Here is a 244375-nt window from a genome sequence, read left to right on the forward strand (position 1 = left end):
CAGGTTCTGTAAGTGCCAGGAGCGGTCTCCTAAATATGGATTTGTATAAAATCCTCCAAGTTATTTTTAACTTGTCAATTCTGCCTTCTCATTTCCACCGCCAATATCTCTAACTTTCACCACTGCAAGACCCATTGCATTGCAAATGCTTGTTTATCTGTTTGAGGTAGGCACAGTTGTATGCGGTACATGTGGCATATCCATAATTATGGGCACAATTCAACTTGTGCAAAATCCCTTCATTCCATTGGCTTTGATCAAAAAACATTTGTGCAAAAACAATTCTATATTTCATTCGAAACATTATTTGTAAACATTTTACTGGTTATAACTACACATATTAGTTTACTTTGAACACCATAGAATGTCCCTTCTATTCACTATTTACACTGCTCATATTAGTCACTTTTGTACTAATAAAGGAGCTGTTCATTGAAGGTCAGAGGTCTAAACCTAATAGTGACTACAATAAAAAGCTGAGTTTGCTTTCTCGTGGTAGACCTACTGCAAAAGTGAATAAAACAGAAAAGACACTTTTACTCTCCTCATCGAGCACCTGTTTAATACTGCAGCTTATCTATATTTAACAAGGGTGTGCTATTTACAAACATACACACACCGGCAGCACACATACTTATCGCAAGGAGGGGGAGTGGAAAGGAAGCTCTCCAAGGGTTTAACACTGACCCAAAAAAATATTTACAGGACAACTCCCTGCAGGCAAGTATAAGAAATAAACTGAGCACAGACCGTATTTGAGGTCAAACTAATAGCTCAATATTAACCTTAATAATCAAGAAATCTTGAGAAGTGAAAACAAAGTTTTTATTTTTTCATTTCTGAGAAATGTATTTCATAGGCCAACATGTGTTTCACGACACCTGTCACTTCTTCAGGCCAAAATATTAACATTACAAAATACAATATATAATTCTCTGGTTGTGAAAAAGATATTTTAGGTGCAGTGATGATCAGAATGAAGATTCCCCTGAGTATTGAACAGTATATTCATGTATATCGAAAACTCACATAAGGAGCACAGAGGAATTTCACTTCACTCACGGTACGACGGCTGTATGTAATGGTAAGGGGGGTCTGTGAACCAGCCCCTCGTTACCATTGCATACGGCCATCGTACCATGAGTGAAGTGAAATTCCACCACGCTCCTTATGTGAGTTTTCGTGAAACACGTGTTGGCCTATGAAATAAAATTCTCAAAAATTAAAAAACAAAACTTTTTCTTTTTGCTTTCTCTACTCAAGATTTCTTGAATATTAAGATTTGTATTGAACAACTAGATTGAGCTCAAATACAGTCTGTGTTCAGTTTGCTGCCAGCACACACACTCCCCATGTGTGCACTGCACAGCACTTCATGTATTGCACTTCACGCACGCACCCATACAACCAGTACAAGCTTTCACACCGCGCACACTGCGCAGCATTACATCTTTCTTGTCATGTCATGTATTCCTCACAGGCATGCATAAACTCAAGACATGCGCTAATCTTACGTGTCCTACACAGTACTGCTCTATGCCTGTAAAGTACCCATTCCAGGCACACATACAACAAATGCAGTCACACTCCTGCACCATGCAGAACTCCATATCTACCTGATTTAGGAAAAGGATGAGTTAAGAACACAGCAGCAGTACTTTTAAACAGGTGATTGAGCCTGTAGGCCTCACTCCAGACACACAGGGTAAAAAGGTCCTGTTCACTACGACCGATCACTACACTGTATGCTGCCAGCCCTGCGCTTGTGCTGCTTCACTCCTGGTGAAGGCGGTAACCTTCCACCACTATGCAGGTAGCACTTGGCTGCCGCGGGCACAGGGCATTTCCCTGGTGGGCAGCCAGGGCAGGGGCCGGGGCCGGTTTTGGGCCCCTGGGGGGCCGATTTTCTTACAAGGCCGTTTTTGCCGCATAGCTGCAATATCGGCTGCTGTAACGAAATCCGCCGAAACCATACCTGGCAAACTGCTCAGCCGCACCCAAAACCCCCCAGGGGCCGGCCAAGCACTTTGCCAGGGCCAGTTTTGGTTCCCAGTCCGGCCCTGCCATCCCGGGTTGATGCGATGTGTTTTATGGCACCCAGTCGGCGCTGTAGCAGTAGCCCCACCTCCCAGCAGACAGGAGTCCAAAGGGGGCATCTAAAATGTGAAGGCAACACAATCTCCTACCTTGTCCTTTTGACCAGTTCAATGATATTTCATCCAGCGATAATGCTGGAAAATCCACCTACATGTTTCTTCCTCATCGCAGGACTTCAGCAGGTGCTTTCATCCAATAACACATTTAAATCAGATTCCTAAATCTTCATTAGAAGTCTTCCCGGCGGTCACTGTTGTCTTTAGGACCACCACTGCTGCGAACCAGCAGGGCTTGTTTTAACATGGCCACTGGCCACAAAGGCTCACAATTTGATCAAACAGTGTGGATGATGTTCGGACTTTCAGTAGCAATCATTTTTCTTTATTTTCGTATTTTAACACATATTAGTATGATATCAGCAAAGATTTTACCGTTTTAGTAATTGCTTAACTCCGTAAAACAGCAAGCAGTGACTGAAAAGTGCACAACCAAGTGACCTGTGCAAAGGATCTACCACTACCGGGCACCACTTTTGAAGAGTTTAAAAAAGTAAAATGAAAATAAAAAGATGGAAAATGTGTTAAAAACTGCAAATTATAATGCAGCAGATGCGAATTTATCTGACAAATGCCGTTTGTTAATTAGGTGAAAACCGGCGCAGCAGCATGGGCACATATTTACAGGGTCCCCCACACTCAAGTCCGATTTCTGACATGGGGCTTTTATTTGCATCATCTGAAAGGCACTAAGGGCCTCATTTAAGAAGTGCACACAGGGGCGGCCCTTGCTCCAATCTCCCCCTTGGCGGGAGGAAACATGCTGCCCTTGCTGATGAAAATGCGACAGCACGTCCTAATCACAGGTCAGCTGTGGCAGAGGGTGAGGGGTTACTGGGAATAGTGCCAACATCTGCCCATAAACCCCCTGTGGTGTTAACCGCGGGGATGTTGTCAATATTGGGGGAAGGGCTATCCCCTCCCCCCGGCAGACCTCCAGTCCACCCCTTACTCAAGCCCCTCCCCACTACGGGGGGGGGGGAGGGGGGGAGCATTGCAGGCAACCCCCGGTTGCTCAGGTCCACAACCGCCCGAAGGACTAACGGGGCGCCGTCGCTCCTCCAGGATTCCACTGAGGATCTCCCTGGGGATAATTGGCTCTCGCAGCCTTACTGTGCTCCTGTAGAGGGTACCCTTCTGTACCTTCCATTGTTGGATCGCCCTGTAACTCCGCCATGGCTCTGGATGTGGCCCCCGCAGCCCCAGAGCCCCCCCACCTTCTATAGTTCTTTTATTTACCCCCTGCCGCTACCAACACTTTCGCTAAATCCAGCAGGAGGAGGTCCAACCCCCCTTAGGATAGGTGTATGCCATCTTCTTCAAAGCACCCTGTGCATTTTGCATGTAGCAACCCATGCCTGACAAAACCAAATCCTCTTTGCCCCGTGAATCTGCACATTGCGCTGTTCACACGCCTGCACGAGGTCTCCATGGCAGCCCCTGAACGTGTGCCCCGCCAAAACAGCCTTGGCGTAATTTCAGACCAACATATCTCACAGGCCCCCAGCATGCTGCTCAATTTGCACAATTTGCGAATCATCATGTGCAACAGGTCCCTGCGCCCTAGGTGAACCAAATCTTCACCACCTAAGTGTATTACTAAAGAATCGGGAGGTGAAACCCCCCCGCCCAGTCTCTGAAGGATCTTTTTCTTCAAGCTATTCCAATGCATGTCGGTTGTTCACAACCAAATTATCCTGTTGCTGTGAACCCGTGCTTCCATTTTCCGCATCAGCCCACTGAGATACCCTCAGGATTCCAGAATCTCCCGTCACCCAGACCGTTTTACCTGGTAAATACAGATGCAGAAACCAAAATTCCCCTATCAGTTCTGCCGCTCCACAGGACTGTGAACTGTACCAGTAATGTCCCTGAACCTCTCAACATTACTGCAAACTATGCTTAGGAGATGTCCCTATTAGTGCTCCATCCCCTCAATTTCAGCACTGTCAAGGCCAATCGCACCCTCCTGGGAATGGCTCACTCGCGCCCCCTGCACCCAGAAAGGCCTAATTTATGCGTAACCCATAACCTTGCATTTATTCCCGACAGTGTATCAGGGTTCTGTTGAAACATAGTTTGCTTGACTGCCGAGTGCACATTGCTCCGTCCCGGATATGATTATTCTCTACTCCGTTTCCGGCTGTCAAGCTGACCTAGCCCGCCCCAACCCTGGGCGAACTGAAAGAGGCTATACTGCTATTCATATAAGCAGCTGCTGTTGCTAATGATGATCCCATACAGAACTGGTAAACTAGATGCTGTACTATATCATTTCCACCTGGTGCAGCACCCCATGGCCCAACACATCAACTTTACAAACCCAGGAGCAAGCCTGAGCGGGCTACCCCGGGTCCATGCTGCACATGCCTTAATCGTAGGAGCTCTACCCAACGCAGCATACGTCCCAACAGAAATGACACATTTGTATCCCACAGCAGTGTTTCAAACAAAGCGAACCAGGCCTCCTTACGGCTAAAAGGATGCCCTGGACCGAAGGCAATTGTCCCTCATGATCCTGGCGGGCCCTAGCCGCGCTTACGAAAGTCCAGACTTGACAAAACCATTGCCCCTGACCACTTGGACAGGCCCTCTCCCCTGCTGTGTGCAAACCCTATGGTGTGACACAAGTACTGACCTTCAGAAAAGTTCTGGAGAAGACCCCTGGGCACCCCCTAATGAAAACCATACTAGTCTTCTGCCCATCTACCCTTGTGGTTACCCCCCCTGTCACCTATGAGCTGTAGCCAGTAGTTGCATAAGGTACTTGAGCACAACTGGGGCTGATGTGTAAGGATGTCATGGTAATTGCACAACCGCTGCTTCTGCTCTCCCCTACAAGAAGTCAGAACCGGGCTGTCACCTTGCCCCCCAAGAGCACTTAACCAGGAACAGCATTCAGGCTCCGCGCCCGGAGCACTCCTGGGCATTCCTGCTTCCGTTCCCACCTGTCCTTCTCAGAGTGGTGCCTGTGTACTTGATCCGATTGTCCTACTCCGAGCCCAGGCAAGCCAGCCTGCTAGGAGTGGTTTGACCATTATAGAACGAAGCCCATGCGTTTCTGGAAGAAATAACAAATCCATGAAAACAGCCCCTAACCCGCATTGACAGGTAAGCCTATTGCTCCCTCGATTGCCAGGATCAGAGCCCCTTACTTGCGCATCAGTTGCTGAACAAAAGAACACATTCCATTATTGCACACGGGATGCATGATATGCCCAGAAACACCAGTTGTTTAAAAGGAAACCCATTTCTTTTTGTCACAGGGAATGCATGATTTGCCCACACTCTGCCACTGCTTACAGAGAGAACACCCCAATTATTGCCCAGTAAAACAACAAATTGCCCAGACTCAACAGGTATTTTACAAGAGAGAACATCCAATTATTGCACAGGGGCTACCAACTATGCACAAACTCACCAGTTAACTACCAATGTATTACTTCCATGGGGTGTAACCTGCGCGCCCCACAACAGGGACAGTAATGACATCTGGGGAGAACCTGGATATCCCAGACCCTAGCGCACTGCCACCAGTGTGCTATGACCCTTCTACCTATTGATAGTTCAGGTGGCCCCCCTTGTGAGTAGGGCGGTTCTCCAGCGCCGTTCCTGCATTTGAGACATAAAACATCAAGCCAGCTGGCCAGGGAGGGGCTGAATGGTTGCGAAAAATACATCGATGGCAGCACGTTAAGAACGGTTGAAAGCACTTTAAACAAAACCGCTCAAGACAACGGTTGAAAGCACTTTAAACAAAACCATTCAAGCTAAGGAGGGGCTGAGTGGGTGCTAAAAATACATCGATGGCAGCATGTTAAGAACAAATGAAAGCACTTTAAACAAAGCCGCTTGAGCCAAGGGAGGGGCTGAATGGGTGCTAAAATTACATCGACTGTAGCACGTTAAGAGTGGTCGAAAGCACTTTAAATAAAACCGTTCAAGCCACGGTAAAGGGCGGCATCAGCACTTCCACCAGGAAAGACTCCTAGCCCAGACAACGCTATGGCCCACAGGCCTTGTCGCAGCGCCACAAAAATAACAATTGGGCCAGCTGGGAACAGAGACATAAGAGATTTTATGTGCCTCACGGCGCCCACACAAATTGACCTTAGTGGGGCTTCGGGTCCTCTACCCACTCCATGCTCGGGAAAACCCCCTAGATCCACCGACACGTTAATAGAGGTTGGAAAAAAATTAAGCTCCACACTACCTTGGCGGTCAGTCATTCCACTTTCACCTAAAATAATCACCCTCCAAGGGGGCAGACCATCTGAAACACCGACATCAAACATGGATTCAATAAGGCCTACTCACATAAGTTCAACCAGCACGGCCCCTCAACAGCTGGAGGATTCTAAACTACGCCTTCCAACAAATGGAACGATTGGGGCCTACGAAGCCAACGGGGCCCTTGAAGCCAATGGAGCTAAAACACCTATAATCAGTGATAAATCGCAAACCCAGCCCATGAATCCGTCACAATCCTGCGACCCGGAACAAGACAAAGACGCACAGCTTTTAAGCCCCGGGAGTGGAGGAGCGGACAAGGACGAGAAGAAACCATTAATTGCAAACCATTTAACATTGATTAACGAGGCCCTCATCTCAATGGCAAATGCGGAAATAATGCATGCAGACAATCTTGATGCTCAAATTACCATTCTAAAAGCAGTTGCGGGGCTGATCTCTGGGATAGATTCCAAACTGGACCACCTGAACTCACTAATACACAGAGCACAGGCTAACACAACCTTAATGGCCAAACCAGAGACCTGTGGTTGCAGCCCCATACTGCTTAATTTAGAAAAATTACCAGATATAATGAACACGCTAATTGACGACCTTAAGAACGAAGTCAGTAGGCATCAGAACAACTCACCTGCACAGCAAAACACCAACCTGCCCTGTAACATAAAAGACCCACAAATCAGTGACACAGATTCTCCCCAAGATGAGAAGAGCTCGGGCACTGAGGCTCCAGCGATGGTCGATGAGACCGGAACAAAACCGAGCTCCATCCGTGATAATAATCTCGAACACCATCACTCTCCAAAGCCCGTAAGCCCAGAAACTCATCATCTTTCTATAAAAAACAAGAAAAAAACTAAAAAAAGTTTAACAAGCAGAAAAAAAACAAATCTCTTACCAACAGATCGATCTGGCAATGGTTGCTGCCCAAAAACCAGATGACCACCGCTCATATCGACATCCAACATGCGACCTGGGTATGTAACTGTTACCACGGATTTTTTAGCACGCAGTACCGTTACCACGGATCCATTACCACGCAGGATCCATTACCACGGATACCTTTACCACGCATTTTTTTACAACGCAGGTACTATTACAACGCATACCATTACATCGTAAGTTTAGGTAAGTTTAAAGGTAAGTTTTGGGGTATTGGGTTTGGGTTTTGGGGTACAGGGGTATTTTTAGGTTTCAGGGCTGGGTTTGGGTTTTGGGGTACAGGGGTATTTTTAGGTTTTAGGGCTGGGTTTGGGTTTTGGGGTACAGGGGTATTTTTAGGTTTTAGGGCTGGGTATGGGTTTTGGGGTACAGGGGTATTTTTAGGTTTTAGGGCTGGGTATGGGTTTTGGGGTACAGGGGTATTTTTAGGTTTTAGGGCCGGGTATGGGTTTTGGGGTACAGGGGTATTTTTAGGTTTTAGGGCTGGGTTTGGGTTTTGGGGTACAGGGGAATTTTTAGGTTTTAGGGCTGGGTTTGGGTTTTGGGGTACAGGGGTATTTTTAGGTTTTAGGGCTGGGTTTGGGTTTTGGGGTACAGGGGTATTTTTAGGTTTCAGGGCTGGGTATGGGTTTTGGGGTACAGGGGTATTTTTAGGTTTTAGGGCTGGGTATGGGTTTTGGGGTACAGGGGTATTTTTAGGTTTTAGGGCTGGGTTTGGGTTTTGGAGTACAGGGGTATTTTTAGGTTTTAGGGCTGGGTATGGGTTTTGGGGTACAGGGGTATTTTTAGGTTTTAGGGCTGGGTTTGGGTTTTGGGGTACAGGGGTATTTTTAGGTTTTAGGGCTGGGTTTGGGTTTTGGGGTACAGGGGTATTTTTAGGTTTTAGGGCTGGGTTTGGGTTTTGGGGTACAGGGGTATTTTTAGGTTTAAGGGCTGGGTATGGGTTTTGGGGTACAGGGGTATTTTTAGGTTTAAGGGCTGGGTATGGGTTTTGGGGTACAGGGGTATTTTTAGGTTTTAGGGCTGGGTATGGGTTTTGGGGTACAGGGGTATTTTTAGGTTTTAGGGCTGGGTTTGGGTTTTGGGGTACAGGGGTATTTTTAGGTTTTAGGGCTGGGTTTGGGTTTTGGGGTACAGGGGTATTTTTAGGTTTTAGGGCTGGGTTTGGGTTTTGGGGTACAGGGGTATTTTTAGGTTTAAGGGCTGGGTATGGGTTTTGGGGTACAGGGGTATTTTTAGGTTTAAGGGCTGGGTATGGGTTTTGGGGTACAGGGGTATTTTTACAAATATTACTATTAAAATTAATTTCATTAATATAATTATTTAATGATTAAATAATGAATAATTAAATTAAATATTACAAAAATAATTATTTAAAATATAATAATGAATAATTAAATTAAATATTACATAAATAATTTTTTAAAATATATTTATACTTACCTATACTTACGTTGTAATGGTATGCGTTGTAATAGTATGTGCGTTGTAGTGTATTGCGTTGTAAGGGAATCCGTTGTAACATGGCCTGCGTTGTAAAAAATCTGTGGTAATGGTATGCGTGCTAAAAGTACGCGTGGTAACGTCATATATCCGCGACCTGCCATCTAAGCACCACTAAAACGACAGGAAAAAATCCAGCATACCCAGAAGTCTCACATGCAACCAACCCTGACATTAACCTGAGCATAGCGGACCACCTGACACCCCGCCAGCTAGCCTTGCCGACCACGAATGAACAAAAACATGCACTGGATCCACAAGGGCAGCAAGTTGGGGAGGAACCCAGGTCCCACTAAGAGACCGCAAAGTCCATCTAAAAAGCCCTCAGCTTTGCGAACAATTGAACATAAGAACAAGTGGAATGACCCAAGACATCAAAAAAAACAATCATTCCGCTCACAATGTCAGCACAAGCCCATAGGGTACCTCAAGGCAACTTCGAGCCTAACCTGGAGCCTACTGGGAATCGGGACTCGAACCTCAGGCCATCCAGACCACCTCCGGAGACGACAGCACAGCAGGCAACAGCCTTATTAAATCAGGGATGAGTTTGCCCGGTCACCACGTCACAGGCAACTTCGATCCTCTCGCAGGCCAATGACCCGAAGGATGTACATTCCGTTCACAATCCGACCCTTATAAACCACCAGGATCGAAAAATACTGCTGTATCCTGAATACGTCTCACAGGGCAAGTGGGACATTCTTAACCGCAGCAATCTTTTAAAACTCTGTGTAAATATCCCTGGGCTAGAAAGGATAAAAACAACGGACATCGAGAGCGTTTCCTTTCTCACTCCAGACTTCAATGAGCTAAATGAGACCCCAGGGCTAACCTTTACTAGCCCATCCATGGCAGAGGCCCTGATGAGAAACTATACGCTACTGGAAAGCTGGGGCATAAAAATAAAGATTCAGCCTGTACCAAAATATCCATCGTTTTAAAAAATCCACTACCCGAAGAATTGCCCAGACATCCAGGAACAGACCACTGGAAGGGAACTCAGGCGGGAACGCTCCGCTCGACCAAGCACTACAAGTGGTGTCCATCTTCCAGGGAACCAAAGGCGGCACGAGCATAGGTCTCCCTAATGAAACCCCTATTAAAATAACAACAAACTTGGGTCAGGGCAAACGCTTCTGCTCAATCAGGGTAAGCGCCAGCAAAGACTGGTCCTGGCTGCCGCAAGCTTTAAATCCCAGCTCCTAACATCCCTCTTCCCAAAAACAAGGACCGCAACCAGCATCGGTCGACAAATGGCTCAGGAAATCACACAAATCGAACACTGACCACCAGCAGATTGAACATCATGACTTGGAACGTTGCAGGCATTATAAAGCTCCTTCAAAATCAAGCCGCAGTGGCATTCTTGGAAGAGGCGGATATAATTTGTACCCAAGAAACTTGGCAACAAAATCTATATCAATAAGAGGGTACGCAGAATACTGCAAACCAGCCATCAAGAATAACATATTTGGAAGACCCTCAGGTGGGATATCCATCTTCATTAAGCACTCGCTGAACCTCGAATTCATGGAAATAAAAAGCCTATCAAACATGTTCTTGGCGGGCATTTTGAAAGGCCCCCACTCGACCAATGGGCCATTTTCAATATTTCTAATTAACGTTTACCACAATCTTCATGGGCCGGGGTTAAGGATAATTTGATCCTTTTAACAAGTCAGCTAGAAGCTCTGCTACTACAACATCCTTTATTGGACTGTATTATCCTTGGCGACCTCAATATACACAACATAGGGGTCATCACCACACAAAGCCACCACCCTGGGGCCAGCAACGCATTGAACGCTTTAATAAAAACCTTCAATCTGGCAACAGCCCACTTTGCCCTTTTAAAGAACAACCCTGGGGACTTTGTTGCCCCCACTTACAACAATCAAACAACGATTGATTACATCATATTAAGCGAAAAATTACAACTTTTGATGTCAAATTACACAGTGCATCCACGAAATGAAAGCGATCATGCCGCCCTAACACTTACACTGAACCTCACAGTAGAAACTCGTCACAGGATACACTGCATCAGGGCTCCAAATGGTGAAGAACTGTACAAACTACCTAGAAGAATCAAATGGGGGCCAGTACCGATCATTAAGTTCAACGAATGGATAAATACATGGGCAGACTGGCCATCGAGCGCCCATAACACAGGTGCAATAAAAGAATGGGACAGACTCGCCTGGAACTTACCGTCCTTGCTTCGAGGAGACACAGCAAGCACAAACCGATGGCATCCACCATATACACTTGGATTTATTCCGGCAATCAAAGAAAGCGCCAGACAATTAAATGCTAAACGCAAAGCATATTGGAAAAACGGCACAGCATCGGACAAAACGCTACTAAAAGAAGCAGCAAAAAGCCATTCAAAGAAGTTGTGGGCCGCGAAACGTGAATATTTCGAGGGACAATTGCTGAAAATCTTTGACTTGCTGAGACCCTGTAAATCGTAAGAGTTGGAGCTATTTAAACACCTTAACCCAAGGAAAAAAATCACAGAGAGAACTTCCTCGACGCACATACCTGCGTCGCTCATGTTAAAACCTTATACAAAGATGATCGAAGCAGACCTTACTTAAACAAAGCCCTCCTAGGGAGTGAAGGAATAGACATTACTGCCCACACAGCGACCGCTCCTTAAAAACCTTTAGTCTCTAAGATTCTAAAAAAAAATCAGACAAAACTGGGCACCGGGCCTCAACGGCCTTCCTGGCTCCCTGTTTAAGGCGAACAAAGAATTCTGGTCTGAGAATCTGACCCAACTGTACACAGAATGTTGGTTCCTGGGGGACGTTCCAGACTCCTGGAGAGGGTCGCTTCTGCACCCAATATACAAGAAAGGGCCGAAATCCGACCCGACCAACTATCACATGCCCTGTTGGATATCGAGGGCAAGGCCTACGCGAGTACCATTCTGGCGGAACTAGCAAGCTGGGCGAGCACAGAAGGACTCCTGCCCCTCTTCCAAACAGGGTTCAGACCAGGGGCATCAACCGTGGATAACATAACAGCCCTCTCATACCTAGTCCATCAAGTACTGTTGCAAAAAAGCCTCCCTCTCTTCGCTTGCTTCATTGACTACTCTGCAGCGTTTGACGGGGTAGACCACGCAATTCTTTGGAAGAAGCTGGCACTTTGGAACATCAACCCAGCCCTGTTGAAAGCAATTCGATCTCTGTACCAAAGAACGTGGATCAGAATTAAACTTTCAATGGCTGAAAATGTAGGGTCGGTGGACTCGGCGGTAACCCTGTGGGAAGCACTGAAACCGGTGTTGAGAGACAGGATAAATGGTAGATTGAGGGAGGAGAGAAAGAGAATAATGGAAGAGGTGGAAACTGTGGAACGCACTATAGTGGAGTTAGAGAGGGACCACCTGCGTACATAGAATACGATCACCTTGCGTAAACTGCTAGATAACCAAAGACGCTATCGAGACTTGGTGTCAGATGAGGCGAAAACTCAACATTTGGCCACATTACACCGTCTTTACGATGTGGGGGACAAGTCTGGCAAACTTCTAGCCTGGCTTAGCCGTAGGGAGAGGGCGGCGCGATGGGTGGATGCAGTCACAGACGGGAGGGGGAAGACGATAGACTCGGACCTCCACATAGCAGACGCATTCGCAGCTTACTATGGCCGCTTTTACGAGGCCAGGCAACTGGGCTCGTGTGAGGACTCACTTCTCTATATATTTACAACAAGGGGTGGTGAGGGACAGAGTCTCTGAATTAAGCAGAAAGCTCTCACCCAGTCAAGAGATCAGGGCTAGATCCAACACCGTTTTTTAGCTCACTGCACCATCCCAGTTTCAGAACCTGGCTGTATGCAAATTAGTCTGTTCCTGTCCCAGTGCATGATGGGAACAGGGCAAACCAAACTACAAAAGCCAATTCTTACACTGGGAAGGAAACAAGCTCCCGGGGACCGGTTTCTGGCATTACAGCCGTCTACGGCCCGGTTTGCTTAAATCCTGATGGTGCAATGAGCAAGGGTCTCACATCTGAGAATACCCTTCCACGCTTAGGGTGGACAAAAATATTTACAACAAGGGGTGGTGAGGGACAGAGTCTCTGAATTAAGCAGAAAGCTCTCACCCAGTCAAGAGATCAGGGCTAGATCCAACACCGTTTTTTAGCTCACTGCACCATCCCAGTTTCAGAACCTGGCTGTATGCAAATTAGTCTGTTCCTGTCCCAGTGCATGATGGGAACAGGGCAAACCAAACTACAAAAGCCAATTCTTACACTGGGAAGGAAACAAGCTCCCGGGGACCGGTTTCTGGCATTACAGCCGTCTTCGGCCCGGTTTGCTTGAATCCTGATGGTGCAATGAGCAAGGGTCTCACATCTGAGAATACCCTTCCACGCTTAGGGTGGACAAAAATATTTACAACAAGGGGTGGTGAGGGATAGAGTCTCTGAATTAAGCAGAAAGCTCTCACCCAGTCAAGAGATCAGGGCTAGATCCAACACCGTTTTTTAGCTCACTGCACCATCCCAGTTTCAGAACCTGGCTGTGTGCAAATTAGTCTGTTCCTGTCCCAGTGCATGATGGGAACAGGGCAAACCAAACTACAAAAGCCAATTCTTACACTGGGAAGGAAACAAGCTCCCGGGGACCGGTTATGGCATTACAGCCGTCTTCGGCCCGGTTTGCTTGAATCCTGATGGTGCAATGAGCAAGGGTCTCACATCTGAGAATACCCTTCCACGCTTAGGGTGGACAAAAATATTTACAACAAGGGGTGGTGAGGGACAGAGTCTCTGAATTAAGCAGAAAGCTCTCACCCAGTCAAGAGATCAGGGCTAGATCCAACACCGTTTTTTAGCTCACTGCACCATCCCAGTTTCAGAACCTGGCTGTATGCAAATTAGTCTGTTCCTGTCCCAGTGCATGATGGGAACAGGGCAAACCAAACTACAAAAGCCAATTCTTACACTGGGAAGGAAACAAGCTCCCGGGGACCGGTTTCTGGCATTACAGCCGTCTTCGGCCCGGTTTGCTTGAATCCTGATGGTGCAATGAGCAAGGGTCTCACATCTGAGAATACCCTTCCACGCTTAGGGTGGACAAAAATATTTACAACAAGGGGTGGTGAGGGACAGAGTCTCTGAATTAAGCAGAAAGCTCTCACCCAGTCAAGAGATCAGGGCTAGATCCAACACCGTTTTTTAGCTCACTGCACCATCCCAGTTTCAGAACCTGGCTGTATGCAAATTAGTCTGTTCCTGTCCCAGTGCATGATGGGAACAGGGCAAACCAAACTACAAAAGCCAATTCTTACACTGGGAAGGAAACAAGCTCCCGGGGGCCGGTTTCTGGCATTACAGCCGTCTTTGGCCCGGTTTGCTTGAATCCTGATGGTGCAATGAGCAAGGGTCTCACATCTGAGAATACCCTTCCACGCTTAGGGTGGACAAAAATATTTACAACAAGGGGTGGTGAGGGACAGAGTCTCTGAATTAGGCAGAAAGCTCTCACCCAGTCAAGAGATCAGGGCTAGATCCAACACCGTTTTTTAGCTCACTGCACCATCCCAGTTTCAGAACCTGGCTGTATGCAAATTAGTCTGTTCCTGTCCCAGTGCATGATGGGAACAGGGCAAACCAAACTACAAAAGCCAATTCTTACACTGGGAAGGAAACAAGCTCCCCTTTTCTAAATCGTTTTTGGCCACTATAGGTGTGGCAGGGTATACTCAGACATGAGTCCCTTTCTCACTGCTCCATCAGGATTCAAGCAAGCCGGGCCGAAGAAGGCTGAAATGCCAGAAACCGGTCCTCGGTAGCTTGTCTCCTTTCTGGTGAAGAATTGGCTTGGTAGTTTAGTCTGCCCTGTTCCCATGATGCACTGGGCCAGGGACAGACTGATTTGCATATAGCCAGGTTCTGAGCTGGGATGGGGCAGTGAGATAAATAACGGTGATGGATCAAGCCCTGATCTTTGGACTGGGTAAGAGTGGTCTGTTTAACTCAGACACTCTGTTCATCACCACCCCCTTTTCTAAATCGTTTTTGGCCACTATAGGTGTGGCAGGGTATACTCAGACATGAGTCCCTTTCTCACTGCTCCATCAGGATTCAAGCAAGCCGGGCTGAAGAAGGCTGAAATGCCAGAAACCGGTCCCCGGTAGCTTGTCTCCTTTCTGGTGAAGAATTGTCTTGGTAGTTTAGTCTGCCCTGTTCCCATGATGCACTGGGCCAGGGACAGACTGATTTGCATATAGCCAGGTTCTGAGCTGGGATGGGGCAGTGAGATAAATAACAGTGATGGATCAAGCCCTGATCTTTGGACTGGGTAAGAGTGGTCTGTTTAACTCAGACACTCTGTTCATCACCACCCCCTTTTCTAAATCGTTTTTGGCCACTATAGGTGTGGCAGGGTATACTCAGACATGAGTCCCTTTCTCACTGCTCCATCAGGATTCAAGCAAGCCGGGCCGAAGAAGGCTGAAATGCCAGAAACCGGTCCCCGGTAGCTTGTCTCCTTTCTGGTGAAGAATTGGCTTGGTAGTTTAGTCTGCCCTGTTCCCATGATGCACTGGGCCAGGGACAGACTGATTTGCATATAGCCAGGTTCTGAGCTGGGATGGGGCAGTGAGATAAATAACGGTGATGGATCAAGCCCTGATCTTTGGACTGGGTAAGAGTGGTCTGTTTAACTCAGACACTCTGTTCATCACCACCCCCTTTTCTAAATCGTTTTTGGCCACTATAGGTGTGGCAGGGTATACTCAGACATGAGTCCCTTTCTCACTGCTCCATCAGGATTCAAGCAAGCCGGGCCGAAGAAGGCTGAAATGCCAGAAACCGGTCCCCGGTAGCTTGTCTCCTTTCTGGTGAAGAATTGGCTTGGTAGTTTAGTCTGCCCTGTTCCCATGATGCACTGGGCCAGGGACAGACTGATTTGCATATAGCCAGGTTCTGAGCTGGGATGGGGCAGTGAGATAAATAACGGTGATGGATCAAGCCCTGATCTTTGGACTGGGTAAGAGTGGTCTGTTTAACTCAGACACTCTGTTCATCACCACCCCCTTTTCTAAATCGTTTTTGGCCACTATAGGTGTTGCAGGGTATACTCAGACATGAGTCCCTTTCTCACTGCTCCATCAGGATTCAAGCAAGCCGGGCCGAAGAAGGCTGAAATGCCAGAAACCGGTCCCCGGTAGCTTGTCTCCTTTCTGGTGAAGAATTGGCTTGGTAGTGTAGTCTGCCCTGTTCCCATGATGCACTGGGCCAGGGACAGACTGATTTGCATATAGCCAGGTTCTGAGCTGGGATGGGGCAGTGAGATAAATAACGGTGATGGATCAAGCCCTGATCTTTGGACTGGGTAAGAGTGGTCTGTTTAACTCAGACACTCTGTTCATCACCACCCCCTTTTCTAAATCGTTTTGGCCACTATAGGTGTGGCAGGGTATACTCAGACATGAGTCCCTTCTCACTGCTCCATCAGGATTCAAGCAAGCCGGGCCGAAGAAGGCTGAAATGCCAGAAACCGGTCCCCGGTAGCTTGTCTCCTTTCTGGTGAAGAATTGGCTTGGTAGTTTAGTCTGCCCTGTTCCCATGATGCACTGGGCCAGGGACAGACTGATTTGCATATAGCCAGGTTCTGAGCTGGGATGGGGCAGTGAGATAAATAACGGTGATGGATCAAGCCCTGATCTTTGGACTGGGTAAGAGTGGTCTGTTTAACTCAGACACTCTGTTCATCACCACCCCCTTTTCTAAATCGTTTTTGGCCACTATAGGTGTTGCAGGGTATACTCAGACATGAGTCCCTTTCTCACTGCTCCATCAGGATTCAAGCAAGCCGGGCCGAAGTAGGCTGAAATGCCAGAAACCGGTCCCCGGTAGCTTGTCTCCTTTCTGGTGAAGAATTGGCTTGGTAGTGTAGTCTGCCCTGTTCCCATGATGCACTGGGCCAGGGACAGACTGATTTGCATATAGCCAGGTTCTGAGCTGGGATGGGGCAGTGAGATAAATAACGGTGATGGATCAAGCCCTGATCTTTGGACTGGGTAAGAGTGGTCTGTTTAACTCAGACACTCTGTTCATCACCACCCCCTTTTCTAAATCGTTTTGGCCACTATAGGTGTGGCAGGGTATACTCAGACATGAGTCCCTTCTCACTGCTCCATCAGGATTCAAGCAAGCCGGGCCGAAGAAGGCTGAAATGCCAGAAACCGGTCCCCGGTAGCTTGTCTCCTTTCTGGTGAAGAATTGGCTTGGTAGTTTAGTCTGCCCTGTTCCCATGATGCACTGGGCCAGGGACAGACTGATTTGCATATAGCCAGGTTCTGAGCTGGGATGGGGCAGTGAGATAAATAACGGTGATGGATCAAGCCCTGATCTTTGGACTGGGTAAGAGTGGTCTGTTTAACTCAGACACTCTGTTCATCACCACCCCCTTTTCTGAATCGTTTTTGGCCACTTTAGGTGTGGCAGGGTATACTCAGACATGAGTCCCTTTCTCACTGCTCCATCAGGATTCAAGCAAGCCGGGCCGAAGAAGGCTGAAATGCCAGAAACCGGTCCCCGGTAGCTTGTCTCCTTTCTGGTGAAGAATTGGCTTGGTAGTTTAGTCTGCCCTGTTCCCATGATGCACTGGGCCAGGGACAGACTGATTTGCATATAGCCAGGTTCTGGGATGGGGCAGTGAGATAAATAACGGTGATGGATCAAGCCCTGATCTTTGGACTGGGTAAGAGTGGTCTTTTTAACTCAGACACTCTGTTCATCACCACCCCCTTTTCTAAATCGTTTTTGGCCACTATAGGTGTGGCAGGGTATACTCAGACATGAGTCCCTTTCTCACTGCTCCATCAGGATTCAAGCAAGCCGGGCCGAAGAAGGCTGAAATGCCAGAAACCGGTCCCCGGTAGCTTGTCTCCTTTCTGGTGAAGAATTGGCTTGGTAGTTTAGTCTGCCCTGTTCCCATGATGCACTGGGCCAGGGACAGACTGATTTGCATATAGCCAGGTTCTGAGCTGGGATGGGGCAGTGAGATAAATAACAGTGATGGATCAAGCCCTGATCTTTGGACTGGGTAAGAGTGGTCTGTTTAACTCAGACACTCTGTTCATCACCACCCCCTTTTCTAAATCGTTTTTGGCCACTATAGGTGTGGCAGGGTATACTCAGACATGAGTCCCTTTCTCACTGCTCCATCAGGATTCAAGCAAGCCGGGCCGAAGAAGGCTGAAATGCCAGAAACCGGTCCCCGGTAGCTTGTCTCCTTTCTGGTGAAGAATTGGCTTGGTAGTTTAGTCTGCCCTGTTCCCATGATGCACTGTTCCAGGGACAGACTGATTTGCATATAGCCAGGTTCTGAGCTGGGATGGGGCAGTGAGATAAATAACGGTGATGGATCAAGCCCTGATCTTTGGACTGGGTAAGAGTGGTCTGTTTAACTCAGACACTCTGTTCATCACCACCCCCTTTTCTAAATCGTTTTTGGCCACTATAGGTGTGGCAGGGTATACTCAGACATGAGTCCCTTTCTCACTGCTCCATCAGGATTCAAGCAAGACGGGCCGAAGAAGGCTGAAATGCCAGAAACCGGTCCCCGGTAGCTTGTCTCCTTTCTGGTGAAGAATTGGCTTGGTAGTTTAGTCTGCCCTGTTCCCATGATGCACTGGGCCAGGGACAGACTGATTTGCATATAGCCAGGTTCTGAGCTGGGATGGGGCAGTGAGATAAATAACGGTGATGGATCAAGCCCTGATCTTTGGACTGGGTAAGAGTGGTCTGTTTAACTCAGACACTCTGTTCATCACCACCCCCTTTTCTAAATCGTTTTTGGCCACTATAGGTGTGGCAGGGTATACTCAGACATGAGTCCCTTTCTCACTGCTCCATCAGGATTCAAGCAAGCCGGGCCGAAGAAGGCTGAAATGCCAGAAACCGGTCCTCGGTAGCTTGTCTCCTTTCTGGTGAAGAATTGGCTTGGTAGTTTAGTCTGCCCTGTTCCCATGATGCACTGGGCCAGGGACAGACTGATTTGCATATAGCCAGGTTCTGAGCTGGGATGGGGCAGTGAGATAAATAACGGTGATGGATCAAGCCCTGATCTTTGGACTGGGTAAGAGTGGTCTGTTTAACTCAGACACTCTGTTCATCACCACCCCCTTTTCTAAATCGTTTTTGGCCACTATAGGTGTTGCAGGGTATACTCAGACATGAGTCCCTTTCTCACTGCTCCATCAGGATTCAAGCAAGCCGGGCCGAAGAAGGCTGAAATGCCAGAAACCGGTCCCCGGTAGCTTGTCTCCTTTCTGGTGAAGAATTGGCTTGGTAGTGTAGTCTGCCCTGTTCCCATGATGCACTGGGCCAGGGACAGACTGATTTGCATATAGCCAGGTTCTGAGCTGGGATGGGGCAGTGAGATAAATAACGGTGATGGATCAAGCCCTGATCTTTGGACTGGGTAAGAGTGGTCTGTTTAACTCAGACACTCTGTTCATCACCACCCCCTTTTCTAAATCGTTTTGGCCACTATAGGTGTGGCAGGGTATACTCAGACATGAGTCCCTTTCTCACTGCTCCATCAGGATTCAAGCAAGCCGGGCCGAAGAAGGCTGAAATGCCAGAAACCGGTCCCCGGTAGCTTGTCTCCTTTCTGGTGAAGAATTGGCTTGGTAGTTTAGTCTGCCCTGTTCCCATGATGCACTGGGCCAGGGACTGACTGATTTGCATATAGCCAGGTTCTGAGCTGGGATGGGGCAGTGAGATAAATAACGGTGATGGATCAAGCCCTGATCTTTGGACTGGGTAAGAGTGGTCTGTTTAACTCAGACACTCTGTTCATCACCACCCCCTTTTCTAAATCGTTTTTGGCCACTATAGGTGTGGCAGGGTATACTCAGATATGAGTCCCTTTCTCACTGCTCCATCAGGATTCAAGCAAGCCGGGCCGAAGAAGGCTGAAATGCCAGAAACCGGTCCCCGGTAGCTTGTCTCCTTTCTGGTGAAGAATTGGCTTGGTAGTTCAGTCTGCCCTGTTCCCATGATGCACTGGGCCAGGGACAGACTGATTTGCATATAGCCAGGTTCTGAGCTGGGATGGGGCAGTGAGATAAATAACGGTGATGGATCAAGCCCTGATCTTTGGACTGGGTAAGAGTGGTCTGTTTAACTCAGACACTCTGTTCATCACCACCCCCTTTTCTGAATCGTTTTTGGCCACTATAGGTGTGGCAGGGTATACTCAGACATGAGTCCCTTTCTCACTGCTCCATCAGGATTCAAGCAAGCCGGGCCGAAGAAGGCTGAAATGCCAGAAACCGGTCCCCGGTAGCTTGTCTCCTTTCTGGTGAAGAATTGGCTTGGTAGTTTAGTCTGCCCTGTTCCCATGATGCACTGGGCCAGGGACAGACTGATTTGCACATAGCCAGGTTCTGGGATGGGGCAGTGAGATAAATAACGGTGATGGATCAAGCCCTGATCTTTGGACTGGGTAAGAGTGGTCTGTTTAACTCAGACACTCTGTTCATCACCACCCCCTTTTCTAAATCGTTTTTGGCCACTATAGGTGTGGCAGGGTATACTCAGACATGAGTCCCTTTCTCACTGCTCCATCAGGATTCAAGCAAGCCGGGCCGAAGAAGGCTGAAATGCCAGAAACCGGTCCCCGGTAGCTTGCCTCCTTTCTGGTGAAGAATTGGCTTGGTAGTTTAGTCTGCCCTGTTCCCATGATGCACTGGGCCAGGGACAGACTGATTTGCATATAGCCAGGTTCTGAGCTGGGATGGGGCAGTGAGATAAATAACGGTGATGGATCAAGCCCTGATCTTTGGACTGGGTAAGAGTGGTCTGTTTAACTCAGACACTCTGTTCATCACCACCCCCTTTTCTAAATCACTTCTCTATATGTCACGGGTTGACCTCCCCGTGGTGGAAGCTGAGGCCCTACCCGCTTTAGAGGCCGACATCTCCCTAGAAGAAGTCAAAACCACCATTGCCGGACTGAAGCCGGGTAAGGTGCCAGGACCGAACGGTTTCCCCCCGGAATTCTTTAAGTGCACGGCCGACATCTTGGCTCAACACCTGAAAAACCTCTACCTTGAGGCGTACCGCGAAGGCAGCCTACCCGATGACCTCACCCTGGCGATCATAGTTCCTATTCACAAAGAAGGCAAACCGCGGGATGACTGCGCATCCTACCGTCCCATCTCCCTGTTGAATACGGAGGTGAAAATCCTTGCCACAATCCTGGCGCGACGCCTTAGGACGGTCCTACCTGATCTAATACACTTAGACCAGACCGGCTTCCTACCGTATAGGGCCACGAAATTCAATCTCCGACGCACGCACAACTGGCTGCAGGAGGTCAGAGATAGGGACCCGCCCCATTGGTTCCTCTCATTAGATGCGGAAAAGGCCTTCGACTCCGTGCATTGGCCATTCCTCAAGGCTGCCTTAGAAAAATTTGGTCTTGGTCCCAAATTCCGCTCATGGGTTCGCCTGCTCTACACCAACCCGCGGGCCAGGGTGCGAGTGAACGGAAGGCTCTCTCGTGAAATCTTGATCCAACGAGGCACCAGGCAAGGGTGTCCCCTATCGCCGCTTCTCTTCACATTGACCATTGAGATATTGGCGGCCAAAATCAGGCAAAACCAGAGGATTTCCGGCTTCCGACTTACGGATGCGGACGGCCCACAGGAGAAACTGTCCCTATATGCGGACGACGTACTCCTATATAGCACTGCCCCGCAAACCTCAGTGCCTGAATTGTTCCGGGAGCTGGACGGCTATGGCAACCACTCCAGCTACGCAATAAATTGGCACAAATCCGTCATTTTTGACCACAGGGGGGACACGAGTGAAGGGGACCTCCCGGACAGACTGGTGGTATCCACAGAAGGCTTCCAGTATCTGGGAGTATTCATCACACTGGATAGGCAACTGTCACTTCTTAGAAATGTCGAAAGAATACTTGTGAACTCCGCGGCTGATATGGCCCGGTGGCGCCAACTTCCTCTGACGCTCCTGGGTAGGGCGGCGATATATAAAATGTTCATATTGCCCAAATATTTATATGCCCTGCAGAATGAATATTATCCGATACCAGACAATCTCCTCCGTAGAATACACGCCGACCTCGGATCTTTCATATGGCTGGGTAAACAGCCGAGAATAGCGCTGACCACAATACAACGTCACCAGTACAGTGGGGGTATCTCGCTGCCGAACCTTGAAGCGTACTATTGGGCGGAGCACTTGTCCCCCATTAACGATTGGCTCCATGCCCCGGCGGACCACCCAATGTATGCATTGGAACATACCAAACTGGCCCCCCGTCCTCTCCTTTCGTACCTATACGGTGGTGCGGCGAGCCGGTCCTTACTCCCAGCCACGCATATTACACTCAGGGCTTGGAAATTGGTGACGAGACGTACGGGATGGGATAGGAAACCCACCCGGCAGACCCCACTCTGGCACTGCACGTGGCTCTCTGAACTCCACAAACTTACAGGATTTAAGCAGTGGGATGACATTGGGATTTCCACGGTGGGTGATGTCATCGCCAGAGGGGAGCTAAAATCCTACGCCACCTTAAGGGCAGAATATGGGCTCCATCGCTCGCAGTTTTTTAAATATGTTCAACTACGCCATGCATAGACGGCACAGGCTCTGACCCTAAAGGGCCTGCCAGAATATGTGCCCCTGGAAGGCAGACTGCTGCAGGAACAGATACCACACAAGGCCGTGTCACTCACCTACAAAACACTCACAAACAACATGCTGGGGGACCTGGCGAGGCTTAGGACCACTTGGGAACAGGAAGTAGGGACACTTGAAGACATTGACTGGGACTTAACCCTTATGCACCCGAGGGAGGTGGCTATCAAATCTCGGCTCCGCCTGATCTAATATAACGTGCTCCACAGGACGTACTTTGATAGAGTGCGACTGTTCAAAATGGGGAAGACACCGGACGATAGATGCCTGAGATGCCATCAAGAAGGAGGGGACTTTTTCCACATATTGTGGGCTTGCGTGAAAATACAATCCTACTGGACACTCATTTTCACCGAACTGCGGGAGGTCCTGTCCGTGTCGCTCGACCAGGAGCCCAAGCTGGCCATTCTGGGAATGACCAATGATGTTGACCTTCCCCGCCCCTTACTGGTGTTCGTGACATTAGCCCTAGTGGTGGAAAAACGCGACATTGCAAAATATTGGGGGGCGGAGACGATACCCACTATAGATGAATGGAGAAGGGGACTAGATCTCTACATGGCGGCAGAGCGAGTGACGTATAAATCAAGGGGCTGCCCGAAAAAGTTCAAAAGGGTTTGGTCTAAATGGAGGCAATACCATGGGCTAGATAGTGGACTTGGGGAGGGAGGCCCATGAGTGGACCTGGGACAGGAAGATGAGCGAGTTAAGGATGAAGGACGTGCTAGGAATGGACATTGCTGGTCAATCACGCTATGCATGCTTGAATGTTTTTCCTGCCATTTGCTTACCAGGTATGGGGGGGAGAAGGGGACGACGGGAACTGTACGTGCCCTTAACGTGACTGTGATGTTAGACCTTGACTGAGCGGATGTTATACCAACTCTACATTCACATCTGTGCTTGTTGGGGGGGGGCCGGGGGGGGGGGAGTTCATCAAAATAAAAAAGCGGATGCCCAGTTGACTAATGTGACCACTACTTATGCTGAGGCGGGGATGCACCGAGAGGGACCCGAAGACTCGGTCAGACTGACTTATGGACTATGCATTGCTATGACATCGGAAGTGTATCCTGATATGTACTTGTTTTGCCTGAATAATGCTGCCACTGTCACCCTTTTCATGTCTGAGCATCTGCAATAAAAATTGTTTAAAAAAAAAAAAAAGAATTAAACTTTCAAGTGACTCTGCTTCAGAGAAAATTGAAACGGACCGCGGCCTAAAGCAAGGGTGCATCCTAGCACCGCTGCTGTTTAATCTATACACAGCAGATATGGACCTAGCCCTGATCGGAGCCGCACTAGCTACACCAAGGATTTGGGGCACAAAAATTCACTTCATGCAATACGCTGACGACTTGGTACTTTTGGATCACACCAAAATAGGCCTACAAAAGGCACTGTCGGCCCTGGCAATCTATAATGATAAAAATAGGTTGGTGGCCAATCCGTCTAAATCTAAAATTGTAATCTTTGGGCATTATCATACAAAATAAACTAGCAAAATAGCGTCTCGGCCGGTTGATTCTGGAATGTACGCAGCAATATATCTACTTGGGCGTCTGGTTCCACGAATCGGGGCGCGCTGGAGTTTATTTAAGGAAAATTCAAAGCAAAGGGGAAGCCATCATCTACGCCCTCTGCAAACTACAAGCCACCTTACACAGCCCCACAACGATAGCCATCCAAAGAGTTTTAAGGGCAAAACTAATGCTAGCCCTTAACTGCGCCCAACAAGCGTTTCCTGGAAAACTAATCAAGGACCTGGAAAAAATCCATTGTAGCGCATATAAGAGATTATTCCACCTACCCGCGTGCACCAGAAATACTCTTGTGCGACTCGAATTTTCTTTGAATCAACAAAAGCTGGAAGAGATGGCTGCCCTTAGTAAATACTTTTACCTCACCACAGCGGCACAAGAGAAAACAATGAAGGCAGTTCTAAAAAACATCTTTCTGGAACCAGGGAACCCTTGGTCAGCGACCCTTGCCGCGGCCACTGATCTCCTTAATTTAGCCATAGAGAACTGGGACCCTGAGTTAATTAACTACTCTGGCATCAAAAGCACAATCAAAAAACAAGTTTGTATTTGCTCTCGTGCCTCGGACTTGGAATCGCTGGCAAAAAGAGGCCTCCACGAGTCCCAAAGTCTCCCACATACAGTGTATAACTCCAAACACCATCTTACGCAGGCTGTGGGCCGCACAGCTTTACATAGGATCTTAGCATACAGATTACATCCCTGCCACTCAAAGAATTATACACCACCGAGCCGACAGGAACAGCGATCAAGGAATGTCGGCTCTGCTAATACAAACGCGAGTCTTTGGCTCACCTCCTATTTTGCTGCCCGGCCCTGCGCGCAGCTCGCAGCCTCTATCTTAGGCCCATCATTCTACAACTGGGGACGCGCACTGCAAAGGAGGCAGTCCATCTACTCTACACACTGAACACAGTAAAACAGATGGCCAAGATTGGTAAATTTATCCAACAGACTCGCATGAAGCTGATGGCCACCTTGGGCTAAAAGACCAGAGACTTAGACAACGCACGCTGGGCTGTAAGGCTACGGACATTACTCCTCTCAGCCCCCAAGCATTCTGATCTTAATCATACAGACTTTCTTTTAATATGACGATCTTTAAACTTTTGTATTTTGTTTTTAATGTAATGGTTTTGAGTAACCAAGCAATAAAATTCATTCATTCGGTAAAGGGCGTTGCTGGACCTTTATGCAAATAGTTCTGTTTGCCCCTCTAAAGATGGGCGCCTCGGCCCAGCTCGCCCGTGCCACGCCAAGAGCCAGCCCTGGGTCCAAATGTGAAGAATTGTACAGAGATTATTTCTGTGCCCATCTTTTCACTTTGTGCGCATTACAGGATGATTAGAAATAGCTTTCACTGATTGATGACTTCTGCACACTCTTTTCACACTAGGTCCTACCTCAAGGAAATTGTGATGACAGAGAGTGCTCTGGGAGAGGCAAAAAGCCTGTTTTTGTGCTTGGTTAACCGTTATCACTGAAGAACTACTGAGGGGCGAAAACTGACCTGCTATGGTGTGCAGACGGGATTACAGCCATCAGTACCTCCAAACTGGGATCAGAGCTGCAGACTGGGTTCACTTTATGTGACGGCACCGGAATAATACGCTTGATAAACGTGGTTTACAAAAAAGGAAATCCCAGGAATGGATCCATGTTTAGGGAATGAGGAGTGATCTGGAATCCTTCAATGTGAAATATGTTTGTGTCAGTGATGCAGTTTCTGAATGGTACTGCTACATGTCTATTATTACAGCAAAGATGTCAAAGATGGCATGGGCATTCAGAATACACGCTACTGAAAGAGGCCAATAATTGAATGGGCATGCAGGGCACTTTGCATTGTTACCTGGGGTAATCATTCAAACGTGAGCAAGGGTTGGATAGGCAAGGAACAGTTAATTATTATTCATGCAGTGGAAGTGGTTTCTCTGTTGAGAGACCAAGGAATGTATCAGTCTTGCTTCCGCACTATTCCTTCCACTTCGAATATTTTCCCCATCAGCCATTAAATACCAAGAGAACGTGGAGCCTGAATCTTCCTTGAACAAGTTTTGCATCAATCCCGGTCAGCCCAGCCCTCTATGATGATGTGTTACTTTTAGAAACATGAAATATGGCCGTAGATAAAGGGCTTCTACTCCCATCGTGGCCGCTCATTGTCTCCCTGTACTTCTCAGAGGCCCAGAGATGTACCATTGCTTTCGTAATACTATTGGTGTCAAATGTATTAATAGAAACCTGTTGTGAAATAATTCAATTTACAGTTTTCTAAGACTTCTAGAGGATGCTCGAATATGTATTTGTCGTTAGGTTTTTGGCAAGCGCTGTATTACCGGAAGGCATCATTGTCCTAAGAGGTAAAAAATGTGTTTCTCTTGAAAAGATGAAGCAAGGCCTTTTGTGCTTCAGGAAAGTTCAGAAACTTGGTCTCACACCAGTGGGTGGTTGCCATCACCGAGAAGGCCCAGCAACCTAGCACGGCTAGCCTCACCTTTGAGATTTGAAGGATACAGGGATTTTATGACGAGAGATGGAGGGTGTTGATACCTGGTTACCCGCAATCTGAGGGGAGCATGAAAATAAACATTTAAGGTTTTATGTACCAAGAATAAGGGGTTTGAAAATCACTCATTGCTTAGCAGGGAGCTAGTGGAGTGAAGATAAGGCAGGAGTCGCATATTCCTGTCGGGCCGAACCGAACACCATTCTGGCCCCAGAGTTTAGGACCAGCTGCACAGAATGAAGGCAACAATCTTTAAGACAGAGACTGCAGTGGCCCAGCTGCGAAGAGATAAAAGGGTTCATGATCTAAACTTCATGAAAGGAGAGGAGCAAAGAATTAAAACAAGCATTTACAATGCAATAGGTCTCACAGCATTAAAGTTTGAGTTACTGGCATTGTAAATGACAATGCTTTGCATAAATTTTTTTGTCATTTGCAATTGGTATATACACATTGTTTGTGAATGGTTAGCTGTCGCTTATGCTAAGCAAAGTTGGCAGTAATATAGAGTGCTAGTCTTGCTTGTTATAGGCATGGTGATTTAAATGCCTCTGATACCTGCGGGTAAAGTCTGCGCTATATGAAAATGAAAACGAATAAATAAATTTTAAAAAGCCTACCTGTCCGTTCTTATTCTTTGATGCCACATATCTTTGGGTCCCTGTACTTATTAACTGCACCCCGCTGTGGGAACCTCCATGGCAGGAACAATGTGTTGCGGGGCAGACACGGGCAATGTAGCCACTGTCCTGTGGCTGCACCGTGGGTTAACAGTGTAGGGGCAGGAATGCAGACAGTTGGTAGTGCTGTGCCATAGCAGTGTAGTTCTCTGTGTATGCTGGGCATGGGGGTTGCTATTGGCTGACAAGAAGTGGTGAGGAGGTGCCGGTTCGGTATGCCTGCTTCCTGATCTTGGGCAGGCGACAGTTAAAAAACAAGGACTATACGTTCAAAGTGCTGGTTTATGCACCGATTCCATGTTTTAAAAACAAATTAATAAAAGGCATTGACATTTACAAGCCAATAGCTCAAACTTTAATGCTGCGAGACCTATTGCATTGTAAATGCTTGTTCTCTTCAGGTTTGCTGAGTTTCGGCGCTGTATGGAGTACAGAAATAGTTACTATTCTCCTTTTTCTAGAGGAACACATGACACATCTTCTGGTTTATCACATCCACTCTACATGGTATGAGTAAATGATCATATTATTGCACAGTTATTTTAATGTCATTTCATTTTATTGTTCAACATAAACGTGTAAGGTTTAAAAGCCAGACGACATTAAAAAACAATATAAAATTGCAAATAAGTACATTAAATCATGAAATTAGAGTCGTAGAGGTAACCACGGAAGAAATACATTCTAAATGTTCAAAGACATTTCACAGGTGATGCTTCTAAAACATTACAACCCCATAGGGGGGGGGGATTAATCATGAGCTTAAATAAAGCAGTCGCCTTTCCAAGACATAATGCATCTTTCACTGCTTTCTTTGTGTCCTTTTTAGGTTTCGACTGGGGAACGGAGCGTAAGCTCCGCCCCCAGAGAAATCTCTAGTCTTCAGTAAGGGACTCTTGGAATATGCCCTCTGTTTCATTGGCTAGCTCCATAAATGGAGGCTAGCCATTGGAACAGAGAGGCGTCCGTCATGGCCGGACCAGATTCGAAGCCGTTCCAGAGAATTTTTGGCTTTTGGCTACGTCATGCTACGTCAGCCAAAAGCCGGGAACGCCCCCGAATCTGGTCCGGCCGGGCCGTGCTTGCTGCTGTCCTGCCTTCCTCAGTGCCCCTCCTCCCGCCGTCCCCCCTCCCCTCGCTGTCCTGTGCACGTTTCCCGCCTCCCTCCCGCCGTCCGTGTCCTCTCCCGCCCCCTCCCGCCGTTAGTGTCCTCTCCCGCCCCCCTCCCGCCGTCCGTGTCCTCTTCCGCCGTTCGTGTCCTCTCCCGCCCCCCTCCCGCCGTTCGTGTGCTCTCCCGCCCCCCTCGTCCTCTCCCGCCCCCTCCCGCTGTTCGTGTCCTCTCCCGCCCCCCTTGTCCTCTCCCGCCCCCCTCCCGCCGTTCGTGTCCTCTCCCGCCCCCCTCGTCCTCTCCTGCCCCCCTCCCGCCGTCCGTGTCCTCTCCCGCCCCCCCGTGTCCTGGACACCCTCCCAAAAAAAAAAAGATAAGTCACCGTCAGAGTGAAGCGCGAGGGGATCTGATGGAAGCGCTTTTAACAAATCACAGCTGTGCGAACGGTGAGTTGTATGCACTTTTTTGGGGGTGCGGTATGGGTTGAACCCAGAATGATGTACTAAATAGGGGTAAGTAGTGGAGGGGGTGAGCAGTAGAACCGGAAGCACAGGTTTTGTGGAACGAAAAGTCTGCCTCGTTGGGTATGTGGGATAAGTGCAGGCAAGGCGAATCACCGGGAATTAGGTCCCACTATCCCCCGCAAACGTCTGCGTCGTTTAGGGGACAGTGCGAGTACAGACACTGGGGCAGGTGTTGGAAGAAGGAAATAAGCCTGGTTCCGGGAAGAGCTTTGGGTAAGACCCACCTGTGCGAGGGGGCAGGTTATGAGAGCAAGGCATCTTATGTGTAGGTACTGTTCGTGGGGGGTGGTTAGTTGTGGCGCTCCCGCCTGTCACGCATTACCTCTGCGTGTTTCCTGGGCTGTGAGTTGTTCTCTGCCTCAACATTGCCTGTCCATGGGGCATCTGCTGGCCGCACCGCCCGTTCTCGGAGGGCGCGGGAGTCTGCGTGCTACAAGTTGTTTGTGTCCTGTTTCTCAATGTTCCAATCCAAATCATTGCCTTTTTAGAATACTACACCCCGCCCCCTTTCAACGCTCTCACACTTATTGTAGAGTTGGAAGGAATGTATCGGTAGTATAGTAGGTGCAGTGGCACCGGCGAACGCCAAGAGGGCCCATTACAGCCCAGACACGGGGGCGTACCTTCCACGGGTGCGGTACCTACCAGGGGTCCCAGAGGCCCACTGAACCCCGATTATTGCTCCCATGTTATAACCCAGACTGCAGCCATGGGTAGGCTGACCACCAGGCGTCTCGGATTTGCCCGGACAGTCCCGTTTTTTTCGCCAGCTGTCCTGGCAGATTTCAAGAAATTAAGTTCAGTCCCAGTTTGTAGAGAGGGTCGGCTGAAGTGGGTGGTATATTTTTGTTTTGCAAAGAAGGGATGGTTAGCAGCTGTTATAAAAAAGTAATTTAATTAACAGGCCTGCTACTGGCTTTACAAATTGCATTTTATGTGTGTTCTTACTGCCTCTTCTGTAATTTTCTGCTAAGGGGCACTGTCACTGTGTGCCCGGGTTGCAGTAAAAGTGTAAACCACCTATTTTTGGAAAATGTCCCGGTTTTTGGCTTTAAAATTCTGGTCACCCTAGCCAGGGGCCCATTTCTTTCCTTGCTCCAAGGCGCACAATACACGAACTATATATTTCTGCCCAGATATAGCTGTTTTTGCATGCAAACTTGGGACACACGGTCCACTTCCCTTGCTTGCATTAAGGCCCATGGCACCTTTGGTACGAACCTGGGGTGGGAACGTGCGTCTCTCCCTCTGGAGTTAACTATGTGCATGGAGTGACCGTCGGTACTTGAGTACATTTGGGGCGTTGCCAGAAGCTCTGGGTGACGAGTGGTGTGTTTGTGTGCGCTCTTCTGATGGCCAGGGTGGTGTTTGAGTTCCCTGCTGTGGTATATGATGACTTCCGGCCATGTCTCCACCTCTTGCGCCCCTCTTTGTTTAGAGCCATCCAGATATTTGCCCGTGAAGGCCCCGGTGCTGGGGGCGAGGGAGGGGCTTCTATTATAATGTAGAATTGGGAGGGAAGCGGTCATCACAACAGAGCCAGAGGGTACGCGGAAGACCCGATAGGTGGTTGGGTCAGAATGGCCGACTGCATACCTCGTTCGCAAATTAAGAGGTGCAGTCAATGGAACGAATACGTGTAGGGAGGGTGGGGAGCTGCCAACTCCCTCCAGGTGTACCTGACTGGGGCTTCGAGAACTGAGGTTTGGCCCTGGAGAGCGGAGTCTCCAGCAGCCCGAGTAACTTCACTAGGGGCGAGGGTGGAGGCAAACGGGTTTTCCCCTGGTACAAAAGGATGTGTGGAAGCAGGGGCAGGCTCTTGTTATGCACGCCCATCGAGAGATGGGGCGAGAAAAGCCATTTAGAGCGCCTGGTGCGTTGGCCCCTGCAGCGCGCACCGGGCGTGCTTGTTCAGCTGAGGGCTAGGTCTGCGCGACTTTGCCTTCTTCTACGTGACGTCTGTGATTCCTGCAGCTTGGGGCGGGGACTTTTTCTCACACACAATTAGGTTTGTTCAACAATAAGTACCCTTCACCGGGTGGTGATTGTTTTAGCTCACTGGCTTGTGGCGGGTGTGCCTGGCTCAGGGCTCATCGCCCTCCGGTGTGTGCGTTGCAGTGCGTGGTCTTATCACAGAGCTGTGACTTTGTTCTAGCTCGGGTACCTTTGTTCTAGCTCGGGTACCTTTGTTCTAGCTCGGGTACCTTGTTGTAGCTCGAGGGCGTTATTTGACGGTTGCTTTGTGTGGCTCTGAGTAGAATATTGAACAGCAGTGTGGTATGTTCTGAGGCACTGAATCCGTCGGGATTGAATGTCAGTGGGCAGAGATGGAGTGGCTGCATTATTGGTGCACGTGCCCAGCATCATTAGCAGAGTGCACCACCAGACCTTACTATTGAGACCAGTGGCTATTGGTTCTCCTCCTGCCCGCTCAGCAGGGCCACCGTCGTCCCCCTGTTTCCTTGGCTCTTTTCAGCTCTGACATATTTCAAGATTCAATCATATCACCAGTTCTCCCAAATCTCTAGTTCACAACCCACTGGACCTCACGGAGTTCTTCAACGGTACCTGCTGCAAGGACGCATGCATAATTCAGATGGTGACATAGGGTGGATATGGACTTCTCGGGGCCTGACCATTTCCTCCGAGCTGTCAGTCGGTGGATTCAGACCAACTTAACTCCTCCAAAACCTGCATCCCAACCACTAGAGAACAGGAGAATTACAAACCAAAAATAACCTGGCATCAGGGGTTTGACCCACTGCCATCAGTATGAACTTAAGTACGAAATCTGGGAGTAATTATGGACTCCAGTCTTTCCCTGATCTCTGAAGTGAATAAAACCCCAAAAAAGTCTTTCTAAGTGGCATCTATTGTTTGATAGGTTTTCCCTTCCTTAAGTTTCTGACAAGTTATAGCCCACCATCACCCTTGTTGTGTCGATGCAAATGGTCTCCAGGGAGCAGCACCCCCTCCCAGCTCTGACAACGGCAAAGGATCTGGCTTTTGGATGCAGGCCAGCTCCTGGTGCATTGGAATGCTTCACACCAGTCCTTCAAGCGCTTCTCTAACTCCTAATGGCCAAAGGCCTTCAAGGCACTCTGCATTGTTTACAGATCCACCCAAACTGCGGGCTTATGCTCCATACAAGCTACAAGCACATTTCTTAAGCCTCTTGCATGAAATTACTCGGCTACATTTTGTTTGTGTTCAGTAGCAAGAACATAATGTTTGTTCTTGTTCCAAAGCAGCCGCTCAGTGAAAGGATGGCGGTTTTATTGATTTTAACCACGTGGCAATAGTTATAACCTTGTATTTGTCCTCCGTGCGCCCTGGTTAGGGGCTGTGATCTAGTTCTAACTCCGAGTTGGCAGCGTTGCAACCCAGGCAATAGATGCGTTCTCTACCTTGAGCAGCAGCTTTGCAAAAGGCGAGGATCTGTTCCGCTGCAAGATTAGAAAAGTACTATTGATGTGAGACTACTGAATCGATCGCTCTTAGGAATGTTGGATGCATGCCGCTTACATTTATACATGTGCCTATGAGCATTTCTGTCTACTAGATACACACATGTCTACCAAATGACACAGCTGTAGGCGTCAAAAGTTTTTTCTTTTCAACTCTTTAACATAAGACTTGGGCATTTACATTTGCCCAGTCATCCTGCAGGCCATATTGTAGGAATATGACAAGGCCCTAACATTTACATAGAACTCAAGAACTCATGATCATTTCTCTTATGTTAGTGATTTTATGAAGTGCAACATATACACCAGATGCCCGGACAATAGAAGAACTAACAAAATGTGCTGCTGCTTGAGAGAGAGAGCCCGAACCTCCTGATGACCAGGTGCCATGGGATTAAACGCATAGTTTTCATCATTGCTGGCCCCAAGGCAGACTTTGAGCATGAAGGGTATGCTTGTGTCTTGCTCTTGCTGAGACCTGTATACAGTAAGCAATTGCAAAGACCCTTCTCCATAGGATGCAGACCCATTAATAGTTTGAGGAGGGCGATCACATGGAGCCTAAATTATAAAGCCCTGGTGGAGGCTAGTCATCCTTGGACTTGACTATCCAAACATCATATTGTTGTTAGCATCTCTTCTTAACGATACACACGAGGTAGACGTCATGTAAAGGGTGAGCTTCGGGTTCTTTTTAAGAAAGCATTTGATTCCTCTTTGTATTGCATTGGTCGTGGATAATACCTGCTGCGTGTGCTTTCCTGTGGTTTCTCTTATTGCTGCTCTCCTGTTCAATATGTTCCAGCCTAACATCAAGTATCAAAGCCACTTTTTCCCAGGACAGTGGCACTCCCTGCAGCTTAAAAGTCCCAAATTCAACAGGCCAGATCAATGAAGAGGGAGCTTGGATGATTTATTAGGGCTGATGCTAATATATGCGAGATTAAGATATTTCTTTCTTATTTTCTACACAGTTTCTTCTTTCTTCTTTATTTCTATATCGCTTTAACTGCTGCTCTTCTCTTTGCCGTTATTCCAAAATACTTGACTGTGCCTCTTAAAAGTGTTCAAATCTTATGGATGCATCTCGTTACATATGGTACCCACAATCACTTCAAGTAAGTATGTTGTGATCGGTAGTCTCTGTCACCTGCTATACATTCCACCATACAGTTTAAGATTCTTTTTTGTATTTGTATTCATCCATTTACACCCTTTTACGTTAAAATAGCTATAGCTTTACTGTATAGTTGCTATAAAAGCTTATAATATGGTATAGTGTGCACTTAAAAAAAAATCACTCCACTGCAAACAAAAAAGCATGAATAAAAAACATTGCCATTTACAATGCCAGTAGCTCCAACTCCAACAAATGTGAGACCTATTGCAATGTAAATAACAATGCCATTTATTTATAAGTAAAAAAAAAAAAAAAAGAAATGTCATGAGCAATGCCAATAGCTCTAACTTTTCCAAAGGCGAAACCATTGCATTGTAAATGCTTGTTTTCTATTGCATAGTGCTCGCTAATATTGTGTGGTGGCTTGGTTGGCATAGCAGATTAGAGGCTGATGTGACTGATAAAACTCACTTCTTCCCGAAGGTTACTAAGTTAATGTATTGTTTCTTAAAAGTAGAATGGAACCAATGAGCTCTTGTATGCTGGGAGTGCAAAGGGGAAGTGAAGAAGCCAGGATGGATTTTCGTGAATATCATGGAAGTCCTAAAGCTTGCCAAAAGAGGCAAGTCCTGAGATGATTGCTGCAGAGGTGTATTGCAAAATGATGGGACAGCCATGCAGAATGTAGCGAGGGGCCCATGAGACTCCCAGGTCACACACAGACACCCATAGGCCATAAACTGAACAGGGCCCCATGAAGGATGTTTGTCTTCCTGCGTTGTAGGGGCTGCAGGGGCATGTTACCCACGTGGTTTACAGAATACTTTGATGCTTTTTTGGCTATTCAAATGTATAAAATAGGTAATGCTTAATTTGTGAAAGAAGAAGTTACAAGGCCCAATTTTTTGCCCAGAAGCCAATGACCTTCCCTATTTCATGTTGGCTGCTGAATAGAAAGGCTGTGCTGTCTTGATCCCACCTCGTGCCTCATTAATCCACCAACAGGTTCTCTGTGCCCTTTTATGTCACTCACGATGGGTATAGGGTTAAAGTCTGATAAAAGAATTAGAGCCGGTCCCGAAAAAGGAGTGTTGGTGGACCCCACCTGCAACCACCAGCTCAAATTAAGCCCCAGAAGCAGGCAAATCCACTTAATGACTTGGGAATCCTGGATCAGGGCAATCGGTCGTTCGGTGAACACCTCTGAATTTACAGTTTGTGATCCAACATGAATACATAGGTCATTTTGCGAATTGCATACTGATTCTTTAACCATTCATTCAGTGTGCAAATTATACATCCTGGTTTGCAATTGTATTTTTATTTGTCGGGTCATGTGTTCCTAAAAGTTTGGGTGAAAAAAAATAACCTACATTCCCTATTTATCTCTTATATTAAAATGGAAAACATACTGGTAAAAAATGCTTCTTAATGATGAAGTGATCCTCCATCGTGTTAATTACTTTTCAGGCCTAATTTATTTTAAACCTTCGTTTGTTTATCTGTGCCAAATCGATGCTCAACTTGGTTTGTGTTTAATGTGTTGGGGGTAGGTGTGTCTAAATAGTGTAATTAATTAATGTACTTTTTGTGATTATTACAAGAATTGGGCAGTTGTCTTTGAGAAAATCATACACAAAGCAAAATGCTTAGGGGCAAAACATTTTAAAAGGAAAGTGGAATGATACCTGCTTTGCCCCGCCCACACTAAGACGCTGACGAGGTGTGCCCTTATATACAGATGTCACAAAGTATACATGCTCAATTTAATGGGTGGTCATTTGCAGAACAATTTCACTTAGGGTATGCCACCAGGTACACTTATCTTAGATATCTTAATGTGTTCGCTCGTGATACGTATGACATTTTCATTTCGACCTAGTCTACTGTGTGCAAAACGTATGTGAAAAGTATGAGCATAATAAAACAAATATGCAAAGTACTTGAAACCAAATAATACAGTTATACAAGAGACAAAAAAATGCCCTGGCCAGGTAACGTATGGGAATGTACGCACTTGGATTGTACTCTAATTTTTACTCCAAAAATAAATACAAATAAATAACAGTGCGATTCTGGCTCACAAATTAATTCATTGTATGCTTCTTACAGAAATATTTGTTAGTGTTTTGCTTCAGAATCTAGCAGCATGGTTGAGAAAAACAGGAACGTTCCCGTCCTGATAGAAACTGCTAAATTGGCAGGTTTCTCTTTAGTGTGTAAGAGGTTGTGTGCTTTCTATTGGCGAGTGGCAGAGCGGCTAAATCACCATAGGAAAGGGGAGCACTTTGTACCAGTTTCCGCGCAATTCTATTGTACTGTAGGCACGTTCTCAGTGGTTTTTTTTTTTAAATATCAATTTGTTTTTTACCCTGTCCGTTGTATGAATTTACTTATGGGACGACAAATTGCCTTTTTTCATCACAAAACAGCCGTTTCTCTTTCTGCGTTCCCAAGTACTCCGTGCCTTTGTAACCTAGGTACGCAAATGGGTGGCATTTATCTATCACAACACCTTCCTTCTTTCTCAATACCTGTAAACACGTTCACATATTAGACAAGGAAAACGAGAGGCTCATGTGGCGTCGCAAATGTGAAAGCAGGAGCGCGAGAACAGACGCTGCTGACGCCGCCGTACACGCTCACAGCTCATGCCAGCAGCAAACGCGCGCTCACAAGGCCAAATCCGAGACGGAAAATGCGCGCGTCCGACTCGTGTCCACATATTCAGTAAGCATATAGGTATACTAAAGTATACAAGAGGTCCATCGCTACGCTCGACATAAAAAGAGCTGGCTATTACTTTCATTTGTGTACGGGCTGATAAAGCATTGCCCTTCTCAAGTGCCAATGTTCAGAGGGCCTTTTCACACATAAAAGTTTACATGGGAAGGAAAGAGCGAGTAAGCATGACCAAAGATTCACTGAAGAAGTATTGTATGGTGTACTACATTAAGTGTGACTTGTAAAACTGCATTTTGACCTCATATACACAGTACATTCATTGTCTATAAACAATGAACTATCAGTGCAGAAAGCCAGGAATAATAAAAACAAAACATTCCATAAACACTGGAAAAACACTGTTTCGGTCATTTTTTAATGGTGTGACAATTGGTAACCACAGATAAGCACTGTTTTTTATGGTATTAAAACCACTGGAAACACTGAAAAAACCCCACCAGAATTTACCAAAAATAGAAACTGAAAACAGGAAAGCCTAGATATATAAGGCACTCTGAAAATGTAATGCAATAACACTCACCCCCCCTCTGGGAAAAATGGGAGACTGAGCTTCAGAGGCCACTCCATGACAAGGAATGGGAACAGGTTTTAGAGCATCCCAAAAGAGTATCCCGAAATTACAGATTCAAAAATATACAATACTTTATTTTACACCGGGTGTATCTGGTGCCAGAAAATATCCAGCTATATTTCCCGAACACACTATACTTATGCCCGAGATGCCAAGAACCTAGCGCAACCTTTCTCCACATGTTCTGGAGCTATCTGACACTAATCTTATCGGAACACAATACACACCACACTGCGCTCAGTGACAGGGCTCGTAGATACTGTAACATGGGAAGCCAGTGCATTAGGCATATTCAAGCGCCGTAAACTACACAAAGTAGAAACGCGATTTGCGGCTCTGGCTATCCTGCTAGCCCTAACAGAGCGTCGCCATGCACTGGAGTACTGGAGCGGGACCTCCTCTGGCTGCCTGGAGGGGAGCAGTTATAAAGTGGGGTGCATCGAAGGAAGATGCGTTTCGATGTGAGGAAGTCCGAGGCATTCGGAAACGCCACATCTCCATGCAGTGGACAACACTGTTACACACCTTCAAGCATACCGCACCACACTCTTGAGTCCCTTCAGTTAACACCAAACTCCTTGCAAACCCCTCAGGAGGTATCTCATTCAGAGTGCGAGCAGGATGGCCATCTCATCACGCATAGCACACAGGGCACGGATACAGGGCATATATGAGCACCAGGGCTAAAACCGTACCAATGCACACACTCTTGAGGCCTGTTTCATAGTAACATTAAACTAAAACTCTAAGCAATGCTCGTCTACATCTAGAACCATACATTTCTTCATACACAGTGTGACCCCAGTTTTGTTCCACTCCCCAGTTTTGTTATACTCCCCATTGCAGAATTGAGTCTTACACTCATCAATGTCAAATACTGCTGTAATATTTACGGTGAAGCGACATCCTTTATCATAGACCAAAACAAGATCAACTTTTTGGAGCAATATGGAAGACTAGAACAATGTCCACAGCTGACATGATGTATCCAAATGCATGTACAAGCTTCTATGTAAATTTCAATTGGTAACAATGTTGTCCTATCACATGTATGCAATAAAAACCAAATATTAAGAATATAATAAAAAAAGAGCGTCAGTTTGTGTCACCATTCCTGTTGGGCCCTCAGCATGGATCTTAGGAATTGTCTGGTCTGTCCGCTCCTTGTCTGGTGTGTTGTGCAGCTCCTCTGTTGACATATGATCATCAATTTCTGGTACCTTCATCTCAGGCATTGTTGGTGCAGCTCTGCATGTTGTTTCGTTGATACATTCAGGGCATCCGGTCACAGTCTGTGGTCCAGTCCACTTAGAAGTAAGGGAAACATCTTTTATTTTTTCTCACCATGAGCATGATTCCAGAGTTTCTTTTGCAGTTCTTCCTCTCCCCCAGGCCTGAACCTTGGGGGTGGTATGGGGCATGCAGTTTCCACTCTGTTCCCAAACAGTCACACATCTTTTGCGTAACTTCAGCCAGAAAGTCACCCCCTCTATTGCTATTTATGGCCTAGTGGACCCCAAACCTTAGAGTGATGGCTATCGTGAAGTGTACCACGATCGTGGCTGGTTCTCTTCCTTGTGGGAACTCCCCCACGTATTTTGGAAACACATCCACACACAACAGCAAAACTCAGTCATTCCATGGGAAGCAAAATGTATCTGTGCCTTCACCCCACTCCCCCTTGTGCAATAATCAGTGGGTCTATGCTCAAGTCTTGTAAAGTAAGGGTACATACTGCCTGGGGCTAAAGGCCTCTCATCCCGGTATACCCACAATCCCTCATCATTTGTTCACATCCAGCATCAATCCACGCTCTCTGCTCTTCTGCTGTAGCAGACCATTGAGCTTCCTTCACATCAGCTAGCAACAATTGTCTCTCAATGAGCTGAATTTTTGGAATGTTTTTATTCATTACTAGCAGCCCGCCCCAGCGTTGCCCGGGGCAGAAGGGGGCTGGGGGCAGCATTTCAGGCTTGCGGCCCCTCCCGCCCCGGCCCCCTCCCGCCCAGAACACTTAAATTTTTCACTTTGACTGCACTATAAAGAAAGCTGAAAACGTGACACTTTTGTAATCCCAAACAATAAATCGATCTCCTATTCTGTCACCCTTTAAAAGAGCACCATACCGCCGTGGCGTGGCTCAGTGTTCCTCTCTCGACTATACCACCGTTAGCCTAGTGAACTTATCAGTCATTTCCCACTGTTCAATGTCTTCCTCGGCTGTCGCTTTCTCACCAGTGCAGTACGTCTCTCAGTTGTGCCTCGTTCAGTCCTTTCATTCCTGACCCGACCCGACCCTCCCCTCTAGTGGCCCCATCCCAGTAGCACTTACTTCGGTCGGTAGATTCTTCACTATCAGGCGGGACATGATGCTCTTTACAGGAATCTTGCCTTCTTCCACTACTGTTACAATTCTCTCACGTTGGGTATGGGCGCTGCCATCTTTGTTTCCTTCCTCGCCGCTCGTCACCGCTCCTCCCCGCCTGTCGTCATCACGCACGTTGCTGTCATTGCTACGTCGCGGCAGGTGCTACGTCGCGGCCGGCGCTTCTTTCAGGGGACTACTTTGTTTTTAAAGTTACATTTTTAAATTTACGTTTTATTTTTATTTTATCTAGCCTATGTCCATCTACACACCCTGACAATTTCAAGGATGTATTGGGTGTGTGGATTGGCGCTGTGGTTCCCGAGTTTACCTGGCCAAAAGGTTTGTGTTCTCTCTTTATAATAGTAGTATAGATAGCGATATTTATCGCTAAGCATGGTTAGAGACAATTTTTTTATCGCTAAGCATTGCCTATTTTTATCGCTTAGGAACCTTGCTATTATCAAGGTTTATCTCCTAAGCGATAAAAATCGGCCGAAATGCATGAATATCGCTGAAAAGTCAGCGATATTCATGCATTATCGAGCTAAGGCTCTTAGCCATGATATCCACCTCCCATTGGATAACATGGCTAAGAACTGCTCCTGGGCAGGTGTTAGCTTTTGGAGATATTCGCGCTTAGCGCGAAAATCTCCAAAAGTTGATAATAGGACAAAGCGATGTTAGCGACTGTTTCCAGTCGCTAACATCTTGGCACGCCCACTTTGCATGTCATTAGTGATAAATATCACTGACAAGCAAAGCGGGGCCCAAGATGGTCGCTATCTCCTATTAGCTGTCGCTAACTGGTGTTAGCGACAGCTTGGTAATAGGGAGATAATTTTATCTCCGCTTTCTTGGCTTTTAAAGCCAAAAAGCGGAGATAAACCCCCTTGTACATATGCCCCACAGTTCTCTCTTTATAATAGTAGTATAGATAGATATACGCACGCACGAATATGTATGCATGTATGTATGTAAGAACACATTTGCAAGGCTGCACATAAACCGGGACAGGCCAGGCCAGACCAGACATAGAAGTAAGACTAAAAAACTTTAGTTCTACTTTTATTTCTAGCCTGTCCCGGTTTTTGATTTTCAAAATCTGGTCACCCTAATTGTAATCGTAGCTAGATAATGTACTGTGTTTTTATGAATATAATGAAATTAGTGTGCAGTTTGGATGTAGTTCCCAATATTACCCACGAGATGGCAATATGGGACCATAAATAATTGCTCACTTTTAACGCCATGCAAACTTGTGCTGTCGTTACAATGTTCTGTCCTTTTCCCTTTATTAACGTGCTTCAAACATCACCTGCTTTTAAAGGCCTGCGGCTGTTAGCTTTCCTCACATGCCGCAGGGTCAACAAGGGAGGGATTTAGAAATGCACTCCGAGTGGAGCCATCATTCGAAGCAGAGTAAATGTTTATACCAGACGAGGTTAATGTAAATGTGGCAGAAACTTCCGTCGGATGCATGCATTAGACACCATTAAGTAGGCAATGCATAGAGAAGATGTGAAGGCATGCATGCTGATAGGGGTAAGCATACAATTTAAGAAGAAATGTATGGAAGGTGGGAAGTGGTTTATGTGAGTCAGAAAAAGATGTGTGTATCAGGGACGAGGTTTATGGACAATGAGAAGTCCTTTCGGCTAGGAACACATTCATGCAAGATGTTTATGTAAACCTTGATCTACGTAGGAGGAATGAAATAAGAGATGATCTATGCACAAGGAAGGGACTGACATCGCAAGCCGGCGGAACTACAAAAATGGCCGCTGTGATGTCATTTTGTAGTCCCGCGGGCCGTTTTTTCACCGATGGTCAGTGTTGCCAGTAAAATACGAACAAACAGACTCTCGCTAGTAAGAGCGATAGTTTCCTTGCAGGCATCAGCCAATACCTTATAAAAACGGGGCAGATATAAAACGAAGAAAAAGTAGTCCCCTTTGCTGAAACAATACTAAAACGCCCAGGTTCTTTTCCGATGTCATCACGCAGACGTAGCGGCCGGCGCTACTTGCAAGGGACTACTTTATTTTTATTGCTAATTTTTTAAACAACGTATATTTTTTATTTTTATATAGCCTATGTCCTTCTGCTTGCCCTGAGGTTTTCAAAGATGTCTTGGGTGTTAGGATTGGTGGTGTACTTTTCGAGTTTACCTGGCTCAAAGGACACAGTTCTCTCTTTGTAATAGTAGTATAGAAAGGCACCATCTGTACTGTTTGTAACATGCGTCTCTTGCTGCAGTGTCAGCAATGGCGCTACCTCTGGCTATCTTAGTATTAACTCCTGTGTGGGCTTCACATTTTCATTACTGCTATCCCTTTGGGTAGTAGTATCGCTTATAACAAGTGCTTTATTAAAGGGCCATTTTGAATGAAACGCCCTACTGCTGTTATGAAACCCCGATACTGCTACAGCTGGCCAAATTCATCGACAATTCCAAAGGCATAGCGTGGGTCAGTGTACATGTTAACAGTTTCCCCTCAGCTAGGATGCATGCTCTTGTTACATTATACAGCTCAGCTTACTGGGCAGATGTGCCAGATGTCAGAGCTACTCTTTCAACTATGATGTCAACTGTTGTAATAAACACTAATTACGGAGCAGGGTTTGCTATCAGTCTACTGGAGAAACCATCAGTGTACGTCTCATCGTCTGCCTTTTCTAATGCTGTCTGCTGTAAATCTGGTCTTAGTGTGATGGAGTTTTCTACAATCTCAACACAGACATGCTTAGTGGTCTCATCAGAATAACCTATTGCAGGTAGCACTGTTGCCAAATTAACAGATGTGTAACTTTTAAAGATGATCTTAGCTTTAAAAAACTTAAGTTGACCTCATAACCTGTGTGCCTGCCAGCAGAAAAATTTTGTGTTGCTCCAGATGACAACCACGGTACCTAATATAGCACCTACACAATACAAGTATAGGCCGAAACAATAGTAGCCGTCTTCGCCCCCATCACAGCTGCCGACGCCCAGTCATTGCTGAAGGCAAAAGTCACATAGTCGTATCCCGCAGGTCTTTAAGAGCTGTGCCAGCACACCACTTGCAATGCCATTTTGCTCTGACACAGAGATAGAAGGACAGTTTGTAGTCAGGCAGCCCCAATGCTGGTGCAGTACATAATGTCTCTTTCAGTTTCTTGATACAGTTTGCAAGTTCATTAGTCCATACAATGTTGTTGGGTGCATCTTTTAGCATACTCTGGCTCAAGATGGTATCATAGCATCTGCATTCAGGATCCACTGGCGGCAGTAGTTCACGATCCCCATTGAAGGAAGTGACCTGCTTAGGGCCACCGTGGTCACCACAGACCACCTCTCAGCCTTCCATACCAAATGAAGAGTCGGCGAAACAGTGGAGAATATCCACCAATAACCATTTATTTGTATACGCTCAGAGCGGGGCTCCGTCTGCACTGTCTCGTAAGAATACTACAGAGTGAACTGAAGAACAGTAATCATAAAGATGCATTATGTACACTGCATGGTTAGTTAAGAACACGCCCACAGTAGAATTTTCCAAGCAGATGTGGATGGACAGCGAAAAACAAAAAAAAAGGTTTCTTCTCTCGTATCTTGCACAACACAGAACATATCAAGGCCGTTTCACCTCGGGCTGCGATCAAACTGCTAGACAGGTGGGAGAGGCCTTTATCTAGTGGGAAAGCTATGCACTGACACTAACAGTTCTTTGTTGCAGAAACGAAACTGAGCAAAGGGTATTTCTCGGAACTGGAAAAGATTAGTTTAATTACACATGGCATTACGTGAGCATCAACAAGCCTCATCTAACACCATGAAGGACATCAATCCTTTCTTGGTGGACGGGGGCTGCATGCCCCGAATCAATGTTAATCTGTCAGGTGACCTGCTGCTTGTACCATGGGAAATCACATAACTCTGGGAAATCACCAGTTTTTAGGCAGCAGCTCTGGAATGCTGACCATGAGTCTTTTGTGTTCTCTCTCCCAGAGGTTGCTCAGGAGGGCTACAATATCTTTTTCACAGGCCGCAAGTGCTGGATATGTCACAACAGCGTACTGCAAGACAACGCTACCTCCTTCCAGGTATAGGTGGTCCAAGTCTCTCTTTAGTGCCTGGGTATTCACCTTGGGAATCTCAGTGAAGGAAGTGTACTATGTATCTTTTAGGGTGAAGGTAAAGAGGTCCTCGCTTGTGGATGGACTTTAATGCTGAAAAAACACAGAGGAGAGAAAAATACTCAACCTCTAGTCTACGGGTATAGATCAGGGTTGTCCAATATCTGTCCAAGAGGGCTTGATCCATGCCAGATTTTCAGCATATCCACATTTAGATAACTGAGAGTATCTTATAAATCTGGCTTGGATACGGCCCTCCAGGACCGACATTGGTGAACACTGGCATAGATGGTAATGTTGTATTGGTGTCGGGCACAACAGGCTCTAAGACATCCACAAGTTCTTAAGGTAACTCTGTTATGCAGACACATGTTTTCAACAATCCACTCTCATTTTTTAAGTATCACTTTATATAAAGGGCATTTATTCAACAACCCAGCCTCCTTTTTGTGTTTTTCCCAAACCTCTCAGTTTGCTAGTTCTAGAACCTTGTTTGGGAGGGAGAGAGAATGTGAGAGACAGGAGGGAGAGGGACGATGAGAAATTGGAGGGAGAGGGACGATGAGAAATTGGAGGGGGAGGGACGCTGATAGATGGGAGGGAAAGGGATGATGAGAGATGAGAGGGAGAGGGAGGATATGAGGGACGAGGGACGAAGTGAGATGGAAGGGAGAGGGACGAAGAGAGATGGGAGTGAGAGAGACGGTGAGAGATGGGAATGAGAGGGACGATGAGAGATGAGAGGGAGAGGGACAATGAAAGATGAGAGGGATGATGAGAGGGACGAAGTGAGATGCAAGGGAGAGGGACGAAGAGAGATGGGAGGGAGAGGGACGGTGAGAGATGGGAGGGAGAGAGACGATGAGAGATGGGAGGGAGAGGGCCTGTGAGGGTGGGAGAGGGAGAGGGACGGTGAGAGATGGGAGGCAGAGGGACGATGAGGGACTGGAGGGAGAGGGTCTGTTGGAGATGGGCGGGAGAGGGACAGTATGAGAGATAGGAGGGAGAGGCAAGTTGTAAGAAAAAGTCGTTATTCCATTCAAAATAGCTGTGGTACAGGGTATATTGAAGTAATTCTAGAAGATTTTTAGCTCTTGCTTAATGTTATGGTTGATTAAAAATGATTCTATTTCTTTTATACCTCTGTTGTGTGGAATTGATGTGTTAAGGGCACATACACGTCGATGGTACAATGCCGTACACAATGCCGAACTATACATGAAAATACCTCAGGACCCAACAGGAGAGTTTGCTAAATCGTGTCAACAAAGGGATCCATTCATGAACCAACGGGAAAGTCTGTTGCTCTCTTTGTTTTGCGCGCTGTCTCTCTTTGTGTTCCTCTCGCTCTCTCTTTGTGTCGCTCTCTCTTTGTGTCGCTCTTGCTCTGGCACTCTCGCTCTCTCTTTGTGTCACTCTCGCTCTCTCTTTGTGTTGCTCTTGCTCTCTCTGTGTTGCTCTCGCTCTCTCTCTGTGTATCTCTCCTTGTCGCTCAAGCTCTTTGTGTTGCTTTCGCTCTCTCTTTGTGTCACTCTCGCTCTCTCTTTGTGTCACTCTCGCTCTCTCTTTGTGTTGCTCTCGTTCTCTCTCTGTGTATCTCTCCTTGTCGCTCCAGCTCTTTGTGTTGCTTTCGCTCTCTCTTTATGTTGCTCTTGTTCTCTTTGTGTTGCTCTCTCTGTGTTGCTCTCCCTCTCTGTGTCGCTCTTGTTCTTTGTGTTGCTCTCGCTTTGTGTCGCTCTCGCTCTCTCTTTGTGTCGCTCTCTCTGTGTTGCTCTCGCTCTCTCTGTGTTGCTCTCGCTCTCTCTCTGTGTATCTCTCCTTGTCGCTCAAGCTCTTTGTGTTGCTTTCGCTCTCTCTTTGTGTCACTCTCGCTCTCTCTTTGTGTCACTCTCGCTCTCTCTTTGTGTTGCTCTCGCTCTCTCTCTGTGTATCTCTCCTTGTCGCTCCAGCTCTTTGTGTTGCTTTCGCTCTCTCTTTATGTTGCTCTTGTTCTCTTTGTGTTGCTCTCTCTGTGTTGCTCTCCATCTCTGTGTCGCTCTTGTTCTTTGTGTTGCTCTCGCTCTCTCTTTGTGTCGCTCTCGCTCTGTTGCTCTCGCTCTCTCTGTGTTGCTCTCGCTCTCTTTATTTTGCTCTCGCTCTCTCTTTCTGTTGCTCTCTCTCTTCGTATTGTTCTCTCTTTGTGTTTCTCCCTCTCTCTCTTTGTGTTGCTTTCGCTCTCTCTTTGTGTCACTCTCGCTCTCTCTTTGTGTTGCTCTCGCTCTCTCTCTGTGTATCTCTCCTTGTCGCTCCAGCTCTTTGTGTTGCTTTCGCTCTCTCTTTATGTTGCTCTTGTTCTCTTTGTGTTGCTCTCTCTGTGTTGCTCTCCCTCTCTGTGTCGCTTTTGTTCTTTGTGTTGCTCTTGCTCTCTCTTTGTGTCGCTCTCGCTCTGTTGCTCTAGCTCTCTCTGTGTTGCTCTCGCTCTCTCTTTCTGTTGCTCTCTCTCTCTTTGTATTGTTCTCTCTTTGTGTTTCTCCCTCTCTCTCTTTGTGTTGCTTTCGCTCTCTCTTCCTTTCCTCCTCCACATTTCCCTTTTGATAAACAGCCGTGTCTGCATAGTTGGCTCCCCCCCCCCACCTCCGGGTGAGCGCCTGCACTTCTTTATCCCCATTTAAAGTGCTGAAACCGTTATTTGACAGATATAGTGACCCTCTTTACAGTAAAAGTAAACGTGCTCATGCAGGATGATTCCTTGTGTGTGCGCACCTGACACATGTCACAAAGATGCATTTTCACACTTCCCCTCAGTGTGAGGCGAGGGTACAAATCCTGTGAGTTTACATTTCCTTCTGAGGGCTGGGACCGTAGACAGACGGTTGAGGGGCTCTGTCTGGAGGTTTGGCATCAGCTGTGCAGATGTTTAAGGCTGCATTTATTTTACCTTCATCCTGGGAATCTGTACACAGTTTAATGATGTCACTGACATCATGGGATGTGGATAATGGTGGCAAGACACATTTTTGCCCCTCCTCCTTCAGTTGTGACTGATATGTTCATATGACCCATGCCTTAAAAAACAGATAGCCCAACTCCCTCTTATGTACCTCTCACAACGCCCAGACCGGCATGTCTCAATCCTCTTTATGTCCTCAGTCTGAAGTCCTAACCTCGTATGTACCTCTCACGATGCCTGGACCGTCATGTCTCAATCCTCTTTATGTCCTCAGTCTGAAGTCCTAACCTCGTATGTACCTCTCACAACGCCTGGACCGTCGTCTCTCAATCCCCTTTATGTGCTCAGTCTGAAGTCCTAACCTCGTATGTACCTCTCACAACGCCTGGACCGTCCTCTCTCAATCCTCTTTATGTGCTCAGTCTGAAGTCATAACCTCGTATGTACCTCTCACAATGCCTGGACCGTCGTCTCTCAATCCTCTTTATGTGCTCAGTCTGAAGTCCTACCCTCGTACGTACCTCTCACAACGCCCAGACCGTCATCTCTCAATCCTCTTTATGTCCTCAGTCTGAAGTCCTAACTTCATATGTACCTCTCACGACGCCTGGACCGTCATCTCTTACTCCTCTTCATGTCCTCAGTCTGAAGTCCTAACCTCATATGTACCTCTCACGACGCCTGGACCGTCATCTCTTACTCCTCTTCATGTCCTCAGTCTGAAGTCCTGACCTTGCTGCCTCAGATGCAGCATCAATCTGTAAACAGCCCACTCCAAAGTCCTTCGCGTTCAATCCCAAGTAAACCAAGGATTTTCTCAATATTCCCAAAAGATTGGCCGCAGTCACTCTCTCACTGTCAGTAGGGTAAACAACCTCATCTCCTAAACACACCTGGGAACTGTAAAATTTGTCAAAAGTCCACCTGCCTCTGTCACAAGGTCAGTGTTCAACACAACCCCATCTCCTGAGCCCTCTCTGATCTGTTTTGCAACGCCTCAGCCATATTTTCAGAAACATATCTTCCACCCCCACCTCTTGTCTTTTTACACCTGGGCTATTCCTTGAGCCCACAATTCAGACACCATAAAAATATCCATAACAGGTAAAGGCTAAAAGATTTCAACTTCAAAATTGTTATAACAGCAAAACCCCAACACCCAGAGTAACCTCGTCAACAAGTGAAATGGAATCGTTTCCCATAGAATGGATTTCCTTCCATTCACTTTTGACTAACCCGCTAGTACTCATCTCAACAGTTCCCCAGCCGCCGGGTCATATCCCTAAAATAACTTCACATATAATGACAAACCTCCCTGGTTCCCAGCAATGGTAAGAGCTGATAAGCTCCTGTCAATCAAAGATAATCAAAAATGCATGATGTCCTCGTTACTCAGTTCCAGACTTTATCACCCCCTTTCTTCCTACCTCAACCATATTTAAACTCCCATCAAGTCTGTCATTAGGTTCATTAAGTAGTTACTGATGCAGAATGTTCAGCAAGTACCAGCATGCTCATTGCCCCAGTGACCAGATGTCCTGTGGCAACTTGGTTGTCCTCTCTTCCGTTTCTAGGGCGAAACTTCGAAAACTCTTCCACTGCTAACAAGATGAAGTATCAGCAATGTCATTGCTCGTTCCAGGAATATAATTTGCTCTAAAAGCAATATTGAAATACAGACAACGCTACAACCATTCCACAAGAGCCGCGAAACCCTCAGGTCCTCGCCTTCTGTTAAACAACTCAACCCCTGATATGTTATCCACGTTGAACGTTACTCTTCTGTTCATCAGTTTCACACAACACACCACCAAAGCAACCGCCAGTGAAAAAGTCACTGTTCTGCTCACCGCCATCCATCCCAGAACAAGCCACAACCAGGGGACTCTCTGCAAAAAACATGCTTACTCTGTTTAAATTCTCAATAACATGCATGCATACATGCAGATATGACTGAGGAGCAACTGCCATTCTCCCTCTACGGTGCAGTAAATCCACCCCTGACATGGCAAAGCCCAACCTTGTACAAAACATTCTGCCAGCCCTGACCACTCTGCATGCAAAACTGAGAGGCACCAACAAACGTTTAACCTTATGGAGCGCCAACTTCCGCTCTTTGCACACCTCTTCTACCAATAAAACAATCTCTCGCACTTTGTCTCCTGGCAACCTCGCCTGCATCTTGTTTGTGACAATTCTGGAAAAAATCAATATAGTACTCAGTCCCTCTGTCTTTCTGGGGCTAAGGGCACCCCAAAAACCTCTGCCAAGTACTGAAAAATGCCCAACACTTCTCGGTAATTAAATGAACCTCCTTCTCAACAGACAAGAAATCATCCATGAAAATTAGCCGATGACCAGTTCTTGTTGACAAACCACATTATAAGAAGGTGCTGAAAAATTCAAAAAGAGGACAAGAATTTGCACAACCCCTGGACAAAACTCAGTCTACATATATTGTCCCTTCAAATGACATCACCAGCAAAGAAATCTCCACTATATGAACTGGCATTATGGGAAATGCCGACTTAAGGTAACATTTTACCTGTTCTGCCCAAAACTAATAGTATCAACTGATGCATCACACTGCTCTGTTGCATCTTCCTGAGTCTTGCATCCATTCACTTACGCCCCCTCCGGCCACGATAAATGGTGAATTAAACAATATTCCCCTGGGGGTTTTCTTTGAAACGACCCCCAAAAGAGACAGCATCAAATCTGGCAACGACCACTCAAACCTGGACCTGCAATCCTTTCTCCCTCCACTTCTTTCCTTGGTTTCTCCTTCATCACTGACTGAAGCCGACCAGCACTGTTGTCGCGGGCCTTGATATCTCAATGAAAAACCACCACTGAAACCCCCTTTGAGTCTGACGGCCACTTCCCTCTCTGGATCATTTAAGGCTCAGACTGCTGCCCCCGGCCCGGGACCACTCCTTCTGTTCCACCACAGTCAACAGTCCTAAACATTGTGTAAGCGGGTGTCTCCACACACAGCCACAACATTCATACCAACAGCGGCAAAACTGGTGGAAGCACATTCCACAGATTAATGCGTAACATGCCACTTTTGGGACCCCTGGCTGTCCTCTTTCATAGCTTCCCACCACCCACAGATGGGACAATCCAGCGAGGGCTGGTATTAAATCGGCATACCACTTGATGCAAGAGCCGCTGGCACCAGTCGTGGTAAAGACGTGCAACACCCATCGGCAGCTTTTGTGCTGGAGTGATCACGTGTTTAGGGGCGGTACTTCATGTCAGGATTCTAATACACTGGTAGAGCTGCCAGTGCTGGTTTTACAGAGGTCTCTGCAAGTTGGAATTGAGGGGATTGGCAGAGTTATGTGCAGATCCCTAGTTCATAAGGGCAAGAGTGTTACGGGTCAGTTGTGAAGGAAGTTGAGGGATGTGTGTACCTAATATTTTTATAATGATAGGATGCTAGGACAGGAATGCCCCCTGATAGTCACTGATGGTTTTTTGACTCACTGTCAGCCTCTCGTGCATTGACATGACACAGATCGTTAAGGTCCGAGTGGGGGGGGGGGCATCCAAAGTGCAACCCTCCTGGATAAAACTATCACCATCCTCTCACTCTGCTGCAAGAGACTGGCCCTGGTGGCAGCATCTCTGCTTGTGCCCCTTGTTAAATTTTCATAACTGCAGTAGGGTGGAGGTGGGGTTGAATTCCTACACCAGCCTCAGCTTTGCTGCTGTGTCCTTGGGGGGGGGGGGGGGGGGTGGAGGGGACAGCTTCTCTCATCTGGGGCATTTTAACTGGGCTGCCATGATCCTCAGGCCGGGGCACCTTGGCGCTAGATTACACACCTGTTCATCCATAGGGTCTAGCTGGGCGGGTCAGAAGCATGGTGTCCTCTTAATGCAGATCCCAAGGGCCCAGGTCACTTCAGTCCATCACAGGTGGTGGGAGCCGGACAACCCTCAGACGTGCAGCTCCTTCATCTGAGCAGACACTCGTCTTGTAGACTGACTGCGGGCAGTCTCTCTCTGTTTCCCACCACCCACCCTCTTTCTCTATCCCATTCTTTCTCCACTCTCTACCTCCTCCTCCTGTCTCTCTTACACTTCTCGATCTCTCGCTTTCTCACTCCTCTTCCTTCCTATCTCCCCCTTTCTTTCTCTCCACATTAGTGTATCTCACTCCCTTCTCTCTCTCTTTCTCCCTCTCCTTTCACTTCTACCACTTTCTCTCTTCTCTCCTATTCCCCTCCATTGTCACCACTCTCTCGCTCCCTCTCTACCCATCACTTTGCCACTCTCTCTCGCCCCTCACCTGGACTGGAGACAGCGTCTGGGCACCAACGGGGATAAATTCTCAAGGTAGGGCCAAGGCAGAGTCCGCCTGGCTGCCCCCAGGAGCTCTGTGTGAGCGGGTGCACTATTGGAGGGGCGCCCCCTGACGAGTCCAGTGAGAACACCCTCTAGTGAACGAGAATTAAGGTACAGTGTGAACTGAGACCTTGTAAGAAGGGACCACCACAGACATTGGCACCATTACAGCTCCATAACTGGCACAGCCCATTCCAGAAGGAAAGGGGGGGTTAACTACAGACCCCGAGGGAGCGGTGAGAGCCTGAGGACCAAGTCCTATTCAACCTTCTGTCCTATTGTATAACTGTCCTACTGCATAACTGTCCTCATTCACAACTGTCCTACAGCACCTTCAATGCGCAAGCACAATACTGTTATATGCCTGGATGAGGCCCATGTATCGAAGCTGCTCGTTTCTTACATTGTCCTATTTTTCACAAACCTTTCTGCCTGACCTTCTGCACAGATTTCCGTGCACGGCAATGTTGGACTAGTTTCTCTGAAACTGCTTTGTTTACACATCTAGCTTCACACAACATTAACTCGATGCCTCAAACATCATGTACAAGGCCCTTCTACGCACTATGTACAAATGTTGTTCTATCTTCATCCACTGGGGGACAGAACTGTCTACATGAGGGTCCCTATGGACCACCCCCCAACCTCCAGAGTATCACTAGGTGCATCTGTCTGTCCCCTCTATTTTTGGTGTACAGTCCTGAGTTGTGTGTTTGAGTAAAAGTACTGGCTGGACAATCATTCTGCTTTAGAGAGTTCTTGGTTTCTAGCCCAGCACCTTCTCCTTGAGGATGACTCAGACAGCTCGACATCACTACTCTGAGAGTCAAGGGGTGAGGGGTTCACTTGGTGGTCAGTCTTTGACCCCACAGTAAGGTGAAGCCCCAGGACACCAGTGGCAACAGGTTCTCCTTGTTATAGTTTGAGTCCAGTTACCCCAGATTGACACAGAGCTCCTGAAAACAGTTCGACAATTGCAAGTATCGGAAATTGATCTGTTTAGTATGTTTTTGTAAATGTTTTGCTGGTAATATTAATTTAACACCAGTAAAAAATATTTTTAATCTGATATTGTTAATATTTGTATTGAAGTAAACCAAAACTACAACCCCAGAATTCATAAGGATCTTAAATGAATGTCTAGGGCTTGGAGGTCCATTTCTCAGTGACGTCAGCTGCTGCAGCCATTGGTAACAGCATGAAGGTCTATATAAATGATACAATACAGTGCAATCATTAGAAAGTCTGCGAAGCCCCTGCCAGGAGTCTAACCTGTGACGTCTAGATCATGGGTCCGCAGATGTGCCTCAACCTACTGAGCTACCTCATAAAAGGACGTCATGACACTAAAGCTGAAAGAGAACATACTCAGCCCATATCTTACTCAAGAGACAAGAATTACATCCAATCTCCATGAAGCAAAGACGAGGATATTAAGAAGCAGAAACCCCGAAAAGGATGAAGAGGTGACGGGTAGTACACATCATTCCTGCCGTCCAGGAAGCATTTAAAACTTGTAGCAAAATCATTTTGCTTTGCTTGAACTGGTGTCAAAATCTCACTCTAAGTGACCCCTCCAACCTCTGACAATTTGTATCAACAGCACTTTGCATTTTGGGACTTGTAGTTTGATGTTTTCTATTAAGATCCTCGTTATCTCAGTCCCAGCATGCACTGGCGTCGGCTTGAAAGGCAGATTTGCTTCTCAGTGTCACACATCTAGCTGATATTCTTTAAGTTTTATGACAAAAATAGATTCTCCTTTTAATACAGGATGGCCTGTAAATACACAATAACGTCTGGAAAAAATGTTGCAGACAAGTTAATTCTACCGAATATGTTTGCAGGACCTGGAAATGTTTGTGGAGTCATGAAAGCCCCGCAGGACGCTATTGTGTTGTATTTGTGCTGCTGGAATATAACATTATTGCACATTGTTCACAGAATCTGCATATCTTTGCACAATACACATTTCATAAATTATAATAGTGGCTTGTGCAGCAGGGCAGATGTTTCACAAGAAAACAACTTATACATGATGGTCTGTAAATGTGATGGAATCTTTGCAGTTTAGGAACTGCAATATTTTAAAATAGTTCTGTATTGTGATATATCTTCACTGGCCTCGTCATGCTCACGTTACAAAAACACTGTGCTCAGAAAGAAGTTTTAAACCCTTGCAAAGAAATATCAGCTTAATTCACAGGTGATGGATCACAAAAGCATTAACATTTAAGGTAATAAGGAGAGACAAATAGATACCCATTTAGTAGGTAATTTGTCCGAAGGGAAACTAGAAACCTGGTTTAATTGAGGCTTCACTGCGTAAACAAATTTTGTGGTCCTAGAAAAATATTTGATTTCACTGATGGTCCATTTTCTTCCTTATCCCATATGAAAGCACCTTCAAAACCGTGAGTTTAGAATACCAGCGCTATAAAAACCTATTGCGTTTGAATTAATGGATCTAAAAGATTCTGGGCAGGACCGGCTTTAGAGATAGGGGCGCCAGGTGCGACAATATTTATTTGTGCCCCTCCGCCCATGACACCATTTCCAAATATTCCCTCATCCCACCTTCCAACAGTGGCACCCTTCTCTGTACAGTCCCTCTCTCATACGCATGTCTTTTGTTTTATAGCGCTACTCATGCCAACTGAGGAAATATAGATTTTATGGTCAAGTTGTGTTCCCTAGCGTGTACCCCACCGACTCCATGTACCAGCTTAAAGTGCATGTAACTTCCCTCCTGTGCCAGCTATGAAGACGCAAATACATTTGCGTCCAACGTTAACATGTCCTCTTTCAGACCCACCCTGAATGGGTTGAATAGTCCGTTCCTAAGTATGCCATGCCAACGTCTTTTTGTAGTGTACTTTACACGTTTTTCAGCTCTGGCGAAGCAGGCCCTGAATTTCTGCCATCGAGCCTTTTTCTCCTGGCTTCTGACTCTGAAAGCCTCAGTCCAGGCTGTCTCTGTACCCGTGAACTCTGACTTACTTCCAGCGCGGCCCACCGCGCTTAGCTCAGCCTGCTGCCTGCCAAGACTGACTACAACCTTCGAATTATCTGTTCCGCTCCTCGAAAATACATTCCTGCCTACCAGTTTAAGTAAACATTCCCCCAGCTGCAGAGCAAAGGGCCGGCCTACTGTCTCCATGCAAGTAATTCATAGCTCTGGTACCATGGAAGGCCCATGCCCCCACGCTTCTCATGCAGACACTTAGACGCTTATACACGCACTCACAGTCAGTATAGAATAGCTTCTGCCCCAGAGACCTTTTCCGTTCAGATAATATGGTTCCCAAACATCAGATATCAGATATGATAGAAGTACGAGTTGATCTGACATGCCAGACTTCTGTCTCTTTCCGCCAGTGAAAATGTCAAGTCCCCTGCACCCTCCAGTTTCCACGTCAATCACACGTCATGCAGCTGCGCGCGCATCCAAGCTCCAGTTTTCTGCTGACATTGCAACATTCTGCTTTGTGCCACCCCTTTGTGACACCTATCTGTGACGTTTCTAGCACACACCTCTATGTTCACGCCTAGTTCACGCCTTCTAATTACGTATCCTTACCACGTGGATGCTGTTATCTTGTCTTCTCTCAGCTGTTACGCCTACTATATTGGTTTCTATGACATGATTTAAGTATATAAGCTATGTATTGTCAATAAAATATTGCTCTATCCCTTCCTGAACCCCTTGTGGTTGCAGGAACATGATATCCAGTTCCGGAACGATTCCTTTTTGAGGAATAAAACCCCTAAGAACTCTAACACCACGGACTCTGTTTTTTTCTTTCCGATTGAGTTATTATTGATTAAGTACTTACCTGCATAGAAATTAAGATGGTAAATTAAATATTTACGACATTTTGGCGCCCGAATAGGGACCCCTCCCCCACCCCACGCGCCGGTTGGTGCGTTGCAAGCTCTGTCCCCTGCCATCAGTTAGACGGAAACTACGCGTACCGGCAGGATTTCCTGTATCTCCCTCTGGCCCACGGAGGTGACGAAGACTGCAATCAGCGCCCAGACGAGGCGGTGAGGAGTGCGGAGGATCCCGACCAGAGCCTAGCCGAAAGAAGCAAGGTCCGAGGTGTCAAGAGGCCCACCAGTTTCCGAAGTATCCACGTGTCGAGTCGAGTCGAGTCCGGTCCAGTCCAGTCGAGTTTTCCGAGGCCTTCAGTTTCCGTGCTTCCCGGTGAGTACCATTGCTGGGACGTATCAAGACGGGTTTGGGTACACAAGTCCGGTCTGCACTGTTTTTAGACAGTGTATCTGTACTGTTTAGCAGTACATCAGTTATTAAAGTTTTTGCATTGTCCCTGACAGTGTATCTGTGCTGTTTAGCAGTACATCTGGTATAAGGGGTAGTCATATATGTCTCAAATGTCTTTTCATGTGATTAATGTCGTGGTATGAGTGTGACTGTTTTTTTAATGTGCATTATTGTGTTATTGTGTAACTAGCTGTATTCAGAATTAAGTAGCAAGGATTGAGCATTCAGTATTAAGTAAACAAGATGCCGTTCTTCAACAAGCTAAAGCAGATAGGAACTAGGAAAGGGATACTAGAGGAAGAAATTCCTATCCCCCCTAGGGACACTCCTGGAAATTTTATGTACCACAAACATGGCTTAGATGCCATATTGTATCTAGATTTATGGGCCGATTATACTAAGCATCTAGACGAGAGACACAGATGGCCTGTTACAGGAACATGGGATGCCGAGTGCATCATGAAGGTAGAGGAAGCGCTATGGAAAAAGAAAGCCAGACAATCTCAGAAAGACGCCATAGAGTTTTGGCGTAAGGAATCACATAAGCGTGCTGAAAAAGCACTCCGTAGAGAAGACAGACTTAAAGAATCAGATAAAGCCCAAGAAAACGAATTAGTTATTGAAGGAATCCGAGTAAAATCAGAGCAAATAGACCGTGCACGAAACAATCTCGTAAATGGTATGTATCTAGTGGCCGAGGGTTCGCCTGAGGCCACTTCAGAAATACCGAAAAATCTGCCGCCACCATTGGTTCCAACTAAAGTAAATCACAGGGCCACTAAAGACATATTCCTGAATTCCTATCTAGAGGATGTAGCACCCGCTTACACCAATCTGCCTGTCCGCGTCCCGCCTACTGACGGTGACGGAGGTGGCAACCCGCCACAACTGCAATCAGGTTTTCCCGTCCGACAGCCCACTATTCCTCCACCTCCACCACTTCCCGTACCTAAAGTTGATCTACCGAAACCGCTTCTACCTGACCCTACTAAAAGACAAAGTCAAGTACAGATACAGACTCCACAGAGAAATAATGTCCAAGCTTCCGCCTCAGGAGGTGCGATGGGGGGTCTTCGGACCCCGCCCGCAACACACAGATTACACCTTAGGGATATGCAGAATCCTTTTATACTCCAATCACCCCGTCTCGACATACTCAAAGAACCGCTCCAAGTTTGCAGATACGATCCAGTACCCGGTAAAGATGATAGGATGTTTTTAGCATCACTACGCTTACGACATGCTGCAGATTACCTATTGTTATTATCAGGAATGAAAGAGCACCTAGATAGAATATATCACTTTGTCCAGACTGGGCAAGACCCCGAAAGTATTAAGGATGCCATGGCGCATCAGAAAGTTGACATTCAAGCATATATATTACGTTTTTTCATAAATTGCCTAATCAGAGAACGAGACAGGCCTGAAACAGAACAGGATGAATTAAATGCACTCAACAAGTGGGGTCAAAATATATCCGATGGAAAGCATGATAAGGGGACTTGCATAGCCAGTATGTACAAGAAAATAAGAAAAGCAGTGATAGAAATACACGAAAAAGAAAAGGAAAAAGCTTCCTCCGAGGAGGAAGAAGAACCCGAAGAATCAGAAAGGACTACAGATACGATAGCGTATGTCAGTAAGGGAACTTACCTTAGGAAAGGCATTCGTCCAGAAAGCAAGAGAGTTTTTCTCTCTGCCTTAACAAATCCGAATTCTCCTGAACATCAGTTCCAGGAGACTGATAAAAGGCTTCGAGACCGAATAGGGTACCATGTACTCAATTCTATGGATGAACAAGAACTAGCCCGGTCAGCAATATTATGGGCTGACAATCCAGACATATACAATGATGACACCGTAGCGCAGACATTCCTGAACCTTTCCCCAGACGAGCAGAAATTAGCAGGTGTATACATGATGCAGCACCTTCTCACGTTATACAGAAACAAACATTCTGATCCAGGTCCCTTACACGATACATTAGAAGCACTACTCATGGATAGATGGAGAGGTCTAAGTACCAAGTTAATACAAATAATTCTAGAACAGCGACATAGATATAACACTTTCGTAAGCTCCGAATATGTTCCCGTTCCGCCCCCAGAAAGGAAAATGTATCATATAGAACGTCTGCATGGTCTTGAAAGCCAGAACCCCTTACGAGAAGTACATCCAGTAATGGGTGACGATCATACCTTGAAACGTGTGTATGTACACACGCCTCTGACTAAGTTAGAATTGTTAGAAATGAAGAAACTAGTACCCAGTCATGATAAAGACCCTGCAGGTTTCCACAGAGTACTTAAAGACATGTTACTGATGGGGGATTACACATATGAAGATATCACGAAAATGTTGAAGGTACTGCTGCCCACGGGCATCTACGAGAAACTGAAGGAAAAGGAATGGGAGGTGGGAGAGAAAAAGATTGTATGGGCAGAAATAGAAGACGAAGAGAACAAACGTGTCCCAGGGGTAGGCCTTGGGGAGAAAACTAAAGCATTACCAGGTTTGATAGTACAGGTTCTGCCAAGATTACTGACAACTAGAAAGGAAGATTGGGACGCAATCTCAGCATGTAAACAGAAGCCAGATGAAGATACTAGTGACTTCTATTCAAGATTCGAGAAATGTTTTATTATTAATAGTGGTCTTAAACCAAGTAGCGAGTCGTACCCGCATCTTTTTGTATCAAAGTTAGTCGAGAATTCCCTGTTAGCAGTTAAAAACCGTGTATACAAGGTTGAGAGTACATGGCAAGCAAATACGCCATCACAGATGTTACAAATGTTACAATACCATCAGAACAGAATTAGAGAAGAACAAGATCATGAACAAAAACGTATGAAAGACACGAAGATGAAAATGTTAGTAGCCCAATCAGTTCCAGCCGACAGTCAGAGAAAGGGTACGACCCAGACAGGTCACGCCGCAGCTCCCGTTAAAGGGACATGCAACTACTGTAAGCAACCAGGTCACTACGTACATGAATGTCCAGTTCTGAAACATAACATAGCAACAGGTAAAACTAAAGAGAGACCACATGCACCAAGACAAGATCAGGCCCAGCAACAGACCTCACAGAACGTACAGCCCATGCAGAATACGCAGCCTATGCATGCTTCATCTCATACAGCACAGACAGTAGCAGTATCACCGCCACAGCCCATTGCCGCGACTCAACAAGTTTCCCAACAGATGTACCAGTATGCCCAATCCGCTTACCCCGATTACCAACGATACGCATGAAACAGCCTAGAGAGGGAATTGGGCTTGCCTCTTATTGAAATTCCTGTAGATCAAGAGGGTCCTTATGTACACAGTCAAGTATTGGGAAAAGACAGAAAGTTTTTAATTGACACAGGGGCAAGCCGCACCACAATAAGCCATGACGAAGTCCCAGGGGCACCCCTCTCAGGCTCACAGAATGTTTCCCTTAGTTTTTCAGGACAGCCCATTGTAAATGAAGTATCAGAACCTGTCCCCCTGGCTGTGGGTCCGTTATCACGTGTTACAGACTTGTTACTTACGAAATCATGTCCAGAAAATCTGTTAGGAATAAAAACATTGAAGGCTCTAGGAGCAGTGATATGTTGTTCCCCGGAGGGAGTTAGACTCTTTCTACGGGATTTCAAGGGTCATTATGTATTACGAGAGTTTGATGTCAGATTGAAAAATGTACCAGATCACTTGTGGGCAAAAGGCCCAACTGATGTAGGTTGTATGCATATCACACCATACCGTGTTACACTGAAATCAGGTGTTGTGTTACCACGAATCAGACAATACAAGTTACCACCCGATGCTGTAGTGGCTTTACTGAAAATCATTGAAGAGCTCATTGCCCAAGGAGTAGTCGTAGAGACCGACTCCAATATCTGTAATTCTCCTATCATTCCGATTCTTAAACGTACTGATCCCAATGCACCGCCAGTATATCGGCTGGTGATTGATTTAAGAGAATTGAATAAATGCATCGTACCACAGTACCCTGTGGTTCCCGATATCTCTTCCCTGTTGACTGCTATTGATTCTGAAGCAACGTTCTTCACTGTAATAGATCTCAAGAACGCCTTCTTTAGTGTACCGATTGATCCAGAGAGCCAATACCTCTTCGGATTCAGTTTAAATGGACGAAGTTTCAAATTTTCACGCGCACTTCAAGGATTCACAGAAAGCCCCAGCATCTATAGTCAAGCACTGAAAAGACAACTAGATTGTATTCAAATGCCAGTTAACACCGCTTTACTGCAATACGTCGATGATCTGCTGATCACCGCACGAAGTGAGCCCGAATGTGAACAAGCATCACTGACAGTTTTACATTTTCTGGCCGACAAGGGACACAAGGTGTCTCCTTCGAAGCTACAATTCTGTGTTCAGCAAGTTGTGTACTTGGGTCACTTGCTGTCCAAAGTGGGGAGACAGCTCACTCCCGATCGCATTCAGTTAATTGTAAATATGCCACGACCCCAGACACAAAAGGAAGTGCGGGCCTTTATAGGCCTCACCTCGTACTGCAGACAATGGATTCCTCAATATGCATTTCTAGCTAAACCACTCATTCAGTTAACAACGCAGGAGGCAGCAACTTCGACTGTCCTCCCTTGGACTCAGGAACACACACAAGCCTTTGAAGAATTAAAGAAAGCTTTATGTCAAGCACCAGTTTTAGCGACACCATGTTACAACAAACCTTTTACACTTTTCGTTACAGAACGTGATGGTACAGCGTTGTCTGTCCTCACTCAAGATCAAGCAGGTTCACATAAGCCTTGCGCTTATTTTTCAAGTACATTGGATTCAGTAGCCCAGGCACTCCCTGCGTGCTTGAAGTCCGTAGCAGCAACAGCTTTAGCAATCAGACAGAGCGACTCAATTGTTTTAGGACATCAATTAACAGTACAAGTTCCACATTCTGTAGAGGTTCTTTTAAACAGAACCCAGACTCAGCACCTAACTATAGCACAACTGACAGGTTATGAATTAACGCTATTCCAGCCACACATAGAAATCAGACGCTGCAGCATTCTGAACCCCGCAACATTGTTACCTTCCATTATGACAGATCCAGCTCCGCATGATTGTATAGAGATCATTAATGCAGTAACAAAGCCTCGACGAGACTTAACAGATGTTCCACTGACAAATCCAGACCTGACACTTTATGTGGATGGTTCATGTATGAGAACAAGTACAGGAGAATTAGTGGCCGCGTATGCAGTGACCACTGAAACTGAAGTTAAAGAAACATATCGTATTGACACACTGTCCGCTCAAGCGGCAGAGCTTATTGCTCTGACCCGAGCCTGTATACTAGCCAAGAACAGAAATGTTAACATATACACTGACTCCCGTTATGCGTTCGGAGTTGTACACGACTTCGGAATGTTATGGCAAGAACGAGGTTTTTTGACCTCTCATGGTGCCAAGATCCAACATGGTCCCCTCATTCAAGCACTGTTAGAAGCAATACATCTGCCTTCAGGCATATCCGTCATGAAGTGTAAAGCACATACTAAAGTTACAGATTCTGTTTCCCAGGGTAATGACCTGGCAGACCAGACAGCAAAACATACAGCACTGACTCACACCCAGACAACTGACGTGACAAAGACAATAGTACCGATACATTGTATGACAGTCAGGGATCCCGCACTAGATGTAATTGATATTCAGACACATGCTACCTCAGATGAAATAAAGAAATGGACTGAACTAGGAGGGATCCAGACAGATCAAGGTTGGATGACGAAGGGAAAATCTACATGGTTTCTCCCCGACTCTATGGTTCAAGTCATAATAAATACAGCACATAGTCCAGCACATCTAGGAGAGAAAGCGATGTTAGACAGTTTACAAAATCTTTGGAGCAATAAACACTTACGAGCAGCAGCAAAACAGAAAGTGCGTACTTGCATGATCTGTTGTCAGTTCAATCCAGGAAAAAGTGTCCCCGTAGAGCAAGGTGGATTTCATCCTCCCGATCACCCTTTTGAAGTCCTCCAGATGGATTATATCCAGATGGACCGTTGTCGAGGATTCAAATATGTCCTCGTAATTGTTTGTGCACTTTCCCGTTGGACCGAAGCATATCCAGTCCCAGATTACACTGCTCCGACCACTGCCAGGCAGCTGGTTCGAGAATTCTTCCCACGGTACGGCTTGCCTCGTGTCGTGTACTCAGATAACGGACAGCCATTCTCATCCGAATTAATGAAACAAGTTTCCTTGCTACTAGGATATCAGTGGAAATTCCATTGTGTCCGACATCCCGAAGCCGCAGGCCTTGTAGAAAGGCATAATCAGACACTAAAGACCCGCCTTGCTAAAATATGTCAAGAGAAAGGGGTCGACTGGATAGTCGCCCTGCCAGTTGCATTGTTCTATATGAGGATGGTCGCCCACTCGAGATCAGGACTATCCCCGTATGAAGTGGTTTTTGGCAGACCACCGAATATGTGGGGGACGCCCATTCCTAAGAAAATTACTGATGTTGATTGTAACATGTTGACAGATTACCTTGCCTCCTTGATGTCTGCACTCCAATCATGTCGTTCACAGGTTGCCGCAGCTTTCCCTGACAACACTGATGTAAAGCCGCATGATGTCCGTCCTGGGGACCTGGTCTTAATTAGGAACTTTGACAGGAAAAGTCCGCTGGAGCCCCGCTGGAAAGCACCGAAGACCGTCCTTCTTACTACGAGGACCGCAGTGAAAGTGGAGGGCAGAAAGGGGTGGATACACACGAGCCATATTAAACAATGCAACGAACTGAAACCAGACCCAGACTCGTCCACCCCTCCCAAAGACTGTATTGAGCCTAGTGACTTTAAAGTTTCCGAACGAGAGAAAACTCCCCAAGAGGAGTATAAACTCAAACTCCGATCTAGCAAGTCAGACAGTTTAATTGTTTAAGTCCTCCCCTAGGTGAATCGGTTAAATCGTTTCTGACATGTATCCCCTAGATCGAGATAGAGAGAGAGAGAGACAACTCAAGAAACGTACATATTGCAAATCTTACTTTACTTTAGAAATCTTTATTTCGACCGTTTGGTCATAAAAGATACATGAACAATAAAATCACATAAATTCCAACACATTCATATAAAACATCGGTGCATGCAGTTAAAAACCATAACCAGATAATGCAAGTGATTATTAAAAAGTGAGCAATTCTACAATCTACCCAGCAATTTTTTAAAAGACGACTGCGCGTGTGCCAAACATTCGTAAAGAATTTGGAAAGTGCAAAGACAATTGGGCCGGAAGCATCACTTTTCAGAATCCTGTACATCGGTCCATGTTCCCTGCCCCCCAGATTCTTGATCAAGGGCAGCAGCCAGTACTTTCTTGCTGCTTTGTATGCTGGGCAGAAAAAGATCACGTGCAAATCGTTCTCCTCTTTGTCAGCACAAAGGGGACAAAACTTGGTAGAAGGGACTTTTGACCAGGTACTGCAAAAGGACCGTAATGGGAGTGTGCTGTATCTCCACTGGAGGAATAACTTTCTAGAGAGTATGGGGTAAACAGGGTCCAGAGCTTTCTCAAATATATAAAGATCCTTGGTTTGCAAGAATATAGAGGAAAGGGACCCCTCCGTCTGGGTAGCTATAGCCCTTACCCTTTTGTGCTCGTGGTACAGCTTCGCCAGTGCTCTCCTGGGGATTCTTGGTGCTGTGTCTGCTGGTTCAGTCCACAATTCAGGGAGCCCCATATCTGTGCAAACTGACTGGATGTTTTGGACCCAGGGGATACTGAGCGCCTTAGGATGTTTTAATAATTCGACCAGTTCCGCCCTATAATCGGCGAGATTGTCGCTGCTACATAGCCTGCGCCAGAAGGCAATGGGTCTTAGGCTTATCTCGTCGGCAAGTGGCCGTAGCCCTAAATCAAGCCTCAGGGGGAGAAGGGGTGTGCTGGGGGGAAGTGCGGTAATTTGCCTTAAGAACCTGTTTTCTGTATTTGACAAGTTCCGGCATGGAATGTGCCCCCACAATTCAGCCCCATACAAAATAGCCCCCCTTGCCTGTGCCTTATATATCTGAATTAGGGCCCCCAATGGGCGGTAGGTCGAACCAGTCATCATCCGGGAAATACCCCCGGTAGTTTGTACTAACTTAAGGTTAGCCCTCGTTTGATGGCTCTCCCAGGTCATATTTTCATTGAGTGTCACGCCAAGATATTCGAACGTGGCTACTCTTTCCAGTCGTACTACTCCCAGTAGGGGGTTTGGGCGCTGTTTAGTGTTTGGGTTCAATACCATATATTTGGTTTTTGAGGCATTGATTTCCAACCCTCTATCCTGACAGAAGGCCACAAAAGCATCAAGTATCTTTTGAATGCCCATGGATGTTTTGGATACCAACAGTGTATCGTCCGCAAACATTATTGCGGGTACATTGTTGCCATTCAATTTGGGGGCATCTGTGTAGTCGGTGGCGTTTAGATGGGCGATAACCCCGTTAACAAAGAGGCAAAACAGGGTCGGCGCCAGCACACAACCCTGTCTCACCCCTCTGCCCACGGGGAATCTATCGGTCAGCTCCCCCGACCTCCCACACCTCACCTGGGCATAATTATTATGATGGAGCCTCCGCAGTCACTGTATAGTGACATTATTAATTATGTTTTTCCTAAGTCTTCTGATTATTGTTGCAAGTATACTGCTTCCTATCTATTACCCTATTTTCAAGCGTGAACGATCTGCTTACAATGTTTCTGCTGAACATTCTTTTAGCGAGTTACCTCCACATGAACTTTCTTACAGACTTGCGCTGCACAACAACACATTCATTAGTATGTTACATAACTCCCATCAGACTAATAATGCTACAAACTGCTGGATATGTGGCCGACTCCCTCCCTACCAGAAATACAAGGGAGCTCTGCCCCTCTTTCCGTACCCATTCACTCACAATGGCTCCTGTGGAGCATGGTTTAGAATAATTAATTCCTTAGATCCTGATATTGCTGTTTACAAAGGGAGCTGGGTTTGGGGAAACTTGAACTTAGTTCTGCTTAACGTCTGTTACCCTGACAAGAAGGGACTTCCCATTAGAATAGGAACTGATCTAGAAAATGAAGTATATGGATTAGGTAATTATACAATTAACCTTATGATTCTTACTGTAGAATCCGAAGCTGCACCAATTCTCCCTGCTATGTCAGTATTACCAGTCACTGGTGAAATATGTGTCAGTAAGAAAGGTTCAGTACACTTAGGTCATAGTAAATGTACTACTGTGGTCGAATTCAGTGATCAAGGCAAGTCTTCTTTTAGAGCTACCCGTCATTCCTACTTTGTTTGTGGTCATACCGCATACATACGCTTACCTCCAGATTGGGATGGTACCTGTTACATTGCATTCCTTCTGCCACCTGTTTTTCTAGCCCCTCCTGATTATCACAGAAATACAAATCTAGTAAAGAATAGACTCCGAAGAGATCTCCCGATTGTCGACTACACTGAAACGGCATGGGAGCAATACACAGATTTCAATAAAGGGCTCTTTTTCTTCTTAGGCCCCGTCCAAAACAGTAAACTCATACGCAGATTAACTAGAACACTTGAAGCAGTAGTAAATGAAACTGCCTCCGCCTTAGGTAACTTAACAGAAGAGCAGTCCGCCATGCGGGTTGTTGTCCTTCAGAATCGTCTTGTTATTGACGTCATCTTGGCAGATAGAGGTGGAGCCTGTAAGGTCATCGGGTCAAGTTGCTGTGTTTTCATTCCAGAAAACGCGCCATCTGTATACAAAGCAATTACACGTCTTCATAAAATTGCAAATCTGATACATCAGAATCCAGGCACCTGGACTTGGTCCGGTTGGTTCTGGACAACGTTAACCGCTTGGGGATGGAAGATCCTATCCTTCCTAGGCATTGGCCTAGTCCTAGTATTCAGTTGCTGCCTGTGCCTACAGTGTGGGCCAGCGATTTGTGGACTGTGCGCCACATCATGCATTGAGCATTCCAGTTTTTTCTCAAAACGCCAAAGGAAGAAAGACGAGCAAATGATGTTACAAGAACAAACTGATCGATTCATGAGGATCGATATATCATGAAGGGTCCGTAGGGAACAAGGAGGGAATGAGGAAATATAGATTTTATGGTCAAGTTGTGTTCCCTAGCGTGTACCCCACCGACTCCATGTACCAGCTTAAAGTGCATGTAACTTCCCTCCTGTGCCAGCTATGAAGACGCAAATACATTTGCGTCCAACGTTAACATGTCCTCTTTCAGACCCACCCTGAATGGGTTGAATAGTCCGTTCCTAAGTATGCCATGCCAACGTCTTTTTGTAGTGTACTTTACACGTTTTTCAGCTCTGGCGAAGCAGGCCCTGAATTTCTGCCATCGAGCCTTTTTCTCCTGGCTTCTGACTCTGAAAGCCTCAGTCCAGGCTGTCTCTGTACCCGTGAACTCTGACTTACTTCCAGCGCGGCCCACCGCGCTTAGCTCAGCCTGCTGCCTGCCAAGACTGACTACAACCTTCGAATTATCTGTTCCGCTCCTCGAAAATACATTCCTGCCTACCAGTTTAAGTAAACATTCCCCCAGCTGCAGAGCAAAGGGCCGGCCTACTGTCTCCATGCAAGTAATTCATAGCTCTGGTACCATGGAAGGCCCATGCCCCCACGCTTCTCATGCAGACACTTAGACGCTTATACACGCACTCACAGTCAGTATAGAATAGCTTCTGCCCCAGAGACCTTTTCCGTTCAGATAATATGGTTCCCAAACATCAGATATCAGATATGATAGAAGTACGAGTTGATCTGACATGCCAGACTTCTGTCTCTTTCCGTCAGTGAAAATGTCAAGTCCCCTGCACCCTCCAGTTTCCACGTCAATCACACGTCATGCAGCTGCGCGCGCATCCAAGCTCCAGTTTTCTGCTGACATTGCAACATTCTGCTTTGTGCCACCCCTTTGTGACACCTATCTGTGACGTTTCTAGCACACACCTCTATGTTCACGCCTAGTTCACGCCTTCTAATTACGTATCCTTACCACGTGGATGCTGTTATCTTGTCTTCTCTCAGCTGTTACGCCTACTATATTGGTTTCTATGACATGATTTAAGTATATAAGCTATGTATTGTCAATAAAATATTGCTCTATCCCTTCCTGAACCCCTTGTGGTTGCAGGAACATGATATCCAGTTCCGGAACGATTCCTTTTTGAGGAATAAAACCCCTAAGAACTCTAACACCACGGACTCTGTTTTTTTCTTTCCGATTGAGTTATTATTGATTAAGTACTTACCTGCATAGAAATTAAGATGGTAAATTAAATATTTACGACACAACTCGTGGGTGTCAGAGCACTTTACAACAAACACACATTAACAGAGGCAATGAATCTTATATGTGTAAAATAGTCTATAGGAAATGTTACACAAACCAATGAGGATTAACGTTCTGTGTTCTGCATGTACACGTTCTTTGCAGCCGGCATATTAACCTTCTGCGCTACTTAAGGATGAGTTGAAACTGTGACAAGACAAAACTGTGATCTCTCTCCAGCAGAAACATTATTCACCTGTGTCATCTTGACATTTTTATTGTTGCCTGAAACCTGCTGGACACACAAGGAAGCAGCAGGTGCTTTTAAAATCCAAAGTTATTTCTGCACACATCACCGCTCCCAGATTAGCACAGGTGCGGCTGCACCGGTCGCACTGTCCTAAAGCCGCCCTGAATCTGAGTTACATACAGGGTTCACGTGACAACTGTCTTGCGTCTGAGGTATTTAATAATATCCCTGTTATTGGGCGGGGCAGGACTGGTTTCTAAGGTCATGTTTAAAAACAATCACTTTCAATAAGTTCTTCACAGCGCAGCGCTAAAATGTGCATATTAATGTCAAAGCTCTGCATGCCAAAGAAATACACATTTTTGAAGTTTAAAGAGACTTTATCACATGTTACATGATGTCTGCTGCATAATTCTCACAGCAAACATTTCCTGCCCTTGTTTTAAAAAATGTACAAGGAAAAGAGATATGTAGCAGTCAGTTTCACATGAGGCTTCTGGGTGTCATGGCAACATGTGGGAGGGTCCTTGTGAAGAAGATTCTTTGGAATGTTGTCGTTTGAAGGTTCTTTGAACTGTAGATGACAGTTGGGGGAAGGGGGAGGTCACTCTCATACCAGCCTCAGTTCCGCTCCACAGAGCCAGAAGTACGGGAAGAGCCTCTGTGTGAAGGGGGCCTGAGGGGAGGAGAAGAGAAGCTCCATGGAGTCAGCATTGTACAGGGACAGCCGCCCTCCCTCGTAGTCCAGATACACCCCCAGCTTCAGGGGTTTCTCACGCGGGGACAGAGGGGTCTGAGGGGAGCTGAGAGCCGTGTACTGACCCTCCCACCCCCTGTGCACAGCCCAGACTCCCCTCTCAGGTGACCGTGTGAAGAAGCCCTTCCTGTTCACAGACTCCGCTGCGACCCCCACATGCCACCCTCCCCCATCCTGCAGCAGCTGCACCTCCCAGTAATGTCTGCCGGAGTTGAACCCCTCGCTCCCCAGCACACAGGGGTAGTAGGTGAATCTCTTGGGGGTGTCCGGCAGGGTCTGTGCTGTGTCTGTCCGTCTCACACGTCTCCCCCCCTCAGACAGGAGGAGCTCAGGATGAGCCGTGTCAGGATCCAGAGTCACCATCACTGCAGAGAAGAGATTCAGAATTAGAGATTTAATGACACAAAGAAAGGCTGTAATTACTGCTTCTGTTGTACATATGATTAATTTACACCACATCTGGAAGGAGCACGCAGCGCTAGAGAGAAAAAATGAAACCCACGCAAGCAGAGGCTACAACAAAACAAGAAGGGGGTACCTTTTATAGTTTACTTTTGTGAAACCGAATAAAGTTTATTTGATTGATTGATTGATTGATCAAGAAGGGGATTTCTTTCAATTATAGCAGAGGTTCAAACTTCCAGCAAAATAGTACAGGGGGAAATCGAGACAAAATTTGTTTTTTTTAAAGAATCCAGTGACTGCTTTACTTACATATCACAACGAGGCAAGTGGATTACAAGCCTGCTACGTGCATTTTAACCTGGTTTTTCCGAAATAACACCCCAAACTCTGTAAATATCTTTAAAATCTGTTACCTCCGCAGAAATTAAAACTAAAAAACCTACCTTCCAGTGGGAGGACTGGGCGAAAAGGAGCTTCCAAGCCATGGAGAGAAGCCAAACTCAGGTGTTGAGCTCATTGTAGTCAGAATGACTCATGGATTTTGCAGTCTGAGCTGGATACAGTTCCTGAGGGACTGTATCTTAATTCCAATGGGCCACTGGCAGCTAAATGTATAATAGAGCCAAACACTGTCCTGACAAAGGGCAAGGTTAGGCAAGTGATAGTTGAGGTGCACCAACCATTTAACTCCAACGATAACAGCTTTAAACCTCAACTTTCAGGCTTGGACAGCAAGGATCCTGTCCAGGGAACAAAACAGTCAATTACTAATGGTATTTCTCTAATAGGGCTGTCGAATTCCATTCGAGTTCTGGAGGAAGACTCAATTGGAGGAGACCTTTCCACTCGCAGGTGGAGCCACAGGCAAAGCCTGTGTTGATACAGGGAGAAGGAATACCTCTGGCTGGCCCTCCCTTATCACTGTCTCAAGACATCTATCTACAAGCTGAAGTATTGGATCGCCACTTCCCTTGTTGGGGAGGAAACAACAACAATACGTGGGATATTTTGCTTAGTTCATTTCAAACTGTCATCGAAGCCTTACCGTACCAGTCTAGTAAGTCAGACATCTAGGTGGACTTATTCAATACAAAAGCTCTCTATATTCCAGAGGGCACACGTTGACACACAATATGTTCCTGCTTGTGTCTGCAGTCCAGTTTTAGATAAACTGGCATCCAGCAGCGGTGCGTCCATTGGGGAGTAGGGGCGTAGCCCCACCAGCCACCATGGACCCGCATCGCAGCCGCTGGCCGCAATCCTAGTAACTATCTTCTAAATAAAATACAGCCGCCGGCGGGAATTGCGCAGGGGGGGTGGCCTGCTGCAGCTTGAGTGACAGTCCACACTCATGCTGCAGCAGACCGTAGTGCGCAGTGACAGTCCCGCGGCGCTGGGGAACTTACAGTGCGCATGCTTGGGAAAGTTGGCAACTTTCTCAAGCATGCGCACTGTAAGTTCCACAGCGGGACCCAGGGGTGCTTGTTTGCTGCCACAGCCCGGGTTTTCAAAGGGCGACAGGGCGAGCAGCAAATGTGCCCCCCTAGTCAATCCTGGCGCTGCATGCAGCGCCAGGATTGGCTGGTCCACCGCGCAGCATCCATCATTGGATGCCGCGCGTGGTGGGGGTGGGACATCCTGTCAAGGAAGAGGCTCAGAGCTCTGCCTCTCGCGAAAGATCCATGCCAAATCGAATGTTTGGCCTGCGACGGACTCACAGTGCTATTATCACAACAGTAAGGGCAATGGCACACGCACACGTCCATCTCTGCACACACAAGGACAGACCCACACATCCACCAACGGACAGACAGCGCCTACCCGACGAAGTAGGCGATGATGAGGAGCTGCACGGCCCGGCTGATGACGCCGATGGTCCAGCTCTTCACCACCACGGACTTGGTGTTCGCGTAGGTGAAGAAATCCGCGATGCAGGTCATGGTGAGGAGGGGTGTCCGGGGGGGCTGGCAGCCTGGGGGTCTCTGTACCTCACCGGGGAAGGGTCCGGGGGAGGAGGCAGCCTGGGGTCCTTGTACCTCACCGAGTGGGTGTCCCAGGGAACAGGCACACGGGGGTCTCTGTACCTCTCCGATAGGGTGTCCGGGGGGGAGAACAGGCACACGGGGGTCTCTGTACCTCTCCGATGAAGTGTCCAGGGGCGCAGGCTGACTGGGATCTTTATACCTCACTGAGATGTGTCGGACGATAGGAGGCACCTGGGAGTTTTTGTACCTCCCTGGGGTCCACCCGTGGCGAGGAGGCAGCCTGGGGTCTTTGTACCTCACCGAGGCGGGTATCCGGGGGGCGCAGGCAGCCTGGGGTCTCTGTACCTCACTGAGGTCCACCCGTGGTCAGGAGGCAGTCTGAACCTTCTGTTCTTCACCCGGGGTGTCAGGGAGAGCAGACAACCCGGGGTCTTTCTACCTCTCTCAGATGCGTTCGGGTTGAAAGTGCAGCCTGAGTTTTCTACCTGACGGAGGTGCTGTCAGGGCAGAGGGGTTAAGAGCTTCTGTGGGACAGCGAGGAGCTATCCGTGGCGAGGCAGGAGGGGTCCGAGGTGAGGAGGCAGGAGGGGTCCGAAGAGAGAGGCAGGAGAGGTCCGGGAGAGGAGGCAGGTGGACCTCTCTACCTCACCGAAGATGAGTCCGGGCTTGTGATGCAAGAGATGTCCCCGGCGAGGAGGGAGGAGGTATCCTGGGAGAGGAGGCAGGTGGTGTCCGGGATGAGGAGGCAGATGGAGCTCTCTACCTCAGAGTGAGTGAGTTGGCAGGAGGTATCCCGGGTGAGGAGGCAGGAGTTATCCCGGGTGAGGAGGCAGGAGGTATCCTGGGAGAGGAGGCAGTACCTCCACGAGGTGTTCGGGGTGGGAGCGCTCCTCTCTCACGCGCTGTCTTTATTCTGCCCAGGTACTCTGTCTGCCCCTCCGCTCTCGGTACCTCCCCCTGTCTCTTCTTCTGCCCCGTCTCTGTCACTCTCCCCTTCTTGGTCTTTGCCCCGTTATGTCTTTCGCTCTCTCTTCATCTTTATTGAAGGATGTCTCTGTGCACGTGCGCCCTGCTCCTCCTTGTGCCTCGTGCTCTCTGTCTCTCCTTGGTGCCAGCTGCCCTCTCTCTCTCTCTGTCTCTCCTCTGCCCTCTCTCTGTCTCTAGTCAGCCCCTCGTCCTTGCTTCTGGCGGGGTCCACGCTCAGCCCCCTCCTCTTCACTCCCTCTCTCCGGGACGCGCTCACTTGGCTCTCCTCCCCTCTTCTCACACTCACCAGGGCTCCCCTGACTCCTCTCCCCCTCCCTTTTTCTCCTCCCTCCTCAGGATGTCCTACCGACCTTGGAGCTGGGGAATCAGGTTTGGGTCTCGGCTTCGGCTCAACAACCTGTGATTCTGGGCAAATTACTTAATCTCCCTGTGTTTATCGAAAATGATGTGTATTGTTATTGGTGTTCATGTAAAGCGCTGCAATACCTTCTGGTCGAGTTTGCGCTATATAAAAACTGCAACAACAAAAAAAGCGGATGAAGGATGGGGTTACAAGTACAAACCGAGTGGTATGCGCATGGGGGAGTGTGACGCAGTGGTAGACGGTGCACAGGGCATGGGTGCCATAGAGTGCAGGAGGGCAGAGAGTCCATCATAGCTCAGTGAAAGTGGGAAACGTCGCAGAGTGGGCGTATTGCTTTGTTCTGCTTTAGAATATGCTGTGGAACCTTGCATGGTCATTCTGTGGTTATACTGAATAAGCAGCTACCTATGTTATGCCATCTATTAATGTAATAACTGCACTTTCACAATTGCTTTATTAACCTTCCTGCTTTCTCAAATTTGCTTGAAAATGCACGATTTTTCTTCTTTTTTTTCAAAATTTGGGGTTCAGGCTCGCTCGCTGCGCTCGCTCGCTACGGTGCTGTATGCAAATCACTTTGCGCCCCACCACTTTGCAATGTCACCCACCGCCCCTGCTGGCATCCCTTCCAAGATTTGTAGACTCTGTTTTGGACGACATTAAGCTACAGTTAAAGACAACTTCAAAAACAGTGGACATTACCACACCAACCAATTCTGACAATTGTGCTTCAAATAATAAAGTTCCTTGCCAAAAAAAACCAACACAATTAGGAAAGGTTACAGTGGAGTCGAGTGAAGTAATTTCGGAACAGCAGCGAGGTGGAGCCGAAAGGTCGTTAACTAGCAGGTGCCACAGAAGAACTGAAAGCTGTGGTGTCCCTCTGCTTTGTCCACATCGCAAAACTAGTATAGATCTGGGAGAACCAGTAACCCATATTACCCATACTTTGTTAAGGTGCGACCCACTTGAAGACATCACACAACCGACTAAAAGACAGCGTCAGAGGCTTAGGAAAGCACATTACAAAAAGTCACATTTTGGGAAAGAGTGGATCGCATGCTAGTCAGTCTGGTCAAGACTACCCAATTTTAAAAACAAGCATTGCAATAGCCAATAGGTCTCGCCTTTGGGACCTTATAAGTGTTTAGCGATCGCTATTGCCATTTCTGTTACCTTATATATAATTAGTATTATATTATGTATAATTGAACACCTGTATTAAAAAAGAAATGACATAGAAAATGCTGCAACACATGTCTACCATGAAGACGAACCTTGTGGGATGTTTCCGGGTTATGTGCACTTTTGTCAGTGCTGGGGCACCTTGAAATCAATCAGAGTACTTGTAGAGCTCGCTACTTACCCGTGAGGGTCTCAAGGCGCTGAGGGGGAGGGGGGGGCTCCTCCTGCTCGAAGAGCCAGGTCTTGAGGAGTCTTCTGAAGGCGAGTAGGTCTTGGGTCTGCCGTATGTGGGTAGGGAGGGTGTTCCAGGTCTTGGTGGCGAGGTAGGAGAAGAATCTGCCGCCGGAGGTCATTCGTTGGATGCGGGGGATAGTGGCGAGGGCGAGGCTGGCGGAACTGAGCTGGCGGGTGGGGGTGTAGAAGCTGAGTCTGCTGTTAAGGTAGGCTGGTCCGGCGTTGTGGAGTGCTTTGTGTGCGTGAAAGCAAATGGCAGTGATGATATACTCAAGCTTTAAGTCCCTTACATGTGAATAACAAAGAAGCTCCCATTAGGAGAATATACCATGCGCTGTCGAGAAACAGAAAAGGGCCTTGTGTGACATTGTGTCACTGCTGTTATATTATTTATATGAAATACCGATAGAGATATCAAAATAAAAAAGATTGTTGTTTGGGCCTTTAAATTCACGATGGGTAAACCCGCATTACATGCCGTGCTGTCACTGAATTAGTAAATGTCTTTAGGGATCCATCCCAAACTGAATTTGTTTTTGCATCGACCACAAAGGGGTTCATTTTTGCACAAATAATTTCGAGCATTAATGATCTAATAAAAACAAAGCTGCTCTTGTTATGTAGCTGTATATTCATTTATTCATCTTACAGGGAAAATCAAATACAAGCATTGGAAATGCAATAGGTCTCGTGTTTGTTTGGGTTAGAGCTAGTGGCATTGTAAATGGCAATGTGCTTTACCTGTGTAAAATGAGAGATTCACTAGTGACACACGTCATTAGACCCTACTTGCACTACCTTTGGCAGATCTCCATCTGCTTATGTAAACTAAATCTTGAAAACTTGACATATTTCATAAATTTTTAATCTTGTGTAAGTCCTTCCTTTGAACAGAAAGTTATCTGAGCATATCCATTTTTCAAAAACAATCACTCTTTGTTGGGTTTGTTTGTGCACAATAAATACACTGTCCAATCATAAACTAAACAATAGTAATGCTTTTAACTTAAAGCATGACCAAATCCCAATGCATTTCGGGAGGGTGTCCCTTCGTCAGGGAAAACTGAAAAAACAAATAAAAATAAGACTTGTTTAAATAACGTCATTCAGCACTTACATGTCTAATGATACATAGCATGATTAATCAATGACTTTTAACCAATAACGGACTATCACAATTGCGATACACATAAAATGACACTGTGGCAAGGAATTCCTAGACTGTTCACACATTCAGTACGTCTATCGTGATTAAATTGAACTTGATGCATTGATTCTCTGCTGAGTAGTTCCTACTATTTAAAGAACATAGCTGTTGGGTGAATGTAGGTCTAAAACGAACTGGAATGAGGAGCTCAACAAAATATATGAAAACCTCTTACCGCGAATATTACTGAACCGAAACCGTGATCGAGAAGACTGACTGCCAACTGCGTTGCTTGACTTCTATGTGAGAAATAATATCAGTGTGAGCATAAGTTCAAACGTGACATCTAACGGAACACGCGAAAATGCATTCCGGCTTAAACATACCTGCAAATGTACAATTTGGTGTTCAAAAACGTAACCGGTAAGCTGTAGCTCGTGTTATCAACGCGTAGAATCTTGAAGCCTAGGATCTGTATAACGGTAAAAAACGCGAGTCAGCTGATGTGTACAAGTTGTAAAACTGAATGAGAGTGACTGAGTACTGTAGATCACCTACCATACCAAATATATAATATCCTAGAACCTCAGACGAGATTGGTCAAAACGTTGTTCTTGATCTGTGTGGGTCTCTGTAAATCTCAAGGCATATAATGGTACGCCTCCTTCTGTGAAACCTGATAGGACAAAATAATAATACGTTCTAAGAATGTGTGAAGTAAGAATGAATATGGGAAACATCTATTGTGTAAACGGTTAGTACCTGCAAAGAACACTATGCAGTGGTGCCGCGTTGAACAAGTTTGGTCCTCGTGACTTGGAAATGCAGTATAAATAAATTGAGCTGAATGCGAAGAAAACGAATAGGAAAAGATTAAACAGGGAACCCCGAGTTACTGATATGTTTAGGTTCCGAGCTAGTCTTAATACGAGTTTACCTGTGACTGGTTGAAGGCAAGGATGTCAAAATCCGACGCCGTCCGGTGAACAAAGTTGGAGTCAGTGTTGAATCCCGCGTCTGGACGCGGGAGAACATAGAAGACAGACTGCGGAAGCGGTTTATATATGTTGAATATCGCGAGAGAAGAAGCCTGCTGGTGTGCAGGAAAAGAAACAAAAATGATCCGAACAACGTAAAAAATAAATAAGAACGAGTAGACTAAATGAGCAATGCTCAACACTATGAAGAGCGTGGGTTGGAAAAAAATATCGTTGTTAAGAGAAACAACGACCACTAGACATAGAAAACGGACTGTGTTTTAGTCACAGCCCGTTGATGAAGTGTAAAGAAGCCGCCATTACTGTGCGGAGTGTATATTCACGAGCGAAATACTAAAAAGTGACACGTAGGTTTCATGTATTAAAGACAAAACAAACAATAACAGTTAAAGATGAAGGTTGGATGATGTACATAATTTTCAAGTTTGACTATCTTACAATAGAACGTAGTGAAAACTGAGAACCTACCATATTGTGTAAGGTGGGCAATGTAAACAAATCCCAATTCACTGAGGATTCAATATGTGTACGAATAAGGTTGTGCTTAAAAGTTTGAATTTAAACAGGATCCTGCTACTCAATTGTGATTGCTATGTAGGCTACTTGTTAAATGAAATTCCTATGTAGTTAAATTTTTGGACCATACGTATTACTCAAGGTATTGAGAACTATCACATTACTCATGGTGTACATATTATGAATCAAGAAATTACAAAACAGATTACAAAAAACATGCCATATCTATTTTGTCATTGAGTCCCTTTGGTGTGAGAGTTTGCAGAAAGTCTATCCACCATAATTCCCTGCGAGATAACCATTTTTCATTGTTCCGATCTGGCAGAATTTGGATTTGTTCTAAGACTTGGAATCTGAGTTGAGGAATAGAATGTTTCATTTCAGTCCAGTGTAAGACCAAGCTTGAGGTTAGCGTTTTATTTCTTATTCGACTTTTATGTTCTGTAATTCTCACTTTAATTTTTCGCTCAGTTTTCCCTACATACAATTTGCCACACGGGCATTTGATTGTGTAAATGACATGAGCCGAGTTACAGTCTGTTCGCTGTCTTAGTTTGATTTTTTTGCCACTTTGAGGATGTACTATGAAAGTTCCCTCCATAACATTATTGCAGTGAGTGCAGTTGTAGCATTTCTTCATTCCAGGGTTGACTTGTGATGATTCTATTGCTTTTTTGGGTCGGGTTACTAATTCATGGAGATTGTTGTTTCTAGTGTGAGCAAAAAGGGGTTTATTAGCAAACTAGCAGCCCGCCCCAGCGTTGCCCAGGGCAGAAGGGGGCTGGGGGCAGCATTTCATGCTTGCGTGCACCTTACCTCAGCGCTTGCTCCCAGTCGCACAAACCCAGGCCCCCGCTCCAGTCCGCCTCACTTCACCGCCCCCCACTACTCTCACTTAAATGTCTGCACCAAATGTGAAAGCCGTTTTAAAACCTATAATTTATTTTGCTATCCTGCTCCAGTCCGCCTCACTTCACCGCCCCCCACTACACCAAGCCAGTCTACACGCCCCGCTGCAGTCCGCTATCCCGCTCCATTCCGCCTCACTTACCGCTCCTCCCGCGTACTTCACTGCTCCTCCCCGCGTTTCACATACCTCATGGCGCTGCAGTCTTGCTACGTTCTCCGCTCCTCCATGCGCTGTTGTCCTCCATTCGCTCCAGTCCTCCTTACTTCACCGCTCTTCCCCGCGTTTCACGTACCTCATTCCCTCCAGTCTGGCTAAGTTTTCCACTCCTCCCCCCGCTGTTGTCCGCTCCTCCTCGCATTCCTGTCCTCCGATGATGTCAGCACGCACGATGTTAGCACACACGGCCGGCGCTACTTCTTAGGGACTACTTTTTTTTATTGTTTATTTTTTAAATAACGTTTATTTTTATTTTTTTTATAGCCTATGTCCATCTACTGGACCCCCCCTTTCCAACGCTGTATTGGGTGTTGCGATTGGTGGTGTACTTTTCGAGTTTACCTGGCTCAAAGGACACAGTTCTCTCTTTATAATAGTAGTATAGATATGCCTTGGAAGTCATCCTCATTTTGCAGTAACTCCCATCTTGTGTTGATGATTTTCTTGATTTCTTTGGATTGTAAAGAAAATTTACTTATGAATACTTGTCTGTCTTTTTTAGGTCTCGCCTGTCGATGCGCATGCGCATCGAGCAAGGCGAGAGTATTGCGAGTTATCCACTCTTTATCTGCACTGCAAGGAATCGTGGCGATTCCTTGCAGTGCCCGTGACTTTTAAGGTCAATGCGCATGCGCATTAAGCTTATGCGCATGCGCATTGACCTTAAAAGCGCGTGCGCGTGCACGTCCGTCTATGTTTACCCGCTCCGCCCCCTCCCTCCGTGTCGCATTTCTCCTCCCCCCTCCCCTCTCTTCCGTCCGTCCGTCTTGTTTCCTTGTCCATTCCTTTCTTTCTCTGCCTAATAGTTCTCGTCTCCCATCGGCCGCTTTTCGTTTTTCTCACACATGTTCGCCTCGTCGTTTCACTTCACTCCTATCTTTTCCGTCGTTGTGCTCTTGTTGCTCTTCTCACTCGCAGAAAAAAATGTATTTCAGTGATTGTGAACTTAAATTATGACAATTGAAAAGAAGCACTCGCTAAACTGCCTGTTTACCCGCTCCGCCCCCTCCCTCCGTGTCGCATTTCTCCTCCCCCCTCCCCTCTCTTCCGTCCGTCCGTCTTGTTTCCTTGTCCATTCCTTTCTTTCTCTGCCTAATAGTTCTCGTCTCCCATCGGCCGCTTTTCGTTTTTCTCACACATGTTCGCCTCGTCGTTTCACTTCACTCCTATCTTTTCCGTCGTTGTGCTCTTGTTGCTCTTCTCACTCGCAGAAAAAAATGTATTTCAGTGATTGTGAACTTAAATTATGACAATTGAAAAGAAGCACTCGCTAAACTGCCTGTTTACCCGCTCCGCCCCCTCCCTCCGTGTCGCATTTCTCCTCCCCCCTCCCCTCTCTTCCGTCCGTCCGTCTTGTTTCCTTGTCCATTCCTTTCTTTCTCTGCCTAATAGTTCTCGTCTCCCATCGGCCGCTTTTCGTTTTTCTCACACATGTTCGCCTCGTCGTTTCACTTCACTCCTATCTTTTCCGTCGTTGTGCTCTTGTTGCTCTTCTCACTCGCAGAAAAAAATGTATTTCAGTGATTGTGAACTTAAATTATGACAATTGAAAAGAAGCACTCGCTAAACTGCCTCCACTTATTCTTGTTCTTGTTTCTGTTGCGCTTGCATCGGTCAGACCCATTAGGTGCAGACATTTATTTGATGCTTTTTCCTGAAACGTGGATTTTTTTTCTACTCCAGTATTTCTGGAACCATATTGTGATAATTATCCTGCTTGGATGGACACTAGAACCTGTAAGCGCGATGGTTCTGGGTTAAGATGGTTTTGGAACCGCAGCTTCAGAGTTTTTTTTAATTTTTTTGTTTCCATGCTTTTATGACCTGTCACCCTTCGTCCCCCAACCAGCCCGCACAGCTCCGTCAGGCCCGTGTGGAAGGTTCCATATATCTGGTATTGGTCCGTCAGAAGCTGTTGTGCAGAGGGGCTTGATGCCGCCATCACGGAAGTGCTATGAACAGCCCTGCCTTTGATGTAAGATAGGAGCGACCTGACCATGGGATACCGTGAGACCCGCCGCAGAGGCGACTGGCTTTCCTAGCCTCCATTTCCCACTCCCGCGGCCGCCATTACAGCCCTGTGAGGAAGGAATCAGAGCAGACAGTCTTCCCTCAATGTCGCACTAATCATCAATTATTGGATTAGCTCAATGTCAGTGTTTATGGCAAATTCGCTTTGTCACGAAAGCCTGCAAATCTCCCTGCAGTGACTGTTGCCTTTATGATAACGGGCACCCACGTGACCAGCCCCGGGCCTGGCTGCATCCTTCCTTTTAATCTTTTCGAAGTTCAGTAGCCTGCTTGCCACTGCAACCCTTCAAAACCTTCACATGACAAGTATGCAACGGATGGTAACTTGAGAGCCAACATTTGCCGACCCGAAAGCAATAGGATTGGTCAAGTTTTAAAGACCGCTAATTAGGGTAATGCTAGCACCACTGTACATTATATCACAGGACATTGGTCCCATTATGTCATCACGGGAAATCTGGTTAATAAATAGGTCACTTTGCTTCTTATCCAAACTGCATCATAATATCTTCGATGACTAAAGAAACTTACTTTGAGGACTTGCAGAAAATGTGATTGTTACGAACACATCTATTTATCAGCGGGCATACAAGTTTATGCAGTAATTTCTGTCAGTAATGCCAGCATTTTCCTCATGGACTTCTGTTGAAGTGTAGACAATTTTATGCTGGAGCCAGGTCAAAAATATACTCCCTGAGAGCAGTAGTATGACTAATATAAACATGTAGACCATGGGGTTCACAAAAAGCTGCTTGCTAACCCCTAAATGATTCGCTTGGCAGTATGTGGTTGAAAGGATTGTCCCTACTTAAAAAAAAAAACATTTCAAAGGCCTTATGTATAGTGGGAGTGGCGTTGATTAAGCATACCTCTCAACTCGCCTGCCTTTGGGAGGTGTTGCATGCTTTTCACCTCTTTCAACATAAGCCCTGGTCTCCCACCGTGGTAGCAGCCAGTAGGGAAGGCTTCTGATTTTATGCAGTCATGTAATGGCTTTAAGCATCGGTCTTCTTCCTTCCTCTGACTCATTGACTCGCGGTGAATCCAGAAAGCAGAGAAAGATCAGAGTAAAATTCGTACTGACTCAGTATCCAGGTCATTGCAACAGGGTCCAGGTCTGGCCTCTTGCCAATACCAGGGAGAGATCATCTATTTGGCTGGCGTTGTATAGTGCAAGCCTGTTGTACGTTTTATTTGGAGTTCAGAGAATAACACAATTGTATACCTCAACCCCTCACCCTCACTCACCCTCACTCACCCTCAACCCCTCACCCTCACTCACCCTCACCTTCACTCACCCTCAACCCCTCACCCTCACTCACCCTCACCTTCACTCACCCTCAACCCCTCACCCTCACTCACCCTCAACGCCTCACCCTCAATCACCCTCAACCCCTCACCCTCACCCACCTTCACTCACCCTCACCCTCACTCACCCTCACCCTCACCCTCACTCACCCTCACTCACACTCACCCTCACTCACCCTCACCCACCCTCAACCCCTCATCCTCACTCACCCTCAACCCTTCACCCTCACTCACCCTCAACCCCTCACCCTCACTCACCCTCACTCACCCTCAACCCCTCACCCTCAACCCCTCACCCTCACTCACCCTCAACCCCTCACCCTCAACCCCTCACCCTCAACTCCTCACCCTCAATCCCTCAATCCCTCACCCTCACCCTCACCCACACTCACCCTCACTCACCCTCACTCACCCTCACTCACACTCACTCACACTCACCCACCCTCACTCACCCTCACCCTCACTCACCCTCACCCTCACTCACCCTCACTCACACTCACCCTCACCCTCACTCACCCTCAACCCCTCACTCACCCTCAACCCCTCACCCACCCTCAACCCCTCACCCTCACTCACCCTCAACCCTTCACCCTCAACCCCTCACTCACCCTCACTCACCCTCACCCTCAACCCCTCAGCCTCACCCTCACTCACCCTCAACCCCTCACCCTCACTCACCCTCAACCTCATGCTAAAGATTTACAAAAAAACCCATAAACAATTCTAAAAGCACTAACTCTAATGCTGCGAGACCTATTGCATTTCTAATGCTTGTTTGTCTTTGCTTTGGTTTGAATCAATTCATGTCTTTGTAAGCACATTACTTTGTTTTCCGCTGCTTGTACAACTTCTTTAGGATATCCCCGTTCCATAAACCGTTGTCTCTGTAGTTCAATTTCTTGATTCAGTGCTACTTCATTGGATGCTATTCTTTTGATTCGCACAAGTTGAGAATACGGCAAATTACGTAGTAGATTGCCTGGATGGAAACTGTTGAAGGCTAAAGTATTGTTCCTGTCTGTCGGTTTGTGGTAAACTGATGTCTCAATTTTGTTGTTTTGTAATTGGACCAATACATCCAAATATGGTACTTCCTTGTTGTTGATGGTGTAGGTGAATTGAATTCAAGGGTTTTTGGTGTTGAGTTCATGTATTTTATCTATCAACATTGTTTGAGGACCTTTCCATAATAGGAATATATCATCTATAAAGCGTTTGTAGAAAACAATGTGTGTTTTCCAGGTGTTGTCAGTGAAGATAAAGTCATGCTCAAATTTAGCCATGTATGTATTGGCAAAAGAGGGGGCCCCCGAAAACCCCATAGAGGTACCACTAATTTGTAAGAAATACTCCTGATTCCATTTGAAATATGAATGTTGCAAACAAAATTGAAGTAGCTTCAAAATAAATACTTTGTTGGCTTCGATTTGTGATGTTTGTAACAATGCCCATTCGCATGCTTCTAGTCCTTCCAATAAAGGAATTGAAGTGTACAGAGAGGTGACATCAATAGTACACAATGTGATGTCCATGTCTGTTAAATTCACTGTTTCAAGCGATTGCAAAGAATGTGACGTGTCTCTCACATAGGACCCCCATGTGGGGGTCATATGTGATACCGTATACGAGTTTGCCATATAATTTCGGAAAATTAAAGAAAATAGCTCAATCAAATGAGAGGCAGAGTCCGTGGTGTCTGAGTCATAAGGGCTTTAATCATGAATGATGACTCGAGCCATGGAAATCTATTCCATCAATACAAGGGTTCGGGTATGCAATGATGGCAGGAAAGATGTCAATGATTTATTCACAGTACATGACATATATAGTAAAATGGCACAATGGCAGTGAATACAGTAGGCGTGACAAGTGAAATGTATATGATAAGAACACATGTGCGTAGCAAAATGGCGTGTACAGGGGTGTGCACAAAGGCGTACACTGGAAACGTCACAGAAAAGTGTCACAAGTGGGTGGGTGCTTAGGAAATTCTTGCAGAGTCAGCTGAAACTTGTGGCCTGAATGCGCGCGCAGCTATTATGACGTGTGATTGACGTACATCTGGAGGAAGCTAAGGGTCTGACATTTAGCACTAGTAGAAGAGACAGAAGTCTGGCAGGTCAGATCGACCTGTCCCTATAACATATCTGATATCTAGTATTTGGAGGATGTTTAATCTAGAATAAAAGGTCACTTGGGCAGAGGCTACTCTATACTGAATGTTCGTGCGTGTATAGGTGTCTGTGTGTCTACGTGCGGGGCCATGGGCCTACTCTGGCAACGGGAACTGTAAATTACTTGCACGGAGACAGGGAGACTTGCTCTTTGCTCTGCAGCCGGGGATATGTTTACCTAAATCACTAGACAGGAATGTGTTTTCGAGGAGCTGAGCTGGCTACGCTGATAACTTGAAGGTGAAATACTGTTTTTGGCAGGCAGGCCAGGCCAGGCCGGGCACCGCTCGGCAGGAAGTAAGGCAGAGGTCAGGGATGCATCTCCATGCTGCAGCTTTCAGAGGCAGAGACAGACATGGCTTGAAGACAGAAAATCAGGGCCTAGCTCGGCAGAGCCAGGAAGAACGTGAAAGTACACCATATAAAGACGGTGGCACGGCATACTTAGGAACTGAATTATCAATCCATTCATGGTGGATCTGATAGAGGACATGTCAACGTTGGATGCAAATGTATTTGCGTCTTCAAATTCGGTCATGGAGGAAAATTACATGTACTTGAAACTTGTACATGGAGCCGTTGGGGTACACGTTAGGGGACACAATTGACCATAAAAATTTCAATTACCTCATTCCCTCCTTGTCCCCTACGGACCCTTCATGATATGTCGATGTTCATGAGACCATCAATCTGTTCATATAACAACATCTGCTCTTCTTTCTTTCTTCGGGAATGGGAACGTGAACTTGGATGGGGAATACAAGCTGTGGCGCACAAGCCGCAAATCGCTGGCCCACATTGCAGACATAGGCAACAACTGAATACTATGGCCAAAATGATTCCTAGGAATGACAGTAGCTTCCATCCCCAGGCTGTGATTACACTCCAGAGCCAACCGGACCAAGTCCAGGAGCCTGGATTCTGGTGTATCAGATGGGCAATTTCATGAAGTCTGGTAATGGCCTTATAGACAGATGGCGCGTTATTTGGAATAAACACGCAGCAACTGGATCCGATGACTCTACAAGCCCCGCCCCTATCGGCCAGGATGACGTCAAGGACAAGGCGGTTCTGAAGAACGACAAGTCTCATAGCAGACTGCTCCTCTGTTAAGTTGCCCAAGGCAGAAGTAGTCTCATTCACTACGGCTTCAAGTATTCTGGTTAATTTGCGTATCAGTTTACTATTGGAGACAGTGCCTAGATAAGGAAAGAATCCTTTATTGAAATCTGTATATTGTTCCCATGTAGTTTCAGTCTGATCAACTATTGGGAGGTCTCTCTTGTGTCTAACAATATTAAGGCGGGAATTCCTGTGATAGTCAGATGGGGCTAGGAATACTGGTGGCAATAAGAATGCAATGAAACAGGTACCATCCCAGTCTGGAGGTAAACGGACATAAGCTGTCTGACCACAAATGAAATAGGAATGTCGGGAAGCTTTGAATGTAGACTTGCCTTTATCACTGAATTCGACCACAGTAGTACAGTCACTGTGACCTAGATGTACTGAACCTTTCTTTCTGACACATAAGACACCTTTCGCTGGTAGAACTGATATGGATGGCTAGTCTGGACTGGTTTCTGACTGAACATTTAGAATCATGAGGTTAAGTGTAAAATTGCCTAATCCATACACTTCATTTTCTAGATCTGTCCCTGTCATTTGTGGAAAACCCTCCTTGTCTGGGAAACATGCCTTGTTCATGACTGTGTTCAGATTACCCCATATCCAATTGCTTTGGGAAACTCTAGACTCAGTGTTTATAGAGGATATTAAACTAAACCATGCACCACAGGAACCATTATGTGTAAACGGATAAGGAAAGAGGGGCAGAGCTCCCTTGTAGTTCTGATAGGGAGGGAGTCGGCCACATATCCAACAATTAGTAGCATTGTTGGTCTGGTGAGAATGGTGTAACATACGAATAAATGCATTGTTGCGCAGCGCAAGTCGATAACACAATTCGTGTGGAGGAAGAGCACTAAACGTGTGCTCGACGGTGTCATTAGGAAAAGAATGTGCAAGAGGAAAATATATGCATAACATCCAACTTATTGCAATAATCGCAAGACTCAGAAAAAACATAATAAGTAATGTGCAGACGCATCTGCTCCGGAGACTTTTACAATATTTTCGTTTCTTGGTCTCCTGTCTATCTCTCTCTCTATTTGGGTCTAACTTGTACTTTGTCAGAAACTGCCTAACCGCTTCACCCAGGAGGGGACTTAAACAATTAAACTGTCTGGCTTACTAGACCTCAATTTCTGTCTGTACTCCTCTTGGGGAGTTTTCTCTAGAAGGGGGAGTTTGGTATCAGTCACTGGTACGTGGGAGTTCTGGGATTCAGTCTTTGGCGGAAGTCCATGGAATCTCTTAACGTGACTGGAGTGCACCCAACCCTTGCGCCCCTCCAGTTTTACAGCTGTCCTTGTTGTTAACAAAACGATCTTCGGCTCCTTCCAGCGGGGCTCCAAAGGGCTCGATCTGTCAAAATTCCGAACGACTACAACATCACCCGGGACCAGTTCATGTGGCTTCACCTCGGTGTTGTCTGGGAAGGCTGCTGCGACCTGTGAACGACATGATTGTAGTGCAGACATCAAGGAAGCAAGGTAATCTGTCAACATAGTACTATCAATATCGGTAATTTTTCGAGGCAGAGGCGTCCCCCACATATTAGGAGGTCTACCGAAGACCACCTCATACGGGGATAGCCCTGTCCTAGAGTGGGCTACCATTCTCATATAAAAAAGAGCAACTGGCAAAGCTACTATCCAATCTACTCCCTTCTCTTTACACACTTTTGCAAGGCGAGTTTTCAGAGTCTGATTGTGCCGCTCCACGAGACCTGCTGCCTCAGGATGCCGGACACAGTGAAACTTCCACTGGTACCCCAAAAGAAGCGAGACCTGCTTCATAAGTTCGGATGAGAATGGCTGACCGTTATCTGAATACACGACACGGGGCAAACCGTATCGAGGGAAGAACTCACGAACCAACTGCTTGGCAGTGGTCGGGGCAGTGTAATCTGGGACGGGATATGCTTCTGTCCATCGGGATAGAGCACAGACAACTACGACGACATACTTGAATCCTCGGCATCTTTCCATCTGAATATAATCCATCTGGAGGACTTCAAAAGGATAGTCGGGAGGATGAAATCCACCTTGCTCTACGGGAACACCTTTTCCTGGGTTGAACTGACAACAGATCATGCAGGTACGCACTTTCTGTTTGGCTGCTGCTCGTAAATGCTTGTTAAACCAGAGGTTCTGTAAACTGTCTAACATGGCTTTTTCTCCTAAATGTGCTGGACTATGTGCTGTGTTGATGATAACCTGAACCATAGAGTCGGGGAGAAACCATGTGGTCCTTCCCTTCGTCATCCATCCTTGATCTGTCTGGACCCCTCCTTGTTCAGTCCATTTCTTTATTTCATCTGGAGTAGCATGTGTCTGTATGTCTATGACATCTTGTGTGGGGTCCTTAACTGTCATACAATGTGTCAGTGAGGTTACATCAGTCTTTGTCATGTCCGTTGTTTGAGTATGAGTCAGTGCTGTATGTTTCGCTATTCGATCTGCAAAATCGTTGCCCTGAGAAATCTTGTCGGTGACTTTCGTATGTGCCCTGCACTTCATGATAGCTATAGCTGTAGGAAAATGTATTGCTTCTAACAGAGCTTGAATGAGGGGGCCATGCTGTATCTTGGCTCCGTGAGAGGTCAAGAAACCTCTTTCTTGCCAGAGGACACCGAAGTCGTGAACGACTCCGAATGCATAACGGGAATCTGTGTATATGTTTACTTTCAAGTCCTTGGCTCGTATACAGGCTTGAGTTAGAGCAATGAGCTCTGCTGCTTGGGCTGACAGAGTGTCAATGCGATGTGTTTCTATGACTTCAGTTTCAGTGGTCACTGCATATGCGGCCACTAATTCTCCTGTACTTGTTCTTAAACATGAACCATCCACATAAAGTGTCAGGTCTGGATCGGATAATGCGACATCTGTCAAGTCTTGTCTGGGTTTAGTAACTGTGTCAACTACTTCCACGCAATCATGTGGGGTAGGGTCTGTTGTGCTCGATGGTAAAAGTGTAGCAGGATTCAGTGTATTACAACGTCTGATCTCTATGTGTGGCTGGAATAATGTCAATTCATAACCTGTCAGTCGTGCTACAGTCAAGTGTTGAGTCTGGGTTCTGTTTAGGAGAACCTCTACAGAATGTGGAACTTGTACTGTCAATTGATGCCCTAATACAATGGAATCACTTTGTCGGATTGCTAGAGCTGTTGCTGCAACTGACTTTAAGCACGCAGGCAGGGCCTGGGCTACTGGATCCAATGTACTCGAAAAATAAGCACACGGTTTGTATTTGTCTGCTTGTACCTGAGTGAGAACCGACAATGCTGTGCCATCGCGTTCTGTGACAAAAAGTGTAAAAGGTTTGCTGTAACATGGTGTCGCTAAAACTGGTGCTTGACATAAGGCTTTCTTTAACTCGTCAAAAGCTTGTGTATGTTCCTGAGTCCAAGGGAGGACAGTCGAAGACGCTGCCTCCTGTGTTGTCAACTGTATGAGTGGTTTAGCTAGAAATGCATATTGTGTAATCCATTGTCTGCAATAGGAAGTGAGTCCAATAAAGGCTCGTACTTCTTTCTGTGTCTTGGGTTGCGGAAGATGTGCAATTAACTGAATTCGTTCAGGTGTCAGCTGCCTACCCCACTTGGACAGCAAGTGCCCAAGGTACACCACTTGCTGGGCACAGAATTGTAGCTTCGAAGGAGACACCTTGTGTCCCTTGTCCGCCAAGAAAAGCAAAACTGTCAGTGATGCTTGTTCACATTCTGGTTCGGTACGGGCGGTGATCAATAGATCATCGACGTATTGGAGTAGGGCAGTGTTGGCAGGCATGTGAATGCTGTCAAGTTGTCGTTTTAATGCTTGGCTGTAGATGCTGGGGCTTTCTGTAAATCCTTGAGGTGCGCGTGCAAATTTGAAGCTTCAGCCATGTAAACAGAATCCGAAAAGATATTGGCTTTCCGGATCAATGGGGACACTAAAGAAGGCGTTCTTGAGGTCAATTACAGTAAAGAATGTCGCCTCAGAATCAATAGCAGTCAATAGGGATGAAATGTCCGGGACCACAGGATACTGTGGTATAATACATTTATTCAATTCTCGTAAATCGATGACTAATCGATAAACAGGAGGTGCATTAGGATCTGTACGTTTAAGAATTGGAATGATCGGGGAATTACAAACATTGGAGTCGGTTTCAACAACCACTCCTTGTGCAATGAGCTCGTCAATTATTTTCAGTAAAGCCACTACAGCATCTGGTGGTAACTTGTATTGTCGAATACGTGGTAGTACTACTCCTGGCTTGAGTGTGACACGATATGGAGTAATGTGCATACAACCTACATCAGTGGGGCCTTGTGCCCATAAATGTGCAGGAACATTCTGTAACCTGGGGTCAAAATCTCTCAATACATAATGGCCTTTGAAATCACGAAGAAACAATCTTACTCCTTCCGGAGAACAACAAATTACAGCTCCTAGAGCTTTCAGGGTCTTTATACCAAGCAAGTTTTCTGGACATGATTTCGTGAGCAATAAGTCTGTAGTACGAGATAATGGACCAACTGCTACGGGAACAGGTTTCAATACTTCATTGACTATAGGCTTCCCTGAAAATCCAAGGGAAACATTCTGTGAGCCTGAGAGGGGTGCCCCTGGAACCTCGTCATGACTGATGGTCGTCCTGCTTGCCCCTGTGTCAATCAAAAATGTTCTATCCTTCCCTAATACCTGACTGTGTACATAAGGACCTTCTTGATCTACAGGAACTTCGATAAGGGGCAAGCCAACCTCCCTCTCTAGGCTGTTTCATGTGTATTGCTGATAATCGGGATAGTCAGATTGTGCATATTGGTACATCTGCTGTGTAACATGTTGTGTTGCGGCAATGGGTTGTGGCTGTGGTACTGCTACGGTCTGTTGTGGAACCTGCATAGGCTGGACATTCAGTGGAACGTGTTGTTGGACCTGGTCCAGTCTAGGAGGACGCGGTCTCTCTTTAGTTTTACCTGTGGCTATGTTGTGTTTCAAAACTGCACAATCGTTTACATAGTGACCTGGCTGTTTACAATAGTTACATATCCCTTTAACAGGAGCTGCTGAATTTGAATTATTGGATTGTGTCGTACCCCTTCTATGGCCATCAGCTGGAACTGACTGAGCAACTAGTACTTTCATTTTCGTGTCTTTCATACGTCTCTGTTCGTGATCATGTTCTTCCCTAATTCTATTCTGGTGGTACTGTAACATTTGTAACATTTGGGAAGGCGTATTAGCTTGCCATGTGCTCTCGACTTTCAGTACACGGTTCTTAACCTGGGGCAGTGAGTTCTCGACTAATTTCGATACAAAAAGGTGTGGGTATGACTCGCTACTTGTTTTTAGGCCACTATTAATAATGAAACATTTCTCGAATCGGGAATAAAAATCACTAGTGTCTTCGTCGTGTTTCTGTTTGCAGGCTGAGATTGCATCCCAATCCTCCTTTTTAGTTGCCAATAATCTTGGCAAGACCTGTACTAATAATCCTGGTAATGCTTTAGTTTTATCCCCAAGACCTAACCTGGGGTTCGACCAGTTTCTTCGGTTTCTAATTCAGCCCAATTAATCTTTTTGTCTCCCACCTCCCATTCTTTTTCCTTGAGTTTCTCGTAAATACCGGCAGGCAATAACACTTTCAGTATCTTCATAATGTCTGGATAGGTATAATCTCCCATGAGTAACATGTCTTTTATTTCACGGTGGAAACCTGCAGGGTCTTTATCATGACTGGGCACTATTTTCTTCATTTCTAACAATTCCATTTTAGTTATAGGCGTGTATACAAACACGCGTTCAAGGGTATCATCGGCTTTCCTGACTGGATGTACTTCTCGTAAAGGATTCTGTTTGTCTAGGTGATACGGCTGCCTGACTGGGGGTGGAACGGAGACGAGATGTGGAGTCAAGAAAGTTCTATATTTATGACGTTGTTCTAAAATCATTTCAATTAGATCGGTACCTAGACCTCTCCATCTTCTCAGGAGTAAGTCTTGCAATAAATGATATAACTGACCTGGATCAGATGCTTGGTTTTCATACTGTATAATGAGGTGTTGGGTCATGTATATACCAGCTAGTCGCTGTTCTTCTGGAGTAAGACTTAAAAATGTTTGCACTACTGAATCATCTTTATATATGCTGTCATCCCCGGCCCACTGTACCGCGGACCGGGCTAGTTCCTGATCACGTAAGGTATTGAGTTCGTGATAACCTATTCTTTCTTTCAGTACTTTATCAGTAATTTGGAATATATGTTCAAGGGAACATCGCTATGGTATCGGACAAAGGTAACGTTTCTTGTTTTCTAAACGAATGGGTCTGTCGAAGGGCCTATCAAGAGGGTACTGTCTATGTAGTTTCTCTCTACCTACATATGCCATCATGCCCCCCCCCGCCTGTTTCGAAGTTTCTGCTACGTTCTCTGGTTCTTCCTCATCTGAGGTTTCTTTATCATCTGACCCAGAATGCCTTTCAGATTCTCGACGGGCATGTATTTCTATTATTTCTTTATGGATCTTTCTAACCATAGCATGTATACTTCTCTCTCTATCATGTTTGCCCTCGGCAATATTCTGACTCCATCTTGACAATCGCCCCATCTCTTCTTGAGGAAAACTAGGCTGATCTTGTTCCCTTATCAGACAATTAACCAAAAATCGCATTATTAAACCTTGTGTCTCGACTTTCTGACGTGACATGGCTTCACCAACACACTCGGGTCTTTCTCCTGTTCTAATAAAATGATATATATTGTCTAGATGTTCTGGCATTTCTGGTAATAACACCAAGTAATCTGTAACACGTCTTAAACGTAGGGATGCTAACATCATGGGTCCTGTTTTACCAGGCACTGTGTCATATCTGCAATCTGTAAGCTGTTCTTTAAGCTTTTCGGCTGGGGCTGCTTTAGGTGTACGCTGCATTGCTAAATCTCTCATTGTCATACGTTGTAACTGTGGCGGGGTGCGATAACCTCCTGTAGCACCTCCTGAGGCGGAGGCTTGAGCATAACCTGGCTGTAGGGTCGGTATTTGTAACGGAGTTGGAACCTGAGCAGCGCCAGCCCCAAAGGGATTAAGCGGATGAATACCAGGGGGGACAATAGGGGAAGTGACAACAGGTGCAGGAAGTGGTGCGGGAGGGGTCTGCTGTTGCGGACCTGGGGGCAGATGATCAACAGGGGGTACAGGTACAGGTGGTACGGTTACATTGGTATATGCGGGAGCTACGTCGTCTAAATAGGAAGAGAGGAAAATATCTGCTGCAGTCTTATGACGTAATTTAGTCGGAACCAGTGGAGGGGGCAGATCTTTCGGTATTTCTGGGGTCGCCTTGGGCAGGCCCTCGGCCAGGACTGGATACAATCCTGTCATAATGGCATTACTCTGTCTTTCGTGTTTTTCTATTCTGACTCGCTGTCCTTCTTCTAGTAGGTCTTTTTCTTTGGCTTTTTCGGAATCCTCTCTGCTTTTCTCTACTTTTCTGAGCGCCTTCTCTGTCCGTCTATGTGATTCTTTACGCCATAATTCAATGGCCTCTTTCTGTGATTGTCTGGCTTTCTTTTTCCATAACGCTTCCTCTACTCTCATGATGCACTCGGCATCCCATGTCCCTGTAACGGGCCATCTCTGATTCTCTGCTAAGTCTTTCGTATAATCCACCCACAAGTCTAGATATAATATGGCATTTAAGCCGTGCTTGTGGTACATAAAATGTCCAGGAGTGTCCCTGGGTGGGATGGGAACTGCCTCTTCAAGTATCCCTTTCCTAGTTCCTATCTGTCGCAATTTCGAAAATAAAGGCATAGCTACCTCGATCTAGACACAATGAAAACAATAAGAAAATGCAAACAATCACTCATACCACGACATTAAAACACATTGAAACATTTCGAAACAAACAATAATAACTGGATATCTGGATACTAGATGCACTGCTAAACAGTACAGATACACTGCTAAAACAGTGCAGACCGGATTTGTGTACCCAAACCCGTCTTGACCGGACACAAATCAATGCACCCGTCTTGATGCGTCCCCAGCAACGGTACTCACCGGGAAGCACAGAACAGAAGGCCTCGGAAACTCGACTGGACTGGACCGCTACGACGTCACTGCTGCTGCTGCGCACTACGCATGCGCCTCGACACTACTGGTGGGCCTCTCGATACCTCGGACACTGCTCTCTCGGCTGGGCTCTGGTCGGGATCCTCCGCACTCCTCACCGCCTCGTCTGGATGTCGACCGCAGTCTCCGTCACCTCCGTAGGCCTGAGGGAGATACAGGAAAACCTGCAGATGCGCATGGGGTCCGTCACAGCTGTAGTCGGGGCTAAAGCCTGCGACGCATCACCGGCGCGTGGGGTGGGGGAGGGTCCCTATTCGGGCGCCAAATTATGTGGTAAATATTTTACCGTATACGGGTTTGCCATATAATTTCGGAAAATTAAAGAAAATAGCTCAATCAAATGAGAGGCAGAGTCCGTGGTGTCTGAGTCATAAGGGCTTTAATCATGAATGATGACTCGAGCCATGGAAATCTATTCCATCAATACAAGGGTTCGGGTATGCAATGATGGCAGGAAAGATGTCAATGATTTATTCACAGTACATGACATATATAGTAAAATGGCACAATGGCAGTGAATACAGTAGGCGTGACAAGTGAAATGTATATGATAAGAACACATGTGCGTAGCAAAAAGGCGTGTACAGGGGTGTGCACAAAGGCGTACACTGGAAACGTCACAGAAAAGTGTCACAAGTGGGTGGGTGCTTAGGAAATTCTTGCAGAGTCAGCTGAAACTTGTGGCCTGAATGCGCGCGCAGCTATTATGACGTGTGATTGACGTACATCTGGAGGAAGCTAAGGGTCTGACATTTAGCACTAGTAGAAGAGACAGAAGTCTGGCATGTCAGATCGACCTGTCCCTATAACATATCTGATATCTAGTATTTGGAGGATGTTTAATCTAGAATAAAAGGTCACTTGGGCAGAGGCTACTCTATACTGAATGTTCGTGCGTGTATACGTGTCTGTGTGTCTACGTGCGGGGCCATGGGCCTACTCTGGCAACAGGAACTGTAAATTACTTGCACGGAGACAGGGAGACTTGCTCTTTGCTCTGCAGCCGGGGATATGTTTACCTAAATCACTAGACAGGAATGTGTTTTCGAGGAGCTGAGCTGGCTACGCTGATAACTTGAAGGTGAAATACTGTTTTTGGCAGGCAGGCCAGGCCAGCCCGGGCACCGCTCGGCAGGAAGTAAGGCAGAGGTCAGGGATGCATCTCCATGCTGCAGCTTTCAGAGGCAGAGACAGACATGGCTTGAAGACAGAAAATCAGGGCCTAGCTCGGCAGAGCCAGGAAGAACGTGAAAGTACACCATATAAAGACGGTGGCACGGCATACTTAGGAACTGAATTATCAATCCATTCATGGTGGATCTGATAGAGGACATGTCAACGTTGGACGCAAATGTATTTGCGTCTTCAAATTCGGTCATGGAGGAAAATTACATGTACTTGAAACTTGTACATGGAGCCGTTGGGGTACACGTTAGGGGACACAATTGACCATAAAAATTTCAATTACCTCACATCCTTGGACAAAAATTTGTAAAAATTCGTCAATGTATTTTCCGAGGGGCTCAAACAATGAGCCACAGCCACTGACTATTGGTCTCATTGGTGGATCAGTTGCATGCTTGTGAATTTTAGGATGATTCAGAAAAGGGGGTGGTGATGAACAGGGTGTCTGAATTAAGCAGACCACTCTTACCCAGTCCAAAGATCAGGGCTTGATCCATCACCGTTTTTTAGCTCACTGCACCATCCCAGCTCAGAACTTGGCTATATGCAAATTAGTCTGACCCTGGCCCAGTGCATCATGGGAACAGGGCAGACCAAACTACCAAGCCAATTCTTATACTGGGAAGGAAACAAGCTACCGGGGACCGGTTTCTGGCATTTCAGCCGTCTTCGGCCCGGCTTGCTTGAATCCTGATGGTGCAATGAGCTAGGGACTCACATCTGAGTATACCCTTCCACGCTTATGGTGGACAAAAATGATTCAGAAAAGGGGGTGGTGATGAACAGAGTGTCTGAATTAAGCAGACCACTCTTACCCAGTCCAAAGATCAGGGCTTGATCCATCACCGTTTTTTAGCTCACTGCACCATCCCAGCTCAGAACTTGGCTATATGCAAATTAGTCTGACCCTGGCCCAGTGCATCATGGGAACAGGGCAGACCAAACTACCAAGCCAATTCTTATACTGGAAAGGAAACAAGCTACCGGGGACCGGTTTCTGGCATTTCAGCCGTCTTCGGCCCGGCTTGCTTGAATCCTGATGGTGCAATGAGCTAGGGACTCACATCTGAGTATACCCTTCCACGCTTATGGTGGACAAAAATGATTCAGAAAAGGGGGTGGTGATGAACAGAGTGTCTGAATTAAGCAGACCACTCTTACCCAGTCCAAAGATCAGGGCTTGATCCATCACCGTTTTTTAGCTCCGCACCATCCCGGGTATACTCAGACATGAGTCCCTTTCTCACTGCACCATCAGGATTCAAGCAAGCCGGGCCGAAGACGGCTGAAATGCCAGAAACCGGTCCCCGGTAGCTTGTCTCCTTTCTGGTGAAGAATTGGCTTAGTAGTTTAGTCTGCCCTGTTCCCATGATGCACTGGGCCAGGGACAGACTGATTTGCATATAGCCAGGTTCTGAGCTGGGATGGTGCAGTGAGATAAATAACGGTGATAGATCAAGCCCTGATCTTTGGACTGGGTAAGAGTGGTCTGCTTAATTCAGACACTCTGTTCATCACCACCCCCTTTTCTGTATCGTTTTTGGCCACTATAGGTGTGGCGGGGTATACTCAGACATGAGTCCCTTTCTCACTTCACCATCAGGATTCAAGCAAGCCGGGCCGAAGACGGCTGAAATGCCAGAAACCGGTCCCCGGTAGCTTGTCTCCTTTCCGGTGAAGAATTGGCTTAGTAGTTTAGTCTGCCCTGTTCCCATGATGCACTGGGCCAGGGACAGACTGATTTGCATATAGCCAGGTTCTGAGCTGGGATGGTGCAGTGAGATAAATAACGGTGATGGATCAAGCCCTGATCTTTGGACTGGGTAAGAGTGGTCTGCTTAATTCAGACACTTTGTTCATCACCACCCCCTTTTCTGTATCGTTTTTGGCTACTATAGGTGTGGCAGGGTATACTCAGACATGAGTCCCTTTCTCACTGCACCATCAGGATTCAAGCAAGCCGGGCCGAAGACGGCTGAAATGCCAGAAACCGGTCCCCGGTAGCTTGTCTCCTTTCTGGTGAAGAATTGGCTTAGTAGTTTAGTCTGCCCTGTTCCCATCATGCACTGGGCCAGGGACAGACTGATTTGCATATAGCCAGGTTCTGAGCTGGGATGGTGCAGAGAGATAAATAACGGTGATGGATCAAGCCCTGATCTTTGGACTGGGTAAGAGTGGTCTGCTTAATTCAGACACTCTGTTCATCCCCACCCCCTTTTCTGTATCGTTTTTGGCCACTATAGGTGTGGCAGGGTATACTCAGACATGACTCCCTTTCTCACTGCACCATCAGGATTCAAGCAAGCCGGGCCGAAGACGGCTGAAAGGCCAGAAACCGGTCCCGGGTAGCTTGTCTCCTTTCTGGTGAAGAATTGGCTTAGTAGTTTAGTCTGCCCTGTTCCCATGATGCACTGGGCCAGGGACAGACTGATTTGCATGTAGCCAGGTTCTGAGCTGGGATGGTGCAGTGAGATAAATAACGGTGATGGATCAAGCCCTGATCTTTGGACTGGGTAAGAGTGGTCTGCTTAATTCAGACACTCTGTTCATCACCACCCCCTTTTCTGTATCGTTTTTGGCCACTATAGGTGTGGCAGGGTATACTCAGACATGAGTCCCTTTCTCACTGCACCATCAGGATTCAAGCAAGCCGGGCCGAAGACGGCTGAAATGCCAGAAACCGGTCCCCGGTAGCTTGTCTCCTTTCTGGTGAAGAATTGGCTTAGTAGTTTAGTCTGCCCTGTTCCCATGATGCACTGGGCCAGGGACAGACTGATTTGCATATAGCCAGGTTCTGAGCTGGGATGGTGCAGTGAGATAAATAACGGTGATGGATCAAGCCCTGATCTTTGGACTGGGTAAGAGTGGTCTGCTTAATTCAGACACTCTGTTCATCACCACCCCCTTTTTTGTATAGTTTTTGGCCACTATAGGTGTGGCAGGGTATACTCAGACATGAGTCCCTTTCTCACTGCACCATCAGGATTCAAGCAAGCCGGGCCGAAGACGGCTGAAATGCCAGAAACCGGTCCCCGGTAGCTTGTCTCCTTTCTGGTGAAGAATTGGCTTAGTAGTTTAGTCTGCCCTGTTCCCATGATGCACTGGGCCAGGGACAGACTGATTTTCATATAGCCAGGTTTTGAGCTGGGATGGTGCAGTGAGATAAATAACGGTGATGGATCAAGCCCTGATCTTTGGACTGGGTAAGAGTGGTCTGCTTAATTCAGACACTCTGTTCATCACCACCCCCTTTTCTGTATCGTGTGAATTTTAGGAAGCATGTACAGCTCCGGACAACGTGGATGTTTGACGGTCATGAATTTTTTGGTATTGTCATTAATCCACCCCATATTTAAAGCTTTGTTCAAAATGTCTTCCAATGTCTTACTGATTTCTTGAATAGGATTATAGGGGAGTTTGAGATAAGTTGTGCCATCTTGTATGTGTGCTTCCACTTTTGCCTCATAGAAAAGAGTGTCCATGATAACTAGCGCTCCTCCCTTATCAGCTTTTTTTATTGTTAATGTTGGATCATTGGCTAGTTTTTGGAGGGTATGAAATTCATGCTTGTTTAGATTAGATCTGTGGTGTTGATGCCAGTTCATTTTCTATTCCTCAACTCAGATTCCAAGTCTTAGAACAAATCCAAATTCTGCCAGATCGGAACAATGAAAAATGGTTATCTCGCAGGGAATTATGGTGGATAGACTTTCTGCAAACTCTCACACCAAAGGGACTCAATGACAAAATAGATATGGCATGTTTTTTGTAATCTGTTTTGTAATTTCTTGATTCATAATATGTACACCATGAGTAATGTGATAGTTCTCAATACCTTGAGTAATACGTATGGTCCAAAAATTTAACTACATAGGAATTTCATTTGACAAGTAGCCTACATAGCAATCACAATTGAGTAGCAGGATCCTGTTTAAATTCCAACTTTTAAGCACAACCTTATTCGTACACATATTGAATCCTCAGTGAATTGGGATTTGTTTACATTGCCCACCTTACACAATATGGTAGGTTCTCAGTTTTCACTACGTTCTATTGTAAGATAGTCGAACTTGAAAATTATGTACATCATCCAACCTTCATCTTATTTATTTATTTATTTATTTATTTGTGGTTTTGTATAGCGCTAGAATCACTCCGCCAGGAGTATCTCTGCGCTTCTTGACCGGTAAATCAGCAGACCTACTGAGGGATGGAGTTAGATTTCATTTTTGAATAAGATGGATTTTAATTGTTTGCGGAATGTTAGGTGTTCTTTGCATTGTCTTAGAGCCAGTGGTAATTTGTTCCACAGCTTTGGACCCATAGTGGACAGAGCTTTACCTCCATGTCTGACTCTTTTGACATGGGGAACCACAAGGAGGAGATTGGTGCTTGATCTAAGAGATCGTGCTGGAACGTAAGGAACAAATCTCCGTTCAAGATAGATATGTCCCTGTCCGTTTAAGCACTTATGGATCAGGCAGCATATTTTAAATTTTGCCCTTTGTCTGACTGGGAGCCAGTGCAATTGCTCAAGGAGGGGTTTGGACGCAGTTCTTGGGGGGGGCATTCAGAACAAGGCGAGCTGCAGTGTTCTGAATGACTTGTAGTTTATCTAGCACTCCTTCGTTGGCGGACAGTAACAGACCGTTGCAATAATCTATCCGACTCAGGATAAGTGCTTGAACAAGGATTTTTCTCACTGAGTTAGGTAGAAGAGGAAAGACTTTGCGAAGCAGGCCAATGGTGTGGAAACATATCCCTGATATGTAGCTGGCATGCTGTTTTAGAGACAGGTCGTGATCGAGCCGAATACCCAAATTCTTCACGACCTGTTTAGGTTCAGGGACTGCTCCTAGCTCTGATGGCCACCAATCAGGAGTCCAGAGTATCTTAGCTTCCCCAAATAACATGATCTCCGTTTTTCTGACATTACATTGGAGATAGTTGGTCGACATCCAATGTGCCACTTCTTTCATGCCAGACGAGAAAGAGTTCCTAACCTCAGCGGAAAGAGTTTTGAAGGGGAACAGGAGCTGTGTATCATCTGCGTAGGATACGGGGACAAAGCCGTATCTACGCAACACTCCTGCCAGAGGTGCCACATAGATATTAAAGAGCGTGGGGCTCAGGCATGAGCCCTGTGGCACCCCCTTAGAGATCTCAATTTCCGCCGAGCGATATGCACCCATGGTGACTCTCTGGGTGCGATCAGCTAGGAAACTCTTTAGCCATTCAAGGGCTTTGTTCTTAAGGCCAGCGCTCGACAACCGTTGAGTCAGGATGGAATGAGACACGGTGTCGAACGCTGCCGATAGATCTAATAGAACCAAGATGACTGATAGGCCCTTGTCCTAGTAGGCATGGAGGTCATCAGTAACAGACAGCAAGGTGGATTCTGTACTGTATTTGGGGCGGAATCCTGATTGGGATTCATCCAAGGCTTGTACTTGTTCAATATGTCTGGACAAGTGTCGGTTGACATGTTTTTCTATAACTTTCCCCAGGAAAGGTAGCAGAGAGATGGGTCTTAAGTTTGTCAGGTCGGACCAAGGTAAAGCGGTGTTTTTCCTTAAAGGTCTGACAAGTGCTCGCTTCCATTCCTTGGGGACAGTGCCTGAAGTGAGTGAAAGATTTACTAATTCTGTGATCAATGGACTTAGTTGTTCATCCAGTGTGGGCATTAATCTAGCAGGGATAGCATCCTCTGGACTTCCACTTTTAATCTGTTTTATGAGGCTCGAAGTTTCTTGGAGTGAGATAAGGGGAAAGCTGTCCAGGGATTGTGAGTCCGATATAGAATCAGTAAGGTTAGGGAAGGGTGTCATATTAGTTGTTGTTGAAGCCTGATTCGTGCATAAGATTTTATCATAAATTTTATCAATTTTATTAGTGAAGAAACAGGAGATTTCGTCACACAGCCTTTGGGATGACATGTCAGGAGCTTCACATGCTGTCGGTTTAGCAAATGTCTGTAATATTTGGAAAAGAACTCGAGGGGAGTTTCCGGCCTCTTGTATTTGGGTAGCAATGTGTGCTTTCCGCGCACAACGTATTGCTTTGTGGTAGGAGGATAATGCACTCCAATATTTTTCCTTATCCTCTGGGAGATGGGATGTTCTCCATCTTTTTTCTAATTTCCTGGCTCCTTGTTTAAGAGTTCTTAGATGGTCAGAGAACCAGACTTCTTGCTTTTTGACTGGCCTTGATTTAAAAAGCTTTAATGGGGCAATTTTGTCTATAGTTTTCCTGGTTTCATCTTCAACTTTCTTGAGAGCTGCTTCAATATCATCCGAGTGCCGTAGGGTAGGAAGGTTAAAATTTTCTTTAAAAGTAGAATTAGTGACCTTATGCCACTGTCTACGGATGCAAGGTAAGGTGCTGGGGTGTATGGGTTTGGGTGCCTGAGGGGGGGTAGTAAATTACACAACGAAATGGTCAGTCCAGCTCACCAGGGGCGTAACAAACGCCCCGCAGCCCCCGCACTGCGGGGGGGCCTCACTCTCTACAGTTACTGAAGGGGCCCCGAGGGGGCCTCGGCCCCCTCAGCTCTTCTGAGAGCTGTGAGAGAGGTCTGCGCTGAAGCAAGCCTCTCTCCCTCTGCATCTGAAGCAGGTGCAGCCTGCTCGGAGCCCCTCGCCCCCTCCCTCTGACTGAAGAGAAACAAAGTATCAATATACATTGTTTCTCTTCAGTCAGAGCCGGAGGCAGTCCCGGAAAGAGGATGGGGGCCCCAGAGACAGCAGTCTCCACTCCTCCTCTGAGGCAGCACAGAGCCTGGCCCCCACTCTCTCCTCCCGATAAACAAAGCCCACCCCACAAGAAAAGAGAAGAGACAGGGACAAGGATGGGGTGGGGGGCCCACCCCACAAGAGAAGAAAAGAGACAGGGACAAGGGGGGCCCACCCCACAAGAGAAGAGAAGAGACAGTGTCAAGGATGGGGTGGGGGGCCCACCCCACAAGAGAAGAGAAGAGACAGGGACAGGCCCCCATCCGAGAAGAGACAGGGACAAGGATGGGGTGGGGGGCCCACCCCACAAGAGAAGAGAAGAGACGGGGACAAGGGGTCCCCACAAGAGAAGAGAAGAGACAGTGTCAAGGATGGGGTGGGGGGCCCACCCCACAAGAGAAGAGAAGAGACAGGGACAGGCCCCCATCCCAGAAGAGACAGGGACAAGGATGGGGTGGGGGGCCCACCCCACAAGAGAAGAGAAGAGAAGAGACAGGGACAGGCCCCCATCCGAGAAAAGACAGACAATGATGGGGTGGGGGGCCCACCCCACAAGAGAAGAGACAGGGACAAGGATGGGGTGGGGGCCCCACCCCACAAGAGAAGAGAAGAGAAGAGACAGGGACAGGCCCCCATCCGAGAAGAGACAGGGACAAGGATGGGGTGGGGGGCCCACCCACAAGAGAACAGAAGAGACAGGGACAAGGATGGGGTGGGGGGCCCACCCCACAATAGAAGAGAAGAGAGGGTGGGGGGCCCACCCCACAAGAGAAGAGAAGAGACAGGGACAAGGATGGGGTGGGGGCCTCAGAGAGCAAGAGCAAGAGACAGCACAGAGCAGTGCTCGGGACCCTGACAAGGGTGGGAGTGGGGGCCCCCAGACAGAGTATTCTCCAGGGCAAAGCTCACATGAGAAGGGACGAGGCAGCAAAATGGTGCCCTCAGGTAAGCACGCTTGTTAGAACACACCATGGGCATCCGCAGGAGGGGAGGAGGGGGGCCGAGAAGGGTGCAAGGCAGAGGGGGAGAAGGGTGCAAGGCGGAGGGGTGAAGGGTTCAAGGCAGAGGGGGAGAAGGATGCATGGTAGAGAAGGGTGCTAGGCAGAGGGGAGAAGGGTGCAAGGCAGAGGGGAGAAGGGTGCAAGGCAGAGGGGAGAAGGGTGCAAGGCAGAGGGGAGAAGGGGGAGAAGGGTGCAAGGCAGAGGGGAGAAGGGTGCAAGGCAGAGAGGAGAAGGGTGCAAGGCAGAGAGGAGAAGGGTGCAAGGCAGAGAGGAGAAGGGTGCAAGGCAGAGAGGAGAAGGGTGCAAGGCAGAGGGGACAAGGGTGCAAGGCAGAGAGGAGAAGGGAGCAAGGCAGAGAGGAGAAGGGTGCAAGGCAAAGAGGAGAAGGGTGCAAGGCAGAGAAGAGAAGGGTGCAAGGCAAAGAGGAGAAGGGTGCAAGGCAAAGAAGAGAAGGGTGCAAGGAAGAGAGGAGAAGGGTGCAATGTAGAGAAGGGTGCAAGGCGGAAGGGGAGAAGGGTGCTAGGTAGAAAGGAGAAGGGTGCAAGGTGGAGGGGAGAAGGGTGCAAGGCGGAGGGGAGAAGGGTGCAAGGCAGATAGGAGAAGGGTGCAAGGCAAAGAGGAGAAGGGTGCAAGGAAGAGAGGAGAAGGGTGCAAGGTAGAGAAGGGTGCAATGTAGAGAGGAGAAGGGTGCAAGGCGGAGGGGAGAAGGGTGCAAGGCAGATAGGAGAAGGGTGCAAGGCGGAGAGGAGAAGGGTGCAAGGCGGAGGGGAGAAGGGTGCAAGGTGAAGGGGAGAAGGGTGCAAGGCAGAGGGGAGTAGGGTGCAAGGCAGAGGGGAGAAGGGTGCAAGGCAGAGGGGAGAAGGGTGCAAGGGAGAGAGGAGAAGGGTGCAAGGTAGAGAAGGGTGCAAGGCAGAGGAGGATAAGGGTTCATGGCAGATGGGATATGGGTGAAAGGCAGAGGGGAGAAGGGTGAAAGGCAGCGGGGAGAAGGGTGCAAGGCAGAGGGGAGAAGTGTGCAAGGCAGAGAAGAGAAGGGTGCAAGGCAAAGAGGAGAAGGGTGCAAGGCAAAGAGGAGAAGGGTGCAAGGAAGAGAGGAGACGGGTGGAAGGTAGAGAAGGGTGCAAGGCGGAGGGGGAGAAGGGTGCAAGGTAGAGGGGAGAAGGGTGCAAGGTAGAGTGGAGAAGGGTGCAGGGTGGAGGGGAGAAGGGTGCAAGGCAGAGGGGAGAAGGGTGCAAGGCAGAGGGGAGAAGGGTGCAAGGTGGAGGGGAGAAGGGTGCAAGGCAGAGGGGAGAAGGGTGCAAGGCAGAGGGGAGAAGGGTGCGAGGCAGAGGGGAGAAGGGTGCAAGGCAGAGGGGAGAAGGGTGCAAGGCAGAGAGGAGAAGGGTGCAAGGCAGAGAGGAGAAGGGTGCAAGGTAGAGAAGGGTGCAAGGCGGAGGGGGAGAAGGGTGCATGGCAGATGGGAGAAGGGTGAAAGGCAGAGGGGAGAAGGGTGCAAGGAAGAGAGGAGAAGGGTGCAAGGTAGAGAAGGGTGCAAGGCGGAGGGGGAGAAGGGAGCAAGGCAGAGGTGAGAAGGGTGCAAGGCAGAGGTGAGAAGGGTGCAAGGCAGAGAGGAGAAGTGTGCAAGGCAAAGGGGAGAAGGGTACAAGGCAAAGGGGAGATGGGTGCAAGGCAGAGGGGAAAAGGGTGCAAGGCAGAGGGGAGAAGGATGCAGGGTAGAGAAGGGTGCAAGGCGGCGGGGGAGAAGGGTGCAAGGTGGAGGGGGAGAAGGATGCAAGGTAGAGAGGAGAAGGATGCAAGGTAAGTGTTACTTATAACGGCTGTATTGGTCACAGTGGCATAACAATCGCCCCGCATCCCCTGCAGTATGGCGGGTCGCTGGCCTGAGAGCTCTAGACTGGCACGGAGAATGGGAGGGGGGCCCCCTCCATGTAGTTTGCAGGGGGGCCCCCTCATGTTTTGTTACGCCACTGCAGCTCACCTGAGTAGCAGGCGGGCATGAGATCGTTTGAACATTAGAAAAGATTAGGTCTAGAGTGTGACCAGCCCGATGAGTAGGTCCATTATTCTTTAGTGTCAGACCTAAGGCTGATAGGTCTGTTATTAATGATTGAGCGTCATTGCAGTCCAGTTTCTCACAGTGGACATTAAAATCTCCAACTAGTGTGAACTCACAGTCATCATTAATATGTGGAGCAAGTAGTTCAATTAGGTTGTTAGTGTTGAACTGTTATTGTTTGTTTTGTCTTTAATACATGAAACCTACGTGTCACTTTTTAGTATTTCGCTCGTGAATATACACTCCGCACAGTAATGGCGGCTTCTTTACACTTCATCAACGGGCTGTGACTAAAACACAGTCCGTTTTCTATGTCTAGTGGTCGTTGTTTCTCTTAACAACGATATTTTTTTCCAACCCACGCTCTTCATAGTGTTGAGCATTGCTCATTTAGTCTACTCGTTCTTATTTATTTTTTACGTTGTTCGGATCATTTTTGTTTCTTTTCCTGCACACCAGCAGGCTTCTTCTCTCGCGATATTCAACATATATAAACCGCTTCCGCAGTCTGTCTTCTATGTTCTCCCGCGTCCAGACGCGGGATTCAACACTGACTCCAACTTTGTTCACCGGACGGCGTCGGATTTTTACATCCTTGCGTACAACCAGTCACAGGTAAACTCGTATTAAGACTAGCTCGGAACCTAAACATATCAGTAACTCGGGGTTCACTGTTTAATCTTTTCCTATTCGTTTTCTTCGCATTCAGCTCTGTTTATTTATACTGCATTTCCAAGTCACGAGGACCAAACTTGTTCAACGCGGCACCACTGCATAGTGTTCTTTGCAGGTACTAACCGTTTACACAATAGATGTTTCCCATATTCATTCTTACTTCACACATTCTTAGAACGTATTATTATTTTGTCCTATCAGGTTTCACAGAAGGAGGCGTACCATTATATGCCTTGAGATTTACAGAGACCCACACAGATCAAGAACAACGTTTTGACCAATCTCGTCTGAGGTTCTAGGATATTATATATTTGGTAGGTGATCTACAGTACTCAGTCACTCTCATTCAATTTTACAACTTGTACACATCAGCTGACTCGCGTTTTTTACCGTTATACAGATCCTAGGCTTCAAGATTCTATGCGTTGATAACACGAGCTGCAGCTTACCTGTTACGTTTTTGAACACCAAATTGTACATTTGCAGGTATGTTTAAGCCGGAATGCATTTTCGCGTGTTCCGTTAGATGTCACATTTGAACTTATGCTCACACTGATATTATTTCTCACATAGAAGTCAAGCAACGCAGTTGGCAGTCAGTCTTCTCGATCACGGTTTCGGTTCAGTAATATTCGCGGTAAGAGGTTTTCATATATTTTGTTGAGCTCCTCATTCCAGTTCGTTTTAGACCTACATTTGATGGAGCAAGGATTCGCACGTTAAGCGACTTGCTCTCATTCAAGAACCTCGTTTAATGTATAATCATATTAATCCAACTGTTCGTCATTTATTTTTACTTTTTCCCCAACACGTGGGTGTCCCCAAGAGGCTTGCCTGTGTGTCTTTTCATACTAACAAAGCTTGCACTAGAAGAAATGGCTGCTTCGCTGAAATTCAGTCTGCGCATGCGTCGGTCATACCCATGTGATGTGACGCACTCGCATTCTGGAGGGAATCTGTGCTCATGCGCACTGTGGCAAACATGGCCGCTTGTCTCTTACCACGCTCTACGCTTGCTACTGCTGCTTTAGCCTATCTGTCTTTTCGCACTAAAATGTAATACTATAGAAGTTTTAAAGTTAAGGGGTGTGTTTAATTTTAGCCTGGTATACAGTGTGCTCATTTTATATGTGATTCTAATTTGTTCTCGCTTACTTTTCATGTATCGCGTCTCTGGGGCTGGGAAAATCGGGAGTGGAGCCATACTTGAGGCTCTGCTGGGCACTGTCATGTGACCGGGGAGAAGCTCCACTGCGCAGAAGCTGAAACAAGCCAGCTGGCTCCTGAAGCACAATGCGCCTGAGAAACTTCTCTGAGAGACCAAATCTTACCTTGAAAGATGCAATACTGTTGCTACCTGCTATGAACTATATTGTACTGCTGTATTCCTATGCATGGGAACGTGAACCCAAGGGGCGGGTAGGCAGAAATTATTATGTATGATGGGAACGCAAAATTCTAGGAGGTGACAATGATCTCATCACCTCTCCTGACCAATCATAGTCTGAAAAACTGTCACTTGCAACATTGGTGGGTGGTCTAAGGGTCCCCAAACAGTATAACTGCCCTAGTTTAGCTTAGGAAAATTGTCCGACTTGTCCGAGTAGCAGACCTGTCACTGACCCTACGAACTCTATAGGTGCCTAATCTTGAGTGCTGCGGAGCACTCTGTCCATACTTTCCACAAACTCCTAGGGGTGGAAATAGTCATAAGTGCTGGCGGAGCACTTTGCTGGGAAATTCGAAAACCCAATCGGGGTTACTGGCGGATTACTTGCAGAAAGGGGTAACGCAGGCGTCGCTTCTGAAGCTGTGGGTGTTGGTCGTACCTTGGTGAGCCCAGTCCTGATCCCAAATCCTGAGGGGTATCCTGTCCTGTCTGCCCGTGAGCTGTACCTGCTCGCATTCTGGCATTCCTTTTCTGAGGGTCCTTGTCCCCGTCCTCCCAACTGACCCGTGGCCAGGGTTGGTCTTCACTCTGAATTAGGTATTTATTAGTCTGTGGGTTTGCGTCTCTCTCGTCTCTCGTCTCTCTCTCTCTCTCTCTCTCTCTCTCTCTCTCTCTCCATTTTCTTAATAAAGCACTCTTGCCTGTGATATTGCTCTATCACCTTGAGAAGCGAGTTATATGAAATTGTTTATTAGAATTGTTCCACTTCTCTCCCCACCTTTAGAGAATTGCCAAACTTTCATATTTCATTAGTATGTTCCCGTTTTTCCCCTTTCCCTTAGTGCGATTGCCGTGAACTTAGCAAGATAGCATAATAGCCTAGATAAATGTTATAGATCCTGTTCATATCCCATGTCCTAGTTTAACCTTTCAGTGACTAGTTGGTTCCTAATTTTTACCCTTAGTGTTTCCGTATACTCAAATGGTTCTTGCTTTAATTCACAGTTACCTTTTGGTGGTGATTATGATGCTTGATGTGTTACTTTGCATTTTGCTAATACTGACATATTCACTTTGAAATTTCCTACATAAACACTTAAAACTTTTCAGGTGTCTGTGGTCATTTTGTGGAACATAGTGTGGACAAGTATAAATTGGGTTATAAAGTGTATTTTTCTTCTAGGACCCCTGTCACCTTTTCCCTGCTAGCTCCTGATCCATCTGGAGTAATGTGCCTGTGGTAAGTCAGGTACATGATCAGCAGTGGTGAGAAGTCACCCCCCGAATTACTTATAGTGGCGTGTACAAACTCACCCGGTTCACGCCAAACGCGAGTCATTGGTTTGAATGCGCACGCCAGGGCCCAGTGCGTGTGAGAATCGGGAAACCCAGTGACCCGGGTGAACTGCGCGCTCTATCAGTAATTTTCTGGTAGCAGAGGTAATGGTTAGGACTAGTTAAATTAGGTAGACAGGATAGTTGATAAACAAAATGTGAAAATTAAAATGTGCTGCTAAAATTTCTATGCTGCTGATTTCTCTATTTGCATTTCAAATATTTTGCAATGTTTTAAGGATTCATATGACTGTGTATATGATTTTGCATTGCTGCTATAGATAATTATATGTAATACTAAACAAGAACTGTTTGTACGTGTTCAAGTGTAGACCGAATCCCCGGGGAAGTATATAGCTAACGGTGAGTAGAATCCGATTAGCTGGAAAAGTCACGTGTTTCGAGTCATTAGTGTAGGGTGAAGGAATACCTGGAAGCACTAATTAGGATCTTTTTTTGCACCTGTATAACTGATAGCCACGAGTCCTTTGTATAAAACTTCCCTTGTGATATCACCTAGAAAGGGTCACATGTGGGAGGAGTAATAGGGTCTCCGAGGCTTGACTGGTAAGTAAGATAGTTCGCTGGTGAAATCCTGGCTCAGTACATATCCCCGACTAAGGTGGATGAGTCAGAAGAATAACGGGTTCTATATTACTAGTGTGAAGGGACAGGCAAAGAAGTCTATCCAGAGTGAATGAAAAGTAGACAGAAGTGGTTTACTTGTAGTGAGAGAAAGTTTTTCTATCTATTTAGAACACTCAAACATAGTGGCAGACGTTGTGTGTTAGTTACTAAGTTTTGCGCTCGCACTTTAGGAAGAGTTAAAAGTTTCCGTTACCTTGTGAAGGAGGGAGTCGGGTGGAAAGCTGCTCTGACGTCACTCCGTGCCGCGCTGGTATTGGTCAGAACAGCGGGTGTGTAGTAAAGCCGAATTTGTAAGGGAGGGGTGAGTGCCGGAGCGTGGGACTTGGTCTCGCGAAAGATCATCACATTCACCCAACAGCTATGTTCTTGAAATAGTAGGAACTACTCAGCAGAGAATCAATGCATCAAGTTCAATTTAATCACGATAGACGTACTGAATGTGTGAACAGTCTAGGAATTCCTTGCCACAGTGTCATTTTATGTGTATCGCAATTGTGATAGTCCATTATTGGTTAAAAGTCATTGATTAATCATGCTATGTATCATTAGACATGTAAGTGCTGAATGACGTTATTTAAACAAGTCTTATTTTTATTTGTTTTTTCAGTTTCTCCTGACGAAGGGACACCCTCCCGAAATGCATTGGGATTTGGTCATGCTTTAAGTTAAAAGCATTACTATTGTTTAGTTTATGATTGGACAGTGAATTTATTGTGCACAAACAAACCCAACAAAGAGTGATTGTTTTTGAAAAATGGATATGCTCAGATAACTTTCTGTTCAAAGGAAGGACTTACACAAGATTAAAAATTTATGAAATATGTCAAGTTTTCAAGATTTTGTTTACATAAGCAGATGGAGATCTGCCAAAGGTAGTGCAAGTAGGGTCTAATGACGTGTGTCACTAGTGAATCTCTCATCTTATGTTTGTGGAGGGTGGCTCCTCCTTCCCTCCTTGCACACCAGTTCGAACATTGCGCATCATAATTTGGAAATCTTTAAACGAAAAGAGTTTATAGGAGTGCACCTCTCAACCCCTATTGAGATTATCACCTGTGTTGTGTATGCATATGTTGTGTAGTGGAATAATGTGGGTTGGATTGTAATTTTTAGTTGCGGAATTGTGTCAAGTGGATTTGTGTAGTGGAATTATGTGGCATGGTGTGCAGTGGAATTATGCAGATAGTAATTATGTGGTATTGAGTGTACTGGAACTATGTGGAGTGAGATTGTGTGTTATGAGTGTAATTATGTGGAATGGTATTTTGTGTTGAATGATGGGATATTTACTTTTATTTTAATATCTTTTCTTTCAAACACAAATACAGTGATGAACAGTAAAAACTGTACCTCGACAGAAAATGTTCCCTTCAGTGTTGTTAAACATGGGGCAGTAGTGTGAAAACACGATCGGTAGCAAGTCTTAGGCTGACTAGAAAATGCCCTGTTTAATCCCTTATTCAAGATCAGTGTTTAAGGCAGCATGGAAAACAATCAAAACATTGTATTGCTGCTGTTAACAATAAAGCCTGAGCAAAAAAGTCTGTTTTGTAGTCGTCAATAAAAGTCACTCATAACCAATATCCTGACTGATTAAAGATAATGCTTGATGTCTTTGAAACTCCACCAATACACATAATCTGACATTAAAATGAGCGAGAAGGTTGCACTACCACAACATGTAGATGTCCCTGCAATGGTCACTCAATTAAACAGCAATATTCCCACTGTCAGCAAACATGATTTTAGTGATATCATCAAGAATGTTAATAGTGATGTAATATCACCATTAAGATCATCTGTGACCATGCACGAGGCCTTGAGTAGTGCTCTGGGCCCAGGGTCACCGCTCAGTAGATCTCTCTTTCAAGTGACCGACTCCACGCGTTTTCTTGTGCAAGAGATCCGGGTAACAAGTCTCCTGATGGGTGCTGTACATGATTCGGAAGGTGTCTCACTGATGTGTGGTAGGGATACACTCAAAACGACGACCAGCCCCATGAATCGGCCAAGACAACGGCTAGTAGCAGCCGATCAAACCATGCAGAGACGATTACCAGCTTTTCCTGTGTGAATCTATGTGGTTTACATGGCTAGCCTAACTAGTACCACATGTATGTGTGAGGCGATCTTAATTAAATGATGGGAGGGGCACACCCACGTTGGGTGGAGTCCTGTATCTATTTAGACCCTACCGTTATCAGCAGGGTTTACTAGTCGTCAGAACTGATATCCGTCCTTTTCCTACCTGTTTCCTCTACTGCTCTCCTATCTCTCATCCTCCCTCCCTCCAGAAACCAACGGAACGCCAAGTGTATGCATCTTGAGCGAAATCACCTATACTTCGATGGAGCAGGAAGGCTGGAGTACACCTTCGTTTGACTAAGACACTTCCTGAAGAATGAAGAATTGTGGACATTGGCATGATCAGAGTTGCACACCCACACATATCACAGCTGGAGACTGCCACATCACTGTTTCCCTTGACATGATGCTGAATTAGCATGGAGGACCATGAGCCGTGTCACTATTCACCATGCCTTGGAGTCAGTAGTAGTCATATGCGTCCCCATATGTAATGTCATTAAGGTCAAAGGATGTGTGATGTCACTTCCGGTACACCTGCCATTTTGGTGTATTGATGTCTATGATTCTGCCCATAGCCGAATCTGTGCACAGCAACAGGTCAGTATGAGCTTGCATAACTTGCAAAAGGTGCCAATGCCTGGTAGTCAAATCTTTGCAATCAAAGCTATTGATCAACAGAATGGACTGCAGGGGTTCGAACCTTTACCCCTTGTGAACAAGTCTTTCATTATGATCCCTAAACCAACATTCCCAGGCACTCAGGGGTCACTTGTGTGTGGTAAAATGAATCAGTCTATCTTGGCAACTAATAAAGCTGTGGGAAATGCTGCAAAGTGACTTCTGTACTTAAGGGAGTACCACGTCACCTGTCCATTCAGAACAACCATCGCTCCCGACTTTGATGCTAAAGTGTCCCAGAAACGGAGACAATAAACAAGCAGCTGTGCATCACCTAGAGTGACTCTTTGTCTTGAACTCGGTCTGGTACATGGATGTAATAACGGTTTAATTTCTTGCGCCGTGACACAAGCAAAAAGAAAATCACATATATAAATATTGCCTGATGTCCACAGCACTACCGCTGCATATGCCAATCGGTCACAATTAGAGAATCCTAATCAAGTTAATGGACATCTCGTATCATGGTCGGTGCGTCTGCGGGGTATGAGGAACGTGTATATTGTATTCAACTTGAAAATGCCTCCCTGACCAAGCCCACAAAGGGGCAGCAATAATGGAGCCAGCAAAGGGAGGGGCTGCTTAGCAGATCCGCTCTGGCCACAGGAGAGGGCAAGGTACGCTAATGGCAGAAGGGATGAACAACATAAGAGGAGCTACGGGCAGTCTCATGGTGGAGCAAAAAGAGGGGCGGTAATTAGACGAAGGGACACGTAGCACAAGAGGAGGGAGGAAAGGTGCAGAGCGGCATGCACAAAAAGTGGGCGGGCGCACAGTAGTGGTTGTGAAAAGTGACTTTACGATAAACAGTTGCGCTTGTGAAAAGTGCTCGTAAATAAATTCCAAAATAGCCCCGAACTCGGCCAAAGTAGTACAACGCCATTGTATACTTGGTCAAGGTGCTGAGGGGCAGCACCGCTACTCTTCGGATGCTCACACACAACACAAACAAGGGTGCAAATGTTTCACCTGGGAGTGCAGGTGGTGTACTCGGTTGTCCAGCAACACGCCGTCAGAGGCTGGAGGTGATCCGGTATGCTGCCTCATGTTTCCAAGCCGCTCTCCGCTTGCTCACGCTGCCTTGTGGCAAATCTATATACACACTTCTCTCTGCTTATAGAGAGAACAACTAACAGAACAAGCCCGGGAGTGGTGCGTGCATGCGTGCTCGCGAGGTCTTCACTTTTCAAGCACTGCACTTGTGCTTGTGGCACGCCGCTGCTCGATCCCGCAAGGTGGATGACGCCACAAGCACGAGTGCAGCACTTGAAAAGTGAAGACCGAATGCTAAAGGCCCTCCTAGAGCAGCGCATGTGCGCTGCCTAGGCGAGAACTAAAAAATAACTGCTAACAGAACAGAATCGGTTAACACGTTGGGAGAGGAGCTGGACCGAATTCAGACGGCAGATACTCACAGTGATCAAAACGGACCGCAGTCGAATAAATAGTGACATGATAAGCAAACCCTTATTACAATTAGATCCAACCTTACTACTGGAAGTTTCCCCACTACTGGAAAATAAGAGTCTTAAAGCAGCAAAGTTAGAGCAGAAGCAAGAACTAGGAGGAAAGAAAAGGCGGTGAAGCTGCTTCTCAAAAATAAACCAAGCTTCAACAGCTGTCCTTCAGGTAGAAAAGGATGAGAAATCTTGGGGCAAATGTTCTGCAACTGGGGTGTATCTCAGAGGTGCTAGAAGGTGATCTGTACTAGTCAGTGCACTCTATTAGAAGTCACAGAGTGACAAAGCTACTTCAAATACTTCAAAGGTATACAGTAGTAATCAGTACACCGCAATGGATGCTGCAGGGAAGGAAAGCTACTAGAGGTATACAGTACTAGTCAGTACACTGCGTTACATGGTACAGCGTGAGAGAGTTATTAGAAAGTATACAGTACTAGTCAGTACACTGCGTTACATGGTACAGCGTGAGAGAGTTATTAGAAGGTATACAGTGCTAGTCACTACACTGCGTTACATGGTACAGCGTGAGAGAGTTATTAGTAAGTATACAGTACTAGTCAGTACACTGCATTAGATGGTACAGAGCTACTCCAAGCTATAATGTAATAGCCAGTACAGTGCATTTGATTGTACAGAAAACAGAATTGATCCAAGACATGCTGTACTAGTTAGTAATCTATATTAGATTATACAGAGCAAGAGAGCTACTCGAAGAAATACAGTACTAGTCAGTACACTGCATTTGATGGTACAGAATGACAGATCTACTCCAAGGTATACAGTTCCAGTCATATACCACACTGCATTGTAGATGGATGCACTACATCAGAGTAGATATATGCGCTAGGTCAGCGTGGGTGCATGTGCTAGGTCAGTGTAGGTTCATACACCACGTCACTATAGGTGCATACGTTAGATTAGAAGTCTGCGCTAGGTCAGTGTAGGTGCATGTGTTAGGTCAGTGTAGGTGCATGCGCTAGGTCAGTGTAGGTGCATGCCATAGGTCAGTGTAGGTGCATGCCCTAGGTCAGTATGTGCTGGGTCATTGCAGAAGCATGTGGTAGGTCACTGTTGGACCTAGAACTCTGGAACACAGAATGAGTTATGCAGTACATGCCAAATTCTGAGGTGCAATTCCATGCCATCCCATATTATACTATGATCCCGCCCCATATCACATCACACCATCCCATTATAACGTTCCATACCATACCACCATAACATACCATTTCATAAAACTCCAATCCACACCATCCAATCGCATCTAATCCCTTCCTACCCCATACCATACCACCATAACATTCCATGCCATACCGTTCCATAGCACACCACACCAATCCACACCACACCATCCCATCATACCATATTACACCATGATACCAACCCATAGCACACCACACCATCCCATCCAATCATAATTTTCCAAACCATACAATACCATACCATACACAACCTCATCCCTTCCTAACCCATACCATACGAACATAACATTCCATACCATACCACACAAAACCATACCATACCACATCATTTTCATGAACCATAACATACAGAGCTAATCGTCAATGATATTTACCTTTATAACTCTTCACCACCATCTCTGGGCACTGAATCTTCACATTATCACACCTGTAATAAATAACACACACATCATCCTTGTATTAAAGAGCAATGACAGCTACAGGAACAGAGGATGAATATCACATAAGACCTGTAATTGAAATAAGATTCAGATTTAAGAGCAGCGCTTATACATTTCTAATGCTAGGCAACGGAGTGGTAAAGAGACCAGTACAGAAAGGCCTGTCCCAAACAAATTATTTATAAAAATGTTTACAGTTTATTTAAAATGCATAAATGCAACATCAAGCGAAGGGGATGGGATGAGACACAGGCCGTGGATGGGTGGGGTGCGTTGACGTTTCGACTCGGCTTGTGCATAGAGGGTGACTTATACCTCCACTGCGAGACTTCTTCAGGACGAAAGAGGGGGCAACCTAGGGGTGAAAGATCAACTGTGCGTTAACTGGCGCCTATTACCCAATCCGGGAGAGAACTGAGTGACGGTATAGTACTGACCTAATCCTGGTGCCACACAGGCATCTCAGGTAAACCCCTGGAGGTTGAGTAGTTAATGGCTCTGTCAGGGCTTTCTGTGGAAAAACCAATACTAAACTTACTATGCATACAATTCTGCATGTGGCGCAAGGTATGAGGTGACTCTGATTCTGCTCTCCCCCATTAGTAGTGAGCTGAAATCCACTCATGGGGGCCCACCTTGTGAAGTCCTCACCGGTATTTAAAACCCTCAATTAATTAGAACATGGTCATCAGACATTTGAATTAATCTGTCAAGACCTGCACCAGGATTAGGTCAGGACTATACCGTCACTCAGTTCTCTCCCGGATTGGGTAATAGGCGCCAATTAACCGACAGTTGATCTTTCACCCCTAGTTTGCCCCCAGCCCCCCTTTCGTTCTGAAGAAGACTCACAGCGGAGGTATAAGTCACCCTCTATGCACAAGCCGAGTCGAAACGTCGACGCACCCCACCCATCAATCGCCTGTATCTCATCCCACCCCCTTCGCTTGATGTTGCATTTGTGCATTTGCAAAAAACTTGTAAAAAATCTTATAAATAATCTGTTTGGGACAGGCCTTTCTGTACTGGTCTGTTTACCAGTCCATTGCCTAAGCATTAAAAATGTATAAACTCTGAATATTAGTGACTATTCACTTTTCCCGACCCATCACAAGCACACCCATTCTTCTCCCGTCCCTTGAGCAATCTTTGTACCTTCCTTTTGTCTAAATTACCTTTTGATCTGTTTCAAGTATATGAAATTAAATATACTAGACTTAAACAATTCTTTGGCGCTTTTGTGTTTCACATTGACTGTACGTTTTGAAAAATGCTATCTTAGATAGCAGGGTATGTTGTTGTGTTCATTGTTGGTATGTCTTACCAGAGTTTGACTTAATTAAGCAACACACACATGATAAATTATAAATTATTCTTCTCTAAAGCAGTTGCGGACCACTTGTTCATTACCTCATTGTACCCAGATCTTCTAGCAATTATTGGGTTACCCCATTATTTTGTAATGGGCATATAGCCAATCAGAACACAGCAATCGGGCGCTCCCCATGCCAGACATCTGAACACGTTACCCACTGGCCGCATTGTGTCCATGCAAGGTCGAGGCCCACCTGGATTATCCATTTAAAATAATGTATGACTCCAGAGGCAGCAATATATAATCCTCACCATACAAGGATCGCCAGAATAATTTTCCTGCCAATAATGAACTTTCTATAAGACTGCTACAGAGTGATTGAAATGTGACCCTGTGCCTGTCACTCTTATCCTGGCTGCTACGTTTAATCGAACTAACTGTTCCTGTTTTGCCAAACGCCTCTTGTCTCTTGTTTTTCAAAGATCTTTCACGTTCAAACAACACTGTGATATAGATGCTCTCCTTCAAAGGTGGGAAAATCTGCCCCTCGGTATCTGTGGGAGAGTGAACATCATTAAGATGCTGGTTCTTCCTAAGGTGATCGTCTTGTTTAACACTAAACCACTTCCTTTCCCCAAAACGCTTTTGCAGAAATTGCAAGGGAGGGTCGGAAGCTGTATCCAGGGGAGCCGGGATCTCATGAAACAAGCATTTTCAATGCAATAGGTCTCGCATTTGTGAGAGTTTAACCTATTGGCATTGTAAATGGCAATGCCTTTTATTTACGTTTTAAAAACCAACACATAAATAAAAGGCATTGCCATTTACAATGCCAATGGCTCAAACTCTAACAACTGCGAGACCTATTGCATTGCAAATGTTTGTTACATTTGGTAACACTATTTGGGCATAGGTTTCACCTCATTAATACCGGTTTAATACCCAAATATAGCAAAAAGCAAAAGAAAGGTGACCAGTCAAGCTTTGCGAAGGGCCTTTTCACTGTTCGGCAACACACAAGTATGACTGACTGTCTCTAAAAAAAGAAGGTGGGGGGTTGTTTGACTTAGTAGCAGAGAGATGAGAGCACCTTTGCTGCAAAAAGGTGAGGGCAACACACTGGAGCTAATTTTTTTCTAGAAGGGAGGAGATGTGGCCTAATGTTGAGAGCTGCCTACTTAGTTCAAGTCCTCAAAGCAGCGCAACTTTGTGTGATTCTGGGCAAATCATTTAATCGCTCAATGCCTAAAAAAAGAAAATAATAATAATAAGTGAATCTGACCTCGTGTTTGTGTTAATGAAATGGTGCTTATGTAAAGTGTTTCAATGCCCTTGGGCCGAGTCTGCCCTACATAAAACTAAAAAAAAGGGGATGGATAAAATGTTTCAAGATTGGAGTGATGGCCAGGCATGGTCGCTAAGTTGTGACAGAGGCAGAGGCGATAGACTGCTACTTAGGGACTCAGCTATCATTGGTGCAGTAGGTGCATTTGCACTGGGACCCAGGAGTGTGAGGGTCTCACACTAACCAAATTATGGTGAAAACTGTTTTTTAGTCCATTTCTGTCATTGTTTGACGAGTTTACCCCACGTTTCACTTTTATTGTGGATTATGGGTTACAAAAAAAGTATCCATGATATGATCTCAAAAGCCCCGCATCTGAGCTCAGCCCTGCTTCCTGATCCTTTCCATAAAATTTTGCAGGGGGAGCCCTGACTTTAAAACATTTTGCTTTTTTTGGGAGGTTGTGGGGGTGTGGGTGGGGGGGGGGAAGGGGGGAGGAGCAAAAAAATGTGTAAACCTGTCTTACGACAACCTCAGCTCGACTCATCCTGTAAACGCTGCTGCCTTTACGGTGATGTTTAATTGGAAAGGCTTTCAAATGGGCCCTTGAAGGCCACTATCTCGATTCAGAAAAGGGGGTGGTGATGAACAGAGTGTCTGAATTAAGCAGACCACTCTTACCCAGTCTAAAGATCAGGGCTTGATCCATCACCGTTATTTATCTCACTGCACCATCCCAGCTCAAAACCTGGCTATATGCAAATCAGTCTGTCCCTGGCCCAGTGCATCATGGGAACAGGGCAGACTAAACTACCAAGCCAGTTCTTTACCAGAAAGGAGACAAGCTACCGGGGACCGGTTTCTGGCATTTGAGCCGTCTTCGGCCCGGCTTGCTTGAATCCTGATGGTGCAGTGAGAAAGGGACTCATGTCTGAGTATACCCTGCCACACCTATAGTGGCCAAAAACGATTCAGAAAAGGGGGGTGGTGATGAACAGAGTGTCTGAATTAAGCAGACCACTCTTACCCAGTCCAAAGATCAGGGCTTGATCCATCACCGTTATTTATCTCACTGCACCATCCCAGCTCAGAACCTGGCTATATGCAAATCAGTCTGTCCCTGGCCCAGTGCATCATGGGAACAGGGCAGACTAAACTACCAAGCCAGTTCTTTACCAGAAAGGAGACAAGCTACCGGGGACCGGTTTCTGGCATTTCAGCCGTCTTCGGCCCGGCTTGCTTGAATCCTGATGGTGCAGTGAGAAAGGGACTCATGTCTGAGTATACCCTGCCACACCTATAGTGGCCAAAAACGATTCAGAAAAGGGGGTGGTGATGAACAGAGTGTCTGAATTAAGCAGACCACTCTTACCCAGTCCAAAGATCAGGGCTTGATCCATCACCGTTATTTATCTGGTCAAAAACGATTCAGAAAAGGGGGTGGTGATGCACTGGGCCAGGGTCAGACTAATTTGCATATAGCCAAGTTCTGAGCTGGGATGGTGCAGTGAGCTAAAAAACGGTGATGGATCAAGCCCTGATCTTTGGACTGGGTAAGAGTGGTCTGCTTAATTCAGACACCCTGTTCATCACCACCCCCTTTTCTGAATCATTTTTGTCCACCATAAGTGTGGAAGGGTATACTCAGATGTGAGTCCCTAGCTCATTGCACCATCAGGATTCAAGCAAGCCGGGCCGAAGACGGCTGAAATGCCAGAAACCGGTCCCCGGTAGCTTGTTTCCTTCCCAGTATAAGAATTGGCTTGGTAGTTTGGTCTGCCCTGTTCCCATGATGCACTGGGCCAGGGTCAGACTAATTTGCATATAGCCAAGTTCTGAGCCGGGATGGTGCAGTGAGCTAAAAAACGGTGATGGATCAAGCCCTGATCTTTGGACTGGGTAAGAGTGGTCTGCTTAATTCAGACACTCTGTTCATCACCACCCCCTTTTCTGAATCATTTTTGTCCACCATAAGCGTGGAAGGGTATACTCAGATGTGAGTCCCTAGCTCATTGCACCATCAGGATTCAAGCAAGCCTGGCCGAAGACGGCTGAAATGCCAGAAACCGGTCCCCGGTAGCTTGTTTCCTTCCCAGTATAAGAATTGACTTGGTAGTTTGGTCTGCCCTGTTCCCATGATGCACTGGGCCAGGGTCAGACTAATTTGCATATAGCCAAGTTCTGAGCTGGGATGGTGCAGTGAGCTAAAAAACGGTGATGGATCAAGCCCTGATCTTTGGACTGGGTAAGAGTGGTCTGCTTAATTCAGACACTCTGTTCATCACCACCCCCTTTTCTGAATCATTTTTGTCCACCATAAGCGTGGAAGGGTATACTCAGATGTGAGTCCCTAGCTCATTGCACCATCAGGATTCAAGCAAGCGGGGCCGAAGACGGCTGAAATGCCAGAAACCGGTCCCCGGAAGCTTGTTTCCTTCCCAGTATAAGAATTGGCTTGGTAGTTTGGTCTGCCCTGTTCCCATGATGCACTGGGCCAGGGTCAGACTAATTTGCATATAGCCAAGTTCTGAGCTGGGATGGTGCAGTGAGCTAAAAAACGGTGATTGACCAAGCCCTGATCTTTGGACTGGGTAAGAGTGGTCTGCTTAATTCAGACACTCTGTTTATCACCACCCCCTTTTATGAATCATTTTTGTCCACCATAAGCGTGGAAGGGTATACTCAGATGTGAGTCCCTAGCTCATTGCACCATCAGGATTCAAGCAAGCCGGGCCGAAGACGGCTGAAATGACAGAAACCGGTCCCTGGTAGCTTGTTTCCTTCCCAGTATAAGAATTGGCTTGGTAGTTTGGTCTGCCCTGTTTCCATGATGCACTGGGCCAGGGTCAGACTAATTTGCATATAGCCAAGTTCTGAGCTGGGATGGTGCAGTGAGCTAAAAAACGGTGATGGATAAAGCCCTGATCTTTGGACTGGGTAAGAGTGGTCTGCTTAATTCAGACACTCTGTTCATCACCACCCCCTTTTCTGAATCATTTTTGTCCACCATAAGCGTGGAAGGGTATACTCAGATGTGAGTCCCTAGCTCATTGCACCATCAGGATTCAAGCAAGCCGGGCCGAAGACGGCTGAAATGCCAGAAACTGGTCCCCGGTAGCTTGTTTCCTTCCCAGTATAAGAATTGGCTTGGTAGTTTGGTCTGCCCTGTTCCCATGATGCACTGGGCGAGGGTCAGACTAATTTGCATATAGCCAAGTTCTGAGCTGGGATGGTGCAGTGAGCTAAAAAACGGTGATGGATCAAGCCCTGATCTTTGGACTGGGTAAGAGTGGTCTGCTTAATTCAGACACTCTGTTCATCACCACCCCCTTTTCTGAATCATTTTTGTCCACCATAAGCGTGGAAGGGTATACTCAGATGCGAGTCCCTAGCTCATTGCACCATCAGGATTCAAGCAAGCCGGGCCGAAGACGGCTGAAATGCCAGAAACCGGTCCCCGGTAGCTTGTTTCCTTCCCAGTATAAGAATTGGCTTGGTAGTTTGGTCTGCCCTGTTCCCATGATGCACTGGGCCAGGGTCAGACTAATTTGCATATAGCCAAGTTCTGAGCTGGGATGGTGCAGTGAGCTAAAAAACGGTGATGGACCAAGCCCTGATCTTTGGACTGGGTAAGAGTGGTCTGCTTAATTCAGACACTCTGTTCATCACCACCCCCTTTTCTGGGCCACTATCCCGAGGCGGGCCCCGCCCCAGCTGAAAAGTGGCCTCCCTTGGGTCATCAACACAATGGCAGTTTGCCTTTCTTGGGGGGAGGTGGGAGCTGCCAGGCGCCTGACCCGCAACCTCTCAGATCCTGACAGGCCTTGATTGAGGTCCTTTCTTTTGCAGAGATGACAGAAAGAAAGGGGTGGGGCACTTTCTGCCAAGTGACGCAATGAATAGTGCCTGGCCTTGGCTCTTGCTCTGCGAGGAAAGCTTAGGCGACAGGCAAGTCCTGTCAGACCCGGATGTTAGGATGGTGTGTCTAAATATATATATATATATATATATATATATATATATATATATATATATATATATATATATATATACACACACACACACACACACACACACACACACACATTACACAAGGACACATTCATTTTTGTTAGGCACGAGGATATTATGCGATTTGCCTATAATCACGATGTTTAACCGACTCCGAAACTCGAACATGGTTCCCCAGCTCCAAAGTCGGCAGCTCTGGCTGTTGCACCACATCTGTCGGGGCCGAACATTAGATCTGCCTACCATGCTGAAGACCAATTGGGGTGCAATAGCAGAGCCGGATGTGGGTGTCAAAGCAGTGTAAAGATGACGGACTGTACTGCCAACATCTGAAGTGATCTGCAGGTCACTAGACAGAATCTGTACGAATCCAACCTACTCTACTCTAACCTACATCCTTCCGATGTCAATAAATAAATAGAACACCTTTCTTTACATTGAACAACAGAACAACCGTTATACACGGCACTCTGCAGCGACAAAACTGGGTTTTAGGCGCTACATGAAATCAAGATTTTATAGTATTGAAACGGCAGGCAGCATTTTAGTCCAGAACTGAGGTGCAGGTACGTAGGTGTGTTTGTAGGTTGGGGGGGGGGGCATTGGCAGAGCTTCAGTGATGCCCAACCAGCATTCTACATTTTTCGATTCCTGCACCGGTTATCCCATTAGAAGCACAGTCGAGGGCTTCCCGGAGGGGAGGAGGGGGGGGGAATGTCTTGTTGCAGCAGGTGCGACCAGCACGCGCCGCCCGGGGCCGGCAAAGTCAGCCTCTCACCACAGGATCCGCACCGCGGCTCAAGTCAGAGGTTACACAAAAGACTCCACTCAACAAGTGTGCATCCCAACTTTGCCAGCAGCACATGGCAATGGCCCTCGCACATAGGGAGAAAGACATTTGAGCTCAGCAATATCCCAAATAAAATACAAGAGAGCTGAGGTGAAAACAGAAAAAAGTCCATACCTCGGCAGTTCATGGGCCGGAGCCGGACGGCCACTTTGACTTTACTGTCAGACATGTCGGCTCTGCACGGCGGCTCCCTCCCGGGATTACGGACTCCCTGGAGTTCGGCTGCAATCACATGAAGCCCTGAGGGCGTTGCGGGCGGCCCCAGGCTCGGGAATCCTGTGCACAGCTCCCAGGCGCAGCCTGCTCCATGCCTGGCCGCCCTGTGCGCATCACAGACCCGCAGCCTCCTCCTGAGGGTCCCGGGCGCTGCGCTCCATCCTCAATCCGGCCGCCATCTTCCAGCTTGCACCTGTTATTTAGTGCTTTGAAACGGCGAAAGTGCATTACGAAGCACATTATGAGCCATTGAGGTGGACAAGGCAGCAAATTCATAGAGTCTAACTGGGGCTCGGGCTTGGCTCTAAGAATGTAGGCACGAGTCGAGCCAACAATATAGTACAAGCCGTGATCGTGCAAGCTCCCGAACTTCTGGTTTCGGGATGTGCACGCTCACGGCTGTCGTGGGGCGGGACTTCCGTCTACTGCGAGAGGAGCGGTGGCAGCAGAAGTCAGGAGTGGCGGCTGATGCGGTAAGTGGGGCGGGGGAGTGTGTGTGTCTGTGTGTGTGTGTGTGTGTGTCTGTGTGCGTGTGTCTGTGTGTGTGTGTGTCTGTTTGTGTGTGTGTGTGTGTCAAAGTCTGTGTGTGTGTGTGTGTGTGTGTGTGTGTCTGTGTGCGCGCACGCGTGTGTGCTTCCGTGAGTGTGAATGTGTTGCAAGAGATGTGCACGGCTCCGGGAGGCTGGGCGTGCGCGTCCACAATGTGTAATCGGCGCGCGTGCCCAGGTCTATATCCCTTCAGAGCCAACTCAGCTGCAATAGGTCTCGAGCAAGACCTAAAAAGCTCTGGATGAGACTGTTTTGCTTTCCAGTTCAAGAATTCCAGGCTCTTGGCTGGAGAGCGACATAATTCTTACATGAGTCAATTGGGGGAGCTGAATAGATTTACTGGCAAACATTTGTGATCCTTACCTGACGTGACGGGGGTGTTCTGCTTCATTGTTCACCTTCTTTGTTGGTCCCGCTGCCTGTGTTGCTGTGCCCGCCCACCTCCCGCCGCTGCATAACTATTACACCTGAGTGCGGCCGCCGTGTGGAGGGGGTGCCGTGGCACATTGAACTACATCTCCCAGCAGCCTATGCGGCCGGAAGCCGCCCATGGGGGAAGCGCTCCAGCAGGCGCATAAATAACAGCGTCATCCCTGGTGGAGCGGGGAGCTGAATAGATTTACTGGCAAACCTTCGTGATCCTTACCTGCCGTGACAGGGGTGTTCTGCTTCATTGTTCACCTTCTTTGTTGGTCCCGCTGCCTGTGTTGCTGTGCCCGCCCACCTCCCGCCGCCACACAACTATTACACCTGAGTGCGGCCGCCGTGTGGAGGGGGGCCATGGCGCATTGAACTACATCTCCCAGCAGCCTATGCAGCCGGAAGCCGCCCACAGGGGAAGCGTGCCAGGAGGCGCATAAATAACAGCGTCATCCCCGGTGGAGCGGGGAGCTGAATAGCTTTACTGGCAAACCTTTGTGATCCTTACCTGCCGTGACAGGGGTGTTCTGCTTCATTGTTCACCTCCTTTGTTGGTCCCGCTGCCTGTGTTGCTGTGCCCGCCCACCTTCCGCCGCTACACAACTATTACACCTGTGTGCGGCCGCCGTGTGGAGGGGGGGCCGTGGCGCATTGAACTACATCTCCCAGCAGCCTATGCGGCCGGAAGCCGCCCACGGGGGAAGCGCGCCAGGAGGTGCATAAATAACAGCGTCATCCCCAGTGGAGCGGGGAGCTGAATAGATTTACTGGCAAACCTTCGTGATCCTTACCTGCCATGACGGGGGTGTTCTGCTTCATTGTTCACCTTCTTTGTTGGTCCCGCTGCCTGTGTTGCTGTGTCCGCCCACCTACCGCCGCCGCACAACTATTACACCTGAGTGCGGCCGCCGTGTGGAGGGGGGGCCGTGGCGCATTGAACTACATCTCCCAGCAGCCTATGCGGCCGGAAGCCGCCCACGCGGGAAGCGCGCCAGGAGGCGCATAAATAACAGCGTCTTCCCCGGTGGAGCGGGGAGCTGAATAGATTTACTGGCAAACCTTCGTGATCCTTACCTGCCATGACGGGGGTGTTCTGCTTCATTGTTCACCTTCTTTGTTGGTCCCGCTGCCTGTGTTGCTGTGTCCGCCCACCTCCTGCCGCCGCACAACTATTACACCTGAGTGCGGCCGCCGTGTGGAGGGGGGGCCGTGGCGCATTGAACTACATCTCCCAGCAGCCTATGCGGCCGGAAGCCACCCACGGGGGAAGTGCGCCAGGAGGCGCATAAATAACAGGGTCATCTCCCGCGTCGTGGGAGCGTCCCGGGAGAAGCCAGGGACAAGGGCGGGACCGTCTGTGGCCGTCCGGGGCCGGAGGAGGCAGGGCTGGGCCACCCCCCACCCCTTGGTTGAGCATTAGGTCTGTTGCATTATCATAGTCATTGATTGTAAAAGACCTGTAAAGTCTGTCCTGTGTGCTTATAGGTGATAATATAAATATGGGTAAAAGTACTCCAATGCACACTCGTTCTACCTCGAGACAGAAAACACATACTACTACACCACTCCCAAGTCTGACAGCAATAGACAGGATGTTGCAAAAGACCATAGGGGTAGTTGTGACTGCAATTGAGAGCACCGAGGGACGTCTCTCACTACCCCCAGATATGTGTCTATCCACCCAACATATTAATACATCTACAACAACGGCATATTCCCATGACTCCATCCTTATGGACTCATATGCAGATTTTCCAGGGATAGAAAGAGACTGTAGTACCGAGCAACAACATAATCCCCCTATTGAATCCTTACTTCCGGCTAGTAGACTCTCATTAATGCCGACCTTGCGGCCTCCACAGATAAGCGAGGAACCCCCTCTTTTAATTAATGATTTAAATGATGTGGAGGGGTTGGGTCCCTATCCTATTATTGACCCTGACTCAACAGACATGGGAAACAAGGAGAGTCCCCCACAAAGAACTAGAGGGCAAAAAACAAAGCAAGCATCTAGTAGGAAAGAACAGCCCATAATTAAAACTAAGGGGAAAGGTAAAAGAAATCGTAATAAAATACCCATCCCACCTAGACAAAAAGGGGACAAGAGTGAAGATCAGCTTATCGCTGTTGAGGTGCAACATAATGAAGAGAGGTGTAGAGCTCAACCAGAAACAATACTATCAAATCCTGTAGGTTTCATGAATCATCTGGAGCAGCTAATGAAATCTCTAACTTTACCCCTGTTGGAAAAAATAAAGCTCCTAACAGATAAAATAGGGACTTTGGGAAAGCTGGTTACAGCTAACTCAGATTTATTGAAACATCTAGAAATTTATAGTAGAAGTGCTGTTATACCCAGCCCTAAGTACAGCTAGTGGTGCTTTAAAACCATCTGACAAACCAGTCACACTAGCGGTAAAGGGTGATAACTGCCCGGTTCTGAAGAAAGGGGACCGAGAGGGAGACTGGAAAGGAACTAACAGTAAGGGAGCGGTCCAGGGGCCCCATTGATAGAGATACAGAAAAGAACAGTAGTGTAAGGGAGAAGATCATTTGTCCATGCATTGACCTCCCACCACAGTCTATGCCGTACACTGTGGTGTTAACGGGAGTTCCAGAGTTGAAAAAGGAAAGAGGGGAATCCTATTTAGAACTTAAGAACAAGGTAGTTTTTTGGCTCAATACCAACAGACCACCCCCAGGGCACGTACAAGCAGAAAAGATCTTCCTGGGGACTGTATAATTGTAAATTTTAGAGATAGACGTGCAATAAGATTAATTTGTGGTTGGAATAACCATCGAAGGAATGGCGGGATCCAGACTATGGATCTGGCCTACTTCTATCCATCAATGAACTCTACAACGACTACGTTTAACTTATGGCAGCAATGGGAGCCGAGGGCTAGAAACAGAGTTGATTATAATATAACAATATCTAACCAATACCATATATTGCAGGGATTAGAGGATATCGATTGACTTGCTATGGATACATGGGTTACTAATTTGTCAGTGTCCACGAAACCTTGCAGATAAATGTCAGTCCTTGATAAACATGGCATGGTTATGACCAATGCCAAGGATGATACTGGCACAGTGGGTTATGAAATTAAAGAACGGGTTCTAATAAATGAAAGTACCCCACATGATAAGCCACTTCTAGGGGCTATCGTGGAGCCTAGCCGCAACACGGATGTGCTGGTTAGATAAACAAATAAGGAAACATGGTCTTTTATGAGCTGGAATATCGCAGGGCTAAGGACAAAATTGGATAACGAGAACTGGGTACACCTTGTGAATAAATATGATGTTGTCAGTTTCCAAGAAACTTGGACTACGGTCCCTGATCATCTTAATGGTTTTAGAACTTATTTCTCTCCAGCCACCAGCTCAGCTCATGGTAGGGCCAAAGGAGGCTTATGTACCTATGTCTCCAACATGTTATTATGTACTAAAGTAGAAATGGTTTTTAATAACATGTATTATCATGTTATCAGGATTACAATTGGAAACGTGTTTCTTTAGTTCTGGTGAACTTTTACAATAATGTCCCGGGTGAGGACATAGACAATATTTTTAAATCTTTAAGAGATAATATAAAATCTATGACGGAAGGAAGATTAAGAGAGGTCTGTGTCATGTGGGCAGGGGACTTTAATTGTTCTTTATGTGCGAGAGGAGAGAGAGGAATATGTGGAGTAATGCTGGATAAAAGATACCAGTGTTAGCCACTTTGAGCATACTAAATGTGGGGATTATTTAAACAAATTTATTTTTGGGTGTGATATGGGCTTTGCGAATAGATTGATTAGCCCAGATGTAGGAAGGTGGCTACCTGACTATGGTTACCCCAGATTTTTTGCCTTGTGTTTAGCTGGTTTTCGACTTAGTTGGCCTAGTTCCCTGCTAATCAGGGCCCCAGGCTATCTGCTCTCTCTGTAAAATGGATTCCATGTACCCTAGGTGCATAACTAAATTGGCTTGGGTCACCTTATCAGCCCCTGTACAGAGCACTATAGGTGCCCAGGGCAGAGGTGCATCCAAGGTCTACCAGGGGCTGCAGCATATCTTTTGCCACCCCTGGCTGGCTATCCAAAATTGACACAACTGGCTGATCACTCAGCTGGGGCAAGGTGGTGTAATCACCCCTTGCTTAGATATAGTATGCCTATATCTAAACCTATCTGGACACATATAAACCTGTGAGCCACTCCTATGGAAGGCCTCATCAATCCTGGAGGCAGAGTGCGTGGTGCGTGGAGCTCTGGCATGAGCTGAGCCTGTCTGCAGCTGTCGGGAACAACTCCCTAAGCTGTTCCGGGATAATGCCATACCATATACTCTTAAGTGCCTTATAATCCTCGCGGTTATATAGTAACTTTGGTTTGGCTTTATCAAAACATGGTGTGTAAGGTGTCATACGATTTGGAATACTACCCCCTCGCCAGTCCTGGTGACGGGGGTAGCATTCCACCCCTCTAGAGGGAGACGACATGTTACTTTGCTAAAACGCGGTTGATTTTTAAAAGAGCCTCAGATCCACAAAATGGATGCTTCTGCCACAGACACATGTCTGACCTCCTGCTGCTGACCGAAACTCAGCAGAGGAGGCCTGGACAAAGGGTTTCCTGTCACAGGGAGGTGTCACACCACCCCAGACAGGAGATAGTGGATTGTAGCAGGGAGGTTTGAAAGAAACCAGGCAGTGCCTGGGGAGCACAAGGCTTCCCCTTGCATAATCCGGTCAAACCGGTTCTGAGGCACCCCAGCTCCAGTGCGACCTGGACAAAGGGAAAGGCGTGTAACCACCCCCTTCCTGGGTCCCACTTACAGGAGGGGACCTAGCAGGATATCCAGCCCCCAAGATTGGTATAAGAATGGGAGCAGTGCCAAAGCACTCAGATTATCCTGATGAAACATTTGAAACGAAACTCTAGACCCTTCGACATCCTACTCAACGTAGAAGACTGAAGAATCTCCCTTGTGGTCAAGAAGTGACCACCCTGTGCAAACAGGCACCATCCAGCACCTCGACCCTTGCTTTGTTGCAGTTCCCGCTGGAACTCGAGCGACAGAGATCGACGAGATCAAGCTTGCCTGCCTTCTTACAGCCCGATCCACAGGGCCCGATTCACAGAACTAACTTAAGACAAAATCCTAAACTTACTACTTTTGGTATTCACAGAAGTTAGGATTTTGTCTTAAGTTTGTCTTAAGACAGACTTAAGACAGATTTAAGACAAAATCCTAACTTAAGTCTGTCTTAAGTCTGTCTTAAGACAAACTTAAGACAAACTTAAGACAAAATCCTAACTTCTGTGAATACCAAAAGTAGTAAGTTGAGGATTTTGTCTTAAGTTAGTTCTGTGAATCGGGCCCACAGTCCCTGCAGAGCTGAGACCTGTGGAGGCGACCGGAAGCGTGGGGCACGCCATCTTGAAAAGGCCACGAGACGCTGACCATGCAGCCCACGAGTGACCCTCGAAGCTGTACACTGGGGTCTGAGAAGCCCCAGCCCTGAGCCACTCTTGCACCGAAGCTCACCCCTCTACACTCGACGAGTGCTGCGTGGGGCCCTTCTGCTTTCTTTGGCTCAACGCGTTGGCCCGGTCACTTGCCAGCTGGCTTGTGGCCCCTGTGCCGATGAAAACCTAAAACCGACTTGCTATTCTGGTTGCTCCAGACTTGCACCAGCTCCTCTGAAAAGGAGCCCCCGCTCTGACCCTCCTGGTCCGAGTGAAAAGCAATCTTCCGGTCCTGCGTGGATTGCTCTTGCCAAGTGTTGTTTGCTCCAATCTTGAAGTCGACTGCGCCGACGGTGAGAGCCTGTGTGGGACAGATCGTGACCTGCTCCTGGACGTCGCAGATGCCCCAGAGCCCACGTGACAGCAGAGAGAAGCTCCACGACAACCACCTGATTGCGCCCGACATTGCCTGGTTCCGTCCTGGTTCCACCCTGGTCACTGCTAAGTGACCCAGACTCTGTCCCCTCTGCTTTCAGGTACTTTTCTTCTTTGATCCACTCTTGGATCCAACCGGACACTTCTCCTTCCCATCGCCTGCAGCATCTTCAGCTCCAAGCACCAAGAACCTGCGTGTCAAAACCCGACGCCACTTCGACCCTATGCACCCGCTTCCTATGGGTGAGGTAACATTGCAACGCCGGTGTTCCCACACTGGTACACACCTCTAGGGTCTGTGTCTAAAGTTTGGTTCCTCTAGGTTCAGCGGAAGTGTCCTTAAACTCTATTTGTGTAACTTTTACGCACCATTGACATTGCATTGGTGCAAGCGGCACTTTAAGTGCTGCACCCGAATCCCGCGGGCTTTTCCCGACTTCAGCATTGCTTGTCCCGACTGCTCCCAGCGATTCCCTAGGCCCCAGGCCTGACCACTGTTCGATTGGTATCTCTTATACCACTTTTTTAATATATGGTTTGAGTGGCCACCCGCCCTCATCCATAACTGTGCAACTTTGTATGTTATACTGTGCTTTTGATTTAACGCTTGTGCCCCTTTGCTCATAAAGAGTACTGGGGATTAATTTAGAAATAAATACATATATTTTTATAATATATGCTTGTGTGGTGTCCTTTCATTTGATATTACAGGATTGTAGGTGGTAAAACAGCTCGCTTAACACGACCTCTTGAGTTACGCCTTTAAGGCTGCTTAGTCTATGCTACCCTTAAGATAGCTTGTCTAATAAGGTTGACTTACAACCAGACACCATAAGGGATTGTTTGGACTGATACAAGGTGGTTCCAGAATTGGAAACATCATATATCAGGCCAACTTCTCACACCAGAGATCCCATTTCTCCCCACTTTTAATGGTAGGGGGGCAAATATGATTGATTACATGATTATGACTGCTAGACATGCGGGTACAATACAGGAATTTACCACACTTGATAATTCATTGAGCGACCACTTTCCCCTCAGTTTAGTATTACAAGGCAGACTGAAGGCACTACGTGGAAAAGATATGGCTAGAATACAAGTAGATAATATCTCCATGGTTAGGAAAAATGGTTACTCTTTAAAGTGGACAAAAATTGTCCCGGAAGACTTTTTACAAAAACTAGTACAGAGTACTGTTCCCCAATTCTATGCCTGCACAGAGATGAATACTGCTGACCCTGATATCATCAATAATTTCTTAATGATTATAGCACAAATTAAGAAATTGCTATGGGTCGAAACAAAAGGTGGTAAGAGGGTTCGAAAGGGGTGGTTTGATACGGCCTGCACTAAGGCCTATTCAAAACTGAAATGTGCCCTAAATGCCCCAGTTAAGGATAGTTCCCTAATTAAAGATTGCAGAAATGCCTATAAGCAGACCTTAAAAAGGAGAAAAGAGATCTTAAAAAAGGAAGCTTGGGAGACCCTGTGTGAAGCATCTTTAAGCAGAGACCCTGCAGCTTTCTGGAAGGTTGTTAATGCCCCCTTTCTGAATTATAACACCACCGCTACAATCGAAGTAGCAATACCTGAGAAAGAGTGGGTGAAACACTTTTCAGAACTGTACTCTGCTGAGATCTATGAGGAAGATTGCTCAATAGAGAAAGATCAAGCTGGAAATTATTCACACTTAAGGAGTAAACTAGTTCCTGATATCTCTGTAACAGAAGTAAATGCTAGCATTAATGCAAGTTTGGGGGGTAAGGCACCGGGCCCGGATGGGGTTCCGGTGGACCTATATAAAAATAATACAGACCTCTGGGCCCGATACTTACACAACTTTTCAATGCTACACTTCATACTGGTCTTCTTCCTTCCTGGTGCGAATCCTTGATAGTCCCCATATTTAAAAAGGGAAACAGAGCTAGCTGTCAATGTTATCGCCCAATATCACTCTTGGATTCTAGTATTAAGGTCTTTGGACGGGTGATTTTAAACAGATTGCAAATTTGGGCGGACGAGAACAAGATAATCAGCGATTTACAGTATGGTTTTAGAAAAGGGCTTGGAACAATTGATCAATGTTTGAATTTGCGCATTTTAATAGCAAAAGCCAAGGAGGGTCGAATATTTTTAACTTTTGTAGATTTAACTTCTGCATTAGGCTGTGGGTCGCATAGTAAACTTTGGCTGGTGATGGACAAACTGGGGAAGACTGTTTAATCATTAAGGTCCTCCGGGAACTCTATTTAGGTGCATCCGCCAGTTAGATATGGGAAAAATGGTGAATGTACAGAATCCTTTGGAATCGCTAGGGGAGTAAGACAAGGCTGCGTCTTGGCCCCATTCCTTTTTTCACTCTATATCAATGATGTGGAGAACACCTTATTGAAGGAGTGTAGGGACATGCCGATGGTGGGGGAAAGACCAGTCCTAGCATTGTTGTATGCCGATGACGCTGTCCTGATGGCCAGAACCCCGCTGGCCATGCTAAGTCTAGTTACCTCCTTTGCAGATTTTATGACAGGGTTGGACCCGAGGATAAACTATTCAAAGACTTTCAGCATGAGCTGTGGCTTGGGTGAACACAAAAAGAGGAAGGTTGTTTTTATCGGTTCTTCCCCAGTTGATTTTACTTTAACATTCTCTAATTTAGGAGTTTTATTTGATCATATGGGCCTATGGAACACCACAATTAACACTAGAAAATTATTGTATTGCAAATCCATCATGGCCTTAAAACATTTTAGCCAGAAAGTTGGCAGAAAACCAATTGGGGAAATGTTGACTGTATATAAAGCTACTTGTGTAGCAATCGTGACATATGGCGCAGGCCTATGGGGCTATGCAAATGTAACATCTTTACAGGTGGTAGAAAATCTCTTTATGAAGTATCTTCTAGCTGTACCTAAAAGTGTCTCCACATACGTCTGCCATGCAGAACTTGGGGAACCATATCTGGAGGATACAATAAAGACAGCCCCAGTATTACTATGGCATAGAGTCTGGACGACCGATGAATGTGGGTTAAATCGTTTGATCATGAACAATGTGGTCGGATTAGAAAAGAGTAGTAAAATAAAATGGTTGTGTTACGTAAGGAAATTCCTCACGGATTTGGGCATGGGGAATTATTTTTCCAAACCATCTTCTTTATGTAATATCTCAAGGAAGTCCTTGAAGGAAAAATGCATGGTCCACTTACATGACCACAGAACAATAATAGAAATGAAGAAAATGATGGTAGTCACCCATGAACAGATTATGATTTCAAGAAAAATGCAGCCATATGTTAAACTGCAAATGAGTAACCATGAGAGGTTTTTATTAACCCGTTTTAGATTTAATTTGCTGTTTAGGTTGCTTAGTTTCCCCGCTATGAATGATTGGTCGAAAACTTTGATTAAGTGCCCATGTGATGATTTGTGTGAACAATCGGATATACATATTCTTTTCTTTTGTAAATTTTATACTATACCGCGACGAAGGTGGGTTGTCCCATTATTGAAGACCATGGATATTAATCGCTGTCGCCCTGCCTTTTTAGCTGTACAGAAGCTGGATAACATTTTAACTATTGTATTTATTTCCTCGTTTTTAAAAAATGTTTACAAATCACGTAAATCGATTGTATCCTGAACTATGAAGAATTGACCTTGGCACATTGGATGAATTTTCTATACTTATTAATTGTGTTTTTATCTGTACTTTTATGGTTATTGTGCTTTAATAAACGAATAAAGAATTTTTGATTTGATTTGAGTCAATTGTATGAAGTTACGTTGAAGCATTTAGGCCTGAATACGTTATTTGTTTAAGTTTGGGGACCCACATTTTTTATACAAGTTAAGTTGAAGGTACTCTTAACAGCCCTGAGGGTGTGGGTCTTCTTTAGGAAAATACTCGGGATAGACTACAAAGCAGAACCAGCACCAATTTGGGGCTCTCCTGGAACCCCCGAGTAGCTTAAAGATAAACTTAGTTATCCTCTCCAGCATGGCAACCTTTCCAACTGGGGAGACTTCAGGGAGGGTGATGCCCTCATCACATAACAAGAGATATCCGACCTGTTGAAGGGGGGGCTTTCTAAATTTGATTACCCGCAGCTATGTTTTTGTTGGTCATCCAAAAAAGTTGTCGGAGGTGAGCTGTTCAGTGCAGGATATTGTCGAGTGGGTGAGAGCGAAGCAACAACCTGAGAAAGAGCTTTCCCAGTGGTTTTGGATATTTATTTCTACAGCAGATGAGAAAATGGGAGTTCCATCCCTGCACTGGGAAAAGGATCTTCCAGAGCTGGCTACACAGCAATTATGGCGAGTATCTTTAAATCTGTTCTACACTCTGGTCAAACCAGCACCACTTAAAAAGATTCATTTGTTGACTCTCCAGAGAGCTTATTGGTCACCAGCGAAGTTAGCTAAGACCATGTTGGAACCATCAAAATCTAAGAAGTACAGTGACACAGAAGCAGACAATATACGAATGGCATGTTTATGGATTGCCGTTATCGGCCTTCTTCCGGGGGAATGTACCTCAGATGTTTCAAGAACTTATTGGCTGAAAAACTTAAGGTAAGCCCCTGCCTTATCCTATTTGAAATGGACTTGTGGCCTTACTGGAATGAGTTAAACTTGGATATTCATATATATACACATGTATATTTTGTCTGATATTTCTAGCAAGAAAGGAAATCTGTAAGAAATGGATTACTCCCGACCCGCTAAAGGTAAAAGAAAGGCTCAGATCTGTAAGAGATGTCAGTAGACTGGACTTGGACCACAAGTCGGCCTCAGAAGAGAAAAGATGGCGTCCCTTTGTGATATGGCAAAGTAAATCGTAACATCCTATGATTGCACCTCTATCTTGCTGAGAAATGGGCAGTTCTCCTTCCTACAAAAGGGCAAAACTATAAGAAATATTCAGCTTGCACGATCGCTGGACGCTCTGGGTGGAGGCGTCTTGGCTAACAGCTTACTTAGCTGGATGGTGATTTAAGGACAAGAATATGTAAACTATTCCTCTACTACCTTGGAAGGATTAGCACACACCCTCTGTTACTGCAAACTCCATCATCGCTGATCTAGAACTTTAGAGGACAAACCCCTCTAAAAATATATCCTCAAGTTTACAAGAGGGCTCAGTGAGGTAAGTGCTCACTGTCGGCATCTGTCTGACCTGCAAGACATAACTGTGAAATCCAGCAAGGCAAACTCACCCTTTCATCCTTCTCAGGTTGTTACGCTGCACACAGTGGGTAATGGAAATATTGTTATCAGCAATGATGAATGCTCAAAAGCTCCAGTACTTTGGGAGATCTCTGTCCAGAGATCTCTGCCTACAGCTCTCAGCCCACATACCATCACTACAGAGGGAGACAGGTACATAATCCCTGCAAGTGTAATCACCATCATCTCTGCTCTAGAACCTTGGTGGGGTTAGAACGCAATACCTACATCTTTAAACCCCTTCATCGCTGCTCTAGAACCTTGGATCAATAAACACACAATCCCGGCCACTGTAGAGCCCGTCTTCCCTGTTCTAGAACTTTTAATGGGATTAGTGCCCCATACTACCTCTGGAGAGAGGCGAGTTCACGTCACTATACGCTGCAACCTCGAGGCACTGTTACTTCTTAGGATTCTTCCTTTCATCTTTGGCTGAACTTGTCCTATGGGGGATCCATAGGATCTATCTGTGATTTATCCTACGGGGGATCCATAGGATCAGCAGGGGCATTCATTTTATTATTGATATATAATATTACCGTCTTGACTCCTTCTTTGTGTACAGCTGTGTAGAACAAGATGTGTTAAATAAGAACCCACTGTGCATTGGAAGCCCCCGCGTGCACAAGGATGTGCATCCAAATCCCTTTATTCAATCCCAGTCTGGGGTTATTTACACCTACAATGCATCCATCAGATGACCTTTAATGGGTCAAATGTGGGCTGCAATGAATGCTGCAGTCAAAGCCTCCCAGCTCCGACTGATTCTCCCTTAAAACATATTGGTGTTGGTTTACACCCTTCAGACACTGAGAAAAGGATATAAGGGGGAAGGGTCTTCCTGATAGGATGGCTGGGGAGAAGCTGGACCCCACCCTAGTTACACTTCTAAAGATTCACACAAGGAAACTGACATCAGGCCCGGCCTTGCCTTTGTCACCCTGGACAGTTTAGAGACGAGACCAGGGGATGGGGAAGAACTGACCAGAACCAGTGTTGGGGTTGGTTGGGGAATTTCCCCACAAAAAGCTGACACCAGTATGAAATGAGGACCTTCAGAACATATCATCAGAACACTCCTGGACATGTGGAAGAAGGACTGCCCTCCTGCTGAAAGGACTGCCCTGCTGCTGGAAGGACTGGCCTGCTGATGGAAGGACTGGCCTGCTGCTGGAAGGACTGCCCCGCTGCTGCAAGGACTGCCCAGCTGCTGGAAGGACTGCCCCGCTGCTGGAAGGACTGCCTCGCTGCTGGAAGGACTGCCCTGCTGCTGGAAGGACTGCCCCGCTGCTGGAAGGACTGCCTCGCTGCTGGAAGGACTGCCTCGCTGCTGGAAGGGCTGCCCTGCTGCTGGAAGGACTGCCCCGCTGCTGGAAGGACTGCCCTGCTGCTGCAAGGACTGTCCTGCTGCTGGGAGGACTGCCCCGCTGCTGGAAGGACTGCCCCGCTGCTGGAAGGACTGCCCCGCTGCTGGAAGGACTGCCCTGCTGCGGGAAGGACTGCCCTGCTGCTGCAAGGACTGCCCTGCTGCTGCAAGGACTGCCCTGCTGCTGGAAGGACTGCCCCGCTGCTGGAAGGACTGCCCTGCTGCTAGAAGGACTGCCATGCTGCTAGAAGGACTGCCCTGCTGCTGGAAGGACTGCCCTGCTGCTGGAAGGACTGCCCTGCTGCTAGAAGGACTGCCATGCTGCTAGAAGGACTGCCCTGCTGCTGCAAGGACTGCCCTGCTGCTGGAAGGACTGCCATGCTGCTAGAAGGACTGCCCTGCTGCTGGAAGGACCGCCCTGCTGCTGGAAGGACTGCCCTGCTGCTGGAAGGACTGCCCTGCTGCTGGAAGGACTGCCCTGCTGCTGGAAGGACTGCCCCGCTGCTGCAAGGACCGCCCTGCTGCTGCAAGGAATGCCCTCCTGCTCGAAGGACTGCCCTGCTGCTGCAAGGACTGCCCCGCTGCTGCAAGGACCGCCCTGCTGCTGCAAGGAATGCCCTCCTGCTCGAAGGACTGCCCTGCTGCTGCAAGGACTGCCCTGCTGCTGCAAGGACTGCCCTGCTGCTGGAAGGAATGCCCTCCTGCTCGAAGGACTGCCCCGCTGCTGCAAGGACTGCCCTGCTGCTGCAAGGAATGCCCTCCTGCTCGAAGGACTGCCCTGCTGCTGCAAGGACTGCCCTGCTGCTGCAAGGACTGCCTTGCTGCTGAAAGGAATGCCCTCCTGCTCGAAGGACTGCCCCGCTGCTGCAAGGACTGCCCCGCTGCTGCAAGGACCGCCCCGCTGCTGGAAGGACTGCCCTGCTGCTGGAAGGACTGCCCTGCTGCTAGGAGGACTGCATTGCTGCTGGAAGGACTGCCCCGCTGCTGGAAGGACTGCCCTGCTGCTAGAAGGACTGCATTGCTGTCTGAAGAGGAAGGGTTGGACCTGCTTGCCTAGGTCACAGGCTACCCAGAGTGACTCTAAGGGTTAGTCGACTGATCTCCTGTGTGAGAGACATTGACACCACAAGCTTCTAGAGACCTCCCTGCAATTGCCCTGCTGACCAGAACCAACTTGACCTGCCTGGACCTGCCCGAGCCTGCTGTTGGCCTGTAGGCATTATAGACTGTGCACTCTTGTGATACAGCGCAGGGATCCTGATATGGTTTAGCATTACAGAGCGTAGACTCTTGTAATATGACGCCTAGCTGATAACATGATGTATCCTTACAAAGTATAGTGTCCTGTAATATGACACCTGGCTCCTGACATGGTGTAACCTTACAGAGCGTAGACTCTTGTAATATGACGCCTAGCTGATGACATGATGTATCCTTACAAAGTATAGTGTCCTGTAATATGACACCTGGCTCCTGACATGGTATAACCTTACAGAGCGTAGACTCTTGTAATATGACGCCTAGCTGATGACATGATGTATCCTTACAAAGTATAGTGTCCTGTAATAGGACACCTGGCTCCTGACATGGTGTAACCCTATAGAGTGTACACCCCTGTAATACGATGCATAGATGCTTACATGGTACAGGCGTACACAGTATAGACCCTTGTAATAGGATGCCTGGTTTATGACAAGTTACAGGCTTACAGATTGTAGACTCCTGTACTACAACGCCTGGACCACAACATGGTATAGGCGTACGGAGTGTAGGCCCCTGTAATACGATGCCGATTCCTGACATGGCACAGGCTGTAGGCTCTGACATGGGATAGGAGTACAAAGTGCAGACCAGTAATGCAATGCCTGGATCCTGACATTTTAGAGGCTTACAGAGTGTAGACAGAGTGTAGACTCATGAAATAAGATGAAATAAGATGCCTGGCTCCTGAGATGGTATAGCCTTACAATGGAGACTCTTGTAATACGAAGCCTGGCTCCTGACATGGTATAGGCGTACGGAGTGTAGACCCCTCTAGCACGAGGCCTGGATCCTGACATTTTTTAGGCTTACAGAGTGTAGACTCCTGTAATAAGATGCCTGGCTCCTGAGATGGTATAGCGTTACAAAGTAGACTCTTGCAACACAACACCTGGACCATGACATGGTATAGGTGTACAGAGTGTAGACCCCCTCAAGCACGAGGCCTGGATCCTGACAGGGTGCAGGCTTACAGAGTGTAGACTCTTTTTTTTATCACATCCTTTTATTGAATATAAGACGACAGCAAAATCCAATCAATATCATCAGGCTTTGTAGATTACATAAATAGAGACAGGATCCCCTGCTTCACACAAGTTGGAACTCGACGTTATCATAAGTCTACATCACTACATACATTTGTGACTACATTCCCGCCCATGGCCATAGCAGAGGACCTCATTCCTGAAGCAGAGCAGAAGTTCATTCCAGTGACCCCAAATCTTTTCCCACTTACGAGGGCAACTGCGACCCCCATAGATCACCTTCTCCGCCACCATCGCCAGTCCGTATCACGCCTCCAATCCTTGAGCTGTGGTGGTGATTCTGCTCTCCACAATCTTGCTATCTTCCTTTTGGGGACCATGAGGCCTAAAGTGACTCATATTTGCTCCATGCGGCCCAGATCCGTGGCCTCCCACACATTCAGGAGGCAGCACTTCGCTGAGGGAGACGAGCCCCCGCCTCTGACACTGTTTATAAAAGCCACCACTGAGGTCCAATAAGTCTGCATTGCTGAACAGTGCCAGAGTATATGGTAAGAGGTGCCTTCTCCCCCACACCCCGCACGCAAGCTGATTCAGGGCTCCTTCCCATTTTGACCAATGTATTGCAAAAGACATAGGCCCTGTGTGTTATCTTGAGTTGCACCAGACGAAATCGTGATCTGATCGCCATCTCTTTGGGAGAGGCTAGGGCTACCAGCCAGTCCTCATCCTCCATGTCTCCTATGTCAGTACCCAACGTTGCTGGAGCTGAAGCAATGTGTCGGATGCACTGTTAATACGTTTTTTATACGTTAAGGAGATTGCTTTGCATACCATGTAGTCATCTAATATTCTGTTTTCTAACAGGGATGCTTTAGGTAGGACCTCCCCATTAGGGACCGCTGCCATTAAAGTTTAGGGTAAACAAGAACGGCCAGAGATCCTGAATCTGGAAATGAATCCCTATGTAATGGAGGAATTTTGCTCAAAGCCCTGGACCTTTTCAGACTCAAAAGGACAAGTAGAGAAAGGGTTGTGAGCGTCAGCTGTTCTCTTTCTTTTACAACGTTTTCAATGAAAAAATTATAATTAGTGAAATGGACTCAAATCATGTGACAAATAAAAAGAACTATTCTCACTCAAACCTACTCGTATTGTGTTACATCCAAATAAGGAATTAGCCTACTGATGGGTATATATACGTGGCTGCCATAAAGTGTGGTGGACATGAAGGTATCAGAAGGTTTCTGGGTTGACGAGGTAAAATTCATGCTGCAAATCAGGAAACGGCAAAACTGTTCCACCCCTCCATAGATCTCCCTCCCTGGAGAAACCTATCAGGTCCCATTTATCAAAGCGGGCCTTTGGCCTAATGTGCCCAGTATTCCTGAATCCCATAGTGGTGTTGTCTGGGTGATCCTACCCTCCCAGTCCAGTGTTTTAAGAGTTGTGTGCCACAGTTGGACCGGAAGAGCTGTGGGTCCTGTGAGGATCATATAACATGGGGAGGTGTACAGTGATCGTGTGTATTCAAGTGGCCGTAACACAACAGTCCATATGAAACGCCGTATTGGCTGGAGGCCGATGTATCCATTGGTTAACAGTTGTGAGCTGTGCTGCCTGGTAATATCTGTGGATGTCGGGCAACGTAATACCACCGTCATACGAGTCATGTGTCAGTTTTCTGAGGGCTATATGAGGGGCACTCCGTCCCACAACAAGGTCCTTAATTCAGTCTCTATAGTCCGGAAGTAGGTATCGGGGACTGAGAATGGTGCATTTTGCACAAGTAAAGAAACCGCTGCAGTGCCATCATCTTGGACAAAGCAGCTCGTCCAAGAAGGGACAAGGGCAGGGCCCTCCAGTGGCAAACGTCTCTCCATAGACTCTGTAGGGGACCCTGGAGATTATTGTCATAGAATGAGTCGGGATCGGTGGTGACATAGATACCAAATATCGGAAGCTATCAGAAACTACCCTTGCTACACATCCCCTATCTTGTCACGAAGAGTACCCACAGAGAACAAATAGCGTCCATTTAGACCACTTAATGGTGTATCCCAAGTATCTACCGAAGGTTGTGAATATTTCCAGTATACGACTCAGGGAGAGCGGGAGCTGCTATATACAATAATATATTGTCAGCGTACAGAGAAATTATGTATTCCCACTCCTCCATCCAGTGTCGGCCACGTATCGAAGGGTCAGAGAATTCACAGGTCGTCAGTGGTTCTAGAACTAGGGCAAACAAGAGAGGCGAAAGAGGGCAACCCTGTTGTGATCTCACACCTCAAGGGGAATTATCTAGAGGTTTTCGCATTAATGACTACCCAGGCCAGGGAATTGGTGTATGATAATCGTACCCAGGACAAGAACTTGGGGTCGAAGCTCATCCGATACAGCACAGCAAAAAGGTATAGCCATTCCACAGTGTCGAATGCCATACGAGCATTAACACCTTGGCTGCTGTGACTTTTCACCTCCTGTGCTGCCCTCCTATGAATACCATTGTTCATGACGGGTCTGAACCGAGGTGGCGAAGTGAGCTAAAGAATGATGATGGATTCGGCCCAGATCTGCGACTGGGGGTGAGTGTCTGAAATGTTCTGTCTATCATCTCCTTGCATTTGCTCCATTTAGCAATGCCATATATATAGCCCAAATGGTGGAGCGGTCAGATATCCCCCTAGCCAAATGGTGCATCTCTCGGAATCACGAGACGTGGTGGGCCAAAGTGAGTAGGAGCGAAATACGGGAGGGACGCCCAATGAGCCTCCGAGGGAAATGTAAAATTCTGAGTGATGGGATTGTATGTTTGCCATACATCTACCAACCCCATTGCTGTAAATAAGTCCATCAAATGTTTGTGGGAAGTGGTCACGTGGCGTGGGGGTTGACAGTCAAGTGAATCACGCATAGTCATATTAAAGCCACCCCCAAATAGGAGTTCACCCAAGTCCAGAAGAGTGCTGCTGTGTAAGGCCAGATGGTTATATACTGATAGGATATTTATTGGTTCCCCCTCCCATATCCCAGAGAGGGTGTGCATATATATAGGGGGTTGTAGGGGATTGCTTCACTGTCAACTGCAATTATTTTTTAATAGAATGCCTACTGCTCTAGAGCTTGTTGTCAAACCTGCATATATCACCAACGTGTGACCCCTGCCGTCTAGGGCTTTGCAAGTGTTACCATCAGATGCATCTCTTGTAGGAGGACCACCATCAGGTGAATGCCGTTTAACATATTGTAGCACCCTAATTATGAAGATTTCATACTCTGTCAAAGGAGATACAAATGTGATGGATAAATGGATGAGTTTTATACCTGGTTAAAGTCCTGGCCAGTGTGTGCATGTTAACTGATAAGAGCTCAATCCATAATCAAACAAAGAAGATAAAGACATCCAAACCCACTACCCTTAACAGGAGTCTTCAAAGTGGAACTCGCTCATGAGAAACAAGCAGTCAGGGCAGAGGTGCTCATTACCAAAGAGTGCAGGAATGCTGCCAGGCAGACACATGTCTTCAGCTGATCCACTTTGCCTCCACTGCTGAGCTGGGCAATATTCTCCTGGAAGGCAACAGCCTGTTTCATGTCCTTGGGTGTTTGAAAGGAAACACTGTGCATCTGCAGATCGATCAATCTATTGACATCACTGAGGGGCGATTCATCTCCAGGCAAAAGTGGAAGAGGAGCTATGAAGGCTGGAAGAGGCTGACATCATCGGTTGAGATTATGGGCCACTCCCTGGGTTTCCACAACTGTTATCACCCGGAAGCCCAAACAGCCAGGAGACGTGTGGCTGTGTGCGGCCAAGCACCTCCTAAATCAGGCATGCCAAAGAGAACAATAGGAGGACCACCATCAGGTGAATGCCGTTTAACATATTGTTCAGAAAAGGGGGTGGTGATGAACAGAGTGTCTGAATTGAGCAGACCACTCTTACCCAGTCCAAAGATCAGGGCTTGATCCATCACCGTTATTTATCTCACTGCCCCATCCCAGCTCAGAACCTGGCTAAATGCAAATCAGTCTGTCCCTGGCCCAGTGCATCATGGGAACAGGGCAGACTAAACTACCAAGCCAATTCTTCACCAGAAAGGAGACAAGCTACCGGGGACCGGTTTCTGGCATTTCAGCCGTCTTCGGCCCGGCTTGCTTGAATCCTGATGGAGCAGTGAGAAAGGGACTCATGTCTGAGTATACCCTGCCACACCTATAGTGGCCAAAAAAGATTCAGAAAAGGGGGTGGTGATGAACAGAGTGTCTGAATTGAGCAGACCACTCTTACCCAGTCCAAAGATCAGGGCTTGATCCATCACCGTTATTTATCTCACTGCCCCATCCCAGCTCAGAACCTGGCTATATGCAAATCAGTCTGTCCCTGGCCCAGTGCATCATGGGAACAGGGCAGACTAAACTACCAAGCCAATTCTTCACCAGAAAGGAGACAAGCTACCGGGGACCGGTTTCTGGCATTTCAGCCGTCTTCGGCCCGGCTTGCTTGAATCCTGATGGAGCAGTGAGAAAGGGACTCATGTCTGAGTATACCCTGCCACACCTATAGTGGCCAAAAACGATTCAGAAAAGGGGGTGGTGATGAACAGAGTGTCTGAATTGAGCAGACCACTCTTACCCAGTCCAAAGATTAGGGCTTGATCCATCACCGTTATTTATCTCACTGCCCCATCCCAGCTCAGAACCTGGCTATATGCAAATCAGTCTGTCCCTGGCCCAGTGCATCATGGGAACAGGGCAGACTAAATTACCAAGCCAATTCTTCACCAGAAAGGAGACAAGCTACCGGGGACCGGTTTCTGGCATTTCAGCCGTCTTCGGCCCGGCTTGCTTGAATCCTGATGGAGCAGTGAGAAAGGGACTCATGTCTGAGTATACCCTGCCACACCTATAGTGGCCAAAAACGATTCAGAAAAGGGGGTGGTGATGAACAGAGTGTCTGAATTGAGCAGACCACTCTTACCCAGTCCAAAGATCAGGGCTTGATCCATCACCGTTATTTATCTCACTGCCCCATCCCAGCTCAGAACCTGGCTATATGCAAATCAGTCTGTCCCTGGCCCAGTGCATCATGGGAACAGGGCAGACTAAACTACCCCTTGTTGTTTAATTATTTTGTCCACCATAAGCGTGGAAGGGTATACTCAGATGTGAGTCCCTTGCTCATTGCACCATCAGGATTCAAGCAAGCCGGGCCGAAGACGGCTGTAATGCCAGAAACCGGTCCCCGGAAGCTTGTTTCCTTCCCAGTGAAAGAATTGGCTTGGTAGTTTGGTTTGCCCTGTTCCCATCATGCACTGGGACAGGAACAGACTAATTTGCATATAGCCAGGTTCTGAGCTGGGATTGTGCAGTGAGCTAAAAAACGGTGTTGGATCTAGCCCTGATCTCTTGACTGGGTAAGAGTATTCTGCTTAATTCAGAAACTCTGTCCATCACCACCCCTTGTTGTTTAACATATTGTAGCACTACCCCGCTTGAGTCGGTCTCCCAATCCTTTCACATTCCAGGATAGGATGCAGATATCAGAGACTGCTCGCATCGTCATTCCAGGGGCCTAGTGTTGTCGGTAGCCATGCAGGGCCGGGCCTGTCCGTATATACATAAAGTGTAGTCTCTACGTTACAATATGTGTGGAGCACATCAAGAGAAATAACATTAAATTCCACACAACCCATTCCCTTCCCTCCCTTCAGCCCCAAATGTTGAAACCCTCCATCCTGCCTCACTGCACAGCAAACTCAAAACTGCCTGCCACCAAACTCTGCAGAGTGCCCATCACCCCACCACAACATGAAACAAGTACAGGAACTGTGGACTACCCAACGAACTGCACCCCCGGCCTCTCTCATAACTAGTACCAAAGAGCACAACTAAACCCCACAACACTTTTAAATAGAATTTTAGTTTTTCATCCCATTGAATCTATATATTTCAGCCATCTTCATAGCTTCCCTGCCTCCCCACTGGCTTCAAGCTAGTCTGGCTGATGACGGCTGATTAGCCAGAAACCGGTCCCAGGATGCTTGTTTCCGGTCCAGGGAAGACATGGCTTGGCAGTTCAGGCTGGACTGTTCCCATGAGGCACATGGTCAGACTGATTTGCATATGGCCATGTCGAACTGGGGTGGCGAAGTGAGCTAAAGAATGATGATGGATTAAACCCAGATCAGTTGACTGGGGGTGAGTGCTTGCAATGTTCAACACTCCGTCCATCATCCTTTTTGGTTTTCCCTTGTGGACTAAAGCATCCCCATCTTTTTGGAAAGAAGGGTAATTTACATTTTGGAAGCTTTTTTTTTTATTACATGCAAACCCCAACTGCCTCAGCTCTTGATATCACTGCAACACAGGTCACCACTCCTGGCTGCTGCAGATGTGTTCTCCCTGCAGTATCGCGGGCAGTGGCCGAGCAAAGCCCAGGCAAAGGGTGGGCCCGTCCATGCCCGTCAGAAACAGGAGGAGGCTGGGTCACCCCTCTCACAGTTTCAGTTACAGTGCTCTGTGGCTTTGTCCCCTGACACCGTGCCAGGTGCTCTCTCCTCAGCCCAACCTGCACCAGACTCCCAGTAGTTACTGTCCAGCTGCACCCCTCTTGACCCTGGCAGCCCGCCGGCTCTGTTGGAAACCTCCCTTCTGCTACCTGAAGCCCTGCCGCCCCCTACACCTCACCTCACGCGTCGCTCCCCTTTGTGCTTGCTGTTTCCCCCTATGGGCACCATTGGCACCACAGCGCACCCACGTGGCAGACGCGCAGAGTGGGTATGCCGTGCATGGACCTCGCTCTGCACTAGGTCTCCACCCACAACGGACTGCCTGTGCTTCACATCAGACGAACTTAGAGCCCTGGATTCCGGATGGCAGAACAACTGCTGCACCCAGGCCTCACACAGGACCACAGATGGCCCTTTCCCCTGCCGGAACTGCCGATTTACCTGCATCACAAGAGAAACAACTGACACCACGTTCATCAGCCACAACAAGTCACTCTCACTTAACAGCAGGGCCGTGGCCAACCCCTTCAGAGACATCAACTGCCTGCTGAACAACACACGCTCTCTTGGAAAAGACGCCACAGAAATCTGGAAAACCAGCACCACCCCAGACACCGTCTTCATCACAGAGACCTGGCTGAACGCCGCATCAGCACCCAGTATTGCCACAGCCATACCAGACGGATGCAAGATCACTCAGCGAGACAGGACCAATAGAAACGGCAGCATCACAGCCATAATCCACATAGAGACTCTCAAATGTGCAACCACAACAGACAACACCACCCCCTTCATGGAGCACCTCAACTTCCAACTCCAAACGAACAGCAAACCCACGATTGGAGAAACCCTCACCTACAGACCCCCGGGACTCTGCCCTCCCTTCTGCAACCCCTTCTCCAACTTCATCGCTCCTATCACTATTGAGGAGAAACTATCTTCCTAGGGGACGTCAACTTTCACCTTGAAAACATTGATGACACCAACACGGCTGACATCCCAGAAAGTATGGCCAACCTCAAACTTGAGCAATTAGTCACCAACCCCACTCACATCGCAGGAGACACGCTTGACCCTATCTTTACACCCACACTGAACAGCTCACCTGGACCGACCACCACTGCGTACACTTCATCATCTCAGAGCCCCTCAAAACCCCCACCTCCACTGCCAGCGAAACATGTCGTAGCCGGTCCAAAGCATCAGAACAACGCTGGATCAACACCCTCAACTTTCACCTACCTACCTCCACAAGGACACGGAACAAGCAGTGGACAACTTCACTAAATGGATCACAGCAAGCGCCCTGAGAAATCCTACCAACCCCAACAAACAAACACAACACCCCCAGGAGCTGAACTAGTACACATGTTATGGAGCTGCCCCCGAATAGCAGTGTACTGGAATACGATAACCAGGATATTACACACATGCACAGGTCAAGCACTACCTTTTGTATACCTCCTGTATCAATTCAGGAGGACGCCTGCCACCAAAGTAGTGTCTAGGTTCCTAGACTTGGGGATAATAGTAGCTAAAGGGCACCTAACTAGACGGTGGAAAGTGGTGGACCCACCACATGTACGGGCATGGCGTCACTCATTGTTCGCATGGGCCAAGTCCGAAAGCATCTACATCAAGCATGAAGAAACATTAGAACTGTGTCGAGAACCCATAGCAGCATGTTGGGACAACCTCTTAAATGAGCTGCAATAGATAGAGGGCAGTGACCCTGAGGATTCGCCTGGTTGCGACGTGGTAGAATAGAAGTAGCGAACCATACACTAACCATACATGCTAACGGGCGTACCATGATATTCCAAGGGTGAAGGCAGACCACTTAAGAATGTGAATAAGGGTGGACACTACGCAAAGGGGACGTTGAGTAACACAGCAGCAAGGAAACATTACGCAAACATGCCCGAAGATGGAGAGTTTGGAGGGAATTTACTAAAGAATGAGGCCTGAACATGGCTTTAATTACATTCCAAAGCTGTTTGGAAGCAGAGAAGGGATGTTTTGAAGACTAGCTTCGTAATTCGGAAACTTTGAATTCGTTTTTCCACAACTCCTAATTGAAGAAACCGAAGGGGAAGTTTCCAGAATGTGCATTAGTTTTCTGTGTGTACAGGGAACTCTTCTGAGGACTTCAGGTAGGTTTTAAAGATACAAATAGGTTTTGTGAGGACAGCAGCTCATTTCTGTAGCAATTGTTTCAAGATTCAAAGGAGTTTTCTGAAGACTTACAAGGATTTAGGAAGATTTAAGAGCATTTCCTGATGATAAAAGAGAGTTTTCAGAGGAATCAAAGGTATTTTCAAAGTACTTAAGAGTTTTGTTGAGGATACAAAGTGGTTTTACGAGGATCTGAAAGTTTCCTAGCACTTTGAGTGAACTTAGTAGTGGCAGTTACACACTGCAGCAGTGAGACCTGCACCTTACACACTGAGAGGAGAATAATAAACAAACCTTACCTGCTGAGGGTGCTTCTGACATCCTGCAAAACAGAAAAACAAAGTGAAATCAGTTTCCAGAGAAGATGTTAAAGTTATGGTAGTATTTGTAGGAGTGAAACACTCGATCTATGATTAGAAAACGTTGGCTGCGGTCACATGACAAAGCACATTCTGTGGCATTGCATGACCAAGCACAGAGTGTGACATTCTGAAACTGATATTCTGAATGGTAATGACACAGCACAGAGTCATTCTGAATGGAGTCACAAAACACAGCACATTCTGATATTCTGAATGGAGTCACTCGACACATTGTATGATGTTCTCAACAGGGTCACATGCAGGGGCCTCATTTAGGACTTGCCAGGGGTTGCAGCTGCGACTCCTGGATTGCCCCTTGTGACCCGTCACTGCTTGTGCGACCCCTGGCTTCAGAGGTAGTAAATTCAGTGCCAAGAAGACAGAGGCAGCTCGCCCTTATGAGAGTTTCTGCTCCACCTTCGTTTTCTGCCACTTTTTTATTACATTAACAGTGAATAATCTGCCAGAAGCCCTGGTTGTAGATCCTGGTGCGCCATGTTTTATTATACTAATAGTATTACAGGTAACGGGCGTTGCAGGAAGAAGTATTAACAGCAGGGATACTAGAAGAGTGTTCTTCAGAAGAGTAAGGTACAAATAGAAGCATTACTAAAAGAGTGCCATGAAGGAGTAGTTAAGAGCTAAAGGGGTAGAACAGTGCCCTGCAGGAAGAGGTACAAGAAGAAGGGGTACTAGAACAGTGCCCTGCAGGAAGAGGTACAAGGAAGGGGTACTAGAAGAGTGCCCTGCAAGAAGAGGTACAAGGAAGGGGTACTAGAAGAGTGCCCCGCAGGAAGAGGTTCAAGGAAGGGGTACTAGAAGAGTGCCCCGCAGGAAGAGGTACAAGGAAGGGGTACTAGAAGAGTGCCCCGCAGGAAGAGGTACAAGGAAGGGGTACTAGAAGAGTGCCCCGCAGGAAGAGGTACAAGGAAGGGGTACTAGAAGAGTGCCCCGCAGGAAGAGGTACAAGGAAGGGGTACTAGAAGAGTGCCCTGCAGGAGGAGGTACAAGGAAGGGGTACTAAAAGAGTGCCCTGCAAGAGGAGGTACAAGAAGAACGAGTACTAGAAGAGTGCCCTGCAGGAGGAGGTACAAGGAAGGGGTACTAGAAGAATCCCCTGCAGGAGGAGGTACAAGAAGATGGGTACTAGAAGAGTGCCCTGCAGGATGAGGTACAAGGAAGGGGTACTAGAAGAATCCCCTGCAGGAGGAGGTACAAGAAGATGGGGTACTAGAAGAGTGCCCTGCAGGATGAGGTACAAGGAAGGGGTACAAGAAGAGTGCCCTCCAGGAGGAGGTACACTGCAGGAGGAGGTACAAGAAGATGGGGTACTAAAAGAGTGCCCTGCAGGATGAGGTACAAGGAAGGGGTACCAGAAGAGTGCCCTCCAGGAGGAGGTACAAGGAAGGGGTACCAGAAGAGTGCCCTGCAGGATGAGGTACAAGGAAGGGGTACCAGAAGAGTGCCCTCCAGGAGGAGGTACACTGCAGGAGGAGGTACAAGAAGATGGGGTACTAGAAGAGTGCCCTGCAGGAGGAGGTACAAGGAAGGGGTACCAGAAGAGTGCCCTCCAGGAGGAGGTACACTGCAGGAGGAGGTACAAGAAGATGGGGTACTAGAAGAGTGCCCTTCAGGAGGAGGTACAAGGAAGGGGTACCAGAAGAGTGCCCTCCAGGAGGAGGTACAAGGAAGGGGTACCAGAAGAGTGCCCTCCAGGAGGAGGTACACTGCAGGAGGAGGTACAAGAAGAAGGGGTACCTGAAGAGTGCTCTGGGGAGGAGGTACAGGCAGAAGGAGTACTAGAGGAGTCTGTGTGAGTGGCAGCCATCTAGGAAATGAGATCACAGCTGCCCAGGAAGGACAAAGAAATGTGACCGCCTCTTGGCAGTTATGGACTTTTAAAGGATCTGCTTGTGTGAAGCGCCCGCCGATTACTGGATTAATTAATCCCAGCATTGGGTGAGCTGTTGGATTGAAGGGGCTGAGATGAAAGACCCTCTATAAAAATTTAAGGAAGAACCAGACAAGAGTTAAGGATTTGGACTATTGGACTCTTTATGACAAGTTGTCTATCACTTGCATGCGGCGTGGGTATATTACAAGTTCATCTCAGTATAAGGAGTTAAACGTACTGTTTAGAGGGTGACGCCAGGATCACAGCTGGTGAATGGAGGCTCTCTGTCACCCTCCAAGGAGGCTCTCGGTCACCCTCAGAGGGATGCTCTATATTACCCTCATTGGGATACTCCCTGTTGCCCTCAGAGGGATGCTCTCTCTCACACCAAGAGGGCTGCTCTCTGTCTCCCTCAGAGGGACGCTCTCTGTCACCCTGGGAGGGATGCTCTCAGCCACCCTGAGAGAGATGCTCTCTGTCACACTTGGAGGGATGCTCTCTGTCACACTTGGAGGGATGCTCTCTGTCACCCTCAGAGGGACGCTCTCTGTCACCCTGGGAGGGATGCTCTCAGCCACCCTGAGAAAGATGCTCTCTGTCACACTTGGAGGGATGCTCTCTGTCACACTTGGAGGGATGCTCTCTGTCACCCTCAGAGGGATGCTCTCTGTCACCCTCGGAGGGATGCTCTCTGTCACCCTCGGAGGGATGCTCACTGTCACACTAAGAGGGATGCTCTCTGTCACACTAAGAGGGATGCTCACTGTCACACTAAGAGGGATGCTCTCTGTCACCCTCAGAGGGATGCTCTCTGAGACCCTCAGAGGGATGCTCGCTGAGACCGTCAGAGGGTTGCTCCCTGAGACCCTCAGAAGGAGGCTCTCCGTCACCCTCAGAGGGAGGCTCTCCGTCACCCTCAGAGGGAGGCTCTCCGTCACCCTCAGAGGGAGGCTCCCTGTCACCATTGGGGGAATGCTCTCGGTCACCCTCTAAGGGATGCTTTCTGTCACCCTATGAGGGATGCGCTCTGTTACCCTCTGAGGGATGCTCTCTGTCACCCTCCGAGGGATGCTCTCTGAGACCCTCAGAGGGATGCTCTTTGAGACCCTCAGAGGGATGCTCTCTGAGACCCTCAGAGGGATGCTCTCTGAGACCCTCAGAGGATTGCTCTCTGTCACCCTCCGGGGGATGCTCTCTGTCACCCTCCGAGGGAGGCTCTCCGTCACCCGCAGAGGGTTGCTCTCCGTCACCCTCCGAGGGAGGCTCTCCGTCACCCTCCGAGGGAGGCTCTCCGTCACCCGCCGAGGGTTGCTCGCCGTACAAAAGGGGGTGGTGATGGACAGAGCATCTGAATCAATCAAACACTCACACCCAGTCAAAAGATCTGGGTTTAATCCATCACCGTTCTTTAGCCCACTCTGCCACCCCAGTTCAGACATGGCTATATGCAAATCAGTCTGACCCTGTGCCTCATGGGAACAGTCCAGCCCGAACTGCCAAGCCATGTCTTCCCTGGACTGGAAACAAGCTTCCAAGGACCGGTTTCTGGCATTCCAGCAGTCTTCAGCCCGGCTTGCTTAAATCCAGTGGCAAAGTGAGCAAGGGACTCAGGTCTGAGCATACCCTGCCACACTTATGGCGGCCAAAAGCGGTACAAAAGGGGGTGGTGATGGACGGAGCATCTGAATCAATCAAACACTCATACCCAGTCAAAAGATCTGGGTTTAATCCATCACCGTTCTTTAGCAAACTCTGCCACCCCAGTTCAGATATGGCTATATGCAAATCAGTCTGACCCTGTGCCTCATGGGAACAGTCCAGCCCGAACTGCCAAGCCATGTCTTCCCTGGACTGGAAACAAGCTTCCGAGGACTGGTTTCTGGCATTCCAGCCGTCTTCAGCCCGGCTTGCTCGCCGTCACCCGCCGAGGGATGCTCGCCGTCACCCGCCGAGCGTTGCTCGCCGTCACCCTCCGAGGGAGGATCTCCGTCAGCCTCCGAGGGAGGCTCTCCGTCACCCTCCGAGGGAGGCTCTCTGTCACCCTCCGAGGGAGGCTCTCTGTCACCCTCCGAGGGAGGCTCTCTGTCACCCTGCGAGGGAGGCTCTCTGTCACCCTGCGAGGGGGGCTCTCTGTCACTTTTCGAGGGAGGCTCCCTGTCGCCCTCCGAGGGATGTTTTGGATGTTCTCTGTCACCATCATCTAGTGCCCTTTAAATGGAGTTACTTCTCAGGAAGCTTCTTGGCTTTAAATTAATCAACTTATTTGAGCAGAGCATCACTGTTAAACATCCGTATGACCACAATAAGGATGTTTACACCTCTAATCCCACCCTAGGCCATATTGTTGAGGAATTTGGTTGCAGTTTACAGTTTTAAAGTAATCCAGTTGCAAATAAAATTTCTATTGCTGCAGGGCAGCAATTTGCCGACATTCATTTTGCACACTGTAATATAATCAGGGGTTACCCTTAATATAAAATTGTTACTATTCTTCAAACTAAAGAGTTCTCTGTGGCAATCTCTATCTTTATCTGGGATGACAAAAAACCCAGTGAGCTTTCCATTACCGATTTCAAATTCCTGGTTAAATAGCTGACAAGAGGTTTGGTGCACGTGAACCTAAGTGGCCACCTGCATCAGGAGACAAGTAAACACATTAGAACAGAAATGTTTTCAAACTTCTTAGAAAAGGAGGAATTTGGTTTCTTTCCAATTCTCTCAGGTGTTGTCACTCATTAAGCTTTCCATTTCTATCTTTTAACACATTGTGCTCCTTGGTCTTCATATATTATTTACAGTCACTGGAATTGCTTGGTGTGTTGCATTCTCCCTAATAGATAAAATACATAAATAATTTGTATATAGATGGGTTATTAACTTGTATATCACACTGTAAACGCTCACTGTACATTTCACAGTTTGTATATGGAGTTGAGCTCACAGCATCAAGTGGGACAATGGAAATTATCCATGTCTGTATCATGTGCGGCTCTCCGAGTGCGTGGGGTCACTGTGCATTGACCAGCCAGGAGATCATACGTGCTCCGCTCATACATTTAATAATGCACACAAAATACAATTATTTCACTTCCTTCTGTTTTATTTCCCAAACAGTATCTCACCTTCAGGAGTTCCCACGACGGCGCCTCAGACTTCTTTTCTATCTCCGTTATTAGGGCCTTGAGAGAGGTGATTTGATTGGACAGTTTGGTGATATTTGCATCTTCTATCATGGTCATTTTCTTCTCCATCTCCTCCAGTCTTCTGTGCAGTGTTTGCTCATTCTCTTTCAGAAGCTGCCGTAGCTTTTCAAACTCAGATTCAATTTTATTCTTCTCAGTTCTTAGCTTGTTCTGTCAGAAGCAAAGAAAAGCTGTTTAGATATTAAAAAGCTTTCTACAAGCCGTCCTTAGAGTCGGAGTCCAGGAGGAGGGTGGAAAGGTTGATAGATCCTTAAAAAAAAAAAATCAGACCACTAATGTGCTTTTCCTAATTTCTGAACTGCAATCTCTTACTACCTTCCCTTTTACCGTCTTCCATCCTTCTCACACTCCTGCCCTCCCCCTTCCCTCATACACCTCATGAACTGTAGAGAAGTCAGAATTTGTGAAGTTGTAGAGAAGCTCGATCCATGGAGAGGGTGCAAGGAAGAGAACCCACCGCAGGCAGAGACGCTCGATCCATGGAGAGAGTGCAAAGAAGGAAACCCACCGCAGGCAGAGACAGTCAAAGACCGAGAGACGGGCTGAGGGGAGACACAGGCTGAAGTCACATGATGATGTAAAAGAAGGGGGGCCAGGAAGTTTCCGCCCTTGGGATGGAAGACACAAGATTTGGGGAGTGCAGGCTGCCCCAGTCCTGCCAGCGCAATGGATGTGTTCGCCCAGAAGGAGACGCAGAGAGGGTGTCCTACAATGGCGCTCATTCAAAGTGATGGGGAATCACTGGTGTCAGAATGTCACGTTCAAAATCATAAACAAAGTATGTGCATTCTGTCACAAAATGCAGAATTACCAGATAAATCAATGTTTCTGAAGGTAATTCAGCGAATTCTGTAAAAGATGAGTGAGGAGATTGGATAAACATCCTTTCCTATCCTAAGATAAGTGGCTGTGAGTTATCATGTGAGGTATGTCACACTGTGGCTTAGAGCAGGAGCCTGTGTGTTATCAGGTGAGGTATGTCACACTGTGGCTTAGAGCAGGAGCCTGTGTGTTATCAGGTGAGGTACGAAATGAACGATTGATGGACAAAATGCAGAACAATGTCATACATTCACCCCAGTACAGAGATCTGGGCCTAAATCTATAGTTTTTGTTGCTCACCATGCCATTCCAGTTTGGACCCAGCCAAATGCAAATCAGTCTTGACCCTGCACCCAATGGGAACAGTCCAGCCCGAACTGCCAGTCCAGGTCCTCCCTGGACTGGAAACAAGCATCCTAGGACCGGTTTTGGGCTTTCAGCACTCATCAGCCAGGACCTGCCTTAGCAGTTCGGGCTGGACTGTTCCCATAACAAACAGGGTCAAGACTGATTTGCATATGGCTGGGTCCAAACTGGGATGGTGTGGTGAGCGAAAGAATGACGGATTAAACCCAGATACTTCTGATTGGGGGTGAATGTTTGCATTGTCCAGCATTCCGTCCATCAACTGTTTCTTTTGCGTAGGTCGTCCTAAGTGGGAAGGGTATGCCCAGACATGGGTCCCGTGCTCACTACACCACTGGATTCAAGCTAGCCTGGCAGATGAAGGGTGATGCCCTGAAATTGGTCCCAGGATGTTTGTTTCCGGTCCAGGGATGACCTGGCTTAGCAGTTCGGGCTGGACTGTTCCCATAAGGGACAGGGTCAAGACTGATTTGCATATGGCTGAATCCAAACTGGGGTGGTGTGGTGAGTGAAAGAATGATGGATTAAACCCAGACCCTTGTGACTGGGGGTGAATGTTTGCATTGTCCAGCATTCTGTCCATCAATTGTTTCTTTTTTTATCAGATGAGTTATGTCACACTATGGCTTAGAGCCGGAGCCTGTGAATTATCAGGTGAGGTATGTCACACTGTCGCTTAGAGCAGGAGTCAAAAAATCTATTACTTTACACAAATTCACATCCTCGGAAATAGCACGCTTCCAATCAGTTTCTGATAAGGCAGCACCAGTGTCAGATACAGAACTGACAGCACACACCATCTCAAATTGATCAGGTTCCTCCTCGTGATCGGTGTGAGCAAAAGGTAACCTTGATAAACAGTCAGCTAGATTGTTTTTTATACCAGGTACATATTCAAAGTGATATTTAAATTCAGCAAGTCTGTACTGCCATTTGGCAATGCGGGGTGTAGCCCTACCACCACCATTGGTTGTGAAAAGGTCCACTAATGGCTTATGGTCAGTTTTAAGAGTAACATGATTGCCCCACAAAAAGTTTCTAAAATGTTGTACACCCCACCATAAACCAACGCTTCTTTCTCGATTGCGGAATAAGTACCCTCAGCACCTCTCAGGGTTCTGGAGGCAAAAGCAATTACTTCTTCTCTATTGTCAGCTCTCTTTTGCATAAGGACAGCTCCCAGTCCAACATTACTGGCATCTGTAACCACAATGCACTGATCATTCAAATCAAACAATTTGAGAGGGCGTGCCTGCACAATCACAGTTTTCAACAGGTTAAAATCATTTGTGCACTGTTCAGACCAGTCATACCTAGCATTTTTCTTTAAGAGATTGCGTAAACAAAAGGTCTTGTCAGCAAAATTTGGGACAAATTTCACATTGTATTCAACTAGTCCTAGAAAACGAAAGTAGCTGATCTTTATTTTGCGGTTCAGGTGCATTATAGATAGCATCTAAATGTTTCATTTTAGGTTCTACACCTTTGGCTGACATATGGTGACCTAGATAATCCACACCATCTCTGAAAAACATGCATTTGTCCTTCCTTAAAGTCAACCCATACAACTTTACAATATCTAAAACTTTCCTCACTTTATCGTTGTGTTCTTGCATGGTCTTACCATGTATGAGAATATCATCCTGAAAGAAGACGACCCCTGCAGAGTCCTTGAAGAGATTACCCATAAGGCGTTGGAACACTGCAGAAGCCGACGCCAAACCGAATAGCATCCTGAGATAACGGAACGCCCCTTCGGGAGTCACAAATGAAGTGATATGTCCGGAATCCTTGTTTAATTCAATCTGATGGTAAGCAGAGAATATGTCCAGAGTGGAAAAATATTTGGCACCTTCCAGGGTAGACAACATCTCATTAATGTTAGGAAGTGGTTGGCGATCTATCCAAATACATGAATTTAAATCGCGTAAATCAACACACATCCTAAGAGATTTATCAGCCTTCTGTGCCAAAACAATGGGGCTTAACCACTCTGACCCTTCAATTGGTTCGATGACACCCAAGGAACACAACCTTTCTAATTCACTTATCAACTCACAACGCATACTCAAAGGTACTTTGCGAACTTTGTGTGTAATAGGTTTTGCTCCTTCTTTTAAAACTATGCGATGTTGGAAACCCTTAAGCTTACCAAGATTATCACTAAACACCTCCGGATAAGCACAAACCCACTCATTTTCACTCAATGTGGTCACAACATGCACTGACTCAGGTTGTGCAAGTGAAGCGTAATATTGTTTGGCTTCATTCCTAGACAAAACCATGTCGGGATGATTGGGGTCAAGGATGATATTTAGCTCACCTTGTTCATGCCATCCCAACAAATTAGCACCATCTTTGACAACGTAAATTACACGACGTGCACTCGCCCTTAAATTCTAGTTTGTTTTTAAACTTTCCCAAGACTTCTACCCTTTTCCCACCATATGCAAACATCTTAATTGATGATGACGCCAAAAAGATCTCACCCAAACATTCAAAATCCCTAACATTGATCAAGGTGAATGGGGAACCAGAATACGCAAGGAATTTGACCGATTTGTCGTTCAAGTTTATAACACAAGTAGGGGATTTCCTCCTCTGAGATTCATTAAGAGATGCAATCTCTACAATACCTTCCGCTTCCATGAGGGAAGCCGATAACATTAATAATTCATAGCAATTATCATCATCATCATCACCATCGGTATTCTCACACTCTATATTCTTCACACTTTGTGACGGTGCCCTTTGGGAAAAAGCAATTTTACATATGCGTGCAAGATGACCCTTCCTTCCACATTTAAAACAAGACTGACTTGAAATTTCCCAGATGCGACCTGCTACCACAGCGATGACATGACAAGGCTTGAGCATCATTCCTGGATTTGTTAACAAACGCTCCCGGTAAGGTAGTGTTGGTAGTTCTGGAAGATACCGGAACAGTAGCTTTATTAGTTTTTGGAGGAACCTTGGACGTTGCTAAATTAACCTCAGATGACGCAGGTGTAGGAGTGGTAGGTGTACTTAGTTCCTTCATGCAAAACTGGGAATGTTCAACAGATTTGGCAAGAGTCAACGCAGTCTCCAAATCAGGGTCATCTGAGCACAAAAGTTTCTCACGCACTTTCTTGTCACATGTGCGTTCAATTAATTGGTCTTGAATAATTTCATCCCTAAACTCCCTATAGTTGCAATTCACAGCCAAGATCCTTAAGGCAGCAACAAAATCGTCGATCAACTCTCCAGGCATCTGTGCATGTTGCAAAAATGTGTGACGTTCCAGAACAATATTGCGCTTTGGATTGAACCTTTTATACAAAGTTTTTTATGAGAGAAGCATATTCGTCAATCACCAATGAGTCACCCTCTTCACGAGAACCATTGGATACTCTCGCTTCCTCTAGGGATAGAGTCTCTAGAATAGATCTGCCTTCAGCTCCTAAATTATAAACAAGCAACGCTCTCTTTGTTTTAAGAGGTGAAGGTATCACCATCAATAGCATCAATGTAGGCTTCAAAAGTTACTTTCCACTGTTTCCAAATCATAGGAGGCGGACCAGGAGACTGTAAAAAGGGAGGTGGAGTGGCCACTTTCTCCATTTGCGTGGGTGAGTTGCTGCCCCAGCCAACAAAGTGAAGATTAAACAAAAATGCAAGGTTTAAATCACGAGTCTGCTGTAATACAAGAAAATATAGGTCTCAGTTCTGAAAATTGTCACAAAGACCACATAATGCGTGTAAAATTAGAACAACAACACACACATGATGAATGCGGCAGAAAACAATAAAGTAATGCGCTTCAGAAGGAGTTTAGAATGGCACCATGGTAACCGTCAGAATGAGAGTTGAAACGCAAGCTGGAACGCACACTGACGTGACGTTGACACACGCTGATGCAGCTTAGAGCTGGGAAGCGGTGTGAGCTGGCGCGTGCAAGATCGCACGGAAAGACGTGCAGAAACCACCAAACAGCAAAAATCGAACAAAATGAAATAATCCACAGAGAGGCACTCACGGGGAGCAGATACAGAAAAGCAAACACGAAGACAGGAGGACTCGCGTGTAAAGCAGGCAGTCAGGAAACGCGATCAACCAATATCGCAGTTGCCTCATTGAGAAAGAAGCTTCCAGACGTCCAGCAACACTTGGGACAACCAGCAGCACCAGGCGGGTCCTCGTCGCCAATGAATCAAAAGATGAGGTTCGTCCTGGTGCATAGGTCTCCCGCCAGCAACTGCCGACATGTCAAAGGTATACATTCTACGCCAGAACATGGAAACCAAAGAGATGTCCCGTGCGGGCTGTCATGCGGGACATTAACTAAAGATAACATCTTTACACAAACCCTAACTCAATAGGAGGCAAATCAAATCAAATAAACTTTATTTGTTTTTTTTATATTAAAAATCATAAAAGAAGCATGTTAAAAACTTACAGAAGGTAGTTTAAAAAACACACACACAATAATTACATCTTTACATACCACTTGAATCTTACAGTCTCCTCTTCAGTTAATTCTTTGACTTTTATGACAAGAGTTCTATACATTATTCAACCTCATGGTGGGTTTCCCATATTATACTTTTCCTTTTTTTTAATATGGACTTCAGGAATCCGGTCGTAACACCCACACAATAAACATTTTCCAGCACTTGTAAATATAGAAAGGCGGGACCGCATTGCCTCAAGCCCCCTCTCTTCAACAATGGCAAAATCCATCTACATCTTTCTAGTCTATAAAATTTACAAAATAAAATCACACGGATTGTCGACTGGAAAGACATCTCATCGCGAGGACACCGACAAAGGTCTCTGGTCCAATCGTTTAATGTAGGGAAGCTGACTAATCGATGGAAACTATCAAATATGAGTCTTGTAAGAACATACCTGTCATATCCTCCTATACACCAGTCCATATATGGTTGAATAGTGGGGGATACAAGAATTAACAGGTGTGGGATAACAGAACTTTTCTTCATTTCTGAAACCGCTCTTAGGGACTCTAAGTGAGACTGACAAAAAACTTTAAAATCCTTCCTAGAAATCGTACTCAATGTTTAGGGGTTACTATAGAAATCCGGTTTACCCTTGTCTATTAAAAATCTTCTGATATAATTCAGCCAAGTGGAATAGACTCATGGCGTCTCCAATAATATCTCTGTTTAACTCTGTACTATTAGACGTCCAAACTCTATGCCATAGTAACAGAGGCTGCATCTTGATCAAATCAGAGATATAAGGAATCCCCAGCTCATTGTGGCAATTATAAATGGAAGAGCTATGCGGTACTGCTAATATAAACCTTAAAAAAGTATTTTCCTCTTTTTGTATTATGGCTACATCCTGGTATCCCCAGACTCCTGCCCCGTACATAGCTATACTCAAGCATTTAGCTTGGTAAATTTTGAGAAGTATCCCCGGGGGCCTTTAACCCAATTTATTAGAAATATTCATCAATGCCCCGATTTGCCTTTTGACGAGAAGAGTTCTGCTCTTAACCGCCGGGTTCCATGAACCAGAATGATCAGGTAGGACACCCAAATAGGAGAATGTGTTAGTTGCATCTATCCTATCATTCCCTAGGGTCAGACTTTTACATTTATAATAGGAGTCATCTAGAACTGACCCAGCAGACTTACCAATAGTTTGTCAATTTGAAGGTGGCAACCATTAGAGAATTTTTCTCGCATCATTATTATCTGTACTCCTACCACTGGGTGAAAGATATAGGATTTAAAGAAGGTCCTGCAGAAGGTGGTTAACATCAGACATATTCCACCGAAACGCACGTCGACCTTACTGTATGCACCCAACCCACAACACGGTCATGGAGATTCACACTATCTATATCCCCTTCTGGCCAGGATGTGTATGTGCTTTTGGGGTTGTTTGATAGTTTGATTGGTGTAATTGAGTGCAGGTGTGATGGAGTGTGAATGTGATTCTGTTTACGTGATTAGTGTATGATATTATTATAGGGGTCCAGTGAAGAGCACTAGATTGAATCTATACTACTATTACAAAGAGAGAACTGGAAACCTTTGAGGCGCGTAAACTCAAGAACTGCAGCACCAATCACAGCACCCAATACACCATTGGAAAGGGTAGTTTAAGCAGATGGACATAGGCTATACATCTGGCCACCATATACATTACAAAGGTCAAAGAACATAGGGTGTAAAGTAGTCCCTTGTGGGTGTTGTCGTGGGTGTGTTAAATTCCAGTGGGAGTGTCGTGGACGTGATCGTGGGGCTCGAGGACGTGGCGTGTGGCGTCTCATCAACCTCAAAGTTAGCCACCTTTACTCCAGTGGGCGTGTCATGGGCGTGGTTGTGAGGCTTGGCATCGCTTGACCGCAGCGAGGCGTTCGTTATGGATGTCGGCGTATCGTGGCCGTCAATCATATATGGCCGTGTAAATGGGCGCGTACTACAAACAAAATATGGCCATATGCTATAGTAAATGCCCGCAGCAACGCGTTATGGTGTAGTAAATGGCCATGTCAATGTGGGCGTATCGTGGGCGTGGTTGTGGGGCGTGGCAACGCTTGACCGCAGCGAGGCGTTATGGATGTTGGCTGTGTAAATGGGCCCGTACTACAAACAAAAGCGCCGCAGCTTCATGTGCAGCTTTCAAAATATGGCCGTATTCTATAGTAAATGCCTGCAGCGACGCGTTATGGTGTAGTAAAAGGCCAAATCAATGTGGCTGTATCGTGGCCGTGCAAATCCACAATATTAATTTGCATACAAAGTGGCTCAAAATGTATATATGAATATGGAGACACACACAAGCAGTAGTCCATGCCGAAAAAACCGACAGATATAGGGACGAGCAGCCATGCATGTACTCCCAAAGACTATCCATACATGAAGACATAGAAAACGTACACCTAAGCGTGAACATGCACACACACACATATGCACACACACTTGCTGGTACGTACTCACAGCCAGATAATGTCACCCCTCTGCACACATACTCTAACACACACCATGCACATGTGAGTATGCAAGTACTACCTTAAGGTCAGAAGAGTAATACTTGATTTTATGTTTTTTAGGATGCGCCTTTGTCCGATTTCAGCCCCAATATCCAGGTGCAGTGACTCCAGTCAGTATATTTATCTGGTGAGGAACATGACCAGTATGTAGGGTGACTCATCCGCCTCTGTGTGTCTTGAACTAAAGAGGCCACACAAGGGACTGGGCACAGACATATACAGAGACACAGCACTCACTGCAGCCACTCACCCTCATGGTTTTATATTGTTCCTCTTCCTTGAGTTTAGACTCCAGAAAATATCCCTCCTGTTTCTTCAGGACAAGCAGCCACTCTTGAAGTTTCACCTGTAGAGATGAGAGAGCAAGAAATAAGTGTAGATCTGTCGAGTGTGGTCTTAATTACAGAAAAAGAGTCACTACAGTACCTGTCACACTTGCCCAGACTGTACGTACCAGTCATACATTAGTATTGCTAGTACCAGCCACACATATCAGGATTGTGAGCACCAGCCCCAAGTATCAGAGACAATGACACAGACAATGGTGTTCCATTGTGGGTCCGGTTATTGCCAAGAAGGACCTGGCACCAGAATCCCTGGTCCATGGAAACAAGCTTCCTCACTGGCACTTAATGTTACTTGACATTGGGCACACTTTATGCCTAAAGCATGGAAACAGATAGACTTGACACTAAAGAATTACCTTAGATGATATTTCTGAAGCAATCGGCCGACTGCGCCCAGGCAAAACTCCGGGGCCCATTGGCTTCCCGGCTGAGTTCTTCAAACGCACCGCAGATCTCGCGGTCCGCCACTTAAAGGGACTCTTCGAAGGGGCCCTGCAGGAGGAGGGACTACCCCCCCCCCCCCGACCTTGCCACGGCGGCAATTATTCCTATCCATAAAGAAGGGAAACCGAGGGAAGATTGCGCATCCTACCGCCCCATTTCCCTTCTTAACACGGAGGTGAAACTACTGGCGTCCATCCTGGCGCAACGGCTGAGGTCAGTGATACCGGATTTTGTACACTTGGACCAGACGGGATTCCTTCCTGATAGGGCTACCAGACTGAACCTCCGGCGTTCCCACAACTGGCTACAGGAGGTGAAGGATAGGGAGGAGCCCCATTGGTTTCTCTCCCTGGACGCCGAGAAGGCATTTGATGCAGTTCACTGGCCCTTCCTAGAGGGACTTTTGCAGAAGTTCGGCTTTGGACCGAAATTCCAGAAATGGATACAGCTCTTGTACACTGGCCCCAGAGTCAGAGTTAACGGGAGACTGTCGAGGGAATTCGAGATCCAGAGGGGAACCCGACAGGGATGCCCGCTGTCCCCCCTCCTCTTTGCACTCACTATTGAAGCGCTGGCCGCTAGGTTTCGACAAAATGCGGACATCAGAGGTTTTAAGAGGACTGAGTTGGATTCCGCGCAGGAGAAAATATCCCTCTACGCGGATGATATCCTCCTATATATTACAAGCCCTAAGACGACCCTGCCTGCACTGTTCCACGAACTGGAGCGATACGGGAGACATGCGGGGTATTGAATCAATTGGCATAAGTCGATACTTTACGACCCCAGGGGGAAGGGAGACTGGGGGACACTATCGGGACGATTGCTGACTACAGTGGAGGGTTTTCAATACCTCGGAATTTATATAACCCTAGATAGAACACTATCGTTCCAACGTAACTTGGAGCGCATAATCTTGAACTCCGTGACTGATATGGACCGCTGGAGGCAGCTCCCACTTACACTCCTAGGCCGAGCAGCTATTTATAAGATGATTATCCTACCCAAGTACCTCTATGCCCTACAAAAAGAGTACTACCCTCTCCCAGTAACTGTGCTATCCAGAATACACGCAGATCTGAGGGCGTTCCTCTGGCTGGGTAAGCAGCCTAGAGTAGCCTTAACAACTCTACAGAGACACCAGTACAGTGGGGGAATTTCCCTGCCAAATCTGGAGGCCTACTATTGGGCGGAGCATATTGCCTCGATCAATGACTGGATGCACGCCCCAGCTGAGCACCCAACGTATGCCCTTGAAAGACACAAACTGTCTTCACGAAACTTACTGTACTATCTCTATGGGGGCACTCGACGAGAGTCGCTCCTCCCGGCAACGGTTATTACCCTACTCTTGTGGAATAAAGCTACAAAACGCACGGGTTGGGAGGAGTTTTTAAATATGCGCAGCTGAGACATGCTTGGCAGGCCCAGAACGTCCAGTTAGTCGAACTCCCGGAGTATGCACCATTAGAGGGAAGACTACTACAGGAACACGTACAGGGGAAAGCAGTCTCACTCACATATAAAACCTTAACAAACAACATGCTGGGCGACCTGGCGAAACTTAGATGGACGTGGGAAAGCGAGGTGAGAGACATGGACGATCTTGATTGGGACATAGTCTTAATGCACCCCAGAGACGTTGCAATTAAGTCCAGACTACGCCTAATCCAATTTAATGTGCTCCACAGAACATATTACAACAGAGTGCGACTCTATAGAATGGGAACAAGCATTTGCAATGCAATAGGTCTCGCATTAGGAAAGTTTGAGCTTTTGGTATTGTAAAAGACAAATTTTGTATTTGCGTTGGTTTTGAAAATAGCGAAAGTAATAGCTTTGTTATTGAAAATGCCAATAGTTTTAACTTTTGCAAATGTGACACCTATAGCATTTGTAATGCAATATGTGTTGTATTTACGTGTCTTAGATGTATTGATATTACAAATAACAATGGCTTTACATTTTTTTAATAATTAATACTTAAATAAATGCTATTGTAATTTATAATGGCAATACCTTAAACTTTTGTGAATTACATTTGTGAAGATTATGTTCAGTGTAAATAAAGGAGCTCAGGCATTCCGCCACATGTGTCTCCAAAATCTTACTTAAGTAAGGTAGGAGGGATATTGGGCGATAATTACTCAGCACTTGGGGGTCCGCCCCAGGTTTCTTGAGGATGGAGAGGATCGCTGCACTTTTGAACGAGTCGGGGACCATTCCACTGCAGATAGAAGTGTTGAGAAGAGATATGGGTGGGTCGGGACATGCGCCGAAAGCCTCGCGCAGTATATGGGGAGGACCACTGTCCAGAGGGGAGCCAGATTTGACCCTGTTCATCAGGTTGGAAAAGGAATCTGGGGTGATGGAGGGGAAATGATCCAGTAGAGGGGGAAAGATTTTATCAGGCAAGGCAAAGGGACTGGGAGTACTTGTTAAGGGGATGCTTGATTTAATTGTGCCAATTTTTTCGAAGAAGTAATTATTTAACCTGTCGCACAATTCTTGAGAGTGCACTGGTTGTGCTGAGACTATCTCCATCCCTGTCAGTTCGTCGACTATCGAGAAGATTTCTTTGGTTTTGTTAGCAGAGTTCAAGATTTTACTTGTGATGAACTCGGTTTTACATTTTAACACAGCAGCTTTGTAATCCTTAAAAAGGGACAAGTAGCTGGTTTTCAGTTCGGGCTCATATTTCCTTCGCTATTTTCGCTCAGCTTGTCTGAGGTTTAGTTTTTGTACCTTTAGGGCGGGAGAGAACCATTTTTGAGCATCATGGGACCTGCGTGCTTTAATGATTTTTTGAGGGGCAACCTTGTTGTTGGCTTGTTCAAGCCAAGTGGCTAGGTTTTCCACCTGATTTGTGAGAGAGGTAACTTGGGTCGGCGGGGCAGTGTTGATAAGAATAGTTTTAAAGGTCTCGATGCTGGCTTGGCCACAGTTCCTCTCCTTCATGCTGCTGGGTCTAATCGTGGGAGGTACTGCCAAGCCGGCAAGTGTGCCCCTAATTAAACAGTGGTCTGACCAAGCGCAGGGAAGGACAACAAGTTGGGTAATGTCTAGATTGAAGGACCAAACTTGGTCTAGGGTGTGACCTTTGATGTGCGTAGGGGTATGAACATGCTGTACGCAGTTGAGATTGATCAATAGGTCCGTGAAGTCGCGGGAGAGTGGGGTTTCATTTGTGTCGCCCGGCCAGTAGTTGAAATCACCCACGATCAGCACTCTGGAGTGATTGATGACCAAATGGCCGATTAAATCGCCAAACTCCCACGGATAAGATGGCATGTGCAATGGAGGACGATATGCAACGACGCATGCCAGCAAGGAGAAGTGCGTTTCCAGTTTAATAATAAGTGTTTCCGTCTGAGCGATTTGAGTAGTTGAGAGTGCAGTGAACTGGTGTTTTTTGTGGATAATTGCGGCCACGCCCGCCCTTTTTGTCCGCGTCCCTATCGACATGGAGGATGTAATAGGGAGCGGGGATGGCTGCTAGGATGTCCGGAGAGGAGTCGTCACGCAGCCAAGTATCAGACAAGAATAAGATATCCGGCCTGTTCAGCTCGATCAGGGAGAGTATCTCTGACTGGTGCTTGCCAAGGGAGCGAGTATTGAGGTAATATATCGTTAGTTCGTCGCTTTTATTGTCGGATGCAGGTCAGTGAAGCCTTCCAGGATGGCTATGGCGATGTCAGGTGCCGAGGAGGGGGTCAGCCAGGTCTCCGTCAGGAAGGCGACGTCCGGGGTGTTGGTGTTGAGTAGGTCCCAGAGTTCGACGGCGTGTTTGCGGGCAGAGCAGGTGTTGAGCAGGATGCATCTGAGGAAATTGGGTTCTTCTGTGGGTGGGTTGGCAGGCCGTATGCTGGTGAAGTTGCAGGGACAGTGTTGTTGGCTATAGCAAATCCGGGTCCACATTCTTATGACTCCTGACCTCCAAGTTGTGTCCCTCAATGTGAAGGGGCTAAACAACCCCACCAAACACCGAGCCCTTCTGTCCTATTTAGAGCATTCAAATGCCCATATATGCCTACTCCAGGAGACGCACCTGCCCCCTGCTGATACCCATCGACTGAGATCAAAGGCATTCCCTCACCAGATGTTCTCGTCGGCCACTTCCAAAACCGCTGGGGTTGCTATATTGGTGTCTTCCAGGTGCAGGTTGGTAAAAAGGGGGCGGAAATTAAAGGGAGGTTCTTGGCTTACACCCTCACCTTAGATACACACAAGTTCTCTGTAGCCTCGGTATACGTCCCCAACAGTGGGCAAGAGGGTTTCATTAAGACAGTAATTCAGGAACTCCCGGGCCTACCAGACAAAACAGTCCTGCTAGGAGGGGACTTATAGTGATGGATGGTGACGTGGATCGTTCTGGGCATAGGTGGGGTCAAACAGGGACTTTGTCCAATGCAGGGAAGCGATTGCTGGTGGAAGCTGGACTGACCGACATATGGAGACTTCAACACCCCAACACTAGGGCCTACACTTTCTACTCCCACCCCCATAAAACATACAACAGAATGGACTATCTCTTTACCTCTGACCTCCTAACGCGGCAGGTCCGAGAGGTGGAAATTCTTTCATGTCCCCTGTCTGACCACTCCGCACTGCGGCTCTCGCTGACCAGGCCCCAGCAGCGCCCTACTCACCGTTTTTGGCGTCTTTGTGAAACTATGCTTCAACGCCCTTCCATGGTGCAACAGATTGAAGCAAGCATGGCCGACTATTTATCCACTAATGAAAACCCAGACAGATCTTTGACGACCCTATGGGAGGCGATGAACGCCGTGATTCGAGAGGTCTTCATCAGCATAGCGGCCGCCGACAATAGAGATAGGCGGGAAAAACGAGACCGCTTGATGAGCGAGGTCACTGAGTTGGAGCGTATCCACCAGCGGACTGGTGCTCCTAGAGTCTGGAAACTCCTAAAGGCGGCCCGGGCACAGCTAGTTGGGTTGGATGTTGACCGAGCTGAATATACGGCTCTACACCTCAAGCATACGTTTTATGTGGGTGGGGACCATTGTGGGCGACTTCACACAAACCGCCTTGGAGGGGAAAGACAAGCTCACATAGTGGCACAGGTACTAGATACCGGGGGGCGGGGGGAGAGAAAGTAGTGAGGACGCTGAAATTGTGGAGGCCTTCAGACACTTCTACGGAACGCTGTACTCGGCCCAAGCTCTAACTGTAATTGAACCGACCCGATACCTCCATGACATGGCTACAGCCAAACTGCTGCCATCTCAGGCGGCCGAACTAGAGGCCCCCATCCATTTGGAGGAGGTCATATCGGCAATTGCTCGCTTGAAGCTCAACAAATCACCCGGCCCTGATGGGTTCACTTCGGGTTTTTATAAAAAGTTTTGTGGGACGTTGGCCCGGCACTTGGTGTGTGTTTTTAACTCTGTTGGGTCGTCCCCCACCTCTTCCTTCCCGTCTTCTATGTTAGAGGCCTTAATAACCCTGATTCCTAAACCAGGGAAGGATACCCATCTATACAGCTCCTACCGCCCCATATCTCTACTCAATGTGGACCTAAAAATCTTTACCAGTATTTTTGTAGCCAGACTCTCTCGTCACCTCCCCGGTCAGATTGATCTGGACCAATCAGGCTTTGTTCCCAGGCGACAGTGCTCCAATAATACCAAACGACTCTTCCACCTGATGGACCGCTCTGAACTTTTTCCGGCGGAACGCTTGAGCCTCTCGGTCGATGCTGAAAAAGCGTTTGATAGGGTCCACTAGCCGTACCTCCGTGCGACACAGACAGCTTTATTATTGGATCTTTCAGAGTTATGTGAACCCTACAGCTACGGTATGGGGGAAGAGTGTGGCATCAGCGGACTTCCCTATTCATAGGGGAACCAGGCAGGGGTGCCCACCGTCACCACTCCTTTTCACCCTCTATATGGAGCCTCTATCTCAAAGAGTCCGTGATGATCCGGCCATTAAAGGAGCGCCCTTCGGGAAGTCGGAGCACAAGCTCTGCCTATAAGCCGATGATGTGGTGGCAACCCTGGAACATCCTCGGGAGTCCCTGCCGGCATTTTTAGATGAATTGGGTCAGTGTGCGATTACCTCGGGCTTCCAGATTAATATGCATAAGTCGCAAGCCCTGAACTTATCGCTAGAGCCCGAGATGTTGGAATATCTCCAGCGTACTTTTCAGATTCAATGGGTTCATGACGCGATTACCTACCAGGGTCTTCGGGTGGCTTCCACCATCTAGGCAGTTGAATTCCACAATACTATTGAAACAAGTTTGAGATTACCTCCGCAAATGGAGACCACATTCCCTCTTGTAGCTAGGCCAGATTGCGGCAGTGAAGATGGTGCTGCTTCCCCAGATTCTTTACCTATTTCACACTCTTCAGCTAATGCCCCCCTCTGGTGTGCTACGTGCCTTGCAGGGATTCATAGAGCGCTTTATCTGGCGGGATCAGAGGGCTCGGATGCATCGTGATCTTACATATAGAGACCCGATAGATGGAGGGCTGGGTGTTTCCGATCTTTTGGCGTACTGGCGGGCGGCTCAGCTGAGGACCCTGGTGGAGTGGTCACGCCCTGTATCTGAGAAACACTGGCTATTTATGGATAAGTCCCTGGCAGCCCAACCACTATGGGGTGGGTTCCATTCCTCTCCCGCAAGGGGCAGCCTCGCAATTTGTACCGCTCAGAAGTAACAAGACCCATAATGTTAGCCTGGGATAGAACTGCGATCGCCAGAGGACTCACATCTTTCCTTATGCCCATCGTACAGAACCCAGATTTTCCACCTGGCCTCGACTATGGGGAATTTCACCACTGGAGGATTGAAGCTACCCGCTCCATAGGACAGTTCTTTGATCTTTTCCGGACCGCGACGTTTCGTCGAGTTCCGCACTGACCATGGTGTTCCCGAAACGGAGCGCTTCCGATATCTACAGATTCGACACTGGGTGCTACATGGGGAGGTGCTGGAGGGTGCGGGGAGACTGCTCACACCGTTTGAGAAATGGTTAATTACAAGACACATCGATGCACGCTTAACGTCCGACCTGTATAAATTCACTCGAACCATCCCCGACACCGGGAAATCCCCCGGTCAACTGCGTTGGGAAAGCGAGCTGGGTAGAGACCTCTCGCCGAAAGAATGGAAGGATATTTTCTACCGAGACCGACGCATGTCCCGCAATGTTTTATCTATTGAAACAGCCACTAAGCTGGCCACCTATTGGTATTTAACCCCAGTAAGGCTCCATAGCGGTAACCCTTCACGTAGTCCGCTATGCTGGCAAGCCTGCGGTTCCCCAAGCACTCTTACACACTTACTTTGGGACTGCCCTATTCCGGGAACACACTGGCAACAGATCCTAGATGAGGTCGACCCCCACTTCGATACCCAGGTCCCGAGATTCCCAAGTGTATAACCTCCTTGGCCTTCCCAATGCCATAATTTTCCCGCTTACTTCTAGGAGAGGCAAACAAATAGAGCTCACCCTAGGCGCGGCAGTCCAGAATGTTCTAACACATTGGGGTTCCACAACAGTCCCTTCTAGCGATGAAAAAGATCTCTCTCTCGTTAACCAACCCCGGAGCTTCCTTTCACGATTTGTGGGCACCCCTTCTTGTGCTCTTGACATCCGAATTTATGGAGCTCACCTGTCCCAAATATCTCAGATTGTTAAGACTGACGGATCCGCCACCAACATCTGTCTCTGTTACGCCCACTACTTACTAGCCTACGGGGATTGCTCCATAGACCCTTCTTTTCTATCAGGTCATCCTTTTGTTTTTTCTTTTGAGGAGGAGGAGGAGGGAGGGGGTTCTGGTTGCCATATACGATAGTGACTTGCCAGGTTGCAACCCGATGATTGTGGAGCATCATGTCTCTTTCGTTCTTCTTTTGGATAAAACCAATAAAAGATTTTTTTTTTAAAGATGGATTCCAGGTTCTGCACCACTCACTGCATATGTTATGTTATGTTATGTTAATGACTCTTTTATCATGCATGACTCACCCGGGGGCATCTCAGCGCTTACCAGAGAGGAAATAGCCTGTGCTTAGAGGTTCAGAACAACCAGGCTTTTAATTGTTTCCTAAAGGTCAGGTATGTTGGAGATTTTCGTAGCATTACTGGAAGGGGGTTCCAGTATTTTGGTGCTACAAATGAGAATGCTCTGCCGCCTGCGCGGTTTAGCCGTATCCGGGGAATGTTTAGGAGGGCAAGAGCATTTGATCTTAGGTTGCACTTACAAACGTGCTTTAAACATGGCGCGTTTTTGGATTGGCAACCAATACAGTTGTCTGAGCAAGGGGAGGGATGGGGTTCCAGGGGGGGAATTCAGGACCATTCTGGCCGCAGTTTTCTGTATCACTTGTAGCTTTGTTAGGGAGGTGCTTCCTACCTTTGCTAATAGAGCATTCCCATAATCTAGCCTGCTGCCTATCATAGCCTGAACTACAGTTCTGCGGTGTTGCAGGGGTAGATAGGGAATAATTCTGCATAGTAGGCGTAGATTGTAGTAACATGAGCCTGCAATATTCGTGACATTTTCCTTCATATCTAGTTTGACATCCAATTGGATTCCCAGGCTTTTTACTGAGGTAGACAGTGGTGGTGCTGATCCCAGTTGGGGGGGGCACCAGTCTGGGGTCCAAAGGGCTGCAGACTTCCCTAGCAGCATTAGCTCTATTTTACCCGGGTTGAGTTGTAAACATTGCTCCTCCATCCAGTTTGCGATCGCCAGCATACCATCCATGAAGCGTTGTTTTTCTTCAGTGATGTTATTACCGAATGGGAATAGTAGCTGCGTATCGTCGGCGTAAGAGATAATCTCAAAGCCGAAAGACTGAATCACCTTAGCGAGTGGAGCTAAGTAAATATTAAATAGAGTGGGGCTGAGACAAGATCCCTGTGGTACCCCCTTATCCTGTAGGAATTTTTGGGGGGAAACATAAGGGCCAAGCATGACGGTTTGCCATCTATCCTTAAGGAAGTTTTTCAGCCACTGTAGGGCAGTGCCCCCAATACCACACTCACTTAGTCTCTCCGCTAGCCTCCGATGAGATATTGTATCAAAGGCCGCGGAGAGATCTAAAATAATCAGAATAGAAGAGCCCCCGGCATCGAGGCTGCGACTTAGTGAGTCGGTAATCGCCAGCGTAGCTGTTTCCGTGCTGAAACCCCGTCGAAAACCTGATTGGGACGGGTCAAGTATGTTATTTGCTTCTAGGTATTGGCTAAGTTGAGCGTTTATATTTGCTTCCAGAAGTTTACCAAGTAAGGGCAGCAGGGAAATTGGCCTAGAATTGCTTAATTCCAGTGGGTCTGCGGCTGGCTTTTTCAGGATCGGCCGCACGACGGCTTCTTTCCAGGCCCCCGGGATCAGACCAGTCTCAATTGAGGTATTAAAAATACGTTGGATTATTGGGGCACCTAATGGGGAGACAAGGGCCATCGTACTAGGTGGACATATATCCTGAGGAGACCCCTACTGTTCCATCCAAGGCTTTATCGTTGCGTCACCACATCGCCACAGTCGCAGAGAAAGAAGTGGAACTGCCCGGCTGCTATCAGAAGTATGTGTTTTGTGACAGCATGGCTGAAGAATTACCTCCACACAGGATGTACCAGATTGATCTTATACCGAGTGCAGTGGTTCCTTGCAGCAGGATGTACACATTGACTGAACCCGAGAACCTACATCTCAGACAGTACATAGAGAAATACCTTTCTTTGGGATTTATTCGTCACTCCAGGTCACCTGCAGCTTCTTCTCTTTTTTTTTTATACCCAAGGCCAATTGGGAGCTCCGAACATGCATGAACTTCAGAACGCTGAACGCTATCACAGTGAAGAACCAGTACCCTCTCCCCCTTGTATCGGTTTGGCTGGACCAAGTGAAGTGGGCTGAGATATACAGGAAGCTCGACCTCTGAGGAGCCTACCATCTGGTTCGGATGCGAGAGGGGGACGAGGGGAAGACCGCCTTCAAGACTTGTTACGGGCTTTGTGAGTATCTCGGTATGCCTTTTGGCCTTTGTAATTCCCCAAATGCCTTCCAGTTTTTCCTGAACAATGTTCTCCGGGAGTATCTGGACCGATTTGTGGAATATAGATGACATTCTTGTCTTTTCCACAGACATTGAAGAGCATAAGGAAAACATGAGGATTGTATTACAGACCTTGCAAAGGAATCACCTTTTCTGCAAGATCAGTAAATGCGAATTTCATGTCACCACCGTGGAGTTCTTGGGGGTCAAGCTCACTCCTACAGGCCAAATCATGACTGAGAGGAAGCTGACAGTCATTACTGAGTGGCCCAGCCCAAAGGACGTATGTGACAAACAAAGCTTTTTGGGCTTAGCCAATTTTTATAGGAGTTTTATCCATCATTTTTCTGCCCTGGTGGCCCCAGTCACACAATTGTTAAGGAAGAATGTTTCCTTCGAGTGGGATGAAGAAGCTCAAACCACCTTTGAAGCATTTAAGGCAGCCTTTTCCTCCGCTCCTATCTTGGCCACGCTGATCCAGAACTACCATTCATTGTCGATGCTGACGCCTCCGATGTAGCATTAGGAGCCATCACAAAGACATCCATCCACCGGGCAGTTACATCCTGTGACTTTCATGTCCCGTAAGCTGAACAGTGCGGAGAGAAATTACATTATCACCGAAAAGGAGCTATTGGCTATCAAGGATGCCTTTTTGGAATGGAGGCACTGGATTAAAGGAGCGAAAAACCAAGTAACTGTTTACACAGATCACCACAATTTGCAGTTCATGAAATCCACCAGGCAGCTTACTCCTCGTCAGCTAAGGTGGATGATGTTCTTTTCTGAATATCACTGTGTCATCACCATTAGGCCCAGCAGAGACAACAAGAAAGCAGATGCTCTGAGCAGACAAACTACTCAATTGGAAGGTACAACGAACCCCGTACAAGCAATCATCACACCTAACCAAGTAATTTGTGTAACCCATACTAACAAATTCCTACACAAGGTAAAGAGAAGAGTACAGACTGCCACTTGGAGAGACTGGTTCGGACATCATCCCGAATGGAGAATGCATCAAGGCATTCCCATGAAAAGAAAGCAAGTCCTATTACCCACCAAGGAAGGTAGACAGCAAGCCTTTCACTGGTGCCATATTCTCCTGTGTGCTGGACATTGTGGTGGTCTGAAGACCATTGAAAACACCCTACGACGATTCTGGTGGCCCTCTCTCCGCAGAGACATCTCTCTTTGGGTCAAGGGTGTGGTGAATTCTAAGGTCAACCAGAACAAACTATGGTACTTGGTGTCTTGGAAAGGATATGGTTCTGAGGAGGACTCCTGGGAACAGCATTCCTCTGTACATGCTCCCCGGCTGGTGGCTCTTCATAGGAGATTCCCGGATGAGCCCTGCGCCTGTCAGTGCTCTCCGAAGGGATGAAGTACAGTCAGGGCGCACAGAGGGTGAGCGCACTGCCAGTGGACGCGGAGATGCAACGGGACAAGAAACTACAATTCCTGTCATCCGCCTGCGCTGTCAACGCACGTGCTGACATAGCACGCTGTTAGACGTCAGGATATCAGGAGATGGCGCCGTTACGAAGACGCCAATTATACTGTGATTCCCGAAGTACCAGAAAGTACGGTCGGGTAAGGGTGTGAACTCGTACCGGCTTTATTCCTTTTTGTTTCATTTGTTATTGAGCTATGGAAGCTCCCAGAGCACGTTTCCTTGTTCCTCCCGTTGGCGAGACGCGTTACTTCTTACGGTCTCATACGGGAGGAAATGTGTTGCCATTTGCCTGAGAAAAGTGTTCTGGAACAATTGCCACTCTCTCTTTGAGACCAAAGGGGGAGCGCGGGAGTGCTACATTTTGCTTTCTAGTATTGCTGTTATTGGCTGAAGTTTAACACTGTTCTCCAAAAACACTATTATGCGCTGAGAGAATCCCTATTCTGGAGATTGTCTTCCCTTTGTGTTTTATTCCACCGCATCACCTACCTCAAGTCTTGTGCTCTGTTCCATCTTCTTGCCTACCTTTCTTTTCTGTTTTATGTATGTGCCATATAACCATTTGGATTTTGTGTTTGTACAACTAATATTATCTTATCACAAATAATTATTGTATGCTATTTAAAAAAAAAAGAAAAGGAAAAAACTATTTTTATACATCAATGAAAATATATATAATAAAACTAAAATATAAAGGATAAAATATGTTGGTTTGTTCATTAATACACAAATGTCGCAAGATAAATCTCAAATATTGACTGTATAATGGGCAGTTTAGAGAAAATTGTTTGCTATTGAGGGTGTTTCACTCTCTTTTTTCAAATTTGATTGTCTTCCCTTAATCCTGGGTAATGGATGGGAACTGTTAATGACCTTTTGGAATTACTAATGGACTATCCAGGAACGCAATTCTGATTCTTGCATGCAGTTAATATTGGCTTCTGTGTTATCCTTTCAATTGTAGGTGAGATCAGTTGGGGGTGTCCAGGACTGAACTGACATAGTCTGGTGGGGATAAGCACATTTCATGCGAAGGATAGGAAAGTGCTGATACCTTGTGTTCATCCTCCATCTCGCCCGGTTTAAGGCCATCATTGCCCATCCCACTAGTCCGCGAGGATTTATTCTATCCGGACTTGGGGCTGTCGAGAGGTGGACCCCTTTAAGCTTCAACCCGGTCCTGAGGATAACATGGTGACGGTGACATAAAGGCTATGCAACAGCCAGATGAAAATGAAGGATCAGCTAACAAAGAACAGAGGAGAGAGCAGCGCTCAACAGCGGCGAAACAGGCTGATGCAGACTCTGGCGATAGATTCTTTCGCTGTCAGATCACTCTAGTCTCTCTGGGGAAGAGGAAATAGACCCAACCAGACACCACACGAGGGAGAAATCATTGGACAGTATGTTAAGTGACGGGGGCAGCCTGGATGAAAATCAAACATCACAACCAGATGGAACTGGCATGGGATTAGAGGGTACGGTTAAGAAAGTAAAAAGCGCCAGGGCGTATCAATATTACCTAAAATGTTGTCTTTTTTCAGGACAATGCCAGTGGAGATTAGTAAACTCTGGTTGCAGAAACTAGACTCTATGTGTGAGTTTCCTGTGGGGGTATAAAAGCCTAGGAGGGCTCTTAAATATATGACCATGCCAAGATTACGAGGTGGGTGGTAATTTCCCAATTTTACCTCTTATTACTGGGCATGTTGATTCAATATAAGGGGATTTTATTAACTGGAGAAACAAGGGGGAGTGGTGTCATAGAATATCCAATTATATATAAGATTGAGCTTGGAATTGAAGCAAAAGGATGCTTTATGAAAACATTGGAGCCACGTAATTACAATAAAACTAAATGTAAGCTATTCAGAGCCCCCTACAAAATGTGGCCTCAGCTTAAGCGACAACTGGTGATTCCTAAAATAAACTTTTACACTCTGGTCTCTGAAGCCACCCTACTGCCTACTATTTTTCAAGACTCTGTGATGGAAAGGTGGAAACAGAAGGGTATTGATTCAATAGGAGATCTATTTAATGACAATCTGCTATGATCATCTGCAGGAGATGTTTCACTAACTCAAGAAGTTTTTTTTTAAAAATTCCTACAGATTAGGGATTTTCTATTAAAAATGAAAAATGAGGGGGGAGGAGCTTCGCGGGCAACCAAGATGGCCGCGTGAGCTCGGAGCTCCGAAGACCTCCCGATCCTCCGCAATTATCCTGCCACCCATCCTGTCCCACGATTGTGGGAATCTATTGCTGAGCCGGTGCTGAAGCGGTGCCCGCTTTCGGAATGAAAATCCGACATTCCTGGACATAGCTAGCTCGTCGGAACTCTGGTGGCTCCACCTGCGTCACTGGTGAACGTCGAGGGGCACGGCGGTGTCTCCCTGCGGACCTCCCTGCCTGCGCCTCATCGCCCCGGCAGATACCACCGGATCCTGAACCCTAATACTGGGCGCCTCCCTTGGTGGCCTTCGGAAACCCTATCACGTCGACTGAGGGCGCACCACACAGCTTCTCCACCCCTTTGGATTGCCCTGCCCAGGCGTGCCAACATGGCAGGCAGAGGGGACTCGGACAAAGGCAAGCCCCCGAGAGTCAGTAGGAAGCTGAACCAGTCCCAATCCACCATTCCAGAATGATTCTCCCAATCAAAGGGATCACCGGGACTGGCCGGCCGCACTAAAGACCCGAGAAGGGACGAATCCCCTGACGACTCTGAAATCACGCTTCGGGACGTGATGGGTGCGATTACTGGGGTGAAGACGGAGATGCACACTCTTCATGAGGCGCTGTCTAGCAAGGTCGACTCCCTGAAGATTGAGTTGAACCTCATCAGGACTGATCTCGGAAAGACCAATGACCGGGTGAAATCATTGGACCTTAAGACATCGAGCCTGGTCAATGATATGTCCGACATGCAGACCGAGGTCCGCGACTTAAAGATGGCTAACGGACTGCTGGCACGCCGACTGGATGAGTTCGAGGGTCGTGCGCGACGCCAAAACGTCCGCATTACTGGAGTACCGGAGAAGGCCGAGGAGGACTCAGCTGAACTCTTTGTTGAGGAGCTTGTGGTTAAAAACCTAGCACCGGGGGGCCTGAGCAAGTTCTTCTCGGTGGAGAGGGCCCACAGAGTACCGGGTGGACCGCCAAAGTTGGGCGCTACCCCTCGTCCCATCATTGCAAGACTTTTTAATTATAGGGACCGGGACGCCATACTGCAGGCTTTGAGGGCCGCGGGCCCGCTGCGCTTCCAGAACTCAGACGTCAACTTCTTCCCCGATTTTACCCAGGCTGTACAGAAACGCCGCCAGAGCTTTGCTGGGGTAAAACGGAGGCTCAGAGACTTGGGACTGCGCTATTCTATGCTTTATCCGGCCAAACTTTGCATTGAACATAATTATCGGACTCTGTTCTTCGACTTTCCGGACGCGGCAGGAGATTGGCTTGATACTCTATCCCAAGAATGACCCGACCCAGCAGACCAGACGGAGGAGGCCACCGGCGGAGCGGATTCTCAGGAATGACTGCCTAGACTTTAGACTTTCCGAAGGGGGGTGGCTGCGAAGGGCATCGGCTGGGGACATTGCTGCATTTGGTTTGGATATCCTTGTCAGTTATATGGAGGGTGACGGGAGGGGATAGGATGCCTCCTTTCTCCTCTGAGGGACTTCTTGTAGAGTAGTTAAGGGGCGACAGGCACACTGCTAGTTGGGGTGGCTACTAGTCTAATGCAGGGGTGCAGGGTGGTGGGTAGTTGGGGTGTGTTTTTTCTACTTTCTTTATTGCTTCTTTCTCTGTTCTGGCTGAGGTCTCATTGGAATGATGTGATTGCTTTGTGGGCACCATTGCGGGGGGGGGAGGGGGCGGAGCGTCCTTGGTGATGGGGGGTAAATCTCTTAACTTGTTGAGTTGGAACGTGAACGGGTTAGGGGATCGAATTAAAAGGGGTGTTGTACTGCAACTGCTCAAACGTTGTTCGCCTGATGTTGTTTTCCTGCAGGAGACCCATCTTGTGGGGAATACTTGTAAAGCTCTGAATAGAAGGGGGTTCAAGATGGTGGCTCACTCGGGGTTCTCCACGGGATCCAGGGGCGTGGGCATCATGGTGCGCATGTCCCTCCCGTTGGAGGTGGAGTCTACACTTGTTGACGAGAGGGGCCGATATGTGGCGGTGGTGGGTAAATGGGAGGGACGCACCCTAGTTTTGGTTTCTGTCTATGTTCCCCCGGGGCTGCAGGAGACTACTTTTCGTGATCTGGGTAGCGCCATTTTGAATCTCCCTGATGGATTGCTGATCGTGGGTGGGGACTTTAACTCGGTGGTATCGGGGGACTTGGACTGCTTCCCATCCAGAGACCTACGCGCCTCCCATTCCTGGCTCCCAGACTTCCTGGGCTCCATGGGGCTGATTGATTGCTGGCGTTTACTGCACCCTGCCCTGCGACAGTACACTTTTCTCTCGGGTGCCCACGGTAGCCTGTCTCGTATCGACTACGTCCTTACCCCCGCGGCCCAGGCACAGTCAGTATCCACCGCCCGTTTAATGGCCAGGGGCATTTCAGACCACTCCCCGGTTTGGGTGTCCTTCGATTTCCAGATACCCGTGACTTCGCGAGTGGCCCCTATCAATCCGTGGTATTTTCGGGACCCAAAGTCTAGGGACCTCCTGGCTAAATCCATAGAGCGATACTTCGCCGAGAATGCCAGTTCGGTCGATTCAGCCGTTTCACTATGGGAGGCTTTTAAAACTGTGCTTCGCGGCGAGGCCTTCTCCTTGATTGCGGAGGCCCGCAGACGGCGGGATGAAGACGTGGTGCGGTTAGAGTCTGAACTCGCCGACTTGAATTCCCAGCTGGCTCTAGGGCCGACTCCTGAGCTACTCCATGCCCTCTCCCTCAAACAGTCTGAACTCCGGGCCACTGCTACCGACGCAGCGAAGGCCTTGAGTAGGGAACAGCAGGGCAGGATTTATGACTCTGGAGACAAGGCCGGTAAGCTTTTGGCTTGGCTGGACAGAAGGGAACTTGCGTCCCGTGTGGTCCCGGAGATACTGGGTGACGATGGCCTGGTCCTTACGGACCCGGCCGCTATAGTTGGGTCATTTGCGGAGTACTTTGAGGCGGTTTACACATCCGCGACTTCCCTACCGGAATCTGCTTCGTCCTCCTTTTTGGAGGATATCGAGCTTCCCTGCCTCTCGGATGTCGAGCGGGAAGACATGGATCGCGACCTGACGGTTGACGAGGTGGCGCTGGCGATCCGATCGTTGCGCTCCGGCAAGGCGCCGGGGCCCAACGGCATTCCTGTGGAATTGTACAAGCTCAAGGCCGACACGGTGGCCGCGCCCCTGCTAGACATGTTTCTTGAGGCCCGGGAGGCCGGAGAGCTCCCGCTCGACCAACGACTCGCTACCATAGTGGTTATACATAAGGAGGGGAAGCCACGCGATCTCTGCCGCTCCTATCGACCCATCTCCCTTTTAAACGCCGAACCCAAGGTTCTGGCCAAGTTATTGGCCAACCGACTAGTAGGGGTGATCTCGGACCTGGTTCATCCGGACCAGTCTGGATTCATACCGCATCGCAACACGGCCCTCAATCTTCGACGACTCCACGCGGTTATGGCGCGAGCACATCTTCTTGCTGAACCTACGGTACTCGCTTCGCTCGACGCCACCATGGCATTCGACTCGCTGGAGTGGAACTACCTGTGGGCAGTGCTAGCCAAAATGGGGTTTGGACCCGCTTACATCGGTTGGGTCCAGCTCCTTTACTCGGCCCCGCTGGCTAATGTGACTGTGAATGGTCGGTTGTCGGCCTCCTTCGCATTACGCAGAGGCACCAGACAGGGATGCCCGTTATCGCCACTCCTGTTTGCTCTGGCACTTGAGCCCTTGGCGGCGTGGATCCAGGTACATCCCGATGTCGCAGGGATAACATGGTCTCCGGGATTTGAGGACTGGGTGTCGCTCTACGCTGACGATATCCTCCTGTACCTCACCTCCCCCTGCCGCTCGCTCATAGTAGTATTTGATCTGCTGGGCACCTTTGGAACCTATTCGGGCCTGGTTATTAACTGGTCCAAGTCCTCCCTGTACACATTGTATGGGGACACTCCGCGCCTTCCCCGTGGCTGCTCAATACAGATTGCCCAACAGGGCTTTCGGTATTTGGGTATCTACGTGTCGAGGGATTCCCGAGCACGGTACTCGCACAACCTGCTTCCGCCTCTGGCGAGGTTGCGTCGAGATGTGGAGGGCTGGAAAAAACTGCCGATTTCCTTAATGGGCAGGGCGGCGCTGTTTAAAATGATGGCGTTGCCGCGGTTCCTCTATGCGCTGCAGAACACCCAGGATCCGGTGCCCGCTAAATATTTTGGGGAGGTCGAGTCCTTGCAGCGCGCTTTACTGTGGGACGGTAGACCACGGATCTCCCTGGCTAAGTTGACCATACCGTGCTATGACGGGGGCATTGCCCTGCCCGACATACGGCGTTATTACTGGGCGTCCCAGCTTGCAGCAATCAATCATGGCCTCTACGGCCCGGCAGTCAGCCCAGGCTACGCCATGGACCGGTGGCTCATGAACAATGGGAACTATTACAGGGCGTATATTCCAGGTCTCTGGCTCGGAAGCTGACGGGTCCCACCAAGACAGCGGTGCATTTGTGGCGGGCGGTTACTAAAACTTTGGGTTGGCAGGGTAGGATTTCCATGGCCACTCCACTGTATGATTCTGACCTGCTAGGGAAGCTGTGGCATACCAAAGGCTTTGATAGATGGGACACCATTGGTATATCTAAGGTGGGCGATGTGATTGCCGGGGGAGGGATCAAGTCTTTTGATGCACTGCAGACTGAATTCCAGCTGGGGGCGGCGGAGTATTTCCGATACGCACAGCTTCGGCATGCTCTCTTGTCCTGTATAACGGCGGGGGAGACGGTGCCCGAATAGTCTCCACTGGAGGACAGGGTGCTGGACGGCCATATGCCGGACAGCGCCATCTCCCTGACCTACAAGAAGCTTATTAACACGCGGGCTGACCTGTTGCGGCGGTTGAGGGAGCTCTGGGTGAACGATGGCATTGAGGTGGATGATGAGGAGTGGCAGTCGGCGGTCTCTTCCCCTAGGGAGGTGGCCATATCGGCGAGGCTCCGCCTTGTCCAGCTGAAGATCTTACACAGAGTCTATGTCACGGGCCCCAGGCTCATACACATGGGGCTCTCGCTGGATGGTATGTGCCGGAGAGGATGTGGGACGATTGCGACCTTCATGCACATCATCTGGGAATGTCCCGAGGTGGCTTGATTCTGGGTGCGTGTGCACGAGGTGATGAGGGATGTGACTGGTGTGGCCTTACCTGCGGAGGCCCGGCGCTGCTTACTCAACATTTGGGGCCCGAATGACTATAACGTTGCCCAGACCCGTTGGGTCACTCTGGGCAACATGATAGCCAAGAGAGATATTGCTCAGAGATGGGGTGCGCCAGCTTCTCCCACGATTGGCCTGTGGGAGACCAACATGGACTGGTGCATGCTACGCGAGAAAACTGTATACGTGGCCAGGGGCAAACCTAGAATGTGGAGGTCCGTGTGGGGTGCTTGGAACTCGTATCGAGGTGACATTTGTACACCCCCTGAGGAGGTGGAACCTGATGCCCATCTATCTCCGTAGTGCCCCTTACCCGTGATTCCATGACTGTCATCCTGTTCTGTTACTCCCCATCCGAACTGTTATCGCTAATTACATTGCAAGCTGCATAGGGTGTGCGGCCCCCGATCTCTCCCAGTGATGTAAGCCCAAAGTATGTGATATGTCCTCAGCCTAGTTTCCTTTTTCTCTTTTTCCTCCTTTGCTCGTCCTTCTCTCTTCCTTTCTTTACTCCTTGCCCGTTTTTGTTGATCTTTGGTTTATTTATTCTATTACCTTCATATATTTAAAATTAAACCTGACCGCTCCTGTCTACCGTTTGGTGCACGAATAAGATTGCTACCACAATGCTGCCTGGCCTCCGGGATGTATGGCTGAATAGCGGTGTATTTTTCTACAAATAAAGGTTTTCCAAAAAAAAAAAAAAAAAATGAATTAAATGCAATAGAGAAGATCCCTACCATTGAGGCAGCCAGACGTGGCTAAAGTATAGGGTCCATATATGATCTATTGGTTGAGATACAAAAAGATGATTTAGATGCTCAAGTTTCTACGTGGAGTACAAGGCTAGAAAGCCCAACAATATGTCTTAAGGAGTCTTAAGAATGTGCAAAAAAAAAATCTATTAACAGCAACTTTATAGAGCCAGTTTTTAAAGACTGCTTTTAATTTGTACTACACTCTAAATGGGGACCTGAATTTTATGGAAAATGTACACAATGCGGAGCTGATCAAGCAGAGATTGTGCATATGTTTTACTCATGTCCTCAGCTACTACCTTTTATTAAAGGAATAGAGCCTTTTTTAAATCCTATTACCAAAAATTCTATTAGCTTCACTTCGGTAACGATGCTTTTAGGACTGGTAGATCGCGCAGGATCTAATATCAGAGGTCAGGAAGAAACGTACCTGATTTTCGTTGCCACTGCGGTAGCACGATTATGTATCGCCGCGGATTGGCTCAAACCTGACCCCCCCCAACGTTTGTATTGTGGCTGAATAGATTCATGTCTATTAATAATATAGAGGTCAGCTTATACAAACTTAAAGGCCATAAGAAGGAAAGACTGGTCGAGAGATATGGTCCCCAGTCACAAACTGGGCCGGAGGGCTCTGAGTTGAGCTAGAACCAGTAGCATTAGCTGCGGATGGACTAAGGTTATATATTACTCGACCTAGATGACATTTTACAAGCCCAGTTCTTTATAGGGGATGACATGTCTTCCATTGGTTCAACCTGTTAAAGGTTATTAAATATGTATTTATGGCCACATAGCACTTTACCGCACTATATATGAAATCTAAATTATTTATTTAATGATGTATTCAGATGGAAGTTACTAGTTGAATTTGGATCAGGATATTCTGTGTAATTTATTGACATTCAGCACTTTATCTATTATGTATAATTCTGCAGCTTCTTCCAGCTTAATATTGCTGCATGAAACCTAATGTTTTATTTTTATTTTTATTTCAATGGAATGTTTAGAAGAAAGTCACTGGTCAAGTCTGTTTTAAAATATAAGGTGTGTATTTATTGTCAGATATCACTTTATTTACTATGTACAGCTCTGCTGCTCTTGCTTACTAAATATTGCTGTATGTAAATTCTCACATGGGTCTGAAATAAAAATAAAAAGACCTATACTAGCTGTTGCTTCCAGCCCAGGTCATCTTCATGACCAGGTGCTTCAAATAAAGCACTCAACAACAAGACCCCAGCTTACCTGGCAAACAAACTATTCACGTTCAAGGAACGACATCTGCCCAGGAGCGCGGATATCACCAGACTCAAGACAAAAAACCAACCAATCGGGTTTCAGAGCCGCCCACTCAACGGAATCAGCTCTCCTCTACACAACGGAGACACTGAGGGCCGCCATGGACCAGGGGGACAGGGCAGTCCTTGTTCTCCTGGATCTGTCGGCGGCCTTCGACACGATCTCGCATGAGATACTGATCAACCGTTAAGCTACGGTGGGCATAGGGGGCACAGCCTTGGCATGGATGGAAAATCTCCTTGCGGACAGGAAACAGACTACTGTCCTGGGACAGTATCTATCAGCAAAAAAAATCTAATCCAACAGCTGTACCCCAGGGATCAAGGCTAAGCCCGGTGCTGTTTAATCTATATATGACACCTCTAGTTGAGCTAATAACATCATTTAACATCAATACAGTATCATACGCAGATGATACTCAGCTCATCTTAGTCTTAGACAGCAAATCTACAAGAGCGGAGGAGAATCTTGGAAAATGCCTCACCGCAACCTTTAACTGGATGAAGACCAACCACCTGAAATGCAACACGGGCAAGACTGAAATTCTCCCTGTGGGTCCCCAAAATCTGTTTTCCCCCCAGCTATGGTGGCCCCCTAATGAGGAAATTCCGCCAAAAACAGTACTATCCGCACGTAACCTGGGAGTCAGATTTGATGAAAAACTCTGTTTTAAACAACAAGTGAATGCAGTGGCAGGATCCTGTTTCAACATCATACGTGGCCTTCGAAAGTTTTTCAACTTTATCCCTTTGGAAGCAAAAAAGACAGTTGCAGTGGCACTAATTTCATCACGTTTAGACTACTGCAACAGCATATACGCAGGAGTGAATAGATCTACCCTGCACAGGTTGCAGGTTGTCCAAAATGCTGCTGCACGCCTGGTGCTTAATCTTCCAAGGAGATCTTCTGCTTCTGCTGCCTTAAAACAGTTACACTGGCTCCCCATACATAAGCGAGTGCTCTTTAAGATACTGGTAATTACCTTTAGAGCATACCACAAAAAAGGGCCTAAATATCTGCTCCCACGGTTCAAGCCGTACATACCAAGTCGGAACTTGAGGTCATCAGACATGTGTCTCCTAACAGTCCCCAGATTTAGACTAGCCACCAAAGGAGGAAGATCTCTGGCCGTCCTTGGTACCAAAGCCTGGAATAAACTCCCACAAAGCCTACGGCAAACCCCCACTGAAATCGAATTCAGGAAAGCCCTGAAAACCTGGATTTTTAATCTACCAGACAAGGTTAGTAAACAGTTAGTCTAGGCTCAAATAAACCTTCAGGTACTTTGAAATTGATGTGAGTAGTATTTCCGGCCCACCACTCTAGGCTACGGAATTACAGCGCCAAGATGCTCCTTGGAGCGATAGTATGCGCTCTATAAAAACTATCTTACAACTACAATTACAATTAAGAAGAAAAACCCAGAAGGCAAGCCTTCTCCGTTTATGCTCCCAGGTTCTGGCACAGCATCACTTTCGACGTGGCATCAGCTCCAACTCTCCCCAATTTAGGAAAATGCTGAAGACCCATCTCTTTAAGGAGCACTATCCCTGAACCGACAGCCGACCCTAGACCTTCCGCCAACAATTGCATCTTCCCAGGGGCCAGCCCCTCGGTTTGCGCTCTATATCCAGGCTGTAAGTACTGCCCATATAGATTTAGACTGTCAGTAACAGATGTCCAGATTGGAAATTCTGGCCAAACATATCCAAATTGTTCTTAAATATGTTACATCCAGATCCCCACATCTGATTAACCATATCTGGACCTTGTCCTATACAGGTGCCGGCCACACGTAGGGTCTGTGAAAGAACAGACACCAAAGAAATGATCACAGTATGTGACAGAAAACAGACACAGGAAGCAGGGCCGGCTCTAGGCTCATGGTGGCCCTGGGCAAGGAGCATAGGTAGGGGGCCCGGAAGAGGGGGTCCGGGCGGGGCGGAGCGCGCAGGCCAGTAAAGAGGGGAGGGGGTCAGGGTGTTTAGAAGTGGAACAGAGCCGGAGGCCGCCAAATCCCTGCCAGGGGCCACCACGCAAATATGTATCCATCCTCAGAGGATTAATATATTAAGGATATATATTGGCGTGGTGGCCCCTGGGGTTTGGTGGCCCTGTGCAGGTGCACAGCTTGCACATGCCTAGAGCCGGCCCTGCAGGAAGAGTGCTGGTCCCAACCCCAGGCAGGGTCTGTGACAGAAAACAGATACAGGAAGAATGCAGACCCCAACCCCAGGCAGGGTCTGTGACAGAAAACAGACACAGGAAGAGTGCAAGTCACAACCCCAGGCAGGGTCTGTGACAGAAAACAGACACAGGAAGAATGCAGACCCCAACCCCAGGCAGGGTCTGTGACAGAAAACAGACACAGGAAGAGTGCAAGTCACAACCCCAGGCAGGGTCTGTGACAGAATACAGACAAAGGAAGAGTGCAGGCCACAACCCCAGGCAGGGGCTGTGATAGAAAACAGACACAGGAAGAGTGCAAGTCACAACCCCTGGCAGGGTCTGTGACAGAAAACAGACACAGGAAGAGTGCAAGTCACAACCCCAGGCAGGGTCTGTGACAGAATACAGACAAAGGAAGAATGCAGGCCCCAACCCCAGGCAGGGTCTGTGACAGAAAACAGGCACAGGAAGAGTGCAGGTCACAAACCCAGGCAGGGTCTGTGACAGAATACAGACAAAGGAAGAGTGCAGGCCACAACCCCAGGCAGGGTCTGTGACAGAAAACAGACACAGGAAGAGTGCAAGTCACAACCCCAGGCAGGGTCTGTGACAGAATACAGGCACAGGAAGAGTGCAAGTCACAACCCCAAGCAGGGTCTGTGACAGAATACAGACAAAGGAAGAATGCAGGCCCCAACCCCAGGCAGGGTCTGTGACAGAAAACAGGCACAGGAAGAGTGCAGGTCACAAACCCAGGCAGGGTCGGTAACAGAAAACAGACACAGGAATAGTGCAGACCCCAACCCCCAGGCAGGGGCTGTGATAGAAAACAGACACAGGAAGAGTGCAGGCCCCAACCCCTGGCAGAGTCTTTGACAGAGAACAGACACAGGAAGAGAGCAGGCCCAAGCCCCAGACAGGGTCTGCAACAGAAACCAGACACAGGAAGAGTGCAGGCCCCAACCCCAGGCAGGGTCTGTGACAGAAAACAGACACAGGAAGAATGCAGACCCCAACCCCAGGCAGGGTCTGTGACAGAAAACAGACACAGGAAGAGTGCAAGTCACAACCCCAGGCAGGGTCTGAGACAGAATACAGACAAAGGAAGAATGCAGGCCACAACCCCAGGCAGGGACTGTGATAGAAAACAGACACAGGAAGAGTGCAGGCCCCAACCACTGGCAGAGTCTTTGACAGAGAACAGACACAGGAAGAATGCAGGCCTCCACCCCAGCAAGGGTCTGCAACAGAGCCAGTTCCAGCCCTTTACAAGGTCTGAAGCAGGAATCAACACCAGCCTTACAGGGTCTGCAACAGAAAAGAGGCAACAGACTCATAAAAGGGTCTGAGAAAATAAACCTGCTAGAACGAGAGAGCATATACCAGCCCTTAACCGGGTCTGCAACAGAGAACAGGCACCAACCTCATTACAGGGCCACAGCTGTGAACAGGCAGGATTAGCGAGAGAGCAGGCAACATTCTGATGTAGTCTGCAACAAGGAATAGGCAGCCAGGAGAGCAGGACCGAACCCAAGCATGGAGCATGGCAGGATGGCAGATTGAGAGCGTGAACAGTAGGGTGAAAGGTTTTGGCGCAGTGTCCATGTGACAAACTGCTTCCGTTTTACTATCCTGGCCCAGGATATCTTCTTGTGCAAGAGACCAGCACCGGAGGTCCCCTGACGAGGGCTTTACATCTGGAGCGCTGCTCTCCATCAGAATGCGAGATTGAGATCCACCCAGAGAAGTCCTGCTTTTACCCGAGTGGATCCCTCTCACATGACCAGCCCATGACGCTACTAACGGCTTGTGGCAGACGAGTATAGAAGTGGAGTGGATGTCGCCTCAAACTCAGATCGGAGAGTGACTGACACTACCTTCTGTGTAGTATGTCATATCTGGGCTCCATTTGAGTGCAGCATACATGTTGTGACACAGATGTGTATAGCGCTGTATTACCATGAGCAGGGCCTCACAGTGCTGTCAGGCTCAGGTGCCTTCAGGCCCAGGTCCATAGGATGCAGTGCCTGTGGACATGTGAGGCGAGGTTCCCATGTGCGGTGATGGGGGCCACAGTGGATCATCTCGTTCCTCGCCGGAAGAACCCAGAGAGTCCGCCTCCCCCCGTTCCGATCGGCGCCCACCGAAGTCATCTGCGGCGTCCCGCAAGGATCTTCCCTCAGCCTCACCCTCTTCAACGTCTACCTGAGCCCTCTCGCAGACATCGCTCGCCAATACAACCTCAACATCATCTCCTACGCTGACGACACCCAGCTGATCCTCTCTCTCACCAACGACCCCACTGTGAGAAGTTGGCCCGATATGCAGCGTTCGCTATTCTAGCGACCACTATGTATCGTTCCAAACGACCCTTATGGTGATTGGTTGTAAGTCAACCTTAGACCAGCTATCCAAGTAGCGTGGATACGAGCAGTATTCGGGCTAAACTCTAGAGGGCGTGTTAAGCCAGCTGTAATACCATCACATACCCCTTGAACACCAAGTGAAAGGACACCACACAAGTGTTATGAAAATAAACAGTATATTTATTAGAATCACAACAGCCCTGTACTCTTTATGAGGACAGGGTACTAAGCACAGAACCAAAGCTCTTAGAAAATACTTCAAGTGCACAATTTAAAACAAGTGCCCGAGGGCACGGAAAGTTTAGCGGTCTCGGGCGGACCCGATAAGGCAAGTCGGAAGCGAGGAACTCGGGACCCTAGAGTAAGGAGGCTATGCAGGCACCGAAATGCCGAAGTTACCTAGCCACGAGGGCTGCGGCTGCACAAGTCTTACAGGCGTCGGGGGTCTTCGCTGACGAGCCAGGAGCCGGAAGAAAAGGAGTTGCTGGCCGGCGACCAGTGATGAATAGTTCGTAGAGATCCAAGCCTGGATCACTGATCGTTGATACCTGAAAGCAGAGGGGACCAAGTTCGTACTACTAGCCAGTAGTCAGAGGGTACCAGGAAGGCACCGGATGGCCGTCACCTCGACTAGGTGAGTGGGCGACGCTAGGCTCTGCAGTCTCACGGACCAGGAGGCGTTGTCGGCGACCAGGATGGAGGTGCGAGCTGTCCCACGAAGGTTGATGCTGTCGGCGTCGCTGGGCCCAGGATTGGGGCAACAAGCCTTGGCAGATCTAAGAGCCACGTGGTGGGCCTAAGATGGCGTCTTGAGTGGACCAGGAGGGTCCGGGGTGCTCCTCTCAAAAAAGGGAGCAAGGGCCGATCTGGAGCAACCAGACCAGCAGCGTTGGTTGTCGGATGTCGTCGAAGAAAGGCACAAGCCAGCGGCTAGTGACCAGACAACGTGTTGAGCAGCGAGCAGAAGGGCCCCACGCAGATCGTGCAGATGCTGGAAGACTGCACTTCGGTGCTGGAGCTACTCAGGGTCGGGGCTTCTCGGACCCCAGAGCACTCACCAGAGAATTGCTTCGATGGTCGTGCTGGTTAAGAAAGCGTGCAGGTTTTGATGATGGCCGGTCCCTCGAGGTCTCGTCGCACCCATAGATCTCAGCTGAGCTGACGACGTGGGTAGAGGTCAGAGGTGCCAGGGAAGCCGGTTCTCGTCGAGCTGTGCCGTCGGATCCTTGAGGAAGGACTTGCAGCAAACCGCAGAGTTCTTAGATGGTGCCTGCGGATGCAGGGTGACTACTCCTTAGCCACAAGGGAGAAATCTTGAGAAGAGTCTCGAAGTCCTTTCGTAGAAAGTATTCTTGATTCAAAGATGATCTAATTTGGAAGGGTCCCCGCTCCGGCCTTTATCCTAAAGAAAGGGGCGGGTACATGACTAGGTCCTGCCCTAAGGGTGGGACCAGGAAGGGGGGTAGTTACACCCCTCTCCCCCTGCTGGACTTTCCCCAGGTCAGGGGCTGCGCGCCCCTGGAACTGGTTCTAGCCGGCAGATGCGTAGTGAGCACCGGGGTGCCACCCCGCAGTCACCTTCTAGCAAAGCCCTACCTACCCAGAATACACAAATTCTGTCTGGGACGGTGCGAACACCGCCCTTGACAGGAAACCCTTTGTCCAAGCTCTCCTCGCTGGAAGGACTCCGAGCAGCAGGAGGTCAGACTCGTGTCTGTGGTGGCAGCGTCCATTTTGTGGAGCTGAGGCTTCAGTTAACTTTAACCGGGGTTCACAGTTACGTACATGTCGTGTCCCTCTAGAAGGGCGGAATGCTAACCTCGTCGCCAGGAATGGTGAGAGGGCAGCACCCCGATTGGTATGACACCTTACTCGACATGTCTTGATAACGCGATACCGAAGTTACCGATATGATACGCGTTATCATGGAACAGCCATTGGGTCTTGGTTCCGCAAGCTGCAACCGGGCTCGGCTCGTGCCAGAGCCCAATTCACGCGGTTCCATGCACTCTGCCTTCAGGATTGTCAAGGCCTGCCATAGGAGTGACTGAGAGGAACTCGGGTGTCCATTTTAAGGTTAGGTATAGGGATACTACACCTACAGCAACGGGCGAGTACGCCACGTGGCCCCAGCTGTCGTGCAGCCAGTTGTGTCAGATTTAGATGGCCATCCAGGGGTGGCATAATACATGCTTCAGCCCCTGGTAGGCCCTGGGTACACCGATGCCCTGAGTTACAGGGGCTGACAGGGTGGCCCAGTTCCAATTGGGTAATGCACCTAAGGTACATGGAATCCATTTTAGAGAGAGAGCAGCAGCCCTGGGGTCCTGATTGGCAGGGCCCCAGGTCAACTAAGTCGGAAAACCAGCAAAACACCAGGCAAAAAGTCGGGGGTAACCATAGTCAGGTATCTACCTTCCTACACCCACCACCGCCAAAGCCAACCTCCAGGAAGGAATGAACGACGTCGCAGAATGGATGAAGATCAGCCGTCTGAAACTGAACTCCGACAAGACGGAAGTCCTCATCCTCGGACCATCTCCCTCTGCATGGGACGACTCCTGGTGGCCCCCTGCCCTGGGCATCGCACCCAAACCAACAGACCACGCCCGCAACCTAGGCTTTATCCTGGACTCCTCCCTCACGATGACCAAGCAAGTGAACGCCGTCTCGTCATCCTGCTTCAACACCCTGCGCATGCTCCGTAAGATCTTCCGATGGATCCCCACCGAAACCAGGAAGAAGGTCACCTAGGCCCTCGTCACCAGCCGTCTGGACTACGGGAACACCCTCTATGCTGGAACCACAGCCAAACTCCAGAAAAGACTCCAGCTCATTCAGAACGCCTCAGCACGACTCATCCTGGACATCCCTCCTGCAACCACATCTCTGCCCACCTGAAAGAACTGCACTGGCTCCCCGTCAACAAGAGGATCACGTTCAGACTCCTCACCCACGCACACTAGGCTCTCCACGACACGGGCCCGAAGTACCTCAACAGCCGCCTCACATTCTACACACCCACCCGCCAGCTCCAATCCGCGAGCCTCGCCCTCGCCTCCGTACACGCTTTCGGAAGTCCACCGTCGGAGGAAGATCCTTCTCCTACCTGGCAGCCAAGACATGGAACTCCCTCCCCACTCACCTACGGCTGATCCTGGACCATCTCTCCTTCAGGAAACAACTCAAGACCTGGCTGTTCAAGCAGTAGCACCCCTCCCCCCCCTCAGCGCCTTGAGACCCTTGCGGGTGAGTAGCGCGCTATACAAATGTTTGTTGATTGATTGATTGATTGATTGTGTGTGAAACGCTTTCTGTTGTAGGGTGAATCAGAGTCTTGGTTGTAGTCTGTGCCTACAGCCCCCTTCTCTCTGTAGCCTCCCCGCCATCCCCTGCTCCTCACACCCCCCACTGCCCCCGTCCTCCATTAGGATGTTTTTGAGGCCAATTGCAACGTTTGTCTTGAATGTCTATCCTGATGGAAGGAGGGATTGTGTGTGGTTCACTCTCAAGTTCACTGGTTCCCTCCAAAGGTCTGGGGCTAACTATGAATCTGGCTGGAGAGTTGGATTGGAGCGAACTATCCGAGGACAGGATATAAACTGTCCCCTTCTAGCTTTATGGAGCTCTGCACAGCACTGAAGAGAACGCTGAAGACCGGAGACGGGAATGATGCCCGTCTCCCTGCTACAAGAGGCGCTACACCCCAAAACCGAGGAAGGTCCTCTACTGAAGGGAACGCTGAAGACCAGAGACAGGAATGGCGGCCATCTCCCTTCTACAGGAGGCGCTCAACCCCAGGACCGAGGAAGAAACTCTACTGAAGAGAACGGTAAAGACCAGAGATGGGAATGATGGCCGTCTCCCTTCTACAGGAGGCGTTGGACCCCCCAGGACCCAGGAAGGACCTCTACTGAAGAGAACGCTGAAGACCAGAGACGGGAATGATGGCCGTCTCCCTTCTACAGGAGGGGCTGCACCCCCAAGACCGAGGAAGGACCTCTACTGGAGAGAAAACTGAAGACCAGAGACGGGAATGATGGCTGTCTCCATTCTACAGGGAGCGCTGGAACCCAGGACTGATGAAGGACCTCTACTGAAGAAAACGCTGAAGACCAGAGACGGGAATGATGGCAGTCTCCCTTCTACAGGAGGCGCTAGACCACAGGACTGAGGAAGGACCTCTACTGAAGAGAACGCTGAAGACCAGAGACGGGAATGATGGCCGCCCACCTTCTACAGGAGGCGGTGGACCCCAGGACCGAGGAAGGACCTCTACTGAAGAGAACGCTGAAGACCAAAGGCGGGAATGATGGCGGTCTCCCTTCTACAGGAGGTGCTAGACCCCCAGGACCGAGGAACGACCTCTACTGAAGAGAACACTGAAGACCAGAGACGGGAATGATGGCCGTCCCCCTTCTGCAGGAAGCGCTGGAATCCAGGACCGATGAAGGACCTCTACTGAAGAGAACGCTGAAGACCAGAGACGGGATTGATGGCGGTCTCCCTTCTACAGGAGGTGCTAGACCCCCAGGTCCGAGGAAGGACCTCTACTGAAGAGAACGCTGAAGACCAGAGACGGGAATGATGGCCATCTCCCTTCTACAGGAGATGCTAGACCCCCAGGACCGAGGAAGGACCTCATCTGAAGGGAACGCGGAAGACCAGAGACAGGAATGATGGCCGTCTCCATTCTACAGGAGGCGCTAGAACCCCAGGACCGAGGAAGGACCTCTACTGAAGAGAACGCTGAAGACCGGAGACGGGAATGATAGCCGTCTCCCTTCTACAGGAGCCACTAGACCCCCAGGACCGAGGAAGGACCTCTACTGAAGAGAACGCTGAAGACCAGAGACGGGAATGATGGCGTTCTCCCTTCTACAGGAGGCGCTGGACCCCCAGGACCCACGAAGGACCTCTACTGAAGAGAACGCTCAAGACCAGAGACAGGAATGATGGCCGTCTCCCTTATACAGGAGGCGCTAGAACCCCAGGACCGAGGAAGGACTTCTACTGAAGAGAACGCTGAAGACCAGAGACGGGAATGATGGCTGCTTCCCTTATACAGGAGGCGCTGGACCCCCAGGACCCAGGAAGGACCTCTACTGAAGAGAAAACTGAAGACCAATGACGGGAATGATGGCTGTCTCCATTCTAAAGGGAGAGCTGGAACCCAGGACTGAGGAAGGACCTCTACTGAAGAGAACGCTGAAGACCAGAGACGGGAATGATGGCCGTCTCCCTTCTACAGCAGGCGCTGGACCCCCAGGACCCAGGAAGGACCTCTACTGAAGAAAACGCTGAAGACCAGAGACGGGAATGATGGCAGTCTCCCTTCTACAGGAGGCGCTAGACCCCAGGACTGAGGAAGGACCTCTACTGAAGAGAACGCTGAAGACCAGAGATGGGAATGATGGCCGTCTCCCTTCTACAGGAGGCGCTAGAACCCCAGGACTGAGGAAGGACCTCGAAGAGAGCACTGAAGACCACAGACGGGAATGATGGCCGTCTCCCTGCTACAGGAGGCGCTAGACCCCAGGACTGAGGAAGGACCTCTCTTGCCGCTGAATGGAGGGGTTTGTCCTCATCAGCCCGAGCCCAGTCCACTGCTCTGCACCTTGAGGTGAGGAGGTCGGACACTCCGAGCTTCCCCAGACCGGGAGCCTGTGATCGCAGCCCAGCCTGACGGTCACTCATCCTGTGAGGGGTCCCCAAAGCCAGCGAGCTTCAAGCAGCCAAAGCTACAGGAGATCTTCACTCTGTGTTCAATGATGATGCAAGTCTAGCGCCTGGACCCTGCACCTCTCTTTGTGTCTGGTGAACCCTGCACTGTTCGGGAGTCATCTGTACCCATGCCCTCGAGACCCTGTGTGCGTCACAATGCAGTGCTGCAGCTCTTCTGCTGTGTCTCTGCTCCTGTGAGCTCGTGTGCTACACCCTGCATTGCCGTGTCAAGTCTTCTGACACCGACAACTCACACTGCAGTGTTACACGGAATGAGCATAATGCAAGATCCTAAAACACCCACACACATCCCTTCTGATCCTCTGCAGCTGCCTCTGTGGCTCACAGTATACGGCCCATGATCCCAGCGCTCTGACAGACACACTTTGTGCTCTTTTGCAGTTCCTTTTAAAGCCCTCATGGAGTGGATTCACTTACAGTCCCTAAACACCACAAACATACCTTGTATTTTTCAACAGCCTTCTCGAAGAACACTTAACACTCCCAAAATATGCATTGTATCCTCTTAAAGACTTAACAAGTTAATTCAACTGTGAATCGTGATCGTCCACAGACTGCCTTGTGCTCCTCTGCAGAATGTACATATTGCCTTCACTTGTGAATCTTGAACACCCACACATATACCTTGTGCTCCTCTGCAGCTTCTTCCTCTGTGGAGCTTACACTGTCTTCACTTGTGAATCGTGAACACCCACATACACTCCTTGCACAGACCTCTCTTTGGGGCCAACGGGTGCATTATGATCCATAAACACCCACAGACACACCCTCTTCTCTTCTGCAGCCTCCTCTATGGCATAAACAGGGAGGGAGACCAGATGACTCCATGCAACCGGGACACAACTTTTTCATTTCGAGGATTTTGATTTAACATATCAGTGCATTCTGGGATTTGTAGTTTTGATTCACTTTACTGGACCCTATTGCTTGAACACACCAGGTCAAAATATGTAAAAATGCAAAATCCAGAAATGTAAAAGTGTTGTCCCAGTGACATGGAGCAATCTAGCCAGCCTATGCAAAGAGTGACTCGGGATCTCTGGACACTCACACACACAGCTTGTGCTCTCCGGCTGCCCCTTGGTGCGGCTCACCAAGCGACTTTGTGATCCCTGAATGCCCACGGACATACCTTGTGCTCCTCTGCAGCCTCCTCTATAGGACTTGCTGAGTGAGTTTTATGCTCCTTGGACTCCCGGCAGACCAGGCATATCATCCTCTGATCCTCTGCACAGAACAGCAGCTGTGGCTGCCCATGTCTCTCGCATTGATTCTCCTCCGGGGGCTTTAATGGGGGCAGATGAAGCTGTTTTGCAATTTCCACCATGTTCCCTGTGGTATGCGCTCTAGTCTATGCGCGTATATGCGATGACGCGTCACGCCATAGACTGGAGCGGATAGGCGCGCATGCGTAGAGACGTTAGGAGAAAGGCGCGAACTCTGGAAACGGCGAGTTGGCGTCCGGAGCTGGAGACAGTTAGACGCTCGGCGCCCTTAGCTCTGTGACACTTTGTATGATTGAATAAACCTGAGTTATCCACACCTACCTGACTCAGAGTGTTCCTGTGGGTAGTAGCAACGAACATTACATTGGCGACGAGGCTGGCATCCGAACACCACCGGTGCAGAGGTCGACGGCAAACACCCCCCACGACCCACACCCACGAGCCGACAAGGCAAGTCACCTACAAGGAAGAGCAAAGGGCGTGGCAGCAGCGCAGCAGCACGGTACAGAACCAAACACCAACCGTACAAGCCAGGTCAGTGTGACCCAAGACTCCAGGAGCTTCCAGCCAGCAACCTGGCAACCAAGGGAGACGCCCCCGAACAAGAGGAAGGGGGGAAGAGTGAACAGACTGCGCAAAGTGCGAGGGATAATACCCCAGGCAGTCCAAGGGGCCAAGGCGACACGGCAGAGAGCGCAGGAGCGTCCGGTGAGCCTACCCAACGAAGGGCCCAGGAGGGTGAACCCAGAGGCGAAGCTAGAATGGCAAATCAAGCGTCAGCCCTGATGGCACCCGTACCGTTCTTACCCAGACCAGGTGAACCCCAATTAAAATGGGAAGACTGGAAAGAATATTTCCTAAATTACATTGAAGCTCTCGGAGATGAGAGTGATGGGGAATACACGCCGGAAAGAAAAAAGAGACTGTTGCTCCACAACTTAGGCCCAGAAGGGGTGAGGGTGTTTAAGAATTTGGTACCCAAGGAGAGGGGCGCAACGGAGACGGATGTCTTCATGAATGCGCTGGACGACTTGGACAGTCACTACCGCCCAGCAGTTTGTGTCTCGATAGACCGCTATAACTTCCAACAGAGAAAACAAGAGGCGGGAGAATCCATCGACGACTATGTGGCTGCACTTCGAAGATTAGCAATCACGTGTCGCTACGGGACTCTGCAGGACGAATACATTAAAGACCAAATCGTAATGCACACCACCAGCAGAGCAGTTCAGGACAAGCTATGGGCGATGAATGAGACATCCCTTAAAGAAGTTGTGGCGATGGTCAAGAAGGCAGAAATGTCGAAGAGAGGTGCTGACGCAGCAAAAAGAGAAAGTGGGCCGAGACAGATGATAAACAAGATTGACGAAGCACCGCAGTCCAGCAAGCCCAAAAGCGCCTACGGAGATCCGAGGAAGGACGTAAGGGGGTCGGGGAAACAAACGGCCCGCTCCAGCCCGGGGAACAAATTCGCGTGCTACAGATGTGGCAGTGCAGCGCACGCGGCCCAGGACAGGCGGTGTCCCGGGTTCAGAGCCAGGTGCTCGTTCTGTGGTTTGAATGGCCATTTCGAAAAGGTTTGTCGGAGGAAAGGGACGAAGTCCACGGTCAAATGCATCGACGCAGCCACGGCCCACGTAAGTGAGGAAGAAGATCAGGAAGAAGACGATCTGGTCCTGTGCATTGAGGATCAGGTGCTGGATGTATCGGGGAAGCGGAGAGATAAGCCCCGCACGGACATGCTTATCGGGGGCGTCAAGGTACATGTGGCCGTGGATTCCGGGTCCCCCTGGACCATTGTGCAAAGATCGATATGGGAAGAGGACTTCGCGCCAGTTGTAGGGCCCGACCTAATGCCACCGGACATCAGACCCATCTCGTACACAGAGAATTCCATTCCCCTAGTAGGGTGCAGAGACTTTGTGTTCGAATTCAGAGGGCGGTCGGCCACGTGCACCCTGTACGTAGCGGAGAAGGGCCCATCGGTGCTGGGATGGAGAGACGCAGGTGATCTCGGCATCATACTAAATCCTGGAGGGAGAGAGCAGATATTGTTAACCGATGAATGGCCCCTCGCGAAAGATGAAGACTGGAAGGCAGCATACCCCAAAGTCTTTGAGGGCACGGTTGGAAAACTGGACAAATTCGTGCATAAAATGGTCCTTAAGGAGGGGGCGGTACCTGTTGTTCATAAGGTCCGGAATATTCCCATCTCCACGAGTGAGGCTGTGCGCCAGTAACTGCAGAAGCTGGAAGAGCAAGGCATCATCGAGCCAGTGGATAGTGCGGAATGGCTATCGCCCCTGGTGGTGGTCAAGAAACCAAGTGGCAAGGTCAGGCTCTGCGTGGACCTGAGAGAGCTCAACAAAAACCTCATAGTGGAAAGGTTCCCGCTCCCCAGGATAGAGGAGATGCTAGCGAGGACGAAAGGCATCACCCACTTCTCCACCATAGACCTCACGTCCGCATATTACCAGATTGAACTGCATCCGTCGAGTAGGAAGTACACAGCCTTCATAACACCCTTTGGATGCTACCAATTCCGGAGAATGCCCTTCGGCCTCGCATCCGCTGCGGCTGTTTTCCAGAAACTCATGCACAGGTTGTTTAAGGACATCTCAGGAGTGCAATATTTTCAAGACGACATCCTAGTGATGGGCTCCGACAAAGGAGAGCATGATAAGAAACTCCATCGAGTGCTGGGAGTGCTGCAAGGAAAAGGCTTAACGGCGGAATGGAGCAAGTGTAGAATTGGATCTCGCTCAGTGACCTACCTAGGACACGAGATAGGAACGCATGGCATCTCGCCGAAGGAGCAAAATGTGAAAGCAATAAGGGACGCCAAGGCCCCAGCAACAAAGGAGGAAGTGCGGTCATTCCTCGGAATGGCCGAATATTACAGTAAATTTGTCAGACATTTTGCCACTAGAACGTACAGGATGAGACAACTAATAAGAAACAATGCAAAGTTCGAGTGGGACGCAGAGGCTCAATCCGAATTTGAATCCATAAAAGACTGTATCAGCCACGCCATTCCATTGCAAGGGTACGTCCCCACGGGCAAGACCATCGTGACAACGGACGCAAGCGACAAGGGCCTGGGGGCTGTCTTGGCGCAGGAAAGGGAAGATGGATCTAAAGAAACGATCAGTTTTGCGTCCCGGGCACTGTCCCCAACGGAACAACGGTACAGCGTAATTGAAAAAGAGATGCTGGCGGTCACGTGGGCGTTGAACAAGTTTCGACAGTTCATATGGGGCACGAGATTCAGGCTCCAAACGGATCACAAGCCACTCATCAAAGTGTTGACGTCATCGGGCCATGATACAGCCACCCCGAGAATCGCCAAAATGACCCTGAAGTTGCTGGATTACACCTACGACGTAGAATATCTTCCAGGCACGCAAAACAAGGTGGCTGATTACCTCAGCCGGGCAGCTGCGATGGAGGAGGCGCCGGGAGAGTCCCCGGACAAAGAGGAAATGGTGGCCAGCATGGAGGATCACGAGATGTCGATCAGTGCTCAGGAATGGCAGGCGGCCTACGAGCTTGACGAGGAGAAGATGGAAGTAAGAAAACACCTCACGTCGGGGTGGCCGGACAAGAAGAAGCTTTCGGAAGGTGTGCGTCGATTCTACGAGATGAGGGAGGAATTGTCCCTGAGCGATTCGGGAATTTTCCTGTACAGAGGAGAAAGAGTCGTGCCCCCAGTGACACTAATACCCAGGCTGTTGAAGTTGCTACATGAAGGGCATCTGGGCATAGTGAAAACTAAGGCGTTGGTCAAGCAGATGTACTGGTGGCCGGGAATGGATGCTCACATTGAGAGACAAGTGCGGGAGTGCGGGCAATGCCAAGGAGCGGACAAGGTGCTCCGCCCGCTCAGACCCGTATTGGGGAAGTTCAACACCCCGCAAGGCCCCTGGGAAGATGTGGCTATAGACATTCTGGGGCCCGTTCTGGACAGTAGAGGTGTAAATAAGTACATTTGTGTGATAATGGACAAGTATTCCAAATGGCCAGAAGTGGACATACAAGAGTTGATGGACACGGACACGATTTTGAAGTTCCTAACCTCAGTGTTCCTTCGAGAGGGAATACCCAAGTCCATTCTCAGCGACAATGGACCGCAATTTGTATCGGACAAGTGGGGTAGATACATGAAGAGGAACGGGATCGAGGTGAAACACACAGCTGTGTACCATCCGGCATGCAACGGCCAGGTCGAAAGGTTCAATAGGGTGCTCATGGGCTCAATTCAGGCAGCCATATCGCAAGGAAAGGACTGGGAAGTGGAAATAATGAACATGCTATGGGCCTATCGAATCACGCCCTCCGTGGTGGGGTATAGTCCGTTCCAGGTGCTACGGGGACGGCATCCCTTCACCCGGGACAACGTAGCATGGAGGGAGAAGACCATAACCAGTAAGTGGTCCCCAGCGGTGGTGCAGCGCAATCTGGAGAAGGCCCAGAAGATCTACGCAGCACACTATGACAAGCGACGAAGCACAAAGGAAACGGCGCTGGAAGAAGGGGAGTGGGTTAGGATTAAACTCCCCACCCTACAAAAGAAGGGTGAAAGTAAATTCAGCCAGCCGCTTCAAGTCAAGGAGGTGCGTGGTAGGGCGGCTCTTCTCAGTGACGGAAAAGTCTGGTCACAAGACCGCATGGCCAGAGTCAACAAAATATTAGTCTGGCCTAAGGCTGAGGAGAGCGAGAGGCGCATGGACCACCAGGAAGTCCGACCGCCTTCTGAGCACGGCACTGTTGACCACGGAGAAGGCGCAGGTGGGGACATGGAGGCGTATGTCCCGGGAGCCAGGCCCACTGATGGAGGGGGCACACAGGCGAATGCAGAGCAGGGAGCAGAGTTGAGAGATGCGGGGATGTCCCAAGGAGAGACTGAAGTGGGAGAGAACATGCCGGTAAGACACACCCGCAGCGGAAGGGCAGTCATCGTGCCCTCTCGTTACAGAGACTTTGTGATGGATGGACACTAGCCCGGTGGTGCCCCACATAGACTCTTTCACTGTTGGGGACGCTCACCTGCTGGGGGAAATGTTATAATTTTGTTTATATTAAAGGGGGGAGATATGTGGTATGCGCTCTAGTTTATGCGCGTATACGCGATGACGCGTCACGCCATAGACTGGAGCGGATAGGCGCGCATGCGTAGAGACGTTAGGAGAAAGGCGCGAACTCTGGAAACGGCGAGTTGGCGTCCGGAGCTGGAGACAGTTAGACGCTCGGCGCCCTTAGCTCTGTGACACTTTGTATGATTGAATAAACCTGAGTTATCCACACCTACCTGACTCAGAGTGTTCCTGTGGGTAGTAGCAACGAACATTACATTCCCCAGTTGCCTGTTGGGTCGGAGGTTTTTCCCAGAAGATATTTCCCTGCACTGTGGACAAGGGAAGTTTCCATCTCTTCCCTCCCAGCTCTGGGTGATGCAGGAGCGTCAGAAGTTGTGTCCACACTCTATGGACACCGGATCCTTAAAATACTCCAAACAGATGGAACAAGAGGCCTCTTCCTTGAGGCTCCCGAGCTGAGCTGCTGCCGCCATGATGCAGAAATGCAGGAAGGTAAGTTTCAGTTTCTCTCTCTTTGTGCAGTGGGTGTGTCTGTGCGTCTGTCCCTCCCTGTGTGCAGTGGATGTGTCTGTCCGTCTGCCCCTCTCTGGGTGCAGTGGGTGTGTCTGTGCGTCTGCGCCTCTCTCTGGCTGCGCCGGGACTTCCGGGTTCATGTTGCAGTCACAGAGCAGTGAACTGCCCCCTCTGCTGTCTGTGCTCTAACTCGAGGGTTCCCTCCTTTCTCAGCAAAAATACCAGTAATTTGGTTTTCTTCTCAGGTTCTGAAAGTGCCAGGAGCGGCCACTTAAATATGGATTTGGATACAATCCTCCAAGTTATTTTTAACTTGTCAATTCTGCGTTCTCATTTCCCCCGCCAATATCTCGAACTTTCACCAATGCCAGACCCATTGCATTGCAAATGCTTGTTTATCTGTTTGAGGTAGGCACAGTTGTATGCGGTACATGTGGCATATCCATAATTATGGGCACAATTCAACTTGTGCAAAATCCCTTAATTCCATTGGCTTTGATCAAAAAAACATTTGTACAAAAACAATTCTATATTTCATTCGAAAAATTATTTGTAAATATTTTACTGGTTATAACTACACATATTAGTTTACTTTGAACACCATAGAATGTCCCTTCTATTCACTATTTACACTGCTCATATTAGTCACTTTTGTACTCAAACAGGAGCTGTTCATTGAAGGAAAGAGGTCTAAACCTAACCTAATAGTGACTACAATAAAAAGCTGAGTTTTTTTTCTTGTGGTAGACCTACTGAAAAAGTGAATAAAACAGAAAAGACACTTTTACTCTCCTCATCGTGCATAGTTAGTGGTCACTATTAACTATTTATAAATCAAATGTAAACATATGAAATATATACACTTTGCAGATATTAGGTGTGCACCTTTAATTGTTTGTATGTGTTTATTTAGCAGACGTCCTGGTGCTGGAAGTACATTGTTTACTCATTTCTTTACTCCTGGTCTCTCCTCAGCTGTTCGTGGTTTACTGCCGGTTATGACGTTTCAGTCAGATGCTGAAAGAAGAGAGAGGGCCTTCCCCAGGGTTCTGTGAATAGTGTAAGGATGGAAAGTCCTTCAGGGTCAGTGTAAGGCATGAGAATGAAATGTCTCCACAGCATGTCTGCAGCTCGCACCCCTCCTGTGTGTGATTAGAACAATTCACTGTCTACATGTAACAGGGCTCCCCTGAGAATCTGTAATTATTTACCATACTATGCAGTAACCACAGACTTGGACATTATATCGCCGAGAGTACATACAGATCCCGCTGTTCTTATGCCGTTTTAAACTTTGTCTAAACAGGCTGCACCAAGAAGAGCCAATCCCCATGTGTACATTTACTGACACCTATATGAATAATTTATTCATGTAAAAATTAGCATGAAGGTTTTCATCCAAACATTTCAGTCATTCATTCAAAATATCATGATGTGAGGTTTCTTTTGTATTTTTAGGTCTTGTGTTAGCCAAAACCTTTTGATGTTACTAAAATATGCATAATATATTACATATAGGGGCTTTCAGCCACCCCTTTCCATCCATTTGTCTGTTGTTGTGTCACTCATATTTTGCCTCCACCCACTGCAGCTTGTAGTGTGGGGCAGAGGGTCAGCCCACTAAAGCCACTGGTTAACTTCACTTTGAGAGGCTGCATTCTGCTCACTCTCAAGGAGCGCGTCCACACAAGATGGTTCCCTTCGGTGCCAGTGTTTTAGTTTTAGTTTATAATTAGTTTGTAGCTGCCTTTGTGGTTAGAGCTGGATGTGATAGCAGGACGCTTCTAGCGCACATCCCACCCATCTTTATCAGATCCCATCTCTGTTGTAAACCTCTTTTGGAGTGTTTTTTTTTATGTTCAGAAAGGTTTTATTAAGTTTTAAGACAAAATGAAAAGAACAAGTACAATACAAAAAAGAGGAAGGAATTTACAAGCATAAGCAATCAAATAATCAATATGAAATGCATTAAACCAAAATACGCAATATAAATATATAATAATAAAATAGAATCGCAATTAAAGAGGAAGGGAAAGGAGGAAAGGGAGGGAGAGGGGAAGGAAAGCACATGTCATAGGGTCATAACGTCAAAAACTACAGAGTTACAATTAAATTGTAATGCAAAAATAGAACATAAGAAAATATTTAACAATATCATTGCAAAACATATGAATCAATAGGAAACCAAAACGACTGAAATGATTGTGAATTATGAGTAACGCCTTTAAGAGATAGCTGTGCACCTCTTCTCGTAAAGGTAATCCACGACCACCAAGCATGGACTGAAAGAGAAGAAGCATCTTTCCAACAGAAGGTGATGGATTTTAAGGCAGCTGTTATCAGAAAATTAAACAATTTTGCCTCAGACTCAGAAAGGGGATAAGCTAGGGCAATCGATTTGCAAATTAATAAATTAAAGGAAATATCATCTTGTAAAGGTAACATTTTTAAAATAATACTCCAAACTTCCAACCAAAATTTCATAATAACTGGACAGTCAAATAACATATGGCGAAGTGAACCTGGGCTAGCATTGCAGTCCCAACAAACATCAGAAAGTAACAGTTTAGCATGAAATAGACGTGAAGGAGTCCACAAAGTGTTAAATAATATATAGGCATTGGTTTGATAAAGGGACACTGGGAGCCAGCCAGAGATACTGTCAAGCCATATAGAGGACCATGAATCGTTTGACAGGGAGATAGAAAGTTCCTTGTTCCAGAACGATGAAATAATCTGAACATTGGAGCCCTGTGAGGTAGAATTTTTTTTATAAAAAACAGAGACAGCTTTAGGGGACGATGTTGCAGCTGTAAGGTAAATTAATAGGTCATTTGTGGTGGACGAGGGAATACCATTAGGAAAGGAATCCAAAATAGAGTTACATAAGAATTGATATTTTAAAAGGTCAGTAGCTGGAAGACCAAACTTTAACTGTATCTGCTCAAAGGGAATAAAAGCATTACCATTAAAAACATCCTTAAGATATAAAATTCCCTTTGAAATCCAAGAGGACCAAAAGGTAATGTTTCTGTTCAGTTTAAGTAGTGCACTGTGCCATAAAGACAAGTGGATTGTGGAAAGTAGGGGTAATTCAAAATTAGCATCTAAATCATTAATTATCAATCCGGAGGACTTAATGATAGAGGAAAGGTGAACAACCTTCGCTGTGGAAGACATTGACATCAATGAAGGCAAAGAAAAGGGTCGTACAATGGAGGCTTCAATATCCAACCAAATTGGAGGCTTTACCATATGTGAAGTGTGAAACCAAAGGGAACTCTGCTTTAAAATAAAAGCTTTATGGTAAAGGTGAAAGTCTGGGAGGGAAAAACCAGCCTGAGCCTTAGGAATTTTTAACGTTTTGTAAGCAATACGAGGGACTTTGTTACACCACAGGAATTTAGATAAGAGTGTGTCAATAGATTTATAAAAACTAAGAGGAAATTGGGTGGGGATCATTGCTAAAGAGTAGAAAACTTTAGGCGCTATATTCATTTTTATAGATTCCATTCTTCCCCACCAAGTGAGATGAAGGGCAGACCATTTGGACGTTTTGTTTTTAATGTAGTCAATTATGAAATCAGAATTAAGTTTTAATGTAGTTGGCAGCGATGAAGCAAATAGAATACCCACATACTTAAGTTTGGCTGGTTGCCAAAGAATATCTGTGTTTGGGAGCATCTCTGAGGTACAAAACACATTTAAAGGAAAAAATTCAGTTTTGCTTACATTTAATTTGTAATCTGAAACCATAGAGTATTGAGCAATAATGTCTAATAGGGAAGGAACAGAAGAAAGAGGGTTATTAATAAATAATAAAACATCATCGGCATATGCTAAAGTTTTAACAGTAACATCATTGATCGTAATACCCTGAATGTTATCACAAAGGCGAATATAGTTAAGAAAAGGTTCAATGGGGGGAGGAGCCAAGATGGCGACCGGAGCGGACCTGTAGGCTCCCGGCTCCGCCAGTCCTTGTCTGCCGTGCAGCTATCCTGACTCTGATCCTGGCGCATTTGCCGGTGGATTGTAGGCGAAACGGCGCTGATCCCGGCGGTGCTTCTCCGGACCCCCTACCCGCCCGGCGGCCGAAGATAATTGTCTCCTGCTCCCGGCCCTGGACCCCGCCTGCGAGAGCTCCTCCTGCCGTGCCTCGGGGATCGGCTGCCGGCCGGAGTGCTCCGCCGGCACTGGCTGTTGTGAAACCGGCGTGACCCTTGCTCGGCGCTACCCGTGCCCAGCCGTTTGAGAGGACGCGAGACGGCGTGGAGACAGTGCAGTGCTTGTGGGACTGTTGCTCCCCATCGCAGCGGTGCCTTTGTTCAAGGCAGCAGGTACGAGGAGAAGACTGTCCGGCCATTTTGGGTCATACATCCCGTATTGCCTCCTTGCCTTGCCATCAGATATCACTGAGGGGCGCCTAACAAGTGTGGAATAACTCTCGGGCACAGTGCATGGTACTCCGCATACAGCTACTGGGTATTGCAGCGGTGCTCTCCTTCATCTGGTGGTCGTCGTCTGTCCGGTCACAATGGCTGTGTGCGCCGCCATGTCGAGTGGGGAGATGCGCCTGCCCATGCTAGAGACCGGGGCTGCCCTGCCTACAGGAGAGCCCGAGACTCGAGGGATCCCCCGGGGACACGAGACCCGGGGACCACAGACTGATATCTCCCTTGAAGCCGTCCTGTTAGCCTTGCGTGACCTCCGTTCAGAAGTCCGCCACTGCCACCGGGAATTGGGGGACAGGCTGGACCATATTACATCTATGTTGCGGTGGGGCACTCCTGATCCGGGTCTGTACAGTTGCCGCCTGCCACAACCTGCACCGTGTGGGGCGCCGGAGCTTTCTCCTGCCTGCAGCACAGCTGAGCTCGCTGTCTCCCTCACCGACGCCCAAGATTACCAGCCTGATGCCTCTACTCGAGACACTTTGTTTCCCCTCCCAGCGCTGTGTGCAACATTGTGGTCGTATCCTACAGTGCATTTGCCTCGAGAACTGTCTGCTGCGCTACAGCTGCCTTCTTCTCCTGCGCTGTGCCATTTGCCTATTTTGTTTATTGCATCGTGTACTCTAGGTGCTTGTGTGGAACATTCTGCTGCTCGGGACGGGACCCCTGCTGACTCATCGTGGCCATTTTGGGTTTTCTTCATGTTGTCGTCCTCCCTCTCACCATCCTGCTCCTTTGTTGCGTGGTGGGCGGACCTCTTCTGGGGAGCGCGTCTGGGGGAGTGTCCGCGCTCGGGCCAGGGCTAGGCTGTTTTTCTGTGGTTGGCGGCTGGGCGGGTGGACCAGGGTTTGGGAATGTGTCTTGTTTAGATCAGTGACCGCTGTTAAGTAATGCTTCGCTCCTGTACTGCTTTAATGTCTGATGTTTATCCTGAATCTGGGGTGGAAGATGCATTGGGGACTGGCGGAGACCGGGTAGCCTGACATCAATTCTCCTCCTCTCCTTTTTTCTTATCTTTGAGAGTCGAAGATTAGGGCGTCCTTCTCTCTCTCTCTATAACATATGGTGCGTTTTTCTTTCTTCTCCTTCCTTTTTCTTTCTTTCTAAATTTCGGGTTTATGGGGCGACAGACACACTGCTGGGGGGGGGCAGGCCGTAGCCTCCGCATGCGTGTAGGGTGGGGGGTTAGTAGTTAGAACGTAGTCATTATTTCTATGGTGCCTTTTCTTATTCCTATTTTTTATTTTCACTTTTGGTCTGGGTCCATGTCTAGTTTACTGGGGGCTAGGTGGCGGCGGGAACTGAGTGGCGCGCGCGAGGGGGTCTTCTACTTGACTCTGAGGATGGCTGCCTTACTACCCGGGGGGAACTTGCTGGTCGATGTAGAACTCCTGTGTATATGCTTGCAATTATGGTTATGCTCCTCCCGCATGGATCCTTCTTTATTTCTCTTTTACAGCATCTGGACAGTACGACTTGTCTCAATATTTGCATTAAGAAAACTTTTAAAAATTAACCTTCACTGGTTCTGGGACGTGGTATTGCAGTAACGGAAGTGTACTTTTATTGTTTGCTTAAAATGAGGTGTAATACTATGTCGCCGTAACGCTGCAATAGTGCTTAATTGTTTTCGTGGCCGGCCGATAGGTTGTAGGCCCGTACTTGTACTGATTTACTGCACAATAAAGGTTTTCAAAAATTAAAAAAAAAAAAAAAAGAAAAGGTTCAATGCCTAATAGAAATAACAGTGGAGAAAGGGGACAACCTTGCCTAGTTCCTCTAAAAAGAGGAAACTGACTAGAAATTTGACCATTAATGAACAGACGAGCAGTAGGGGCGAAATATAAAGCAGAAATCATGCGAATAAAATGGGCACCAAAATCAAAAGACAATAAAGTTTTAAATAAAAATTGCCAGTGAATCTTATCAAATGCTTTCTCAGCATCTAAGGCCATCACTCCCGCAGGAGAGGACAAGTGAGAACTTTGTTCAATAATGTGTAATAGAGTTCTAGTATTATTAGCAGAATATCTATTTTTCATGAAACAAGATTGATCTGGATGAATAATGGAATGGAGTATAGGAGCTAATCTAGTGGCAAGAATTTTCGCATAAAGCTTACAATCCTGGTTAATTAGGGAGATGGGGCGATAATTAGAGACTAAGGTAGGGTCTTTATCAGGTTTGGGCAAAACAATAATTAAGGCATCCGTGAAAGAGCCTGAAATAGTACCAGAGGATCCAAAATGAGAGAAAAGGGTATTCAAAAAATAGGAAGGAGATGAGATTGGAATTCTTTGTAAAATTCTGCTGGGATACCATCCGGACCTGGGGATTTATTCTTGGGAAGTGACTTAATGGCAAGCAAAATCTCTTCAGATGTAATTGGGGAATCTAAACCTGTTCTATCTGATAAGGAAATATGGGGTAAATTGCAGTTACTTAAAAAAGAATCAATTAAAGATTCAGGGCAGTTGTCAGGTTTACTATAAAGGGTGGAATAAAAATTTAAAAATTCTTGTACAATATCATTATGAGAAATAGCTACATTGCCTTGTGTACCTCGTATTGAGGTAATCTGAGTTTTATCTCTTTTAATTCGTAAGTAATTTGCAAGGAGTTTTCCTGATCTATTGATGTTAAAACGAAATCTAGCATTGGACTTTGAAAGTTGAACACCTGCTCTCTGACTAAGGATGGCATTATATTCATAGCGGAGTTTTTGAAGTGTAAGTTTGTACTGGGGGTCATTAGAAGAGATAAACAAACGCTCAAATTTAGCAATTTGCTTTTCCAAATGCTGAATGTTAGCGTTAAATTGTTTGTTTTCATGAGCCATAATAGAAATAGTGGTGCCTCTGATGTAAGCCTTAAATGCATCCCATCTGGTGACAATTGATGTGGAATCCTCAGGGTTGAACAAAAAATAGTCTTGTATAGCTTGTAATAGTTTAGGTTTATGCTTATCAGTAAGGACAATACTCGAGTTCATACGCCACCTATTTTGTTTAGTAAAAGTAGAGGAGATATTTAAGACAAATGATATTAAAGCATGGTCTGAAATGTCTATAGTGCCTATAACAGGATTTGTAGCTGACAGAAGTAAGGATGGTGAAATCAAAAAATAATCAATCCTTGAATGTGAATTATGAGGATTTGAGAAAAAAGAAAAACATTTTTCAGTGGGAAAGTGTAGTCTCCAAACATCAGCCAATTTGGTTGTACTAAGGAAAGTTTTGAAAGCATGAAAAACTTTAGGGGGCCTAAACTTGGTAGTAGAAAGTGTATCAAGTAGCGGATCAATGATCACATTAAAATCCCCTCCAACAATCAAAGGAACTTGTCCCAACTTCAGAACTTCAGTAGATAAGTTAGACCAAAACGATGGTTCATCGGCCGTGGGGCCATATACATTAAGCAAAAAGAAGGTCGAGTCATGGATTTTAACTTTAACAACAATAAATCTACCTTCTGTATCTGTAAATTTACTAATAATCTGACAGTGTAATCTCTTAGCAAAGAAAATCGCAACCCCATTTTTCTTACCAAGGGCAGGCGATGAGACAATATTGTCTACCCACTTTTTCTTCATATATTGTAAAATGTTATCATCGACATGTGTTTCTTGGATAAAACATATGTCAGCTTTAGATGCACCCAAATAGTCTAAAATTTTAGTTCTTTTAACTGGATGCCGTAGACCTTTAACATTAAGAGAAACAATTTTGATATCATGTGTAGTAGCCATAAAGAAGTAAAAAGAGAACGAGAAGAGATGATAAAGGAAGAGAAGAGAGTGAACAGCCATAGAAGAAAAGTAACTCTACGTAGAAAGCTAGAAAAGGCAAGGAAGGACACAAAAGGAGAAAACAGAAAAGGAGGAAAAAGCTACAAACAGGACACATAAATAAGGACACAGAGAAGCACACCCGTTTCACAAGCATGGCCAGATACCGTTGGAGCCCATGAAGAAAGAAGAATCATCAGGAATGCTCAGACTAATTGCGTTCAGGTAATAGGAGCTTGTGTCTCCATTGATGACGAAGCTTGTTGGTCCAGAAAAAGTCTCAAGTCTTCAGGACGATGAAAAGATTTTGAGAAGGTATCCTTCCAAACTCGCATTGTAGACGGATCAAATAGACCATACTTAAAACCAAGGCTTCTCAATTGTGGACGCAAAGATGAAAATTCCTTGCGAATAGCAACCGTTTCCTTTGCAAAGTCTTGATGGATAAATATTTTGGAGCCATTTACCAGAAGCGAAGGAATGTCTCTAGCTGCTTTCCTTATGAGGACCAAGTGATGGTGACGCAAAACCTTGAAAATCATTTGCCTGGGTTTTGCATGTCGTGGATTCCTGTGTGAGGGAATTCTATGCGCTTTGTCCACCTCAAATATTTCCGGAAATTTGATATTTAGAAGACCAGGCAGCAAAGACTCCAGGTACAGGCGACAGTCAGAGCCCTCAACTTCCTCCGGCAAATTGAAAATGGGAAGATTATATTGTCTATTACGGTTTTCCAATTCCAATAGCTGGTTATGCATTGGCACTATTTGAGCCATCAAAGGTGTAAAAGCGTCAAGTTTGGTTTTATTGTCCTGAATTTTGATAGAATTATCAGAAACTTTCATGGACATAGACGCCATATCTTTGCGAACATTTTTCACTTCGTTTGCAATAGTATCAGTATTGATGCGCAGCGCTTTAATTTCTTCCAGTATCAGGTTAAGTGAAGGTTCAGAAGTTTCCACAACCTTAGATTTGTTTGGGGGAGGAGACACCTGCTGCTTCCTTTTGTTGTTAGCTAAATTTTTATTTTCCATTTTGAGGAGAAAAATTAACTTTTTGTGTCAGAAAAATGTAAAAAAACAAATCCACCTCAGAATTTTAAGAAATATGAGGGAAAAGGGTATTAAAAGCTCAAAAAGTTGTAGAAGAAAAGGCAGCTGAAGGGTTAAGTTGAGCCGTGGGAGTGGCTAGGCCCAAGCCAGGCCCTTTCCTCAGAAGTGCACCGCCCCTTGTGTTGATGCAATCGGCAGAACCTGAGCAGAGGCTGGGGAGAGGAGCCAGGAAGCAGACTGAGGGACCCTCACGCGTTGAAAACGCTTAAAAATCACAGCGAAGGTAGGGGGCCGGCAGAGGAGGCAAGCGCTATAAAAACTGAGCAAACCTTGTGGCAATAATCGTCGATAATCAGCTCATTAGGCTGAAGTAATTACGGAGCTCCGGTGGCGGCGGCCATCTTGTCGACGCGCTCGCGCGACTCCCCTCTTTTGGAGTGTTTTGATTTTTTGGCTTCTGCTATTTCACAGCATACAAGATTGTGTCAATTTGAAACGATTCTGTATTCATTTAGCCTCTTTTTACTTCATTTATTTTTCTTCTTTCTTTTTTTTCTCCTTCTATTCCTTTCTTCTTTCATTCTGTGTCTTTCTCTCTTTCCTTCTATCTTTTTATCTTTTCTTCTAGTCATTTCTTTCTTTCCGTCTCCCTCTTTCTCCCTCTTTCATCCATCTGAGGTCGATAAAATGAGTACCATTGAGTTGAGTGACAATAATCATCTGTTATTCAGCTCCAAGATACGTCCGGGTGAAAGTGCGCTTTACAAATACACGTTATGTTACGTTATGTTTTTTAACTTTTTCTTTCTTTCACCTTTTTCTTTTTTTTTAATTTAAAACTTTTTATTAAAATATAAAAAAGTAGAATATACATTTTTTTCCATTTTTCAGTCTTTTTTTCTCTCATTCTTTCTTTCTTTCTTTCTCTTTCCTTCGTTTTTTTCTTTCTCTTGCCTTTTATCTTTGCCTTCTTTCATCTCTTCTTTCATTGCTTCCATCTCTCTTTCTTTATCTCTCCTTCTCTCTTTCTTTATCTTTAATTCTCTTTCTCTTTCTAGTAATTCTATATTTCTTTCTTTCTTTCTTCTCACCTTCCTTCTCTTTCTTTCATTCTCTCTTTCTTTCCTTCTCTCCTTCTTTCTTTCCTTTTTTCTTGCCTTCTGCCAGAACCCCTTTCAGAGGGCCATTGGGCCCGTAGGGGGTACTGTGCTCAACCGTGGAGGTTGAGGCCTTCTACTTCTGGTGTCCCGGGGCCGGACCTACTATGGGTCCTGAGCAACTGGGCCAGGGACCCCTTCTGCACTGGACTCCCAGGGGTAGCTGTGGTTGAGTCCTCGCAGCTCCCTTGGGGGGATGTAGATACAGGTCAGTGAACACGACTCATAATTCAAGGTGCAAACAGTATGAGCAATAAATCAATCTCCAGTCCAATACTCACTTTTATAGAAAAATTAGGTATTTTATTTCTAACGCTACACATACAAAGGTATATGACAATCGGAAGCAATGACTAAAGCCCGCTTGAGGTCCGGGCTCGAGTAGTTGTCAGGCAGATCCCTGTCCCACCCGCATTCTTGTAAACTGTTTGGGGTTATTCCCCATTTACTCATGCCTGCATCCAGGTCATGCAAGCTATTAGGTTGCACTCAACAGTTTTACCTTTGACTCTTTAGGAATTAGTCAAAAGTGTCCATGGTGCTGCAGGACCGTTAGCAGCAAGTCCCCCGGGGCCACAAGGGCCCAGTTCCAGTCTTACCCGCTCTGGCGGTATGGCAATGCTCAATGGTGCCGCGAGTGCCCTCTCCTGGGGAGCTCAAGAGTCCGCATGATGTATGACGAAAACGCGCTGCTCGCGGTGTACGTAGCAGCACCTAGCGACGCAGTCTCTCTCTGTCACGCAGCGCTGCCAATTCTTTCCAGTGATCGGATCTGCTCCCGCTTGGCAGACACTGCACTTCCTCCTAGCGGGGAGAGGGGGCTGGGGTGGTCCTCTGGCTCCTAACCAGGGCTTCAATGAGGGTATGAAGTCCTCAGCAGTGGCTTGATGATCCTCGGGGAATCCGTCAGGTTAGATCAATGTGTGTCGGCTAGACCCACTGGTCACAGCAGTATTGATTAGGTCGAGACAATGACTCGAACCCTTGGCCAAAATGATACCAACAGCACTGCGTTACTCACTATCTGGGCGCATACTCTCCTTATGAAAGTGAAAGTGAATTTTCTTTATTGTTGAGTTAATTAAAACCAGAACAATGTTCCAAAACAAAAATGCATTGTACCGTTAAAGCAAACGGACATATAGACATGTTAAAACTTATAATTTCCTCCTTTTCTTTAAACATTCTATTTGAAAGGTTAAAATTGATATGAGCGGGTGATACACCACCTTTTTTGTTCAATACATTAAAACTAATTGGTAATTTCGATTTACCTTATTATTGTTGTTAAAAGGCAGACGGTGACCTCTGAGCGACTATGTGACCACTTTCATTGTGTCATTACTTTTTTTTATAACAGATTAAAATCTTTATTAAGTGGCAGATGAGTTGCGGATCATTTGAGTCAAGGCATTTTAATATGGCAGTTCTACAGGGGCGGATGCCTCCATTATTGAACTGTCTCCTCAATAGATGACGGCGATGAGAAAGTAAGGCTGGGCAAATGCATATTAGATGTATAAAATCCGGTGTTGGTGACCCACAGAGAATGCATGCTTTTGAACCCTGATACTTCCAGCTGGGCTGGGCTGCGTTGGAGGCAACTTTCCCATATGTAACTCTAAAAACTTGTTTTTTAAGTAAGAGGAAAAGGGAAGACCCAGATATGCCGCTGGCACAGGTTTTGTATAGGAATGCAATACCATCCAAGGGTGGACTCGTCGACTTAACATTGCTTTATCTTCTAGTAGCAAGTGCATATCTACCGCATATTGCATGATAAGCTGAAATGAGGCTAGAGGTAATTTCTGGTGTTTGATTGCTTTGCATTATATAATAATTTTGTTCAGAAGTTATTTTGTTGTGTTTTTTTGTCTTCCCAAATTTGTTTTTTATATTTTTTCTTTAATTGACATACTTACTTCCATGTAGTGGAGGATGGCCTATATTGGCGTGTCAACCTAACTGCCCTTCTTAATTGTTTCCTTAGGGTTCGGGCAGTTTGACTCTTCTTATGAGATCGTCGTCACTACGGCGGCCCCTCCTAGTGTAAGGAGTCACCGATTTCAGCAGTCACAAGTCTGGCACTCCTGGCCCAAAATCAGTTCAACTGTGACACCCATGGGCAAACGTTGTGACCACGGAGGTGTGACCTGGTGCATAGTGCTTCTGATACGGCTCAGAATAATGCACCCTCTCTTGGCATACTGACGTTGCAGAGGCGATACTGCACATGGGCCATGGCCCGAGGGGTGCAAAGCTTCACATCGCGCTTGCTCTGGTTCCCACACACGAAGAACACTAAGGCGACGAGTAAATTCATTGATCTGGGGCTCATACTGGCGCAGAGAGAAATTACTTGGCACTGGAAGTCCAAGGAGGGACCGTCAGTGAGGAGATGGGTGAATGAACTGCTGAGAATGTCTGAATGTGAGAGTGTGCTCCGAATGAGACAGGTGGTCAAGATTGATAATGAAAAGAGCTTAGAAATGGCAAGGGCGTGGGAGATGAAAGTCCAGGCGTTGCGTGATTCCATGGTGGAGGACGAAGAATAAGCTATTTGTGTATCCGGGCTCCATGAGGCTTGAGAGTGTAACGGCATCACTTGATCTGTGGCGAGCCCCATTGCAGTGTTAGGAATAAGGCCCATATCGTCAGCGGTTGCGGGGGGGGGAGGGGGGGAGGAGAGGGGGTTGTTTGGGGGTAGTGTTAGGCACCGAGGCCCAGGTCGAGAGGCACAGCAGTTGCTCCCGGGGTTGGACATGTCCCTAGCGTGACAGGAGGGCCCAGACAGGCAGCGAGGGTGGTATAGGGACACATTAGACCAACACGATAGGTGTCCACCATTAGAAGGGTTTGGGTTCTGGATTACGAGTAACAGTCGCCTAACTGGAATGCTAGAGAATGCTGGCTGGTGTGGAGGGAGGGTTAGGAGTTTAGGGGGGTAAAACGCAGATACATAAAGATGTTATTGACCAGTTATCCCTATGGGATGCTCACTGTGATGTTCTTGCTGGAAGTATAGTTTAATACGCCGCCCGGCCTCCGGGATGCGGGCTAAATGGCTGTGTACGATTTACTGTTTATTTTATCCATACGTGGGGACACCATGAGTGTGCTGGTTGATCTATTATATGCAATGGTTCCTAATTCTGCAATAAAAACAAATAAAAAAAAATAAAAAATAAAGCTTCACATCGCGCTCAGGGAATGCATGTGCAAGGCTCCCCACTGGACCTCGCTCCCTCCAACACTCTCCTCCTCCTGACACGGCACACTGGTCTTGGCAAGCAGGCAGACGATGGTGCTCCAGGGGAGGTGATCTCCCCTCACCCAGCATGGAGACCAGCAGGCCGTGACCCCTAGTCCTGGTCAGACGTCTTGCAGAGCTTCCCCTCTCGCACAGCCCGCTGCTTGGCAGAAGACTAGTTTCTGGTGACTCGAACCTCCCCTTCTTATAGTCCTTTTTCAGACACCAAATGTGATTTAAAGTCTGAGTATTTGTAGTTTTATGTTGGGGTTCTGCTTCTTTTAAAGTGCACACCTCTCTTCTTCTTTATTTATTTATTTATTTATTTCTGGTATTTATAGAGCGCGACACTCATCCCATGGGATATCACGGCGCTGAAAGAAAAGGGGGACTACTGAAACTCTGCGAAGGGAGTTAATTTTTTGGAAAGAGGTGGGTTTTTAATTTTTGCTGGAATTGAAGGAGGTTTGTAGTGTGTCTAAGATCCATAGGTAACTCATTCCATCTTTTGGCCGCCAGGTGTGAAAAGGCTCGTCCACCTGTCCTTGCCCTGTAAATGCGCTTGGATTTCGCCAGGGCTGAGTTGTTGGATCTTAGGTTCCTGTTAGGAATATAGAATTCGATTTTTCCTTGCAAGATTGTAGGGCCTGTTTTGTGGAGGGCTTTGTGCGCGTGACAGAGTAGTTTGAAGGTGGCTCGCTGACGCATTGGTAACCAGTGGAGTTTTATTAGGCATGCGGATGCCGAATCTCGTTTGCCTTTGTTGCAGACCAGTTTGGCTGCCTGATTTTGTAGAACCTGTAGGCGGGAGAACAGTTGCTCGTTCATCCCTTCGAATAAGGCGTTGCCGTAATCCAGGCGGCTGACCAGGAGGGCCTGGGTGATTGTGCGTCGACAGTCCAATGGTATCCAAGAGAAGATTTTGGCCAGGAGTTTCAAGATTGCAAAGCCTTTGCCCCAGAGTATGCGTACGTGGTCTTTCATGGACAGTGCGTCGTCCATCATGATGCCAAGGTTTCTGGCGTACTGTTTCGGGGTAGGGGCTGTTCCCAGTGACGGAGGCCACCACGTATCATTCCATGATAGTTTAGCTCCTCCGAACAGTAATATTTCAGATTTTCCGGCATTGAGTTTAAGGCAGTGGTTGCGCATCCATTCTGCCATTTCGGAGAGGCAACTGTGTAGTTTTTTCTTAGATGTTTCCGACCCTTCGTCCATAGTCACCATCTTTCCTCTTGACACATGTCTGTAACCGCAGGCAAGACTTTGAAGTTGATTGTCCCACAACACCACTCGTGGGAGTGACCAGAGTTCACACCTGGATGTCACCCACAGTGATATGTGCATCGAAAGGTTCATCCAAAACCCCCAGCCCTCCTCTTTATGACTCCCTTTTCAGCCCCAACTCTCTTCCTGGGATGTATCCAGGCCTCTTCCGTCTCAACTCTCACTGGATCAAAGAGCATCTTTTGAAGTGTAAAGGGAGTCGCTTCCTTTCCCTTCCAGTGTGTGTCTCACCCACCTCACAGGAATGCAGCAATACGCACATCTGTCTGGGGGATTCCTCTCCTTGTGTCTTCTCCAGACAGGCCGGGGATTCCAAAATGGAACCCAAGGTCCTCCATATAATGTACCACTTCAGGCACACTTAAGTAGTGCACATTCACAGCACACTTGCTGTCCAGCATTAGTACCTCCATGCATTGTACCACTACACATACACATACATTCAGTGCACACATTCAGTCTACGAGCACCTGTTTAATACTGCAGCTTATCTATATTTAACAAGGGTGTGCTATTTACAAACATACACACACCGGCAGCACACATACTTATCGCAAGGAGGGGGAGGGGAAAGGAAGCTCTCTAAGGGTTTAACACTGACCCAAAAAATATTAACAGGATAACTCGCTGCAGGCAAGTATAAGAAATAAACTGAGCACAGACCGTATTTGAGGTCAAACTAATAGCTCAATACTAACCTTAATAATCAAGAAATCTTGAGAAGTGAAAACAAAGTTTTTGTTTTTTCATTTCTGAGAAATTTATTTCATAGGCCAACATGTGTTTCACGACACCTGTCACTTCTTCAGGGCCAAAATATTAACATTACAAAATGCAATATATCATTCTCTGGCTGTGGAAAATATATTTTAGGTGTAGTGATGATCAGAATGAAGATTCCCCTGAGTATTGAACAGTATATTCATGTATATCGAAAACTCATATACGGAGCGCAGAGGAATTTCACTTCACTCACGGTACGACGGCCGTATGTAATGGTAACGGGGGGTCTGTGAACCAGCCCCTCGTTACCATTGCATATGGCCATCGTACCGTGAGTGAAGTGAAATTCCTCTGTGCTCCTTATGTGAGTTTTTGTGAAACACGTGTTGGCCTATGAAATAAAATTCTCAATAATTAAAAAACCAAACTTTTTGTTTTGCTTTCTCTACTCAAGATTTCTTGAATATTAAGATTTGTATTGAACAATTAGATTGAGCTCAAATACAGTCTGTGTTCAGTTTGCTGCCAGCACACACACTCCCCATGTGTGCACTGCACAGCACTTCATGTATTGCACTTCACGCACGCACCCATACAACCAGTACAAGCTTTCACACCGCGCACACTGCGCAGCATTACATCTTTCTTGTCATGTCATGTATTCCTCACAGGCATGCATACACTCAAGACATGCACTAATCTCACATGTCCTGCACAGTACTGTCTATGCCTGTAAAGTACCCATACCAGGCACACATACAACAAATGCAGTCACACTCCTGCACCATGCAGAGCTCCATATCTACCTGATTTAGGAAAAGGATGAGTTAAGAACACAGCAGCAGTACTTTTAAACAGGTGATTGAGCCTGTAGGCCTCACTCCAGACACACAGGGTAAAAAGGTCCTGTTCACTACTACTGATCATTACACTGTATGCTGCCAGCCCTGCACTTGTGCTGCTTCACTCCTGGTGAAGGCGGTAACCTTCCACCACTATGCAGGTAGCACTTGGCTGCCGCGGGCACAGGGCATTTCCCTGGTGGGCAGCCGAGGCCGGGGCCGTTTTGGGCTGGCCGAATTTCTTACACGGCCGTTTTTGCCACATAGCTGCAATATCGGCTGCTGTAACGAAATCGGCCGAAACCATACCTGGCAAACTGCTCAGCCGCACCCAAAACCCCCCAGGGGCCGGCCAAGCACTTTGCCAGGGCCAGTTTTAGTTCCCAGTCCGGCCCTGTCATCCCGGGTTGATGCGATGTGTTTTATGGCACCCAGTCGGCGCTGTAGCAGTAGCCCCACCTCCCAGGAGACAGGAGTCCAAAGCGGGCATCTAAAATGTGGAGGCAACACAATCTCCTACCTTGTCCTTTTGACAAGTTCAATGATATTTCATCCAGGGATAATGCTGGAAAATCCACCTACATGTTTCTTCCTCATCGCAGGACTTCAGCAGGTGCTTTCATCCAATAACACATTTAAATCAGATTCCTAAATCTTCATTAGAAGTCTTCCCGGCGGTCACTGTTGTCTTTAAGACTACCACTGCTGCGAACCAGCAGGGCTTGTTTTAACATGGCCACTGGCCACAAAGGCTCACAATTTGATCAAACAGTGTGGATGATGTTCAGACTTTCAGTAGCAATCATTTTTTCTTTATTTTCGTATTTAAACACATATTAGTATGATATCAGCAAAGATTTTACCGTTTTAGTAATTGCTTAACTCCGTAAAACAGCAAGCAGTGACTGAAAAGTGCACAACCAAGTGACCTGTGCAGAGGACCTACCACTACCAGGCACCACTTTTGAAGAGTTTAAAAAAAGTAAAATGAAAATAAAAAGATAAAAAATGTGTTAAAAACTGCAAATTATAATGCAGCAGATGCAAATTTATCTGACAAATGCCGTTTGTTAATTAGGTGAAAACCGGCGCAGCAGCAGGGTCACATATTTACAGGGTCCCCCACACTCAAGTCCGATTTCTGACATGGGGCTTTTATTTGCATCATCTGAAAGGCACTAAGGGCCTCATTTAAGAAGTGCAGACAGGGGCGGCCCTTGCTCCAATCGCCCCCTTGGCGGGAGGAAACATGCTGCCCTTGCTGATGAGAATGCAGCAGCACGTCCTAATCACCGGTCAGCTGCGGCAGAGGGTGAGGGGTTACTGGGAATAGTGCCAACATCTGCCCATACCCCAGCCGGCTCACAACAATTTCCCCAATAACCGACACCACACAATGTTTTGTTGGAGAAAGTTGTTGCAGCTTTATTTGCATAAATATTATGCCAACATATTGGGTTATCTTACGGGCGATCCAGGGTCAGGCCGCCCCTCACAATATGCCCACCTGATGAGCCATAAACCCCCTGTGGTGTTAACCGCGGGGATGTTGTCAATATTGGGGGAAGGGCTATCCCCTCCCCCCGGCGGACCTCCAGTCCACCCCTTACTCACGCCCCTCCCCACTACAGGGGGGGGGGGTGGAGCATTGCAGGCAACCCCCAGTTGCTCAGGTCCACAACCGCCAGAAGGACTAAAGGGGCGCAATCGCTCCTCCAGGATCCCACCGAGGATCTCCCTGGGGATAATTGGCTCTCGCACCCTTACTGTGCTCCTGTAGAGGGTACCCTTCTGTACCTTCCATCGTTGGATCGCCCTGTAACTCCGCCATGGCTCTGGATGTGGCCCCGCAGCCCCAGAGCCCCCCCACCTTCTATAGTTCTTTTATTTACCCCCTGCCGCTACCAACACTTCCACTAAATCCAGCAGGAAGAGGTCCAACCCCACTTAGGATAGGTGTATGCCATCTTCTTCAAAGCATTAGCATAAGAATGGGACCCCCTCTATTGTTACTTCAATGGTCAGGGAAAGAGGGGAAAAGCAAAACACTAACAGTAAATATGTTCCCCCTTGACCTCTAAAACTGTAACGGTATATATCCAACACTTTAATTCTACTATTTTAATACATAAGGGCAAACAACAAGAAAGGTTTTTTTTATAACTTTATCATTTTATTATTTTTTCTTTTTAGTTGTATTTCTTAGCACAAAAATAATTTTTCCATTTATCGATTTATCACATCAGCTAATATATTTTATCAAAAAACACATAGTGTAAAACAGATCATTTTGTAATATCATCAGTAAAAAAACTATTAAATGCAGGGAAAACAATATACAAAACAATCAACACTCTCACAAGTACATACATCCCTTATTCATCATACATACTGCATTCATTCTTAGATTCTGCGTCTGAGGGATCGCAGATGGACGTGCAATTAATACGCAAGGTCGACGCGTTTCGGCAGTGTAGACCGCCTTCCTCAGGACCTGTCTTGCAGAATACTCAGACACAAACAATATTTTTATGGCCCCTGCATAGTTGGATATCTGTAACGATAAATGACATACATTGTTTCATTTGTTCTATAACTTTTTTCCATTAGTCTCAGTTACGTTGCCCTATGTATAACCAAGAAGACATACTTCATTAACACATAGTATATTATAGTTACTCTAACTCTCTTCTGGTTGGTCCTGAACCGAGCAGCAGGATGACATCTACGTGACTCTCATAGTCGACACAGAACTCTAACCTTATGAGTTTTCCTAAGGTTATGAATAAATGAAGGCATTTAATGAGAACTCTAGTACTGTTGTTAGAGAAGACTTTTTAGGGAAAAGGGTGTCTATTATAACCACAGTTTATGTTTAAATGGCAGGTAGGAAGTATTTATCACTCGGGACCTAAGGTGATATCAGCAGATAGGTATGTATTTATCTGCATGTTTTACCATTTTGAGACTTAATCGCATGCGGGATATTTTAGCAACATGACAGAATGAAACTGTTATCACTTAGATCAACAACTATGTACCTTTTATTCTGGGAAAAGATTCCTGTCAAGCTTACAGCACTGGCTTCAAGGTTTATTTTTGTAGTACTTCCTGTATGAGAATAGGAACAGATTCTGTCACTGTTCTGTGATGTTATCTATATAAAGGAGAGGTTTATCAAGAAAATGTGAGCCAATCGCTTACCTATTTTGTCAGAAATTATCTTTTTTCTTTTTTCTAATTGTTGGTGCAAAGGCTTGTTTTTTATGGATCCAGCGTAGGACTGTGAGGACCACAAAAAGATAATACACAAAGAAATAAACCCTGACTTTCTAATACTTAATATAGATGATGGTATATTAATGTAGTCTCTATGTTACTGACCTTATTATCACAATAACTGGGACTTGGAGCATAAGGTTACTCTCTTCGTGAATAAAAACGCGAATAACCGCTGTGTTGTAGTTTTGGAATCGATGTAAGTCTGCAGGGGTGTTGAGAAAAATACATAGATCTAATTTTGCTCGTTTTTAACATTACAAAGGTTTAAAGAGTATAGTAGGGTGTGTCGGATTTTACCTTTTCTCTAAGTCTGACACGTCTCTCCTGAAAAACGGTCTCTAGCGGCAGAAAGTACAGGCGATATAAGGCGGAGTTCCTCCTTTCGCGGTTCAGGGTAACATTAATTTAAATGATCTAGAGGTGGGGAGAGAAGAGCACCCTCGTCAGGACTATTTGTTAGCGCTCGCCCGTTGTTTATCAAATGCTATCGCGTGGGATGCTGGCTACGCTATGCGCTGTGCGCTGTACTTACTTCGGTTCCTCTTTTGTCCGGTCCAAACGTTCTCACTTGCACTGATCAGGAAGCCTAACAAGTAATAGTGCTACTTACTTCTTATATACGTAGTTTTCGCGCCTCAACGGGTCGGAATCCTCGCAACCAATGCCCAATGATGTTGAAAGGGGATGTATGACAACAAACCGGCAAACGAATTGTCGTACTAGCGGTCACGTGATTAGAATACCGCGGCGGCCATTTCTAAGTGGTGATATAATTATCTTTTTGCGTGATATATACAGAGTCTTATGTCATTATTTCTTTAGTAGACTTAAATTATGGCATCTCTACATACGATTTCTTAACAGAGTTAGTGCCAATACCAAGAAGGTGTTAAAAGGAGGTAATAACCCTACTTTGCATTCGGGTATGTTAAATATGGTAACATGAATGCAATAACACGGCGGCCATTACTAAATGGCACTCTAGTTGCCTAATTGCGCGATATATGGTAGATCTTATCTTTTCAGTGGGATTTAAATTTTGATATGTATATATATGGTTTATTTATTGTGTCACATACCACGAAATGTTCTCATTTAGGCCTCTTTTGACACTGTCAAAATAAAAAATCCAAAAGCATTCCCGTTTTTTCCTAGTTATCTCTGGTGATTCTCCTTTCCTACATTGGATTTTTTCCAATATACACCACTTCAATTCTAACTCATTGTGGTTTTGATCCGTACAATGTTGGGTCAGCGGTGATGTCAATTTATTAGTTCGCACTGAGGATTTATGTTCGCTAAATCTTAGCCTAAATTCGCGTCCAGTCTCTCCTATGTATGGCAGTCCACAAGGACATACGATATAGTAGACGATGTTTTTACTGCGACAGTTTGTGAATGATCTTAGAGTAATAATTTTGTCATTGTGAGACAGTATGTTGCCTGTGATTGCAGCATCACACGCATGGCAATTACCACATTTGTGATTACCTCGAATCGTATCTCCACTTGTCAGTGTCGTTTGTTTCTCTGTTGTGACCGTTTTGCTCCTGGTATGGACCAAACGATCTCTCAGATTTTGATTACGTCGATATGTCACCAATGGTTTTTCTAGGTTTGTTTCACCTTCAACTTCCAGTATCCTCCAATTTTTATTAATTATGTTTTTAATTTTATAATTGAGTGTGGAGTGATTTACAACACACACAATTTTGTCTTGGCTCTTGTTTCTCTTGTTTTTTAATAGGGCGTCCCGATCATAAAATCTCGCCCTCTTGAAAGCTTGGCGGACTAAACGATGGGGGTATCCTCTTTCTGTTAGTCTTTTACTTAGATGTTTGCTATGATGATCATAGTCTGAGAGGGAGGTGCAATTTCGCCGAACAGAACAGAACAGTGACAGAATCTGTTCCTATTCTCATACAGGAAGTACTACAAAAATAAACCTTGAAGCCAGTGCTGTAAGCTTGACAGGAATCTTTTCCCAGAATAAAAGGTACATAGTTGTTGATCTAAGTGATAACAGTTTCATTCTGTCATGTTGCTAAAATATCCCGCATGCGATTAAGTCTCAAAATGGTAAAACATGCAGATAAATACATACCTATCTGCTGATATCACCTTAGGTCCCGAGTGATAAATACTTCCTACCTGCCATTTAAACATAAACTGTGGTTATAATAGACACCCTTTTCCCTAAAAAGTCTTCTCTAACAACAGTACTAGAGTTCTCATTAAATGCCTTCATTTATTCATAACCTTAGGAAAACTCATAAGGTTAGAGTTCTGTGTCGACTATGAGAGTCACGTAGATGTCATCCTGCTGCTCGGTTCAGGACCAACCACAAGAGAGTTAGAGTAACTATAATATACTATGTGTTAATGAAGTATGTCTTCTTGGTTATACATAGGGCAACGTAACTGAGACTAATGGAAAAAAGTTATAGAACAAATGAAACAATGTATGTCATTTATCGTTACAGATATCCAACTATGCAGGGGCCATAAAAATATTGTTTGTGTCTGAGTATTCTGCAAGACAGGTCCTGAGGAAGGCGGTCTACACTGCCGAAACGCGTCAACCTTGCGTATTAATTGCACGTCCATCTGCGATCCCTCAGACGCAGAATCTAAGAATGAATGCAGTATGTATGATGAATAAGGGATGTATGTACTTGTATCTTCTTCAAAGCACCCTGTGCATTTTGCATGTAGCAACCCATGCCTGACAAAACCAAATCCTCCTGGCCCCGTGAATCTGCGCATTGCGCTGTTCACATGCCTGCACAATGTCTCCATGCCATCCCCTGAACGTGTGCCCCGCCAAAACAGCCTTGGCGTAATTTCAGACCAACATATCTCACAGGCCCCCAGCATGCTGCTCAATTTGCACAATTTGCGAATCATCATGTGCAACAGGTCCCTGCGCCCCAGGTGAACCAAATCTTCACCACCTAAGTGTATTACTAAAGAATCGGAAGGTGAAACCCCCCCCGCCCAGTCTCTGAAGGATCTTTTTCTTCAAACTATTCCAATGTATGTCGGTTGTTCACAACCAAATTATCCTGTTGCTGTGAACCCGTGCTTCCATTTTCCGCATCAGCCCACTGAGATACCCTCAGGATTCCCGAATCTCCCGTCACCCAGACAGTTTTACCTGGTAAATACAGAACCAAAACCCAAAATTCCCCTATCAGTTCTGCCGCTCCACAGGACTGTGAACTGTATCAGTAATGTCCCTGAACCTCTCAACATTACTGCAAACTATGCTTAGGAGATGTCCCTATTAGTGCTCCATCCCCTCAATTTCAGCACTGTCAAGGCCAATCGCACCCTCCTGGGAATGGCTCACTCGCGCCCCCTGCACCCAGAAAGGCCTAATTTATGCGTAACCCATAACCTTGCATTTATTCCCGACAGTGTATCAGGGTTCTGTTGAAACATAGTTTGCTTGACTGCCGAGTGCACATTGCTCCGTCCCGGATATGATTATTCTCTACTCCGTTTCCGGCTGTCAAGCTGCTGACCTAGCCCGCCCTAACCCTGGGCGAACTAAAAGAGGCTATACTGCTATATATATAAGCAGATGCTGTTGCTAATGATGATCCCATACAGAACTGGTAAACTAGATGCTGTGCTATATCATTTCCACCTGGTGCAGCACCCCTTGGCCCAACATCAACTTTACAAACCCAGGAGCAAGCCTGAGCGGGCTACCCCGGGTTCATACTGCACATGCCTTAATCGTAGGAGCTCTACCCAACGCAGCATACGTCCCAACAGAAATGACACATTTGTATCCCACAGCAGTGTTTCAAACAAAGCGAACCAGGCCTCCTTACGGCTAAAAGGATGCCCTGGACCGAAGGCAATTGTCCCTCATGATCCTGGCGGGCCCTAGCCGCGCTTACGAAAGTCCAGACTTGACAATACCGTTGCCCCTGACCACCTGGACAGGCCCTCTCCCCTGCTGTGTGCAAACCCTATGGTGTGACACAAGTACTGACCTTCAGAAAAGTTCTGGAGAAGACCCCTGGGCACCCCCCTTCTGAAAACCATACTAGTCTTCTGCCCATCTACCCTTGTGGTTACCCCCCTGTCACCTATGAGCTGTAGCCAGTAGTTGCATAAGGTACTTGAGCACAACTGGGGCTGATGTGTAAGGATGTCATGGTAATTGCACAACCGCTACACTTAACACTGCTTCTACTCTCCCCTACAAGAAGTCAGAACCGGGCTGCCACCTTGCCCCCCAAGAGCACTTAATCAGGAACAGCATTCAGGCTCCGCGCCCGGAGCACCACTGGCCATTCCTGCTTCCGTTCCCACCTGTCCTTCTCAGAGTGGTGCCTGTGTACTTGATCCGATTGTCCTGTTCCGAGCCCAGGCAAGTCAGCCTGCTAGGAGTGGTTTGACCAGTATAGAACGAAGCCCATGCGTTTCTGGAAGAAATAACAAATCCATGAAAACAGCCCCTAACCCGCAATGACAGGTAAGCCTATTGCTCCCTCGATCGCCAGGATCAGAGTCCCTTACTTGCGCATCAGTTGCTGAACAAAAGAACACATTCCCTTATTGCACACGGGATGCATGATATGCCCAGAAACACTAGTTGTTTAAAAGGAAACCCATTTCTTTTTGTCACTGAGAATGCATGATTTGCCCACACTCTGCCACTGCTTACAGAGAGAACACCCCAATTATTGCCCAGTAAAACAACAAACTGCCCAGACTCAACAGGTGTTTTACAAGAGAGAACATCCAATTATTGCACAGGGGCTACCAACTATGCACAAACTCACCAGTTAACTACCAATGTATTACTTCCATGGGGTGTAACCTGCGCGCCCCACAACAGGGACAGTAATGACATCTGGGGAGAACCTGGATATCCCAGACCCTAGCACACTGCCACCAGCGTGCTATGACCCTTCTCCCTGTTGATAGTTCAGGTGGCCCCCCTTGTGAGTAGGGCGGATCTCCAGCGCCGTTCCTGCATTTGAGACATAAAACATAAAGCCAGCTGGCCAGGGAGGGGCTGAATGGTTGCGAAAAATACATCGATGGCAGCACGTTAAGAACGGTTGAAAGCACTTTAAACAAAACCGCTCAAGACAACCGGTGAAAGCACTTTAAACAAAACCATTCAAGCTAAGGAGGGGCTGAGTGGGTGCTAAAAATACATCGATGGCAGCATGTTAAGAACAAATGAAAGCACTTTAAACAAAGCCGCTCGAGCCAAGGGAGGGGCTGAATGTGTGCTAAAAATACATCGACTGTAACACGTTAAGAGTGGTCGAAAGCACTTTAAACAAAACCGCTCAAGCCACGGTAAAGGGCGGCATCAGCACTTCCACCAGGAAAGACTCCTAGCCCAGACAACGCTATGGCCCACAGGCCTTGTCGCAGCACCACAAAAATAACAATTGGGCCAGCTGGGAACAGAGACATAAGAGATTTTATGTGCCTCACGGCACCCACCAATTGACCTTAGTGGGTCTTCGGGTCCTCTACCCACTCCATGCTCGGGAAAACCCCCTAGATCCACCGACACGTTAATAGAGGTTGGAAAAAAATTAAGCTCCACACTACCTTGGCGGTCAGTCATTCCACTTTCACCGAAAATAATCACTCTCCAAGGGGGCAGACCATCTGAAACACCGACATCAAACATGGATTCAATAAGGCCTACTCACACAAGTTCAACCAGCACGGCCCCTCAACAGCTGGAGGATTCTAAACTACGCCTTCCAACAAATGGAACGATTGGGGACTACGAAGCCAACAGGGCCCATGAAGCCAATGGAGCTTAAACACCTATAATCAGTGATACATCGCAAACCCAGCCCATGAATCCGTCACAATCTTGCGACCCGGAACAAGACAAAGACGCACAGCTTTTAAGACCCGGGACTAGAGGAGCGGACAAGGACGAGAAGCCACCATTAATTGCAAACCATTTAACATTGATTAACGAGGCCCTCATCTCAATGGCAAATGCGGCAATAATGCATGCAGACAAACTTGATGCTCAAATTACCATTCTACAAGCAGTTGCGGGGCTGATCTCTGGGATAGATTCCAAACTGGACCTCCTGAACTCACTAATACACAGAGCACAGGCTAACACAACCATAATGGCCAAACCAGAGACCTGTGGTTGCAGCCCCATACTGCTTAATTTAGAAAAATTACCAGATATAATGAACACGCTAATTGACGACCCTAAGAACAAAGTCAGTAGGCATCAGAACAACTCACCTGCACAGCAAAACACCAACGTGCCCTGTAACATAAAAGACCCACAAATCAGTGACACAGATTCTCCCCAAGATGAGAAGAGCTCGGGCACTGAGGCTCCAGCGATGGTCGATGAGACCGGAACAAAACCAAGCTCCATCCGTGGTAATAATCTCGAACACCATCACTCTCCAAAGCCCGTAAGCCAAGAAACTCATCATCTTTCTAGAAAAACCAAGAAAAAACTAAAAAAAAGTCTAACAAGCAGAAAAAAACAAATCTCCTACCAACAGATCGATCCGGCAGTGGTTGTTGCCCGAAAACCAGATGACCACCGCTCATATCGACATCCAACATGCGACCTGTCATCTAAGCACCACTAAAACGACAGGAAAAAATCTGGCATACCCAGAAGTCTCACATGCAACCAACCCTGACATTAACCTGAGCATAGCGGACCACCTGGCACCCCGCCAGCTAGCCTCGCCGACCACGAATGAACAAAAACATGCACTGGATCCACAAGGGCAACAAGTTGGGGAGGAACCCAGGTCCCACTAAGAGACCGCGAAGTCCATCTAAAAAGCCCTCAGCTTTGCGAACAATTGAACATAAGAACGAGTGAAATGACCCAAGACATCCAAAAAATATCATTCCGCTCACAATGTCAGCACAAGCCCATAGGGTACCTCAAGGCAACTTCGAGCCTAACCTGGAGCCTACTGGGAATCTGGACTCGAACCTCAGGCCATCCAGACCACCTCCGGAGACGACAGCACAGCAGGCAACAGCCTTATTAAATCAGGGACGAGTTTGCCCGGTCACCACGTCACAGGCAACTTTGATCCTCTCGCAGGCCAATGACCCGAAGGATGTACATTCCGTTCACAATCCGACCCTTATAAACCATCAGGATCGAAAAATACTGCTGTATCCTGAATACGTCTCACAGGGCAAGTGGGACATTCTTAACCGCAGCAATCTTTTAAAACTCGGTGTAAATATCCCTGGGCTAGAAAGGATAAAAACAACGGACATTGAGAGCGTTTCCTTTCTCACTCCAGACTTCAATGAGCTAAATGAGACCACAGAGCTAACCTTTACTAGCCCATCCATGGCAGAGGCCCTGATGAAAAACTATACGCTACTGGAAAGCTGGGGCATAAAAATAAAGATTCAGCCTGTACCAAAATATCCATCGTTTTAAAAATCCACTACCCGAAGAATTGCCCAGACATCCAGGAACAGACCACTGGGAGGAACTCAGGCGGGAACGCTCCGCTCGACCGAGCACTACATGTGGTGTCCATCTTCCAGGGGACCAAAGGCGGCACGAGCATAGGTCTCAGTAATGAAACCCCTATTAAAATAACAACAAACTTGGGTCAGAGCAAACGCTTCTGCTCAATCAGGGGAATCGGCCAGAAAGACTGGTCCTGGCTGCCGCAAGCTTTAAATCCCAGCTCCTAACATTCATCTTCCCAAAAACAAGGACCGCAACCAGCATCGGTCGACAAATGGCTCAGAAAATCACACAAATCAAACACCGACCACCAGCAGATTGAACATCATGATCTGGAACGTTGCAGGCATTATAAAGCTCGTTCAAAATCAAGCCGCAGTGGCATTCTTGGAAGAGGCGGATATAATTTGTACCCAAGAAACTTGGGCAACAAAATCTATATCAATAAGAGGGTACGCAGAATACAGCAAACCAGCCATCAAGAATAACATATTTGGAAGACCCTCAGGTGGGATATCCATCTACATTAAGCACTCGCTGAACCTCGAATTCAAGGGAATAAAAAGCCTATCAAACATGTTCTTGGCGGGCATTTTGAAAGGCCCCCACTCGAGCAATGGGCCATTTTCAATATTTCTAATTAACGTTTAGCACAATCTTCACGGGCCGGGGTTAAGGATAATTTGATCCTGTTAACAAGTCAGCTAGAAGCTCTGCTACTACAACATCCTTTATTGGACTGTATTATCCTTGGTGACCTCAATATACACAACATAGGGGTCATGACCACACAAAGCCACCACCCTGGGGCCAGCAACGCATTGAAAGCTTTAATAAAAACCTACAATCTGGCAACAGCCCACTCTGTCTTTTTAAAGAACAACCCTGGGGCCTTTGTTGCCCCCACTTACAACAATCAAACAACGATTGATTACATCATATTAAGCGAAAAATTACAACTTTCGATGTCAAATTACACAGTGCATCCACGAAATGAAAGCGATCACGCCGCCCTAACACTTACACTGAACCTCACAGTAGAAACTCGTCACAGGATACACTGCATCGGGGCTCCAAATGGTGAAGAACTGTACAATCTACCTAGAAGAATCAAATGGGGGCCGGTACCGATCATTAAGTTCAACGAATGGATAAATACATGGGCAGACTGGCCATCGAGCGCCCATAACACGGGCGCAATAAAAGAATGGGACAGGCTCGCCTGGAACTTAGCGTCCTTGCTTCGAGGAGACACAGCAAGCACAAACCGATGGCATCCACCATATACACTTGGATTTATTCCGGCAATCAAAGAAAGCGGCAGACAATTAAATGCTAAACGCAAAGCATATTGGAAAAGCGGGACAGCATCGGACAAAACGCTACTAAAAGAAGCAGCAAAAAGCCATTCAAAGAAGTTGTGGGCCGTGAAACGTGAATATTCCGAGGGACAATGGCTGAAAATCTTTGACTTGCTGAGACCCTGTAAATCCTAAGAGTTTTGGAGCTATTTAAACACCTTAACCCAAGGAAAAAAATCACAGAGAGAACTTCCTCGACGCACATACCTGCGTCGCTCATGTTAAAACTTTATACAAAGATGATCGAAGCAGACTTTACTTAAACAAAGCCCTCGTAGGGAGTGAAGAAAGACATTACTGCCCACACAACGGCCGCTCCAGAAAAACCTTTAGTCTCTAAGATTCTAAAAAAAGTCAGACAAAACTGGGCACCGGGTCCCAACGGCCTTCCTGGCTCCCTGTTTAAGGCAAACATAGAATTCTGGTCTGAGAATCTGACCCAACTGGACACAGAATGTTGGTTCCTGGGGGACGTTCCAGACTCCTGGAGAGGGTCGCTTCTGCACCCAATATTCAAGAAAGGGCCGAAATACGACCCGACCAACTATCACATGATCGCCCTGTTGGATATTGAGGGCAAGGCCTACGCGAGTATCATTCTGGCGGAACTAGCAAGCTGGGCGAGCACAGAAGGACTCCTGCCCCTCTTCCAAACAGGGTTCAGACCCGGGGCATCAACCGTGGATAACATAACAGCCCTCTCATACCTAGTCCATCATGTACTGTGCGAAAAAGCCTCCCTCTCTTCGCTTGCTTCATTGACTACTCTGCAGCGTTTGATGGGGTAGACCGCGCAATTCTTTGGAAGAAGCTGGCACTTTGGAACATCAACCCAGCCCTGTTGAAAGCAATTCAATCTCTGTACCAAAGAACGTGGGTCAGAATTAAACTTTCAAGTGACTCTGCTTCATAGAAAATTGAAAAGGACCGTGGCCTAAAGCAAGGGTGCATCCTAGCACCGCTGCTGTTTAATCTATACACAGCAGATATGGACCTAGCCCTGATCGGAGCCGCTCTAGCTACACCAAGGATTGGGGGCACAAAAATACACTTCATGCAATACGCCGACGACTTGGTACTTTTGGATCACACCAAAATATGCCTACAAAAGGCACTGTCGGCCCTGGCAATCTATAATGATAAAAACAGGTTGGTGGCCAATCCGTCTAAATCTAAAATTGTAATCTTTGGGCATTTTTCAAAGAGGAGGGGAGACACGAGGACACTATTTACCACTCAAGATGGTGGAAGGTCCAGTAGCAGCTCAGTGTCCGTACCGAGTACTAGAGATTCAAACAAAAAGGGGGATGCTGCACTGTTCCTGGAGAAAAAATGAGGAAGTGGGGAGGGTTTTCCTGGCGTGACCAAGGGTGATTTAGTGATACCCTGGGGCATCCATTATGTTGGATGTAATTGCCTCACACACCCCGAAGAGTGTCATGCTTCATCATCGGCGGTTGCTCCTCGTCGGGGAGGCGGTGCAATCCCCGACGGGCACACCTCAAAGAGGGGCTCTTTGGCGGAGATCTTTTTTCCAACTGCCTTTTGCTGAAGTGGGGGTATGTGGGCAGGATGGTGTATTCCTGTGATTAGGTAATTAAAATGTAACAAGGGGTACCGGAATGGATTTTTATTCTGGGGGTCCCCTGGCTACTGTTAAAAGGTGGGGCTAGTTACCTAGGTGTCAACTAATTATGTTGTGTGACCCTAGGAGAAACTAGAAGTGCATGTGGTCAACATGTTTCTCGCTAATGGTATGTTAACCGCGATTCTTCAGGACCAAAGTGAAAACAACAACATGCTAGTATCATATGTGTTGTGTTTGTTACCTTAGTGGATCCTCCTATGCCTATACATAGAGAAGGGATAAGGGAACAGTAATTAAACAAATATACATGTCACAACATTGCCAGGGTAAATATATATACATATACTCGCATGCTGGTGGTACTGGGAGTGATTTTACACAACCACCGCATGCCAAGTGTATTGAGCGTGCAATGTATAAGGTGAAGAGCACACGCAATAACTGTAACTGTGACTAGGACTGTGATTTAGTGAGGGTGACTTAAAAACATGAATGCAAAGATTCCTGAGTAAAAGAATGTACAGTTAAAAATGCAGCAGTCTTAATATGGATGCCTGCCTGTAGTATGTCAGGTACTAGGCAGGTCTTTAGTGCAAACACCAGTTAGCAACTTATTAAACCTAGTTACAAAATCCCTCTGTGATCTGAGAAGATCAGTAATAGAAACACCTGTTTGGTTCCCTACTCACCTACTAGTCTAGTGATGGAGGCCACATGAGTGGTCGGCGGGGCAGAACTGCAGAGTTGAGCCCTAAAAGTGTGGCTGGAGTAGGGGTAGAAAAAACGTGTTCCTGGGTCAGCACAAGTAGGCTTACACAAGACCAAGTGGCTGTCGTTGAACTAAACACTTCCCCTCTATTTAGCGCTTAGAGCACTCACCTATAGTCTTCTGGTTCCGCGTATCTTGACCTACCCTTGACCGCCGAGCTCGAGTAGATGTGAGAGCTCGGCGGCGAGGGTTATTTAAACACCACCGGAAGACCCGAGTGCCGCGTCTGATCACCGCCCCCTTCCCTAGGTCACGTGTGTAGTGCCGAGTATGTGGCGGCCATCTTAAAGTGGTGTCGGAACAGCGGAGATACTGCTGTCCTGGGTTATACTCCGTGTTGGTCGTACAATAGAGTCTCGGTTGCAGAGACCTGTATATGATTCAGGACCCGGAATGCACCTCGATGGGTATGGGGTTAGGGGTTTATGAAGAAAATCAAATAACTTTTACACTCACTTGAATATAGACCGGGACGGTGTAATATGACGGGAGTATGTGGCGGCCATCTTAAAGTGGTGTCAGAACAGCGGAGATACTGCTGTCCTGGGTTATACTCCGTGTAGATCGTACAATAGAGTCTCGGTTGTAGAGACCTGTATATGATTCAGGACCCGGAATGAACCTCAATGGGTATGGGGTTAGGGGTTTATGAAGAAAAGCCCAAAACTTTTACACTCACTTAAATATAGACCGGGACGGTGTGGTATGACGGGTGGTGGCCATGGTGTAGGGGGTCCCTGTAAACGCTGGAGCATAGGGATACCGATGACTGTATAAGTTCCAGCTGACCCAAGGCGACCATGGTGTCAAGGGCTACCCATCCAGAACAGAAATATGTAAGCCGGTGGCTGAATCGGATCTATATACGACATTTGGACAGAGGTGTCCATGTAAAGGGGGAACAATGGCAGTAGGTGTGTAAAGGTCAGTGGTGGCACTTGTGAGGGTGCGGGTGACCCAGAGTTGGGTCGGAGTATGGCACTGGCGAGGGTGGTGCATGACCCAGAATTGGGTCGGAGTGTGGTCTGTGTACATGTCAGATCTCTTGTCACAGGAATATGGATGATAACTGTGTCTCATGGGGGGATTTTAAGAAATTAGGAATTTATAATGAATGCCAGGGAATATCTTCGTTAAGCCCCTGCTTATCAGATGATAGTCGATGCACCCATCTCTGTTCCTTGTTGAAGAGGACTTTCGTTGGGCAGTTGGGACTGGATTCCAAAACTACCCATTTCATGGAATTCTCATCATGATTGGCTTCCACATAATGTTTGCACATTTTGGTGTGGGTCTTTCTGCAACGAAAGTTGCTACGGTGTTCTATGATTCGAGTCTTAATGGAGCGTGTTGTCATCCCTATGTACTGTAAGCCACACGGGCATATTAGCAAGTATATACAGTGTGTTGTATTGCAATTTGTGTGTTCTCTGAGTTCCCATTTGAAGGTCTCGGTGAGCTGTATGGTTTTGAGAGTTAGGGTGTATCTACAGACACCACACATGCCACAAGGGTAGTGGCCCATCACGGGGGGTAAATGCCATAGGGTTAGTTGGGTTTCTTTCCTCACATGTTTAGGCCTGGTGCTAATCAAGATATCTTTTAGATTTTGTGACCTCTTGAAAGCAAACCTGGGTTCCTCTAAGGTCATGTCACCTGTGTTGAGTATGCCCCAATGATTTTTAATCGTGTTTCTGATTTTATTGGACAAAGGGGTAAATGTGGTCACAGGTGATTGGTTGGTTTTCAACAGGGACTCTTTCCTGCCGTTCCAGAAGGGCTTCTCGATTATTGTTTCTGGCCCGTTTCCTTGCCTTGAGTACATCACTCTTAGGGTAACCCCTATCTAAAAGGTTCCTTGAGAGCAGTGCGGACTCCTTCTTGTAATCAGATACAGCGCTGCAATTACGCCTAATCCGTAAGAATTGGCCAAAGGGCAAGTTGGTACGCAGGGCCCTAGGATGGTGGCTTTTGTAATGCAGGAGACTGTTACGATCTGTGGGTTTACGGTACATGGTGGTGTTTATGGAACCTGCTCCCAATCTGATGGTTAGGTCAAGGAAAGCGATTTCATGAGGTGAGGATGTCATGGTGAAGTTTAGGTGCGGGTTTAGTGTGTTGACCCATACCAAAAAACCTTCGTGTGAGGTAGGAGGACCGCTCCACAGGATCAGGATGTCATCTATGAAGCGTTTCCACATTCTGATGTTGTTAAGAAAGGGATTGGACTCATGGTGTATATGAGTCTCTTCAAATCTGGCCATGTATAAACAGGCCACCGAGGGGGCGAAGGTACTGCCCATAGAGGTCCCCTGGGTCTGGTGGTAAAACCTGCCTTTGTATTCAAAATAGTTTTCCGTCAGGGCTAGTGTGGCGCACTCCATGATGAAGGTCTGGGGAGTATTGGAACTCCAAGGTTCCTGACCAAGTCTTTCCTCAATGACCTCTAGAGTGGCCCTCTGGGGGATGTTCGTGTAGAGGGCTTCAACATCTAGGGTAATTAGAAGGTCAATCTCTCCCGTGTCCTGTACTGTATCCAGTATTCTTAGAACATCAGTAGTGTCCTGAATGTAAGAGGGAATGCTCTTCACCAGGGGTTGCAAGAAATGGTCGCAAAATTGTGACAGGGGCTCCAACACAGAGTCTATCCCCGAGACAATTGGTCTCCCTGGTACTGGCCTGGTGGCTTTATGGATTTTAGGCAGAATGTAAAAATATGGTACCCTAGGGTCCTTTTTCATGAGAAATTCTGCCTCCTTTCTGCTGATCCATTGCTGACATTCAGCACTGGTAACCAGGCTTGTGATTTTGGTCTGTAGTCGTATGGTCGGGTCATCAGTGATTGGAGTGTAGTATCTCTGGTCACTGAGCTGTCTGGTACATTCCAACTCATAATCCACAGTATTCATCAGAACTGTGGCTCCCCCTTTGTCTGCCTGTTTGATTGTGATTAAGGGGTCATTTGCCAGTGATTTTAGTACAGCCAATTCATTTTTGGAGATGTTTGAGTGTGATGTCTGTAGGTCGAGTCTATTGATATCTCTCAGTACTGCTTGTTCGAACGTCAACACTTCGTTAGGGACCATCCCATTGTGAGGTGTAAATGTTGAGGGGTTGTGAAGTCCAGAATCTTCAATGGGTTCACTCGGTCTCCCTTCAAAGAAGGCTTTCAACCTTATTTTTTCGAAAAAAGGCTTTGAGTTCCCTGGTTTGTTGGAACTGATTGATCCTGGGTGTTGGGACGAATCCCAACCCTTTTTGCAGGACTTCTTCCTCTCTTTGAGTAAGGTGGCGATCCGATAGATTGACCACCAAGCTCACTGTTGTCCTGACCGGCTCGTGCTCCTCGTGTCCATCCCTTGGGGGCGTGTGTCCTCCCATTGGACCCTTTTCTCTACTGCGTTCCCTCTTTTTCGCCCTCGCCCTCTGCCCCAACCTCTGCCTAAAAAAGGAGGGTGTGAGGGGTTTTGGGGGGGATAGAATGGAGGGTACTGTGTTGCAAAAGGAGGTTGGAATTGGGGGAATTGTGGGTATTGCCAGAACGGGGGACCCATCGGTTGCCCCTGATTTTGGTAATTGGGGAAGTTGGGCTGTCCCCGCCCCCTACCTCTTTTTGCTCTGGGGGGTATCTGGGCAGGGTTGTTGTCCCCGCTGCTGTCCGAGCCACTATTTGAGCCCCTCCTCGATGAAGTCGTGCTAGAATCTGAGCTATAACTAGTACCCGGGGGGACATAGTCATCCCTTAAATAAGGGTAGACTTTCTCTTTAGAGAATTTTTTGATGTCCTTTTGCAATTTGGCCACCTTCTGGTTCATCAGATACTCTTTATGTTCTGTCATTTCTTTGTTGATCTCGGCCAATTTCGTTTTGAAGCCTGGGTTTTGTACCGCAGTCTTCAGGGCAGCCTCCGCTGCTTGTATTTTGACAAGAAGAGCATCTGCCAGTCGTTTGGCTGTGTTGACTATCAGAATAAGAAGGTCGTGGGTGCATTTCCACGAAACCTGTGACCATTCCACTTTAAATTGTCCATCCTCCCAGAATATTCTTGGGAAGTTTTTGACAATCAATCCATTGGGTGCAATTTTGGCTTTGAAATACTGTGCCATCATTGTTCCATGGATCGTTACCCGAATCCATTCCTGTTTGAGGTCTGACAGGGATTGCCACTCGGTGGTGTTGCTGCTCGTTCCTGGTTCGATATCGATTCCAAAGAGAGAAGGTGTCCTCATTATGGCTGCTGCATCCTCCTCACCAAAACTCAGTCCCTGCCCCTCCATAGTGGTGAGGTCTGATAGGACTGGTCCTGATGTGGTGGAGTCCTTCACAGAAGGTATGGAAAAGAAGAGAGGGGTGAAGTGAGGGTAGTTCACATAGGAAGCACACCCTGGAGAGAGAGAGAGAGAAGGTCTCACGCTAGATTCAGCTGTGGACCGGGTATGAGCCGCCACTGAGGTATGGGCTCTAGTCTTTGGGGGATTTGAACAGACTAACCCACCATTTGAGAGCTCCCACGGTAACACCGTGCATGAGTAGTTTTCAAAGAGGAGGGGAGACACGAGGACACTATTTACCACTCAAGATGGTGGAAGGTCCAGTAGCAGCTCAGTGTCCGTACCGAGTACTAGAGATTCAAACAAAAAGGGGGATGCTGCACTGTTCCTGGAGAAAAAATGAGGAAGTGGGGAGGGTTTTCCTGGCGTGACCAAGGGTGATTTAGTGATACCCTGGGGCATCCATTATGTTGGATGTAATTGCCTCACACACCCCGAAGAGTGTCATGCTTCATCATCGGCGGTTGCTCCTCGTCGGGGAGGCGGTGCAATCCCCGACGGGCACACCTCAAAGAGGGGCTCTTTGGCGGAGATCTTTTTTCCAACTGCCTTTTGGTGAAGTGGGGGTATGTGGGCAGGATGGTGTATTCCTGTGATTAGGTAATTAAAATGTAACAAGGGGTACCGGAATGGATTTTTATTCTGGGGGTCCCCTGGCTACTGTTAAAAGGTGGGGCTAGTTACCTAGGTGTCAACTAATTATGTTGTGTGACCCTAGGAGAAACTAGAAGTGCATGTGGTCAACATGTTTCTCGCTAATGGTATGTTAACCGCGATTCTTCAGGACCAAAGTGAAAACAACAACATGCTAGTATCATATGTGTTGTGTTTGTTACCTTAGTGGATCCTCCTATGCCTATACATAGAGAAGGGATAAGGGAACAGTAATTAAACAAATATACATGTCACAATTTCTTAAAATCCCCCCATGAGACACAGTTATCATCCATATTCCCGTGACAAGAGATCTGACATGTACACAGACCACACTCCGACCCAATTCTGGGTCATGCACCACCCTCGCCAGTGCCATACTCCGACCCAACTCTGGGTCACCCGCACCCTCACAAGTGCCACCACTGACCTTTACACACCTACTGCCATTGTTCCCCCTTTACATGGACATCTCTGTCCAAATGTCGTATATAGATCCGATTCAGCCACCGGCTTACATATTTCTGTTCTGGATGGGTAGCCCTTGACACCATGGTCGCCTTGGGTCAGCTGGAACTTATACAGTCATCGGTATCCCTATGCTCCAGCGTTTACAGGGACCCCCTACACCATGGCCACCACCCGTCATACCACACCGTCCCGGTCTATATTTAAGTGAGTGTAAAAGTTTTGGGCTTTTCTTCATAAACCCCTAACCCCATACCCATTGAGGTTAATTTCGGGTCCTGAATCATATACAGGTCTCTACAACCGAGACTCTATTGTACGATCTACACGGAGTATAACCCAGGACAGCAGTATCTCCGCTGTTCTGACACCACTTTAAGATGGCCGCCACATACTCCCGTCATATTACACCGTCCCGGTCTATATTCAAGTGAGTGTAAAAGTTATTTGCTTTTCTTCATAAACCCCTAACCCCATACCCATCGAGGTGCATTCCGGGTCCTGAATCATATACAGGTCTCTGCAACCGAGACTCTATTGTACGACCAACACGGAGTATAACCCAGGACAGCAGTATCTCCGCTGTTCCGACACCACTTTAAGATGGCTGCCACATACTCGGCACTACACACGTGACCTAGGGAAGGGGGCGGTGATCAGATGCAGCACTCGGGTCTTCCGGTGGTGTTTAAATAACCCTCGCCGCCGAGCTCTCACATCTACTCGAGCTCGGCGGTCAAGGGTAGGTCAAGATACGCGGAACCAGAAGACTATAGGTGAGTGCTCTAAGCGCTAAATAGAGGGGAAGTGTTTAGTTCAACGACAGCCACTTGGTCTTGTGTAAGCCTACTTGTGCTGACCCAGGAACACGTTTTTTCTACCCCTACTCCAGCCACACTTTTAGGGCTCAACTCTGCAGTTCTGCCCCGCCGACCACTCATGTGGCCTCCATCACTAGACTAGTAGGTGAGTAGGGAACCAAACAGGTGTTTCTATTACCGATCTTCTCAGATCACAGAGGGATTTTGTAACTAGGTTTAATAAGTTGCTAACTGGTGTTTGCACTAAAGACCTGCCTAGTACCTGACATACTACAGGCAGGCATCCATATTAAGACTGCTGCATTTTTAACTGTACATTCTTTTACTCAGGAATCTTTGCATTCATGTTTTTAAGTCACCCTCACTAAATCACAGTCCTAGTCACAGTTACAGTTATTGCGTGTGCTCTTCACCTTATACATTGCACGCTCAATACACTTGGCATGCGGTGGTTGTGTAAAATCACTCCCAGTACCACCAGCATGCGAGTATATGTATATATATTTACCCTGGCAATGTTGTGACATGTATATTTGTTTAATTACTGTTCCCTTATCCCTTCTCTATGTATAGGCATAGGAGGATCCACTAAGGTAACAAACACAACACATATGATACTAGCATGTTGTTGTTTTCACTTTGGTCCTGAAGAATCGCGGTTAACATACCATTAGCGAGAAACATGTTGACCACATGCACTTCTAGTTTCTCCTAGGGTCACACAACATAATTAGTTGACACCTAGGTAACTAGCCCCACCTTTTAACAGTAGCCAGGGGACCCCAAAATAAAAATCCATTCCGGTACCCCTTGTTACATTTTAATTACCTAATCACAGGAATACACCATCCTGCCCACATACCCCCACTTCACCAAAAGGCAGTTGGAAAAAAGATCTCCGCCAAAGAGCCCCTCTTTGAGGTGTGCCCGTCGGGGATTGCACCGCCTCCCCGACGAGGAGCAACCGCCGATGATGAAGCATGACACTCTTCGGGGTGTGTGAGGCAATTACATCCAACATAATGGATGCCCCAGGGTATCACTAAATCACCCTTGGTCACGCCAGGAAAACCCTCCCCACTTCCTCATTTTTTCTCCAGGAACAGTGCAGCATCCCCCTTTTTGTTTGAATCTTTGGGCATTATCATAAAAAAAAACTAGCAAAATGGCGTCTCGGCCGGTTGATTCTGGAATGTACGCAGCAATATAACTACTTGGGCGTCTGGTTTCACGAATCGGGGCGCCCTTGAGTTTATTTAAGGAAAATTCAAAGCAAAGGGAAAGCCATCATCTATGCCCTCTGCAAACTACAAGCCACCTTACACAGCCCCACAACGATGGCCATCCAAAGAGTTTTAAGGGCAAAACTAATGCCAGCCCGTAACTGCGCCCAACAAGCGTTTCCTGGAAAACTAATCAAGGACCTGGACAAAATCCATTGTAGCGCATATAAGAGATTATTCCACCTACCCGCGTGCACCAGAAATACTCTTGTGCGACTAGAATTTTCTCTGAATCAACAAAAGCTGGAAGAGATGGCTGCCCTTAGTAAATACTTTTACCTCACCACAGCGGCACAAGAGAAAACAATGAAGGCAGTTCTAAAAAACATCTTTCTGGAACCAGGGAACCCTTGGTCAGCGACCCTTGCCGCGACCACTGATCTCCTTAATTTAGCCATAGAGAACTGGGACCCTGAGTTAATTAACTACTCTGGCATCAAAAGCACAATCAAAACACAAGTCCGTATTTGCTCTCGTGCCTCGGACTTGGAATCGCTGGCAAAAAGAGGCCTCCACGAGTCCCAAAGTCTCCCACATACAGTGTATAACCCCAAACACCATCTTACGCAGGCTGTGGGCCGCACAGCTTTACATAGGATCTTAGCATACAGATTACATCCCCTGCCACTCAAAGAATTATACACCACCGAGCCGACAGGAACAGCGATCAAGGAATGTCGGCTCTGCTAATACGAACGCGAGTCTTTGGCTCACCTCCTATTTTGCTGCCAGGCCCTGCGCGCAGCTCGCAGCCTCTATCTTAGGCCCATCATTCTACAACTTGGGACGCGCACTGCAAAGGAGGCAGTCCATCTACTCTACACACTGAACACAGTAAAACAGATGGCCAAGTTTGGTAAATTCATCCAACAGACTCGCATGAAGCTGATGGCCACCTTGGGCTAAAAGACCAGAGACTTAGATAACGCACGTTGGGCTGTAAGTCTACGGACATTACTCCTCTCAGCCCCCAAGCATTCTGATCTTAATCATACAGACTTTCTTTTAATATGACGATCTTTTTAACTTTTGTATTTTGTTTTTAATGTAATGGTTTTGAGTAACCAAGCAATAAAATTCATTCATTCGGTAAAGGGCGTTGCTGGACCTTTATGCAAATAGTTCTGTTTGCCCCTCTAAAGATGGGCGCCTCGGCCCAGCTCGCCCATGCCACGCCAAGAGCCAGCCCTGGGTCCAAATGGGAAGAATTGTACAGAGATTATTTCTGTGCCCATCTTTTCACTTTGTGCGCATTACAGGATGATTAGAAATAGCTTTCACTGATTGATGACTTTTGCACACGCTTTTCACACTAGGTCCTTCCTCTAGGGAATTGTGATGACAGAAGAGTGCTCTGGGAGAGGCAAAAAGCCTGTTTTTGTGCAAAGTTCACCGTTACCACTGAAGAACTACTGATGGGCGAAAACTGACCTGCTATGGTGTGCAGACGGTATTACAGCCATCAGTACCTCCAAACTGGGATCAGAGCTGCAGACTGGGTTCACTTTGTGACGGCACCGGAATAATACGCTTGATAAACGTGGTTTACAAAAAAGGAAATCCCAGGAATGGATCCATGTTTAGGGAATGAGGAGGGATCTGGATACCTTCAATGTGAAATATGTTTGTGGCAGTGATGCAGTTTCTGAATGGTACTGTTACATGTCTATTATTACAGCAAATATGTCAAAGATTGCATGGGCATTCAGAAAGCACGCTACTGAAAGAGGCCAATAATGGAATGGGCATGCAGGGCACTTTGCATTGTTACCTGGGGTAATCATTCAAACGTGAGCACGGGTTGGATAGGCAAGGAACAATTAATTATTATTCATGCAGTGGAAGTGATTTCTCTGTTGAGAGGCCAAGGAATGTATCAGTCTTGCTTCCGCATTTTTCCTTTCACTTCAAATATTTTCCCATCAGCCATTAAATACCAGGAGAACGTGAAGCCTGAATCTTCCTTGAACAAGTTATGCATCAATCCCTGTCAGCCCAGCCCTCTATAATGATGTATTACTTTCTGAAACATGAAATATGGCAGTAGATAAAGGGCTCCTACTCCCATCGTGGCCGCTCATTGTCTCCCTGTACTTCTCAGAGGCCCAGACATTTACCTTTGCTTTCGTAATGCTATTGGTGTCAAATGTATTAATAGAAACCTGTTTTGAAATAATTCAATTTACAGTTTTCTAAAGGATGCTCAAATAGGTATTTGTCTTTAGCTTTTGGCAAGCGCTGTATTACCGGAAGGCATCATTGCTCTAAGAGGTAAAATATGTGCTTCTCTTAAAAAGATAAAGCAAGGCCTTTTGTGCTTCAGGAAACTTCAGAAACTTGGTCTCACACCAGTGGGTGGTTGCCATCACCGAGAAGGCCCAGCCACCTAGCACGGCTAGCCTCACCTTTGAGATTTGAAGGATACAGGGATTTTATGACTTGAGAGCTTGAGGGTGCTGGTACCTGGTTACCCGCAATCTGAGGGGAGCATGAAAATAAACATTTAAGGTTTTATGTACCAAGAATAAGGGGTTTGAAAATCATTCATTGCTTAGCAGGGAGCTAGTGGAGTGAAGATAAGGCAGGAGTCGCATGGTCCTGTTGGGCCGAACCAAACACCATTCTGGCCCCAGAGGTTTGGAGCAGCTGCTCAGAATGAAGGCAACAATCTTTAAGACAGTGATACCGAGCCCCTTCAGTGGCCCAGCTGCGAAGAGATAAAAGGGTTCATGATCTGAACTTAACGAAAGGAGAAGAGCAAAGAATTAAAAAAAGAGATGGCTATTACTTTCATTTGTGTACGGGCTGTTAAGGCATTGCCCTTCTCAAGTGCCAATGTTCAGAGGGCCTTTTCACAGATAAAAGTTTACATGGGAAGGAAAGAGCGAGCACGCATGACCAAAGACTCACTGAAGAAGTATTGTATGGTGTACTACATTAAGTGTGATTTGTAAAACTGTATTTTGACCTCATATACACAGTACATTCATTGTCTATATACCATGCACTATCAGTGCAGAAAGCCAGGAATAATCAAAACAAAACATTCCATAAACACTGGAAAAACACTGTTTCGGTTATTGTTAATGGTGCGGCAATTGGTAACCACAGATAACCACTGTTTTTTATGGTATTAAAATCACTGGAAACACTGAAAAAACACCACCAGAATTTCCCAAAAATAGAAACTGAAAACAGGAAAGCCTAGATATATAAGGCAATCTGAAAATGTAATGCAATAACACTCACCCCCCCTTTGGGTAAAATGGGAGACTGAGCTTCAGAGGCCACTCCATGACAAGGAATGGGAACAGGTTTTAGAGCATCCCAAAAGAGTATCCCGAAATTACAGATTCAAAAATAAATATACAATACTTTATTTTACACCGGGTGTATCTGCTGCCAGAAAATCTCCAGCTATATTTCCCAAACACACTATACTTATGCCCGAGATGCCAAGAACCTAGCACAACCTTTCTCCACATGTTCTGGAGCTATCTGACACTAATCTTATCGGAACACAATACACACCACACTGCGCTCAGTGACAGGGCTCGTAGATGCTGTAACATGGGAAGCAAGTGCATTAGGCATATTCAATCACCGTAAACGACACAAAGTAGAAACGCGATTTGCGGCTCTGGCTATCCTGCTAGCCCTAACAGAGCGTCGCCACCACTGGAGAACCACAGCGGGACCTCCTCTGGCTGCCAGGAGGGGAGCAGTTATAAAGTGGGGAGCATCGGAGGAAGATGCGTTACGATGTGAAGAAGTCCGAGGCATTCGGAAACGCCACATCTCCATGCAGTGGACAACACTGTTACATACCTTTAAGCATACCGCACCACACTCTTGAGTCCCTTCAGTTAACACCAAACTCCCCGCAAACCCCTTGGGAGGAATCTCATTCAGGGTGCGAGCAGGATGGCCATCTCATCACGCATAGCACGCAGGGCACGGATACAGGGCATATATGAGCACCGGGGCTAAAACCATACCAATGCACACACTCTTGAGGCCTGTTTCATAGTAACATTAAACTAAAACTCTAAGCAATGCTCGTCTACATCTAGAACCATACATTTCTTCATACACAGTGTAACCCCAGTTTTGTTCCACTCCCCAGTTTTGTTATAGTCCCCATTGCAGAATTGAGTCTTACACTCATCAATGTCAAATACTGCTGTAATATTTACGGTGAAGCGACATCCTTTATCATAGACCAAAACAAGATCAACTTTTTGGAGCAATATGGAAGACTAGTACAATGTCCACAGCTGACATGATGTATCCAAATGCATGTACAAGCTTTTATGTAAACTTCAATTGGTAACTGTGTTGTCCTATCACATGTATGCAATAAAAACCAAATATAAAGAATATAATAAAAAAAAGAGCGTCAGTTTGTGTCACCATTCCTGTGACACTTTATGATGGGCCCTCAGCATGGATCTTAGGAATTGTCTGGTCTGTCCGCTCCTTGTCTGGTGTGTTGTGCAGCTCCTCTGGTGACATATGATCATCAATTTCTGGTACCTTCATCTCAGGCATTGTTGGTGCAGCTCTGCATGTTGTTTCATTGATACATTCAGGGCATCCGGTCACAGTCTGTGGTCCAGTCCACTTAGAAGTAAGAGAAACATCTTTTATTTTTTCTCACCATGACCATGATTCCAGAGTTTCTTTTGCAGTTCTTCCTCTCCCCAGGCCTGAACCTTGGGGGTGGTATGGGGCATGCAGTTTCCACTCTGTTCCCAAACAGTCACATATCTTTTGCATAACTGCAGCCAAAAAGTCACCCTTCTATCGCTATTTATGCCCTAGTGGACCCCAAACCTGGGGGTGATGGCTATCATGAAGTGTACCACGATCGTGGCTGGTTCTCTTCCTTGTGGGAACTCCCCCACGTATTCTGGAAACGCATCCACACACAACAGCAAAACTCAGTCATTCAATGGGAAGCAAAATGTATCTGTGCCTTCACCCCACCCCCCCTTGTGCAATAATCAGTGGGTCTATGCTCAAGTCTTGTAAAGGAAGGGTACATACTGCCTGGGGCTAAAGGCCTCTCATCCCGGGATACCCACAATCCCTCATCATTTGTTCACATCCAGCATCAATCCACGCTCTCTGCTCTTCTGCTGTAGCAGACCATTGTGCTTCCTTCACATCAGCTAGCAACAATTGTCTCTGAATGAAATGAATTTTTGGAATGCTTTTATTCATTAAAGGCACCATCTGTACTGTTTGTAACATGCCCTCTCTTGCTGCAGTGTCAGCAATGGCGCTACCTCTCGCTATCATGGTATTAACTCCTGTGTGGGCTTCACATTTTCATTACTGCTATCCCGTCGGGTAGTAGTATCGCTTATAACAAGTGCTTTATTAAAGGGCCATTTTGAATGAAACGCCCTACTGCTGTTATGAAACCCCGATACTGCTACAGCTGGCCAAATTCATCGACAATTCCAAAGGCATAGCGTGGGTCAGTGTACATGTTAACAGTTCCCCCTCAGCTAGGATGCATGTTCTTGTTACCGCATACAGCTCAGCTTACTGGGCAGATGTACTAGATGGCAGAGCTGGACTTTCAACTGTGGTGTCAACTGTTGTAATAAACACTAATTACGGAGCAGGGTTTGCTATCAGTCTGCTGGAGAAACCATCAGTGTACGTCTCATCGTCTGCCTTTTCTAATGCTGTCTGCTGTAAATCTGGTCTTAGTGTGATGCAGTTTTCTACAGTCTCAACACAGACATGATTAGGGGTCTCATCAGAATAACCTATTGCAGGTAGCACTGTTGCCAAATTACAGATAAGTAACTTTTAAAGATGATCTTAGCTTTAAAAAATTAAGTTAACCTCATAACTTGTGTGCCTGCCAGCAGAAAAATGTTGTGTTGCTCCAGATGACAACCACGGTACCTAATATGGCACCTACACAATACAAGTATAGGCCGAAACAATAGTAGCCGTCTTCGCCCCCATCACAGCTGCCGACGCCCAGTCACTGCTGAAGGCAAAAGTCACATAGTAGTATCCCGCAGGTCTTTAAGAGCTGTGCCAGCACACCACTTGCAATGCCATTTTGCTCTGACACAGAGATAGAAGGACAGTTTGAGGTCAGGCAGCCCCAATGCTGGTGCAGTACATAATGTCTCTTTCAGTTTCTTGATACAGTTTGCAAGTTCATTAGTCCATACAATGCTGTTGGGTGCATCTTTTAGCATACTCTGTCTCAAGATGGCATCATAGCATGTGCATTCAGGGATCCACTGGCGGCAGTAGTTCATGATCCCCATTGAAGGAAGTGACCCGCTTAGGGCCACCGTGGTCACCACAGACCACTTCTCAGCCTTCCATACCAAACGAAGAGTCGGCGAAACAGTGGAGAATATACACCAATAACCATTTATCTGTATACGCTCAGAGCGGGGCTCCGTCTGCACAGTCTCGTAAGAATACTACAGAGTGAACTGAAGAACAGTAAGCATAAAGATACATTATGTACACTGCATGGTTAGTTAAAAACACACCCACATTAGAATTTTCCAAGCAGATGTGGATGGACAGCGAAAAACAAAAAAAAGGTTTCTTCTCTCGTATCTTGCACAACCCAGAACAGTTCAAGGCCGTTTCACCTCGGGCTGAGATCAAACTGCTAGACAGGTGGGAGAGGCCTTTATCTAGTGAGAAAGCTGTGCACTGACACTAACAGTTCTTTGTTGCAGAAACAAAACTGAGCAAAGGGTATTTCTCAGAACTGGAAAAGATTAGTTTCATTATACATGGCATTACTTGAGCATCAACAAGCCTCATCTAACACCATGAAGGACATCAATCCTTTCTTGGTGGACGGGGGCTGCATGCCCTGAATCAATGTTATTCTGCCAGGTGACCTGCTGCTTGTACCATGGGAAATCACATAACTCTGGGAAATCACCTGTTTTTAGGCAGCAGCTCTGGAATGCTGACCATGAGTCTTTTGTGTTCTCGCCCGGAGGTTGCTCAGGAGGGCTACAATGTCTTTTTCGCAGGCCGCAAGTGCTGGATATGTCACAACAGTGTACTGCAAGACGATGCTACCTCCTTCCAGGTATAGGTGGTCCAAGTCTCTCTTTAGTGCCTGGGTATTCACCTTGGGACTCTCAGTGAAGGAAGTGTACTATGTATCTTTTAGGGTGAAGGCAAAGAGGTCCTCGCTTGTGGATGGACTTTAATGCTGAAAAAACACAGAGGAGAGAAAAATACTCAACCTCTAGTCTACGGGTATAGATCAGGGTTGTCCAATATCTGTCCAAGAGGGCTTGATCCATGCCAGATTTTTAGCATATCCACATTTAGGTAACTGAGAGGATCTTATAAATCTGGCTTGGATCCGGCCCTCCAGGACCGACATTGGTGAACCCTGGCATATATGGTAATGTTGTATTGGTGTCGGGCACAACAGGCTCTAAGACATCCACAAGTTCTAAAGGTAACTCTGTTATGCAGACACATGTTTTCAACAATCCACTCTCATTTTTTAAGCATCACTTTATGGAAAGGGCATTTATTCAACAACCCAGCCTCCTTTTTGTGTTTTTCCCAAACCGCTCAGTTCGCTAGTTCTAGAACCTTGTTTGGGAGGGAGAGGGAATGTGAGAGACAGGAGGGAGAGGGACGATGAGAGATTGGAGGGGAGGGACGCTGATAGATGGGAGGGAGAGGGATGATGAGAGATGAGAGGGAGAGGGAGAGGGAGGATAAGAGGGACGAGGGACGAAGTGAGATGGAAGGGAGAGAGATGATGAGAGGGAGAGGGAGGATAAGAGGGACGAAGTGAGATGGAAGGGAGAGGGACGAAGAGAGATGGAAGTGAGAGACGGTGAGAGGTGAGAGGGACAATGAGAGATGGGAGGGAGAGAGACGGTGAGAAATGGGAGGGAGAGGGACAATGAGAGGGACAATGAAAGATGAGAGGGAGAGGGATGATGAGAGGGACGATGGGAGGGAAAGGGACTGTGAGGGTGGGGGAGGGAGAGGGACGGTGAGAGATGGGAGGCAGAGGGACGATGAGAGATGGGAGGGAGAGGGCAAATGAGAGATGGGAGGGAGAGAGACGGTGAGAGATGGGAGGGAGAGGGACGATGAGAGATGAGAGGGAGAGGGACAATGAAAGATGAGAGGGAGAGGGATGATGAGAGGGACGAAGTGAGATGGAAGGGAGAGGGACGAAGAGAGATGGGAGGGAGAGGGACGGTGAGAGATGGGAGGCAGAGGGACGATGAGGGACGGGAGGGTGAGGGACTGTTGGAGATGGGCGGGAGAGGGACAGTATGAGAGATGGGAGGGAGAGGCAAGTTGTAAGAAAAAGTCGTCATTCCATTCAAAATAGCTGTGGTACATGGTATATTGAAGTAATTCTAGAAGATTTTGAGCTCTTGCTTAATGTTATGGTTGATTAAAAATGATTCTATTGCTTTTATACCTCTGTTGTGTGGAATTGATGTGTAATGGGCACATACACGATGATGGTACAATGCCGTACACAATGCCGAACTATACATGAAAATACCTCAGGACCCAACAGGAGAGTTTGCTAAATCGTGTCAACAAAGGGATCCATTCATGAACCAACGGGAAAGTATATAGACGCTGTTGCTCTCTTTGTTTTGCGCGCTGTCTCTCTTTGCGTTCCTCTTGCTCTCTCTTTGTGTCGCTCTCTCTTTGTGTCGCTCTTGCTCTGGCACTCTCGCTCTCTCTTTGTGTCACTCTCGCTCTCTCTTTGTGTTGCTCTTGCTCTCTCTGTGTTGCTCTCGCTCTCTCTCTGTGTATCTCTCCTTGTCACTCCAGCTCTTTGTGTTGCTCTTGCTCTCTCTTTGTGTTGCTCTCGTTCTCTGTTTGTGTTGCTCTCTCTGTGTTGCTCTCCCTCTCTGTCGCTCTAGTTCTTTGTGTTGCTCTCGCTCTCTCTTTGTGTCGCTCTCGCTGCTGCTCTCGCTCTCTTTATTTTGCTCTCGCTCTCTCTTTCTGTTACTCTCTCTCTCTCTTTGTATTGTTCTCTCTTTGTGTTTCTCCCTCTCTCTCTTTGTGCTGCGCTCGCTCTCTCTTCCTTTCCTCCTCCACATTTCCCTTTTGATAGACAGCCGCGTCTGCACAGTTGGCTCCCCCCCCACCTCCGGGTGAGCGCCTGCACTTCTTTATCCCCATTTAAAGTGCTGAAACCTTTATTTGACAGATATAGTGACCCTCTTTACAGTAAAAGTAAACGTGCTCATGCAGGATGATTCCTTGTGTGTGCGCACCTGACACATGTCACAAAGATGCATTTTCATACTTCCCCTCAGTGTGAGGCGAGGGTACAAATCCTGTGAGTTTACATTTCCTCCTGAGGGCTGGGACCATAGACAGACGGTTGAGGGGCTCTGTCTGGAGGTTTGGCATCAGCTG

General features: G+C 47.1%; 1 protein-coding gene across 1 annotated transcript; it reads right to left on the reverse strand.

The window, feature by feature from the left end:
* Positions 1 to 66884: 66884 nt before the first annotated feature.
* On the reverse strand, positions 66885 to 190747 carry LOC147710177 (E3 ubiquitin-protein ligase TRIM39-like). Its single transcript, XM_086919944.1, has 6 exons — positions 190649 to 190747; positions 157761 to 157856; positions 149236 to 149466; positions 144157 to 144179; positions 111716 to 111768; positions 66885 to 67541 (listed from the first exon to the last, which is right to left on the reverse strand). Exons 1-6 carry the CDS (start codon positions 190730 to 190732, stop codon positions 67030 to 67032), a joined length of 999 nt encoding a protein of 332 aa, XP_086776070.1. The 5' UTR covers positions 190733 to 190747; the 3' UTR covers positions 66885 to 67029.
* Between the last annotated feature and the right edge of the window lie 53628 nt (positions 190748 to 244375).

The sequence above is a fragment of the Lissotriton vulgaris genome, chromosome 5 (genome assembly GCF_964263255.1).
Source record: "Lissotriton vulgaris chromosome 5, aLisVul1.2, whole genome shotgun sequence".
In the NCBI taxonomy this organism is placed as follows: domain Eukaryota; kingdom Metazoa; phylum Chordata; class Amphibia; order Caudata; family Salamandridae; genus Lissotriton; species Lissotriton vulgaris.

Coding starts and splice junctions, on each gene's coding strand:
- LOC147710177 (XM_086919944.1), bottom strand. CDS start 190,732: ATGATATGCCTGGTCTGCCGGGAGTCCAAGGAGCATAAAACTCACTCA. Junction 157,857..190,648: donor AGGCTGCAGAGGAGCACAAG/GTATGTCCGTGG, acceptor TCATCTCTACAG/GTGAAACTTCAAGAGTGGCT. Junction 149,467..157,760: donor AACAATATAAAACCATGAGG/GTGAGTGGCTGC, acceptor TGCTTCTGACAG/AACAAGCTAAGAACTGAGAA.